At 54.0% G+C, this 243,793-nt stretch overlaps 2 protein-coding genes and 1 non-coding gene across 5 annotated transcripts; 1 reads left to right on the forward strand and 2 right to left on the reverse strand.

Moving 5' to 3' along the window:
* Positions 1-103,897: 103,897 nt before the first annotated feature.
* WNT7A (Wnt family member 7A) lies at positions 103,898-161,257 on the reverse strand. The gene is made up of 4 exons (XM_066241222.1): positions 161,125-161,257; positions 155,735-155,961; positions 138,510-138,781; positions 103,898-104,680 (listed from the first exon to the last, which is right to left on the reverse strand). The coding sequence occupies exons 1-4, from the start codon at positions 161,193-161,195 to the stop codon at positions 104,201-104,203; spliced, it is 1,050 nt and encodes a 349-aa protein (XP_066097319.1). The 5' UTR covers positions 161,196-161,257; the 3' UTR covers positions 103,898-104,200.
* A 17,756-nt stretch (positions 161,258-179,013) lies between these two features.
* Positions 179,014-232,819, reverse strand: GK5 (glycerol kinase 5). Of its 3 annotated transcripts, none has more exons than XM_066240910.1 (16): positions 232,609-232,818; positions 219,681-219,774; positions 216,322-216,397; positions 205,729-205,822; positions 202,652-202,783; positions 201,296-201,371; positions 200,299-200,360; positions 200,144-200,217; positions 199,839-199,899; positions 197,224-197,350; positions 195,963-196,067; positions 193,005-193,099; positions 191,627-191,730; positions 190,770-190,829; positions 189,899-190,032; positions 179,014-186,935 (listed from the first exon to the last, which is right to left on the reverse strand). In XM_066240910.1, exons 1-16 carry the CDS (start codon positions 232,744-232,746, stop codon positions 186,787-186,789), a joined length of 1,581 nt encoding a protein of 526 aa, XP_066097007.1. In that variant the 5' UTR covers positions 232,747-232,818; the 3' UTR covers positions 179,014-186,786. The 3 variants fall into 3 exon arrangements, with proteins under 3 accessions (XP_066097007.1, XP_066097009.1, XP_066097008.1); XM_066240912.1 differs by having other exon boundaries at positions 219,681-219,770; positions 232,609-232,743; XM_066240911.1 differs by lacking the exon at positions 190,770-190,829 and having other exon boundaries at positions 232,609-232,819.
* Positions 197,483-197,558, forward strand: TRNAG-GCC (transfer RNA glycine (anticodon GCC)). The gene has a single exon. It is a non-coding gene; the product is annotated as a tRNA-Gly (tRNA).
* Positions 232,820-243,793: the final 10,974 nt, after the last annotated feature.

A 243,793-nucleotide genomic window follows, 5' to 3' on the forward strand; every position in this document is an offset into this window, starting at 1 on the left:
GGACTTGGACGCCTCTCAGGGGCTGACAGCGGATGGCGGTTCTGGTGACCAACTGTCTGGGTGCCGACGTGGGGTTTCCCGGGCCCTCGGTAAGGGATTACACACTCTGGCCGCGTCCAGGTCTTCACGGTCGGCTGGAGACCCACCCTGCCGGAAACACTTCGCACTCACAGGAGAACAATGTTCCCACCTCTCAAGTGCATTGTTTGCCAGTTTCACCCAGAATCTGCCCGAAAGTCATTATTAGTTATTTCCCCCCGTTTCCTGGACTTTGCAGGGGCTTGCGTGGCTCCAAGGCGACTCTAGCCTCCCGGCTTTGCCAGGAGCCGTGTTTAAGAGGACTGGACAGTGGGATTTCTGGGTCTCAGGGAGTGAGAGATGCCGCCTTGCACAGCCTGCACGGCTGAGTTCTGTGTAGACCAGGTTCACGCCGAACGGCATCTCCAAAGATGTGGGCTCTCCGCGGGGCCGTGGCTTTGCTGTGTGACCTTGGGCAAGTCACCTAACACCTCTGGGCCGTGTCTCCGCCTCTGGGGAGAGACGGCCTCATGCTTTGTGACACTGTGGTTTGATGTCCTCTGAAGACTGGAGCAAAGCAGTCTTCCCCTCCATCAGTGACGACGACAGCACTTCGTGTCGGTTCCTTGTCAAGGAGGTGAAGACAAAGTCGCCGGCAAGGCAGAGGCTGAGCTCAGCGCTCCCCTGAGAACGGCCGGGCTTCATCCCAACACTAGCTGTTTTATTACTTAAAGCTTTGCTTTATTGATTTTGCAGAGAGAGGACAGAGAGTGAGGTGAGAAACATAGTTGCTACCCTTCAGCTAGCTGTTCACTGCTTGCTTGTCACGTGTCGTGTGTGCTTTGATCGGGCAAGCCCAGGGTTTCGAACCGGCGACCTCTGTGTTCCAGGTCGAGGCTCCACCCATCGCGCTACCGCGGGTCAGGCACCTGGCAGGCTTTTCTTCTATAACGGACAAAAGAGAACCATATACCCACCCGCCGCGGGCACTGTCCTTACCTAACCCACATCCCTCTGCCCCTCCCAGGTGGCAGGCTTCACTTTTGTCCAGGGGCGGGCAGCCCACAGCCGCCCGCGCAGCTGGGAGTGGTCACAGGCCGGCGAGCTCTAAGCGCCGGTTCCAGCCGTTCCTTGTCTGTGCACCTGCTGCGTGGCTGGGTTGCGGGAACTCGCGCATGCGGGAGGGGCGGGGCTGGAGGGGGGCGGAGCCAGGCCAAATGGAGCCCAGGCCCCGAGCACAGTGTGGTGTAGCCGCTCAGGCCGGCTCATAGTCACAAGAGATAAAAATAAATCTGCTCTTGTGGTTTAAACCACGGTTGTTTCAGTGTTCCTTGAAGTGTAACCCCATGAACAAATGCCATGGCAGCTCGGAAACCCCAGGGCCGGGCAAGATAGAAACCTTCCAGGGATCCAATCTGGGAAGACAGTGAGGATGCCGCTACACAGGCCATAGAGTTCGACAGTTTTAATTATTATGGCTATGTAAATTTTTTTTTTTTTAATTTTAAGTGAGAGGAGAGAATATAGACAGACTTCTGCATACATCCCAACTGGGATCCACCTGGCAACACCTATATGGGGCCGATGCTCTGCCCATATTGGGGGGAGGGATGCTCACAACTGAGCTATTTTTAGTGCCTGAGGCAGAGCCATCCTCGGTGCCATGGGCTGATGTACTTGAATCAATCAAGCCATGGCTGCAGGAGGGGAAGAAAGAGAGAAAGAGGAAAGAGGAAAGGGAATGGTGGAGAAGCAGATGGGTGCTTCTCCTGTGTGCCCTGGCCAGGAATCGAACTCGGACTCCCACACACAGGATCGACTCTCTACTGCTGAGCCAACCAGCCAGGGCCTAAGTAAATATTTAAGGAGGATCCTATTCACTATATATTGTATCTTGTATGAACTTCCTTTTTTTTTCTGGAATTAATAATTTTCAAAATTCTGTTCTCTAGACACCTATCTTCATTGTTTTCCCAAGGGGTCTATTCTTTCTGTCTAAAATTCTTAGGCCTTCTTTCTTGCTCACAATGCTCAAGCAAATTAGGTAATTTCTTTTGTTTTTCTTTCTTGCCTCGGGACCTCTCTCCCAAGCCCTCCGCCCTCTCGCTGTAGTCTGGACACCGGGTTACTCTAAAGCCCAACACACAGCTCTCATCCTGAGAGTTCCTTCTGCCATCAAACTATTTCTTTTCTGTTGGCTTTTCTTTCCCTGGATCCAGTGACTGCTTTTTTGAGTTTGTATAGTATCTTTCTCTTTTAAATGAAATGCATTGGAGTGACTTTGATTGATAAGACCATACGAGTTTCAAGCGTACAGTTCTACATATAACACATCATCTGTAGATTGAAAAAAAAATTCTGCGTCATTTTAAACGCCAACCTTCCAATCTGGCTTTGAGCTCCCCACCAGCCAAGTGAGCTCCCCACGACATGCCGTGACTTTCGTGACCTTAAAGAAGGGGTAGGAGAAAGAACGGCTCCGTTTCTCCCTGGCTTTGTGTTGCAGCTACAGCACTAACAGAGTTTTTCCCCGGTGCCTGGACCCGGCCCGGCATAGAGCAGATACCTGACAGATGTTTGTCGGGTGGAGTTACGAGCTCTCCTGCCTGGCCAATCCTCCTTGAGTGAACCAAACTAATTTGGGGTCAGGTTTGCCACTGGGCACACTGTAGTCAGACCGGGGACCGTTTTCAGAGGCGTCTCAACAGACTGGACCTCCTTCTGCCCCCCCCCGCCCCCACCTTGTTCCTTCTCCAGAGGCCCTGTCCTCGTCCCTCCGGCCTCTTCTGCTCCCCGCCATCGGCCCCGACAATGCTGACACTGCCTTCCCGGAGACAGAAAGCCGCCCTCACGAACTTTCCCCCGTCCTGTTCCTCTCCTCCCTGCACACCCACACTTCCCAGCGTCTGGATGGATCGCCAAGCTCAGAGAGGGCTGCCTTTACCACACTGGGGGCCTCCTTCATCGATTAAGCTCATCACATTTGATGGACCCCCTTCCTATGAGGCCCCGCAGGCCTATAAGCCTTCGGCTGTAACCCGTGAACAGAGCGGACAGGAACTCCGTCCTTGCAGAGCGGACTCGAGCGGACCAGCGCGGCGGTCCTGGTCCTCAGCACGCGCGCACAGGCCATGCGTGGAGAGCGGTCGCGCAGGGGCGTGGCCGGGAAGCCCTCGCCGCCGCAGGTGCAGGAACGAGCCTGCACCGACCTGGAAGAACCGTGTTTCAGGCCGCGGGCACGGTCAGTGCCGAGTTTAGACCGTGGAGCTGCTATTGGCTTGTTCGAGGGCAGCGTGGAGGCCGAGTTGTCTGAAAACAGTAGCGAGAGGGCGAGGGGCGGAAGGCGGGGTTGGAAAGGTGCGAGGGGTGGGTGAGTGGGGGTTCTTCAGGGCAACGGGCGTGGCTAAGGGGATGCTGGCTCCTTCTGGCTCCAGGGCAGGTGGGAGCCCAGGAGGGTGCAGAAGAGAGGAGGGGTGTGACCAGCTGGTCTCTATCCCGCCCTCTGGCGGCCGTGGGGAGGGTGGCCCTGCAGGGAGCCAGAGCGGAGGCCGCTAGGAGCCACAGACACGGGTCAGCGCCGGGCTGGGTGGGGGGCGAGGTGACTGAGGGGTCCAGATGGACTGAGAGGGCAGGACCACAGGCTTGGCCATCTGAGAAGCGGGCAGGGCGGCCGCCCATCCATCCTTCTGGAGACTTCTCTGCATGCACCTCCTACCTCTTCTCTGGCCTTACTGTGCCCTCTCCCGGGGGCTGACGTCCATCCCCAGGGCCCTGTCCTGGGTCCTCTGCTGCCCACTGCATTCTCAGCTTCTCCTCCCAGTGTCCCCTCCGTCCTTTGTCACCGAGCCCCGGTCTGCCGGTCCTCAGCTCACACCTCTGGCCTCCTGCCATGCAGTCTCCTGCCCCTCCCCCCCACCAGGGGCTCTCACACTCTGAGCTTCCGTGTGGACTCCACCCTGGTCTCTCTGCCTCCAGCCTCTGCCCATCAGCCTGCCCCCCACCCACCCATAGAGCACCCTGTCACTTGAAACTATTCCTGAAAATGTGCCATGTTCCCCGAGCCCACCACCCAGCGGGCAGACTCCACCCTGGGGACCCCATGTCTGCCCTCCTCCCCCTCTGGGTTCAGCATGGCCCTCCTGGGGGCAGTGCCCTCCCCTGTGCCCGTGCCCCTGCGTCCCCTGTGCCCTCTGTCGGGAATGCACGCAGGTGACTTGCCCACCTGGGAAACATGGAATCACCTGGAACTAGAACCGCTCAGTATGCACTTGTGGTAAGAAGCACATCCATCAGGCCATTCATTCTTCCTCGACAGGAGTCCGGAGGTGAGATGGACAGTGAGCACTGAGCGCTCGACCAAGGCTCCGGAGCCCAGTCCTCCCATCTCCCCAGGGGGCCCTTTTCCCTGCAGAGCTGTGTTTCATGGTGACAAGAAGGCTGCCAAGGCTCCACGCACTGCAAAGTTGAAGGGAATTTCTCCTCATGGTCCTGTCTCCAATCAGGGAGGACATATCTTCCCAGAAACCCCCAGCCGACGTCTGCCGATGACTGGTCACGGCCACCCCTTGACCGATCCCAAGCGAATGGTTATGAGAACGTCTCGATTGACATGGGACAGTGGCCGTCCAGTCTCTGGGATCATGTGTCTTAGCCCCAATGAGACACAAGGGTCCGGTCACTGATCAGAGAGGAGTGGACACCCAACCAGATGGGCGTGTGAACTGTGCTGTTGTGCTGGCCGCTCCTCCGTGACTGTTCCTGCCCCCCCCGAACAGGCTGGACCCTAGACCACATTCCAGTCACCGCTGGCCCTGGGCTCGGCACTTCCTAGCCCCGACCTTGTGCAGTTATCCTTCCAAGGTTGGCCCTATCGCCCGCATCTCACAGAGGGGGAAACTGAGGCTCTGAGCTGGAAATGACAGGTGGACATTGAAGATCGAGGGAAAAGGGGCTACTGGTCTTGAGGTCGCCCATTGGATTTCTCCCTGAGGACGGCTGGCCGGTAGGGCTTTCTGCAGTGACAGAGGTGTGGCGTGTCTGCCCGGTCCGGGATGGTGGCCCCTAGCCATGCGGGCACCGGACGCTGGCAGTGTGGCTGGGGGGTGGGGGGTGGGTAACAAGGACTGAATTTTCTATTTAAATAACCACACATGGGTAATGATTCCGTGACAGAACCAGGACCGAGCCTTTCGGGTCTTCTGCGGCTGACAGAAGTGAGCAGGCAGCAGACAGATGGATGGCCTCCAGCGTGTGGACAGAAGTTTGCCACATCCTGGTCATTGCTGCAGCAGCGTGGGGTGGGGTGGGGTGGGGTGGGGCCACTGGTGAGAATTTGTCACTACCAATGCAATGATAAAAATGTCACTAGAAAGGACTTGGAGAGGAAAAAAAGCAATCACTGACCCACACCCAAGAGGTTCCTGGAAATTGTTCACCCCGAGAAGAATGAGAAACTACCTCTAGCAATCTGTTCTGCCTCAAAGCACTTCACCCCACAGGTGACGGGTGGGGGTGGCTCCCGCCTGCTCCCTACGACCAAATGATCCCCCGGGGCCTGGGCTCTGGGAGTCGGAGTGGGTAGGAAGTCGGGCACTGTCCACGCCATCTCTCGTATTACTACCACCGAGGCCCAGACAGGGGCAGGTGATCGAGCAGGTGGTACCTTAGCCAGTATGTCCGTCGGAGGTCTGGGCACTCGCTGGGGTCCCCCCGTGGCCTCCTCAGCCTGCACTTCTCCCTTCTCCCCACTACGCTGCGGTGTCAGGAGGTGTAGCCGTGACTGTCTCCACCGTCGCCTCCAGACCCAGTCCCAACCCTTCACCACAGGGACGGGTCTGCAGGGACAGCCGACGTCCACTAGTCCATGGGGCAAGTCACGCCGAGGGCAGAGCCGACACCCAGAGAACTGCAGGGAGAAGGTGTCGCCCGGAAACAGAGCGGGAGCCTCGGGTAAACCACGCCGGGTGGACGTCAGCACCTGTTTATTTTTATTTATTTATTTATTTTTTAATTCTTGAACATTTTGGAAGTTTCTGTTATGCGATCGAATCGGTTCCCACGTATAGTTTTAGATTCGTTAAAAATGTGGTTACTTGCCTGACCTGTGGTGGCGCAGTGGATAAAGCGTCGACCTGGAAATGCTGAGGTCGCCGGTTTGAAACCCTAGGCTTGCCTGGTCAAGGCACATATGGGAGTTGATGCTTCCAGCTCCTCCCTCCTTCTCTCTCTCTGTCTCTTTCTCTCCCTCTCTCTCTCATCTCTAAAAATGAATAAATAAAAAAAAAATGTGGTTACTCGTCACCGATACACCAAGAGAGTCCTTCCCGATGCAAAGCCCGCCGTCCCTTCCGGCATCCACTACCGGAATTCTCCCGCGCTGGGGGGCCACGGCTCCCACGCTGCAGGTGGGGCGCGGCGGGGCTGGACACAGAGCCTGGCCTGGCTGAGGCTACGCAGGGCGTGTGTATGAGCCGAGAGGGCCCACTGGGCAGGCGCACGCACGCGGCGGTGGGAGTGTCAGTGGGCAAGATGGGGCGGGAGGTCAGGAAGGAGAGGCTGCTGCATGGTCCAGGCACCAGGCGCTCGTGGCCTGAACCTGGGTGGCTGCCATGGTAACTGAGAGCCAGGGATGGAGAGCAGGGAGGCGGAGGAGAGAGAACCAGGAGGGCTTGGCCGTGGGTGGACGTAAGGTGGACAGGGTGGGCAGGCTGGATGGCTTCCAAGAGTTGGTTGGGGGTCCCTCGTTGACCCACAGCTGAGCAGGGCAGGGTCCTAGAAGGAGCAGGGCTCACTCAGACCGTCCCCTTGGCTGGCCAGCTGTGTGCAGCCCACAGGTGAGAGCACACTCACTGACCCAGACCAGAGCAGCAGGACGCGGCTGTGGCCCCAGACCAGAGCAGCAGGACGCGGCTGTGGCCCCAGACCAGAGCAGCAGGACGCGGCTGTGGCCCCAGACCAGAGCAGCAGGACGCGGCTGTGGCCGCAGCCTGGAGGGGTGGGGCACCCCTGGACAGCTCCGTGCACAGGACAGCGGCCCGTCCAGACCCCTGCAGGCTGAGGGGTGAGTGCTGCCCGCTCTGCCGCCTGACCCCCTCTCTGAGTCCCTGGGTTCCTGGGGGTCAGGAGCCAGGCCCCTGGGGGTCAGGAGCCAGGCCGCTTCCCTCGGCCCTAAAGCCGTGGGGGTCCCTGGGCTGAGATGAGTCTGCGGTCTCCCACCACACGTTGCCTCTCCTGAGGGTGCCTGGCACGGACATCTGGGAGGTGAGCTCCAGCTCTATTCCTGCCCCGTGTTGTCACCCGGCCAGGGCTGGGGACACAGCTCACCCGCCGCCTCCGAGACCCCACCTTCTCTGCCACAGGCTCACACACACTCACATGCACTCAGACACGTATGTACTCACACTCACGCTCTCACACGTGTGCTGGAGCTCACGCCCTCCGATATCTGTACTTCTCTGCCTGTGGGCCCTGCACACACATCTCTGTCCCACTTGCACATGCGTGCACATGCACTGCTGTACAGACACGCTCTCACACCCGTGTCTGACTGATGGCCACTCTAGGGTCACACACTCCTGTCCCCAACCCACTCGTCCACTTAAAGTCCACAGCCCTGAGTGCCAATCGCGTGACCCTCATCCCGGAGTTCACACCTCCCGGTCAGCGTGTCGGTCCCCTGCGCGTCCTCGGGGAGCTCTGAGGCAGGGAGAGTCACGTGAGGGGGCTGTGTCAGCCCCCATCTCTGCAGAGTGGTTTTGGGTTCGAGGAGGAGGAGGCCTGTGACCCAGAGTTTGGGGCCAGCCCCCAGGAGTGCAGATGGGAAAGCACTGGGAAGCCCACCCCAAACCCGCGAAAAGGAGAGCTTTATCCGGGTCACATCTTGGCTGAGTGTTGGAGTGAGCTCACCGTCACTGGAGGTGTGCAAGCATAGGCTAAACTCCTTGATGGAGCAGATATGCACAGAGGGGCCTCGGCCCAGAGACCCTGGGAGGTGGACGGCGGGGAGGGGGGGAGAGGGATGGAGGAGCTGGACCAGGAAACAAGCAGGGATGATGGAGAGGCCAGCTGGGGCAGGACAGGGGCTGGAGGGACAGGTAAGGGTGGGGCTGGCAGTCCCAGAGGGCGGGGGGCTGTCTCGCCATGGCCACCATAACTCAGCCGGGGAGGACAGTTTCCTTTCTCCTGCCTGATTTACTGCCCGCCTCGGAGGGGCGGGGCCCATTCTTTGAACTTCAAAGGGATCACTGAGTGCAGCCGGCCTCTGGGGTGAGAGTTCCCCCAGCCCAGCCCAGCCACCAGGCCAGAGGCCTGTCCCATCAGCCCGAGAGGTCCCGGGTCCATGCCTCTGGGGTGAGAGTTCCCCCAGCCCAGCCCAGCCCAGCCCAGCCCAGAGGCCTGCCCCATCAGCCCGAGAGGTCCCGGGTCCATGCCTCTGGGGTGAGAGTTCCCCCAGCCCAGCCCAGCCCAGCCCAGCCCAGAGGCCTGTCCCCATCAGCCCGAGAGGTCCCAGGTCCCGGGTCCATGCGTGTGCCAGCTGCCCACAGAGCCGTGCCCAAGCCCAGCCTCCCGGTCTGTGAAAGGGGGTCCCAGCCCAGCCACCAGGCCCCTGTGGGGATGGAGTCAGAGCTCCTGCCTCAGCTCCCAGTCCTGCCAGCTGTATTCAGGGTAGAGAGGGGACTCTCTGCTTCTCATCCTAAAAGGAAATCAATTACTCCTTTTTATCATCTTCACAAAGATGGGGAGGGGGAGGCGCTCCTTCTTGGCTCGCCCCATTTTGCAGGTGGGTCAGGGGGGGCTCGAGACATCAGGTCCGCCTCCTGACCACACAGGGCTCAGTGGTCCTCACAGCTGCTTGAGGCTTGGGCACCTGGGCTTAGCGGGCGGGGGGGGGGCAGTGCCAGTCTGCTGGGATTTTATCCCTTTTGCTGAAGGGCCGGCTGGCCTGGCTCTGCCCTGGTGCCCTGTGTGACTGCAGCTGCCTTGTGGGGCTCAGCTTCCTCCCCGTGGGAAGGGTCGTCCCCTGGAGCTCTGACACCCCTCCTCAGAGAGGCCACAAGCTCCCCAGGGGACCTTTGTGCCTGGCTCAGCCCTGCACGCCTGATGTCTTTGTTGTGTCCCGAGTTCCGTCAAACATTCAGGGCAGGTGTCCATCAATGTTAAAAAGAAACAGGAGGGTCCCATAAAAATCTGGGTCTCCACCTCCCCTTAAAGAATCGCAAACTTGGGTCAGACTGGTGTTCGCAGCTGCTCACCGCCAGCTGCAGCTGGGAGCGGGAACCCGCTAGGCGGTGGCCACCCAAAGCCCTCAGCCGGTGCCCGCGTGGATGAGCGCTGCCCCTGAGCTTGAGACCCGTAACTTGTCAGAACACCTGCTTTGGGATTCCTGCCCTGCGTCTTCCCTGCTGCGTGACCTGGGGCACGTTACTTAGCCTCTCTGGGCCTCAGAGTGAACAAAGGCGTGTGGCAGTGGGAGAGGGCTCTGCACAGACCTCCTTGGACTCTGTGCTTAGCAGACGTCATGGTGACCCAAGCTGAGCTTGCTGGGGGCAGGTGGGCAGCTCAGGGCCTTGCCCTCAAAGTGCCCCCCAGGGAATAGCAGATATTGGAGGGAGGCAGCGAACTGTGAGGACCAGCTAGGGCTGTGAAACCAGAGGTATCCTGAGGTTGAGTCCTGGTCCTGACACTTCCCAGCTGTGTGACCCCAGGAAAGTGAGTTGTCTTCTCTGGTCCCCATTATCTGTGGGTCCTTTTTCCCTTGTGGCCTCACGACAGGGTGGTTATGGGGATGCCAGGGAGTTAATGTGGGGAAGTGCCCGGCAGGTAGCTGGCGCGTGGTGAGTGCTGGGGCCCACGGGAGACAAGAGAAGACACGTGTGGAGGAGGGCTGGGGGCCGCGGCGGCCTCCTGGGAGACCAGAAGGCTGAGGAGGGGTGGGCAGGAGGGTCTGAGGATGAAGGGGCGGGGAAGTATGGGAGTGAGGGCGGAGAGCCTGGTCAGATGGGAGCTAGTCGGGGAGGGGTCAGGGGGAGGTGACCAGGGCACTGGCAGCCACAGGGCTGAGAAAGTGGCCCGAGGTGCTCAGACCAAACTTGAGAACCGGGAGCGGGTAGGTCGAAAGCCCAGTGTCTCTCTCTAGAGTCCGTTGTGCCCTGAAGGGTTCACTTAATGCCCTCATTTTGGGGTCGATAAAAATATTATTCGCAAAGCACCCACCTTGGGGCCCTGAGGACAGCCGTGCGTGGCCGGCGGGGCATGGAGGTCTTAACTCAAACCTCACCTGCCCACCAGGAGCTGGTCGAGTGCTTCCGGAAGACCTGCCGGGTGGCCTGAGCTCTGGGTCCCAGTGACCCGGGGGGGCTGCCCCAGCTCCCCCCGTGTGCTCCCAGCAGGACCCCTCGGTCCCCTGAGCAGCGGGACTGGGGGCGGTCGCCTCCACCCCTGCCCGGCCAGCTCCCTCTGACAGGCGTTTGTGCCGCTGGTTAGGGGTCGGAGATCGTCCTTGGACGCTGCCACCCGGCGTCGAAATACACGAAGACCGATGTTCGCTGAGCATTTGCTGTGCACTGGGCCGCCCCTCCGGGCCGCGGAGCCGACACCTCGGGGCAGAAACGCGAGGCCAGCGCCCCAGACACAGCCACGTGCTGGGCGAGAGGAGGGAAGAGCCTCGCCGGGAATGCGCGCTGTCTTTCAGGAATGATTTGGGGGCCATAAATTTTCAGGAGCGAAGCAATCCTCAGCATTTTCATAACGCTGAAGCGTTTAGACTTGTCTTGAGGGGACCGATCCCGCTGAGTAGTAGCTCAGCGGCTCCAGCTATTTGTTGTTATAGAGGCGGATTTTTCTTTTTTCTTTTTTTTTCTTTTCCTCCTTAAGGTGGAATCCTCCTCAGATTTCATGTTCTGCTTTGACTTGTTTCATCTCAGCTGGAATGGGAATAAAAATCGCCCCTGAGAGGAAGGGACGGCGGGGAGGGAAGGAGGGTTTGCTCCGTGCTGGGCCCCGGGCGGGACTCGGGGAACCCTCAGGACAGACAGACAGACAGACAGACGAGGAGAGTGCATCTCCGAGGCCCCTGGTGGCTGGTCTGCCCATGGTCCGGCGGGTGGGCATTTGGGAGCCAAGATTCAAACTCGGGGGCTGTGGGCTTTGGGACGGTTGGTTCCGGGAGAGGAGTCCATTCGGGACAAGTCCTTCGTCAGAACCCACAGTCTGTCTGGGGCTTATCTGCAGCGCCTGTGATAACTCTCCAGGGGCAGTGCCCGCCTCCAGTGTGAACCAGATGGCTGCTGGCTGTGGATGTTGAACCCAGCTCACTCTCTCGGGCCTCCTCGAGCCTCCTCCAGCCCCTCACAAGCCCGTTTCCATGCCAACCACAGCCAGGGCTGGGCCACGCACTAAACCAGGCACTGTCAGGGTGCCAGGGGGAGCAGTGTCTGCCCGGAAGCAGTCGTTTGCATTATATTTGCATCTCATTTGCATACCTGGTCTTGTTTCTGGATTCTCCCAAAACAGGGGCCAAGGGGACTCAGCCAGTGCATTGTCCGGGGTGGGGGGGGCTGGGGGGTGGACTTGGCCAAATAAGAATAAAAAGCGCCTCAACATTGGACTGCGTGTTTTTATTTCTTAATTTACTTATTTCAGATTTTTTTGATTTTTAGAGAGATTTTGTTCGTTGATCTTTAGAGAGAGAGAAGCAAGAAGCATCAGCTCGTAGTAGTTGCTTCCTGTATGTGCCCGGACCGGGCAAGCCCGGGGTTTCGAGCTGGCCACCTCGGCCCACCGCGCTGCCAGGGGTCAAGCCCTGTGCTACATGTTGACCGAGGGACTGAGGCCGCTGAGGCCGGAGGGGGCAGGGGCAGGTGTGAGGCCCCGTTGCTGAGCCCGATGCCACGCGGAGCAGCCGCAGTGGGTGGGGCCGGCGCCCAGACGCAGAGCCAGTTTAAGTGGGGAGGGGGCAGAGCCTGGGAAGACAGTCCCGCTCAGAATCAGGGGCAGCGACCCGTGCTCAGCGCCATGGAGACCGAGGTCTTCGTTTGGGGACCACTCCCCCTCTGGTAGCGCCGTTAGCTGCTTGTGCCTGTGTGTGTTCCCAACATTCCCCCTGCACGTGAGGTGCGGTTCCCCAGGGACGAGAGGGCCAGCCACCCGCTCTGTGCCGGGTGGGAGGCCATCCTAGAGATGGCCACTGAGAATGCGGGGGAGAAGCAGGATCCCACGACCTCAGCAGGCACACAGAGGGCATTCCAGGGTGGGGACACGGCTGTCGGAAGAGGTGTATTGGTTAGCTAAGGCTGTGTAACAAACCACCAGGAGATGGGCGGCCTGAACAACAGATACGTTTCTCATCGTTCCAGAAGCTGCAAGCCTGAGACCTGAGTGTCAGCGGTGGTGGTGGGGGGATTACTCTGAGTCCTCTCTCCCTGGTTTGTGGACCCCCGGTCTTCTCCCTGTGTCTTCCCACGGCCTTCCCTCTGTGTGTGTCTGTGTCCTGATCTCCTCATCTTATAAGGACATCAGCCAGCTTGGATTAGGGCCCCATCCTGATGGCCTCGTTGTAACTTAACCACAGTGGAGCTTCGACATCAACATTTGAATGTGGAAAAAAGACAACTCACCCCAAAACAGCAGGTTGGCAGGTGTCAGAGGGAAGAGTGGGGAGGGAGGGAATGAAGAAGGAAGGGGTGAGTGAGTGGGAAGAGCCTGTTTCTGGAAGCCTTGAACCCCAAGGTGAGAGGCAGGTCCTCTGCTCCGAGGGCTGAGCTCATGCCACAGTCCCCAAAGCAGGGATCTCAGGGAGCAGAGGGCATTCGGAGCCCGCTGGGCCGGGCTGTGTTGGGGCTATCTGGAGGGTGGACATCTCTCTCCACAGGTCGGGGCTATCTGGAGGGTGGACATCTCTCTCCACAGGTCGGGGCTATCTGGAGGGTGGACATCTCTCTCCACAGGTCGGGGCTATCTGGAGGGTGGACATCTCTCTCCACAGGTCGGGGCTATCTGGAGGGTGGACATCTCTCTCCACAGGTCGGGGCTATCTGGAGGGTGGACATCTCTCTCCACAGCAATGCGTGCAGTGCACGGCTCAGGACGGGGGCTGGACAGACTCCAAGGCAGGCACAGAGCGGACACTTGCCATTTCGGCCTGGGGGAGGGCAGTGTCCTGCAGATGGCATGCGTCAGCCCCCGGGGATGCATGGGTGTGTCGTGGGCAGCATACAGGCCCCCAGGCCTAGGCGGCACTGACAGAGGCCCCTGTGGGCACCCTCGGGACCCCACATTTGCAGCTGGCACACTTCCAGCCTGCTTGGGTGCACCGACAAACACATGTCCCAGGCCGGCTGCGCGTGGAGACTGAGTTCTGGCCACTAGGGCCACGGGCAGATGTGACCCGTGCCACTTCCTGGTCCGGCCCAGAAGGGGCCTCTCCTGCTCTCCCCGGCTGTCTCCACGGACAGGCTGGACAAAGTCAAGGACACACACTGAAGATGCCAGTGCACAGACGGACACAAGACACCTGGGTCCCCATGTGACCGCATGCAGCCGAGCTCCTGGGCCACCCGCCACGCAACTGTGACAGGAGGGAGGCACACGCCTCTGTAGGGATGAGCCGCTGAGACTCTGGGGCTCTTGGCCCTCGCTGGCAGCCTTCTCTTACCGAAATCTGTTATTTGAAGGGAAATGTTACCCTAAGAACCCAAAATACATAGTATTTTTGCTTAGCTGGTGAGTGACAGGCCACGTGGAACCTGATACCAGAGTCTTCAAAGTGTGGCAGCCCATGTGACGTGGTGGCAAAGTATTAGGGAGAACTGATGTCTTTATTGGACACTAACCCGGGTGGGGGGGGGTGGAGCCTGGAGCTGCAGGGGGCGTGGTTGAGGAGGACCCGTAGGTCAGCGCGTCTTGGATAGAACCCACTGCGTTCAGCGGGCGTCCCAGGGCAGAGATACAGGCCCAGGGGAGGAGCAGCGGGGATGGAAGAGTAGAGAGAGAGCACCGTCTTCAGGGCGGGAAGAGTCAGCCGACTTCTGGCTCAGCCACGGCGGGAGGTAAGCCTGGGAGAAGCCCCCGGCTGCCCGTGACAATTGGATGGAGGATGTGACGATCCCACCTGACTTCAGAGCCTCGAGATGTGCACGGTGACCTGGAGAAGACGCCGGGATCAAGGAAGCAGGAGAGAAATAAACGAGTTTGAGGTGAGGTGCAGGGGAGAGCCGTGGGTGTCACCATTGGCGCACAGAGTCGGCGGGAGGAACATAGAGGAGAAGCCGAGCTCAGAGGAAAAGGTGTTGCTAAAGGAACTAGGATCCTGGACTCAACATAGTCTTTGACCGAACCTTCCAAGGTCCCTTGGGTTCCCAGCTCTCCATGAGAACCTGGCAACGCAGGTTCTGCAAACTGTCCAGTGGCCAATGGGGAACAGAGCCCAGGAAGGGGTGCAGAAGGTGCAGGGCTCCTGGAAGGAGGGAGAGGTCTGGGTGGGGCCATGTCCCAGGAGAAGGGAGTCTCAGGCGGGGCCCACCTGGAATGCCCACCTGCTGCGTGTGCTGCATCCACATTCCCGAGACTGGCCCCGGGATGCCTCTCTCTTCACTTACCTGCCCACCTCCAGGCCTCATCAGCCCCCCACAGAGGCGTCCGAGCTCCACACCGAGGGCTGCAGGGGCTTCCTGGGTTCGGAGACAGCTTCGCTAAACCCTCCCAGTTCTCAGTTGATACAGCAATGGCGCTGGTAACCTCATTCAGGGTGACAACAGGGCGACTGGTCAAGGCGCCTGCTGTGGTTTTAATTCTGGGTCTGAGTCCTGGCTCCCTCCTGTGTCCTCCGTACAGGTCAGTGCCAGCCCAAGAGCCAGCCCAACTAACCCGCCTTGTTCCAGAACGGAACGGTCATCCCCGGGTCCCTGCCATACTTGCATTTGGTGATCCAAGCAAGAGCGCCCTGTCTTCCTGTTTCCCTCAAACACTCGCTGAGGCCCTACTGTGTGCCAGGCTCTGGTGTTGTGTGTTGGAGAGGCCCTCCCGGAACTGACGGGCTCTGAGGGGTGCTGATGTCACACACGTAAAGTGACACTCTCAGGAACAACCTGTAAGGAGATGGGGAGGGCTGGGGAGACGGGTGTGCTTTATTCAGGGATCTGGGAGCAATAGGGAGTGAGTTTGAGAGCAGGGGCACATTCTGATGACGGTGTTAGAAGATGACAGCGGTCTAACAGTGCTTGGGAGGCTGGGAGGTGCCGCCTCCAGAGAGGTGACAGGGCGGCCACTTTCCCAGACCACCCTGGGAGGGTTCTCGCTGTCGGAAAGAGCAGTCTGGGGAGACCTTCGTGCAGGGAGGGCATGGGCTCCGCCTTGCAGTCTGGACGTCGACAGCCATGGAGTGAGGACGTCTAGGGCGATGTCCCCCACAGGGTGTCATGTGCTCCGAGGGGTGAGGGCCCTCCGGGAACCACAGGTGGATGGCTCATTTCAGCACCCTGGTTGGCTTCTGACTCGGTCCGGCCAACCTCATAATGAGGCCTTGTTGGGGACCTTACTGTGTGCCTTTATGAATCCCGGTCCCCGGATCACCTCGGCGGGAGCCCTCCTGGGTACTCCTCTAACCCTGACTTACATGCTTCCCCTGGCGGGAGGCTCACTCCCTTGTGGGTACTCTTTCTGTATCTCTGGACTCCTCCATTTGGAGAAAGATCTGTTGATAAGGAGCTCTGGTTTCCTGCTGTGGCTACTTACCAGCTCCCCTCCTTCCCCAGCTGTTTGTTAGTCCTGGCTCTGCCTTCGTCTTTTGTCCTGGGAATTTGCAGGAATTTGGGGTGAACAATGAAGGCCTCTAAAACCACTTTACCATCGGTAAAAGGGAAAGGTATGACTGTGCGAGATTCCGGGGGCATTGAAGTCCTATGGCCAAGGTCGCCTCCCCCAAATAGCTGTGTGCTGCGACGTGGGTGGGTTGCGTCCAGCTGTGTGACCTTGGACACGTTGCTGCATCTCAGCGGGCCTCGGTCTCCCTCTTTGTAGGAGGGGAACAGGCAAGTTCAAGGCCTGGGTCTGATTTCCAGCTCTGGCACGGAAGATCTCTGGAGCTGGCCCTGCGGTGCCGCCTGTCTGGGCCTCAGTTTCCCCATCTGTAAGGTGAAAGTTACTATGTCAGGAGACTTGAGAGAGCTCAGGACGCAGAGAACTTGGCACAGGGCCGGACGCGGGGGTGGGGTTGCGGGGAGCCTCCGGGGGTCGCTGTTTCCAGCGGGCGACCAAAGTCCTCCCTCTCAGGTGGCATGTGCCCACCTTGGCCCTTTCCTGCTTTCTCCTCCCTGCCCTCGACTCAATGAGTGCCGCTGTTCCGCTTTCTGAGCTTCCAGCCCCCAGCGCTGCGGAAAGGGCGCGAGAGCCAGCTCTGCGCAGATCACTCCGCACGCGCCGCGCCACCCCCGGGAGCCCTGGTGCCCGTCCCGAGGCCGGCGCTCTCCTTCCTGCGTCGCCCAGGCGAGAGAACCAAGGCAGCGCAGGGCCATGCCGCCGGAGAGGACAGGACAGGGGCAGTGCGACCTCGGGGCTCCTGGGGTCTTCCCACCGCTTTTCTGCTGCGCTGGGTGGTGGGAGCCCTGAGCGCCTGGGGCCTCTCCAACGCTGCGCTGAGCGCTGAGCCTGAGCGACGCTTCCCCGGTAGCAGGTGGGCTTGGTTTGCCTCTCGCCCTGCCCCCCTGCCCGCAGGAGAGGTGGCGGGTGGCATCCCCCCTGCCAGGCTAGTGCGGGAGTGACAGGGGACGAGGAGGAGGCCTTTTGGCTTTAGGGCGTGCAGGGGAGACGCTGGCCTGGCCGAGGGGCCTGGCGGAGGGCAGGATCGGATGGAAGGGTCACATCTCCAGGGTTCCTGCGGGAAGGCAGGTGTGCCCAGATCGACTGAGATTCCCTTTCTCTGAGTCGGATTTAAAAAATAATAATTGCCCTGGCCGGTTGGCTCAGTGGTAGAGCGTCGGCCTGGCATGTGGAGGTCCCGGGTTCGATTCTCGGTCAGGGCACACAGGAGAAGCGCCCATCTGCTTCTCCACCCCTCCCCCTTTCCTTCCTCTCTGTCTCTCACTTCCCCTCCCGCAGCCGAGGCTCCATTGGAGCAAAGATGGCCCGGGCGCTGGGGATGGCTCCTCGGCCTCTGCCCCAGGCGCTAGAGTGGCTCTGGTCACGACAGAGCGACACCCCAGAGGGCAGAGCATCGCCCCCTGGTGGGCAGAGCATCGCCCCTGGTGGGCGTGCCGGGTGGATCCCGGTCGGGCGCATGCGGGAGTCTGTCTGACTGCCTCCCCGTTTCCAGCTTCAGAAAAAAAAAAATAATAATAATAATTGATATACATATATATATATCTTATGAAAACTTGAATGTTGGAGGCTGTGGATGGAGTGTCCCACAGGCTCCATGCCTGTCCACGGTTACTGTCTCCTTGCTGTTCTGCGGTGGTGTGGGCGTGCGGGCAGGCCTCCTGCCTGTGTGTCTGTGTGTGTAGATGTGGGTCTGCGCCTGCGCCCTTCGAGAGTGCGTGTGTGGCGGCTCCCAGCCCTGGCTGAGCACAGACACCCCTCTCATCCCCCTCTGGCTGTCCCCAACCCCCAGAGCCTGTTTTGTTTCTCACCCTTTCATATTCAAATGCCCGCCTGGCTCCCGGCATGCCCCAGGGATCTATGGGCTGATTGTGTATTGTTGGAGAGGGGTGAGTGGGTGAGCTCATCACCCGGCTTGTGATGGTAATTCCTGCCTGAGCCCGGGACCCTGGGTGGGGGGACCCACCTGCTCCAGAGGGGCTCACCTCCCCACCCCTACCTCCGTGCTTGTCATTGCCTGGGTGCCCAAGACGTTTATTCAATCCAGGAATACAGAAGAACATGCAGGACAGCAGCAGCTGACATTTATTTATCGGGGACAGCAGAGCATCCCCTCTCTGTGGCTCCACTTCGTGGGGGAGGAAGCTGAGGTGGAGGAGATGCCCGAGGGAGACAGCTACTGAGTGGAAGGACTTGCACCCAGGCTTATGGTCCCTCACTCATCCCCCAAGGATGGCTGCTATCCACCGCTGGCCACTAGTGGGCCGGGCTGCCGTGGGCTGGTGGTGGGTGGAAAGGGCAGAGCCCCTCTGGGGGAGGCTGGGTGTCTTCCGCCCTGCTCCCCATCTTCCTCCCAGGCTCTCTCGCCCTCATTAGTACCGCTTCCCTTTGTCCTGGCTGCAGCCCCTGCGTCCTGGACCCTGTTAGCTTCAGGCCCGGACTCCCTGCTTCCTGGAGGCTCCCCCCTCCCCAGCACAGCTGCCGGGTGTCCTTCCTAACACTGCCACTTCCATGGCTTATATGCCTTTCATGCCTTCCAACTGTTTTTGAGCCAAAGCTCATACTTCCCCTGGCATGGACCCACTGGGCTCTGGCCCCGGCCCCAGCCGTGCTGTTCTGGGGTGGGATCTGTACTGAGCTCCCCGTTACGAGAGGCATGTAAGTGAGGCTGCTGGATGCTTTGCCTGGACCTGAGCCAGGTTTCCACCGTGGGAGGTGGCCGTTCAGGCAGGAGCCGTTGGGACCGGCTGTCCCACCCTCAGCCTCAGAACGGCCCAGCTGAGGGCACTGACCTTTCACGCCCTGACCTCGCAGACCTCAGATGTCCCAGTTCTGCCCCTGGCTGTGGAGGTCCGGGCTGTGGGCCACATGGAGGCAGCCAGAGGTTTGTAGGTCCGAAGGGTGGGGTGGCATCTTGCCGGCAGTAGCTGTGGGCGTTTGGAAAGATGGGGTGAGTGGAGCTTTAGGGACAGGTGCTGTGGGGTTCTTCCTTCTCCACCAGCTGCTAAGTCAGCAAAGCTCCGGCACCTCTGTTTCCTCATCTGAGAAGAGAAGTGGGAACCCCCCCCCCCCCCGTGTCAGGGAGCTGTTGCTCGTGCCCAGAGGCCCCCGGAGAAGGGCCGGCAGGGAGAGGGCTGGTTGCTTTTCTTTTCCACCTGTGACGGGCGATCTGGCCTGGACATCTGGGGCTCCCGTTCTCAGTGGCGTCCTGGGACGCCGTCTCCTTCACCGGGCCTCAGTTTCCCTGTGCATAAAAGGGCACAGGGACCGTTGCTGCTGTGTTACGAGGGTCCAAGGCACGAGTGACGTCAAGCTGTGGGCACGGAGCAGGACCTCGTCCTCCTGGACTGTGGTCAGTCCCGCCAGCCAGCCAGCCTGCCTGCCCGTCCTGGGGCTTGGGTGTCAAAGACAGGCCTTCCCTGCTCTGCTGGAGTCAGGACCCGTTTCTGCTGGGCAGGTGCAGCTCCCTACAACGGGAGTCACAGGAACCTCGGCTGCGGAGCTTACCACCTGTTCAAACAGCGGGGAACGGCGGCCCGCTGCCCGGACATCTGCAGCACCAACGTCACATGCTCCCTCCCAAATGTCAACACGTGCACCTGGCCTGGCCCGCCCTCTCTGGCCTCTGTCTTCCTGTCTGCTCGAGGGTCTTAGCTGGTCGGCTCTAGGTCCAAAGTCCCAAGTTCAGGCCCACGTGGAGCTGGAAAGACGGCCCACACCCCAGCTCCCTGTCGACATGGGGAACGGAAGGGACCCTGACGAGGGAAGATAGTTGTCCGAGGGTGACTCGGGGACCCAGTGGAGCTGGGGCTTGGAGCCAGGCCTGTGAGCTCAGCCGGGCTGCTGGCTGCTGGGGACGGCTGTGAGGAAAGGTCGGAACCACCAAGGGCAGGGGCCCGGGAGCCAGGAGCGCCAGCCAGGTGACGGGACGGGGAGGCTTACGAGGAGGGCTCTCTGGCTGAAGGACGACCTTGATGTGCCCTTGCTCAGGCGCTGCCCTGGCTGGGCTGTCAGTGGTCAGCCTCGCTCCCTTCCCTCTGCTGAGCTAGGGTCCGTGCCCGGCCACACCCTGCATTTTCCCACCTCTGGGCCTCCACTCATGATATTCCCTCGTCCAAAATGCCCCTTCTTTCTGACAACGTAACACATCTTTCTCGATCTCCTGTCCTACCCTGCTCTCTCTCTCACTCTCCACTGCGGCCTCCTCCTTGCGATTCCTTGAAACTGCTCACAACGCAACCTGCCCCAGGGCCTTTGCACGCACATGCCATTCCCTCTCCTTGGTTGCTCTTCCCTTATGTTATCCCTAGGGCTGTGGTCCCCAAACCCTGGGCCACAGACCGGTACCGGTCCGTGGGCCATTTGGTACCAGTCTGCAGAGAAAGAATAACTAACTTACATTATTTCCGTTTTATTTATATTTAAGTCTGAGCGATGATTTATTTTTAAAAAATGACCAGATTCCCTCTGTTACATCCGTCTAAGACTCACTCTTGACGCTTGTCTCGGTAACGTGATACATTTATCCGTCCCACCCTAAAGGCTGGTCTGTGAAAATATTTTCTGACATTAAACCGGTCCGTGGCCCAGAAAAGGTTGAGGACCCCTGCCCTAGGGCTTCCTCCATGTGTCACAGAGACCTCCGCTCACGTGTCCCTGAGGCGGGAAGACCTTCTCTGACTGCTCTATCTACAGTAGACTCCATGGTCACTCTCTGAATGTTCGTCTGCTTTTTTTTCTCTAGGCCTGCTTGTTCCTTGACATGTAGGTAGTAGCTACCTCCCTGGACGGAGAGTGAGGCCCAGGAGGGCAGGGACGGCCTCTCGTTCGCGACCCTACCCTCCACGGGGGCACACAGGAGCCCCCCTTGCACAACGGCGGTCGGACGAATGAGTAACCTCTAAACGTGGCCCTCGTTAAAATGCGCTTTTTTTTTTTTTTTGCCATCTTTTTATACATTTCTTTCGTCAAACAAACTGGGAACTCCTTTAGGGTAGAGAAAACAGTGTTGCTCCTCTGGGTCCCCAGGACTGGGGGCACGAGGCACATGCTCGAGGGTCACCCACAGATCAAGCCGACGCGGCAGCTTGTTTGCAGAGACGACCGCCATCGCTGCCTCCCTGCTGGGACCAGGCCCCTCTGCGGCTCCCTCTCTTGTCCAACAACCGCCATCGCCGCCTCCCTGCTGGGACCAGGCTCCTCTGCGGCTCCCTCTCTTGTCCAACGACCACCATCGCCGCCTCCCTGCTGGGACCAGGCCCCTCTGCGGCTCCCTCTCTTGTCCAACAACCGCCATCGCCGCCTCCCTGCTGGGACCAGGCTCCTCTGCGGCTCCCTCTCTTGTCCAACGACCACCATCGCCGCCTCCCTGCTGGGACCAGGCCCCTCTGCGGCTCCCTCTCTTGTCCAACAACCGCCATCGCCGCCTCCCTGCTGGGACCAGGCCCCTCTGCGGCTCCCTCTCTTGTCCAACGACCGCCATCGCCGCCTCCCTGCGGGGACCAGGCCCCTCTGCGGCTCCCTCTCTTGTCCATTTCTCTAGGGGACCGATGTCCAGGGAGAGGCGCGCCTCCCACAGAAAGACACATGTGTTCTCTTAGGTGACAGGGGACCAATAAGGGGGGGCCTGGCCACATGGGCAGGGGCTGTGGGTGGGGCTTGGGGAGTGGGCGGTTGGCAGTGGACCTGCCACGTTGAACCTCTTGGGTCACACACGCGCGCGCACGCACACGCACACACACACGCACACACACGCACACACACACGTGCACACACACGCACCACACACGCACACACACACGCACACGCACGCGCACACACGGACACACACGCGCACACACACACGCACACGCACGCGCACACACACGCACGCACACACACACGCACACGAACGCACACACACGGACACACACATGCACACACACATGCACACACACACACGCACACACACACGCACACACACGGACACACACATGCACGCACACGCACACACACACACGCACACACATGCACACACACGCACGCACACACACGGACACACACATGCACACACACACGCACACACACACGCACGCACACACACGGACACACACATGCACACACACACGCCCACACGCACGCACGCATGCACACACACACGCACACACACGGACACACACATGCACACACACACGCCCACACGCACGCACGCATGCACACACACGCACGCACACACACGGACACACACGCGCGCACACGCACACACACGCACACACACACGCACGCACACACACAGACACACACATGCACACACACACGCACGCACACACGCACACGCACGCACGCACACATGCACGCACACACATGCACACACACGCACGCACACGGACACACACATACACACGCACGCACACGGACACACACATGCACACACACGCACACGCACACACACACGCGTGCACACACACACACGCACACACACACGGACACACATGCACACACGCACACGCACACACGCACACACACGCGCACACACACACGCACACACGCGCGCGCACACACGCGCACACACACACAGACACACATGCACACACACATGCACACACACGCACACGCACACACACACGGACACGCACACGCACACACGCACACGCATGCACACACATGGACACACACATGCACACGCACGCACACACACGAACACACATGCACACACACACGCACGCGCACGCACACGCACACGCACACGCACACGCACGTACAAGCAGGTGTGCAGAAGAACGCCCCTGGGACTGGGGACGGGACAGTCCTCTAGGAACCTCACCGCTCATGGGCGGGTCTGTCCTCCTGTCTGTCCTCCTGTCTGCTCTGCCCGTCTGTCTTTGCCTCGCCGGGCGACATGTGCAGGGCCCTCCCTCTCTGGGCCTCTGGGTCCCATCTGGAACTCCTCAGGAACCGGGGCTGCAGAAGGGCTCCTGGGTCCTACCCGCTGGCTGCGCAGTGGTTAGGGACTCTGCGTTTGGGGTTATGAGTCCTGGGTTCAAATCCACATTCTGCTTCTTCCAACGTGCGACCTCGGGGCAGGTGATTCAACCCACCCCTGCGCGCCCACCTGGAGAACAGGGTGGTGACGATGACGATGACAGTGACGATGACGCCTCATCAGGCCCCTGTGCAGATAAACGCGAGACTGTGTGAAAAGTGCTCAGACCTGGCTCGAGGTGGGGCTGTTTGTGCGTGGTATCGTTATCTTCTAGAGCAGGGGTCCCCAAACTATGGCCCGCGGGCCACATGTGGCCCCCTGAGGCCATTTATCCGGCCCCCACCGCACTTCCGGAAGGGGCACCTCTTTCATTGGTGGTCAGTGAGAGGAGCATAGTTCCCATTGAAATACTGGTCAGTTTGTTGATTTAAATTTACTTGTTCTTTATTTTAAATGTTATATTTGTTCCTGTTTTGTTTTTTTACTTTAAAATAAGATATGTGCAGTGTGCATAGGGATTTGTTCACAGTTTTTTTTATAGTCCGGCCCTCCAATGGTCTGAGGGACAGTGAACTGGCCCCCTGTGTAAAAAGTTTGGGGACCCCTGCTCTAGAGCCTGAGACCTGAGCAAGGTGGCCGTACAGGATGGCGGGGGGAAGGGGTCCTCAAACCAAAGGTGACTCTAGCCAGCCCCTTACCTTGAGGCCAAAGTCCCCATGCAGCCCAGGGAGTGGGGCTGGCAGGGCGGTGGTGGCCAGGGAGGAAGGACGGATGGGACAGTGTGGTTGTGAGCAGGCTAGAGCTGGCTGGGCACCGGGACAGACAGAACATTGTGCCGAGGGAGCTGTGCCCGGGCACCTGCTGGGAACCGGGGCTGACAGTGGAGGGTGGGGCGTGGGCAGGGTGCCTGGGAATCTGGACCCACTACCACGGCCGGAGCTGGAGGGGTCCACAGCCCCCGCCCAGCACGCCCCCCGCCCCTCCAACCTCAGCCACCTGGGCGTCACCTTTGAGGTGCCTGCCTTACAAGGGAGCTTCGCTATAATTTATTTCACGCTTGTCTTGATTTTAGATTTACTTTTTCGTTTAATTATTATTATTATTTTTGATCTGAGTTATGCTCACATGGTTCAAAAATCAAAAAACTTTCCTAAGCACTTTGGGCGGAGTCTGCCTCTGGCCCTGACTCCCGGTCACCCGGCCCCACCCCGTGGACTGTGGCCATTATTCAACATCAAGAAGCAGAATGTACGTAATATATTTCCCCAAAGCATGCAAAGCACATTGTCTGACATGTTTGGTTTTTGGGGTTTTTTTGTTTTGTTTTGTTTTGTTTTTGCATAATATTAGATTTTTAAAAATCAATGTTTCTACTTAAGTGAATTTAAATGAAAAAAATACCCCACCACTTCCTTCAACAGGAGGTAGCCACGGCAACGAAGATTTGGCAGTAGAGCGAGGCCAATACATTGAGCTGGAAAGAAAGCAAGGTAGCTGGGCTGTGTTGTGGGCCAGGACCCTGAGCTCTCTCCCCGGTAGAGCGGACCGAGCCAGTGTTAGAGGGAAGCAGAGCTGCCCAGCACCGAGCGGCTCTGTCTCCGGGAGGTGACCCAAGGGACCGAGGAGATTTGGACTGGACGTACGTCGTTCACACCTTGGAATCTGATGTGGGTAATGCAGCCGGCACTCCCATCGCTGGTGGCAGCCCGCGCTCGGGGAAAACCCCACGGAAGTGCCAACACCCAGGCGTCTGCAGTAGGGGTGAACTGAGGCTCGGAAATGGAGAAGCCCTGTACATCAGTGGTCCCCAAACTTTTTGGAAATTAATGAGAGAAATGTCAGAAAATATTTTCACGAACCGGCCTTTAGGGTGGGATGGATAAATGTATCACGTGACCGAGACAAGCGTCAAGAGTGAGTCTTAGACGGATGTAACAGAGGGAATCCCGTCATTTTTTAAAAATAAATCATCACTCAGACTTAAATATAAATAAAACGGAAATAATGTAAGTTAGTTATTCTTTCTCTGCGGACCGGTACCAAATGGCCCATGGACTGGTACCGTTCCGTGGCCCGGGGGTTGGGGACCACTGGTTTAAATGATCCAGCTCATGGGTGGCGGTGCCTGGGAGGACCGCCCAGTCTCTGAGGCTCTGCTCACACCCTCAGGGACAGGAGGAATGGGGATAAGTGTGTCCCCCTCTACCCTGCCCTCCCCCCCCACCCTGTCCTCCCAGCTCCCTCCCCCCCCACCCCAGGACTTCATGCGGCCAGCAACCTCTGCTGTCTAATCTAAGTCACCTAATTTGATGGCACGCAGTTGTCCACATTATTCCTATTTTATTTCTGTGAGGTCTGTCGTAGTGTCTCCTCTTCTATTCCTGAGTTTAACATCATTTGAGTCTTCTATAGATGTGTATTTTTCTTACCAATCAATCTAGTGCTTTGTCAATTTTGTTGATCTTTTTCAAAGGCTCAGCTTTTGGTTTCATTTATTTCTCTCTACTGTTTTTGCTATTCTCTGTCTCATTAATTTCCTTTCTAATCTTCATTAGTTTCCTTTCTTCTGCTTGCTTTTGGTTGATTTAGTTTGCTCCCCAGTATCTTAAGGTAGCAAATTTGGTCCTTTATTGGAGATCTTTCTTCTTTTTAAATCTAGGAGTGTACAACTATAAATTTTCTTCTAAGTGTTGCTTTAGCTACATTACAAAAGTTTTGAAATGTTCTATCTTTATTTTTGTTCATTCAAAATATTTTCATTTGGCCCTGGCCGGTTGGCTCAGCGGTAGAGCATCGGCCTGGCGTGCGGGGGACCCAGGTTCGATTCCCGGCCAGGGCACACAGGAGAAGCACCCATTTGCTTCTCCATCCACCCCCCTCCTTCCTCTCTGTCTCTCTCTTCCCCTCCCGCAGCCAAGGCTCCATTGGAGCAAAGATGGCCTGGGCGCTGGGGATGGCTCCTTGGCCTCTGCCCCAGGCGCTAGAGTGGCTCTTGGTCACGGCAGAGCGACCCCCCCGGAGGGGTAGAGCATCGCCCCCTGGTGGGCAGAGCATTGCCCCTGGTGGGCGTGCCGGGTGGATCCCGGTCAGGCGCATGCGGGAGTCTGTCTGACTGTCTCTCCCCGTTTCCAGCTTCAGAAAAAATAAATAAAATAAATAAATAAATAAATAAAATATTTTCATTTCATTTAGCGTATTTTTAAATCACCCCCCCCCCCCGTGATTTCTTCTTTGACACATTATTTAAAAAAATTCCTTCGGCCTGACCAGGTGGTGGCACAGTGGATAGAGCGTCGGACTGGGATGCGGAAGGACCCAGGTTCGAGACCCCGAGGTCGCCAGCTTGAGCGCGGGCTCATCTGGCTTGAGCAAAGAGATCACCAGCTTGGACCCAAGGTTGCTGGCTCCAGCGGGGGGTTACTCGGTCTGCTGAAGGCCCACGGTCAAGGCACATGTGAGAAAGCAATCAATGAACAACTAAGAAGTCGCAACGCGCAACGAGAAACTGATGATTGATGCTTCTCATCTCTCTCCATTCCTGTCTGTCTGTCCCTGTCTATCTCTGCCTCTGTAAAAAAAAAAAAAAATTTCTTCGGCCCTGGCCGGTTGGCTCAGTGGTAGAGCGTCGGCCTGGTGTGTAGAAGTCCCGGGTTCGATTCCCGGCCAGGGCACACAGGAGAAGCGCCCATCTGCTTCTCCACCCCTCCCCTTCTCCTTCCTCTCTGTCTCTCTCTTCCCCTCCTGCAGCCGAGGCTCCATTGGAGCAAAGATGGCCCGGGCGCTGGGGATGGCTCCTTGGCCTCTGCCCCAGGCGCTAGAGTGGCTCTGGTCGCGGCAGAGCGATGCCCCAGATGGGCAGAGCATCGCCCCCTGGTGGGCGTGCCAGGTGGATCCCGGTCCGGCGCATGCGGGAGTCTGTCTGACTGTCTCTCCCCATTTCCAGCTTCAGAAAAATACAAAAAAAAAAAAAATTCCTCCCTCCCTCCCTCCCTCCCTCCCTTCCTTCCTTCCTTCTGTGTGAGTGAGACAGGAACATCAAGCTTCCCTGTATGTACCCTGACCAGGGAATCAAACTGGCAACCTCCGTGCTCCAGAACGATGCTCCAACCAAGCTATCTGGCCAAGGCTTAATTCGTATTGATTTTTAGAGAGACGGAGAGAGGAAGAGACAGGGGAAGGGAAAGGAAGTACCCTTGGTTGTTCCACTCAGCTGTACATTCCTTGGTTGCTTTCTGTGTATGTGCCCTGACCAAGAATTGAACCCACAACCAGACAACACTCTTAATTGACCAGGCTAATTGGCCTGGGCCTCAAAAATCTTTCTGTTACTAATATCTAATTTTATTTTATTATGATTTGAAAATATACCTTTGCATTACTCATACCATTTTAACTTTATGAGGTTTTCTCTGTGGCTGACGTGTAGTCTGCCCTGAAGAATGTGCGGTGTGTGCTTGAGCGGAGTACAGGGTGGGGCAGGGTCGGTCTTCAGTTATTTGTGTGGAAAAGAACACGATAATAAATACATAAACGACAACACAAGGATACACTCTGTGTTTCGTGTACTGACCACTGTAACCCTGCTTTGCCCCGCCCTATGTCTATTCCGCGGCTGCTGGGCAGGGTGTTCTGTCCACGTCTTGGGTCTCGTGACAGGATAGTGCTGTTCAAGTCATTTCTCTCCTCTGATTTTTCTCCTAGTTATCATAGTCGTTACTGAAACTAGGATACTGTAATTCCCCAGGTTCACTGTTGCATTGTCCGGATGCCCTTCAGTGATGTCTGGTTTCCTTCCTACAGTACTTATCGTCTCTGTTGTTAGATACACATATGTTCACATTTGTTATATTGTCCTGGTGGACTGATTTTAACATACATTTTCTCTCTAGTAACATTTTTGTGTGTGTGTTTTTTTTTTGTTTTTTTTTTAATTTAATTTTATTTTTTTGATTTTTATTTTATTAATGCATTTTAGAGAGCAGAGAGAGAGGGAGAGAGAGAGAGAGAGAGAGAGAGAGAGAGAGAGAGATGGGGGAGGAGCTGGAAGCATCAACTCCCATATGTGCCTTGACCAGGCAAGCCCAGGGTTTTGAACCGGCGACCTCAGCATTTCCAGGTCGACACTTTATCCACTGCGCCACCACAGGTCAGGCGTGTGTGTGTTTTAAAGTCTATTTTGTCTGATTTTTTTTTTTTTTTTTGGTATTTTTCTGAAGCTGGAAACGGGGAGAGACAGTCAGACAGACTCCCGCATGCGCCCGACCGGGATCCACCTGGCACGCCCACCAGGGGCGACGCTCTGCCCACCAGGGGGCGATGCTCTGCCCCTCCAGGGTGTCGCTTTTCCGCGACCAGAGCCACTCTAGCGCCTGGGGCAGAGGCCAAGGAGCCATCCCCAGCGCCCGGGCCATCTTTGCTCCAATGGAGCCTTGGCTGCGGGAGGGGAAGAGAGAGACAGAGAGAAAGGAGGGGGTGGGGGTGGAGAAGCAAATGGGTGCTTCTCCTATGTGCCCTGGCTGGGAATCGAACCCAGGTCCCCCGCATGCCAGGCCGACGCTCTACCACTGAGCCAACCGGCCAGGGCCTATTTTGTCTGATATTAATGATTTTTTTATGATTGATGTTTAGATGATATATCTTTTTCCCATCTTTTTACTTTCAATCAGTTTATTTTTGTTTTCTTTCTTCTTTTCCAAGTGAGAAGAGGGGAGGCAGAGAGTATGAATTTGACAGTGATCCACCCAGCAACACCCATCTGGGACTGATGCTCTGCCCATCTAGGGTCATGCTTGCAACCAAGCTATGTTTTAGCTCCACAGAGCCATCCTCAGTGCCCAGGGCCGATGCGCTCAAACCAATCAAGCCATGGCTGTGGGAGGACAAGAGAGAGAGAGAGAAGGGGAAGAGAGTAGGGGAGAGAAGCAGATGGGTGCCTCTCTTGTGTTCCCTGATCAGGAATTAAACCCAGGATATCCACACACCTAGCTGATGCTCTACCACTGAGCCAACTGACCAAGGCTCTATTTGTATTTTTAAATCTAAAGTTTTTTTCTCTTGTAGGTAGCGTAGAGCTGGATCTCATTTTTAAAGTTTAGTCCAAAGATCTCTGCCTTTTGACTGGATTGTTTAATTCAATTTATTTCATTATGAACATGGCTGGATGTCCATGTCTTGTCTTTTCTGTTGCTCTATTCCTCTTCTCCTGATTATTGTGCATCTAGTAAATATATTTTTTCTAATAATTTTAAATTGTTTAAATCAGTGGTAGTCAACTTGGTCCCTACCGCCCACTAGTGGGCGTTCCAGCTTTCATGGTGGGCGGTAGCGGAGCAACCAAAGTATAAATAAAAAGATAGATTTAACTATAGTGAGTTGTTTTATAAAGATTTATAAACAGCAAAAATCTGACATAAAGTACTTGGAAAGTAATTATTATTATATGCTTTAATTTGCTGTAACTCTGCTTTATAAACTTTATAAAGTAAAGCTACTTCCCTACTTTATAAATCACCATGACTGTGGAACCGGTGGGCAGTTAGAAAATTTTACTACTAACAGAGATACAGAAGTGGGCAGTAGGTATAAAAAGGTGGACTACCCCTGGTTTAAATCAAAGTGATAGTTTAATCATTTTTTTTTACTGTATATTTTTTGAATTATTTACTTAGTGGGTGCCCTAGAGCTAACTATATATTTATACATCTTAACTTTCCAGAATAAGCTTCGGGTTTCTACTAGCTTCATTCCTGTGAGAACTGGAATTGTTCATTCTACTTAGCTCTGTTCCCCTTTCTCTCTCTCTCTCTCTTTTTTATATAGATATTATTTTTATACATATTATATCCATCAATGCTAGAAACATAGCAATATATTGTTATAATCATTAGTTTATATCATTCAACGTCTTTTCAAGAAGTTAAAAGAAGAGAAGAGAGCAAGTTGAGGCTGGCCGTCTGTCTTTGCGGGATGCACGGGTTCAGCCGGCGGCAGATGGAAAACAGTGGTTTTTGGTCTGCAGTTGGGAGTCCACACGTGTGAAGGGCCAGGCGATTTTATGTAAGGTACCTGAGCATCCGTGTATTTCAGCATCTGCCGGGAGTCCTGGAGCCGGTTCCCCCCGCAATACCGAGCAACGACTGGATGTGTTTATAGTTTTCATTATGTTAACCTTCTCGTTTATCCTCTCTGGTTCTTTCCGTTTGTTTCTGTGGATTTAATCGACCACCTGGATGCAATTTCTTAGCTCTCAATACAGCTTTACTTTCACTGACCTTCTTGTGATACTGCTATTGACAAATATATTACATTTCTATGAGTTTTGGTCCAATAATACATTACATACATTGTACTATATAGTTTAAAAATACATTAACAGAAGGAGAAGAAATATGCACTGGCATTGTCTTTTGCAATTATGTTTTTGTGTTTTGTTGTTTGTTTGTTTTTTACCAGTGATTTTGTTTTTTGTTTTCATGTGGATTCAATCCTTGTCTGGGGTCATTTGTTTTCATTCTGAAAAGCATCCTTTAGTATTACATGTAAAGCAGGTCTGCTAGCAGCAAATTCTCTCAGTTTTGGTCTATCTTATAATGTTTTTAATGCACCTTCATTTTTGAAAGACAGCTTTTCTGCATATAGGATTCTTGGTTAACAGGGTCTTGGTTGTTTGTTTTTTTCTTCCTTTGAGCACTTAAATATGTTATGCCATTGCCTTCTGAGCTTCATTGTTTCTGAGGAGAAGTCAGGTGTTAATCTTTTAGGCACCCTCTTGTAATTGATATCATTTTTCTCTCTCTACTTTCAAAGTTTTTTCTATGTCTTTTTATTTCAGTATTTTTATTATGATGTGTCTGTTTGTGTATCTTTTTATGTTTTATCATGCTTAGAGTTCACTGGGTTTCCTAAATATGAAAATTAACTTTTTCTTTTTTCAGAAATTTTGGGGTAGCTTTTAGCTATTGTTCCTTTGAATATTTTTTCATTTTTTTCCCCTCTGATATCCCTGTGCTTAATAAAGTCCCACAAATCTTAGAGATTTTGTTCATTTTCTTGTCATTTTTTTTCTCTCTGCTCTTCAAATTTTATAATCTCTACTTTCAAGTTTCCTGACTCTTTTTTATAGCAACTCAAATAGACTGAAATGATCTCCTGCCATGAATTTTCATTTCAGTTATTGTACTTTTTTCAACTCCAGAAGTTCCCTTTGGTTCTCTTAAAATAATTTCTATTGATCGTATAATTTTAATTGATAGTCTCAATTTGATGTGTCATTGTCACCATACCTTTCTTTTCTCCGTTACTTTTGGTTTCTTTTAATCCTTTGAACATATTTACAATTGCTATTTTGATGTCTTTGTGTTTTAAGTCCACCATCTGCTCACTCTCACAGACAATTATGGTTTGTTATGCCTCTATGAGCCATACTTTCCATGTTTCTTTGTGTGTATCCTAAAATTTTTTTTGTTGAACACTGGACATCTTAAATAATGTTTGAAGCAAATTTGCATGCTTAATCCTCTCTGTGGGAGCTTGTTATTATTACTTCCTTTTATACTTGTTTTGTGACTTGCTGAATTATCTCAGTAAAGTTTATTTCTCGCCACTCCTGTAGTGTACAGCCTCTGATGTTACTCCTCAGGGAGCCCAGTCTGGGTGATGCCCAGAGTCACTCTAAGATGACAGTGGTTTTCACAGGGGTCTCTCTTTTTTTTTTTCTTCTCTTTTTATTGAATTTATTGAGGTGACATTTGAAACTAAAATTATACAGGTTTCAGGTATACAATTCTATAATACATCATCTGTATATTGCAGGGGTTGGGAACCTATGGCTCGTGAGCCAGATGTGGCTCTTTTGATGGCTGCATCTGGCTCACAGACAAATCTTTAATAAAAATAATAATAACGTTAAAAATATAAAACATTCTCATGTATTACAATCCATTCATTTTCTACCGCTCATGTTCATGGTTGCGGGTGGCTGGAGCCAATCACAGCTGTCCTCCGGGACAACACCAAATTCTTATTGGATAATGCGTAACGTACACAGGTCGTTGTATGGCTCTCATGGGATTACATTTTAAAATCTGTGGCGTTCATGGCTCTCTCAGCCAAAACGGTTCCCGACCCCTGGTGTGTTGTATCGTGTGTTCACCACCCCAAGTCCAGTCCCCTCCCCTCACTGGGCACCCCCTGCTCCCTCCTGTAATCACCATGCTGTCATCTGTGTCTGAGTCTTTTGTTTTTCTTCATCCCTTCACAAACATCTCTTTGATTGTCTCTTTTCCTGACCACACCCAGTTATTTTTCAGTTTAGTATATTTTCTAATTTTTTTGTTTCTTCTTTGACCCACTGGTTATTTGGAACGGTGTATTTTTTAATTAAAAAAAAAAAGTAAGGATGGAGTTACTGATTTCTACCGTCACTGCGTTGTGATCAGAGTGTACACTCTCGGTGATTTTATGTCTTTGGCATGTGCAAAAATTTGCTTTACAGACTAGGATACGGTCAGCTTTTTTTTTTTTTTTTTAATTTTTATTTATTTATTCATTTTAGGGGGGAGAGAGAGAGAGAGAGAGAGAGGGAGAGAGAGAGAGAGAGAGAGAGAGAGGAGGGGAGGAGCAAGAAGCTTCAACTCCCATATGTGCCTTGACTGGGCAAGCCCAGGGTTTTGAACCGGCGACCTCAGTATTCTAGCTCGACGCTTTTACCCACTGCACCGCCACAGGTCAGGCACGGTCAGCTTTTTGATCCATGTTCCAACTGTGCAGAAAAAGAGAAACATTTTTCTGTGCGCAGTTCTATGCGTGTTAATTAGGTTATGCCTGTTTGCCGTGCTGTTCAAATCTTATGTATCCTTACTGGGGTTTTTTGTGTGTTTTTATTTTATCAATTCCTGAGAGGAGTGTTTTACAATCCGCCAATATGACTATGGATTTGTTTATTTTTCCTTGTAATGTTAAAAAAAAATATTTTTCTTTACATATTTTGAGGTCAGATTATTAGGTGTTTCTAAAATTAGGATTGTTATATAGTCCTGGTAAATGTTTAATAATATGAAGGACCTCGCTTTCTATGCCTACTAACGCTTTTTGCTTTCATGTTTCCTTTGCTTGGTGTTAACACAAGTGCACCTGCTGACGTTTGGTCTTGCTGTCTGCCTGTGCCCTGTCATTAACTTTCAATCTAGTCACCATCTTTTAATTTAGATGTATCTTTTGAAAATAGCATATAGTTACAGTTGTTTTTTTTCCTTCCAAAAACAACATGACAGTGTTTTTCTCATCGTTGGCGGGGTTTTCAGTCAATTTACACTTTACCTGAAGCTGGTATATTTCGGTCTACATCGAGCATCTTACCGACTGCTTTTTGACTTGTCCCACCTGAAACCATTTCCCTTCTTCCCTGCTTGGATGACAACTTTTGTATTTATTGAAGTGTTTTGAATGACTCAGTGTCTTCTGTTATTTGGGAAACTGCATACATGGCTTTGCTATTTTTCAGTCGTTACCTTATAGATTACCATATGCACCATGCATGTATCAGAGTCTACTATATGAATGGACTCACATATCCCTTGCCTGGACACTGCAAGGACTTTGGCATATTTGAATTCAACACGGTCCTCCTGACTTCCCTGTTGTTGCCGTCATTGATTTTAGTTCCTTCTATGCTATATATTTAACACTCTAGGTATTATTGTAATAGCAGTCATAGTGGCATTGCTATTCATTAGATTTGGGTGCATATCTTAAACCTTTGGTTTTGAAATAGTTTTAGACTTTGGCGGCATTACAAAAAAACAGTTCCACGGGCTCCCCTGGGCCCTTCACCCAGCTAACCCCACGTCATTATCTTCACAGCCGTAGTCCAACAATCAAGACCAGGCAATGGACGATGAAGCGAATGCAATGAAGGGAACTACAGACCTTCTTTAAATTCGTCAGGGTTTTACACACACTCGTATTTTTCTTTTCCAAGGGTTTGTTTACAATTCTATGAAATTTTACATGTGTAGACTCATGGAACCATCCTCACAATCAGAATACAAAAAAAAATATTTTATTATCCCCAAGAAACACTCATGCTACCCTTTTCAATCATACCCTTTCCTCGACCCTAAGCCCTGCCAGCTGCTAATCTGCTCTTCATAATTGGAATTTTCTGTCCAATTAAATCTGTCGTGAAACGGAATCGTGCCGTATGTGACCCGGGATTGCCTCCGCCCCCAACCCCCACTCAGTGTAACGTTTTTCAGATCTACTCACGCTGGGGCACGTATCAATTGTTCACTTCTTTTATCGCTGAGTAGTGTTCCGTGGTATGGCTGTGTCCAAGTTCATGGAACGAATCCTCTATTGAGGAGCATTCTGGGTATTTCTGGGTTTTGCCCTATGACCTATAACGCTGCTATGAACATTTATGTATAGGATTTTGTGTGGACATAAGTGCTTGTTTTTCTGGGGTGCAGTGCCCAGGAACGCAATTACTGAGTTGTAGTATAGTTTTCAAAGAAACTGTCAAACTGTTTTCCTGAGTAACTGTAGCATTCTATATTCCCATGAGCCAAGTATGACAAATCCAGTTTTTCTATAGTCTCACCAGAATTTGATAGTGTCAGTATTTATTTATTTATTTATTTATTTATTTTTTAAAAGATTTTATTTATTCATTTTAGAGAAAAGGGGAGAAAGAGAGAGAGAGAGAGAGAGAGAGAGAGAGAGAGAGAGAGAAGGGGGAGAAAGGGGGGAGGAGCAGGAAGCATCAACTCCCATATGTGCCTTGACTGGGCAAGCCCTGGGTTTCGAACCGGCGACCTCAGCATTCCAGGTTGACGCTTTATCCACTGCGCCACCACAGGTCAGGCCAGTCTCTTTTTATTTTAGATGTTCAGTAGATGTATAGAGATATTTTATCATGATCTTAAGTTGCTTTGTCCTAATGAGCAATGATATTAAACATCTTTTTATTTCTTTTTTTTTTTTTTTGGAACAACTCAGCAAAATAAAATCCTGGTTTATTGTTGGACACCGTTATTTCTCATGTACCATACATCAAGGAGGCCAAAAGAATATCTTTTCATGTGTTTATTTTCCACTCATATATATATATTTTTTGGTGAAATATCTCTTTTTTGTCCATTTTTAAATTGGATTGCTTGCTTTTCTCTTTATTATTATTTTTTTTAATAAGGAGTTTTGAGGATTTTCTATACATTCTAGACAGGGTCCTTTGCCAGATGTGTGGTTGGAAAATATTTTCTCCCAGTCCGTTAATTTTCTCTTTTATCCTTTTATGAACGTTCTGCAGAGCTACAGTTTTAAATTTTGATGAAGGTCAAGTCTATTGATTTTTCTCTCTTATAGATCGTGCTTGTGGTGTCATATTTAAGAACTATTCACCACACCAAGCCTTCCTCCTAAGAGTTCTTCTATAAGTTTCACAGCTACACATTTAAACCTCTGATGCATTTTTTGGGGGGAGGGGGGCATCACATATGAGGTTTAAGTCTGGGTCTATCTTTCGCCTATTGATGTCTAATCGTTCTAGCACCTTTGGTTAAGAAGACTGGCCTTCCTTCACTGAATTGCTTTCTGCACTAGTTTGCAAAACACCTGGCTGGCAACACCCTCTGTGGGTCTATTTCTGAGGTTCCTGCTCCGTTGCACTGATTGACCTGTCCATCTCTCCACCAGATACCACACGGTCTTGATTGCTGTAGCTACGTAATAAGACGTCATCTGGTGCTCAATCACCATTCCTGCTCTCTTTTGATTAGTGTCTGCATACTATAACTTTCCCATCCTTTGACTTTAAGGCTACCTACATCTTTGAAAGGACGTCAGCGGGTCATGTTCCTGTCTACTCTGGCTCATCTGTCTTTTCATTTACATTTCATACGATGTCATTTGCATTTCGTGAAATGAATGATTGATGCTTACGGGCTTTCGTCTGACATTTTTATCTTCTGTTTGTTCCCTCTGGTTTTCTTTTCTTTTAAAAATATGTCTCTACTTCTTTTTTCCTGATGCCCTGGGTAGCCTGAACAACCGTTACGATTCCATTTCTGATCGTGCGCTTGTGGTGTCTCCTCGTATAGACTTTAGTGGCTGTTATCAAGCTTACATTACACAGACACACGACTTCACCACTTCGGTTTGACATTGTACCATCTTTACATTATCTTATCTTCCTTGATTTATACCCTCTTTATAGCATAACGGTCTTAACGATTTTCTTTCGTACGTTGATAACGACATCGGACAGTATCACAGGTTCTTCTACAACCGCGTGATATAATTTAGAACACTGACGAGGAGGAGAGCGTCTGTGCACTTACCCACATCTTCATGCTCTCTGTTCTCCCTCCCTGATGTTACCAAGCTCCTCTGGCACCATTTGTTTTCTCTCTCACCAAGCTCCCTGCCTGTTCTTTTCTTATAGGTGTGCTGGTGACAATGCCTCTTATAGTGTTGCTGCCTGCCTCTGGGAAGGCTTTGATTTTTCCCCTTGATTTCTGAAGGATCGTTTTGCTGGGTATTGGATTCTGGGTCATGAAGAGTTGTGTCCTCTCATTTGAAAAATGTGCACCTTCCTTCTGATCTCTGTGGTTTCTGGGGAGGAATAAAAACAGTCGTCTGCCCTGTTTTTTTTCTCTAACAGGGAAGGTATTATGTATTTTTTTTTCTTGCTCGTCAAGATTTTTTTTTCCTCCCTTTGTCTTTATGTTTCAGAAACTTAATTGTGGTGTCTCTGGGTGAAGATATCTGACAGTTGCTGATCCCGTTTGTGTTTATCCCGGTTCCTGACTCTGTCAGCATGTGGGGGGTTTTCAGCCATTATTTCTTGGAATAAATGTTCAGCCCTGCCTCTTCCTCCTCTCCGAGGACTTCAATGGCCCGAATATTAGATCTTCTTTTACAACCCCACAGGTCTGTGAGGCTTTGCTCATTATTTTCCAGGTTAAATTTTCTCTGTTGCTCAGATATGGCAATGTCTATTATTTGGCAAGTCCTCTCCCTTTTTCTGTTCAGCTATGTATTTTTGCAATTCTAAAGATCTTATTCTGTGCATATATATACATATAATATTTCTTTGCCGAGACTCTCCATTTTCTCGTTTCTTTCAAGTGGGTTCCCAATTGCTCCTTCAAACATTTTTTAGTGTTTATTTTATTTTTAAAGAGTGCAATCTTGTTCTGCTTTTTATGGTTTTATAGATTGTAGAGCAGGCTAGTTGTTCAAACATTTTTATGACGGTTCCTTTAACACCCTAACATCTCTATGTCCCGAGCACCAGTTACTGTCTTTTTTTGTTTTTTGGGTTTTTTTTTCATTCAAGTTGAGATTTCCAACTTGGTCCTTGGGATAATGAGAGACTTCCATTGTACCCAGAGCATTTTGTGTATCGTGCTGTGAGTCTTTGGAACTTACTGAGATACTTTGTGTTGGGGTCTCCTGCGACTCTGCATTTCTGGGGGAAGGAAGAGGCATCTCAACGCTGTCCGGAGGGAGCAGAAGACCAGGCGACGTTGGTTTTGCTCATCGGCCTCCAGTGACACCCCTGTGGCTGATGCCCCGTTACTGCAGGGCACGGATGTTTTCCACTGGGATTCTATGGACACAATGTGACTGTGAGAAAGACGGACACGTTGTTACTGCTCCTCACGGGGCCGCCACCAGCATTGTCAAGCAGGTGTCTCGTTATGATGAGGCCATGGCGAAAGTCCTGACTTCCACGGGGCCTCCTCTGACACCACCCCAGCAGGGTGCCGGAGGGGCACTTAATTACCATTAGGTGAGAATGAATGTCTTGCTCCCCCCCACTCACAACCTTTGCTAACAGAAGGGGGGGCCCAGTTTCCTCTGTGGAGGGGGGGTGCTTTGTCTGCAGCAGGGGAGCTATTAGATAAAAGGTTTTTGTATCCCTAGGTTGCTCCTTCTCCAGGCCTTTAACTAGAGAAATTAGACTTTTTGGAGAACTTAACAAATTTCTGGTGTTTCTGCCAGCTTTTCCAGCCCCCAGTCTGAGGTCTATGAGGCAAAAAAGAAAACCCAGGAAACTCACTGCCGGCTGTAGCTCATCTTCCTTCTTCTCTCCAAATTTCAGGGTCTTATATTTGTTCTACATACGAAACAGGGTTTTTAGTTGTACTTCAAGATAAGAATAGACAGAATTGTTATCTAGTCCGTTTTGTCCTGAGGGAAGATTTTGATTCTTAATCTATGTATTGACTTGTCAAATTTATTTTCAGATTTCTTTCTTCTTTAGTTTTGATACTTTTTTTGGGTAGTTGTATTCCAACAAATTGCGCAATTTGTTGGAATAAAATAATTCATAATGCTCCCTATTATAATCCTGCTAATTATTATGGAATGAGTAGGAACATTCCCTCTTTTATTCCTGATTTTGTTAATTCATGTCTTCCATCTTTTTTTTGCAGGGGTGGGGTGGGGGCAGAATCTAGCTGAAAGTTTGTCAATTTTGTTGACCTTTTTAAATTTTAGTTTTAATTCATTTTTTTCTATTGTTTGTCTATTTTTTTACTCCCTTGATTCTACTCTAATGTTTCATTTTATTCATTATTTTATTTTACTTATTACATTTAAACTTTGTTTTGTATTTGGTGTCAGGGTATACTGCTCGGTGGTTAGATAGCCACATGCCCTAGACAGTGTCCCCTTGACATTTCCAGCCCCTCGGTCACAGTTACTGCAGGCTTGTCGGCCTGGCTGCCTGTGCTCTGGCTACTGCCCTGGGACGACTCTGTGACTGCCACCTTGTGCTGCCTCCTTAGTCCCTGCACCTTGTCCCGGGGGCCCACCCCCTCTTCCACCGAGCAGCCACCGGTTCTCCGTCTGTGCCGGTGAATCTGTGTCAGTTTTATTTGTCTACCAGTGCTCGGCAAACTCATTGGTCAACAGAGCCAAATATCAACAGGACAACGATTGAAATTTCTTTTGAGAGCCAATTTTTTTTTAACTTAAACTATATAGGTAGGTACACTCCTTATCGAGGTAGCGCCCACACGTGGTATTTTGTGGAAGAGCCACACTCAAGGGGCCCGAGAGCCTCATGTGGCTTGCGAGCCGCAGTTTGCTGACCGGGGCTCCTAGTCTGTTCCTTCGATTTCACAGAGAAGTGACATCATCGGGTATTTGCATTTCCCTGACTTCCTCGTGTCCCTATCTACCCTCTTGGTCCAGACACACTGTTGCAGATGGTAAGCTGTCATTAGTTTTTATGACCGAATAATATTCCATTCTTCGCTGCTCACAAAAATTAGGGGATATGTCAAAATGAATAGGAAATGATTTAAAAAAGAAACATTTGATTTTTTTTATTAGAAAAGAACATCAGAAAAGCAAACGACAAGTCAAAGAAAGTTGTTCAATTATGCAAATGAGATGCAAAACCGACTTTTATTTCATTGGTGAAAATGAACTATACAAAAAGCTGAAAGTATCCAGTATGTACTGGAGTATCTGCACATTCCCTGGTCCCCTGACGTTTGTGAGCAGCATCTCTATCTATCTATCTATTTTTTTTTTTCATTTTTCTGAAGCTGGAAACAGGGAGAGACAGTCAGACAGACTCCCGCATGCGCCCGACCGGGATCCACCCGGCACGCCCACCAGGGGGCGATGCTCTGCCCCTCCTGGGCGTCGCCATGTTGCGACCAGAGCCACTCTAGTGCCTGAGGCAGAGGCCACAGAGCCATCCTCAGTGCCCGGGCCATCTTTGCTCCAATGGAGCCTCAGCTGCGGGAGGGGAAGAGAGAGACAGAGAGGAAAGCGTGGTGGAGGGGTGGAGAAGCAGATGGGTACCTCTCCTGTGTGCCCTGGCCGGGAATCGAACCCGGGTCCTCCGCACGCTAGGCCAATGCTCTACCGCTGATCTATCTATCTATCTATCTATCTATCTATCTATCTATCTATCTATCTAAATATGACCACTTTTTTATCCACTCGTCCACTGATGGGCACTTGGGCTGCTACCATAACTTGGCTATTGTAAATAACGTTGCAATGAACACAAGAGGGCATATATACCTTTGAATTAGTGTTTTGGGTTTCTTATGATAAATTCCCAGAAGAGGAATCACTGGGTCAAAAGGCAGTTCCATTTTTAATTATTTGAGGAATCTCCATACTGTTTCCCACAGTGGCTGCACCAGTCTGCATTCCCACCAGCAGTGCAGGAGGGTTCCCTTTTCTCCACAGCCTCACCAGCACTTGTTTGCGGATTTATTGATGACAGCCATTCAGACAGGTGTGAAGTGATATCTCATTGTGTTTTTTTGTATTTTTCCGAAATGAGAAGCAGGGAGGCAGTCAGACAGACTCCCGCATGCACCCTACTGGGATCCACCCAGCATGTCCACCAGGGGGCGATGCTCTGCCCATCTGGGGTGTTGCTCTGCGGCAACCAGAGCCATTCTAGCGCCTGAGGTAGAGGCCATGGAGCCATCCTCAGTGCCCGGGCCAACTTTGCTCCAATGGAGCCTTGTGAGAGGAGGAAGGGTGGAGAAGCAGATGGCACTTCTCCTGTGTGCCCTGTCCGGGAATCAAACCCGGGACTTCCACACGCTGGGCCAACACTCTACCACTGAGCCAACCAGCCAGGGCCTATCTCATTGTGGTTTTAATTTGCATCTCTCTGATGATTAATGACATTGAGCATCTTTTCATATGTCTAATGACCATCTGCATGTTCTTTTTGGAGAAGTGTCTATTCAGGTCTTCTAACCATTTAAAAAAAAAATTAGAGAGCATTACACAATAGTGCATACCCTCTCTTACTTCTCACCAGAGTCAACCAGCATCGAACTCCGCTGGTCTTATTAGATTCCAAAGTCCCCATTGGTGTGTGTGTGTGTGTGTGTGTGTGTGCGCGCGTGTGTGTGTTTGGGAGTTGTCTGGAATAATTTCAAGGAAATCTCAGACTCTATACACACAGATCTTTAAAAAGTAGCCACACAACTATCATTTTGTCTAAAAAAAAATTAGACAATGGTCACTGACTATTTTCTAACTCAATATTTCTTCTGCTCAAGAGTGTTTTGTTTTGTTTTGTTTTTTATAACTAATATAATCAGATCAGGATCCAAACAAGCCTGTATATTGCATTCGGCTTATAGGGTCTTTCAAGCGTCTTTGACTCTAAAACACGTTCCCCCTACCCCTGTTTTTTTATATTTATGTCAGTCATTTCTTGAACAAAGCAGGTCACTTGTCCTATAGACAAATGCACGCTTTAGAATGAACAAGTGAATGAGTGAGTGAGGGGGTGAATGAGTACGCCTGCCCGTCTTCGCAGGGCATTTATTTTCTGCAGGAGAAGTAGGAGAGTATCGAATACAAGCTTAGGCTTTGGACAGTACATATACCCTGTGGTACTTCAGTTTCCTTTCAGAACTCCTTACTTCCCGAAACTCGCCCGAGCCCCTGACCTCTGGCAGGAAACGTGGAAAAGGCCGGCGAGCCTTCCTCCAACATCTGCAACCCCCTGTCCCGGGTGGGTGGGAGTTCTCGCAGAGCCCGGGTGTTATTTATGGAGACGTCCTGGTGACAGGGGGAACTTCTGGCCAGGAACTGCCGCTGGTGTCACATCCTTAACCCGGCTGACATGGGAACGCCCCGGGGGGGGGGGGGAGCACTTCTCCGGGAAAGGACGGTGGGTCAGGAGACCCGCTGGCATCTTTTCAAAACATAATAAAGATATCAGAAGGGCAATCTGTCAGGTGCAGACGTCGGCGGTGAGCGCGGAGGCCGGGCAGCTGGTGCGGAGAAGGACCGGGCGCAGAACCAGATGTTACGTTTCCTGAAAATAGACCTGTTAGGTCTTGGGGGCTGTCAGGGGCCCCCTCATTAGCCCATCAGCCTAAACGGAGCCACTGAGTGTTGACATCTCACTCAGCCCTGGCATGTAGCTGGGGACCCCAGTCCAGCCAGGGACCCAGGCCTGGGAGGAGGGAAGGCTACAATGGCCCGTCCTTTCCCCTTTGAGGGAAACTGAGGCCCAGAGACCTCTGCGGGACACACTGCAGAGAACAGCAGTCCTCTCAAGGGAATCTATAGCACGACAGCTCTCTGTGTGTCTGGGGACCCGTAGGGGAGGGTCTCCGGGGTCTGCTGTTCCAGGTTCCCCTGCGTTGTCCTGGAGCTGTGGCCCCTCCCTACTTGTGCCATGCCACTGGGCCCTTGTCCTTGCACTGACCTTTCTTTAAGCACATTCACTTTTTTTTCCCCCACTTAAACAAGTGGTTTCTTGTATAAACAAGCCAACCAATCCAGTATTACACCCTATAAGTGACAGGTAGTAATACAAATGGACCCAGTGACTTCTAAGCGATGGTGGCTCACGGAAGGTCCGTCTCAGGGTGCCGAACGGGAGATCTGTCCCCTCTGTGAGTAGGAGCAGAAGGTCACGCTGGAGGGTGTGATGCCAGGCAGGCCCCAGGTGGAGACTGTCCCCAGGTAGCCTTGGGGGAAAGGACCGATCATGCCCGATGCCCTCCTGTCATCGGACAGCTGGGAAAGTCTCAGGTCAGTGAGGAGACTCGGGCCCAGTGACGGGAAGGGACTTACTTGGCCAAGGTCAACAGAAGGACGCTCACTTCTAGGAAGGTCACTCTGCTTCCCTGCCCAGCTCGCCAGGCTCTGGTGACCACACATCCCTGCTGATGGGTGGCAGTGACCCTGGGAGAGCCGTCTGCCCTCTCTCTGCCTTGATTTTCCCTTCTGTGCAACGGGAACAACACCTCTCCCTCGTCCAGGCTGGTTGTGAGCTGTTGTTCATGGGGGACCATTCCCTCATTCAGTGGATACTTACTAACAGTGTGTGTCCAGCTCACGGTAGTGCTCCGCACACCGAACCTCTCTCACCTCTAGAACGTGACTCGGTGGCATGCCCGGTGCCCGGTGTTAGTGCCCGCCCCGTGCCAGCCCCGGCGATGGAGCGTCTGTCCAAGGTCCCGGCGGAGGGATGCTCGGATAGCAGTTCAACCAACGAGGACACGGAGGCTCCAAGGTATTAGGAAGTCATTAACCCACACAGCGGGCACTGCTCCCGACAGTGCATGAGTGGGAGGCCGTGCAGGGACTCGGACCCTTGCCGAGGGCCTTGCCGACCAAAGCGTCCTCCTGACAAATGCAGACCCGGGACGCTGAGTGCCCCCCAGCCCCGGGAGCACAGCCGGGCCCGTCTCCGAGCCCCGGGACGCTGAGCGCCCCCCAGCCCCGGGAGCACAGCCGGGCCCGTCTCCGAGCCCCAGGACGCTGAGCGCCCCCCAGCCCCGGGAGAACAGCCGGGCCCGTCTCCGAGCCCCGGGACGCTGAGCGCCCCCCAGCCCCGGGAGAACAGCCGGGCCCGTCTCCGAGCCCCGGGACGCTGAGCGCCCCCCAGCCCCGGGAGAACAGCCGGGCCCGTCTCCGAGCCCCGGGACGCTGAGCGCCCCCCAGCCCCGGGAGCACAGCCGGGCCCGTCTCCGAGCCCCGGGACGCTGAGCGCCCCCCAGCCCCGGGAGCACAGCCGGGCCCGTCTCCGAGCCCCGGGACGCTGAGCGCCCCCCAGCCCCGGGAGCACAGCCGGGCCCGTCTCCGAGCCCCGCTGGGGGAGAGGCCGTGTAATTATCCGGGCAGATTGAATGCCTCCGACAGAAAGGAGGGCGCAGGGAACAATTAGCCCCGCTCTGCAGGCCGCCGGTGCTTCTCTCGCGGGGAGCACCGCCGCCCGAGACACTGTAATTAGGCCTCGGTTAATAACAGGCTCCGTGTCTCCCGTGCCCTGTCAGGGAGGAGAATCCATCTTACGGGTAATTGTAGGGTTGGCGCTTTCTGAACGTCTCTTTCCGCTAGCCCGGGCTTTCCCGGGGAGGGGGTGGGGGTGGTGGGAGCTGGGAGCTGGCAGGACTTTTGAGCAAACCCTGCCTGGGCTGGGATGCAGGGTGGGGCGGGGTGGAGGGGAACAGAGTCTGGGGGACCCTCCCTCCCAGCCTAGGTGAGGGGCCGCCTGGAGCTGCTGCTGCCTGGACCATCTTCCCTGCTCCCCCAGCCCTACAGCCCATTCTCCACAAGCAGCCGGAGAGCTCGGAGAACGGCAGTCCTATCATGCCCTTCTCTGCTCCACATCCTCCGTGACTCCCGTCAGAGGCAGGGACAAAGCCCCCCCGACCGGCTGCGATCTGCCCTGTCTGTCCCCATCTCCTTCTACTTCCCCCTCGCTCACTCTGCCCAGGCCCACTGGCTTCTTTCCTGAGCCCATGTCCCACATCCCTGCCACAGGGCCTTTGCACTTGCTGTCCCTCCTCCTGGAATGCTTTTCCTCCAATGCCTGCTCCCTGTCCTCATCCTGACTTGATGCTCCCCTCTCAGGAGCATCCACTCCAGGACCACCAGTGCCTCCAAGTCCCCTGCCCCACTGTAGTTTCTTCTTAGCTCGTGGCCGCCCCACTCTCTATATCGTTTACTCATGACTATTCTCCCAGTAAGGCTGTTTTCTCCATGAGGGCTAGCTGGCTCGCAGTTGTACCGCATTGGCTAGAACAAGTGCCAATCACAAGATAGGTACCCAATAAATGACACACAGGGGGCTTGACTAGCAGACGCATGTTTTCTGCTTCCTGTGACGTTCTGGTCATCATTCAGACCCCACCCAGGGGTCACCTCCTCTGGGAAGGCTCCCAGGAATCTCTGGTGGGTCACACCCTTCCCTGTCAAGGCCTGTTGAAGACACGTGACCTCCCTCTACTCATTTGAAACTGTCCCTGTGGTCTCCTCCAAGGCCAGGGCCCAAGCCTGCTTGTCCTCGGGGTTCCTAGGCCAGTAGCCCTAGAGCAGGGGTCCCCAAACTACGGCCCGTGGGCCGCATGCAGCCCCCTGAGGTCATTTATCTGGCCCCCGCCACACTTCTGGAAGGGGCACCTCTTTCATTGGGGGTCAGCAGATGCAGCCTGTGCTCCTGGAGTACTGTATGTGGCGGTGCCGCAAAGCACCGCGTCGCTCACCTACAGCACTACTTCCGGTGACGTGGACGCACGCATCACGGCTCCGGAAGCACGTCATATCACTTGTTACGGCTAGCAGTGACAAATATGGAACCGGACATTGACCATCTCATTAGCCAAAAGCAGGCCCATAGTTCCCATTAAAATACTGGTCAGTTTGTTGATTTAAATTTACTTGTTCTTTATTTTAAATATTGTATTTGTTCCCGTTTTGTTTTCTTACTTTAAAATAAGATATGTGCAGTGTGCACAGGGATTTGTTCATAGTCTTTTTTTATAGCCTGGCCTTCCAACGGTCTGAAGGACAGTGAACTGGCCCCTTGTGTAAAAAGTTTGGGGACCCCTGCCCTAGATCTTAGTAGGTGCTGAATACATCTCTGGGTAAATTTGGGCACAAAGGGGACGGGGAGGGGGACACACAAGGGACAGCAAGCCGTAATGCCACTAACATGGCTCGAGAGTGTCCCACGAGCAGGTGCTGGGCACCCTGCCTTCACTTGCTCACTCCGTCTCAAAATAACCCCGTGACAGCAGAGCCTGTTCTCATCATGCCCATGTTACAGAAAACAGAGGTTCCGTTAACCATTGGGGTCCACACTGGTTTGGCAGCACACCTTATTGGTAAAAACAAAACAAAACAAAACAAAAAACACATATATATTTTTTGAGTATAGATCCCCATTTTCTGCCACCTACTTATTTATAAATTATATATAGGGACTAATATTTCTACACACACGTGCACAAAAAATAGACATATTAAAGGGATGGATTAAGATGAGGGAGATGTGTCGTGCTGTGGGGGGGCGAGGCCAGGCAGGTTCACGTGGGATTCGGGCAGATGGTGGAAACACTGTGGAGCCGGAAAGGGTTGGGCCATTCCGTTTAATAAAGTTTCACAAGGACAGACAAGCACACAGGCAGGGGAAACTGCCTCTCAGGCAAACAAACAGCAAAATGGCCCCTACGAGTGGTGGGCGGGCAATTCACCCCCCCCAACCCCCCCAACCCCCCCCAAAGCACCTGCCTCCCTAGCCTCATATAGGCCACACACACGTGGGGCTGCCACGTGCTCCCACACCAATCAGGCAAAGGGCTTGCAGCCGGTAAACCAGCGAGCAAGCCTCACACGGCTGCCCCACAAGCTGTGTCTCTGTTTTCGTCCTGCCCACAGTGGCTCTCATCCGAGCTCCCGGACTGCACACCGGCTACCCGTGGAGCCCGACCCAGCGTGGATGGGAAGTAAGTGACTGCTCGTGAATCGCGGTGTTTAGGACAGTTGGTTGCCTCCTCCAGTTGTTTTATTTGCCGGGGGAGTTCTCTTCGTCAGTTGGGGAAAGTTGCTGAACGCCGTCTGTGAGCCACTGTTTTCTCCTCTGCAAACGGAGCTGGGAACAGTCTCAGTGTCTCAGGGTGGTTGTCAGGCGTGCAGGAGACTGTCTCCGTCAAGTGATCCTCACCGAGCCGGGGGCCTTGTTCTCGGTGCCGATGGGGAAGGCCCTTCTTCCTCGAAATCAGGCTGAAAAGAAAAAAGCGGCCAGGGAGGGTCAGAAAGGCAGAGCGGGAGGACTCTGGGGAGGAAACGCGTCACCAGCTCCTGGGCTCTCTGCCACCACTGACGCGATGTGGAGCTAAAACCCCGCTTTGCTGTTAGTATGTGACGAGGGTGGGTAGTGACCCGGGCGGTCTGGGCGCTGCCTCTCACTAGCGTGTGACCAGATCGGGCTCCCTGCCTAAGCAACAGGCAAACAGTGTGCAACGTTGCGGTCAGACGCGTGGATGACTCCACAGAGACCGTGTGTTCTTCTGCCTGTTGGAAGAGGAGGCCCGGGGCTCAGGGAGCGGAAATGGCACAGCTGGGCTGCTTTTGGCCAAGGATGTTACTATGGTCAGGGTCATAAGTCATTTGTCCTTTGCCCAAACTGGTCGCTTCAATTCCAGGCTTACAGGGTAACTTTTTCCTCCTCTAACCTGTGAACAGACTACATCAGAATCACATGGATGTATACAGTGGTGGGGTTCAAATAATTTAACAACTGGTTCTCTGCCCTAATAAACCATTGTAAGTATATTTAAAAAAAAAAACCCAACATACCGAAAGGCAGTTTATTATTTCATGCATTTACTACTTAAATAAGAACAATAAAAGAGGTACATAAAACTAGGTTATAAGAAAGAGTTTTAAAATATTCATAAAAAATAGTAAATAATACCTGACCAAAAAAAACCCCCAGACAATAAAACTATTATTTAAAATATTTCCATATTGCTTCTTGATTAGCCTCTTCACTTGCAGTTTTTTTTTCACCTGTGGACGGAATGAACATTCCTACGGGCACTTAGAACACGCTGTTGAGGCAGATGAACGTTAAGAAAGAGTGAGGAATGTGAATGTGTGATTTCCACGTTGGGGGGCTGCCCAGGCACCCACCTGAGAGGGAGCCCTGATGACAAATGCCATTTCAACAACCAGTTCACTGAACTCGACAGAAAATTAGGTACCGGTTCTTCCGAACTGGTTGCAAACTGGCTGAATCCCACCGCAGGACACCTATACAGATATCTCCCGTGCACACGGTTGTGTATGCATGCGTCACATAGTGGCATCCTGGTCTGCCGTAGGCTGCACATACGAGACCGTGGTCCCCTAGGAATAACATGGAGCTGAAAAATTCCTGTCACCCCGTGACGCAGCCGCGGTGACGTCCCCGTGCAGCGTGCTACTCACGTGTGTGCGGCGGTGGTGTTGGTGTACACAGGCCTGTTGTGCTGCCTGCCACTCGGGATGAAAGGACAGCCCTCACAATTCCCTACACCACATAGTGTTGATAAGAAAAGACACTGTTGCTGGTTTACATAGTTACTACACCATATACTTTTTGTTATGGTAGAAGGTACTCTTTCCTTTTCTAAAAATTTTCTAATTGACCTTATCGGGGTGACCCTGGTTAATGTAATTACACAGGTTTCAGGTCCCAGATTTTACAACACGTCATCTGTACACCCTGTTGCGTGTTTGCCCCTCCAAGTCAGGTCTTCATCCATCACCATGTATCCCCCGTGCCTTCCTACACCTCTCCCCTAGCCTGCTTTCACCACACTGTTGTCTGAGTCCATGAGTTTTTTCTCTTTTTTGCTCAATCCCTCCACCACCCCCCACAGCCCTACCCCAACAGCTGTCAGCCTGCTCTCTATGAGAATGGGTCTGTTTTGCTTGCTAGTTCATTTTGTTCATTAGATCCCACATCTAAGTGAGATCATATGGTACTTGTCTTCCTCTGACTGGCTTATTTCACTTAGCATAATGCTCTCCAGGTCCATCCATGCTGTTGCAAAAGGTAAGATTTCCTTCTTTTTTATGGCTGTGTAGTATTCCGTCGTGTAAACGTGCCATGGCTTTTTTTTATCCACTCACCTCCCGATGGACACTTGTGTTGTTTTCAGATGCTGGCTATTGTAAATAATGCTGCATTGAACACAGCGGTGCATACATTCTTTTAAGTTAGTGTTTTGGGATTCTAAGGATATATTCCCAGAAGTAGGATCGCTGGGTCAAAAGACAGTTCTATTTTTTTTTTGAGGAATCTCCATACTGTTTTCCACAGTGGCTGCACCAGTCTGCATTCCCACCAGCAGTGCAGGAGGGTTCCCTTTCCTCCACATCCTCACCAGCACTTATTGTGTGTTGGTTTATTGCTGATAGCCACTGACAGGTGTGAGGTGGTATCTCATTGTGGTTGTAATTTGCATTTCGCTGATGATTAGTGACGTTGAACAACTTTTCATGTGTATATTGTGGGGAAAACAGCTGTGTGAGGGTTGCTGGCTGGTTTCCGGGCTGCGAGCACTTTGCATGATTAGTGCGTGAGCTCGTGGCAGAAAGCCACGTGTGTGTCTATATGAAAAACTAGAGGTGTTTTCCCTCAGTGGCAATTCTGCCAGATCACTCTCCCACCACCGTGAGGTGAAGTTCCCTGATTCCTTCAGCCGTCACCGTGAGGGGTGGTGTTCCTGACCCTTTGTCCTCCGGGGCAAAAAGCAGTTTTCCTTTGTTTACTCACCCGCCTGTCTCTGTGAGCCTCTGATAAACAGGAATGGTTCCACGCCTTCTGGCTCCGCAGTTCCTCGCAGGGGTCTCCAAACTTTTTACACAGGGGGCCAGTTCACTGTCCCTCAGACCATTGGAGGGCTGCCAAATACAGTGGTCCTCTCACTGACCACCAATGAAAGAGGTGCGCCTTCCAGAAGTGCAGTGGGGGCTGGATAAATGGCCTCAGGGGGCCACATTGCGGCCCGCGGGCCGTAGTTTGGGGACACCTGCTCTACTCTCTCCTCCAATTCAGTGTGAAGCCACCTGGCCTTGGCCACTGGCTTTTACCATCCCATTGTATGTTTTTGCCTTCTTTGTCAAACATTAATTGACTATAAAAGTGCGGATTTATTTCTGGGATCTCTATTCTGTTCTATTGATCCATATGTCTGTTTTTATGTCAGTACCATGCTGTTTTGATTACTATAAGCTTATAATATAGTTTGATATCAGGTACAGTAGTGTGATTCCTTCAACTTTGTTCTTTTTTCTCAAGATTGTTGTGGCTATTTGGGGTCTCTTGTGGTTCCATATAAATTTTTGGAATATTTGTTCTAATTCTGTGAAATGCTCCATTGGTATCTTGATAGGAATTACGTTGAATTTAGAGGTTGCTTTGGGTAATATGAACATTTTAATAATGTCAGTTCTTATCCATGAACACGGTATATGCTTCCACTTATTTGTGTCTTCTTCAATTTCTTTCTTCAGTGTGTTATGATTTTCCAAGTACAAATCTTTTACATCCTTCATTAAATTTATTCCTAGGTATTTTTATACTTTTTCAAGCAATTGTGCGTGGTATTGCTTTCTCAGTTTCCCTTTCCAATAGTTCATCATTGACGTACAAAAATGCAACTGGTTTCTGAATATTTAGTTTGTATCCTGCTACTTTGCTGAATTCATTTATCAGTTCTAGAAGTTTTTGTTGGAATCTTTAGGGTTCTCTTATATATAGTATCATGTAACCTGCAAATAATGACAGTATTACTTCTTCCTTTCCAATTTGGATGCCTTTTATTTCTTCTTCTTGTCTGATTGCTGTGGCTAGGACTTCCAGTGCTGTGTTGAATAAGAGTGGTGATAGCAGACATCCCTGTCTTGTTCTTGATCTTAAGGGAAATGCATATAGTTTTTGCCCATTTAGTATGATGTTGCCTGTGGGTTTGTCATAGATGGCCTTTATTAGGTTGAGGTATATTTCCTCTATTCCCACTTTGCTGGGAGTTTTTATCATAAAAGGGTGCTGGATTTTTATCAAATGGCTTTTTTTTTTTTTTGCATCTATTGATATGTTCATGTGTTTTTTGTTTTTATTTTGCTTATGTAGTGAATCACATCTCTTGATTTGTGGATATTGTATCAACCTTGTATCCCCAGAATAAATCCTACTTGATCATGGTGTATGATCTTTTTAAAGTATGGCTGGATGTGGTTTGCTAATATTTTGTTGAGCATTTTAGCATCTCCGTTTATCAGGGATATTGGCCTATAATTTTCTTTCTTCTTTTTTTTTTGTAATGTCTTTCTCTGGTATTGAAATAGGATAATGCTGACCTCATAGAATGAGGTTGGGAGTCTTCCTTCCTCTTACATTTTTTGGGAATAGTTTGAGAAGGATAGGTGCTATTTCTTTTTTAAATGTTTGGTAAAAATTAACCAGTGAAGCCATCTGGTTTGGGACTTTTGTTTGTTGGGAGTTTTTTTTTTATTACTGTTTCAATTTCACTAGCTATCGTCTGTATATTCAGATTCTCTGATTCTTCCTGATTCAGTTTTGGAAAATTGGATGTTCCTAAAAATTTATCCATTTTGTTCAGATTGTCCAATTTGTTAGCATATACTTGTTCATAATATTTTCTTAAACCTTTTGTATTTCTTTGGTATTAGTTTTTTCTCCTCTTTCATCTCTGATTTTATTTTTGAGGGTCCTCTCTCATACTTTATTTTTGATAAGTCTGGTTAAAGGTTTGTCAATCTTGTTTATCTTTTCAAAGAACCAGCTATTAGTTTCATTTTTCTTTTGTACTTTTTTTTACACTCTATTTTGTTTATTTCTGTGCTAATCTTTATTATTTCCTTCATTTTACTCACTTTGGGCTTTGTTTTTTGTTCTCTCTCAAGTTTAAGTGTAAAGTTAGATTGTTTATTTGAATTTTTTTCCTATTTTTTGAGATAGGCTTGTAATGCTATGAATTTTCCTCTTTGGACTGCTTTTGCTGTGTCCCATAGATTTTGATATGTTATGTTTTCATTTTCACTTGTTTCAAGGTATCTTTTGGTTTCTTCCTTGATCTCATTGTTAACCCATTCATTGTTTACTAACATGTTATTTAGCCTCCATGTCTTTGTATGTTCTTCAGTTTTTTTCTTGTGACAGATTTCTAGTTTTATACCATTATGGTCAGAGAAGATGTTTGATGTGATTTCAATCTTCTTAAATTTAATGAGAATTGTTTTGTGTCCTAACATGTGGTCTGTTTTAGAAAATGTTTCACATTGCGCTAAAAAAGAATGTATATTCTGTTTGCTTTGGGGGGGAAGTGCTCTGAAAATATCAATTAAATCCAGCTGATCTAATGTGTCATTTAAGGTGGCTGTTTCCTTGTTGATTTTCTGTCTGGAAGATCTATCCATGGATGTCAATGTGGTGTTAAAATCCCCTAGTGTGACTGTACTGCTGTCGGTTTCTCTCTTTATGTCCATCAAGATTTACTGTACATGGTAGGTGCTTCTACGTGGGGCACATAAGTGTTTACAAGGGTTACATCCTGTTGGTAGATTGTTCCCTTTATTATTATGTAATCTCCTTCTTTGTCTCTTATTATAGCCTTTGTTTTAAAGTTTATTTGGTCAGATATAAGTATTGCTAGGCCAGATTTTTAAATTTTCCATTTACATGAAACATCTTTTAATCTCTGTGTATCTTTTGTTCTGAGGTTGGTCTTGTGGAGAGTATATATATATATGGGTTTTGCTTTCTTGCCTGTTCAGCTACCCTCTGTCTTTTGAATGGAGTATTCAAGCCACTTACATTTAAAGCGATTGTTGATAGGTACATATTCATTGCATTTTATTCTTTTAACTATGTTCCTCTGGTTCCTCCTCTGCCAGAGCCCAGGGTAAGTGGCTGTGAATGAGATTTTGTGCGTTGGCCCTTTAAGAGGGTGCCTGCGTTTCTGTGGACACCTGTCTCTTTCTGGTGGACAGAAACCTCCCTGCTTTTCACAGCGGAATGCTGTGTGGGTGCCTCTTTCTATCTATGATGTTGTGGTCTGGGGAGCTTGGCTTGGGGTTTAGGCCCCACACTTCTCAGTGGGAATCCCCCCACAGCTGAGATACCCCAGCCCCGAACTTCAGCTGCTGCTATGGGAGGGGGGCGAGCCCTTTTCACATCTCGGCCCTTCCTACCTGAAACCATGTGGCTTCTTCTGTGGATCCTTGATGGTAAGACTCCATCCAGTCTTGAGTTGGTTATTCAGGATGATTGATCTTAAACTTAGTTGAAACTCCTGTTTGGTCCTGGGAGGAGGTGGGTGTAACATTCACCTGCCCCACCACCATCTTGGATCCTTAGAGGCACTTTCTACGTATGAAAGATGTTTGCCGTGAAGCCGTGTGCCGTGTTATGCTGGGATTGCCAGCATGTATATCCCATTTAGCACAGCTCTTTTTTTTTCTGTTTAAATGAAATTTATTGGGGTCACATTGGTTAATAAAATTACATGGATTTCAGGACCACGTCTCTTGATAGCATCCTTTTTCTCTTGGGCTTGATTTAATCTCGTGTTGTTTTGTATGGTAACATGCTTATAATACAGGCTTATTCCTTGTAGTGCAGCCAGGTAGCCTACAAGCAGAAGGCGAAAGCATACAGCCTGGTGTGTCGTTGGCCAGAACAGTGGTTTTCAATGGCTCGTCCGCCGTCTGGTGCCGGTCCACCAGGAATTTCATGCCAGTCCACCTCAGAACCCTACAGCATGGCTGATTTAGAAACGGTTGTGTAGCATCCGCCCTAATGTCCGCTTTACAATTTTTAAGAGACTCCGTATCTCTCTCGGCGAGGGTTATCCACCGGCGGTCGGGATCCGATGCAGCAGCGTCAGCGTTGGATGGTTTGCATTTTTGCTGAGCCGCAGTTTTCTCATTTATAAACAGCGCAGGAAGAGCACCTGTTTTCTCAAAAATAAGGTCTGAGCCTCTAGTGGAGGCTAGGCTAGGCTTCTAAGTGCTCCATAAGCAGGAAGCATGATCATTACTAACATATTAAAAACAGTGAGTAACAGTAATGATTCATGGTTGTTTTTACTATAGTACATGTAGAAGATTTTCTCCAGGAATTTAAGTTTATTTTAAAAAAGGATCTTAAATGTCATGGAAAAGAAACCCCGGATCCACCAGATCCGAGCCAAACGGAGCCCCTCCCCCATGTCCACACACCCTGGGGAGCTAAATTACAGCCAGGGCCACGCCCACCCCTCAATCACTCCGTCTTCCGGAAGAGAAAGAATGGCCGCGCAAAGGAAATCGGTACAGCGAGCAGTGTGTTAGAAACAGACACTGCGTCATGCGGACCCATTTAAAGTTTTCATGTGAACACTTTATTTGCTTCAATATAAAAAGACAGCAATGTCCCATATTTCAAATGATATTAAAAAGTTTTTAAAACCCCCTAAGAAGTATTGAATGGAAATAAATCTATTGCTCTGGTTGGTTGGCTCACTGGTAGAGCGTCCACCCAGCATGTGGATGTCCTGGGTTTGATTCCCAGCTGGGGCACACAGGAGAAGCACCCATCTGCTTCTCCACTCTTCCTCCTCTTGCCTCTCTCTCTCTCTCTCTCTCTCTCTCTCTCTCTGTCTCTTCCTCTTCTCCTTCTGCAGTCATGGCTTGATTGAAGCAAGTTGGCCCCTTGCTTTAGGGTTACAGAGCAACGCCCCAGATGGGCAGAGCATCGCCCCCTAGTGGGCTTGTCAGGTGGATCCCGGGGTCGGGGCACCTGTGGGAGTCTCTCTGCCCGCCCCCCCCCCACTTAAGAAAAATTTAAAAAAATTTAGGCTATCAGTGATGACCAAATTAATACAACTGAGTCATTAGTGATGCCTTTTTGTATTAACAGTAATATGTAGAGTGTAGGTGAGGAATATATCAAATAAGAATATGGACATTTTATAGGAACATTTTGTTCCAGCATTTATCTTTTTTTTATTAAATCTTGTGCATATTAGAAAATACATACTCAAGATGGTTTTAAAACTATTCAGCTAAAGTTGTATTTCAAATGGCCTCATCTGATATCAGCAAAGCCATTGATGGACACATACAAGAATTCTGAGGTTTTCAGGTTTTTTAATTACCTTGAGTCTCTCAGCTCAGGAGTCCAGCCTTGTGACCTTTCTTTTGTCCATGAGTGTGTTCAACATCATTCTTAACTAGGTGACAGGACACCCTGTGGTGGGTGGTGTGATAGGCGTTGACGATAATTAAATAACACACTTGAGAAAAATTGGGACGTGCGACCTGGTATCGTACGTAAGAGCACTCACTCTATGCCGCTCAAGGTTGGCTTGAAGTTTCTCCACGGGATTTTTAAAATGTTTCATGCAGAGCCTCCATGGCACCTGTAACGATCCTGACAGGTCGTGTGAAGATATTTCTGGTGCTTTCTGAGTTAATACGAATGGAATAAAACTGCAAAAGTGTCCAGTAGAGCCCAACAAGCTCTACATCGATCAGGCGTCCCTGATTCGACTTCCCCGTGCAGTGGGACACTCCTGTTTATCAGCAGGGCCGGCAGCCTCTTCAAGACCACTCTTTTTTTTTTTTAATATTTTATTTATTCATTTTAGAGAGGAGAGAAAGGGAAGGGGGAAGAGCAGGAAGCATCAACTCCCTTATGTGCCTTGACCAGGCAAGCCCAGGGTTTCAAACCGGCAACCTCAGCATTCAAGGTCAACTCTTTATCCACTGCGCCAGCACAGGTCAGGTCAGGCGATACTACTCTTGTGGAGGCTATGAGGATGCCACTGTTAACTGCCACTGGAGGAATGACACGACCGACACACAAATTAGTTGCAATAATCACACAGGCAATTTATTACTCACAAATTCTTTTGGCGTGCCTGGGTACAGCTTAAGGGGACCCCATCGGCGTGCTCCTCTCGGCTGGCTTTGGTCAGAGCTCAGAGCAGCGTGGAGACAGTCCACATCATCATCAGAGTCTGGGCGACTACTGCAGCAGGGGGCCCCTCAGCTTTAGTACCCTTTCTGGCCAACGCCTTCTAACAAGTGTCAATCTACAGAATTATCACCTCAAACCACCTTTTTGGAAATTCCTCGCAGGGAACCCCCTTTATGTCAATCTATTGAAATGTTTACATTAAACCACTTTTTAAGATGTTCTTATTTTCATTAATTTACAAAGTTAATGTAAATAACACCAAGCCACTTCTTATCTATGTATAACTTCACACACATACTAACTGGGCTCTGCTTGAAAGTCAGAGTCTGTTTATCACATTACAGAGTTATGGCACCAAGCCACTATTATTAATTCCTATCCAATTGGCATTACTTTACTTAATTTTAATAATTATTTTTAATATCATTTTAATTACTTTTATATATCATCCATATTTTTATATTGCTATATATTTAATTACTATAACCTTCTATTACTACAACAAAAAGACTGCTCAGCCTTTGACACCTTGTTTTAATCAGTGTATGGATAAAATCAAACACTCCGTGAAAAGGGGCTATAACGCCAGCCAGAGACGGGGGGCCTGGCACCCAAGTTTCCCCCGGGGGGAACGGGCAGAGGCAGATGAGGCAGGAAATTCCTGTCAGTCCATCAAAGCTTTTTCCAAGGGAATTTGGGGGCTGCGGGAAATATGGATCTGGAAAGGCATTTCTTACGTATTGCTTAGAAAGGCTACAATGTTGTTTCCTAGGTACCCACCCATGATTCCTCAAAGTCCATCCTTTTAGCCAAATGTCCTAACAGCTGTCAATGTCTATGGATCAGTTTGTCTTTTCCAAGATTTTTTACAAAGTCCTAAATCTTGCCCTGGCCAGTTGGCTCAGTGGTAGAGTGTCAACCCTGGTGTGTGGAAGTCCCAGGTTCGATTCTGGTCAGGGCGCACAGGAGATGTGACCATCTGCTTCTCCACCCCTCACCCTCACCCTTCTCTGTCTGTCTGTCTGTCTGTCTCTCTCTTCCTCTCCCGCAGCCATGGCTTGAATGATTTAAGCATGTTGGCCCCAGGTGCTGAGGATGGCTCCATGGCCTTACCTCAAGCACTGAGATGGCTCAGTTGATGAGCAACGAGCAATGATCCTAGATGGGCAGCACATCGCCCGTATTGGGCTTGCCGGGTCTGAGGGCATGTATGAGTCTGTCTCTGCCTCCCTGCCCCTCACTTCACTGCAAAAATGTCCTAAATCCACCTGACCAGGCGGTGGCGCAGTGGATAGAGCATCGGACTGGGATGCAGAGGACCCAGGTTCGAGACCCCGAGGTCGCCAGCTTGAGTGTGGGCTCATCTGGTTTGAGCAAGGCTCACCAGCTTGGACCCAAGGTCGCTGGCTTGAGCAAGGGGCTACTCGATCTGCTGTAGCCCCACGGTCAAGGCACATATGAGAAAGCAATCAATGAACAATTAAGGTGTCGCAACAAAAACCTAATGATTGATGCTTCTTGTCTCTCTGTTCCTGGCTCTCTCTCTGACTCTCTCTCTGTCTCTGTAAAAAAAAAAAAGGAAAAAAAAAGTCCTAAATCCTTTAGGCTTTCCACCTGCTGAAGAGGTCCATATCCCAGCTGAGTGCACCTTCAAGAACTTCAGGCCAGCTATCCCGAATGGTCTTCAAAGGAGTTCACACTCAGGACTAAGAGAGTGAACTTGACCAAGGCTAAATCCGTCGGCCTAACTTCGCCGAGCATTGTCCTCAAGGCTCGCCCGGCAGGAGAAGCCCACGGTGAGCCCGCTGCCGGCAGTGGGGAGTGCGGTTCCGGAGTCGGCCACTCTCCCCAGCCCCGGACCCCACTCAGAGAACCAGCCACCCGCTTCTTCTGTCCGATTCTCCTTCCGTGCCGGGCGCGCCGCCGACAGGACGATGTATGACTTTGTGCGTCCGCGGGAGGAGACGCCCACAGACGTGTGTGAAATGTCACCCGTGGTATTTTTCATGGAGGCCCTTCCTGGAGTGAAGATGAGCGCCCTGGTGTGGTCACGCGTGCGGTTTTTGTAACGCCCCCGCAGGCGTCCCCGTGGGGATGGCCGGAGGTCGAGAGCGCATCCTGGTGACAGATAGGCGAGCCTTCCTCTCCGGGGCGGCCCCGGCTCTCGCTGCGCCCCTGTAATACGCGGTGTGCCATTCGTTCTTTTTTTTTTTTTTTTTTTTTTTGTATTTTTCTGAAGCTGGAAACGGGGAGAGACAGTCAGACAGACTCCCGCATGCGCCCGACCGGGATCCACCCGGCACGCCCACCAGGGGGCGACGCTCTGCCCCTCCGGGGCGTCGCTATGTCCCGACCAGAGCCACTCTAGCGCCTGGGGCAGAGGCCAAGGAGCCATCCCCAGCGCCTGGGCCATCTTTGCTCCAATGGAGCCTCGGCTGCGGGAGGGGAAGAGAGAGACAGAGAGGAAGGAGGGGGGGAGGGGGGGAGAAGCAGATGGGTGCTTCTCCTGTGTGCCCTGGCCAGGAATCGAACCCGGGACTTCTGCACGCCAGGCCGACACTCTACCACTGAGCCAACCGGCCAGGGCTGCCATTCGTTCTTAATTTAAGTTGATCTACATAATTCCCATTCAGTACAGCTCATCACGTGACAGTGTGCGATCCGGTCGTGGAGTACATACTGATACTATCTCCAGGGCTGGGTGCTTCTGGGATGCCGTCGTCCCCCAAATAAACCCTGCACTCCACAGCAGTCACGTCCCCTTGAGCCCCCCAGGCGGCCGCTCATCGACTTTCTTTCTTTCTTTCTTTTTTAATAACGTGGCCATTCATTTGAAGATAAAGACAGATTTTAGGTTTTACCAAATGAGAAAAAAATATATGTATCAGTAAAACGCTATATTACCGGAACTTCACAAAACGATCAGTTGGTAACAGGCACCTAAATATCTAAAAAGGAAACAAATCTTGGGAGTGGAGCTTCTAGTATATTTCTTTTTTTTTAAATTTTAAAAAGTTGATTTAGAAAATTCACTTGAACAGGGTGACATTGATCAATAAGAGTACATAGGTTTCAAATGAACATCTTTATAGCATTTGAGCTGTTGATTATGTTGTGTACCCGTCACCCAAAGGTAAATCATTTTTGTCACCTTATATAAATATTTGTCCCTCTTTACAACCCTTCCCCCCACCCCCTCCTCTGCTCCCCTCCCCCACATCCAGAGGCGGATTAAGGTCGGTTGAGGCCCTGGGCACAGAAGAAAATATTGGGTCCCTTAAAAAAAAAGAGAGACAGGGAAAATAAAAATACATGTTAACCATATTTTTAAATAAATAAAAAAAATATTATGTACTATTCATGTTAAAGTTGCACATATGGAAACCAAGCTTGGTGTCATTAGAAAAAAGTGCAAAGTTGGGGTTTTGCGGGGCCCAGGGTGTGCGCCCAGTGTGCCCGCTGTTAAATCTGCCTCTGCCCACAGTCCCCTCCCCCCCCCCCGTAACCCCTTCACTTTGATCTGTGTCCACGCGTCTCAGTTTTATATCTTCCAAACTTCTGACGCCCGTCCTGCAAGTTCTGATGCTGGAGTTTCCTCGTGACACGTGTGATGGGCGAGCCACCTTGCCCGCATTGGTGACAGTGTCAGCTTCATCTCTGTGTGCAAGTCTTGCCTTTTTTTTTGGGGGGGGGGATGGCAACCATCCGGTGGTTGCTTTGCAAGAAAGCATGATGGTTCCGTCTGTGACAAGACACGTGCTCCACACAGCTGTCACCCCCACGCTCTGCTCCCTCCTTTTCGTAGCTACAGTAACTTTTCACTTCGATGCCAAGTCATCGTGTAATCTTGTTGAAGGGCTCTTAAGTGGCAATTACATGCCGCACGTGTCATCCCAGCAACGCACAAGCCTCCGTGGAGTGATGACAGGTGGAGAGCCGTGACCCAGCTCGCACGAGCCTCGGCGGGGACTGCTGCAGCCCGCTGCCACCTGGTGACCGGGACGGTGAGTTGCTGCCGGTCCTTCTCAGACCGCTCCCTGAGGGCAGGCGCTTCCACCCAGGTCCTCTCTGTGCCCCTGAGCACCAGGACCGGGGAGGACACGTTTCTCTCCAGTGAATAGCTGAAGCGAGCCAGACGCAGTGTGGTGGGTGCCACTGTGGAGTACAAGGGTTTGGGAAGACACTAGAAAGCAGGTGTTAAGAACTCAAATCACAGAAGGCTGGCTGACTGGCGTCGGGTAAGTTAGGGGGCCGAGTGCCCACACTGTCGGAAGCAGACCCTGAAAATACCTTAGCTTCACAGCACAGGAAACAGTCGGTCGTGTGTGATGGCGTACCAGACCTGGGAGGGTCCTCAGAGACTTTGTTCGAACCCCCAAAGCAGCTCGTCTACAGAGGAGCCCGAGTTCAAACCTGAGGGTCCAGCCGCGACGCTGCCTGCCCTGCCTCTGGCTGGGGTGGGCTGCCGTGTGCAGCTCAGAGCACCCTGATCCGTGAGGTGTCTGGTCAGACGCAGGAAAACTGGACACCATGTTCGCAGTAGAGACACACAGGTGACAAGGCGGTGAGCTGAGGAGATCTGTCCAATAACCTTTGTCCACCCTGGATGTTCTGTGCATGAGGACACCGAGCCTCTTAGGAACCCCTTCCTTCCTCCTCCGAGCGCTCCTCCATCTCCCAAGCCCCTTGCCGCCGTGCCAGGGGTCTCCCTGGACTTCTGCCACCGCGTCTCAGCTGTTTGTGTCTGAACGTGTCACCCTGACTGCATGATAAGCTTCTGGGACGATCCCGTCTCCTTAGAGTGGCCGCGGGATCTGGAGGAGGGAGAGCTGACTTTGAAGCACTTACCTGGACAGCTCTGGGGTGTTGGGACAGTTCCTGACAGCACCCGTGTCTCAGTTTCCCCATCTGTCAAATGGAGATGATATCGACAGTGCCTTCCCCCCCAACTGTGGTTGAGGGGAGCAATGCCATCGGGAATGTGAACATGCCGGGAAGTGTGCCTAGCACCTGGTGATTTAGTAACATCAAGTTTGTCGTCATCACCCTCCTCACCACTGTCACTGCGTCATCTACAGTCCTTTCCGTAATGAGAAACGTGTCCGTGAGTTCAGTGGATTCATGTCCCCACAGTGGGCACTTTTGTTTATCTCTCCAGCACCCCTTCTTTGGTGAGTGCCCCGCTGCATGTGTGAACCCACTCCTCTCCAGTGTTAGCCCCCATGGTCCTGGGTGGGGGGGCTCCACCCTCCTGTGTGTCGCTGGCCTGTTCCAATCTGTGCCTCTCCTCCCTAGCCAGAGGGTTGTTTCAGGAGGGTCCCGTGATGGAGGTTTGGACCATCAGAAACAACCAGACTGGGTTCTAGGTCTTTGGTCTCTCTTGCCCCCAGAGACCTACAGCTGGAGAAATGGGGTGCTGACTCCTCTCCTGCACTCCTTAACCCGGTCAGGAGAACCTTCCTGGAGGAGGGGGCAGGGCCCATGCAGAGAGGGTCAGTCCCACAGAGAAAGTGAGAGACTGTAGTATTGGCACATAATTTGACCCTCGTTGTTACATTTCCCTGGAAGGTAAATCTACTTGTTGCCTTTTTTAATGACTGAGAAAAGTATCTGTTTCTGCTTATGCCAGCTTGGACAACACACCTGAAAGTGTCCTAAACCAGAGCTTTTCCACGCTTGTGTAACATTACATATTTACATATGTTTCTACTTGCATTAAAAAAAAAAAAAAAAGCCCTGGCCAGTTGGCGCAGTGGTAGAGTGTCGGCCCGGCATGTGGAAGTCCTGGGTTCAATTCCTGGTCAGGGCACACAGGAGAAGCGCCCACCCGCTTCTCCACCCCACCTCTACCCCCACCCCCCTTCTTCTCCCACAGCCATGGCTCAATTATTTTGAGCGTATTGGCCCTGGGCGCTAAGAATGATTCCATGGAGCTTCTGCCTCAGGCTCTAAAAATAGCTCAGTTGCAAGATCAGCCCCAGATGGCCTGAGCATCGCCCCCTAGTGGGCTTGTCAGGTGGATCCCAGCCGGGGTGCATGTGGGAGTCTGTCTCTCTGCCTCCCCTCCTCTCACTTAAAATAATAATAAAGAACTTAACTCTGCAAATGTAAACCACTGTGGTCAATGCTGAAATCACAAGATACATGCTTTTGAGTAGCTTATCCATGTAATTCCCTGGCTCCACATTCTCCTTCTGCCACTCACAGTCTGCGCATAACCAAGCTGCCTTGTGCCAGCGCTGCCCCCTGGTGGCCAAGCAGTGTCTGACTCTGTTTTCCCAGGAAGGAGATGTCTTCCCCTCTGTCCCTGCGACCCCTTTGTGTACCATCATCTCTGCTCAGGCCAGGCCCTCCCCCCACAACCACATGTGTTGCTCCCCTCCCCCGGCCCCCTTCAGTCCCTTCCGGAAATCTCTCTCTCCAAACCCTCACTCCGTCCCTTCTGTTTCTCCCCCTGTTCATGCATCTCCCCTTCCCCCCAAAGAAGCCCCTCTCTCCTCGTGGCTGAGTGGCTCTCAGAATGCCAGGGGCGCCGGCAGAGCTGAAATCCGTCTCAGGAGCTCAGGGCCACCTCCTTGTCCTGGGCCCTGCCCTCCTGCCTCACCCTGAGGGTGGATGGGCCTGGGCCTCCTTTCCAGGGCTGGCAGAGGCCGGACCCAGAGGGGGCCCTCACGGTGTTTCTCGGTGGAACACGCCCCGAGGACTTGTCTGATGCGTGCACAGTGATCCGTCTTCTGGGCAGTGGCCCCGTGGTCGGAGCTCAGACCAACTGTCTCCACTTTCAATAACATTTATTGCAATGGCTCCTTTCTCTCCTGATGCCAAATCACAGATCATATTGCCCACCTGCAACCGGTGATGTCCTTAAATCAATACAATGCCCTAGTCATCCTATTAAAGAGAAATAAGAGGAACATAATTTGTAACAAGTCACACATATATATATACACACACACACACACATACACACATACACACATATGCCATATTTCCCCGTATATAAGATGCACCCGTTCTTGAAAAATTTGGAGTCTAAAAACTGGGTGTGTCTCAGACAGTGGTTGTGGCATTTCCAATGCCATCGATGGAACTGAGGACGAGGCGATCTATGAAGACAGTGATTCGTCATCAGACACAGATGTGGACAAGCTCATGGGTGGGAGTTCTGACAGTGATGAGGAGTTGTAGGAATTTTATAATGAATAAAACTTGAGTTCAATAACTTTATGTAAAACTTTTTTTTTTCTTCAAATTTCGAGCCCCAAAATTAAGGTGCGTCTTATACATCGGAGCATCTTATACATGGGGAAGTGTGTGTGTGTGTGTGTGTGTGTGTGTGTGTGTTTAGAGAGAGATTAACATGTGACACGTTCTGGCTGAACGACACCAGAAGAGAGGACGATGTCGTCAGATGGTTGTGCCCGTTTATCATGAATGCCCTCAGGTTTGGGAGAAATGAGACACTTCCACTGACTGGTGTTAACACTTTGAAAGGAGGGTAAACCGTGTGTTCGCACACAGGCATGGGCTGTACCCCGTGTCCCACAGCTGCACGTGCAGACGGACACAGGCCTGCTTTATGGCAACAGGGGACGTTCTGAACGGGGTGGGGGACTCTCAGGGAAGTCCTGGAAGGTGGAAGGCCTCGTCTGCCCGTGAGCAGCGCACTGGTTCCACCGCTGGCAAAGTTCCTGCGCATTACACAGCCTGGCAAAAAATAATTAAAGAAACACAACCTGCTTTGTGTTTAAGTGCGGGACAGAGCGCAGTTCGGGCCTCTGGGGATGACAAAAAGGGGTACAGACAGTCCCACCTGTACACGGTGTCACCTCTCCCCTTTGCTGGGGCCGGGTCCATCCCCATTCCACTCCTTACCCGTTTTCCTAGAAATTTTACCTTCTGAAACCCAGGCGCTCCTGTGCCGAGCGGGCGGGAAGGTGTGTGGAGGTCCTCTCTGGGCAGGGTCCCAGCTGCAAAACAAAAACTGCCTCTGGGTTGCTGCGGGGACCCGGGGCTACAGGTGGGGTCAGGATTCTGAGCCCGGAGACCCCTGGCTGGGACCTGGCCTCTCTGAGCATCCGTATTTCAGCACACGAAGCGCCAAGGTAGTGATGCTTCCCTTGGGAACTGGCACTCAACAGGTGCTCAGCACACAGGGCTCCCAGACTCCTCTGACGGTCCCGGGACGGAGCAGACAGGCCGCCTCGCCCCCGGGGAAAGGCTGGGCCTGCTGTCTGGGCTTGGTTCTTTTCCCAGGTACCCCCGCAGGGACCACCCAGCCCGCCTGCCCGCTGCGGGGCAGGCTCTGGCTCGGAACCGCGGAAAGCAGCTGGTCTGCCCCACAGCTAGCTGGAAGGGCCAGGCCAGGCCGGCAGTGAGCAGCCAGGTGGACCCGAGGCATCACACCCCCGGACTGAGGGGTCACCTCTTAGAGGTTCCCTAAAATGTCCCCCACCCCCTGCCCTTTCCTGAAATGGAAACCGAGACTTGAAGAGGTCCGGGTTCTGGCGCAGGGATACGGATACGCAGCTGGGTCCCGGTTCTGGCACACGGATACGGATACGCAGCTGGGTCCGGGTTCTAGCACAGGGATACGGGTACGCAGCTGGGTCCGGGTTCTGGCGCAGGGATACGGATCCGCAGCTGGGTCCGGGTTCTGGCGCAGGGATACGGATACGCAGCTGGGTCCGGGTTCTGGCGCAGGGATACGGATACGCAGCTGGGTCCGGGTTCTGGCGCAGGGATACGGGTACGCAGCTGGGTCCGGGTTCTGGCGCAGGGATACGGGTACGCAGCTGGGTCCGGGTTCTGGCGCAGGGATACGGGTACGCAGCTGGGTCCGGGTTCTGGCGCAGGGATACTACGGGTACGCAGCTGGGTCCCGGTTCTGGCGCAGGGATACGGATACGCAGCTGGGTCCGGGTTCTGGCACAGGGATACGGATACGCAGCTGGGTCCGGGTTCTGGTGCAGGGATACGGGTACGCAGCTGGGTCCGGGTTCTGGCGCACGGATACGGATACGCAGCTGGGTCCGGGTTCTGGCGCAGGGATACGGATCCGCAGCTGGGTCCGGGTTCTGGCGCAGGGATACGGATACGCAGCTGGGTCCGGGTTCTGGCGCAGGGATACGGATACGCAGCTGGGTCCGGGTTCTGGCGCAGGGATACGGGTACGCAGCTGGGTCCGGGTTCTGGCGCAGGGATACGGGTACGCAGCTGGGTCCGGGTTCTGGCGCAGGGATACGGATACGCAGCTGGGTCCGGGTTCTGGCGCAGGGATACTACGGGTACGCAGCTGGGTCCCGGTTCTGGCGCAGGGATACGGATACGCAGCTGGGTCCGGGTTCTGGCATAGGGATACGGATACGCAGCTGGGTCCGGGTTCTGGTGCAGGGATACGGGTACGCAGCTGGGTCCGGGTTCTGGCGCACGGATACGGATACGCAGCTGGGTCCGGGTTCTGGCGCAGGGATACGGATACGCAGCTGGGTCCGGGTTCTGGCGCAGGGATACGGATACGCAGCTGGGTCCCGGTTCTGGCACATGGATACGGATACGCAGCTGGGCTTCCCAGCCTCACGCCCCAGCTGGGCTGCGGGAGGGAGAGGCTGACAGGCAGGCACGCGGATGAGGTTTGGCAGAGAGAGGGAAAGTCTGTGAGCTTTTATGGGACTTCAAAAGTTTGGAGTGCCTCAGCTGGAGGTGGGGGATGCTTCCTTCCTGGGGACCCCACCCCCCTCTCAAGCCCTGGCGTACCTGCCGGGCAACAGGTGAGCCTCAGAACCAGCTCACTTACGGCTCCAAGTGAGTGATCATGGGCCCCCCACTAAGGAGAGGGGGAAGGGCCTTGGGATCCAGATGAAAAGTGCCCCCACCCCCCACCTCTTCCTACCGGAGGTCCCATTGCCAACCGGCTCCATCACCTGGAGCTCCGGGACCTGAGAGGGTTCTGGGAAACCCAGGTGCTTCTGCTTCCCCTGCCCCTGCCCGCTGGCAGCCCTCTCCCGCTGTGCCCCCCCTGCCTGGAAGGGGGGGTTACCAGGGCCTCTTGGGTGGCAGACCCACAAAGGGTACCAGGGGCCCCCCTGGATGAAGGGTCAAGGGCAGGTCCCTCACCTCTCTGGGACTGTTTCCTCTTCTGTGACATGGGGGTGAGAATGTCCCCCCCCACACACACACACACACACAGGGTTGCCAAGGAGATGGAAAGAGAGCAAGTAGTCAGCCCCCCACCCAGGCCTTGCTCAGGGCATCGTGGACCATCCGGAGCAAGCACAGGGGTGGGCGGGAAGGTGGGCGTGGTGGGCCATCTCCCCAGGGCCGCGGGCCACTGGACAGCCGCTGCAGGAGTCCTCCTGCCCACAGACACTGAGCGAGGTGTGTTCCCGGACGGACTCTCCGAGTGACCCGTGAGGTGGACTGGTTGGGTGCCTCTGTCGGTCCAGCCCTGTCCTGAAAGTCCTCCTGGCTTCAACTCGCCTGATGACCTCAGCTGCACCCTCCCCGGAGTCTGGTGTTTGAGGGCCACTCTCAGTTTGGGGTGAAGACCTGAAGCCCAGAGGGGTCGGTCACAGCCCGAGGACACAGCTGGGGGGCGGCAGACTGGGGGGGGGGGAACCGGGTTCTAAAGCCACCACTTGCAACCCCTGGATCCAGCTGCCTTTGGAGGAGTCGGGACGCAGAGGGTCTTTGCACCACGAAGGAGGACAGCTCAGTGTCGTCTGGGAGGGGGGAGGGGAATCAGGGTGATGTTCCACGTTCTTGCTCCCACCCCATCCGTGGCTCCCCAGTGCCCACAGGACGACACAGGGCCCTGTGTCCCCCTTACCTTCCTCCACCTGCAGCTAGCCACCCCTCGTGTGGCCCAGTGGTTCCGAACTCCTCACTCCTCCCACACTGTTCTCTCTGCCGGACCCCTTCTCCCTCTCCGCAAGCCCAGCTCCTGGGGGCCAGCTGCCCGGCTCCCGGCTGCGTGCCTCCCCCACTGCGCCCTGGGCTGGTGAGTGTCCAGTCACTCTGGACACGGTCACTCCGGGAGGTTCTCAGGAGTGCTGGGTTTGAATACTGCGGTTGGTTTTTTTTTTTTTTTATCACATTCTTATTACTTGTTTGTTTTGTGAAGCCCTGGAGTGTTTGGTCAACATGTCTGAATGTTGGAAAGTCTGGAAAACAGAAAAACAAAGACAAACAAAGGTCCTTAGGGTCCCACTCGCTCCCCAGAGAGAGCTGCTGCTCCTGTGGGCGGGGTCAGGTCAGCTGGCGGGCGCTCTCTCTCTCTCTCTCTCTCTTTTTTTCCTAGTCATGCATAATGTCAAAGCATTTATTTAAACTTGCAATCGTTTCCTTTCTTACTTCAGGGTCTATTCCCTCTGTGTCTAGCCTAGATTTTTCCCTGTGGAGTTCACCATGGCTTGTGTGCCCCAAAGCAGTGGACCCCCTGAGAAGCTGCTGTCCTGGGTTGCAGGCAAGAAAGAGAGTCTTTGCTGGGCTGTGGTCAGATGGGCCAGGAGTCCTTGGGCATCCCATAAAACAAGGGAGGGAAGGGAGGGCTGCTGGGTAACCTTGGAGACCCAGAAGGCCAGCTCCACAGGGCGTCTGTCTTGCTCCTGCCTGTGTCTGCATGGCCTGCAGCAGCGCCTGGCCCAGAACAGGTGCTCACAGTGTGGGATGAAGGAGAAGGGTGTGGTGTGTGCGCAGAGGTTGGAGACGGCACAGACCAGCCAGGGGAAGGCTCTGCCCACCATCCTAGGTTTGAGCTATCCGAGGCTGGGCTGTCCCTACGGGGTTAGGGAGGGGGAGTGCAGGGGCTGGGATAGGGTGGGGGGGGCTTCCTGGCAGGGTCAGGAGACCCCCTGCCCAGCCACCTGCCCACCACTGGGCAGAGGAAGTGGAGGCTGCCCCGTCAGAGTGCCTGAGGGCAGCCTTACTTAGGAGCCATTTATCACTGGTAGCAATTCCAGGAATTTGAAGATAGAGGGGCCAATGTCAGAGGACACAGGGAGGGAGATTGGGGGTAGGGGTGCCCACCTGTCTCCAAGGAGCAGAGAACACAGGCTCTTGGCATCTGGGAAGTGGGGATCTCCTCTGAAAACTCACACTTGCAGAGCATTGGGGAACGCTGGCTTGTGGGGGATGCCCACTGTGTGCCACATCACAGAACTAGATGCTGTGATAGTCCCCAAAGCCTCCTCTCCACCAAGGCCAGGTCTTACTCATGGACAGAGAGCTCTCCCTCTAGAACCCAAGCCAGGCTGGGCCCCGGTCTCTGCCCAACACCTTGCACGGCTTCCACCTCCTCAGAGGAAAAGCCTGTCTTCACAGTGGCCACAGTGCCAAACAGGCCAGTGCCCCCCTGGCCTGGCCTCTTGCTCCCTCTGTTCCAGCCGCCAGTGTGCTCACCCTGCAGCCTGAGATGCTGCTTCTCCCCCACTTAGCTGTTTGGCTCACTCGCTTGCCTCCAGGTCCCTGCTCAGAAACTGCCTCCTCCAGGAGGCCTTCCCTGACCACCACCCTTGCATGGCCAGCACCCTGTAGACTTGCTCTAACACAGCAGCCACCGGCCACATGAGGTTCCTGAGCACTTGAAAGGTGGTGAGTCAGAATGGAGAGGTGCTGTGAAGATCCAATACACCCCGGGTTCCAGACCTAGTGTTACAAAAATGGAAAATAGCTCGTTAACATTTTTTGTGTGGATTTCACATTGCCAGGGTAATATTTGGATTGGTTGGAGTAAATATATATATATTAAGAACATTTATTTTATTGTATTTATTTATTTACTTTTTTTTTCATTCAGTGACAGGAGGGGAGGCAGAGAGACAGACTCCTGCAGGCGTCCCAACTGGGATTCACCTGGCAAGCCCACTAGGAGGTGATGCTCTGCCTGTCTGGGACATTGCTCTGTTGCTCAGCAACCAAGCTCTTCTTGGCACCTGAGGTGGAGGCCATGGGGCCATCCTCAGGGTCCGGGGTCAACTCAGTCCAATCGAGCCTTGGCTGTGAGAGGGGAAGAGAGAGAAGAGAGAGAGAGAGAAGCGAGAGAGGGAGAGAGAGAGAGAGGGAGGCGTGGAGAAGCAGATGGGCGCTTCTCCTGTGTGTCCTGACTGGGAATCGAACCCGGGGCATCCATGCACCAGGTCGACACTACTACTGAGCCCACCAGCCAGGGCCTGTTAACGTTTTGCACTGTGTAACTCCTTTATTTTCTGCCTGTTCGCACTTCAGCAACACTGCAACCGTGAAGAGCGCAGTCCCCAGTTCTGTACTCCGCAGTCCGGATCTCTTGGCTGTTTTCACAGTGGCCCCGAGGACACTCAGCCCCTCCATCTGGACTCTCTTCTTTCTCGCACACTCACCCCACCTGCTGTGTGACAGGCGCGTGCGTTTGGGGGTGAGGCGTCCCCAAGAGCAGACGGAGGAGGGGGGGTGCCGTTCCCATGACGCGCCCGCCCGCACGGCAGTTGTCAAGAGAGCCAGGGGCCCCTCTGTGCCCGGGTGGCACCAGACCCAAACCTGGTTCCTGCGTCTGGGCCTCTGGCCTTCGGTCGGATCCGTCCGGTGCTTCTCGAGCTCAGAACCTCAGAACGAGCTCACGCGCCTTTGGCAGGAATGCTTCTGCGAGGATCTTAGCGGAGGTGCACAGAGCTCCTCGTCACGGTCACCTCTCGTTCATAGTCTCATCCAAATTGACCCCCTTTTAGACCCTCCTGCCTCACGGACTCTGACCATAAGAAATGCCGCCCCCAAATTGTGATGGGTTTGATAGGCTACAACGATTAAAATTTTGAAATACTAGGTTTTTTATTTTTCTTGTACCACTCACTTCCTGTTGCTTTCGACTGTGTAGCTCTTCGGAACTGCGCAATGTTGATTTGGGTTACTTAAAAATTTTTTTTTTCAAAGAGTCATCAGAACCGGCAGACCCGTTCGCCTGCTTCACCTCCCTCACAGTGCAGTCGCTGAGACCTGTGAGACGGGAGGGGTGAGTCCTCTGTCTGGACCTCGCGGCCCGGAGTGACCTGGGGGGCTGGGGCTTCCTTCTTCAGCGGCTTCGGGGCGAGGTCCTGGGCTCTGCGACTCGGTCAGGCCCCCGGCCCAGCTGGGAAGGGGCTGGGGAGGGTGCAGGAGACAGTGCTTTCTCCAGGAAGGCTGGCTCTTCCCCCAGGCGTCCCTGGGCTCGCGTTCCTGGGCTCACCTCCCCGTTTCCGTTTCCCAAGGCCTTGAGTTTCTCAGGGAGACCTTCTCTCATCACAGCGGCCAAAATGCCGACACCCTCCTCCATGCACCACACCCGTCTCCCTCCCCAGCCTCCTTCCTTTGCCTTCGCCTTCGCCTTCGCCTTCGCCTTCCTTCCTTCGGCTCTAATGTGCCGTGTGTGTTGTTGGTTTCTGGGGATGGTCACTTGGCTCTGTCTCCGCCGGGACAGGGAATTCCGTCTGAGGCACCAGCCGCTGTCTCTGCAGTGCCCCATGTGTGTCCTTCGCACGTGGGGGTCCTCAGCAAACACTCGGGGTGAGCGGTGCCGCGGTCTTGGAATGGACACGTGTGGGAAGCTGCCTCCGTCCTCCAGGACCTGACGATGTCGTTGTGGTGACAACGGACACCTGTGCTGGTGACCACTGGCTGAGGTCAGCCCAGAGCTTCAGGGGAGCCTCGCAGTGGGCCTTGGGCCCCGGCCGGCAGGGGACAGGCATCGGCGTTCGGGGAGAGGGAGGACTCAGAAATCTGATCGTAATACCTCAGGACCTAATTCATAAAACAGGTAATTACAGGGTGCCCGTGTTTAATTGTCATTTTGGTAATGATCCGCGACTCCGTACAAATTATAGGGAAATCACCCCGAACGTGCTTACAGCTGCCGTAAACGCCGTTCAGTCCACAGTGGGCCCGCCCCCGCCCCCAGCCGGTGTCTCTGGGGCTCAATCAGGGCAGGGTGCCGGGGCCATCCTCCATTTGGCTTGGAATGCCAGGCTGAGGTGCCCAGCATGCAGCCGGCTGCAAACACCAGCTACCGCAAATGTCTACTCCCTCTCGTCCCCCACAAAGAGTAGCCTCCTCACAGGCCCCAGTTTAAACTGCAGCAAGAGGGGCTTCAGTCACACCAGACTGGACTGGGGTTGGGGGTTGAAGGCTATGTCACCTCCTGGTTGGCTTGGGACAGGTGGGGGTCATGTCGTGACCCAGAGTCAGGGCCCTGGCTGGGTTGGCCTCCTTTGTACCTGTGGCAGGGAAAGGGAGCAAGTTAGGAGTTGAAAAACGGTGGCCCCTGATATGTTTTATTTCGGTGGCACAGTGCTCTAAACAGTGAATCTGAAGCACCTTAGAAAGGGCACAGGCTCTCTTATAGCCGCACTCCTCACCACTCCCTACTACTCCCCTACAGCCCACTTCCTCCTGCTCTCTCTCTCTCTCTCTCTCTCACACACACACACACACACACACAGCATGCCACTCTCTTTCTCCTCTCCCTCTCCTTGAAATTCTCCTTGCTGATCTGTCTGGAGAACTCCTATTCAGCCTGCAAAACCCAGCCAGTTTCTCCTCCGTCTTGTCTCTGCTGCTGCTGGGCTGGCACCTGTTCTGTGTGGGCTACTCTTGTGACATCCAGCTCAGGAGGCTGTTGGCACTTCTCTTTCTCTCAGTGGGCATGTGTTGGGGGCATTTTGGCCATGGGCATCATAACCACAGCAGGGATGGACGTCAGCAGAACTTGCTAAATGCTGGTTGAGACGATCCTGTCGAAGTAGCAAGCAAGGAGGACCTGCAGGGGGTGCTTCTTAATTACACGTTTAAAGGAAATGCATGTTCCGGGGAGAAAGGAGCGATCACCATGCTGATGTATAATACATAGGGTAAAGGCACACCTTCCTTCTCGATGGCCCGCGTTGTCCAGAGGTGGCCACGGTCGACAGACTCCTGTGACCCACAGTGGACATTGTCTGTGTAGCTGCACTCCAGGTATGCGTCTCTGCAAATGGCCTGCTCGAAACAAACCCTCCTGTCGGTCGACACTTCTGTTTCTGTTTCTCGTTTACTCGTTTCTCAAATATCCCTCTATTTCAGATCTCACAGACCCACCCCATCCGTGTCTGCGGGGCCTGGCGTTCCCGGGTCTGGGGACCTCGTGATTTCTTTGGCGGTCTCGTTTATAGACGTGGGGACTGTTTCTGATCCCTGCTACCCGGGGCAGGCTGCACGAGCCTCTCCGGACACACACCTTGGCACGTGCACCTGCTCGCAGTGAGGTGTTCAAGGGTGGTCGGGTCAGACCCCGCCACGGGGCCTTCAGTCGCCTTCCCCGTAAGCCTGTGGCCGCTGAGGGCTGATTCTACGCCGCTGTAGAAATAGCCTTACGTCTGCGGCTTCCTGCCGAAGGGCGCTCAGAGTTTGGATGGGGAAACGCCCTCAAGGGGGGAGAAGAGGGTCAGACAGGTGCATTTCTGCCCACCCCCCACCCCCGTCCCTCAGCACCCCCAGCCAAGGCAGCAGCTCTGCCTCGGCCGGTGTGACAAGGACGTTTTGCTGTCCACGTGGTGTTTCTGAGCTACAGAGCCACGTTGGGAGGCCTGCCTTCACTCGGGAATCTCCTCCCCCATCGTGGTGTAGGCCCAGGGGGAACTGAGACCCAGGGGAAGGTGTTTCACGGGGGTGAGACCGCCCCTCCTCGCCAGGCTGGGAGGGCGGCAGTTGACGCTGGCCTTTGCAGGGTCAGCCCCCCCCTCGGAGGCAGGGACGGCAAAGTGCCTTGTCTGCCTTGCTGAGCCTCGGACAAGGCTTATTTCTCATCCAATTTTCATGCAAAGGAGGCTGTCAGGCCCGGCTCGTTCCGAGCGTGGTGACAGTGGCCGTGAATGGGGACCCCAGTAACGGGGACAAAAATGTGACAAGGCCCTCCATCACGGCACTGCCCAACAATCGGGACATTATGGCTGCTCTTGGAAGCCTCTCTGGGGAGGGGGGGGCCCGCCTGCTATGCTAAGCAGCTGGGGGCCTGGGCCTCTCGGGGCCACCTGGCCTTGGCCTGGTCATTCATGCCATTGTGCTGGGCACTTGGACCTGAGCAATGCAGGGGGCCCCAGCTGCCCCCCCCCAACACCACCTCCGCCTCCTGCCGCCAAGGCCTGTACAGCCAGGGTGCAGGTGCAGGGGGCCCCCAGGCCCCCATCTTGGGGAGGCCACTGATCCCACTGCCCTGCTCCGTGACCCCGTGGCCAGGTGCAGCCCTCTCTGGACCTCGGCGGGGAATGACAGCAGCGCCCACCGTGATAATCAACGCTCACCTTTCCGTGAGTGTGCCGTGGGCTCTTGGCGGGCGTCCTTTCTGGGATGTTCACAGTGACCCTGGGACAAAGCCTCCCGGCCCCGGGCACAGAGGAGCCAGCACTGTGGTGTGGAGGGCAGCCCGTGGGCGTGGCACGCCAGCGTGGGGCAGTCGCAGAGGCCAGACCAGACGCGTCCTCTTGCACTTCCCAGGGTTCTCATTAGGGACGTGCAGAAAGATAGAGGTAAAAAATGCATGTTTATGGTCTAATTTACGTGACTCTCCCTAAAATCTCAGCAAAACATGCATCTGTATTTAAAATGTTATTAACTGAGACAGTCTACCTTACCTTGTGTGAAGTCCCTAAAACCCAGGGGGTCTCGACCCCTCTCCACCCGGACTGGCCACACTGCGAGTGTTCCGGGGCCCAGGGGGCCGGTGGCTGTCCTGCTGGACCGTGCAGCTAGCTCTAGGGGGGACCAGTGGACACACTCACATTAACCCTGTCTGCCACCCCCACCGGCCCCTTGCCTGTCTGGGGATCGGTTTCCCCTCTGGCGCTCGCTTCACAGCCTGGTGATGGCAGAGCCCTGGCTCATGGCTGCTCAGGGGCAGGCCCCTTGGCAGGGTCTCTCTGGGACCCCTGGGTCCCCCTGCCATGCCCCCCACCTCCACGTAAGGGCCCTTTCTCTAGGTCCTAGCTGGGGCGGCCCCTCTGGAGGGCTGGGGTGGAGCCGTGGGCAGGGGCAGGTGGAAGGTGAGCTCGGTAACCACCTCCCAGGCCAGGGAGGAGGAGTCCCAAGATTGCTTTCCTTTCCTTTGAGAAACTTCCCCGTGGTGAACCCATTTCGCAGATGGGAAAACAAGGGCCAAACCCTCACCCAAAGACCCCCGGTGAGGGGGAGGAGTGGGCGGACCTTCCACTAAACTGTCCAGGCCCGGCTAGGAGCGTCCAGCTCACTCCAACTCCTTCAGATTCCAACGAGGCTCCTCCGCTGACAAGGGAAAAGGCCGCTCCCCACGGTGACACCGTCCGTGGGCAGCAGGCAGGGACCGGGCTGCCTCAGCTCAGCCCTGGCCGGCTCTCTGTGGCGGGCAGCCTTCGATTAGGCGCCTGACCCCCTCCCAGGGGTGGCCCGGGTCTCTGTGTGGAGGGCAGGGAGGTGGGTCAGCATCTGCGCAATGTCCAGGGCAGTTCGCAGGTCCAGGGCGGAAGGGCGGAGAGAGCAGCCGGTGTGGACGGGCCTTCATCGGATCGAAGGCGGCGCCTGTCCTCGGAACCACAGGCTCGCGCTCTGCCGGCCGCCGCTCCTCCGGGTCGTTGTTTATTTTTTCCATTTGCGACTGGACCACTTCCAGGGCCAGAGTTGGGGCTGGCGGTTAATGGACCACAGAATGAGTTATGGAGCCCCAGAGAGGGAGGCGGCGCTGGAGGTGATGGGGGCAGCGGAGGTGTGGCATGTCTCCTGCCCTCCCCCTGCCCCCGCCCCCGTCCGGCCCCTCCCCAGGCCCCTCCCCCAGGCCCCCCAGTCCGGCCCCTCCCCCTGCCCCCCCAGTCCGGCCCCTCCCCAGGCCCCTCCCAGGTGGACTTGGTGACTCCATTTCCCAGAACTGGAGACTGAGGCCTGGAGGAGGGGAGGGACCTGTCCGAGGTCACACAGTGAACCCTAGAGCCGAGGGCCGTCCACTCACGGTCCAGAGGGGCCCTCCCAGCAGCCTGAGCCACGAGCCCTCTCCCCACCTGCGCCGTGCTGCAGGGCCTGGCCTCGACCAGCCCCCCCAGGCCTGCTCTCCCCTGACCTTGACCTGGGTCTGCCGGCTTCGGGAAGCTGGTCCCATGGCTTCCCGCCTTCACGCGGGAAGTGACTTTGGCCGAATCACTTTTCACTGAGCCCGTTTCCTCTTCTGTGAAACGGGGAGAACGACTTCTGTATCTGTGGCAGGGCCCTTGGGAGCAACGTGAGAATGCCCGTTGGGGTCAGAGCCGTGGCCCGTCGGGGCAGGCTGGTCTGACTAAGCCTTGACCCTGGGGCACCCTGGAGCCCGGACTCGGACTGAGGGTTCTGAGCAGCCGTGGACCACAGAAGCTTGGGGGGCTCTCTGGGGCCTGAAGGGAGGAGGGGTCACCACAGCCACAATCTGGAGGAGAAGCTCCTGGGTTGGGAGAGGGCCCTGCAGGGGGCCCAGGGGTACCAGAGAGACCCTGCCAGGGCTGGGCCCCCCGAGCAGCCGTGAGCCAGGGCTCTGCGGTCCCTGTACTGTGTTCCTTGTCGCCACCAGGCTGTGAAGGAAGCAGCAGAGGAGAAACTGATCCCCTGAGAGGTGGAGTGACCCGCCGGGGGCCCCAAGGTTGGGGGGTGCAGACAGCTCAGGCGGAAAGTGAGCAAGTGCATTGCTGGTCCTGAGCGCTGTGGGAAGTGGGAGCTGCACCCTTCTTCCCGGGCGGGGGGTTTAGTGAGCTTTGCTGTGAGCAACAGGTATTGGGGGAGACCCCGCGAGGCAGCCCAGGCCCGGCCCCCGGTGGGGAGCGCCCAGCTCAGCGGGGACCTCGTCACCTAGGCAGAGACAGGGGAACACCTGTAACCGTGACAGAGGGCATGAAACCTGCCCTGACAGGAAGCCACTGAGCTGGGGGCGGGGTGGGCATGGGGGTGGGACCAGAGAGCCAACTCTGGTTGGCTGAGGGGCGTTCCAGGTGGAGGGAGCAGCACGTGCCGCGGCCCTGGGACGGCCACGGCTCTGACCCCAACGGGCATTCTCACGTTGCTCCCAAGGGCCCTGCCACAGATACAGAAGTCGTTCTCCCCGTTTCACGGAAGAGGAAACGGGCTCAGTGAAAAGTGATTCGGCCAAAGTCACTTGCTGTATAAAGGTGGGAAGCCATGGGACCAGCGGGGGAAAGCTTTGGGGGACCAGGAACAGGAAGGGCCCGTGTGGCTGGGGTGCAGGGGTCAAGGGAAGCGGCTGGAGACCCAGTGAGGCGACGGTGGGTGATCACACGTCACTCCCAGCGGGCTGTTTTTAAGCCGGGTAGTGACGTTCCCACTCGCTCGGTGGGGGATACTTGAAGGAGGCTAAGAGAGGCTGTGAATGAGTGTGCTAGGAGGCTCTCGCAGCCCCCTGGACGGACCCAGGGGGCACTGGAGGAGGAGGGGGGGAGGGGGAGGGGAAGGGGAGGAGAGAAGTCGATGAGTTCAAGGACCAGGTGTGGGAGGCGACGGAAAAAGACAGGTGAGGAAGGGTGCCAAGGTGTCTGGTCTGAGCAGGAAGACCTGGGGTATAACCAGGAGTCCCAGGCTGCCCTGTCCAGTTGCCCTGGAGACCCTCAGACAGCCAGGACATGCGGGCGGTGGCATGCCTGCTCTCCTGGGTGGACCTCTCACAGAAACGGATGAGGTCACCTGCAGGCAGCCGGGCAGAGCGCAGGGAGGATGGGCTCACAGCCGGCTGGACAAACTTGTCCTTGGGTCCCATTAATGAAGGTCTGTCCTAGAATGAGGGAGGGGACATTTGTACTCAGTGCTGCTCGAACTGTTCCTGGACCCTGTGCCTGGGGGCTGGTTAAGAAGAACCAACCAGAGCCGGCAGACAGTGTTTGGCCAACGGGCTGGAGGTAGGCGGCACCTTGTCTGGCTGTCCCCAGCAGGGGAAGGTGGTAAGAGGTGGGCCCAAAGGCCCAAAGCATAGAAAGGCAGGCTGCCCCTTGGAGAGAGGGAGAGGCCCTCCCAGGCAGGGTCCGCAGGGTCGGGGCAGGCTCACCAGGAAGGAGGGGGCTCCCCATGATGGAAAGCGGGTGAGTTTGGAACAGGCAGACCCCCACAGGTGGGGATGCAAACGGTCTCTAGCACTGGGCCGGGGCTGGACTCCAGGGTCCACGAGGCCCATCCTGCTCAGAGGTGTGGCCTCCGCAGGGAGCCACGTTCCCCAGGGAACAGCAGGACCCACCGCCACTGACAAATTGCTCTGGTGTTTCTCTGTTACCAGGGCGACAGTGAGCAGAGCATCTGCTGGTTTCAGCAGGAGGCAGCAGCCGGAACTCTGGAAGCTGCAGACCTCCCTTTAGGTCCTTTCTCTGCTTCCTCACCCCCCTCTGTCCCCGACCCCCGTCTCCTTAACAGTGTCCCCCTCTGTCCCTTCCTCCGTCCCTCCTTCTCACCCAGCCTGTTCCCTCCTCACCTTCTCCACAGTGCCCTCTCCCAGTCACTCAAACCAAGGCTTCTTGCTCACAATTCCTGGGGGCCTCGGCGTCCCCATCTGTAGATGGACATGGCCTGGGTGACCCCACCCATCCCCCCACGTCCAAATCCAGCTCAGCCTTGGGCGCCCAGGGCCGGCGCTCCCTCACACGGGAAGAAGACCCTCGGCTTCCGCCACCCCTAGCGGACCCCTCCTCTCGCTACCGTCTGCTTTCATCGTTAGCCCTGCGCTGTCCAGGGCAGCGTCCACGAGTCACACGTGGCTGCGGAGCCCTGGATGTGTGGCCAGTGCCATGTGTCAACATCACGTTTAGAACGTATTGGGTTAAATAACATCTATTGTTAAAAGTTGGATCGCACTGGTTTCTTCTTGACGTTTTAGGCACTTTGAAAGGGCCCACACGACTCAATGTTCTGTTTTTGACAGAAGAGACGTGAGGCTCTTTCCAAAGCGGAGCAGTAGCAAAGTCGCAACCACGCCGCTGTGGACAGAGCAGGTGGCTCGTCCTGACAAAGTGCCGCGACCTCCATTCTGTTAGTGTTCCAGCTCGCGGGGGGGGGGGGGGGGGAGAAGGCCTTGGAGGGGGCAACAGGGCAAAAGAACAACGCTGGGCTGGTGGTGGCTGGTGCTCAATGCGGTTAGGGCATCAGGGTGCGGGTGGGAGGACCCTGCAGCTTGTCCCGCACGTGCTCTGTGGGGACAGCGGGCTGGCCATCCCCCACCGGCTACTCTGCACCCACTTGTGGTTTTGCTCTGTGCCCGGAGCCTGACCCTGGGGCTGTGCCCACTGCCTCCCAGCCTTCTGGCTTCTGTTAGCCTGAAAAGGACTCTGAGGGTGAGCAGACGTCCCCGGCCCCCTCCTGCAGGGCGGCCGGTGGCTGTGGCCCCTGCTGGTCAGCCCCCTTCTCCAGCCGCGGCTGCCCCAGGCCCTTGGCGGGCTCTCAGCACCCTTCCCTTCCCCTGGTCCTGCCCCGCCTCTGCAGCGAGCCCCATGGTCGGCGGCTGTGGGGCTGCTGTCTGTTTCCTGCCGGGACTTTGCCGGGTCCATCGAGCACGGCCACTTCCTGGAGCAGTGACAGTGACCCCTGTGTGAGGTGGTCCCACGTGGGACCGTGTGAGAACACACGGGCAGAGGCCCGGCTCACCCCCGGCGCTCAGGACACGGCTGGTACTTAGCCACGCCGTGGAGGGAGGGGGCGAGGCCGGGCCGTGGTTGATGACATTCGTGGGCTGGGGGTCTGGCGGTCTGGCCCGACAGCCCGCTCTGCCACGTGGTGGCTGTGTGACGCTGGGCACGCACCGTGGCTCCCGGTGTCTCACCTGTAAAACGGGGCAGTCATCGTCACAAGACCGGCCAGAGGAGGGTCGCACGCCAGGGGGGACGCTGCAGCCGGCGGCAGCCCACAGCCACACCGCGGAAGGTCGCGGACACCGCACGTGGGGGCCGCCTCCTCCCCACACTGGCCGTGGGCAGAACAGGCTCCTGCAGGGGGTGTTCACGTCCTCTTTGTCTCCTGTGCGTGGTGGGGGGGGGCACTGGGGAGGGCACTCCTGGGGCCTCGTGCTTCTCGCCCACCCCTTCTGCGGGGGACACGCTGAGGCCGGCAGCTGGGCCAGCAGCTCCGCCGGCCCCCCCCGGGGCCAGCCTGCCCCCCTCGCCTGTCCGGCCAGGCTGTGTAACCAGAGCCACAGCCGGTGGAGCTGGTCCCAGCGGCCGGATCGCACAGGTATCGGCTGACCGCCTGTGTCCCGTTTTCCTTCACACGAGGTGCAGCTAACAATGGCCGGCAGTCCTCACGGGGGGGCCAGGCCCCCCCAGGGAGAGGCCCGGGCCGTGCTATCGGGCCACACGATCTCGCCCCCCGAGGAGGCCTGCCCTCCTTGCTGACATATAGCACAAACGGGGCCTTCACGGGCTGCCAGGGGCCGTCTGCCGCCCTGGGAGCGCGGCCGGAACCCGGGACCCCGTGCCAGCAGGCCCGCCGGACTCTCTTCCCCTCCATGTGAACCTGCCTCTCCACGCACCTGACCATTCTTCTCCCCGCGGCCTGGATTACACCCCGTGAGGGCCCTTTGTTTCTCAGCCCTGAACGAAACTGGGCCTGGCACGAGGCATGCTGCCCAGCCTCTGCCAACCTCGCCATCGGCCTGCGGGCAGCCCCCGGGCCCTGACCCGCCCTCCCCTCCTGAGCCAGACGGCAGACCGAGAGTGCTGGGGGGCCTGCCTCAGGCGGCCCTGACTCCCTGTCTTTCCTGAACCCAGAGCCTGGGCACCTTTGCTCTAGAAGTTTCTCTGCAGCCGGCACAGGAGCCCCGGGTCTGTGGGCTGGTGCCACCTTTCTGTCCTGGAGGAACTCGGGGGTCACTGGCCCTGGCCAGACCCTCTCTTCCTCATCTACAAGATGGAGACAGCGTTGCCAGGCACTCAGCACACAGTAGGCCCTCAGTGAACGCCGGCCAGGGTGGAGGCAGACTCGTCACAGCTGGGACGAGAGCGGGCTCTTAGGTGGGAGGGTTTCTGCCCAAGGACAGTGAGAAGGATCCGGCTCAGCCCCAAGCACCGGGGTTGAGACCTTCGTGACCACACACGCACGCCTTGTTTCATCGAGCTTTGCCTCAGGGCGCTCTGCAGATCCTGCATCACCTACCGAAGGTTCGTGGGGACCCTGTACCCAGCCAGTCTGTCAGTAATGTGTCCCAGCGGGCTCGCAGGATGGCTAGCGTGTTTTAGCAAGAAAGTATTTTTTTAATCAAGTATTGTGTTTTTAAAAACCATGATGCTGGCCCCGGCCAGTTGGCTCAGCGGTAGAGCGTTGGCCCAGCTTTTGGAAGTCCCTGGCTCAATTCCTGGTCAGGGCACACAGGAGAAGCGACCATCTGCTTCTCCACCCTCTCTCCCCCTATCCTCTCCCCCACTTCCCGTCCCACAGCCATGGCTTGATTCGTTTGAGTGCATTGGCCCCGGGTGCTGAGGACAGCTCTGTAGAGCCCTCCTCCACAGGTGCTAAAAATGGCTCAGTGGTGAGCACAGCCCCAGATGAGCAGAACATTGGCCCAGATGGGGATTGCTGGGTGAATCCTGGTCAGGGTGCATGCGGGGAGTCTGTCTCTCTGCCTCCCCTCCTCTCACTTGGAAAAAGAAGAAAAAGAAAACAATAAAAAAAATACAATATAAAAACCATAATGCTATTCACCCTAATGGACTAGAGTACACAGTGTCAACACAGCTATTCTGGGCACTTGGAAACCAGACACCGTTCCTGTGACTCGCTTTATCGTGGTATTTGCAATAAGGGGTCTAGAACCGAACCTGTTGACCCTCTGCCGGCCCCCCTCAGAGAGTGGTAGTGGGGGGGGGGGGACCTGGAGCTGCAGCTTTCGGTCCAGACCCGGGTCCTGAGGGTCAGCCCAGGTGGACGCCGGGCCGGGAAGCAGGGCCGAGTCTGTAGGAACCCAGGTCCCGGGCTGACCTCGACGTTGCTTCTTCCAACACAGGAGCTGTGAGAGCCCCGGGCGGCCACTCACGTTTAAAAAGTGAATTAAAGTGTGTGATTCCTCAGCTGCACGGGCCACAGCCAAGTGCTCAGTGGCCACGTGGAGCCCATGGCCACCCCACCGGGCAGTGCGGCCATCGAACTCTGCCAGCACAGAAAGTTCTCTCGGGCGGCGCTGCTCCGGAGGGCTGGCCCGATTCGTCCCACACAGGCCTGTGAGGCCCCCTTCGCTGCCTGCTGTTTGCACGCGCACTCACTCAGATGTGCACCGTGTGCCGGAGCTGGAGGGAGGGCATCACCGGGGTGTGGGGTTAGGCAAGCTCACCCGGGGGGGCGGGGTGGAGGCTGGGACCCACCTCACCTCACGGGAACATCGCCCTGGCTGTGCTGACCTCCCAGAGGAGTGCGTAGGCCACGTGCTGGAGTGAGGGCCGCCTCCACTTCTCCACCCAGAAATGGCCAACACAGCTTGACAGTGAGTGCCGAGGCCCTCTCGGGCGGAGTGAAGCACCCAGGCCATGCTTCCCGCCACCAGGGCTCTGCGTGGGCCTGAAACGCACTTCCGTACTCCAGGAACGGGGAGCTCATCACCCCCATCCCCTTCAACAAGACGCAGCCAGGCCTCACTGTGGGCGGTGGGCAGGGGGACGGCCCCTCATGGCCCATCCGTCCCTGCACTGCTCCCTGGAACCTGACCGTGTGTCACCTCATCTGGCAGAAAGGACTGTGGGTGCGTGAGGGCATTAGGGGTCAGGAGCGGGGAGATGCCCCTGGGTGGGGCGGGTGCAGTCGCTGGGGTGGTGGTCATGGGCGCAGAGCCGGGTGCTGTGCTCGGAGGACAGAGCAAGGGCCCAGCAGCCGGGAGGTCCAGGGGCCACTGGGCAGTGGCCAGGCGGACATGTGGCCTCTCCTCCCGGGAGCTCCAGGAGAAAGTGTCCCCGCCAGCACCTTGCATGGAGCTAGGGGAAAGTGACCACTGACCCCCAGACACTACGAGACGAGATGAAACCGGGGCTGCTCTAAGCCTCTGAGTCTGTGACAATTTGTCACAGCAGTAGGAGGACAACACGTCACCCTGCACAGCCGTCAGCAACGCCAGTTTGGCACTGGACCAGTCTGGGCTCGAATCCCAGCTCCTGCCTTCTCTGCCTGGATAACCTCGGGCGAGAGGCTCCATCTCTCTGTCCCTCAGTGTCCCTTAGCTGAAAAACTGGGCCTTCAGTGACACCCAGCCCATGGGGTTCTTCAAGAGCTGAAGAGAGACCGGGCAGGCAGTGCTCAGACAAGCTTCCCTGCTGGAAGCGTGGCCGTCACCTCCTGAAAGGCGGTGGGTGGTGTATTGAGATTGTAGTGCCCACCGCTGCTGCATCTGGGTTGTAAACGTGACTCAGTCCTGACTCAGTTTCTTTATGTTTTTTTCTCAAATTTTCATAACAGCTTCTTTTTTTTTTAATTTAGACAATTAATTTTAACAGGGTGACATTGATTAATTAGGGTACATAGATTCAGAGAAAATATCTCCAGGTTATTTTGACATTTGATTATGTTGCATACCCCTCACCCAAAGTCAAATTGTCCTCTGTCACCTTCTATCTGGTTTTCTTTGTGCCCCTCCTCTCCTCCCCCCCTCCCCCCCCCCGTAACCACCACACTCTTGTCTGTGTCTCTTAGTCTCATTTTTATGTCCCACCTATGTATGGAATTATATAGTTCTTTTTTCTGATTTACTTATTTCACTCAGTATAATGTTATCAAGGTCCATCCATGTTGTTGTAAATGATCCGATGTCATCATTTCTTATGGCTGAGTAGTATTCCATAGTGTATATGTGCCACATCTTCTTTATCCAGTCTTCCATTGAAGGGCTTTTTGGTTGTTTCCATGTCTTGGCCACTGTGAACAATGCTGCAATGAACATGGGGCTACATGTGTCTTTACGTATCAATGTTTCTGAGTTTGGGGGGTATATACCCAGTAGAGGGATTGCTGGGTCATAAGGTAGTTCTATTTTCAGTTTTTTGAGGAACCACCATACTTTCTTCCATAATGATTGTACTACTTTACATTCCCACCAACAGTGAATGAGGGTTCCTTTTTCTCCACAGCCTCTCCAACATTTGCTATTACCTGTCTTGTTGATAATAGCTAATCGAACAGGTGTGAGGTGGTATCTCATTGTAGTTTTGATTTGCATTTCTCTAATAACTAATGAAGATGAGCATCTTTTCATATATCTGTTGGACATTTGTATTTCTTCCTGGGAGAAGTGTCTGTTCATATCCTCTTCCCATTTTTTTTATTGGATTGTTTGCTTGTTTGTTGTTGAGTTTTATGAGTTCTTTGTATATTTTGGATACTAGGCCCTTATCTGAGCTGTTGTTTGAAAATATCATCTCCCATTTAGTTGGCTGTCTGTCTGTTTTGTTGTCAGTTTCTCTTGCTGAGCAAAAGGTTCTTAGTCTGATGTAGTCCCATTCATTTATCTTTGCCTTCACTTCTCTTGCCTTTGGAGTCAAACTCGTAAAATACTCTTTAAAACCCAGGTCCATGAGTTTAGTACCTATGTCTTCTTCTATGTAATTTATTGTTTCAGGTCTTATATTTAGGTCTTTGATCCATTTTGAATTAATTTTAGTACAGGGGGACAAACTGTAGTCCGGTTTCATTCTTTTGCATGTAGCTTTCCAGTTTTCCCAGCACCATTTGTTAAAGAGACTTTCTCCATTGTGTGTTGTTGGCCCCTTTATCAAAAATTATTTGACCATATACATGTGGTTTTATTTCTGGGCTTTCTATTCTGTTCCATTGCTCTGAGTGTCTATTTTTCTGCCAGTGCTATGCTGTTTTGATTCTTGTGGCTCTATAATATAGTTTGAAGTCAGATATTGTAATGCTCCCAGCTTTGTTCTTTTTCCTTAGGATTACTTTGGCTTTTCAGGTTTTTTTATAGTTCCATATAAACCTGATGATATTTTTGTTCCATTTCTTTAAAAAATTGCATTGGAATTTTGATGGGAATTGCATTAAATTTGTATATCGCTTTGGGTAATATGGTCATTTTGACTATATTTATTCTTTCTATCCAAGAACAAGGAATATTTTTCCATTTTATTTTATCTTTTTCAATTTCCCTTAACAATGCCTTGTAATTTTTATTATATAAGTCCTTTACATTCTTTGTTATGTTTATTCCTAGGTGTTTTTGTTGTTATTGTTACAACCATGAAGGGGATTATTTTTTGGAGTTTGTTTTCTAATATTTCATTGTTGGCATATAGGAAGGCAATGGACTTTTGTATATTAATTTTGTATCCTGTGACCTTACTGTATTGGTTTATTGTTTCTAGTAGTCTTTTTGTGGAGTCTTTGGGGTTTTCGATGTATAAGATCATTATCATCTGCAAAAAGTGAAACCTTTACTTCTTCTTTCCCAATATGAATGCCTTTTATTTCTTTCTCTTGTCTGATTGCTCTGGCTAGAACTTCCAGCGCTACGTTGAATAAGAGTGGAGAGAGGCTGCCTCAGTTTCTTTATCTGCCAAATGGTGTACAGTAACCTGCTGTTGTTGTTGCCGTGATGAGGGTTAAACACAAGAGTCTGCATGTGGCCCTCAGCACAATGCCTGGCCCTCAGGAAACAGCGATCAAGTCAGTGCTGAGTCTTATTACTGATGGTGTTGTGTTCCCAGCCCGGTCACTCCGTCCTGGCCGGAGCTGGGCCTGTGACCAGGAAGGCAGCTCAGCGGTGCCCTGCGGAGGGGCAGGCAGGCAGGGTGGGGCCAAGGCTGGCCCGGCCGGGCACGCTCTCCACCTCTCCGCTCTCTCTACCCCGCACCAGTCAAGCTGTCCAAACACGGGCGGGCGCCCGAGGAGGACTCCGAGGAAGGACCCTGGGAAGGGCTGGCGTCCGCAGCTTGCGGCGGGAGGAAGTGGCCCTTGTTTGCTTTCCCGCCGTCCGCGAGCTTCCTCCGCTCCGCGTGTTTGCTTTGCTTCCCAGCGGCTGCCTGCTGTGCAGGGCCGGACACGGGTGGACCAGAGCCCCAGGCCCGCCCGCCCGCCTGCCCGCCCACCCGGGATGCTGCTCCCAGACCCAGAGAAGCCGCTCAGAGCAATAGCTCAGTCCCGGGCCTCAGCCCCCAGAACCGGATCCTGAAACCCTGGTGTCAAAGCTAATTGAAGAACACACACACACCCCTAGCCTGGGCTGGGCACCCACGGGGCACCTGGCTCCCTTCTAGGTGGCCTGTGTATGCCGGACAGATGCCCCTAGGGACAACGTGAGCGAAGAGCATCGTACACCCGCTTTCCAAGCCAGGACACTGAGAAACGGACCAGTGTGCTCGCTCCAGCTCCCAGCATGCGCACGAACCGGACTGGACCTCCAGGAGCCTCGCCCCAAAGCCCAACGCCCCCTGTGTGCCCCCCACACCAGGAGCTTTCACATAGAACCAGGGGCTCAGAGTCATGAGGTCAGAGCTTTTTGTCACAGAGTGTAGAATCCAGGACACCGATGACAGACATTCTGACGGTGTTGCAGGAACTGGTAATGGGATCCTTCCTCCCGGGGTCATTGCCAGGAGACCCTGCATGTTCTGCCCCCCCCCCAGTTCCTCCCACTGTGTGCTGCCCCAGCCCTGCCCGCCCATCCTCCCAGGCCTCCCCTCCCCAGCTTCCCCTTCCTGCTTGCTTGCATAAATTAGCACCCCTGCCTCCCAACATCTGGTGACAAACAGCATCCCTGATGCTCTGGGGCTGTGCTTCTCTCTCTCTCTCTCTCTCTCTCTCTCTCTCTCTCTCTTTCTCTCATGTGGACTCACGACGCCTTCCCAGGGAAGCACGGAGCTGAGGGGCAGTTTCCATCCTCAAGCCGGGTGTTCGGCTGGAGGCGGCTCCTGTCCTGGTCCCCCCCCCCCCGGCCCCTGCAGACCCCCATAGAGGGGACGTCACACCTTGGCTGGCTGCGGAGGAAACTCACATGGATCCCAGCCAGGATCAGCCCCCAGGAAGGATTGTCCAGAAATAAAATCAGCCAGTGGGAAGGAATGAAAGGTTGTCCGTGGCAACCCAGAACTTGGGTGGGGGTGGGAGGAAGCCCCTCTGTGTGGCGCCCTGCTGGGTGGTTGTTGAACAGTGCTTCGAATTTCCTGGAGCAAAGCTAAGCTCCGGCAGGGCTTATGCAGAGCCGCCCCAGGGGTGGGGGGGTCAGCTCCCTGCACTGGGGGAATCCATCACAGTGTGAAAGCCGCCACCACCGTGAGACCCGGAAGCCCCACGTCCAGGACATGTGTCTCACAGTGAGGCTTACACCGGCGCAGAACGAAAGACGGTCAAGGATCTTCGTAACAAGGTTGCGTGTGGTGGTGGAAAAGCGAATGGAATGATATCCGCCCACAGGGGGGGGGGGTGGATGAGATGAGTGTGGCTGCCTCCCTGCTGTGCGACACAGGCCAGCCGGTCGGCTTGTGTGTGCTGTGACGTTCAGGACACACCTTGCAGTGCAGGCAAGCGGTGAGGTCGAGGGGTCCCCGTCTGCATTCACGAGGACAGCGTCCTGCTCCCCAGTGGAGAGGAAGGCTTTGGAGGAAACGGGCATGTTTTCGTCTTTTATTTTAGAGCTCCCATGTGTTTCCAAACTAGAGAACATGTATTACTTTTGCTATTAAAATATATAAAAAGAAGAAAAAAAAATATATGTGTGTGTAGAATATAAAGAAACAGCCTGACCAGGTGGTGGTGCAGTGGATAGAGCATTGACCTGGATGCTGAGGTCCCAGGTTCAAAACCCTGAGGGTGCCAGTATGAGTGTGGGCTCATCCAGCTGGAGTGTGGGATCATAGACATGACCCCAAGGTCGCTGGCTTGAGCAAGGGGTCAGTCACTGACTCAGCTTGAGCCCCCCCAATCAAGGCACATCTGAGAAAGCAATCAATGAACAGCTAAGGTGCTATAATTACGAGTTGATGCTTCTCATCTCTCTACCTTCCAGTCTCTCGCTCGCTCACTAAAAAATAAAAATAAAACAAAATATAAAGAAAAAGAATGTCATTCCTTGCCCTAAGACAAGCCCCTGGAGGGGACTGTCCCTTGAGAGAGAGCCCGGCTGCGTGGTCCCATTACAGGTTCCCGCAGGGACACCGCGTCAGGCTCGCGCCTCCGGCTAATGAGACGGGCACGGCCCAGTCCTCCTGTTCCTGCTGGTGAGTCCAGCTGCTCCCGAGGTGATGCCCAGGCACCCCCGTGCTCATGCCGGAGGAGATGGCTCCTCGCAGTCCGCTGGGGGAGAGAGACACGTGTGGCAGATGGCCCCGTTGGCGGGCAGCTGGTCCTGGGCTCCTGCCGCCTCGTGGCTCCCCTGAAGAGGTGGCTGTCGGGGCAGGAGAGGTGGACGGGGTCCACTTGCTTCCTCCCTGCACAGGTCTGATGTGATGCCGTCCACACGGACTCCTGGTGCCCAGAGAATGTCCTGGAAGCATCTCATGGGTGCAGGAGGACCGGCACCTGCAGGGAAGGCTCTGCTCTGAGTTGGTGAACGCAGCCCTCGGGGCCTCTCTGCCTCCTCGCCCAGCACCCTCTCCTGTGCTAAGTAAGTGCCGTGACTTACAAGTAGGCAGCGGGGCCCTGGCCAGTTGGCTCAGTGGTAGAGCGTCGGCCCAGCATGTGGATGTCCCGGGTTCAATTTCCTGGTCAGGGCACACAGGAGAAGAGACCATCTGCTTTCCTCTCCCTCTCCCCCCTCTGTCTTTTTTCCTCCTGCAGCCATGGCTCCATTGGTTCAAGCACATTAGCCCAGGCACTGAGGATGGCTCCATGGAGCCTCCACCTCAGGTACTAAAAATAGCTTGGTTGTGAGCACAGCCCCAGATGGGCAAAGCATTGGCCCCAGATGGGGTAGCTAGGTGGATCCTGGTCGGGGAACTTGTGGGAGTCTATCTCTCTAGCTCCCTTCTTCTCACTTGGAAAAGAAAAAAAAAGTGCACAGAGGGGCTCAGGACAGGAGTTGGGGGACATCCTGAGTATCCAGGTGGGACTTGAGTTAACAACTGCCCTAGGAACTCTGTCAGGATGGTGCTGGGAGGGTGTAGGGGGTCAGCTCAGGCCCCACCCAGGGGCCACTCTGCCCACTGTGGACTTGGCACTCCCCAGCTGCCCCACCTCTAACCACCACGAAACACATATACGTATGACTTAGTGAGCAGCACTGGTCCATGCCAGAATGAGAGAGAGACCTGGGTTTGGGGTCAGCCATGAACCAACATTTAGGCAGGACATGTAGGTGGGCGTCCGTGAGGAGGCGACTTCTGAACAGACACCCACCTGGAGTGGGGGGCATGTGGAGTCCCTGAGGATGGGAATGAGGACGGCAGGTCAAACCCAAGTCGGAAGGCCTGGCTCCAGCCAGCAAGAGAGGCCTTCAGGAGAGGGGACACCAGGAGCCAGACCCTGTGGACCCTGTGGCCACGTGAGGGGGTGGGACATCGTCCTGACTGTGATGGGAACCAGCACATGAATGGATGAGGCAGAAGGGTGCACAGGGGTGAGAGGGCAGCATAGCCCAGTCCACCTGTGCCCGGGAGAGGCGGAGCCCGGGACGCTGCAGGGACCCAGGGAGCCTGCACACACACGGGCTGGTGCCCGCTTCCCGGGAGACGGGTCTGCGGGGCAGGGAGGTCGGCCACGTAGGAAGCTCAGGGAAGGTTTCTCAGGCTGTGGCCCCAGCGGGAAACGGGCCGAGGCGTGCAAACACGCCGTTTACAGATGAGGAGACGGATGGGGCCAATACGCATAGCAAGAAACGGGCAAGCCTGTCCGCAACCAGAGAGCCACACAGACCAGTTTACGTCTCGATTAAACCGGCAGGACTTGGTGTGCTGGGTCCTGCCAGGTGCTGGCAGGGGCATGAGCAGAGAGGACCTGGTGCCTCGTGTGGGGGACAGCAGGTGGTGTCGCCAACCAGGAGAACCACCTAGCAGGATGATACTTACCCGTGACTCAGCAATCCCTCTCCTGAGTACCTGTCCCGCCTCTGACTCAGCAATCCTGCTCCTGAGTACCTGTCCCACCTGTGACTCAGCAATCCCGCTCCTGAGTACCTGTCCCACCTGTGACTCAGCAATCCCGCTCCTGAGTACCTGTCCCACCTGTGACTCAGCAATCCCGCTCCTGAGTACCTGTCCCGCCTCTGACTCAGCAATCCTGCTCCTGAGTACCTGTCCCACCTGTGACTCAGCAATCCCGCTCCTGAGTACCTGTTCCTCCTGTGACTCAGCAACCCCGCTCCTGAGTACCTGTCTCACCAGTGACTCAGCAATACCGCTCCTGAGTACCTGTCCCTCCTGTGATTCAGCAATCCCGCTCCTAAGTACCTGTCCTGCCTCTGACTCAGCAATCCTGCTCCTGAGTACCTGTCCCTCCTGTGACTCAGCAATCCCGCTCCTGAGTACCTATCCCTCCTGTGACTCAGCAATCCCGCTCCTGAGTACCTGTCCCACCTCTGACTCAGCAATCCCGCTCCTGAGTACCTGTCCCTCCTGTGACTCAGCAATCCCGCTCCTGAGTACCCGTCCCTCCTGTGACTCAGCAATCCCGCTCCTGAGTACCTGTCCCGCCTGTGACTCAGCAATTCCGCTCCTGAGTACCTGTCCCGCCTGTGACTCAGCAATCCCGCTCCTGAGAACCTGTCTCTCCTGTGACTCAGCAATCCCGCTCCTGAGTACCTGTCCCACCTGTGACTCAGCAATCCCGCTCCTGAGTACCCGTCCCTCCTGTGACTCAGCAATCCTGCTCCTGAGTACCTGTCCCTCCTATGACTCAGCAATTCCGCTCCTGAGAACATTTCCCAGGACACTGTCACAGGTCCCTAGATAGCAGGGAATGCAAGACCCCGAGGAGACACCCTACAGTACTCCTTAGGACAGCGAGCTTTGTGGGTACCTGTTATAGTAATATAATGTTATAGTAATTAAATATATAGAAATATAAAAAAATATGGAAGATATATAAAAGTAATTAAGATAATATTAAAATTAATTAAGGAAATTAAAGTTATGCCGTCTGGATAGGAATTAGTGTAGTGTGTGCAGATGTGATAAACAGACTGCCCTTCGAGCAAGGCCCAGTTAGTGTGTGAGTGCAGTTATACATAGATAAGAGGTGGCTCGATGTCATAACTCTGTGAGTTAACATAAACAACAAGCTTCCCTAGGAACACCTTAGAAGTGGCTTGCTGTGACATGTCAGTAGATTAACATAAAAGGGACTCCCTGGGAGGAATTTCCAAAAAGGTGGTTTGAGGTGATAATCCTGTAGATTGACACCTGTTAGAAGGCGTTGGCCAGAAAAGGTACTAAAGCTGAGGGCCCCCTGCTGCAGTAGTCGCCCAGACTCCAACGTGAACGTGAAGTATCTCCACGCTGCTCTGAGCTCTGACCAAAGCCAGCCGAGAGGAGCACATCGACGGGGCCCCCTTAAGCTGTACCCAGGCACGCCAGAAGGATCTGTGAGTAATAAATTGCCTGTGTGATTATTGCAACTAATTTATGTGTCAGTCATGTCTTTCCTCCGGTGGCGGTTAGTGTCAGCACTTATCAGTAGCATCCTCATAGCCGCCTCGAGAGTAGTCTCGGGGAGGCTGCCAGCCCTGCTGATAAGTAGGAGTGTCCCACTGCAAAGGGAAGTCGAATCAGGGACGCCTGATCGAGTAGAGCTTCTACGTAGGCTCCACTGGGACAGTACCTGTGTCCCCGTCACTCGGGGCGTGCTGGGGTGGACATGCACACTCCGGAGCTCCCTGCAGGCGCTGGGCAGTGTACTTGACCTCATTACTTCCTTGTAGAAAAGACCCGATTATGACCCCTGTGCCGTCCAGGAGGCTGAGGCTGAGCAGGTGGGAGCCCTGGCCCGAGTCATTGAGAGCCAGGAGCTAACGTCTGCGCGACTCTGACTCTCCCTAAACTGCCATGCTGGGGGGGGGGGGGTGTCTCAGCTCCGGACTCAGTTTCCCACCCCTGCAGGGGCAGCTCTTGTAGAGACGGCGGTCGCCAGGCGGGACCTGCTCTTGCAGGATGAGCCCCCGCTCCCGTGGGGAACCCAGGTGCGTGTGCTGGCTGGGGGAGCCCCGGCTCCCATGGGGAGCCCAGGTGCGCGTGCTGGCTGGGGGAGCCCAGGTGCGCATGCTGGCTGGGCCCCTCCCCAGCAGTGCTGTGACCTCAGCTACAGGGCCGCTCTGCTGGGCGCTTTCAGACTCCCTGCCCTGAACCGGGCACAGTGTGCCCCGCTCCCAGCGACTGTGGGGGGTGTTCCTGTGCCAGGCTCCGGGCACAGCAGATGTCTCTCTCCTTTCTCCCCACTGGGGAGATTCCTCATCGCCAACCCCACATTTAAATAGGGACAGCTCTCAGAGGGGGCGTGTCAAATCACAGAAACTGGTTTTCCTAAAGTGAAATCTAGGCATGCTGAGGTCCCATCGCTGCTGGGTGGTCTTGGTTGAGCCCCTGCCTTCCCGGGGGGCCTCTGCCCCCCCCATCGTGAAACCAGAGGGTCACTCTCCAACCCAAGCGATGGCGGCTAGTCAGGGGCCAGGAGCGCGTGGTGCTCTTTACGAGAGAGACAGAGAGCCCCGGAGGGGGGTTAACTCCCACACGGACGCGTGGGGCCTGTGGGGGGCTCACAGTCTGTGTCCTGGTGCCTGCCAGCCCCCAGCCCCTCAGTGACCAGCAGACCCTCTCCCTCGTAACTGTCTTTGCAAGGATGCTAGAACCTGGCACCCCCTGCCTGCAGCCTGGGCCCACGTGGGACAGGGAGGCCAGGCCTCCAGCTGGCAACGGGGACCCGAGAATGACAGGGGTGGGGACAAGAGACCCTTACAGCATGGCTCCCTGGGGAGAGTCCACCCAGTGGGGCTGGTCTGCTTGGGCTCAAGTCCTGGCCTGGCTACCTCCCTGCTCCCTGGGCAAATGTCTCACCTCTTTGTACACCGGAGGGACTGCAGCCGTGAGAGCCTGGTCTGGGCATGATGACCATACGATGGGACACTTTGGGTCATTAGACAGACAACGCTGATAAAGCCACCGTCATTGTTCTTGGTGCAGGTCCGCCCTCCCCGCTCCCACCCCCCAGAGCAAAGGGGCAGGAGCCCCCAGGGTCACCCAGGAGCTCAGCCGGATCTGATCTGTCAGGACTGGCAGTCGGGACAGGCCCAGTTATGCCGCAGTAACAAAAGCCCCAGATCCTAGCGGCTTAAAACAACAAAAGTTCCTTTCTCCCATGTGCAGCCCGTCCACAATGGCTCTCAGCCGTGGCTTTGCCCTGCGCGCTCACTGGGTCAGGCGGGCGGAGTACTCCCCCGCCCCCAGTGGGGGGACGTGGTCAGTCCCTGCGGCAGAGGGTCAGAGGGGACCAGGGGAGTGAGGAGTTAGTTGCTACTGTCTCTTAAAAAACCCCCGTCCGGAAAAGAAACCCATCTCTTCCTCTTCCATTCTGATTGGCCAAAGCGAGTCACATGGCCAACCCCCAGGGGGGCCCTAGGCATGGTCCCACTGCGTGCATGAAGGATGGACAGATATTTGTAAACATGCCCATGACCGCTGCCCCACCCAACCGTCTTCATCACTCTGATTATTGTTCCTATTCTTATGATTATTGTCATATGATTATTGTTGTTATTCTTGCTTTACTTCTGGGGCTCAGAGAGATCAAGGTGTCGGCCTCAGACCACACAGCAGTCACCGGCGTTTCCTTATTCGGCGAGTGTTTAGCGAACAGCTACTAAGCGCCAGATGCTCTCGTAGGCGTTGAGAGAAATGACACAAAAACTGGGGATCAAAACACTCTGGGTATTTATTTAAAAAAAAAATGCATTCTTTATGGTGATGGTGGGAACACAGACAATGAACAGTCAACGGCGTAAGGGAGCGCACAATATCCCAAGTGCGGCGGTGGAAACAGCGCCAAGGGAGGGAGGTCAGATTTCTGGAAGGAAAACGGCATTTTCGACTTTAAGAAGGGTTTCGGGCCTCGTTGCAAAGGTAACGTTCGAGCCCAGACTTGAAGGTGAACTCGAAGAGGTTCTCGTTCTTTCGGCCCGGGCTAATAATCAAATTAACGGAGGCAGATACACCGGAGAAAGTCGAATTCTAACAGGTGCGCACGGGGAGGTCACATGGGCATGAACCTTCCAATGACAGCGAGGCAGCTCTGGTACTTGTGACGTTTTGAACAAAGTAGAAAAGGGGGGGATGGGTCTTTGATTTCAAAACAAATGAGAATAAATGATTATTCACAGGTAATCGGGAAGCACAGAACACACCTGACAGGTAGGTGTTGCTAGGCGACCCAGGAGCAACGGGACCCAGAGGGTGATCTGCGGTCTGACACCCTCCCGCCCACCGGACTCGATTCAGATTAGGCTCAGGAGGAGAACACCCTAAGATTTCCTTCCTCGGGCTGGGTCTTTCCATCTTAGGCAGGAAAGCAAGGGAGGGTCGAAGGTTCTTTCTGCTGCTTGTCTCGTAATGATCAGGTTAAAATCAACACCCCAAAATGCAGCATAACTTGGGTGCCCTTCAGGGGGTGTGTCTGTCTGGGGGGAAGAGCATTCCAGACAGAGGGAACAGCAAAGGTCTGTTTCCATTAGTCAATCAACAAACGTTCATTAGGGCCTGCTCAGGTGGGGCAGGTGCTGAGAGCGTGGCCCTCGGAGCAGGAGGAAATAGCCCCTGACTCGGAACACTTCAGAGCCCAACAGGGAAGAAAAGAAAGGCCTGGTCCTCGATGAATTAATCAATCCTTCATTCATTCATCTATCCACTAAGCATGTAGTGAGGGCCCAGAGAGCCCGGCTCTGTGTGGGAACTGGACCGGGGGCAGGGTCAGGCATGGTCCCAGCCTGGTGGGGGAGGCAGCTACTGTCCAGCACGAGAGACAGAAGCACAGTGGTCAGAGACATCCAGAGAGGTACTGGAGGCCGGGACAGCTAGGAGGACCAGGGGCCGGGAGGGGGGGGATTTAAAAGGAGTTCATTGGCATGGGCTCTGATCCAATATGTCCTCATAAAAGGGGGACATTTGGACCCAGAGATTTGTACCACAACCTCGGAGCCGGGGAGAGAGAGGTGTTCAGAACAGAGGGTTCCCTCACAGCCTCAGGAGGACCCCACCCGGCCGATGCCTTGACTTTGGACTTCCGGCCTCCAGCCTGCCAGGAAATGAAGTTCCGTTGCTCAAGTGCCCCAGTGGGTGGCCCTCCGTCCCCGCAGCCCCGGGGGGTGCACACTCTCAGGCTGGTAGCAGCAGCTACCTTATGCTGTGAGGACCGCAGGAGAGGATGTGTGGAAGTGCTTAGAAGAGGGCCTGCCACACACTAACCCTCGATAGTAGGAAGTGGAGGCTGAGGCCCAGAGAGGGGAAGCAACCTGCCCAGGGTCACACAGCTCGCAGTGTCTGAAACCCAGACCTGCACTCTAGATGCCTCTACCGCCCTGTCTGAACTCCCCTGTCTGTTCTCTGCTGAGTGCCGCTCACTGGGGCTCCTGACGTCCCGGCGTCCTGTCTGCCACGGGTGGTGCTCAGCCACGGGCACGGGTGGACCCCTCAGACATCAAAGGGGACAAATGAAGCCCGGGCCGAGAAGAGGGCCAGGTTGGGGGGAGAGGATCTCGCTCAGGGAAGTAACCATTTTAAGTGAGAAAGTCCACCGCGGGCACCCTGACCCAGTGGCCACCACGTCCCTGAGGGAGCTGTGGCCCTGGCTGCCTTCCAGTGGCCGGGCGGGGTCAGCATGTTCTGCTATCCGTCACCTCTCTGCCCCGACCCAGGTGTGGGCTGCCCGCCGGCCGATGGGCTGGGGGCTCTTCTGGGCAGAAGACAGATGTTCCTGTGGAGAGGAGGGTCCTGACATCCCGGATGTCTAAACAACTGTTAGACAACAGGCCCTGGGAACCAAGCCTCAGTCTCCTTGTCTGTAAAATGGGTGTCACTGTGGGGTGGGGAGGGATAGCCCCAGGGCCTGTGGACCTTCCAGATGCTATGGCTGAATGGCAGCTCTCCAGCCGTGCCCTGCTGGAGGCCAGACGGGGTCAGAGCGAGGCTACAGGGAATCCAGTCCTTCCCTGTTACCTGGGGCGGGGGAGGGGGTGGGGTGCAGAGGCAGGAGGAGGGAAGGTTGTTTTGGGGGGATAGGGTAGAGAGATTGCAGCCACTCTGGGACTACCTCTTGTCGTAGGCCTGACTAGCTAAGGGGGTGGGATGCTGAACTTAAATGTCAAGTTCAGATAAACAAGCTATTCTTACGACAGTGTAAGTATTCTGTGTCCTGTGCAATGTCTGGTACACACTTACCTCACACGTTTCATCGTTGTTGTTGCTTGTCGGAAATTCAAATAGCAATGGGCGTCTTTTAATCTATCTGGCAACCCCTGGCTCATAGCGAGGGGCAGGGGTGGCGGGGTTTGTGTGGGGTGAGGGGGTTACCTCTCAGGTCCGACTGCCTGGGTTTCAGTCCTGAGTCCGCCACCTCCTGGCTCCAGTGCCTCGTGGGGGGACTGGAAACTCGGCCTGGACTTCTCCCCCTGGTCTCCACAGCACCTTGGCCACAAGGTGGGGCTGGGGGTTCCCTGAGAAGACCCTTCTGAAGCCCCTCAAATGGGGCCTGGTACACAGCCAGGACCCAGCCCCAGCTCCCAAGGCTGATGGCTCCCGGACCCTGGACGAGGGTCGCAGCCATGAGCCTCAGGGAAGCAGGTCTCCCTCGGGGGGGGGGGTGTCTCAGGACCCCCCCTCACTTTCACGGATCGTGGCAGACCCAAAGCTGCTGCTGCTGTGCACGCCTCTCTGTGTTTACAAAGATAAAGAGGAAAGCGGAGAAAACCCAGACGTTTATGTATTAATTTGCTCAGCAGGATAAAAACCCACGATGTTGACACAAATAACACGTTCTTCATGGAAAAGACCTTTTTTGTTTTTTTAAAACCAGTCAAGTCAGGCAAAACTGGGTGGGAAGAGCATTGTTCTCCGTTTCATCGGGTCTCCTGGCTGTCGCACCTGCCTCTGTGCTCAGTGGCTACGGTGCCGCATGTGTCCTGGGGCCTCCGGGCACTCGCTGGGCACCGGGGAGGGGACGAGTGTGGAAAAGGCTCACCGCCTGGCGTTCCCACGGAAACAGCCGCAGTTTGTCGGCCACCTGGTACCCCGAGAGATGTCTGGGGGCCACACTTTCGGAAACCCTGTCGGAGGCCTGTTTTAGGCAGAGCCTACCCCACCCGGTCACGGCCGGAACCCCGACGGCAGGGGGACTGAAGGCAGCCCAGGGTGCGGTCTGGTGGATGGCGGGTACTCCCAGCTGCCGCTGTCCGCTCTGACAGCCTGGGAAACCCCGCCTGAAACCAGCCCATGCTCTGTAGCCCGGGAAACCCCGCCTGAAACCAGCCCGTGCTCTGCAGCCTGGGAAACCCCGCCTGAAACCAGCACGTGCTCTGCAGCCTGGGAAACCCCGCCTGAAACCAGCCCGTGCTCTGACAGCCCGGGAAACCCCGCCTGAAACCAGCCCGTGCTCTGCAGCCCAGGAAACCCCGCCTGAAACCAGCCCGTGCTCTGCAGCCCGGGAAACCCCGCCTGAAACCAGCCCGTGCTCTGCAGCCCAGGAAACCCCACCTGAAACCGGCCGTGCTCCGCAGTGATGTGCCGGGCTCAGCGGGTGCAGGGCCTTGTCCCACCTCCACACTGTAGCAGGGGCAGAGCTGCGGCTGGAGCCCCCAGAGCTCCGGGCCCAGAGCAGAGGCTTTTCTGGGGCACATTCCTCTGTGCGAGGCGGGAGCTCAAGCGGTGCTTCCTGGGGCCGCAGAAGTTGTCTCCCCCAGACACGGCCATTGCCAGTCCGAGCACGGCCTCCCTCCTGAGGGAGACGGGGCTGGGTCCTCCTCCAGCCCGCACACGCGTGACTCCCACCTGTCCCCCCACCACACACACTCCACACACACGCACAGGCACACGCACACGCACAGTTGTGGCCTCAAAGCTCCAGGGACCACAGGTGGCGGGGAGGGTCCAGCCAAGGCCTCCCAGGTGAAACAAGCTGCCCAGTCTGTGGCCGGCCTCGGGCCGTGACTCTGGACCCCTGGCGGTGGCCACGTGTGAGGGTTGGCCTGGGGCTCTGGCCCTGTAGCTGTATGCGCCCCCCCCTCCTGGGTGAGGGTCCCGGCCTCGGCGGTGTGCAGCCTGCTGGGCGTGTGCAGGTGTCTGGGTGTCTCCTGCTCCGTGTCCATGTGCAATCACAGGCGTGTGTGTGTGTGCGCGTGTGCGCATGTGTGAGCCTATGGTGTGATGCTTTCTCTGGGTCGGAGGCAGCCTGCCATCCTGGGGACTGAGCTGGGGGCCCCTGGGGTCTCCGTTGTCTCTGGCACATTCTTCCGGGACCGGGGCGGTTGCTGTGGCAACCAGCAGCCACCCTGTGAATGGAGCAGATGTGCCTGCGTCCACATCAGGGGGACTGGATCCGTTTCTGCTCCCCGCGCCAGCCCCTCGCCGCTCGACCCTCAGCTCTGGATTCAGACGCTGCCCCCCTTGAGCCCCACCCCCCCTCACCCCCGCAGGGGCCTGGTGGGTCTGGGAAAAGGCTCCAGCTCTTTATTCATTCTCATGTGTGCCGTGCACTGGGGACCCAGCGGCAACAAAGACAGCCAAAGTCCTGCCCCCGGGAAGCTTAAGAAACCAGCAACGTCCACACCTCACACTCCACGGCCCTCACCGGGCACCGGGCGCTGCGTCTCACAGTTCACGTGGCAAACCCCACTTTGTAAACAGTGAGTGACACACGGGCACAGACAGGTTAAGTTCTTGGCCCTACACCACACAGCCAGCAAAGAGCAGAGCCAGGTTAGAACACAGGGCATCCAGCTCTTAACCATGATACTGTACAGCCTCGAAGGAACAAGAAATTTCATTTTCTGATAGTGGTAAGTGCCACAAAGAGTAAAAAACCAGTGGGTGAAAGGGAAAGGGACTCACCCACACAAGTCACTGACTGGGCTCTATGACTAGGACTCTTTGCCTAAATGGGAAAGTTTATTAGTTAGCTATTGCTGAGTAACAAATTACCCCCAGACTCAATGACTTCAAACAATCATATTGTTTCTAAGCCCGGGTGGTTGGAGGGTCTATTGAAGAGCTGACATTGAGTCAAATCTTTTTTTTTTTGTATTTTTCTGAAGCTGGAAATGGGAAGGCAGTCAGACTCCCGCATGCGTCCAACCAGGATCCACCCAGCACGCCCACCAGGGGGCGATGCTCTGCCCCTCCCGGGTGTCGCTCTTCGCAACCAGAGCCACTCTAGCGCCTGAGGCAGAAGCCAAGGAGCCATCCCCAGCGCCCGGGCCATCTTTTGCTCCAATGGAGCCTCGGCTGTGGGAGGGGAAGAGAGAGACAGAGAGGAAGGAGAGGGGGAGGGGTGGAGAAGCAGATGGGCGTTTCTCCTGTGTGCCCTGGCCGGGAATCGAACCCGGGACTTCTGCACACCAGGCCGACGCTCTACCACTGAGCCAACCGGCCAGGGCTGAGTCAAATATTTTTAACCAGGAAAATCCAGGTATTAAAAAAATCAGAGGGGACAGCACATGCAAAAGCCCAGGGGCAGGATGAAAGCTAGTGTGTCGGAAGAACAGAAGGAAGGCCACTGTGGCTGGAGTCTAGTTAGGGACGGGCTCTGTGCTGTAACAGGTGAGCTTACATAGGTCAGGGACTTCCCACACAGATGCATTTCTTACCCATGGGTGTTCCTGACCAGCAGGTGGCCACACAGGGACCAAGGGACCTCTTTTTCTGCAGCTCAACTGCCCACACCTCACAGCCTCCCCAAAGTGGAAGGCACAGGAGGCGTAGGTGGGCTTGGAAGTGGAGTGCGTCACCCTCACTCCCTGGTGCACAGCCCAGTCATGCGGACACTCCCAGCCACAGGGAGGCAGGGGAGACAGTCTAGCAGTGTGGCCTACAGAGAGGACCAGAGCGTGGTAAAGGTTTGGCCTGACTCAGACACACAGACAGCTGGTGGGTGTGCAGACGGAGTGGTTAGATTTGGGAATGTTTTGAAGCACAGTCACTGGGATTTGCTGATGGACGGGAGGTAGAGGAAGATAAGACCCAAGACCGACTCTGGAACAAGGGGACGGACAGACAGGTGGAGCTAAGGCTCCTGGGAGGGCTGGGGGGTCCATTAAACAGAGTGGCTGTGCCCCTGCCATGTGCTCAGTGCTAAGACTCGGTCGGTCCTGCTCAGGACAGCAGACGGGGGTGTCAGCTCACTGGTCCTGTGGTGAAGTCCCTTCCCAGTCCCACACCCGTTGCTATGTGGCTATGCAGCCGTCCCCACCCCAGTGAGAGAGAGTCCCCTTCATACCCTAGAGAAGTGCTGGTCAGCCTGGTCCCTACCGCCCACTAGGGGGCGTTCCAGCTTTCATGGTGGGTGGTAGCGGAGCAACCAAAGTATAAATAAAAAGATAGATTTAACTATAGTAAGTTGTTTTATACAGATTTATTCTGCCAAACTTAGTGAAAATCCAACATAAAGTACTTGGTATGTAATGATTATTATATGCTTTAACTTGCTGTAACTCTGCTTTATAAACTTAATAAAGTTACTTCCCTACTTTATAAACCACCATGACTGTGGAACTGGTGGGCGGTTAGAAAATGTTACTACTAACAGAGACACAAAAGTGGGCGGTAGGGATAAAAGGTTGACTCCCCCTGCCCTAGAGTCTGGGCTGCTCCCGCGACTTGCTCCAGCCCACAGGGTGCAGCAGAGCTAACCTGGGCCAGTGCTGACCCTGGGCCTCGAGAAGCCTGCTTTTGGAATTCTTCCTCTCCAAGGTGCACAGGTTTGGGCCCACTAGAGAATGAGATCATGTGACAGGCCCGTCCATCCTAGGCAAAGCCATTCCAGACCAGTCTGTAGCCAATGGGCCTCAGACACACGACAGGGTTTCTGCCAAGATCAGCAGTCGCCTACCTAAACCACGGCTGACCACGGGTGCCCGAGGGAACCCAGCCGAGACCAGGAGAACTGCCCAGCTTAGGAGCAATGACAGGATCGTTTGAAGTTATTGAGTCTGGGGGTGGTTTGTTATTCGGCAATAGCTAACTGATACACTTCCTGGTCACAGAGCCCGATCAGTGACTCGTGTGGGTGAGTCCCTTCACCTCCCTGCCTGTAGCAGGAAGGTGGCTCTGGAGCTCTGGGAGGGGGTGTGTGGTTCTGATGCCAGCTGCTCAGGACAGGAACCACCGCAGGGCTGCACCTGCACACAGGGGGCTCCAGCTCCCATCTTTCCTGCAATAGCGCAGAAAGGCCCCTCAGAAGCTCAGGAGTCAGTCAGATGGAGGAAAGGAAGGTGGGTGCTCTCGGCAGAGAACACAGCAAAGGCACAGGCGTGCAAGGTGTGGTGTGGAGGTCAGAGGGACGTCATGAACATTGCTAGAACCTGGCCCGGCGCAGGGCAATGCCCTCACACACGGCATCAGTGTTACGCCCTGCGGGGGACGAGAGGAGATGCTGCCAGCATGCCCAGGGTCAGGCCGCGAGGCACCGAGGAACTGGCTGCGGGCAGGGAGTGCATTGGTCCAGCCAGAGCGCGGAAGGCGGGCTTGACGGCACATGAGCGGAGGCCTGGAGACGGCGGTGGCACTCCTCCCGGTGAAAGGTGACAGTGGCCAGGCTCTGTGAGGAAGGTGGGGGGGCTGTGAGATGCCCCCCCCGACCCCAGGAAGAAGTGCCCGACCCCAGGGACCTGTCAGATGCCCTCAGTCAGGTGGGAAAAGTTGACGATGACAATCGGTGTCAGGCTTGGGCGCCCAGGGTGGTCCACAGCCCTTTCTATCTTCCTTAATATTCTGCTAGAGGTGACAGAAGGCTCAGGGTCGGGTGCCACGGGCTTCTGTGGGACAGCCCAGCCTCCAACCCTTGTCCCTCGCTTCTCGGGGGTGGGGTCTCAGGAAACACGTCACAGTCCCGCCTTGAAGATCGCAGGGGATGGCTCCGCGTCGTGGGGAAACATCAACCCAGGCCGCTCCTGATCTGGGTCTGGCTGAGGGGTTCCCTTGAGTGAAGGGGTGTGGGTAGGAGAATGGGAAGCCCTGGGTCCCCTTGACCGGCCACCACAGCACCCCTGCAGAGTGGCTCCGGGCACAGGCCTCGGGCTAGTTCAGAAGGTGAGTCCAGGGGGTGTGAGCGCACTTGCACACGCACATGTACACGGGCACAGCAAGCAGGACGTCGTCCCTGCCACCCCGTCCTCCACGTGACGTGTGGACCTTTCCAAGAGGCACACGTCCCGTCCCTGGTCTCTCCTCTGCCCGGCAGGGGGTGTGGCCTCGCCTGAGGCATTGTCCCACTCTGGGCCTCAAGGTCTCCGTCACTAACACAGGGATCTGGGCTGCGTCAGGCCACACACGGTGGCACCAAGGTCAAGTTCAGCTCGCTACTGTGCTTTGCTCCCTCCTCATGCTGTTTGTTAACATTATTAAAAAAGCAGATCTTACGTAAAACAAAACAAAACAAAACAAAACAAAGGACGTTCAGTCCTTCTTGAACCTCCAGAGGGTCGGGCTCTGAGGAGGCCGTGCGCCCCCGTGGCCGTGGGGGGGCTCTGAGGAGGCCGTGCGCCCCCGTGGCCGTGAGGGGCCCTGAGGAGGCCGTGCGCCCCCGTGGCCGTGAGGGGCCCTGAGGAGGCCGTGCGCCCCCGTGGCCGTGAGGGGCCCTGAGGAGGCCGTGCGCCCCCGTGGCCGTGAGGGGCTCTGAGGAGGCCGTGCGCCCCCGTGGCCGTGAGGGGCTCTGAGGAGGCCGTGCGCCCCCGTGGCCGTGAGGGGCTCTGAGGAGGCCGTGCGCCCCCGTGGCCGTGAGGGGCCCTGAGGACACCCATGCACCCCCGTGGCTGTGAGGCGTCTGAGGAGGCCGTGCGCCCCCGTGGCCGTGAGGGGCTCTGAGGACACCACGCGCCCCCATGGCTGTGAGGGGCTTGTGTTGAGCGGTACTTCCCATGGTTGTCGTCCACCTGGACCTTGGGCTGATTTTCTTTTTTTTAATTCATCCTCGTAAGGTTTTGCCTTTTTAATGTCAGTTTTATTGGAAAGCTGCTTTAGGAATAAAGCAAAAGGAGAACAGACCTTTGCCTAACACAGAGCAAAATATTGATTATCCTAAGCTGTGTTTGAAGAACCTTACCACTTCATGGAAAGAACAGTAATAATAGTAACAATAACCATCTAATCATAATGACGTTTAGCACCCATCCATTGCTTTGTAACAATCACCCCTGGGAGGGCCCTCACAACCGTCCAGTGATGCAGTTACTGTTGTCTCACTTTTAGGGATGGAGAAACTGAGGCTCAGAGCACAGCTGAACTGGGCAAGCGGGCTGCCCTCCTGTCAGGCCCACTCCCCACCTGAGTAGTAAGAGAAGACAGGGGTGATTTCTGGGATCTTGTATATGTGGTTAACTTAAACCATCCTCCAGGGAGGCTGGTCAGAACCCCCTCGCTCTCGGGTGGCAGGCCAGCCGGGAACAGAGGAACAGGCTGGGGAAGCCTCTTTGCTCACGGTAGATGTTTATGTTTTCTAAAGCGGAGAGACTGTGACGTGGCAGTTTCAAGAAACTTCTGTGTTTTTCTCTTCCTTTAACCACTGACCTACCCATCTACTTGTCCACTCATCCATCCATCATCCACTCATCCCCTCACAGGCCTACCCATCCTGACACCCAAATAAAGAAGAAAAAAATGGTCCAAGGGAAGAAATCAACCAACTGTCCAGCCATTTTATTTGCCCAGCTGTGATCCAGGCCCAGTGCTAACAATGGAGTGTCCGATACAGGCTAGACATGGAGGGGCTCCCCGCGCTGAGGCACAGGGGCTGTGGTCTCAGAGGCACCTGAGCTGAACCAGTGTCTGTGGGCATCGAGTCCAGAGGTGCCATCCCTAGGTGGCTCAACACAATTGCCCAAGGTCCCTACAGTCTTGACTCCACACCACAAGCCCTGCCCCAAGCAGACACACGCAGGCCCCCAGATGGACAGACGGTGGTTGGGTACCCACAGGAGCACATGAGACACACACGTATCAGCAGCCCGGAGGTACACGAAAGCACAGAATCACGTGACTACCCGAAGACCCGTGAAGTCTCACATACATACATGCACACACACTCACACACACACACACAGCCTCCTTAAAGACAGCTGGACGAGGCTGGGGCCAGAGCAGAGGCCTCGGCCACACCCCTCTCTGGCCGCTGCCCTGAGACTGCCATCCAGGAAGCCCTGCTAGCTGCTCCTGGGGTGAGGACCCCTCGCCCAGGCACCCTGCTCTCTTAACTGGTGATGACACCTCACCCTAACCCCGCCCTCTAACTGATGAGGACCCCTCACCCTTACCCTGCCCTCTAACTGATGATGACACCTCACCCTAACCCCGCCCTCTAACTGATGAGGACCCCTCGCCCAGGCACCCCGCCCTCTAACTGATGAGGACCCCTCGCCCAGGCACCCTGCCCTCTAACTGATGAGGACCCCTCACCCTTACCCTGCCCTCTAACTGATGAGGACCCCTCACCCTTACCCTGCCCTCTAACTGATGATGACACCTCACCCTAACCCCGCCCTCTAACTGATGAGGACCCCTCGCCCAGGCACCCTGCCCTCTAACTGGTGATGACACCTCACCCTTACCCCGCCCTCTAACTGATGAGGACCCCTCACCCTAACCCTGCACTCTAACTGATGAGGACCCCTCGCCCAGGCGCCCTGCCCTCTAACTGATGAGGACCCCTCACCCTAACCCTGCCCTCTAACTGATGAGGACCTCTCACCCTAACCCCACCTTGGGGGCACAAGGCGATGGCAGGGTGCCCTGCTGAGGAGTCAGTTGGTTCCCTGAGCTGACCTCTGCCGAGGTCAGCACTGACCAAGTCCCTGAGATGACCACACAACCCGGAGGGCACAGAGTTGCCCATCACATGGCTTGTCAGGGACCCTGCTCTGCAGGCCTGAGCTTCCTAGTCTGGTGCTGGGGTCTCACTCCTTTCCCAGGTGACACCGATGACGCCACTGCCCAGGCATCCACTGCCCAGGCATCCACTGGCCGCTTCTGCCCATTCGGCCCACAGACCTTGAAAACCCAGCCCTGTCTGTAAAGGGTCCTCAGCCCCACCCCCATCCACACCCAGGCCCCACCCCTCCTCACCCCAAAGCAAGTCCGGGAACAAAGAAGCAGCAACACAGGCCACGGAATGACACAGTCAGACTCGATATAAATAAAACATTCGTATAAAAATAGTCTCTTACAAAATATTCTCTCTTATCCAGTGGCTCACTTTCCAAAAGATGGAAACTGCTGGGAATTTTGTTTTTTCATTATTATTATTATTAATTATCTTTCCTCTTTCTCTAAATTCCAAACTGGATGTTTCTAATGGAGTTGGAGCTGGGAACAACTGAAGGAATGTATGCTGAAAAACAAGTCTCTGAATGTCGACCAGTTTAACGGTCTGGATGAGTAGCAGCAAACAGCAAAAAAACAGAAGTGTGCGTGTGTGTGTGTGTGTGTCTACATACATGTAGGGGGCGCCTGCTCTGTACTCGAATATCTAATGGGGGGGGGAGGATACTGGCAGAATCAACCAGCAGAAATATCTGCGTAGAAACTCGTCTGTACAGGCAGGTAGGTCTACACGGCTCCTATCCAGCAACATCTTCCTGCAAAGAAAGCGCACCGTCCACTTTGCAGAAAACGGATCCCGACGAAGTGGGAGGATTCTTTTTAATTAAATAAATTAATATTATTCTTTTTCTTTTTCTTAATCAGAATAAATTGTTAAATATTGCTATGAGGAGGCCCAAGGGTCCAGGCAGGTTCCTGCGACAGCCATGAGTGGAGGGCCCCAGGCTGCAGGGCGCACGCGCAGCCCTGGGCCTGGACTGGACACCTGGCCCCTGCGGACTCCTGAGCGCAGGTTCCCACCGGAACCGCGGGAAACCCCGGAGGGGCACGCACAGCAGAACAGACAAGTTCAAGTTCAGCATTCTCGCAGCTCCTCGCGCAGGCCCAGGCCTGGGAAGCGACCGGGCGTCCAGATGCAGCGCACGCAGCGCACAGACCGCTGTGCCCCACGCCCCACGGGGGACCCGCTCCGGTGCTGCGGGGCGGGGCTCACTTACACGTGTACACCTCCGTGCGCTCGCTGCAGGTGTTGCACTTGACGTAGCAGCACCAGTGGAATTTGCAGTTGCACTGCCACACGCGGGCGTACTGGTGCGTGTTGTAGCCGCGGCCGCAGCACATGAGGTCACAGCCGCTGGCCTGTGGGGCGGTCTTGTTGCAGGCACGGCCCTGCGTGCCCACACTGCCCGTCACCGGGTCCTCCTCGCAGTAGTTGGGCGACTTCTCGATGTACACCAGGTCCGTGTCCATGGGCTTGCGGTACGACAGCGGCTTCTTGATCTTCAGGAAGGTGGGCCGCTTGTTGCGGCTGGCGCGCACGGGCTCCACGTGCACCGCCTCGTTGTACTTGTCCTTGAGCACGTAGCCCAGCTCGCGGAACTGCGGCAGCGTGGTCCAGCACGTCTTGGTGGTGCAGGAGCCTGACACCCCGTGACACTTACACTCCAGCTTCATGTTCTCCTCCAGGATCTGCGGGGGGGGGGGGGGGGGGGGGGCACAGCACACGTCACTCACTGCACGCACCGCCCACTGACCCACCTCTGCCCCCATGTGCTGGGGGGGGCACAGCACACGTCAGTCACTGCACGCACCGCCCACTGACCCACCTCTGCCCCCATGTGCTGGGGGGGAGCACAGCACACGTCAGTCACTGCACGCACCGCCCACTGACCCACCTCTGCCCCCATGTGCTGAGGGGGAGCACAGCACACGTCAGTCACTGCACGCACCGCCCACTGACCCACCTCTGCCCCCATGTGCTGAGGGGGAGCACAGCACACGTCAGTCACTGCACGCACCGCCCACTGACCCACCTCTGCCCCCATGTGCTGGGGGGGGCACAGCACACGTCACTCACTGCACGCACCGCCCCCCAGCCCACCTCTGCCCCCATGTGCTGGGGTGCTGTTTTTCCTTTCTGTGCAGGAAACCCAGGCCCGGATTCAGGGTGCCCCTCAGCTCCAGCCCTGGCGTGTGCCTGCCACCTGCATCCAGCTGGCCTTCCCAGCTCCTCTGGGTCCTTAGATGGGGCTGACAACAATTCAGGGCAGTTCAGACCACACAGAGGTTCTCTTTGGCTGGCACCAGTTTAAAATAATTTCTGAACTAACAGGTGAAAACCGGGAGCCTTGACCCTGGCCAGCTAGCTCAGCAGTAGAGGATTGGCCTGGAGTGTGGAAGTCCCAAGGTTCGATTCCCGCCAGGGCACACAGGAGAAGCGCCCATCTGCTTCTCCACCCCTCCCCCTCTCCTTCCTCTCTGTCTCTCTCTTCCCCTCCCACAGCCAAGGCTCCATTGAAGCAAAGTTGACCCGGGCGCTGAGGATGGTTCCATGGCCTCTGCCTCAGGTGCTAGAATGGCTCTGGTTGCAACACAGCGACGCCCCAGACGGGCAGAGCATCGCCCCCTGGTGGGCGTACCGGGTGGATCCTGGTCAGGTGCATGCCCCACTTCTCAGTTCAGAAAAATACAAAAAAAAACCCCAAACCCCAAAATATAATAAAAAAACTCCAGGAGCCTTTAAAAGGTAGACTTCCATGGTGTGTGTGTGTGTGTGTGTGTTTTCAAACAGAAACTTCAGGGCAATAGTCAAATTCTCTAACAACCAGGGCAGCTGGGTGCTGACCTCCTGGCATAGGCTCTGGCCAAAAATGCTGGCCTGCTGTGTCCTAGCTCGCCACAACCTGTGCCAGCACTATTTGGAGCTATACCAGCAGCTGTCTTCCTCCTTCGTTGCCACAGTCCGCACTGCTCCCTGTTACCTCCCTGACCGTGAGCTATGGTTTTCAGAGGTCAAGTGCTTTCATCGCTAGGACATCTGCCAGGCCCGGTGGACACCCTGGCTCTGAGTTCAGCTTCCCTGGCCCCCAGGTGGATGCTGTGCCCCTCACTTCAGTTCCCACGACCCCCTGGGTTTTCCTCATCACAGCATGAGATGCAGCATTGTACAGGGGAGCGAGGGGAATGCACAGACTACCCCAAACTCTGAGATTAAATCCCAGATCTAACATGAACCTGCTGGGTGTCCCTGGGCAATTTCCTCAAGTCTGCTGGGCTGCAGTTTACCCGTATGTAGAATGGGGATAATAATAGTAATGAATTGTAATCAGACGATGAAATACTAGACAGCAGTGGAACAGAATGAGCTACGAATATAAGGAGAACAGATCTGGAAGCTGTAATGCTGAGTGGGAAAAGCTGGACACTAAAGAGAACATGCTGTGTGATTCCCTTGCTTTGCAGTTCAAGGTACTCACGGCCAGTTCTCAATGAATCATTATTTACATGTATAAGCAGTGGACTACAGATGGCCCATGGGCTTTATTTCACTGACCCCCCACTTTGGAATATTCCAGCAATAAAAGAAGGGAGCATTTACCACCACCCCCCATAGTACAAGCTATTTAGGTTGTTTTTCATTTTATTTTTATCTTTTCTTTCCCTCCTTCCCTTTCTTCTTTTTCTTTCTTTCTCAATGAAAAAATAATTGTTTACTGATTTCAGCGAGAGAGGAGGAGGGAAAGAGAGACAGAAACAGTGAGTTGCTCCTGTATGTGCCCTGACTAGGGATTGAACCAGCAACCTCTGCGCTTTGGGACGATGCTCTAAGTGGAACCAACTGAGCATTCCAGACAGGGTTCCAACGTGGAAGCAGGCGTATTTGGAATGGGTGCTTCTCTTCCTTCCCCACCATCTTCAGCTTGATTTCCTCATGAGAAACATTTACGAAGCTCCTTCTGTGCGCCGGGCACTGGGGTGGGGATGTGTGAGGGAGCACAGTTTCTGGGTCATCGTGTACGAGCATTTTCATGGTCCAGATTGTTACATTACTTTTGCCCAGGCATCCCCAAACTATGGCCCGTGGGCTGCATACAGCCCCCTGAGGCCATTTATCCGGCCCCCCGCTGCACTTCCAGAAGGGGCACCTCTTTCATTGGTGGTCAGTGAGAGGAGCACTGTGTGGCAGCCCTCCAATGGTCTGAGGGACAGTGAACTGGCACCCTGTGTAAAAAGTTTGGGGACCCCTGCGCCTGTCACACGGTGAAAAAGTGGATAAAACAAGTAAGTACCTGAACATTTATAGTAATCAACTGTACACACAGTGGGTCACGCTTTTGAATATGGCATCTAATTTAACTCCGTCAGGTTAGGGCAATTCCCTTTGCAGTGGCTCAGCCCACTCCTAGAGGAGAGCACAGTGGTGGAAGTGGCACTCAGAGGTGAGGGTCTTATGGTCCAGTAATAATAGTGCTCTTCCCTAGAGCACTATTCTTTATACATATAGATTCTTTATACATATAGATGGCTTCTGTGGGTTTTTTGTTTTTTAAGTGAGGAGGAGAGGCAGAGACAGACTCCTGCATTCACCCCGACTAGGATCCACCCAGCAAGCCCACTAGGGGGCGATGCTCTGCCCACCTGGGGCCCTTGCTCTGTTGTAATTGAAGCTACTTTTCAACCGGAGCCATTTTTTAGCATGTGAGGCAGAGGCCATGGAGCCATCCTCAGTGCCTGGGGCCAAGTCACTCCAATCAGCCATGGCTGTGGGAGGGGAAGAGAGAGAAAGGAGAGGGGGAAGGGTGGAGAAGCAGATGGGCACTTCTCCTGTGTGCCCTGGCCGGGAATTGAACCCAGGATATCTTCACACCAGGTCAACGCTCTACCACTAAGCCAACCAACTACGGCAAATGAACTTGGATTTTAAAACAGTTTTGTATTTACAGAAAAATTGTGAAGAGAGTTTCCATACAACTGCATCTGGTTCCCCTATACTAACATCTTACAGAAATGCTACAATTAATGTGTTAACACTAATACGGTGTTATTAACTGAGGCCCACTCTTTACTTGGATTTCCCAGGTTTATATTCAGTGTCCTTCTTCTGTTTCAGGGTCCTGTGCAGACCGCTACATGACCTAGTCATCCTGTCTCCTTAGGCTAGGAGATGAGATTTTATTCTAAGTGGAAAGCCAGTGGAGCAGGATTTGTGATTTTAAAAAGAGCTCATGTTGGCGGTAGCGAAGTCCCACTCCTGTGCAGGGAGAGGGGTGTGTGCGGCTCGAGCCAGTCCCATGCTCCTTCCTCCATGTCCACCGCTCACTTCTGCATGTGCTTTTCCTTACCCAGAGGCCAACACTGACTGCCATGCCAGATGCTCAACCCAACAATCCCAGGACAGAATGTGAGCCCTCGGGGAGGCTCCTGCACAGACAAAATGACCAAGACCTGGCTGACCAGGTGGTGGTGCAGTGGACAGTGTTGACCTGGGATGCTGAGGACCCAGGTGGTGGTGCAGTGGACAGTGTTGACCTGGGATGCTGAGGACCCAGGTGGTGATGCAGTGGACAGTGTTGACCTGGGATGCTGAGGACCCAGGTGGTGGTGCAGTGGACAGTGTTGACCTGGGATGCTGAGGACCCAGGTGGTGGTGCAGTGGACAGTGTTGACCTGGGATGCTGAGGACCCAGGTGGTGGTGCAGTGGACAGTGTTGACCTGGGATGCTGAGGACCCAGGTGGTGGTGCAGTGGACAGTGTTGACCTGGGATGCTGAGGACCCAGGTGGTGATGCAGTGGACAGTGTTGACCTGGGATGCTGAGGACCCAGGTTCGAAACCCTGAGGTCTCTGTCTTGACAGTGGGATCACAGACACGACCCCATGGTTGCTGGCTTGAGCTCAAAGTCGCTGGCTTGAGCAAGGGGTCACTCACTCTGTTGTAAGCTCCCCTCCCCCATCAAGGCACATATGAGAAAGCAATCAATGAACAACTAAGGTGTCACTATGAAGAACTGATACTTCTCAACTCTCTCCCTTCCTGTCTGTCCCTGTCTCTCTCTCTCTCTCGTTAAAAAAATAATAATCAAGAAATGAGAAAGACCACAGGGAAGAATCTGAAGTCCACCCAGGGGGACCAGTTCTGCAAAGGATGGTGCATCTATGAGCTGGACGGTCCAGCAGCCATTTAGAACGAGGCAGGTCTGGACTTACTGACGAGGGATAGTCGGCAGGATGCATGGTTAACAGAACAGAGCAAGGGGCAGAAAAGTGAGCAGAGTGTGAGCTCATTTGTGTGAGAAAAACAAACTTATGCATGTGTTCATACAAGCCCAGAACAGAATGGTATCTCCGGAAGGATATGTGAGAAGTTGGTAAGAGTGGCGGCCTCTGGAGTGGACAGAATGACCAGGCTGATAGGAGCTCTGCTTTTCACAGGGTTGCCTTTTGAACATTCTACCATGTCAGGAAAAAAAAGTCACCTCTTCCACAAAGTGTTCCCTGATTGCCAGAGCAGTCAGTGACTCCTTTGTGGTTTCCATAGCTGTCCTGGGTTGTTGAGTACTTGTCACCTTGGCCCTGTGATGACTGTGTACCTGTCGGTATTACCCATCAGGCCAACAGCTCTTTGGGGTGGACATGGAGATATGCCACCCAAATTCCCCGCCAAGGGAGGTCTTGCTTCATAGGTACAGGTAGTGGTGTGCTTGTAATTCAGCTCTCAGGAAAAAGACCCTGGTTTTAAGCTACCAAAGGTTTAGAAATCATCTCACAATTCCCGATGTTTAATGCTGGGTCTCGCAAGCCTGTGGGAACCAGCTCCCGCACACCAGGGGACCAGGCAGAACCAGCCCACAGCGTCCAGTTGTGGGGTTCTTCAGGGTCTGTCCCAGCGGCCGAGACCTGCAGCCCTTCCCGGCAGCTGGCAGTGGGGAAGGGGAGGCTGGCCACTCTGATGGGCAGCCCTTGCTCCAGGGTTCCCACTGACACGTCACAGCTCCAGCCCTGCCCCTCCCCCTTGCCTGACCTCTAATGACCAGCCGGACCTGGACTTCTAGCTCAGCATCTGCTCCCGGAGACTCTGCCAGTGACCCTCCTGAGAGACTGGGGCAGGACACGCACCTCTGTCCCCCACCGCCTCTGACACAGAAAAGGGCTGACCAGACGCAAGGCGAAAGGAGAACCCAGTGTGCGTCCTTTCCTACAGGACACACGCATTCCCTGGCCCTCTCACTCTGCACGGAGCACCAGCTGTCTGCTCCTTGGCATCACACCTGTCCCGGAGGCCCTGGGTGGGGGGGGGGGGGGACTCTGTCCGTGCTTTCCTGGAGCAGCAGACCCAGGCCAGGCAGCCTGGCATCCACACCCCCCCCCCAAACCCGATTATAGACAATAAGTCCTCTGAAGGAACAGAGTGGGGGCAGGGAGACCTGTCCCGGGAGGGGCCGCTCCATGCTGCTCCATGAAGCCTCCCCCAGGACGGAGGCTGGCAGCGGAGAACAGGAGGGTAGGTTAGAGTGGCAGATTTTGCAGGATGAGGCAGGCATGGCTAGCGGAGGAAGAGGGAGAGGGAGCTGGGGGACACTCAGTCAGGGAGCATCGGGTCACCTGTGAACCAAGGGGACCAACACAGGGGTCCCACGGGCAGCTTTAAAGACCCTTCCAAAGGAAGTGGCCATGAGGTTCAAGGAGGGCAGAGTGGTAGCAGAGAAATCTGGTGAGTGGGGAACCCCCGCAGCCTGGGCCAGAGACACGATGGTGTTCCAGCACAGACGGTGGCCGTGCAGGGGACAGAAGGAGCACCGTCGGCAGGACTCGGTGGTGAGTGGTCGGTGGCGGGCTGCGGGGGACCCAGGGGGACTCACAGGCCTCTGACGGATGCAGAGGTTGTGCACAACGGGGAACGGAGCTGCCCAGAGCTGGAGGAACAGGGAGGGATGAGGCTTGGGAAAGTGTGTGTGTTGAGAGCGTAATGAGGAAATCCAGAGACGGTGAGTGGCCAGGAAGGGTGTCTGGGGAGCAGAAGGGGGTTTTGGTGCCATGAAATCTGGCTGCAGTCAGCTCAGGTGCTCACGGGGGAGACAATGAGTTATGTCCCAGTCAGGACTCCATCACTTCCACGGACTTAAACGTGTGGTTGAAACCAGCCAGAAGTGAGGCAAAAATCTGTAATTGTTTTGTATTTAAAAAAAAAAAATTTGATTGCAAAAGCATAAAATAGGAGACACTGAGAACCAGAGAACCATTTAAAGCTTTAGATGAAATACAATTCAATATGAGCTAAGAGACTGCTGAGAAGCCAACCATCTGATCAGAGCCATACTGAGATCTACTGCCCACTACGAGGGAGGAGATGGTCTTGCTATGTGATTTTTTGTCCAGGTTATGCACAGAAATAGAGCATATGCAGAGGAGGGGGATGAAGACCCCACACTGAAGAAGCTGGGGCTGCCTGGTCTAGAGAAGGCAGTTTATGCCCTGGGTACTAGTCCCCACACACACTTCCTAGGCCTGTCTCAGGGCAGGGTGAGTGGGAGAGACTGTGCCCCCAGAGGGCTAAACTGGGACCCTCGTTGGGAAGGTGGAGGGGGTCACAGGGCAGCGGATACCAGGCAGCCCCCCCTAGAGCTGCCCAGAGCTGGAGGGTGCTGGAGGGGTAGTGAGCGCCCCGTCTGGGGAGTATGCGGGAGCGGCAAGCGGAGTCTGCAGGTGGGATCCTTGCAGAGAGGGTGGGCTGGCCATCCTGAACCTGCTTTTCCGCGCCCCAGACCCGTCTGGAGTAGCAGGAAGGACTTTCCACACCACTGGGCGGAGAACATCCATCTCTTTCTGACAGGTCCCCCAGGAAGCACCAACAATGTGCCAGGTGCTGCCCAGAACCCACAAGCACCAGGGTGGGGCTCTTCGGCCTGGGAGGGGCCTTGGGAGAAACTTGGCTCCAGAACATTCCTTGATTCATACACTATAGATATGATCAAAGTGGCCTCCTGGGCAGTCCCAGCCCCATGGGGCTGCCCAGGGGAGTGAAGGTGCTACAGGAGGAAGGAGCTCTGAAGGAGAGGTCAGATGTGCCGCGTGGCGCCCCTGACCAGGAACCTGGCACCCTACGCAGCATTCAGAGGGGCATCTAAATCTTGAAATACCAAAAGCCATTTCCTAGCATTGGATTCCGTGGCTTCCTTTCGCCTCCCCTGGGGTCCCCGACAGTCCCATGGTCCAGGAGGGCTCTCCCACCTCCTGGGGACCTGTCACTCCTGCCGGGCCCCCTCCAGGACTGTGGCTCCACTCGTCCCCACCGCTGGGCTCAGTCCACCCTTCCCTCCAGGGCCTCGCCCTCAGGGCCGCCCTGTCCCCACCCCACCCAACCCCAGCAGGACTTCTGCACTGTCTCTCCTGCCCGGGGCGCCCCCCCCCCGCTTTGTGCCCCGTTTTGTAACAAGCCAGCCGTGGCCCCGGGCTTTGCCCACACCGACTCCTCAGCAAGGCTTCCTGTCACTGAAGCTGCAGTCGTCCTACCTGCCATCCCTCAGCAACCCTGGTCACCCCTCCCCGTTCCGCCCCTCACGGCTTCCAGATCCCACCTAGATCCCTCCTGTCAGGGCTCCTGGGTCCCACTGGCCATAGCTAAGGACAGGTTGGTGACTCAGGCCAGTCAGGACCATTTAGAGCAGGGGGTCTCAAACTCACGGCCTGCTGAACAATTTTGTGCGGCCCGCAGACTAATCCACGAAGTTCAAAATATTTTGGATAAAATTAAGTAAGCCTAGGGGCCTACTTGTATTTTTCATTTCTCTAGCATCCTAGCTAGATATTAGCTTAGTTAATAGCAGCTGTGATGCGAACTACAGTTTCTGGTCGTTTTGTGACACTGAGTAAACTGCATGTACGATTGAGCTTGTTGTACTGATTTTTTTTTTTGTTTTCAACTGCAGTGAGAAAAGTGTTGCATAACAGTTGCCTTTTGTAGACCTAGTGCGGCCCACTGAACGGCTGTGATCTTGCTCTGCGGCCCACATGCTGAGTTGAGTTTGAGACCCCTGATTTAGAGCGAGCCCCGGGGATTGGTGCAAACCGCAAACAAGAACTGATATTTCCCTCCAGATAGAACCGGAGAGGCTGAGAGCTGAGCTGTGGACAGGCATCTTGCAGGCCAGTGGGTCTGAGCGTGGACGGAGCTAAGAAGCAGGGCAGTGGTGTGTGATGGGTCCCAGGAAGAGCGTCTGCACCATGGACCCAACTGGGCCCGAACGCGTTACCCTAAGAGCATTCAGTTCCACAAATGAGTGACGTCCCGTTGTCTGTAAGCCGGCTTGGGCTGGGTGTCTGTCCCTAGGGCTTCAGAGACCCTCAGGACCCAGAGCTCCTCTCCTCTGTGTGGTGGACATGCCTTTCGTGGAGCCGGCGGCGGCTCTTGGTTCCCGCAGTTTGTCTCCACATGGAGCAGATCTGGCGAGCCGAGGGCCGGTGTGCTCATGAAGGGGCCCTGGGAGGGCCAGGCCTCCAGGCCTGGAGGTGGGGGCTACCTGGCCCCTCTTCAGGGAGGAGTCAGTTCTGGACCCAGTGCGCCCAGTGGATGAGCAGTGACCCAGGCAGTCAGAACCCATCTCTACGCGGCAGCCCCTTGTAACGACAAAAATCAGCCTGGATCAGGGAGAAAGCACCAGCGACAGGGCCAGGTAATCTAAGAACCCGCCCGCTTCCAGCCCTCCCTGAGGGGCCACACACAGGAAAGGGGCCAAGGGGGCAGCCTCACCCCTGTCTGAACCTCCACTTTCCCACACGGCCCACTGTCTCTGAGAGGGAGGCTGAGCGCCCCAGACAGACACCACCTGATACAACGAGACCTGAGACAGAGGGAGACCCCTCACGTCTTATCTCTGGACACCACAGGGTGGGCGTGGCTCTCGGAGCCCGGGCAGCCATCCTAGGACCAGCGGGCCAGAGCCTCAGAGGCTGGGGAGGTGGGCGGCGGCCGCGCCCCCACCCCCAGGGGGAGAGTGGAGACAGCCTGGGCCCTTGACGACACTGCTGAGCCTCCGGAAGAAACTGAGCCCAGACGTGCCCTTTGCAAGAAAAAGCCAGCTCCTATCACGAAAGCCACATCTAGGAAGTATTCTGTTACTCGGACGCTAGCACCGCTCGGTGACTCTGGTCGTCACAAAATAGCGGCGGGTCTCCCCTCCGAGGGTAGCCGTGGGATTGAATGACAGCAGGGCCACCAGGCCCGTACCGGGTGGCACCTGACAGGCCCCCAGCCTGCGTGAGGTGGCCCCGTTTCCTCAGTGACAGTGGGGCGCGCAGAGGTGGGGAGCAGGGTTATGAGGGGGAGGGGCCATCGGCTGCAGGTCCGGTTCTGTCTCCTTTAGGCTGTGTGGCTGCAGGCAAGTCCCTTTCCTTTCCTGGGCCTCAGTTTCCCCCAACTGTACAATGAAGGGACCAGACGGGAATCTTTAAGAGAAGATAAGCCAGCGAGGAAGGAGGAGGAGAAGTGACCACGCCTGCCGCACACTCCCAGGCGTGGGACTCGGTGTCAGGGCGGTGCAGAAGGGCAGCCTCGCAGGAGTGTCCACCCCCCCCCGGGGTCACCGTGACTGCCGCGTGAACCCTGCTGAAGAAGCTCTTCCGTTCTCCCTCCCTGCTCCCTCGTCTGGGCTGACACCCCAGAAGCCCATCCTGTGGCAAACGCCTGACGCTCATCTGGGCAGCTGCCCCCTGGCACGGGAGTCCCAGGCATCTTTCAGAAGCTCCCAGGATTGCCACCTCCATCCCTCTCACACCACCTGCTCCGATCCCTGCAGCATTCACACACACCCCGGGCATGTGACTGCTGGTGCTCTGTCCCCTGTGGGACCCCAGCCACCCTTCCCCCAGCAGGACACCAGTTCCCTAACCTCCTCTGAACCAGCCGAGTCGGACGGGTCGGGTCGCCTGCGATAGCAGGGCACCAGTTCCGGAGGCTCAGAAAGCAGGTGGCAGAGCTGCTGGGCGTGGAGGCCTCCTTATCCTGGGCTGATGTGTCCACAGACGGCCCTGCCTGGGTCTGCTGGGAGGCTCCTGGGGGCAGAAGGAGGTCACCCAGCCTGGCTGGTTTCCTGCCCCACGTCTCCATGCCTCGGCTACCTGGGTTCCCTGGGCACCTCATGGGCATCACTCTAAGGAGCTAGACAAGATGGGGTTCCTGCTGGAGTCGAGACAGGGAGCCGTGAGAGCCTGAGAGTGCCCGGAAGTCTCTGTGGGCCTCTTCTCTGCTCCCGAGGGCCATCTGTGTGCCCTACATCTGGGGTGCAGCCAGCTGGAACTCCGCACAAGACTGGGTGGGAAGAGAGGCTAGGGCGCTGGCTCCTGATTCCTTCTGTGTATGGCGTCCCCCTACCCACACCCACGGCTCCTGTGGGCCCTCCTCTCCCACCGCTCCCTGCTTTGCCCCTCAGTCTCCCAGCTACTAGGTGCCCCCACTGCTGCCAGCCACAGTGCCCCCCGCGCAGCCCACGCTCCTGTAAGTCACCTCTTCCTCACACTTTCTTCGTGACTCCCACTGGGCCACGTGCCAGACCCCGGCTGGGGCACTGGGTCCATCAGACCACCCCGGGAGTCTCCCTGTTGTCTCCTCCTTCGACAGCACACACCCGGTGGCAGCAGCATCAGGATGGAGAGCAAAGGCACAGGGCTGGGCCGGGGGGGGAGGGCGTCGGGGAACGTGGCTGGGTCATCGTGGATGTTGACTTACCCTGGCACGTGTGAGAGTTTCGTGTCAGTCTCGAATAAGAGGGACGCTTTCTCGGGAGAGAGCGGCACGCTGGCTTCACGCCCCAGCTGCTCTGTGCTACACCTCCCCATTTGCACACCCGACCCTCCCACCAGATTGTGAACCCCATGAGGGCGGGAACCAGGCCCAACCCCAATAAAAGCTGCTGGCTTGGTGTCCACCGCTGTTTTAGGTGCTTGACAGAGAGCGACTCGCCAAATCTGCACAGAAACCCTGAGAGACTGATCATCAGCATCTCATCTTGCGGATGAGGACACTGAGGCACAGGGGTCCTAGTCAGGAAGTGCTGGAACCAGTACTCAAACCCGGGTGGTCTGGCCTGCAGCTGCATACATGCACAGTGGAGGGTGGGAGAGCCCTGCGCCCAGGCCACGGTTCACAGGGTGGGTTTGTGCAGGGACACTGCTGCCCACCCGGGTCCCAGGCCACGGTTCACAGGGTGGGTTTGTGCAGGGACACTGCTGCCCACCCGCGCCCCAGGCCACGGTTCACAGGGTGGGTTTGTGCAGGGACACTGCTGCCCACCCGGGTCCCAGGCCACGGTTCACAGGGTGGGTTTGTGCAGGGACACTGCTGCCCACCCACGCCCCAGGCCACGGTTCACAGGGTGGGTTTGTGCAGGGACACTGCTGCCCACCTGCGCCCCAGGCCACGGTTCACAGGGTGGGTTTGTGCAGGGACACTGCTGCCCACCCACACCCCAGGCCACGGTTCACAGGGTGGGTTTGTGCAGGGACACTGCTGCCCACCAGGTCCTCCTCCAGGACCAAGCACTCACTCTCTGCTGCCTGCAGTGCTGACTGCTGATGTTTGCAGCCAGGTTCCTCCCAGGAGGTGCTCTTCTCATGGGAGCGCCTGCTCAGGGTGCCCCAGAGACAGGTGATGTGGGCTCCAAAGCCCTGGTCCCCGACTCAACTGGGGACAAACCTAAAGGGCCATTTCAGCCCCAGAGCTTCTGATGGGACCAGCCGGAGCCCTGCAGGTACTGACCACAGCCCCTTTCTCTCCCACTTCCTTACAGCTGCCCGGAGGGAGGCTGCAGGTGGCAGGGCCAGAGGCTACACTGCTGCTCCCTGCTCCTCCTCCTTCTGCTGCTGCTCCTCCTGCTGCTCCTCCTCCTCCTGCTGTTCCTCCTCCTCCTGCTGCTCCTCCTCCTCCTGCTGTTCCTCCTCCTGCTGCTCCTCCTCCTCCTGCTGCTCCTCCTCCTCCTGCTGTTCCTCCTCCTGCTTCTGCTGCTCCTCCTGCTTCTGCTCCTCCTCCTGCTGTTCCTTCTCCTCCTGCTCTTCCTCCTGCTCTTCTTCCTGCTCTTCTTCCTTCTCCTGCTGTTCCTCCTCCTGATGCTCCTCTTCCTCCTGCTGCTGTTCCTCCTCCTTCTGTTCCTTCTCCTGCTGCTGTTCCTCCTCCTCCTGCTGCTCCTCTTCCTCTGCTACTCCTTCTTCTGCTGTTCCTTCTCCTCCTGCTCTTCCTCCTCCTCCTGCTGCTCCTCTTCCTCCTGCTACTCCTCCTCCTGTTGTTCCTTCTCCTCCTGCTCTTCCTCCTCCTCCTGCTGCTCCTCTTCCTCCTGCTACTCCTCCTTCTGCTGTTCCTCCTTTTGCTGCTGCTACTCCTCCTGCTGCTCCTCTTCCTCCTGCTACTCCTTCTGCTGCTCCTCCTTTTGCTGCTGTTACTCCTCCTCCTCCTCCTGCTGTTCCTCCTCTTGCTGCTGCTCCTCCTCCTGCAGCTGCTGCTCCTCCTCCTCCTGCTATTCCTCCTCCTTCTCCTCCTCCTCCTGCTGCTCCTCTAGTCCCTCCCCTGCGTGTCAATCCATCATGAGCAGAAAGCGACATTTCATCCAGTGCAGCTGTATTCCTCTGGGCAACTGAGATGAAAGAGGAGAAAGACAGCTTTTCTTGAGCAAACATTTGGAGTATTTTCTTCTTGGTCACATTCTTTCAGTCGTATAGGATACCCCGACTTCAGGAAACTATTCCTGTCCGCCTCGGGTGGGATTCCACGGAGCAGGGCCACTGAGTGCGGTGGGGCTAGCCTGGCCGCGGGGGCCTTGGGAAGAGCCACGCCAACCGCACTGGTCAGGACCTTCTGGCAATCATGGGGACCTTCTCAGATGCAATGCTGGCCAGGTTACAGCTGCTCAGGCACCGTCCACCCACCTATCGTCCTGGGGGGAAGCCCAGGACTGTCGCCTGGCTCTCAAGCCCTCCGTGAGCGGGGGTCTTGCAGACGCACAGCCCCTCATGTCCAGACTCTTTCTAGGCTCCCACTTTCCCTCAGTCCCCATCTGCCCTGCACATCGTCACACTCGTGCCCAAACACATCCCCACGTGCAGTGCATGCACACACACGTCCTCCCCACACGTGTGAACCCCCAGCAACCCCACACTTGTCCACACCACACCCTGTCACGTGTGCTCACTCTCCTGCTCCCTCCCTCACAGTCACACGCACAACCCACCTGCTCAGACCCCCACCCCCACACAAACATCCCCATCACCCTTGCGTGCTCACACACACGGGGACCCTCACGCACACCCTCCTACATGCCACTGCACGCCACGCCCTACTGCACAGCACAGGCTCCCACGGTCCTCCACTCACAGCCACAGCACAGCTCTCCCACACTCGCGCATGCACACACAGGCACACCTGCACACACAGGCTCATAGTCAGACACAGTCCTCACAGGCGAGGGGCCCAGACAGCCACAGCACAGCTCTCCCACACTCGCGCATGCACACACAGGCACACCTGCACACACAGGCTCATACAGAGTCAGGCACAGACCTCACAGGCGAGGGGCCCAGACAGCCACAGCACAGCTCTCCCACACTCGCGCACACGCGCACACAGGCACACCTGCACACACAGGCTCACACAGAGTCAGACACAGTCCTCACAGGCGAGGGGCCCAGACAGCCACAGCACAGCTCTCCCACACTCGCGCATGCACACACAGGCACACCTGCACACACAGGCTCACACAGAGTCAGGCACAGTCCTCACAGGCGAGGGGCCCAGACAGCCACAGCACAGCTCTCCCACACTCGCGCATGCACACACAGGCACACCTGCACACACAGGCTCACACAGAGTCAGACACAGTCCTCACAGGCGAGGGGCCCAGACAGCCACAGCACAGCTCTCCCACACTTGTGCATGCACACACAGGCACACCTGCACACACAGGCTCACACAGAGTCAGGCACAGTCCTCACAGGCGAGGGGCCCAGACAGCCACAGCACAGCTCTCCCACACTCGCGCATGCACACACAGGCACACCTGCACACACAGGCTCATAGTCAGGCACAGTCCTCACAGGCGAGGGGCCCAGACAGCCACAGCACAGCTCTCCCACACTCGCGCATGCACACACAGGCACACCTGCACACACAGGCTCATAGTCAGGCACAGTCCTCACAGGCGAGGGGCCCAGACAGCCACAGCACAGCTCTCCCACACTCGCGCATGCACACACAGGCACACCTGCACACACAGGCTCATACAGAGTCAGGCACAGACCTCACAGGCGAGGGGCCCAGACAGCCACAGCACAGCTCTCCCACACTCGCGCATGCACACACAGGCACACCTGCACACACAGGCTCACACAGAGTCAGACACAGTCCTCACAGGCGAGGGGCCCAGACAGCCACAGCACAGCTCTCCCACACTCGCGCATGCACACACAGGCACACCTGCACACACAGGCTCACACAGAGTCAGGCACAGACCTCACAGGCGAGGGGCCCAGACAGCCACAGCACAGCTCTCCCACACTCGCGCATGCACACACAGGCACACCTGCACACACAGGCTCACACAGAGTCAGGCACAGACCTCACAGGCGAGGGGCCCAGACAGCCACAGCACAACTCTCCCACACTCGCGCATGCACACACAGGCACACCTGCACACACAGGCTCATACAGAGTCAGGCACAGACCTCACAGGCGAGGGGCCCAGACAGCCACAGCACAGCTCTCCCACACTCGCGCATGCACACACAGGCACACCTGCACACACAGGCTCACACAGAGTCAGGCACAGACCTCACAGGCGAGGGGCCCAGACAGCCACAGCACAGCTCTCCCACACTCGCGCACACGCACACACAGGCACACCTGCACACACAGGCTCACACAGAGTCAGACAGTCCTCACAGGCGAGGGGCCCAGACAGCCACAGCACAGCTCTCCCACACTCGCGCACACGCACACACAGGCACACCTGCACACACAGGCTCACACAGAGTCAGGCACAGACCTCACAGGCGAGGGGCCCAGACAGCCACAGCACAGCTCTCCCACACTCGCGCATGCACACACAGGCACACCTGCACACACAGGCTCACACAGAGTCAGACACAGTCCTCACAGGCGAGGGGCCCAGACAGCCACAGCACAGCTCTCCCACACTCGCGCATGCACACACAGGCACACCTGTACACACAGGCTCACACAGAGTCAGGCACAGACCTCACAGGCGAGGGGCCCAGACAGCCACAGCACAACTCTCCCACACTTGTGCATGCACACACAGGCACACCTGCACACACAGGCTCACACAGAGTCAGGCACAGTCCTCACAGGCGAGGGGCCCAGACAGCCACAGCACAGCTCTCCCACACTCGCGCACACGCACACACAGGCACACCTGCACACACAGGCTCACACAGAGTCAGACAGTCCTCACAGGCGAGGGGCCCAGACAGCCACAGCACAGCTCTCCCACACTCGCGCATGCACACACAGGCACACCTGCACACACAGGCTCACACAGAGTCAGACACAGTCCTCACAGGCGAGGGGCCCAGACAGCCACAGCACAGCTCTCCCACACTCGCGCATGCACACACAGGCACACCTGCACACACAGGCTCACACAGAGTCAGGCACAGACCTCACAGGCGAGGGGCCCAGACAGCCACAGCACAACTCTCCCACACTTGTGCATGCACACACAGGCACACCTGCACACACAGGCTCACACAGAGTCAGACACAGTCCTCACAGGCGAGGGGCCCAGACAGCCACAGCACAGCTCTCCCACACTTGTGCATGCACGCACACACAGGCACACCTGCACACACAGGCTCACACAGAGGCAGGCACAGTCCTCACAGGCGAGGGGCCCAGACAGCCACAGCACAGCTCTCCCACACTTGTGCACACGCACACACAGGCACACCTGCACACACAGGCTTACACAGAGTCAGGCACAGTCCTCACAGGCGAGGGGCCCGGACAGCCCAGGCCGGCAGGTGGGCTCCACGGGCTCGCTGGCCAGGGCCCTGGGCAGGCTCAGCTCAGCTCACCTGGAGCAGTGCTAGCGCAGCCCTGCCAGGAGCTGCTCCGGTGTGAAAGCAGAAACTGCACTTTAGGACAGGACAGACGGACTCCATGGTCAGCATGGCTGCTCATGGGACAGCCTTCCGCCCCTGGCCAGTCTCTCCCAGACACCTGCTTCTCTCCAATGAGCTGACTCACCCGGGCAGAACGCGGCAAGCTCCCTGCCCTCTCGAAGCTCATGCTCTGGTGGGGGAAGTCAGGTGTGCGTCCCACTGTCCTGTGGGCACGAAGCCAACGCCACCCTCTACCAACATGGTCCCCGTTACCATGGTTCCTGTCCCCAGCCTGACTGGAAAGTGTATTTAGACAATAGAGGAATCTGAGCTGAGGCAGTTACTGCCCGTGGTGTTCCGAGTAATAGTAACACTATTGTTATGTTTTCTTAGAAAAAAAATCCTTCTTGATCAGATATGCCCACGTAAGCATTTGTGGGAGAAATAACATAATGACTGGGATTTGCCCTAAACTCCAGAGTAGGGGCTAAAAGGCTGTCTGCTGGCCACATGCTGGGCTTGTTGACGCTGGGGGTTGGGCACCTGGGGCTCACAGGACTGTCCTCTCTCCATCTGCCCCTCACTACCATTCTGACCTCACCGCCTAGGCCTGTTCCTTCCAGCACACCCAGCATGCTCCTGCCTCAGGGCCTTAGCACTGGCTGTGCCTCAGCAGGAACACTCTTCCCCCCTCTCCACGTGGCTCCCTCCCTCAACAACCTGGGCCTTCGCTCAGTTCTCGCCCTTCCAAAGGCTACGTTCCCGCCCCCCGCCCCGGTCTCCCGTGCTCCCTGCAGGCAGCAGTGCCTGACACAGCGCCTTTTCCTTGTCTGGTTTCTCTAGTCTCCCACGGGAATGTGGACTGCCCGAAGGCAGGGGCGAGGTCCACCTGCTCCCTGCTGGGTCCCCAGCACTCGGACCAGTGCCTGGACCATGGCTGGTCCTCAGTCAATGCTTGCTGAGTGAATGACTGAGAGCAGTGATCATGGAACCAACTGGAAGGGGGCAGAGAGGAAATGACCCTGAGCTAAGGATGGTGAGGAGAAGCTGGCTAGACCACAGGAAGGGAAGGGCAAGGCTAGGCAGAGAGAATAGCACGGAACAGCACGAGCAAAGGCCTGTGCGAACAGGGGCAGAGAGCAGGAGCAGGTGGGAAACAGGAAGAAGGCCAGTGGGTCAGGCTGGGGCTGGCCCGGCCTGCTCACGAGACAGGTGTGCGGCACTGAGAAGCTCCTCAGCACCCAGGGAGGACAGGGCAGAGGCTGGGCTCGTGCAGGAAGCTGTGAGGAGGGAGGCACAGCAGACAGAACAGATGAAGAACAGGGAAGCACCCAGGGAGGACAGGGCAGAGGCTGGGCTCGTGCAGGAAGCTGTGAGGAGGGAGGCCCAGCGGACAGAACAGATGAAGAACAGGGAAGCACCCAGGGAGGACAGGGCAGAGTCCTGGGCTCGTGCAGGAAGCTGTGAGGAGGGAGGCCCAGCGGACAGAACAGATGAAGAACAGGGAAGCACCCAGGGAGGACAGGGCAGAGTCCTGGGCTCGTGCAGGAAGCTGTGAGGAGGGAGGCCCAGCAGACAGAACAGATGAAGAACAGGGAAGCACCCAGGGAGGACAGGGCAGAGTCCTGGGCTCGTGCAGGAAGCTGTGAGGAGGGAGGCCCAGCAGACAGAACAGATGAAGAACAGGGAAGCACCCAGGGAGGACAGGGCAGAGGCTGGGCTCGTGCAGGAAGCTGTGAGGAGGGAGGCCCAGCGGACAGAACAGATGAAGAACAGGGAAGCACCCAGGGAGGACAGGGCAGAGTCCTGGGCTCGTGCAGGAAGCTGTGAGGAGGGAGGCCCAGCGGACAGAACAGATGAAGAACAGGGAAGCACCCAGGGAGGACAGGGCAGAGGCTGGGCTCGTGCAGGAAGCTGTGAGGAGGGAGGTCCAGCAGACAGAACAGATGAAGAACAGGGAAGCACCCAGGGAGGACAGGGCAGAGGCTGGGCTCGTGCAGGAAGCTGTGAGGAGGGAGGCACAGCAGACAGAACAGATGAAGAACAGGGAAGCACTCAGAAGCCAGACGGTCACTTGGCCGTTTTCCATGGGAAGGCGGTGAGTTAGCTACAAGTTGCCCTGTTGACAAGGGCCAAGCCAGTCAGTGTCCATGGCACCTGCTGACCTACAGAGCCCTGGCCAGCCCCGTGGGAACATAGAGCCCGAAAACGCAGGCTGCCCAGCAGGCTGGTGCCCACATCTGCCCTGACCTTTCTCCTCTCGACTCAGAGACCGAGGCTCTTTCAACGACACCCCTGGCGATGGTGGAGTTTAAGGATGTGGTACAAACACGGGGTAACCCGTCAGACCAGAAACACGCATCCACGTGGAGCGTGCACACAAGTGTCACCCAGCACTGCTCACCACCCAAACATCCACCAGCTGACAAATGGGTCAACAAACTGTGGCCTGTTCATAGTGCAATATTCCTCGGCCATGAAGAAGGATACAGCCCGACTCCTGCTACAACATGGACAAACCTTGAGAGCATCACGCTAGGTGACAGAATCCGGTCACGAGGGGTCACATGTTGTAGGATTCCACCTACGTAAATGTCCAGGATTGGCCAATACATAGATACAGGAAGCAGGTTAGTGGTTCCCTGGGGCTGGGGGACGAGGGGAGAGAAGGAAGTGACAGCTAACAGGTGTGTGACTCCTTGGGGGTGATGAGGACGTTTGGGGTTTGGGTGGTGATGGCTTCACGGCTCTGACCCCCGGTGAGCCCCTCACGTGTGGACGTCCGGGACCACATCGGCCCCATGGCTGCCTCGCGCCCCTGAGCTGCCCCCTCCTCCGGCCCCTCAGCGCCTCCTCTGCTCCTGGAAGCAGCCCTCACACAGCCTCTCCTGTGTTCCCCCATCACGTCCCATTTCATACCCCGAGCACGCAGGGCACTTGCGGATGGCTTGCTTGCTTCTGCCCTCCCTGCCTGGGTGCCAGCCCCAGAATGCACTGCTCTCGTCTGTCTTGGTTCAAGAGACGTTTTGCGCCTGACCAAGTTGGTAGCGCAGTAGATAGAGCGTCGGCCTGGGATGCTGAGAACACAGGTTCAAAACCCTGGGGTCACCAGCTTGAGTGTGGGATCACAGACATGATCACAAGGTCACTGCCTTGAGCAAGGGGTCACTGGCTATGCTGGAGCCCCCTGGTCAAGGCACGTATGAGAAAGCGATCAATGAACAACTAAGGTGTCGCAACTAGGAGTTGATGCTTCTCATCTCTCTCCCTTCCTGCCTGTCAGCCTCTGTCTGTCTCTCTTTCCAAGAAAAGAGGCCTCTTGCCTCACAGGAGATGCTCAGCAAGCATCTGCCAAATGAAAGAGTGAGCAACTGAGAGTGAATGGATGAATAAAAGAATTTTTCAGAAGCCTAGGTGGCCATTTCCTTCATGAGGAGTCTTGTGAAAGAGGCCCTGACACAGCCCACAAATGATCAAGACTGAAGCCCCAGGCCTGGCTGGTATGAACATCCTAGGTTCGATTCCCAGTCAGGGCACACAGGAGAAGCGACCATCTGCTTCTCTCCCTGTCCCCCTTCTATCCCTCCTCCCCTCCCGCAGCCAGTGGTTTGGCTGGTTCGAGCATGGCCCTGGGCTCTGAGGCTAGATTGGTCAGTCCAAGCACATAAGTCTCAGGCACTAAAAATAGCGCAGTTGATTCAAGCATTGACCTCAGACAGGGTTGCCAGGTGGATCCCAGTTGGAATGGCACATGCAGTAGTCTGTCTCTTTGTCTCCCTTCCTCTCACTTAAAAAAAAAAACAAAACAAAAAAACATAAAACTGAAGCCCCCAGGGAGGGGCTCTGGACAGGAACAGAACAGGTCAATGTTCTAGAGCATGGAAGAAGGACCCAGGAGCCAGGCCATTTTAGCCAAACAGCCTCTATGCCCCTGGCTGTCCCATAGATGAACCCCAGCAGGGCCATGCCTGGCTGACCAGGTACCATGAGGCCCTTTGAAAGTCCCCATCCCAGAGTGGGAACTCCATGTGTGGGGTGTCCAGTGCAGGAACGGGGATCTGGGGGCAGGGGGTAGGCTGGCTTGGCCCAGAGGACACAGCACAGAGACACCTCCCGAGACAGCCGGTTTTCTGACCACGGTGGAGTCAGGAATTTTCCGGCCAGGTGACCAGGAAAAACACCCTGGGTTCTCTCTCTCCAGGGCAGCTTCCAGCTGGGGGGAGAGGGGTCAAGGGGGACGAACAGGATGAGTGTGCCTGAGGAGTAACTGACTCCTCGCTGCTCTGGGCTACCAGGCCGTGGGAGCTGAGACCCAGGGCTCGGAGGGACTCGGCATGCCCCAGCCTGGCCCCCCAGGGCTGTGGCTTCTGATGCTCACCCGCCCGGCCATCTCTGGGCCCCGTCTGTACCACATGGGCCGGTCCTGTGTGTCTGGCTGCATGTGACTGGTCTGGGAGGGCCAGGTCGTGCGGAAGGAACTGGACCCTGTCCCAACGGAAGGAGAAGGGGTTTCAGCTCCCTGAGCTGCAGTCCCAGCCCTGCCACCTCCTGGCTGGGTAACCATGGGAACATTGCTTAACCTCTCTGAGCCTGGTCCTTCCATGAGAAAACTGGGCTTCAGAGTGGCAGCAACAAGCACCACCTCAGGGTGACAACTGAGGCAGAGTACATGAGGTGCCCACCTCCCTGGGCAGTGGAGGGGGACACGGGGGAGAGGACTTCAAGGGGTTGGACCTTCCATCCTTTCGCAGGACTCTTCTCTGTGGAGAATGCCCACCTCTTCTGGAAGCAAAACTGGCCCTCCCTAGTTGGCTGATGAGGCAACTCCCAGCTGAGAGCAGTCAGGGAGTGAGGTCCCCATCACTGGAGGAATTCAAGCCAGAACACAGCCTGTGCTAAAGCAGGAGCCATCAGCCCCGTGACAGCTCGTGTGGTGGCTCATCTGAATGGAGATGTACAGACTTCAGAGAGACTCATCATGGAAAAGAAAAGAGTGTGACATCCCTCCATGTGTTCCTACTGGTTACACATACAGAACTGACAACGTGCTGAGTGCATGAGATCAATTAAAATATAGTAGTAAATTTCACACCGCCCTTTTTTACCTTGTTGGAGTGGCTACCAGGAGAAAAAATGTCAATGGACACACATGTGGCTCCTAGTAATGTCTACTGGGCAGCGCCCGTCAAAATCCTTGCTGCTCAGAGTGGGGATCCCGGGCGTGGCCGAGGAGCCAGGGCCTCACCTCCCCAGGGGACTCGGGGGCACGACCCCATCTCGGGTGACTGGCAGAGGACTGGCCTGGAGGAGCCCCCTTTCAGGTGGGCACAAGAGCAAGTCACCCGAAGTCCGGCCAGAGTGTGTGAGACATTTGGTCACTGGTGCCCGTGTCCCCAAGTCACACACGCAAGTCCAAGATGCTTGTAATCGCAGGGTTCCCCGGCCGGAGAGCATGCTTTCGAGAGGAAAGGAAGGGGCAGCGTGTCTCTCAGGGACACGAACACACTCACGGAATGTGCCGCTGGCTGGCACCCTGTGAGTGTCTGAAGGCTGGGAAACCATCTCAGGTCTGAAAAATAGACCTATGTGTTAAGAAAAAAGAAAAAAGAGGAAAAAAAAACTTAACCAACCCCCCCCCCCAAATTCCTCCTCCTCCTTTTTTCCTCTCTGAAAGCGCGTCCTGCGGGCATTAGATGGCACTAAATATGGAAATGGTGAGCACTAAATCACTCAGAGATGCCACATGCTGCCCGGGGCCTGTTTTACGGTTGAGTTGTAAACTGCTGAGCACCGGGAGCTGTAATTAAAAATGCTGACAAGCCTCCCAACTGTGAGCATGCCAAGAGGGTGCAGGGCTGGGAAAGCAGGGGAGGGGACCAGGGAGGGCGGTGCCTGTCCCAGCTTACACCAGCCCAAGTTCAAAGTCCACCGCTGGCTTTCCAGGGTCCAAACAGACCCACACGCCTGGCAGGAGGTGCAGGAGGCGAGCTGCCCACCTCCCCTGTCTGCCCCCTCCATCCCCCGACTCCCAAACACACCCACCTGCCACCTCACCTCCTCTCCCTCTGCTCCCCGAGACTCTTGGCCCCAGGCTCTTGTGTTTGCTGTTCCTTCCGTCTCAAATGCTTTTCCCCGGGTGGCTCACTCCCTCACTTCCTGTTCTGCGCTCAGCGTGCAGAATGCCCCTCCTGCCTGCCTAACGTAAATCACCCCGCCAGGTCTCCCCTGCGCAGCCTGTGCTACTCTGACGGGGGTGTCGTTGACTCACTTGTCCCCTGCCTCCCTTCTGGAATGTCAGCTCCCTAAAGGCACGGACTGCCCAACCCCAGAGCCTCACACGTCCCAGGCGCATAAACAGGTGCTTAATGAACATTGTTGAACCAATGGATGCACGGATTTCCAACCCTTTCTTTTCTCTGCCAGTCTGGCGACCTCGCTGGGAAAATGTCCAATGTGCCTGCAGTGAGCTCAGCTTTTCACCTCAACCTTCTAAACAGCCATCCGGTTACCCATCCCTCCATCCCTTTACCCATCCGTCATTCATCCACCTGTCCCTCCACAGAGTCATTCCACCTGACACCCTTCCCAATACTATCTTTCGATCATCTATCTAGTCATTCTTCCTTCCATATATTCATCCCTTCCATCCATCCTTCCATCTGTCCATCCATCCACCATCCGCCCATCCAGAGCAGCCCCCGGATGGTGAGACCTCCAGTCTTGGGGCCCCACCGCCCCTCCACTTCCCGTCACCGAATCCAGCTCATGCCACCATGAATACACGCAGTACTTCACTGTCACAGTGTACACACTTCAAGAGCAGATGTCTGTCTCTTATTTTCCTCTGATTCCCAGTGCCTGAAACACAGGGCTGACACGTAGTAGGTGTCGGTGAATGTGTTCCGAATGAATATATATATTTTTTCTTTCCCCTTATCTGCTTGTTCTGCATTTTCTACGAGGCTGTGGGCTCCCCGATGGCAGGGGCCATTTCTAAGTCATTGGCTAGTCTCTAGAGTCATGCACCGGATGCGTGTGATGAAGGGGTAGCGAGTGAGTGAGTGGCCCACACAGAAGAACAAGGCACAGCAGGAGTAGGGTTCGAGCAGACGGCCTGAATCCCGGTCCTTGCTCCCTGCCTATGGGCTGTGGACTGCAGGTGAGTCAGGGAACCTCGCTGTGCTCTACTGTCCTCGTCTGTACAAAGGTATGAATAATAACGGTACCTAACAAGCCAGGCCCTTGGGAGAATTTTACGAGCTAATATACATGGAATACTTAGAACAGTGCCTGGAGTAAGACAAGGTCTAAACAGGTGTTTACAAATAAAACCCCACATTGAAGCCTAGCCCATAGGAACAGATACTGAAGGCACAGACTCTCGAGTTCAAAAGGCAAGGAGAAGCCCTGGCCGGGTTGCTCCATGGGTAGAGCATCATCCCAGCGCACCAAGGTTGAAGGTTTGATCCTCGGTCAGGGCATGTATGAGAAGCAACCAGTGAGTGCACAACTAAGTGGAACAATGAGTTGATGCTTCTCTTTCTCTCTCCCCCTTCTTCTCTCTCTCTCTCTCTCTCTCTCTCTCTCTCAAATCAATGGGAAAATTTTTTAAAGGCAAGACAAAAACTTCTGACTGAGCCTGTGCTGTTTCCACAGCAAACAACAGACTTTATGGACACCTCTGCTGAATATGGCACGTGCTCAGGGACTTATGGCGTGGGCTGGGAAGGAGCAAGGGCAAGGCCCTGTCCAGAGGTGGCCACTGGGACATGACCAGGAGACCTGGACAGACCTCCCCCGTCTCAGACAGGCGCGGCAACGTGGGGTCACAGTGGTTTCGTCCCCTGTGACCCTCTCTGTTCAGTAAAGTGAAAACTTCAGTGATCTCTTGGGCATCTCCCTCTGTCCAAGTCCTTGAGCACACCTTGTGGCCGGTGCATGAAGAAAGTGGACACTAAGAGCCAGAAAGACCCTTAGGAGTAGGAATGTAGGGCTTCAAACCTACTGGGGTTTTAAAATCACTGTTCCTACTAAAAACAATACTCAGCACCATGGTGCCGAGAGGCACATGCCATTGTCGCCGTTCTCCCAAGGGGGAAACTGAGGCTCAGAGCGAGAGGACTGACCGAGGTCACGCAGCAAACAAGTTGCCAAGTCAGGTTTCTCACTGTGGCTCTGTCCTCAGCCCTGGCATGCCTGGTCCGCGCCCGGGACAGAAGGCCAACGTCCTTTCCTGAGTCAAGAGCAGAGGGTGGCTAGGAGCTGCCCGACCCGCTGCCCCACGGGGCTCTCAAAGCCCAGGGAGAGCAATGCCCTCCAGAGCTGCCCTCCCAGCAGACGGGGCGGCACCCAGCCTCAGCGACAGGTGCCTCGCTTGCAAAGTGGGCACAGCTACACCGTTCACTCGGAGGATGGTGTCAGTCTTGTCCATGCATGTGTAAGAGGAATGTTTTGCAAACAACGTCGTCAGAATCATTATTGTTCCCAAATATATACTCCCAATTCTTATAGGCCTATCCCCCCAAAGACACACGGGTGCACAGACACACAGACTAACAGACAGACACGCTACTGTGGGCTGAGCAGAGGCAGGATGGCTGGGAGGGAACCCCCACTCTGACGCTCTCCCCATGGGCAACTGCAGGACACACTTCTTAACCACTCTGTGCCTCAGTTTCCCTCACCTGTGAAATGGGTGTGACAACTTAGAGGGCCTTCCCTGGGAGGTCACCTGTGAAGAGGACAGGTCATGTTAGGCCTAGAGAGGAATGCACAGATGCTGGCTTCACAGTGCCCATGCCTGCTGGCCCTGGGTCTGGGAGGCCCTGAGAACCTGGGAACCCTGATGCCAATGCGGCTGGGACGGCGCACGGGAGCCTGGCCCACTGCTCAGGTCACTGCCTGGACCTTGCCAAGGCTGTCGGGTCAATGAAGGGGCTCGGTCGTGCAGACAGACCACGGTGAGCGACAGCTGTTGTTTGCACCTCCGACGCACACGGCAGGATGACAAGTAAAGAAGCCCCTTGTCAGGCCAGGGGCTCTTCCACAGGACACAGTGGGACCTGGATTTCTCCTCGCAGGACAAGCAAGTGTTCGGGATTGGGGGAAGTGACAGCAGCCACTCCTGCAACATCCTGCCCATGTCCCCAGACCGATCCCCTCCCTCCAGGCCCCCTCCTGCACCCCTCCCCTGCCTTCCTCACCACCACTTGCTCCCACCCCCACCCCTACCCCTCATCCCAGCAGATTTGATAACACCCAGGAGTCCCAGTCCCCCTCCTGAGGACAAAGGCTGCGATTGTCCTGGTGGCTGCCTTTTGACTTGGTCTCACTGTGGTGTAACCGGTGTAACCAAGACCCCTTGGCTCCACCTCACTCGGGAGGCCCCTCGGGTCTCCTCTCGCCAGGGTGGTTTCAAATGAGCCTCTGGCTGCAGAACCAGCAGCCACACTGGGAGCTCCGGCCCAAAGAAACCAGACGGCCGCTATTCGGAGACCCCTGCCCTGAGCTGGCCACCGCTTCGCTTCGGGGAGGGGAACAGACTGCTCTGCGCCAGTGGGCACTGGCCAGCAGGCCTTCCGAGACAACGGAGCTGTCTAAGGTGGTAGCCAGAGCCGCTCCAAACGTGGATTGAAGACCCGAATGTTTTATTGTATTTAAATGTAAACAGCCACACGTGGCCTGTGACAACAGCCAGGACAGCTCTAAGCACCCCACATCACTGAGAGAACCTCCTGGACGCCAGGTGCCCCGCTGGCCCCCAGCTGCCTGAAGGACAAGGAGAACACTGCCTGGGGGGAGAGGATGTGTGTGGCTCCTGGGCTGCTGGCAACCGGCCCGGCAAGCCCAGAAACGCCACTGAAACAGGAGGTGCCCCAGGTCTCTGCCGGGCATAAGTGCCTGGAGGGTGAGAACAGCAAGTGCAAGGGCCCTGGGGTAGTGATGTAACTCAGCAGTGTGTCTGGGCCATTCCTTGTCCACTCCTGCCTTGAACCTCCCGTTCCAGCACAGGGCCCTCCCTGCTGGGGTGGAGCACCGTGTAGGCAGATGCCTCCTCTCCACACAGCCAGGTTCCCTCCTGGGCCCAGAGGTGCCCTCTGCCAGGCAAGGAAAGGTGCCTGGGCACTCTCCTGGGGCCACAGTGCCTGAGCAGTCCACTGTCCCCCAAAACTTGCAGCCTCCAAGCTTCTGAAGGGGACCCAGAATCTTAGGGCAATGTCTTAGAGTCACCATAGGGGCAGCACTGGGGCTGGGATGGGGGGCCAAACACACCTGCGCCCGAGTCCCCGGAGCTGGGGCCACAGTGCCTGGTCAGCACTCACTAGTCTGCAGCCAGACCGCAGAGGCTCGGTCCCGGGACGACGGCACCTGCCGGCCGCGAGGCGCTGGGCCAGGTTCCCACACCTCCCCGCTTTCCCGCCGGCACAATGGAGAGAACGGGAGCCCTCGCCTCGCGAGAACACCCACCGCCTCGCGAGAACACCCGCCCGGCTGGACCTGGTGGGGATTAAATGAGGACACTCGCTTTCCCTGCCGACGTAAGAACCGTCTCTACTCCCAGTAGAGACTCCCAGTGTCCAGCAGCAGCTCCATCTCACAGGAGCCCTAAGCGGCATCTTCCCAGCATTCCTCTATTTCCCGAGTCCTGGTCCAGCCGCACACCCACGCCAGGCTGGGCCTCCTCGGGGCCTGCCCCTGGTGGCCCATGGTGGGGAGTGGTCTGGGCAGTCCATCCAAAGCCCATTGGGACCCGGAGCACCGGGCTCCAGGAAGCGGGGGGGGGGGGGCCGCAGACGGACGTTTCTTTCCTCCATGGAGGGGCTGCTCCTGCCCAGTCTCTGCTCCCCACACCACAGCCTCCCCGCCTTGTGAGCTCCCTCCTCGGACACCTGCTGTCACTGTGGCCTCAACAGGAGACCTGCTGGCCCTGCCCTTGCTGGGTCAAGCTCAGAGAAAATGGGAGGAGACCTCAGGCTTCCATCTCGAGCATCTTCTTTCTATCTGGGTCTGGGCTGCTTCCCCTGACCCCTGGTCAGCAGCTTCCGCTCCGGACCTGTCCTGGTGTTTCCTCTGGTCACACACAGCCTGGGCCTGGGCATCCCAGAGGGCTATCCCTGCTGTTCTTCTCAGGGCCCCTGTCATCACCTCACCCAGCCTCAGGAGCTGGGCCCTGGTGGGCGTCCTGCCCCTCCGCTCTCCTGCTGCGTGGGGCTCTGCCCAGCCGTCGGTGCCTCCTGTCAGTCCCTCATCCACACAGTGGGCCCGAGGAAGGAAGGTTCTCTGGTTCTAAAACGATTCTACAGCTCTCCTTGGCCCGGTCCCAGAGCTGCTCCCCTCCACAGGGCGGTGGGGGCTGTGCAGAGTACCCAGACTGAGCAGATATAGACCAAAAAAAAAAAAGACTATTGACTTGAAATGCACACTTTGTACAAAACCTAACTCAAAATGATAATGAGAGGCCCTGACAGGTTGGCTCAATGGATAGAGCATCAGCCCGGTGTATGGATGTCATGGGTTCAATTCCTGGTCAAGGCACACAGGAGAAGCAAACCTCTGCCTCTCCCCCTCCTTTTTCCCCTCCTGTAGCTATGGCTCAATTAGTTCAAATGCATCAGCCCATGCACTAAGGATGGCTCTGTGGAGCCTCTGCCTCAGGCACTAAAAATAGCTCCGTTGATTAAAGCATCGCCTCCTAATGGGCATGCCAGGTGGATCCCCATTGGGGTGATCCACCGCTCTGGAAACCAGTTTAGTGTTTCCTCTCAAATACAAATTTCACTGGGACGACTGCTTTTTTTGTTTGCTTTTTAATCTGGCAGTCGTGTTCCTGGGAAATTTCTCAAGGTCAGAGCAGACAATTGTCATTTATTTCATTCTCTCATTCACTTCCTGAGTGCTTACTACGTGCCAGACCCTGCTCTAGGTACTGGGGGACGCAGCCATGAGCTCGGGCTGTCCCTCATAGTGCTGACATTGTTGTGGGAAAACACAGGCCATAAACACATAAAGACCCATGTAACTAAGATCATTTTATATGACGATAAGCATCGCATAGAAAATAAAGCTGGGTATGATATACAGAGAGAGATGACATGGACATATGGGATGAGAGTCAGGGAGGGCCTTTATCATGCAAAGATTTGTGGGAAGAGCCTTTCTGACAGAGGAAACAGCATGTGCAAAGGTCCTGAGGCAGGAACAAGCTTGGTGGACTCCAGCAGAGGGGTGGCTATAGACAAGGTTACAAGTACCCTGTGTACTAAGTACCCCATGTCTTCTCCTGATACACGTGTCAGACCAGACCTGGAAGACCCTTCTGAGACCATGAGACCATAGGGCCCCTCCATGGAAGAAATCAAGGCCATGGAGTGATGAGGTTTTCCCAGGGCTGCCCCCTGATCCAAGTCTCGTAAGTCCTGGCTAGAGGCCTTTCCTCCTGAGAAGGTGAAAACACACATCCGGGGCAGGAATGGAGGGCACTGTGGCCTGAGGACACCTCCTCAGAGCACGGCTGGGTCAGCCAGACTCAGGCCAGGCAGGGCCTGGCTTTCTGGGGCCCTTGAGTACCACCATGGACCACTCTACTCTATCTGGTCAAATATGCAAGTGGCCCTCAGGACACTGGAGAGAAGCATAGCTGAGCCAGCCTTATCTGGGCCCCACCCCAGCAACCTGGCCGGGTCCCTGCTGTCCCGACTCACAGGCCTGCCTGCGGCCAGGGTAGGGTGGGACTCCAGCTCCCAGGAGCACCCAGACCAGACGGGCAGGGCAGGAAGGGACAAGACCGGCACCCTCTGTGAGCAAGAGGCTGGGCAGGGACTGGGAGGTGACTTTGGCTCAGGTGGAATTCCATCCCCCTGAGCTCACCTCCCTGGGAGCAAGCCCAGCATTCCAGCAGGGGCGGCCCTCTCCCAGCTGGGCCCCCGTCCCCTGGCTGCCTCTCCTGAGCTCAGTCACCACACTCCCAGGAAGGGATGTGAAGGGCCCTGCCCTCCTCTGAGGCCCCCAGAGCGCCCAACACACTTAACTCTCTGGGTAAGGCGAGGCCTCCACAACACACTGTCCCCCACTGGCCCTCGGGCACCCAGCACAGTGGCCATACTGCCTGGACACACATCCCAGTGGACAGGAGCAGGGACAGCCACTTAGCCTGGGGAGACTAAGGCTAAGTGTGTGTCACTTCCATGTCTCATCCCTACTCGGACCTCAGTTTCCCCATCTGTCAACTCAGACTATGATACGTGGAGCATCCCCTCCCTTCCCAACCATGTTTTCTGAGGACATCCCTCTGTTACCTCCTCTTTTCTCACTTGGAGAACTCCTACTCACCCTTCAAAGCCCTTCTAATGGTCCCTTCTTCTTCCCTCATCTACAGACTTCTGCCCCAAGAGCATTCCCTCCCCCAGGCTCCCTCTGAGCCCTCGCTGAGTGGCGCTTCCCCCTGCGGTGTGAGCCCCAAGTTACGATTCTCACTCCTCTTTGACTCTGACTCAACTGCGTACACCGAGGGCAAGAATTGCGGTCCACTCCTTCCCTCGCTGCCCGGGGGACGGGAAGGAAACTGTCCAAAGCCAGGCAGATCCAACTGTCCCAACATCTCCACCTGGGCTTCGACGCCTCTGATCCTCCCAACCAAACACCCTGTGACTCCAAGCCCCACCGGTGAGGGAGTCTACGTCCCCCAGCAGAGCAGTCTATGATTGTGATGGCCCTAATCAAGTACCCATGGGGAAAGACCCTCATTTCTGTCTCTTCAGGGAGTCATGGTGACTCGTGGACCCTGCAGACCACCCCACAGCACGAGACAGACCATGAGGGAGAGAGAGGCTGGCCCTCCCCACGAGGCTCCCTTGCCCCGCCCGGCCCTGCGGCCCACAGCCCACAGGCCAGCACCTGGTTCTGCCCACCCGGGCAGACCTGGGAGAGCAGGACGCCCCCACCTGCCAGGTGAGCTGGGGGGCTGCCCCACGCCTCCCCTCCATACGTGCCCCCCCTCCCCGATGCCCCGGCCGCTCCTCCTCCCGCACCAGCTGCCAACAAGCCCAGAGCCCGCGGTCAGGTTCGGTCTTGTCCCTCAGCAGCAGCAGCAGCAGCAGCAGCCAGAGAGCCAGCGATAAACACATCTGTGAGCCTTTCCAAGAGGCTCCGCCAGGAGTGGCTGCGGAACGGCCCTGTTCTCCTGTCGCTCCCCGCCTCCACGGGCTGTGCGGGGCGTGGGGCCCCTGGGAGCCTGCGCTGGGGGCGGTTCTGGGCTGGGGCCCCATGCCTTTGCATAAATGACATGGCGCAGGGTTCTGGGCAGCTCCTGAGTGGGCCCTCCCCTGGCCTGGCCAGTGCCTGGGATCTCAAACAAATTGAAGGACATGGTACCATTTAACAGGTGGGGAAACTGAGGCCCCGATGAGGGATGGGGCTCAGAACTGATACACACTAAGACTAGACAGCCGTCCCTGCCCCTGACCACTTGGATGTGTGCCCGGATGCTCAGGGTGCCCTGACGCAGAGACAGCTGGTCAGAAAGACCACCCTCCCGCTGTGATCTGGCTGAGCAGTGTGGCCACTGCCCTGGGGGACTGGGGACCAGTGGAGGCTGTCACTGGGCCTCCGTTTGCCCCCGCACCATGAAAGCTGGTCAGGCCCATGTACATTGGGGCGTCCCCAGTTCCGCCGCTGGGTCCTGGAAAACACGGAGCTTCCTGCTGCTCCGGGAAGCCGTCCACGAGGGCCTGCACGGACACACAGACCAGAGCGGAGCCAGGCTGGTCTCCCTGGGCTGGGAGCGCTCGGCCTGCGCTCCGCTCCATCCACACCCGTTCCTGACCCAGCCCAGGGCCCCCTCTGCCTTCCTGCAGTCAGTGCCTATGACTTCCGCCCTGCCCTGCCCTGCCAAGGGCCATCAGTGGTTCCCTGGTGGCCATGAGGCATCCTGCCATTCACTCTGTGCATACTGCGGAGACATGGCTGGGGGGGGGGGGGTGTCTCACGCCCTGGCCTGACAGGGGACCTTGCAGGCTCTCTGGCTGCTGTCTACCCTAGCAGGGACCCACAGACCAGCCAGTCCAGGCCTCTGAACTTGCCCCAGGTCCCCACTTCTGGGCCTTTGGTCACTCCCTCTGCAGACCAGACCTCAGCCGGCTTCACCTCTCTCCCTGCCTAGCCAAACTCCGCTCACCCTTGGGGGATCTACCTCCTCCAAAAGCCCCTTGTGATAGCTGACAGCTTCCAGCATCTGTACCACCCTGGAGCGGCCTGGAGTGGTCACCACAGCCCACACTCCCGGAGCTGTGTGGCTTAGAACACCCTCTCCCACTTGAACCTTTCTCCCTCCCCACCGCCCCAGCTAGAAACTCTTGTCTTTAATTCTAATTCTCATGGCGGCCTGACCAGGTAGCCATGCATGAGGACAGAGGCTGAAAGAGGGAAGCAGCTGGTCTTCCTTTTTTCTGCCCCCAGGGAGTGAGAACTTCAAGGGCAGGAGGGAGCCTGTGACCAGTGCCCTAGGGTGTGCTCTGACCACAGAAACAAGGAGGAGTATCTGGGCAGCCTGGAGGGGTGTGCTGGCCCTGGGGTGAGGGGGGTTAGGTCCCAGCCACAGGACTGAACAGGTAGGGCCAGGCAGGGCACTGTCCCGAGGCAAGCCAGGTGAGCGGTTCTGCTGGTGTGACTCACTGAGGACAACAGGACGCTCTTACACACAGGACGTGGCCAAAGGCTGCAGAAGGGGAGGGAGGGGTCCCTGAGGGATGAAGGGAGGGAGGGAGGAGTCCCTGAGGGATGAAGGGAGGGCCAGCTTGGCCCCTCTCACTCAGCTGTAAGCAGGGGACCCTGCTCCCCTCCAAGGTGTGCAGACTACCCCCCCACACACTGCTTACCAGACAGACTCCCTCCTGCATGACACACATTTGCACAACTTGCAATTACAAGCACCTGTGCTGAGAACCAACCAAGTGCCAGGCCCTGAGCTACGTGCTCCGCTGCCTGGTCTCCTTCCCTCCTCGCCCCGCAGCCCCGAGGACACTCCCGCCAGCTCTGCCTCCTCCCAGGAAAGATGTGATGTGACGGAGCTCTGGTCTGAGAGCAGGCAGCCCTCTGCCAACCGTGCCACAGCCATGGGAGTGTGCAGAGAGTGCTGGCCCTGGCCCTGGCTGGTGGCTCAGCGGATAGACTACTGGCCCGGCGTGCAGACGTCCTGGGTTCAAGCCCCGGTCGGGGCACGCAGGAGAAGCGCCCATCTGCTTCTCTTCCCTTCCCTTCCCCTCCCCCTTCTCTCTTTCTTCCCCTCCCGCAGCCAGTGGCTTGACTGGCTTAAGCATCGGCCCCAGACGTGTTGCCAGGTGGATCCTGGTCGGGGAGCATGCGGGACTTTGTCTCTGTCTCACCTCCTCTCACTTAACCAACAAACAAACACGGGCATTGCTATCGACTACGGGACCCTCCAGGCTACTCAGCCACGCTGTGTCTCGAACCCGCGTGTGTGGCCACCAGTGGCACAGCACAAGTCCCGTCACCATCACCGCAGTGGTCTGTCACCCGCCAGGCAGCACTGAGCCCTCCTTCCCGTCAGTCCGCCCAGCGCACAGACGCTTCTCCACCCCTGCAGCTGAGCTCTCCTGCTCAGCGCCTCCTGGCCCGGGGCCCCCAGGGTGGGTTCTGAGCACCTCCCCTTTGGGGGCACCCAGGGTGAGGCCAGGGCATGGCCGGAGCCAGGCAGCACTGACTCGGGGACCCCGAGATGCCCGGCCAAACTGCCTCTGCCCAGACGCTTCCCGGAACAACGAGCTTCCTCCTCTCCTGGTGACGCACTCCGCATCTCATGGCTGTGGCTTGTCCCCACGCTGCAGGACCTCCCTCTGTGACAACCTCACCCCGTGGCCCTCGTGTGGTGGTCCGGGCCTGCAGATCCTTCCAGTCCTTTGCATTAGGACAGCCTGCTTCTCACGGAGTGGAAGGGGGTGCAAGCCCACTCTATCCCAGCCGCGTCCACGAGAGATATCCCGGGACATCCCCAGCTCTCCTCCCAGCTGAGCTCAGGATCCAGGAGGACCTGAGGTGACAGAAAGGGAACGGTCACCGGGAGTCCCCCCTACTCTGAGCTCCAGATTTTGGCTGAGGTGATCAAGGACACGAGCGCAGCCCTGCCGCACGGTGACGGCTGGGTGGCGGCTCCTGCTGGACTCTCCACAACCCCTCCGGGGAGGCCGTGGACCCAACGGCCTCCCTCTGCCCGTCCTGCTGAGCTCCGTCCACTGGGTTGGGACAGAGATCCCGTTACTGACCTCTAGCAAGTGACGGGCTTCACGCCACATCCCCAACCCCGACGGCTGAGTCAGGCCCGGGGCCGAGCTCTGTGACTCAGGACCGACCCCACGCCTGCACTGAGCCCCCCTGCAGGCGCCGCCCGCCCGGCCCTGCCGCCTACCTTCCGGCCGGCCTCGTTATTGTGCAAGTTCATGAGCGTCCTGGCGTTCTGCTTGATCTCCCGGGCGTCCACGAAGACCTTGGCGAAGCCGATGCCGTAGCGGATGTCGGCCGAGCAGCCGCCCCACTTCCAGCCCTCGTCCCGCTGGTACTGGCCCTGCTTCTCCTTGTCGCAGCCGCAGTCGCTCAGGTTGCCCTGGGTGCAGGCGGCCGTGATGGCGTGCGCGACGCCCGCGGCGATGATGGCGTAGGTGAAGGCCGCCTCCCGGCTCCCTGCGGCAGAAGGAAGAGCGGGAAAGACGGGGTCAGTACAGGCGTGGGGGGGGGCCTAGACGAGAAGGCAGGCCGAGCTCTCCATGCTGGCTCCACGGAGGCCGCCGGAATGCCCATGCCTTCCCGCCAGGAACGTGTCCCCCAGGACGGTGACCGCCGAGCCCCGACCCCCCATCACGTCAGAGGTACACCCCCATTCAACCCTCGCTCGGTCCTCGCTGTGTCCCTTAGGGAGCTGGCCGGGCAGCAGAGGAGAAAGACACGTGGGCTGGTTGCCCGCCCTTCTGTGGCTGACCACCCGATGCCCACCATGCTCACACCAACCGCAGACGGCGCAGGCGCACACGGCCCTCACACCAACCGCACAGACAGCCCTCTCACCGGCCGCGCAGACAGCGCGGGCGCACACGGCCCTCACACCGGCCACGCAGACAGCGCAGGCGCACACGGCCCTCACACCAACCGCGAAGATGGCGCAGGCGCACACGGCCCTCACACCAACCGCGAAGATGGCGCAGGCGCACACGGCCCTCACACCAACCGCGAAGATGGCGCAGGTGCACAAAGCCCTCACACCGACGCAGACCACGCAGGAAGGTGCAGACACACACGGCCCTCACACCGACCGCACAGACGGTGCAGGCGCACACGGCCCTCACACCGACCGCACAGACGGCGCAGGCGCACACGGCCCTCACACAGGTGGCGCACACGGCGCAGGCGCACAAGGCTCTCACATCGGCCGTGCACACGGCACAAGTGCACACGGCCCTCACACCGGCCGCATGGACGGCGCAGGTGCACGAGGCTCACAGCGTTTTCTCAACAGCGTGCACAGGCTCTGCGGCCAGCGGCCCTGCCGCCCGGTGCTGGGGCTCCCAGTGGGGGTGGACGCGGCCCGAGTGCCCAGGGTGCAGGCTCTGCGGCCACCTGTACTCCCGGTCTCCCGGAATCTCCGTGTCTACACCTGCAAAAACGGGTTCGCGGGCAGCAGCCGTGAACCGAGGCACTCGTGCCGGGGGGGACCCTTGGCAAGTTCGCTCTCGGAGCCCGGATGGGGTGCGGTTCGGGGAAAGCAGCCTCCTGGAAGAGGCCCCCGAGCCCAGAGCGGCAGAGGCAGCCGCGCCGACGGGGCACGACGGGGTGGGGAGACGGATGTCGGGCTGCTGGGTGAAGGCGGCGGCTCAGGCGGAGGCGGAGGAGGTGGAGAAGGGGTCCTCCGGGGCTCTGAGCCCGGGTCACTCTGACCCACACGCAGACACGCCCTTCCCCACCCACGTGGCCTCCCGCGCCGGGGCCGCTGAGACACTCCGGTACCCCCGCCTCCCGTCACCCCGCCCTGCAGACGGAGGCCCGGTCAGGGCTGGACTGGAGGGTCTCGGGGTGCCAGGGCCCCCCTGGTCTGACAGACCCGCCCCGGCCCCTGTCAAAACAGGGGCTCACGTTCCAGCTCCACCGCACGCCGACCGGCTCCGGGCTCCGCACACCGGATCACACCCGCGTCGCACATTGTGCCTAACACGCACCTAACGGGGCCCGGGACAGAGCCCCCTGGACGGGGCGGCCACAGCGCGGTGGACCGGTGCCCGCGACCTGCGGGGCCTGGCTGGGCTCACAGGAAGGCGCGGGCACCGGTGGGCCCACGGGTGGGAGACAGAACTCATCAGTGTGCGGAGTCCGGAGCCCGTCGGCGTGGGGCGGAGCTGGAACGTGAGCAGGTAGGAAGGAACAGAGGGTCCATCTCCTGCAGCTGGGCTCTGTGAAGAAGGAATCTGAATTTTGGGGGGAAAAGCACTAAACAGACTCCCTGAAGAGGGCAGACTGGACACATCCGCCGTGGACAACGCTGGACAACACGCTGGGGGTTCTGACATGGCTAGAACAGGAGGAGGGCACCAGAATGTCCTGGGGTCTGTCCCCTGGTTCCTGTCTCTGCACAGATCTAAGGGTTAAGTTTATTCCCCTGCGTGTTCCCAGGACCCTCAAGCCCGGGGAGAAGATGGATCCAGCCCAGGGGTCCCTGAGGGGAAACAAAGATAAAACCCCTGGGCATCATCTGAGGACCACAGTGTCCACCTGACAGGGAAGAACATACTTAAAGGGGACGGTCAGTGGAGAGATGAGACCCTCTTGGACGTCAGAGAAAAAGAAAGGAATCGTCAGTTGGAAAGTACAAAGGACGCAGGGTGGATCCTGGGAAGCCCCTGCTCCGTCACCTCCCGTGCTGTGTGACCTGGGCCGAGTCCCTAACCTCTCTGTGTTCCAGTGTCTACTACAACATAGGGATGTTAGCCACCCACCCATTTAGGGCTCAAAAAAAATGTTAACAAAAGTAAAGGCCACCCGACTGGTGGGCTGCAGAGCTGTGCGGCAGGCCTGGCTCTGGACCAAGAGCTGTCCCCAGGGGTGAAACCACTCCAAGAAAGGAGATGGGGTCCCCTTAGACCAAGAGTGGAGGAGGCAAGTTAAAGGGGACAGGGCCTGACTGGTCTTCTGAGACCTGCCTTTCTCCCAGGCTCCGTGTGTGCCGGGCACCACCAAGTGGTGGCCAGTCCCTGGGGTCTCTTGAGCCCCCGTGCCTAGGCAGGTGATGGACAACGAACTAAACACAAGGACAAAGGCTCAGTTCCCACACAAGATCCCCGTCGGACCCTCTGAGTCCAAGGTGGACTTCCAGACCAGAGGGACGTCCATGCCATCACGGGCGGCCTAGCGGGCCCTCACTCAGCACCTCCCCCTCCCCCCGGGAAGTGCAGGCGGTGCCCTGCGTCTGAGGGACGTTGAGGTGCGGTCATTCTCGGCTTTGCAGCTCCCAGGGTCTGGCTGCTTAAGTCTTACGATGCTCCCGGACGCGAAAGGCTCACCGCCATGGACCTTCACATCGGCCTTGCCCACCAACATGAGGCTGGCACTGCCCAGCCGCACCTCCCTCCTTCCAACCTGGACCACAGAGGAAAGGGCCCTGGGCGTCAGGCTGGCTGCGGGGCTAAGGGCAGGTCTGTTGAACCTCTTCTGGCCTCTGCTGCTGACTTACTCTGTGAAACGGGGATGATAACAGCACCTGAACACCGCCGGACACGGTGTGGGCTGGGTCACAGACACGGGGGCCCGCGCTGAGCATGGTGCCAGGCACCTCGTCAGCATTCAGTCAACACCAGCCATTGCTCTCGTCCCTGCTGTGACCGCTGTGTCCCGTCTTGCCACCACCGGGCTCCGTGACACCCAGCAGGACAAGACGGCCTCACGCAGAGGCGCATGTCTGAGGCGGACCCAATGTCTGTGTGGCCACCCAAACGGATTCACAAGGGAACAGGGACCGCGGCCGGCCGGCCGGCTCCCGCTGTTTACAAGCCCCTTCCCTGTGATGCATGAGGGTTGAGCGAGTGAGCAAACTGACCTGAACCCCAATGTCAACCCTGCCAGACGGAGCACGTCCCCTAACCCCTCCGAGCCTCCCTTTCCGTGTCGGTGACTAGCCATGGCGCTGTGGGAGGCAGCGGGTGTCACCTGTCCACACCCAGCGCTTCAACCAGCAGCAGTGAGGACAGGAATGGTTGTCACGGGGGAGGAGACCGCAGGCGCTGTTGGGAGCAGCAGGGAGAGCCTCCCCCCTACCACCACCAGCTACAGCTTCCCCAGGAGACCTTCCTTCTCTTTCAGACTCAGGTGTTTATGCTGTTCCTCCTACCACACCTGCCACCCCCATCGTCCCTCGATACAATCTCCTTGAAGATGGCCACTTTGGGCCATCACACGTTTCCCTGCTGTGTCCTCGGGGCCCGACAAGTAGCAGTGGGCACTCAGCAAATATTGGTCAAGTGATAAATGAATAAAAGCTCCAAATGGTGGCCACCAGCCACGTGACCTTGATCCACGTGGGTGCTCTGGAAAGTACGCTCACCTGTTCCTAAGGAGAACCGCCTCACGGAGGTTCTGGAGGCTGACTCAGGGCGGTGAGGAACTCCAGCCCCGTCCAGCGTGACCTCCCCCAGGGTGTCCGTGCAGTTACCCACGGGCTCAGGGTTTGCTTTGGTTTGGGGTGGGGGTGGGGGAGAAGCGTGGAAAAAAAGCAACACTGGTTGAACAGCCACTGTGGACCTGACTCACATTTGGCTCTCCCTGTGGGACTGTTTTGCAACAGTCCCATTGACAAGAGACACTATTTCTCCACCATTGTGCAGGTGAGGAAACTGTGACTCACTGAGACACCCCCCACACCCCCACCTAGAAACCAGCCGGAACTGGGAATCTAGGCTCAAGTCGGCAGTGGCCTTCCTCAGTTCCTGCCTGCCTCCTGGCTGCGTCCGAAGGCTGACCGTTCCTTTGGCCGAAGGCACCGACTCTTATCAAAATGCCTCTATTTCCGTGAAGAGCCGCCACTCAGTTGTTATTACTTAAAGGCTTATTAATAAATAATTTATAAGACCACTATCAGCTCAGATGGGCTAAGCTTGCTAAGCCAAGAATAGGGTTTGCTGGAGGTATAAAAGGTAGAAAGAGATCCCAGAATCTTAAGATCTCGGACTCAGGGTGAGAGGTCACCTTGGACTCCAGCCATCCATGCCTTCTTGGCCACCCACTCCAGGGGACTAACAAATCCGTGTGTTATCAGTGGGGAAACTGAGGCTCAGAGAGGTGCCCAGCTCAGGCGGAGTCAAGATGAAAACCTAGAGGTCAGATGCTGTCTCTAACAAGTCCAGAGGACCCCCCCCATCTCAGACCTTGGCTGTGCCCAGTGCATGGAGGAGGACCACTCTCTTAGCCTGGGGGTGCTCCCCTAGTTGGGCGACTCTCTGAATGCCTCCTCATTTGTCTCTCACAGGAAATCTGTAAGGGTGCTTCACAGACGTCTGTTTTATCGCCGCAGAAATGGAGGGAGACTATATACCGCGTGTGGCACATGGTTCATGGCCAGCACAGCAAAGTGATAAAACTGCTTCCTTTCAGCCAGGCTCTGTCCTGAGCACCCAAGACAGATCAGCTCCCTTATTCTGGCAACAAGCCTATGAGCTGGGGCTGCTCTTGTCTCCATTTTGCAGATGCAGAAGCCGAGGCCCAATGCAGTGGTATAACTCGCCAAGGGTCCTAACCCGGTCGGCCCAGCTCCAGCCTCTGAGCTACCATCCACCCCAAGGGCACAAGGCCCACGCCAGTCCTGCGGACCGCAGCCCAGACTCCTCCCTGGGTCTGTCACCTGGGCAGGGAAAGCGGCAGACACCGGGCTTGGCCATCGCTGACCATGCACCCCCCCCCCGGGAACTGACCCCTCCCCTCGGCCCTGACATCCACCTGGGCCTCCTGCCCTCACGCAGAGGAAGAACCCCCACCAAAGCTGGCCTTCCCCTTGGTCTCCTGGGCGGAGCCGTGGGCCCCGTTCCTTCACACCACAGATATTTCTTAAGCGCCTGCTAGGTGCTGAGCATGGCGCTGGGGTCTGGGGAAACCAACAGGAGGGATCTAGATGGTCAGCCTCGACTCTGAGGGGACGGGAAGGGAGGTCAGGTCACTGAGCAGCAGCGAGGACTGTGGGGAGGGGAGAGCAGGACGGTGTCCGAGCAGGGGGCGTCTGGCGGGGTTACTTTGGAGCGTGGAAGAGCCAGCTACAAGGCTCTCTGTGGGGGGAGAGGGGCTCCAGGCACAGGGGCCATCAGTGTGCTGGCCCTGATGTGGGGCTGCCCATGGTGGGAGCAGGTGAGCTAGGGGCCGTGGGGGTCGCTGAAGCTACAGAGAGGACAGTGGCAGGCCCTGCTGGCCCGACCACCCTGCCCTGGGTAGAGACCCTGATATCCCTGGAACCAGAAAAAGAGACTCCCAGAGCCACAGACATGAAGCCCAGTTTCTTCCTGCAATGACAGGTTCAAGGAGGTCAGGAGACTTGTCCGAAATCTCCAGTGACTCGACGAGACCTGGGGGGGGGGCGTGGGGCGGGGGTGAGCCAGGGTCTCCTGGCTCCCCGTGTGGAATCCCACCCTCACCCCCACCACATCACATCCTCCTGAACCCTCAACCCAGTCATATCTCCAAGCCCAATGTCCACCCAGGAGCCCAGGGACGTCCGCTCAGAACACGAATAAAACGGAGTTTCTCAGTCCCTCCTCCCTGCTCCTCATTCCGCCGACTGGCCCTGAGCAAGGACCCAGCTTGCCCATCTGCGAAAGGGGGCCACGAGGAGGACCCCACCATGTTGCCCCCGAAGGTTCAGTGAACACCCCTCCGACATGCACGCGAACAGCCCGGGCCTCGCTGGAGGTGCCCAGGGGACAGGCTGGTGGCGTTATCACCAAAACGAGCACGGGGAGCCGGCTGACGCCCTCCCCACATTCCAGCTCCATAACAATCCTGGCGGGCAGAGAGGAAACACGCTGGTGTCCAGGCCTGCCCGAAAGATTCCACTGCTCCGCCCTGCGCGGCCCCTGTACACGGCTCGCACCGGAATATATTATCTGGGTGTATTTACGGTATCTTACTGGAAACCACAAAGTGCATTGTATTTTTTCTTTTTTTCTCTCTCTCTCTTTCTATTTAAAGCTGATGGGGTCAGAGCGTGAGCAATCTGCCGTGACACAGGCCGAAACAGAGGATGATTTGGAAAACAGACAGATGGAAAAAAGATTGCTTTTGCCAGCCCTGGAGGATGACAGTTCATAGCCCTCCTGGGGCTCGGAGAGCCACCTCTGGCTGGCTCCAGCCACGGCCACCAGCCTGCCCCTCGGGGAACACCCAGGACGACCGGGGGACCTGAGTCTGACTGAGGTGAGGGGCCCACAGAGGTGGAACCTGGGGGCCGAGGGGCAGGTGCAGGCCACCCGCCTCCACCCTTCTTTCCCGCCTGGGTTCTATCCAAGGGTCTCTCGTTCCACCAAGCAAGACAGAGGGAGTGCTGCTGAGCCCCCGTGCCATCCGGGGTCAACACCTGCTCCCTTCCCGCCCCCACGCCTTGGCAGACTGTGCTCCGTCAGCATAGAAACGCCCTCCCTCTCCCACCTGCCCCGTGACGGGCAGGGCATCCCAGTGGTCTCAAAGCGGGGGCCCCGGAGACGTAACCCCGGGTTCACTCATGTACCCACTGCACTTCCCCGTGGCAGGGCCTTGAGTCAATGAGCTGACCTCCTGGGCCTCAGTTTCCCCATTTTGTAGAATGGGAATAAGAAAACACCTGCTTCCTAAGGTTGTTCGGAGCAAATAAAGCAAAGCACACAATCGGCCCGCAGGACGGCTGGGAGGGTTAGTAAGCAATAGCTCTCATTAGACACACTGCTGCTGAACCACACCCATCAGACGCTGCTGGGAGGTCCCTACGCTGAGGGGCTGTCTGGACCGTCCCTCCCTCTGCTCATGGTCCAGCACCTAAGCCATCCTCAGTTTGTGTGGAATTGAACACGCAGTCTCTTCCCAGTACGTTGTGACAACCTGGATTTATTTATTTGCAAAGCCTGGATGGTTGAACAAATGAATGGCTGTGTGTGTAAAAAAGTGTGTGTGTGTGTGTGTTTGTGTGCGTGTGTGTGTAACGAGAACGTCATCACCAAAGGCTCATCTCAAAAGTACTATCAGGAGAACTAAAACCCAGGATGATCCGAGTCTTGCCAAAAAAAAAAAAAAAATGCAAATGAGAGAAGATGCCTTTGTTAGCTGGCTCTGGACAAGAATAGGCAGAGGAGGGTCTCTGCTCCGGGAAGAGGGCGCATTGTGAGGAAAGGGCAAAGGAGAGTGGGGCTGGCCCGCCCCTGCTGCTTCTGTCTCCCGCCCAGGTCTCCCGCCCAGGCAGGGGGACGGGGCTTCAAACCCACCCCTCCAAGCACACCGGCTCAGTCCACCAGACGCCCACCCCCTCCACCCTCACAGCCCAGAGCGGGTCAAAGGGCGGGTCTGTGCCAGGCATGCGGATTCCCAGACGAGGGACCCTCGCAGGCCCAGCCAGTCACCCCCCCCCCCCGGGGAGAGAGAGGGGACCTGCTGAAGTGACCGCGGGAGAGGACACCGGGTGACATGTGTATCAGGAGCAGGAGCCCAGAAACACACCGGGAGTCTCCTGGTCTGCAGAGGTGGGTAGTCTCTAGGGCCTGAGTCCTGGGTCATGGGAGCCCATCCCTGGAAAAATCTGGCAGGGAAGGGCCAAACAGGAGGTCATGAGTATTTGCAAAAGAATGCAGCTATGCCCAGGAGGGCACATCCGGAAGTCACCCCGTCTCTGTGGACAGTCATGCTGGGGTCACAGCAGATGCCTCCCTGTGCTAAGAATCTGATTATCTCCCAGCACCCTGGCTCTCGCCCTCCGAGACAGGAGAGAGAAACCCTCCGTGCGGGTCCCCTCCCAGGCAACCTCTGGTCTTGACCGTGACACCCTGTGGATGGACTGTCCCCACCTCTCTCCAGTCTCCTCTGCCTTCCCCTCCCCCATCCTGCCGGCCAGGGTGCCCATTACTCTGGGGCCCCAGCTCCTGGCTGGAAGCTTTTCCTTGGCTGCCCCTCCCCGGCCACCCCCGGCCACTCCTGGGTTGTGGGCCAGCCCATTCGGGTGACCCTGCAGGCAGCTAGCTGTCCGGGCCCCCACACCTGCCCACCGGCCCGCTCACCCAGGGCCCTCTCCTCTCCCTACCAGGTCCCAGGGCGCATGTCAGCCCTGGCCTTGTTGTCCGCCCAGCCAGTCCGGGAGCGCCGGAGGGCTGGGCCTGTGCTGACCCGCACCAGCGGCTCACACTCAGAAGATTCTAGCTACTGTCTGCGGGACAGAGACCTAATGAAACGGGTGGACACATGGGGCAGGCAGGATGGGGGCCATGATGTATGATCCCATTAGTTTACTGACTTCAAGAAAATGCACCCAGGGGAAAATAAGTTAAAATACTGTGTGTGTGTGTGTGTGTGCGCGCGCGCGCGCGCTGCCGCTATGGAAAAGAGTATGGAGGCATCTCAGAAACAAAAAAGAAAGAAAAATAAACAACCTATGTTCTAGCAATATAATATACGTGTGTGTGTATGTGTGTGTGTGTGTGTGTGTGTGTGTGTGTGTATATATGAAGAAAATGAAATCACCATCTGGAAGAAATATCTGCACTCCAATGTTGGTTGCAGAATTATTTACAATAGCCAAGATGTGGAAGCAGCCCAGGTGTCTACTGAAGAACGAATGGATAAAGAAGTGTTGGTCCTATACAATGGAATACTACTCAGCCATAAAAACAACAACATGAAAACTCGCCACTTGCAGCAAGACAGGTGGGCCCCGAGGACCTACGCTCAGCGAGCTAAGTCTGACAGAAGGACAAACACTGCATGATCCCACAGAGAGCTGGACTCACTCAGAAAAGCTCTCCATACACTTCGGATGTGTGCTCTGCAGTCTCCAGGGTGTATACACACAATACAAGGTCTTAGTGTACTTGTCTAGAAAGCCGGGTATTCTGCGTTCCGTGGTGGACTTAAGGGACTTCCAAGGGTCACTTGATGAGAATGACAGGTCACCACCACGTCAGTGTCGGCAGCTAGGATGGGGCCTCCGCTGTGCCTTTGCAGAGAGAGGTCGGGTTTAGGTGGGGTGAGTGAGCACCCCACTTTGGTGGATTCCTGGTTAGTGGAAAACCCACACCATGAGCATGACCAACCCATGAGGGGCTCTGGAGCCGTGTGTCCTAACGTGGACGCCACTGGCGTGTCACTGAGTCCACAGTCAGAGAAGGGTGGACCCTCCGGGGGAAGCCTGCTCGCGCAGCCTGCTCGTCTGCGGGACTCTCGGAACCTTCAGCGTGCAGGCGGGGACTCGGGCTCTCGTGAGCAGCCTGCTCGTCTGCGGGTCTCTCGGAACCTTCAGTGTGCAGGCGGGGACTCGGGCTCTCGTGAGCAGCCTGCTCGTCTGCAGGACTCTTGGAACCTTCAGTGTGCAGGCGGGGACTCGGGCTCTCGTGAGCAGCCTGCTCGTCTGCAGGACTCTTGGAACCTTCAGTGTGCAGGCGGGGACTCGGGCTCTCGTGAGCAGCCTGCTCGTCTGCGGGTCTCTCGGAACCTTCAGCGTGCAGGTGGGGACTCGGGCTCTCGTGAGCAGCCTGCTCGTCTGCGGGTCTCTCGGAACCTTCAGCGTGCAGGCGGGGACTCGGGCTCTCGTGAGCAGCCTGCTCGTCTGCGGGACTCTCGGAACCTTCAGCGTGCAGGTGGGGACTCGGGCTCTCGTGAGCAGCCTGCTCGTCTGCGGGACTCTCGGAACCTTCAGCGTGCAGGTGGGGACTCGGGCTCTCGTGAGCAGCCTGCTCGTCTGTGGCCATGCTCTCCCGTGCCAGGCACTGCGTCGGGGGACTTTCTCCCTCACAGAGCTGCTTTCTGGCCCAAGAGACAGATGACAACCAGCTATGATTCACGGTGCACATGCTGTGTGCTGGGCACAGCTCTGAGTGCCTTCCGGGCGTAAGTGACCCCCTCTTCCCCCACCAATGAGACAGGGACCATTATCACTACCACGTGGTCTAGGTCCTTGGCTGGGAAAAGGACCGAGCAGGTGGCTGTGGGGCTGAGCCACCACCACAACGTGCTGCAGAATGAGCAAAGAAATCAAGAACCTGCCCTGAAGTCGTCAAGCCACACGAAGGAAGGACGGCCAGGTGAGGGTGGACAGTGATGGCCAGGTGAGGAGTGGATAGTGATGGCCAGTCGCACCGCACAGGAGACCCGTGGAGGCTGCCCTTGGGGCGGGGTGCCTGTCAGCCCAGGATGGAGGCGCAGAAGAGCGGCCAGTCAGAGGGACGCTCAGGACAGAGGCCCTGAGGTGGGAGGACTGTCGTACGCTCCGGGGTCGGAAGAAGGCCGGTGGGGCTGGGATGCAGGTGGGGCTGGGCTGCAGGTGGGGCTGGGCTGCAGGTGGGGCTGGGATGCAGGTGGGCTGGGATGCAGGTCACTGAGGGCTGTGAGGGACCAGGGGGGCTGTCAGTATTTATTCCCAGAACAACAGGAAACCATGGTGGGGTTTTACACAGGTTTGGGTTTTTGTTTTTGTTTTTGGAAAGGGGGGGATGGTTCCGTGATCACAGAACACGGGAAGACGCTGTGTGAATGGCTGTGTGGGTTGGGGAGGTGAGGGTATATTAGGGGGCTGACGTGGTTCTCCAGGCAACAACTCTCTAAATATGGAGGTTAGAACGAGGAGGCGGTGGAGGGGGTGGTGAGAAGCAGACAGACTGGTCGAGTCCAAAGTGTGAGCTCACTCTTTTTGTTAGTGACAGAACCAACGGCTCCTCCCATCCCACTCCACACCTTCCCCTCCTATGGCACCAAGAATCAAATCTAGAGTGGGCATCCCTACCTAGGACGGGCAAGCAGACCTCCCAGGGGGCAGAAGGACTTCCTCCGAGGGCTCTGACCCAGCAGATGCCAGGGTCTTACACCCTGTGGGGGGGGGGGGCTGCCCTCCCCCCGCCCCAGGCAAGGTGGGTGGGCCTGGGACTCTCCATCCACAGATGCCCAGACTGAGAGCACAGAGGAGAGGTCCTTGCAAGGCAGGGGCGGGGCTGGGGTGGGAACCTGGCTGTGTGTGTGTGACGTTGAGGCCAGGGCTCATTCAGCTGACCCCACTGCCCGGCAACAGGACACGGTTCTCAAGTTCACAGCAGCCTCGGGACTCTCAGCCCCGGCAGGCTCCTCACACAAACAGGAGACTCTCTTGGCAACAGGGACCCGCTCTCATCGGTCCCAGCCCTGCCACAAAACAGCCAGGAGACTCGGGTCAGCCCCCACCTCACTGCAGGCCCGAGAGGAGGGCCTCCCTCCCCGAGTGGGGGAGCCCACGTGGGGTGACATGTGAGGAAGGGTGTCCCAGCTCCTGGCCCCCACCGGCCCTCAGGGAAAACATCACAGACAAGTGAGGCAAGCCCCCTACGGAGACGGCGGGCCCAGCCCCCGCACTGCTCCCTGCACCAGGAAACCACCATGATGGGAAACCCCAGGGCAGGGGTGGGAGAGAACACACAACCCCGTGGAGACATCATGGGCGACACACATGAACAGGCAACTCACAGAAGAGCAAACACTCTCGACCAGGAAACACTGGACGCAGTTTCAACAGCTTCCCTTCTCAGGGAAGTGCCAATCAAGGTGATCGTGAGGCAGCACCTCACACGCATTTCCCCCCACCCCGGCAGCGATGAGGAAGTCTGGGTGCCCCCCCCCCAGTGCTGGTGACCCCGAGGAGCCACCTGCTTGGTGGCCGGGAGTGGCACCTGGCACAATCACCACGGACATCAGGTTGACATTCACACCTGGGACCAGCAGCTCCCTTCCCCTGTGTCTCCCCAAGAGAAATGCGGGCGCACGGGCACCAGGAGTAGTGCCCAGGAGCCCAGTTCTGGCACTGCTGGCAACGCTGATGCTGAGAGGCACCCCACCTGCCCCGCAGCCCGAAGCACAGGGGTGGGTGCAGACTGGGGTCCCCTCCCACCAGCCAAGACGAATGGACAGCAGCTCAGGCAGACAGGGGAGTGTTGTTACCAGCGAGCGCAGAGGTCGACGCCCAAAGCCTGCCGCGCAGCGCAATGCTTTTCTTCACAACATTCAACGCAAATAAAACCAAACGATGGACACCTGGGGAAGAGACCAGCGTGATCAATCGGGCATAAACGCGCGAGAAACGGCAAACCAAGATTCAGGACAGGAAGTGCGGCCTGGGGGGGGGTGCATGTCGGATGCTCCCCGGAAGTGAGAGCAGCATGCCGTCCTTGTTCTAGTTGTTGTGTTGAGTGGCAGCTTCGAGAGTGGGGGGTAGGGGGGAGTCCTCGTATTATTTAAGAAAAGAAAATGCCTGGACATGGGTAGAATGTCTTCATAAGTCCCTCCTCCCCCCCAGGGTCACGCTGGGTAGCAGCTGATAAGCTTGATGTGGGCCACACACCATGTCCCAATAACCCCTGGCATCTCAAAACCCTTGAAGGGCCTACCTGTCCTCTCACCTGAGGCTCCTGAGACACGCCGCTTCCGGAGACTGCGGACCCCCGTCCACCCTTCCCGTAACAACAACCCAACGTCCCTACATTTATAGCGCTGTTCCCGCCTCCTGACCCAGTCCCTGACCAATGACCTTCTTCCCCCTCCTCAGGCCCCACCTCCACCGTCCAGTCCACTCCTCCCCCCGCGGAGTGGCACCTCTGAGCTCCACCCCACAACCACGAGGGCGCCACGTGCCTTCTCCCCGGAAGCACAGAGCTCCACGTGCGCATTCTTACCCACGGCATTGCGCCCCCGCCCCCACTCCTCCGCCCCTGGGTAACTCAGAATGGGGCTGTATCGGGCGGTACGGCCTTTAAAAAGGGGGATGAAGTTAAAGTGAGACCATCAGGGTGACCCTCATCCAGTCCGACGGGTGTCCTTATAAGGCGATTAGGACACACGGAGACATCTAGGGCCGGTGTGCACGCGCACACGCCGGCGCGCAGAGAACAGACTTTGTGAGGACACGGCCAGCCGAGGGGAAAGGCCGCAGAGGAAACCCGGCCTGCCAGCACCTTGATCTTGGACTTCCAGCCTCCAGTCCGGGGAGAGAACCAACATCCGTGTTGAAGGCCCGGCGACCTGGGCTCCTTCGTGGCAGGAGCCCCCGCTGACCAACAGACTCACAAGCCACCACAATCCCAGGCCTGGTCAAGGAAAGCACTGTTGCCCTTGGCCACGGTGAGACACACAGCCGAAAGTCAAGCCCGGTCAGCCGACCCAACCAGAGTGAACCACTGGACTTCCGCATGTGCTGCCAGGGTGGGGGTCCGACCTTGGTGCCCTCTTCTCCGCTCCTCTACCACCGCCTTGGAAGTGCAACTCTTAACTAAGTGGCTCTTCTGTCATCTGTCTCCTTCCTGCCTGGCAGCTTACTTCCAAAGCAGACATCCAAGGCTATCACCCACGGCCACTGCCACCTTCTGCCTAGAGAACCGTGCCAGATGCCCACCTCCCACCTCTGCCCTTCTGCAGTCCGAGCTGTTCCCAGCAGCCAGAGCAGTGCTGCTGGGTGTAAAGGTGGATCCTCTCACCCCCTCGCTGCGCATTCACCAGAGGGAAAGTCCCGATCGCTGCCCTGGCCTGAGGGACGTGGCACTGTCCAGCTCCTGGCTCCCTCTCTGACCTCCGATCTGTCCTCTTTCTTTCCCCTCATTCACTGTACTCCAGCTAAACCAGCCTCCTCGCTGTTTCTCAAGCATGCTTCTGCCTCAGGGCCTTTGCACCTGCCATTCCCTTTGCCTGACACACTCTTCCTCCAACATGCCTGAGGCTCCCCTCACTCATGAGTGCAGAGGCCTCCCCCGACCACACGGGATGGAGGAACAGCCTCCAGCCACAGAGGGTGAGTGCCCGAATGAATCCATGAGCAACAATGAACAAATAAATTCTCTACCACCTTTTAATTCCAGAATTCCTATGAGATTGAGTCATATGATGTTGCCGTCTTGTGGGCCCCAAACCCTCGAACAATGGCCATTTCACACACGGCGACTTACTTCAGTCGTCACGCCCGTGCTCAGAATGCTCCCCTCGCTCCCGCCGTCTAGAAATGCACAGACGGACCGCAAGCTTCCGGGTGGGCGCTGGCTTCCATTCTCTTTCCAGCCCAGGCGGGGCTGCCCCTGGGTTTTCTTGGACCCTTCTCTGTGCTTGAGCTGCTGAAGGCCACCTCCGCCTACCCCAGCCCGCCTCTTGAGGAATGCCCCTGGTCTCAGGCCTCTGCTCCTCTCCAGGGCGAACTGGCGGCATGCACTGGCCCTAGTTCCCCGCCTCAGCCTGCAGTGGGCCCCTCGGTTCTGCAACTCTGGCCACCTGCAGCTGGGGGACCAGCTGTAAAAGGGCAGGGACTTCCCACCCCACAGCTTTCGCGCGCCCCAGCAGGCACTACTGGCCACCGGTGGGCCCGCTATGCCACCACCACACGCTGTGCCGGGATCCACCCGGTCCTGGCAGACTCTGCCTCTCACTTGTGTTGACCATGGGCAGGTCCGTTCTGAGCCTCAGTTTCCTTCTAACTGAAATAACCCCAGAGCCCAGACCTGGGTCCCGGAAACAGGGGCCAGGGACGTGAGCAAGATGCAGAGGACAAAACCACAGGTGAGGACAAGGGGAGGCTCACAAGAAAGACGGGATCTTCAGTGACCCAAACTGGAGTCTCGGGGTTGATGCCATTTCTGGGCATGAGCGGGGGCAGTCCCTTCCCTCTCTCTGGGCCGTGGTTCTCCGCCTAAGAAGGGAGCCCTGGCGTCGGAAAGAGGGGACAAAGCACCTGGAGCCGGGCAAACTCCTACACCACAGAGATGCTGGAGAGGGAGCGCGCGCGCACGTGTGTGTGTGTGTGTGTGTGTGTGTGTGTGTGTGTGTGTGTAGAGAGGGCCCCCGCCAGCCTCACCCCGAACCTGGGGTCCGGCCCTGCAGTCCCTTCAGGTGTGAGTCAGGAGGCTACAGACGGTGGTGACAATATGAGACCTTCTGCAGGACCGAGATGTCGCCGTTCCTCCTCGCAAGAGGAAGGGAAAGGAAACACCCAGCCGTGAACCTGGCGGGTGCCTGCCTTCCCCGCGGGCGAGGGAGAGATGCAGACAGCACCAAGCGTTCGGCTGGTGGGATCGGGCTTCGCGGCTAAAAGGGACTCGAGACAGGGGATGAGGGGAGGCTCTGTGAGGCCGGGACAGACAGAGGACGGGCTCAGGAGTGTGGGGCTCAGGGTCCGAGGCAGCAGGCACTCCCGGGGCTGCATTCCCAAAGCAAGCGGGACCCTGTGGAGTGTGTTTGGGAAACAGGATGAGGCTGGGTGGCCAAGGAGGAAGAGGAAGATGGGGGACAGAAGGGAGCAGAGGTCAGCAGTTGCCATTTCATCCTGATCCCAGAGTTTCACGCAGGCAAACGACACAGTCTGAATGCCATTTACCGAGGGGCACCTGCGGGAGGGTCGGGGGCCAGCAGGATGGCGGGGGAGGCGGGGACCTGGGAGCCCAGACACGCATCAGCTGTGTGATCCCAGAGGGAGGAGGGCAGGGCTCAGAGTCGAGGTTGGATTTGGGGTGAATTTTTTCAATAACCGTTGGATTTGTTGACGGCGGGGCTGAGGGAGAGACAGGACCCAGGGGTGCCCGTGGAGCTGTCGAGCTGACCGGGTGAACCACCTCAGCCCAGAGAGACCCAAGGCTAGCCTGATTTTCAGCGACGCCCACCGCTCAGCTCCAGGCAAGCCTACAGAGTGCCCCCCACTGCAGCCCCCAGGTCAGATGCCCAGGAGCAAACACACAACGTGGCCTTCCCCTCGCTGGTCACGGGGCTTTCGCCAACCAAACCCCTTTCCACCAGGTTTTTCTCACAATTAATTTTTAAAACCAAACGTGTGGCCTGACACTGTGTGCATGCGTGTGTGTGTGTGTTATGTGTGTACATGTGTCCAAACAGCACAATTCCCACAAAATAGGGGTTGCAAACTGAGATGCCCCCCAGCGGCCAAGTGAATCACATGAGGGTGGACACCAGGCGGGTAACAGGGAGCGGTGGGGACTGCGGCAAGGTGCGGGCTGCCCAGGCGCCCCCGGCGGAAGCTGTGTGCTCAGCCCGGGCCCATCATAACAACGTGAATGTGTGTGTACACCTATGTTTTTTTTTTCCAAAAGAGGCCAGAAATGGATATCTCTAGGTAAAACGGAGAATGTAAAGTTTGGGGCTTCCATGAAAGAAATAGCGTCAGTGCTGTATCGGCCGTCTGGCCTCTGGACCACTGGTTTTCAGCGTTGACATCCAGAGCTGGGGTGGTCGGGGTTCAACCCTGACAGCCCGTCCTCATGGGGAAATTCGAATTCAAGTCATGGCGCCTTCCAGAGCCCATGGGGGGGGAGGGGAGGAAGGGGTGCATCCCAGCGCGGGGCAGGTGAGGGGTCCCGGAGGGCTCCCGGGAGAGTCCTGACCTCCCCGCGGCCTGCGCGACCCCACCCCGTGAGCGGTGGCTGGGGGGGCACGTACCCACTTTGAGCTCCTTCCCGAAGACGGTGCGCTCCCCCAGGGCCGAGCAGTTCCAGCGGCCGTTGCGGAACTGAAACTGACACTCGTCCAGCCCCATTTGCGAGCCTTCTCCTATGACGATGATGGCGTCGGGCCGGCTCTGGCAGATGGCCCGCTGTCTGGGAGCCAGGCCTGGGATCTTGTTACAGATGATGCTCGCGCCCAGAGCTACCACCGAAGAGAAGCCGCTGGAGCGGGGGACACAGAGAGAGGGAGCGTTAGGCCCGCAAGGTGGAGGGCGCGGCCCGCAGGCCCTCCCCGGGTGTCCGCCCCGGGCACCTCACCCTGCAGACCCCGGCAGGAGTCGCCCAACTGTCCTCGATACTGCACCCCCCAACCACGCCCACTCCTTCACGACTTCCCACAGGTATCTGTGCCTGGGGGGGGGTCGGGGGGTCGATACAATAACCAGGGAGGCTCCACTGCCCTTCTCGATACCACCTACGTCCGACGTAGAGTGAACTAAAGCAAGTTGCCTTTGCCGTGACGGCCGGATTTGACTGAGGTGAAGGTTCAGACCGTGCAAAACGAACCCCAACCTTATTTAGGGATCAACTCTCCCTATGTGGAGAAACGGAGAAGGCGCACAAGGGAGACGGCGAAGTTTCACACAGCCGCTGCCTCTGAATGGGCGATGGGAGCCCGACATTCACCACAAAAACAACTGTCCGTGCATGTTTTATATACTTCATATGTGTGCACGTGTGTGCGTGCGTGTTTTATATACTCTCATGTGTGTGCGTGTGTGCATGTTTTATATACTCTTGAGTGTGCACGCACACGTGTGTGTGCATGTTTTATATACTCTCGAGTGTGCGCACGTGTGTGCGTGTGTGCATGTTTTATATACTCCCGTATGTGTGCATGTGTGCATGTTTTATATACTTCATACGTGTGCATGTGTACATGTTTTATATACTCGAGTGTGTGTGCGCGCACACGTGTGTGCATGTGTGTGCATGCTTTATATACTCTCGTATGTGTACGTGTGTGTTGTGTGCGTGTGTGTACATGTTTTATATACTCTCGTGTGTGTATGCGTGGGTGTGTGTTTTATTACCCCCCCAAAAAAAAACCTTTAAAGAAAATGTGTGATTACCGAAAAAACATTCACAGAGATCACGTGACTAGAAGGTCTAAGTATGTTCTCCCGGCAAGCTGGGCGAGTGCGTGTATCCCCTCACTGGACACGACTGGCCTGGGGGAAGCTTATGGCTATTCCGGTGGGAGTCATTCACTGACCTGATACATATTGGACACCTGCAGTGCCAGGCACCCTGCTGGGGGACACTGTGCCCGCTCCCACAGGAGATACCCAGGGAGACAACGTCCACGTCATAACCGAACCCAGCATCCCATTTTGGACTGCTGGGCACGCTATGCAGACAGTTAAGGAAAGATGCTGGGATGGCAACTGGGGCTGGGTTTGGAAAGGGAGGGCCAGGGGCCACTTTAGCTGGGGTGATCAAGGAGGGCTTCCCTGAGGAGGTGACAGGAAAGCAGAGACCTGACCGGTGGCCATCAGTGGAAAGGTCTGGGGAAGAGTGTTCGGGGAAGAGGGAACAGAAAATGCAAAAGGCCCGGGAAGGGAACAAGCTTGGGGTTTCCAAGGACGAGAAAGACCCCACAAGGGGCAGAGCTTGGGGAAGAGGACAGTCTGGGGACAAGAGGTCACTCAGGGCTAGAATTTTCTCAGGTGCACCAGGAAGCCGTGAAGGGCTGTAAGTGTGACCCCGACAGGACCTCGTCTCTCCAGCCCCCTGGGAGGCCTGGAGGACGCCAGAGCAGGAGCAGGGACAGTGGGCAGGCCAGAGGTGGCGGTGGCTGGGTCTGGTGGCAGTGGGCGTGGGGGGGGTGGCTGCAGAGGGAGCTGTGGACAGATGGACTGATGGATGGGGTGGAGCTGAGGGGAGACATGGGGAAGGCAGAAGGCAAAGACGGGCACCCATGTGACTCGTGGGTACCTGGCCTGGGGGCGGGGCTATTTCATCATCTCAAGATAACTCCCAGCAGGTTCCCATGGTAACCCTGATGGTGCAGGTAAGCCCTTTCTTTATACAAAGATGGTCCATTTATGGGGAGTTTCCCTCTGTATCATCCTCTAGCCGACTTTGAAAGAGCAGCTCTCACCCCGGATGCCTCCCTCTGGTTATAATTCTATAATATATCTATAAAATAGTTACGAATTCTATATCATTAATAAGAGCTTCTAGTTACATTAGGACCACAGCCAGCCCCTGGGCTAGGTGCCTCCCACTGCCCATCCTGGAGCTCGGGCGTGGGAAGCTGTTCAGGAACCGGGCTTTCTGTACCAACAGCGCCGGAGAGCTGCTGATCTTGCTCCTCTCCGGGCACCTAACTGACCACCCCTGTCCTCTCTCCCTCTGCTCCTGCCTCCCACCAGCCTGCTCCCTGCCTCAGGCCCTTGGTCTGTGCTGGTACCTCTCCCTATAAGCTCTCTCCCGCCCTGAGCTTCCCCTGCTTTGGTTTCTTGTCGTCGTGCCTGCGACCTCCCCACCTCACCCCTCCTCACCTTTCCATCACGATCTCTGTTTTGTTTGCCTGTCCGCACTCTTGCTACTCCCTGCCCTTGGACATGTCTTCGTGTGTGCGTTTATTTTTAACTTTGCTCCCTTGTTTTCCTGCCTTTCTCCTTAGACTACGAGCTGTTTGAGGGCAGGAAGGCCATCGGCCGGTTCACTAAATGGCTACTGAATAAGTGGACGATGGGGCTTGAGAACTGTTGCTGAGGGGGAACACCTGCTCCCCAAATACGCACTGAAGGCATCGGGGAACTTTTGCAGCTTCCCTAGGATGGCCAAGGCAGCATGGCCGGTGCTGTCACAAACATTAGCCCGTGTGACCTTTCCAAAGAGCCCCACTGGCCAGGACTCACCCCTCTCTCCCCTTGACCTCTCTGAAAACGGAGGCTCGCAGAGGCTGAGACACAGAAGCTAGCCCATGATGGATTGGAAACGGGAGCCCGGCATCCTAGCCATTAGAACAGAGTCCAACACTGAGTGACAATGTCAGAAGGGCTGGGTAAAGAGGTGTCCTCACAAGATGAAGTGGAGGTTCTGGCTGCAAGTCAGGAGGAGCCTGTGAGCACCCCGCTGACCCCAGGGACATCCCCACACGGGCAGAGCAGCACAATGATAGATGAGGGTCAGAAATTCATAAGAACAATGGTCCAGCAGCAACGAGGTCAGAGCGAGGGTGCCATCCAAGTTTCTGTCATGGACTAGCTGTGTGACCTCGGGCAAGTGACACCCCCCTCTCTGCTTCCCTGGCTAAAATGAGGGTATTAATCATCAGTCCTCACCTCAGAGGATTGTTTTGTTTTTTTTTAAGTAAATATGTTAAAACAAGGATAGTGCTTAGAAGTTGCTCTTTTATTATGATTATTATTGGATCTGATTGTCACAAGAGGCTAGTGCTTCAGTCACTTGAACTACTTAGATAAAATAAAGAACGCACCCGTGCCTGCCATCAGTCCTGAGCAGGAAGAAACCAGCCACACTTGGGGAACTAGAAGGTCTCTTAGGGACTTGAACTCTCACGCCCATTTTACAGATGGATAACCCACAGCCCACGGAGCAGAGGCAGGGCCTGGACCCGAATGACCCTGCAACTCCTCCCGACCTGGACCTCTCTCCACCCCACCAAAGGGCATCTGCTGGGCGGCAGGTCAGCGCCCTCCCTGGGTCCCTCCCTCTGGGGCAACCGAGCCCCAACCGGGTCAGTGAGGGCTCGCCGCTGCCGGCAGGAGGTCGGGCTGGCGGCGCAGCCAGGGGAGGTTGTTTTCTGTTGTTTTCCCTTTCCCTCCCCCCTCCCAGCCCCCTCCGCCCCGTTTCTAATTAAAACAAGGAGATAAAGCCGCCAGCGGCCAGCGCCAATCAGCCGGCCTGGCTTCCTGGAGGCTGGATGCGCGCGTGGCGCGGGCGCGCGGGCCAAGGTGAAGATGAAAGGGAGAAAAGAGAAGAGCCACTCAGCCGCGGGCGAATCAATAACACTTAGAAGACACCGGCAGGCGGGCGGCCGGACAGGCAGCGCGCGGGCCCCGCAGCCGCCTCGCGGCCCGCGGTCCGGGGCTGGCCGGCCGCCTGGTCCGCCCCGGGCGCACCTGCTCGCTTCCACTGCGGGTCAATTTGAGAAACCCCCGCTCCGGAGACGCGGGGTGGGCGAAGCGGAGGCGGGATAGTGGCAAAACACAAAGGATCTGCCACACAGCACCCCGCGCCGGGGCTCCCGCAGCCCGCCCCCCCTCCCCACGTGGAGCGGAGCGCGGGGGCAAGGGAGCAGGTTGTGTGCCACCCGCCAAGGTGGCCGATTAGCGCCAGAGCCTCAATCAGTCCCTGAAGCCCCCCACCCTCACCCCTCCGTGCCTCCCCCGCATTATCTCCCAAGTACAAAGGGTGACGGGCAGTGCAGCTCCCAGACGCGTCCCGCGCGCCCCACGCCCCCACCTCCCACCCCAACCGAGCACCGCCCCAAGCCCCACCTCCGCAGAACGGCTGTGGGGAAGCGGGGAGGGCCGCTGCGCCCTCGCGCAGACACACTCCGGCACCCAGTTTTAGGGGGCGGGGTGTCCCGCCCCTCTCGGGCGCTGGCTCTGCGAGCTTGTCTCCCTCCGTGTCTCGGGCCAGCTCTCCTTCTGTGTGTGTGTGTGTGCGCGCGCGCGCGCGCACGCGTGCGTGCGTTTCGGCTGGGAGGCGCTGTCCCCCTTGGCCCAGGACAGGGCGCTGGGAGTCCGAGGGTCCTTGGAAATTGTGTGGTGCCGGCGTTCTGAGAAGGTTTGTGTGTTGTTTCGCCAGCGGCGGTCCCTCCCTCTGGGTACCTGTTCTCTGTTGCACGGACCGGCCCCGCCTGCCACCCCGGGACTGCTCCTTGTCTCGGGAGCGGCTGTTGCCCGCACCTCTCGGGCTCTGAGGACTGAGCTCCCTGGGAGCGGCTGTGGTCCCGGGTCCGCGCTCAGTGTTCCTGCTGGACCCGCTGTTCCCACGCCCGGGTCTTAGAGGCCCCTAGGATTGGCTGACCCATTGCAGCAGCTAGCCCTCTTCTGAGTCCCCCAGGAGCTGGAGCGTCCCTACTGGCTGTCCCTGGTTCTGGGGGCTTCCAGACCCGGACGTCCTCAGGATGGCCAGTCTCCTTGCTCGTGCCGCTCGAGCTGGGCGCACTCCGGGGGCGCCCACCTGCGGGGGGCCTTTGTGCGCCCACCGCTCCCGCACCATGCCCACCCGGCCTCTCAGAGGGGCCGGAGAAGTTGGTGGCCGACGGTGGTGCCACCTTTCCCTGGGCCACGCCAACTTTGCCGGGACACGCGTGCAGGGGCTACTACGAGCGGCCCTTACCCGATCCGGAGGTAGACCATGCCCAGGCTGAGAAAGAGGTGGCCCAGGCAGCGCCGCGCTTTCCGGTTCATAGTCCCCGCTGGCCGCTGGGACCGCGGGCCGAGCTGCGCTGATCCCGCGGGCCGACCCCGGTAGGGCAATCCACATAGCCCGCCCGGGAGGCGCGGGCCGAGGCGTCCCCCAGGGCCGTCTGTCCGTACGCCCGTCAGCGCACCCCGCGCCTGAGCCTCGCCGGGAGCGCGGGATCCACTCACTGGAGGAGGGAGGGAGGAGCGAGCGCCGCGCGGGGCGACGCCGGGCTGCGCGCGAGCTGCCGGTGCGAATGTGCGAGGCGCGGGCAGTGCGGGGACACGGCAGCCGCCCGCCCCCGCCCCGCCCTCCCCCGTCTCCCCCGTCTCCCCCGTCCCTCCCCCGCCCGCCTACCGGGAGCGCCCGCCCCGCGCCCCCGCGCCCGCGGGACCCAGCAGCCTGCTCCCGGCGCGCGCTCGCGCCTCGCCCCTTGCGCTCCCGCGGCGCCCTCTCCCGGCTCCGCGACGCTCGATTCCCAGAGGTCCCTAACTCGCAAGTTGCGGGGCGACGGGGTCGCCCAGGGACTGCGCTCGGGGCGCGGGGCTGGGTGGGGGAGGGCAACGCGGGGCTCGGCCAGGACCCTCGGCCAGGACCCCCCCCCCCCGCTGTCCTCCTGTCCTCCTCGTCTGGCTGAGAGCCCAGACGGAACTAGCTGGGGGGGAGGGGTTCTAGGTCGCCCCTGGTTCCTCTGTCCCCCGGGCTTCCGAGCCCCGCTTCGTGGGAGGACACCCCCTTCCTTGGGGCTGCGGGGGTAACTGGCTCCGCCTATTCTTTCCCACCCCAGTCTATTGGATGGGGGACAGCAGGTGAGAGCCCAGGTCCGGCAGCCTCCCCTGGAATCCCTCTCCTAGCGAACGGTCGGAGTCAGGTTGCGGCCTGGATAACCCGCACGGAATGGAGACGTCGGGCGGCGGAGCCACCGGAGCGCGCGGGGTTCCAAGGGCGGTTAGGCGTGCGCTCGGGGCGACCCCTGGCGAGCACGGCGGGTGGTGCAGCTCGGCCTCACTCCCAGGGACCCACTCCTGGCGGGACCGCCGGTCCTGAACCCGGTCCGGGGAGCGCGGGCTGCTGGACGCAAGTTTCAGAAGAAGAAACTGAGGCTCAGGGACGCGAAGGTGTTTTCCCGAAAGTCCCCAGCTAATTAGCGGCACAGCCAGTTGGAAACAAGGCGGGCCTGACTCTAGAATTGCTTTTCCAGACCACGCAAGGGCCCTTGAAAACGACGTGCATTCGTTCGTGCATTCATGCACAATCCACAAATGTTCGTGCCTGGCGCCATGGCTGGGGACCATGGGCACAACCAGGAACGGGAAAGACAAGGGTCTCTCTCTTAGCTTGTGAAGAAGACAGGTCAAAAGTAAACCGAAGCATAACTTCAGGCATCCAGGGGCGAGCAAAGGTTTTAAAATAGAGTTGTGGAGCCCTGGCCGGTGGGCTCAGTGGATTGATGGCCGCTCCTGCATGCAGATGTCCCCAGTTGGATCCCCATCAGGGCACACATGAGAAGTGACCATCTGCTTCTCTCCCCTTCCCTCTCCCCGTTCTCTCCCTCTTCCCCTCCTGCAGCAGACAGCAGCTCCACAATCGCCTGTCTGCCTCAGGCACTGAGAATAGCTTGGTTGATTCAAGCATCAGCCCCAGACAGGGATTACTAGGATCCCGGAGGGGTGGGGGTGGGGGTGGAGTCACGCAAGAGTCTATCTCCCCTTCTTTCACTTAAAAGCAAACAAACAAAAACCAAAACAGAGTTGCAGGAGAGCCAGCATTGGATGCCGGAGGATCTGTTTTAGATCCAAAGAGGTGGCATGCCAGCTGAGGTCCGAGGGACACAGGATTTGTGGGGGGGTGGGGGATGGGCTGACATTTCAGGAAGGAGTCCAGCAGGGAAGCATGAGCCCCAGGCAGGCACTAGAGCTGCGCTCCAGAAAGAGAAATAAGGCCTTGGAGGTGGGAGGCAGGTTCTGGGGACCGACCCACACGCAGCTGTGTGGGCCCATCGGGGAGCTCCGATGTCAGTGGCGAGTTCAGGAGGAAGACATTGGAGGGATAGGAAGGAAGGGTGGCTCATCGGATCTGTGTGTTCAGAAGCTGCCCTTGGCTGCCGGGTGGAGATCCCCTGAGGGGACTGGTAGAGCTGGACAAAGTGGACCAGCAGACCAGAGAGTGACCTACCCACCTGTCCAGGTAGGCGGCAGTGGCGGTGTTGTTGGCTCAGGGGTGGTTTTAAAACACGGCCACCGAAGGCTTTGGCACGCCTCCCCATGAGGAGAGGGGGGTTCTCTGGTGCTCTCCCTGCGTGGATCTCGGCCGGTGTCTGAGGGCTTCCACCAGGAAGGCGTGACCACAGTGATCCTGTTGCAGGATTTGCAGGGCGATGTCCTAAGGGGCCGCGCAAACTCCGCCTCTGCTGGAAGGTCCCCTCGGAGCCCTGAGCCGCCCCCCGTGGAAGGAGTCTGGGGCTGCCCCACCGTGAGGAAGCGCAGCCATGTTCAGAAGCTGCATGTGCGGGTTGGTTCCAGTCCACGGTCCCCACTGAGCTCAGCGTTGGAGTTCAGCGCCTGCCTGGGGGCCAGACAGAGCCCCCATCGAGTCCTCCCTGCCTTGGAACCTTCCCAGCCAAGGCACTGTGGACAGTGGCCTCCGCCGTCATCTGCAGGGTGCCCTGTCCAGATCGGACGTGTACTTACGCATCGCCGTTCTCTTAGACCAGAGATTCATCTGTGTCGCACTCGTGACCAGGCCCGATGCGGCAGGTTCTGGGGACATAGCCACGGATCCAATAAATCCAGAGTCAGCTCTCCTGGACCGGCTTGTCTGAGGACCAACTAGGTTACCAGACACGTAGATCACACTTACGATGTGCCAGGCACTGTCACTGAGAACATCAGCATGTTGGCTCCTCTGGGCCTCCAACACAGTGGTCCCCAACCTTTTTTGGGCTACAAACCGGTTTAATGTCAGAAAATATTTTCACGGACGGATATATGCACAAAATAAAATTATGTGACCGGCGTAAAAACTGTGGTATTTTTAAATATAATTGTCAAACTTACGAGACAAGCGTCAAGAGTGAGTCTTAGACGGAGGTAACAGAGGAAATCTGGTCATTTTTTAAAAATAAAACATCGTTCAGACTTAAATATAAATAAAATGGAAATAATGTAAGTTATTTATTCTTTCTCTGAGGACCGGTACCAAATGGCCCATGGACCGGTACCGGTCTGCGGCCCGGGGTTGGGGACCACTGCTCTAACAGCTACTCTTCTTGTTAACGGTATTATTAGCATCATAATGACCGTCCTTTTCCAGTATGGAGGAAGCAAATCAGGGAGGGACTAAATGAAGTTCCAGACCCCCACAGCCGGTGCACCGCAGAGCTGGGGGTTTAACCTGCAGAGTTTTAGCCTTGACATCTGCCCCTCCCCTCCCAATGAAGCTGCCCATCTCGTGGAGAAGACAGACTCAGGCCACTGCAATAAAAAGGAAGGTGTCAGGCATGAAGCTGGGCAAGGGGACGCACAGTGGACTTTGGGAACATAAAGACAGGGACACCAGGTCCAGCCTGAGTGAATCAGGGAGGGCTTCCCGGAGGAGGTGTTCCTACACTGGGATCCAGAAGGAAGGAGTTGGTGTTAAGTAGGTAGAGATTTTGAAGCCAGAGGAAGCAGCGTCCATGGAGGTCCGAGGGGTCTGGAGAACAGAGCGTTAGAGGCAGTGGTTGGGGGTGGGGGGTTGCAGAGAGGAGGCCCGACAGGGGGACTGGGGATACATTTAGAGAATATTGATAAGTTTGGGCTTTATCCTAAGGGGACGCAGGGGTGTCACATGCTCCCATCTCTTTCTCGGAAGGCTCATGGCAGCCCTCAACGGGGAATCGGTAGGAAGTGGCCGGAGACAAGGCGGGCTGGGCAAGTTATCTGGACAGAAGAGGCCACCTCAGACGAGGACAGCGGCAGGTGGCCTGGAGAGATGTGGAGGGGACTGGGGACAGAACAGACGGGACGAGGAGGCCCCAGGGAGAGGGTCCGTCCTGAGAGACCGTGTGTGCATGACTGGTGAGGGCAACAGGGCTTTGGGATGGCGGAGGAGCTGGTCAGAGGGTGATGAACTTGGCTTTGGAGCTGGAGACATCTGCAGGTCACTGGAAGGACAGCCGGTCGTGTGTGCCTGGCACTCCACGGGGGGGGGGGCTTTCGAGGGGGATGATGTCCAAAGTGAGGGGCGGGGTGTCCTGCAGACCAAGGCATGGATGGGACGCTATGGGGGGCAAAGAAGGCCGGGGTCGGGCGTAGAACCCAGCGCAGAGCCCCGGGAGCTCAGCAGGATAGAGGACCAGCTAGGGAGAAGGAGAAGCTGGAGGCGACTGAGGAAGACTGGCCAGGGACGCAGGGAGCCACGCAGACAGCCAGAGAAGGACCAAGGAATTGTGGGGGAGGCAAGGACTGGAAAGGGTCCAAATCGCCACCCTAGCTGCCAAAGGTCCCTACGGTCTGGCTCCAGATTCCCCGGCCAGACCCCAATGGCCCCAAATTTCGTGTCCGTGTCACAGCAAATTAGCACGTTGCCATGAACACTTACAAAATGGAAATAGACCAAAAGAAGAAGGGACCTTGTACATAGTGAAGTTCTCATTGTGGATGTATAGTATGTGTATAACGTGAGTGTGTGTATGTGTGTGTGTGTGTGTGTGTGTGTGTGTGTGTGTATTTTTCTTCTTTTTCCAAGCAAGAGGAGGGGAGATAGAGAGACAGACTCCTGCATGTGCCCCAACCAGGATCCACTGGCAACCCCTGTCTGGGGCTGGCCCTCTGTCCATCTGGGGCCGATGCTCACAACTGAGCTATTTTTAGTGCCTGAGGTGGAGGCTCCATGGAGCCATCCTCAGCACCTATGGCACTCGAACCAATTAAGTCATGGCTGCAGGATGGGAGAGAGAGAGAGAGAGAGAGAGAAGGGGGAGGGGAGGAGGAGCAGATGGTCACTTCTGTGTGCCCTGACCAGGAATTGAACTTGGGACCTCCACACGCTGGGCCAATGCTCTACCCACTGAGCCAACTGGCCAGGGCTTGTATGGATTGTGCATGTGCATGTTTGTGGGTTGTGATTTTCTTAAAGAAGCTGAGAGACGTTTTATCCCGCCCTGTCTTTCCCTTGCATATCCCCGGAATGCCTTTCCCCTCTTCTCCACCTGGCAAACCCCCCACTCATCCTGCAAGGCCCACCCCAGCAGGAACCCATCGGAAAAGTCTTCCGTGAACAGCCCCCCTTCTGTCCTGGGCGCTTCGGTCTCTTCCTCATTCACACATTCATCAGACCCTCACTGACGGTGAGGGGCGCCAGGGTGTGTGCAGGGGACCCAGCAGTCAGCACCTGCCCCTTGGAGGAGAACACACACCTTCATTCACTTTCTCCTTTGCGCTCTGTGCCCCTGAGCCGCTCGTGAAGGAACCCTTCCCACCCGAGTCCTGCCTGGGCTCACTCACGTCCCTGCCTCCGCCTCCGCCACACGGGCACCCTGCCAGCAGCCCCCTGCATCCCGTATCTCTGCGCCCCAGCACCCAGCGGGGGGCCTTGGCTGGATAAAAAGCTCGTAGACTTTGGGGTCAGATTAGCCTGGGTCTAAGTCTCAACTCTGCCACCTAGCTGCTGCTTGGTCCAGGAACAGTTTTATTTATTTTTTTAAGTTTCTGGGCTCTCTCTGGGCTTAGAGTGATTTTCAGATCATTTCATCTTCTACTCAGCTGAGAACTGCCTCACGAGGGAACCGTACCCGACTCCTTCCAAGACGCCAAACCAGGTTGTCAACAGCCGGGCATGTCTCTGCAGCCGGCACTGGTCCACGGTCAGTCACACGACAGGCCGGGGGCGCTTGCACCAGTGGGCCGGGGGCTTGGGCTCCCTCTGCTGACCCCGGAGGGAGCGGTGATCGGGGTCCCGATGACAGCTTCCCTGACAACGCCCAGCCTGTCCGGAACGCTGCTTGTCCCCAGACCGCGCTGCGAGACACGGCTCGAAGGGGGTTCCCGTTCTGCCTCCACCGTTTGCTTATCCTGTGAGCTCGGGAGAGCCACCTGCTCCCTCCTGGCCTCAGTTTCCTCGTGTGTAAACGGGACAGTGACTGTTTCTACCTCTCTGGGCTGTGAGGTTTGAGAGCCTCACACGTAGGAGCTCAGGGCGCTGCCTGGACGTAGCAAGTGCTGTGTGCACGTTGGTGACATCAAGTCCCCTGGGACGCACGGCCCCCCCACTCAGTGTCCCCACCCATCAGGAGACGGTGTCCCTGTTTAAGACAGTTCCCACAGATGCGTTCTGGGCTGGGATTGGAGAGCATGTGGGGTTGCTTCTTTTGTGTGTGTGTGGGGAGGAGGGAGGCAGAGAGACAGACTCCGACATGCGCCCGACCGGGATCCACCTGGCACGCCCACCGGGGGATGATGCTCTGCCCATCTGGGGCGTTGCTCCATTGCAACCAGAGCCATTCTAGCACCTGAGGGGGAGGCCATGGAGCCATCCTCAGCACCTGGGCCAACTTTGTTCCAATGGAGCTTCAGCTGTGGGAGGGGAAGAGAGAGACAGAGAGGAAGGAGTGGAGAAGCAGATGGGTGCTTCTCCTGTGGGCCCTGGCCGGGAATCGAACCCAGGACTCCTGCACGCCAGGCCGACGCTCTACCACTAAGCCAACCGGCCAGGGCCAGGGTTGCTTTGTTAGTTTTCTTCATTTGTGCTTCAGGAGAACTTCAGCAACGCAAACCAGAAAGAAAGCTTTTGTTACTGAAGTATTGAGAGCAGCTGGGAGGAGGGTGGGTTCCCAGGACCCGGATCCAGGTGATTTGCGTCTGGAGAAGGCTGTTAAAAAAGCGTCAGAGAATGCAAGGACGCGGAGCAGGGGCAGAGGTCTCCTCACGGCTTTGTCACTACTGGGCGGCCAGCCTGAGGAAGCCTCTGAAAGGCACCTTCTCGGACACACCTGCCCGGGCCACTCGGTCCAGGGGAGCCTCACCTCCAGCCACCTTCCCTCCGGTCAGCCCCCATCACTCCCTCTTCAGCGCGGCCCTCCCTCCAGGGAGCCCCCTGCCTTCTCCTCCGCGCCCACCGCCTCCCTCCTGTCCATCTCCCAGCTCCGGGAGGGGGAGCGCTGTGAGATCGGGGGCCAGCAGTGTCCTGTTGGCCATCGATCTCAGCTTATAGAAGGAGCAGTGGGAGACGGTGGCGTGGTGCGTGTGTGGGTGGGGGTGGGGAGTCTCTGTGGGAACTGCCAGAGGGACTTCTCTGCAGGGGGTGACGTGCTGAGGGCTGAGTAAGAGAAACGCCCTCTGTGAAGTCATCCCTGGCCGACGCTCTACCTGGGATGTTCGTCCCCACAGCCGCCCCCTCCCCGGTGCTGGCCTGTCACCGCGGCTGTCACGCTGTGTGTTGGTCTGTCCCCCTCCCCAACAGGAGCCTAAGTCACGTACCTATCCTAACACACAGTTGTCAAATCATCATCTAGATCAGCGGTTCTCAACCTGTGGGTCGCGACCCCAGCGGGAGTCCAATGACCAAAACACAGGGGTCGCGACCCACAGGTTGAGAATGGCTGACCTAGAACATAAATGCACAACTGAGCCACAGAAAAAGGACGTCGATATACTACTGTCCTGTACACTGTTGTAGTAACAGAAAGAAAATGACAAAAGCTGAGTGTAAATAAATTCCTTACCTTCATTCCTGTGGTTGGCTGGCACCCTGGAAGGGGCACTGGAAGGTGGGAGAGAGGGACCCATGGGGAGGAGGAGGCTGGAGGGGCAGGAGGACCTGCAGCAGGTGCTGGAGACACTGGGTCAGGTGACCCAGGATGGCCGGAGGAACATGCAGGGGACGCTGGGGATGATTCTACCTGCACCACAGGTGCTTCAGCTCGAGAAGCAGCTGATGTGGAGGATCTGTTGTAGGCCTCTCTACCTTCTTGAAGAATTGTTCCCGGCTAGTCTGGAACTGGTTTGCCCACGTAGCCCGTAAGTACGACGCTCATGGCGTAAGCCGAAACACTCACGTCTCAACTGTTTTAAGTTTTTATGGGAGTGAGTGTCGTACACTCAAAACATCGTATGTCGAGACTGTCTTACCCGAGGACCCCTGTGGAGGGAAAGGGTGATCTCATGACACAGGGTCACGCGTGCTGTCGAATTGAACGGTTGCCGCGCCGTCGTGGGCAGGGCCCCGGTCAGGCTGCCAGCTGCCGTCGGGTCTCAGCAGATCAGCTTCTCTGCCACACGGTGGACATCACTCACTTCAAAGTGAGCTTTCGCAGTGTTGACGGTAGTTGCCGATGTCCATCTGGAACTTACTGACTTTAGTGCCGCGTGGGGGCCTAAACGTGGTCAGACGAGAGGACGTATCCAAGCAACGGCGTGAACACACGTCACGCCGCCCTTCTGTGCACGGGGCATAGCACACGGGCCGCGCCCTCTCAAAGGGGCCTGCGTGTTTCTCCCGTGTGAGAGGGATGTTTCCCAGGACCCGGGCACGTTCCAGGTTTGTGAGTCGATGGACGGGCCAGCAGGTGGACGGGGTTCGTTTTTTAACTGAACTTGGGAACTTGAGGGTTAAGATCATGAGAAGGCCATTTTATAGTAAATAACTACAATGATGTGTGTGTGTGTGTGTGTGTGTGTGCGCACACGCGCACATGTGCACACATGCACTTGAGTTTCGGTAGCATCGGAATCCCCGCCGGAGGGCTTGTTAACATACAGAGGGCTGCCCACCCCCAGGTTCTGAGACAGTCCATCGGGAATGGAGCCCAAAATGTGCATTTCAGACACACCCCGAGACCATGCTGATGGTCCAGGACCACACAGAGACCCAGAAGCCACTTCACAAACCTTCTTCTAACCCCAGATAACAGGGCTGTGCCCCGGCCCATGGGCTGGAGGGCAGGGGTCAGCTTACGTAGCCTCTGCCAGACTCCTTGTGGGATGCTGGGGAGCCCTTGACCGCCTCCGTCCCCCATCCTTCTCACAGTGAGGAGTCTGGACACGTCTGGTGACCTGCACCCGGAAGTAAGCGTGAGACCTGGAGGCTGACTTGCACTGTGAATCTAGAGCAGGGGTCCCCAATCTACAGCCCCCCGGCCGCATGCGGCCCCCTGAGGCCATTTATCCGGCCCCCGCCGCACTTCCGGAAGGGCACCTCTTTCATTGGTGGTCAGTGAGAGGAGCATAGTTCCCATTGAAATACTGGTCAGTTTGTTGATTTAAATTTACTTGTTCTTTATTTTAAATATTGTATTTGTTCCCGTTTTGTTTTTTTACTTTAAAATAAGATATGTGCAGTGTGCATAGGGATTTGTTCATAGTTTTTTTTTATAGTCCGGCCCTCCAATGGTCTGAGGGACAGTGAACTGGCCCCCTGTGTAAAAAGTTTGGGGGCCCCTGGTCTAGAGCCTGGCAGTTTCCTTGGTCAGACTGCCCGTCCATGCTGGGGGGGGCATGGAGGGGGCGGGCAGCGGCAGAGCCCATCTCTGGCAATGTGACTTTGAGGAAGTGACCCACCTGCAAGGTCCCGCCTTCTCACCTGTCACGTGGAGGCACTCCTTGTCCTGTTCATGTGTGGTCACGGAGAAGTCACCACCGGAAAGAGACTGGAGCTGGTGGGAGTCCTCAGAGAGATCTGCGTGCACCAGCCACACTTGGCCTCTCGCTGACCACTGGCCAGCTGGCCGTGGGCTCCTGGTCACCTTGGGAGGAAGGTGCTTATCACAGTTCCACCCCCAAGGTCTTCCTCAGGATAATCTGTCCCGGGTGATTCATCTTGTGGGCTGGGTCCTTCCTCTCAGGCCTGAAATATCTCCCTCCCCTCTCCCTTCCTGGGTCAGGACGGTGACCTCCCCCCAGCCCAACATGTGACTTCCTTCAGCATTGGCCCTGCAATCCTTCCTCCCTGCCAGCCCGTCAGCCCCTGGCTAGTGACCCACTGGGCTCAGCTGGGGAGGGGGAAGCCCGCGGCTTGCTGTCTCCCCAGGTCGGGCCCCCCTCGCAGCAGGCTGGGCTTCTGCGCACCTCCGGGCCTGGCCTGCCTATCGCGGACACGCTTGTGCCCGACGAGGCTACTGGCCTGGGGCTGGGGCGGAAGGGCTGACCGGTCACTCCCAAAATGACCAGCTGCCAAGGACAGCTCTTTGGAGAAAGGAGAGATATGAGCACACATCCCAGTTCCATGTGGACTTGCTGTGTGTGGGGGTTTTCTTGGGGGGGGGGCAAGTAAGGCTCCCTCTGTGGAGCTTATAGTTTCCCTGATTTTAAACGGAAAAACAGCTCCATCGCCAGTTGTTGTGGGGACGAAATAAACTGATGCAAGTATCCGGTGGGTGTCTGGGCTCTACCTCCAACCAGCTGAACCAGAGTCTCCGAGGGGCAGGCCCCAGGCGCTGGGTGCAGCGGGGACAGAGATCACAGTGGTGGAAACATTGTTAAGAGCACCAAAGCTTTGGAGTAGACTCACAGGGGTCTGAATTCGGACGGTTACATAATTACAGAGCCTTGACTAGATGGCGTGCCTCTGGGAGCATCCCTTAGTGCTTACTCCTTGGCGAGAACTAGAGGGGGTAATAGATGCCAGGACCTCTGCACATGGCGAGTGCCCTGAGTGACCTCTATCTGTTCGCTTCACCGCTGTACTCCAAACAACCAGCTCCGTGCCCAGCCCCATACATGGCTGGCACTTGGAACAACTATCTGTGCATGAACAAGTGTAGCTTGTGATCATCGTTGTAGATTAAAAAGTGATGGAAAATATCATTTCTCATGAGGATAGAGCCCCTGTCTTTTGACAGACTTTAAAAACGGCGCTTCCGAGCCTGACCTGTGGTGGCGCAATGGATAGAGCATCGACCTGGAACGCTGAGGTCACTGGTTCGAAACCCTGGGCTTGCCCGGCCAGGGCACGTAGGACAAGCAACAAGCAAGCAAGGAACAACTAAAGTGAAGCAACTATGAGTTGATACTTCTCAGCCTCCCTTCACCCCTTCTCTCTGTGAGATCAACGAATAAAATCTAAAACAAAAACAAAATGATTCCCAGCAGGACTAGCAGCGAGGCGTGGCTGTGACTCTCTTCTGGCCCATGAGAAGCGGGTGCAAGTCACCACCGCCTCGTGAGTCCTCTGGGTCCCCTGCTTTCCTGGCCTCGGGTGGCCGAATGGGAAACAGGAACGGTCCTGGACTGGCTGGCATGGGGGGCCGCTGTCATAGCCCAGACTGCCCACCTCTGGCTTTTGTTTTCTTCCCCAAGTGAAAGGAAAGCGAATTTCTCATGGTTCCGGCTTCTGGTTGAGAATTCTGGTCTCTAGCAGAAGGAAGACATTGTCCAGCGTCCGTCCACAGTCCTGAGGCTCCAGATAAACCCGGGACAAGCAGACCGAGCAGCCCCCTGTGGATGGGGAGGGGCTCTATGGAAAGCAACCTCACCGGTGGCCTGATCACACATTCCTAACTGGGTGGGTCACGGTGGGTCATACACCCCAGACCTACAGCTTTTTAGTAAAAGGTTCATCTTGGCCTTGAGCAAGCCTCGGTCATTGTGTCCACGCATCTCGGTTAACACGCCTTTGAGGTGAGCCATGACCACCCCGGAGAGAGAGCAGACTCTCTTGGTCACTGTCCCCGAACCCAAGCCCCTCGTGGCCTGCCTCCATCAGCACCGGCTCTGCAGCGGCGACCCCCTTCCTCTGCGGAGCCTCTGAGCTCTGTTCCAGCTTGGCTCAAACAAACTCTTACACACTCTCTACAGGTGTGGGCACTTCCTGTGTCCACAACCATCAGTCTGCAGTCGGGGGCGGACCGCAGAGCAGTCGGGGGGCGGACCGCAGAGCAGTCGGGGGGCGGGGCCTGGCGGACCGCAGAGCAGTCGGGGGCGGGGCCTGGCGGACCGCAGAGCAGTCGGGGGCGGGGCCTGGCGGACTGCAGAGCAGTCGGGGGGAGGGGCCTGGCGGATCGCAGAGCAGTCGGCGGGGCGGGGCCTGGCGGACCGCAGAGCAGTCGGGGGGAGGGGCCTGGCGGACTGCAGAGCAGTCGGGGGCGGGGCCTGGCGGACCGCAGAGCAGTCGGGGGGAGGGGCCGGGCGGACCACAGAGGATGGCGTACATGTGTGTCTGCCTTGTGCAGGCGGCTGAAGGAGGTCACAAAGGTGGGGGTTGGGGGGAGGATGTCCAGCCAGCGTGTTGATGACGGGAAATGGGCCACACAGGTCAGCCTCCCGCAGAGGTGGGAGGGGGGGGAGCTACTTCGGAAATCTGTCCCCTGTGGACCCCTCCTTTCCAGGACCACCCAGCAGGAAAGCAGGTCGCTGTGGTTCTCAAGCCTGAGGAGTAGTAACCGCAGAGAGAGCCTTTCACTTTGGGGGGAGGAGGGCTCAGTATCCTCACTGGTAAATTCAGGGTAACGGGGGGAGGCGAAGACAGGTGGGTGCGGCCTCTTCGAAGACCCCTCCGCCTGGGATGCTCTAGTGCGACTGCATGTCACCCCCTGGCCTCACTAACTGAACTCGGGAGGGGTCCTGGGGAGTGTCACTTGAAAGGCTGTTTTTCTGGACAATAATTGTCCCGGGAGCATTTTTCTGGCTGCACCTGCCTGTGACGGCTGCTCTACCCCCAGGGGGCGCAGAGAGGGTGAGAAGGGGGACCCAGCTGACCCCACCAGGTGAGCCTGGCCGGACCCACGTTCAGCCTTTCTACACTGGACAGGTGAGGAGTTCTGGGTCCCAGGCAGGGCCTATAAGTGCGGGGTGGGGGTGAGGGGGACACGTGCTGAGCCTCGCTGCTCTCGTCTGCCTCTCAGCCGGTGGGAAGGGCGCCCAGAGAGCAGCAAGACCACGTAGTCCTCTCTCCAGTGAAATATGCCCCTTTGTGGTTTAAGTAAAAACGAGTCCGTACCAGGCGCTGCTCTGGGCAGTGGGGTGACAGGCACGAAGAATGAAGCGAGCAAACCCCGGTTAGACCCTGGCAGGGGGCGGCGGTGTGGCCCCAGAATCCAGGCCCGATAGACGGTCTGGCCTCCGGAGGCCTCTGGTCCCCGCCCAGGTACGATGACCACCAGCGGGCTCTGCACGGTCTGCTCAGACGTGCTGACCTCAACGCTCAGCACCAGGGGGCGCCAGAACCGCACTCAACGCTTTCGCCGGTGGCCGCCGGGTCTTGGCCACCTGTCGCCCCGTTCACTGGCTTTACTGGAACCTTCTTCCTTTTTAAATTTTTACTAATTTATCACGTTGAGATGGTTTCAAGTGTCCCACTAAATAGAACACCCTCTACCCCCTGCGTCATGCCCCCCGCCGTGCCCCATGTCCACCCCCATGTCCCCCCACTCTGCCCCGCCCCCTTGCCCTCTGGCTCTCGCCACCCCGCTGAGGGTGTGTCAGGTGTACATAGGATCCAGCTGACCCCTTCACCTCCTTTGATCCCGCCCCTCTCCCCCGTGCCTCTGACAGCTGCCCATCCATCTGTTCCGGGTGCCCTGCCTCTGTGTCTATAATATTTTGTTCCTCGGTTTCTCGTGTTCCCTGGAGTCCACATGTAAGTGGGATCATATGATGTTTATTTGGCTTTCTCCGCCTGGCTTATTTCACTCGGCCTGATGCTCTCCAGGTCCGTCCTTACTGGACCTTTCAGGAAGCCCCTTATGACTGGTGTCACAAGCTGCCTGCATATTTTGAGGACAACTCGCCATGAGAGTTAGTTGTATTAATTATCCCAACTGTAAACAGGAGTGAGAGCAGTGTCTCCCTAGTGCCTGAGCACCAGCTCCGTCCCTCAGAGAGCACGCCACGGAATTCTACGCAGGGACCACTTCTGGGTCCACAGTCGCTCACAGCCCTCGCTGCCTGGGTGCTTGAGGGGGTACTGGCCAAGGTTGGGGTGTCCCCTTCTCTTTCCAGATAGTACTTGTCCTGGCTCCTCATCTTAGGAGGGGCCACACAGTGGATTTTCACCTGATGTCCACAAGTGGTCACAGCTCGGCCTCTGCCGACACACCACCCTTTCCTAGATGCGTTTCACAAAGTCTAATAGAGTGGCGAAATACGAGCATGATAAAAAATATATATTTTATGTTACCTTTAAAAATGTCTGTATATGGTCATGTTGTGTCAAGTACATAATAAATCTCAGTTGTCCCTCAGAGTTTTGTCTTTTTCTACCTCAGAGCCTCCTGCTTCCTTTACGAGATCGTGCCGATAACCCTCTTCTATTGTATATATATATCGTGGAGGTGTGAGAAGTCAGTAAGATCCTGCATGAGAAAGGGCTTTGGGAGTTGGGGTGTTGGGGGTCCGAGGTAAACAAGGGCCATTGGAACGCACAGCACACGTGGGCCGGTTAGAAAAAGGGCACCTCCTTCTCCTGGCAGACCCACACCTGTGCCGCCAGGGTGCGCGGAGTGGTGGGTGAGCTTGATTGGCTTTTTTTTATTATTATTTATTTATTTATTCATTTTAGAGAGGAGAGGGAGAGAGAGAGAGAGAGAGAGAGAGAGAGAGAGAGAGAGAGAGAGGAGAGACGGGGAGGGGGGGGAGGAGCTGGAAGCATCAACTCCCATATGTGCCTTGACCAGGCAAGCCCAGGGTTTCGAACCGGCGACCTCAGCATTTCCAGGTCAATGCTTTATCCACTGCGCCACCACAGGTCAGGCGAGCTTGATTGGCTTTTAAAAAGTCAGTCTTTCTGGGGCTGCTTTCTTTACATTCTGAGGTCTCCAGCTTACACTATGCATGTAAGTCCCCCTGAAGGGCCACCCTTAAAAGAGAGAATGATCCCAAACCTCCCAGAGACCACAAAACACATTCTTTTATTGATCCAGAAACTTCTAGAAGATGAGTTCACTTTGAAAGCCATTGTAGAGAAGTTCTTATAGCTTGCAAGAAATGAAGCCACCTAAAAAATTAAGCCTTAATTCAGTCCATCAGCCAGAAACATACTGTGTTTCCCCGTGTATAAGACACACCGTTTTTTGAAAAATTTGGGGTCTAAAAACTGGGTGTGTCTTATACAGTGGTTGTGGATTTTTAAAGTTGCACTTTGCACTTTTTCGCACTTGTTTTTGCACCCATTGTTGTAGATTAATAAAACTTGAGTTCAATAACTTTATGTAATAAATTTCTTTTCAAATTTTGGGCCCCCAAATTAAGGTGTGTCCTTTGCATGGGAGCGTCCTATACATGTGGGAACACAGTGATTTGATCCGATTCTTTTGAGTTTTTTACACGTCTCACAGAAATCAGGGGATACTTTATTGTCTCATATTCATTTTGAAATATCCCCTAATTTTTGCGGGCAGTATATTTGTGCCTGGGACACAAAAGCTAACAGTTGTAAAATGTAAGCTCGGAGATCTGTTTTGTATGTCTGTGTCTGTCTGTATGCTATAGTAACGGTATTCATCTACCTCTGGCCAGGTATGGCCAGGACTCACTTTTTAAACAAAAAATTAGGTTGTAAAGGAGTCCTGTTGAAGTGGTTTAAAAACAAACAACCACTTTATATGAATTAGAGAAATATAACGGGAAAATAACCTAGATGATCTTCAAGTTCTCGTGACCTAGGACTAATCTTGACTAAATAAAAGCTAGCTCGAGGCTGTTGCGTTTTTTTTTTTTTATTAAAACAGGCATGTCTTGAGATTATCCAAACTGTACAATCATTCCAGCATTGCGTCTGCATTCCAGCGGGGCTTGTTAGTTACATAAGCTCACAGTAGCTCTGTTACAAAGATCAGGGAATGGTTAACCACATTCAAGTCTCATGAAATCCTCAGAGTGATCTAACTACAACTGTTAGAAACAAGTGGTTTTTAACTAGAGATAAGAGGGATAGGAGTTTCTGAGCGAACGTTGACGTACATAGTTTTCCAAGGCCTGGCTGAATAGTTCCGTTGGTGAGAGCATCCTCCCTAAGCACAGAGATATTCTCTAAAAAAAAATAATAATCTCAGCCTGACCTGTGGTGGCGCAGTGGATAAAGAGTCTACCTGGAATGCTGAGGTCGCCAGTTCGAAACCCCCAGCTTGCCCAGTCAAGGCACATGTGGGAGTTGATGCTTCTTGCTCCTCCCCCCTTCTCTCTCTCTCTCTCTCTCCTTCCTCACTAAAATGAATAAATAAAATCTTTAAAAAAAAATCTCAGCTTCCCATTTGTTTTATGGTTACTGTTGGGTTTGTGTAAAATGTCTCACCTTACTGTTACTCACCTGTAAGTTCAGTCTTTTTTTTTTCTCCTCCCCGTTTAGATGTTTTATCCCTTTTTCTGCACGTTTCCAAATTGCAGAAGTTACAGGGTTGTTGTTGTTTTTATGCTTTCCCCCTTTTAACCATCGTTATTATTGTTTAATTCCTGGTTCTAAAATACGGGTGTGATTTCCTGCTTGTCTGTCCTTTTCTCGCCTTAGTCACAGCTTCGTATATTTTTACATTTTTGTTTCAGGTACGGGAGCTCCTCTCAGCATGTCTCATAATGGTGGGTCTCGGGGCAATCAACTCCCTCAGCTGTTGTTTATCTGAAAAAGCATTTCTTTGTCCTTCATCTCTAGAGGATAACATGGCTGGATCCATGGTTCTTGCCTTTGATGTCTCTCTCTTTTTTTTTCCTTTTTTTTTGTATTTTTCTGAAGCTAGAAACCGGGAGAGACAGTCAGACAGACTCCCGCATGCGCCCGACCGGGATCCACCCGGCACGCCCACCAGGGGGCGACGCTCTGCCCACCAGGGGGCGACGCTCTGCCCACCAGGGGGCGATGCTCTGCCCCTCCGGGGCGTCGTTCTGCCTGACCAGAGCCACTCTAGCGCCTGGGGCAGAGGCCAAGGAGCCATCCCCAGCGCCCAGGCCATCTTTGCTCCAATGGAGCCTCGGCTGAGGGAGGGGAAGAGAGAGACAGAGAGGAAGGAGAGGGGGAGGGTGGAGAGGCAAATGGGTGCTTCTCCTGTGTGCCCTGGCCGGGAATCGAACCCGGGACTTCCACACGCCAGGCCAACGCTCTACCGCTGAGCCAACCAGCCAGGGCCTTGATGTCTCTCTTTCAATACTTTGAGTATTTCATTCCACTCTCTCCTGGCTGATAAGGGTTCTGCTGCAAGTCTTGCGATATTCTAGCGGGATTTCCTTTGTAGGTTGCAGTTTTATTTCCCCCCTGGTATCATGAGAATTCTCGTTGTCACTAACTTTTCAGGTTTTCATATGATGTGTCCTGGAGTGTGGGTCTCTTTGGATTGAGATGATGACGTGTCCTTTTAGCTTCTTGAATGTGAGAGTCCGGGTCTTTCCTGGGTTTGGGAAGTTCTCATCGATGAGTTGTTAGAATTGTCTCCCTGTTCCCTTCTCCCTCCCCTCTCCTGCTGGTAAACCCGTTTTTATTATACTGCTGATTCTAAAGAAGTCAGATAGCTTTCATAGGGTTCTTTTATTTATTTATTTATTTATTTATTTTTTAATTCTCGGTTTTCTCTCTTCTTCCACCTGAGCCATTTCTAGATTTCTATCTTAGAGCTCCCTAATTCTCTCCTCCCTCCGGTCTGCTCTGTTTACTACGCTCTCTGATGCATTCTTCATCTCACTGAGCGAGCCTTCAGTTCCAGGATTTCTGTTTGGTTCCTTTTTATAGTTTCAATTTCTTTGGCAATCAACTGAATGGAAGAAGATATTTGCCAACAACCCCTCTGATAAGGGGCTAATATAAAAAATATATATAAAAAAAACTCATACAACTCAACAACAACAAAATAGCAAGCAGTCCAATTTAAAATGGCTAAAGGACCTATAAATATCTCTCTCAAGAAGAAAGACAAATGGCCAAGAGATATACGAAAAGATGTTCAGCTTTATTAGCTATAAGGAAAATGCAAATCAAAACCACAAATGAGATACCACCTCACACCTGTTAGAATGACTATTATCCACAAGGCAGGTAATAACAAGTGTTGGAGATGCTGTGGAGATAAAGAAACACTCATTCACTGCTGGTAGGAATGTAAACTGGTACAGCCATTATACAAAACAGAGATTCCTCAAAAAATTAAAAATAGAGTTACCACATGATCTGACAATTTCTCTTCTGGGTATCCACTTGAAAACTTTGAGAACTTTTATTCATATGTACCCATCGCTCGTGATGACCAAGACATGGACAGGACCGAAGTGTCCCCCGACAGAGTGTTGGATAAAGAAGATGTGGTGCATAGATACAATGGAACACTATTCAACCCTAGGAAATGATGACATCGCGCCAGTTGTGACAAACCAAATGGACATTACGCTAAGCGAAACAAGTCAGATGGAAAATACAGGAACTCTTACGATTTCACTTGTATGTGGGATATAAAACAAAAAGCAACAAATGAACCAACCAACCAAACAACGAAACAAAGTCACAGACGCAGACAACAGGATGGTGGTTCCCAAAGGAGATAGGAAGCGGACAAGGGGGTCAAATACACGATGATGAGGGAGACTTGACTTTGGGGGGTGAGCACACAATGCAACATACAGATGAGGTTTTACAGAATCGCACACTTGAAGAATAATCTTAGTCATCAATGTCACTCCAGACTTTTAATGAAATTTGTAAAAATAAAATAACTTCGGGTTTTGGTTTAGGTTTAGGTTGAAGGTGAGTTTTAGGGTTCAGGTCAGGGTTATGGTTAGACTCAAAGTTAGGTTAAGTGTTAGGATTCGAAGGAGGTTTCGGTTGATGACTAGAGTTAGGACTTGTGTCAAGATTTACTGTGAGGTTTTGGCACGAGGATTAGTTTTAAGGTTATGTTTAGAGCAGGGGTCGGGAACCTATGGCTCGCGAGGCAGATGTGGCTCTTTTGATGGCTGCCTCTGGCTCGCAGACAAATCTTTAATAAAAATAATAATAATGTTAAAATATAAAACATTCTCATGTATTATAATCCATTCATTTCCTACTGCTCATGTTCATGTTTGTGGGTGGCTGGAGCCAATCACAGCTGTCCTCCGGGACAACACCAAATTTTTATTGGATAATGCGTAAAGTACACGGGTCCTTGTATGGCTCTCACGGAATTACATTTTAAAATATATATGTGGCGTTCATGGCTCTCTCAGCCAAAAAGGTTCCCGACCCCTGGTTTAGAGTTATGTTTATGGTTATGGTTAGTTTTATGATTAGGATTATTGTTAGGGTCAGGATTAATGTTAGGGTTAAGGTTAGAGTTAAGATTAATACTAGTACTTTTGTTTTGTTTTAGGTTTAGGGTTAGGGTATTTGTTGTAGGGTAGACAAAGTTAATGTTCAGTTTAGGGCGAGAGAAGGGTTAGGGTTAAGGGTAGGGTTAATGTTAGAAATCAGGTTTAGGGCTCAGGTTTGGTTTAGGGTTATGTTTAGGGTCAAGGTTAGATTTAAGGTTTAGGTCAAGGTTATATTTAGTTATGTTAAGGTTAGGATTAAGACTAGGGCTGGTTTCCAGTTAGGTTTATTATGTTAGGGTTAAGTATAGAGTTTGGGTTTAGTTTTTTAGGTCATGTGAGGGTCAGGGTTTTGGTTAGAGCTAAAATTGAGTTAGGATTAAAATTATGTTTTGAGTTATAATGAGATTTAGGGTTAAGATTAAGTTTAGGGTTTCATTAGCATTTGGAGTAAGTTTATGATTCAGGTTAGTATTAGGGATAGAGTTAGGTTAGAATTCATTTTAGGATAAAGTTAGGCTGAGCATTTGGTTTAGATTTTGGTTAGAGTTATGGTTAGGGACAGATTTTAATTAAGATTATTGATGGTAGAGAGATGGTTAGTGTTTGTTTTACATTTAGGTTAGGATAGATTTAGGGTTTTGGTTAGAGTCAGGGTTACATTTAGATTTTTGGGTTAGGGTTTGGGTTTGGATTGGGGTAGAGTTAGGGTTAAGGTTGTTAGATGTATTGTTAGTGTTGAGGTTGGAATTAGGATTTCTGTTAGTGTTAGGATTTAGCTTTAGGGCTATGTAAGGTTTAGGGTTAGGGTTATGATTGAAGTTAGGTGTAGTTATAGGGTTAAGGTTAGATTTAGGGTTAGGTTAAAATTTAGGGTTAAGATTAGGTTTGCTTTGGGTTTACAGTTAAGTTTATTTTAGGTTTAAGTTTAGGACTTGGGTTAAGGTTAGGGTTAAGGGTTGTATTAGGGTTCAGAATTTTACAGTTAGGGTTAGCTTTACATTTCAGTGTAGGGTTAAACTTATGGATAAGTTTAGGGTTAGTTAGGGTAAGGGTTAGGGTTAGGGTTTGGGCTACGTTAAATTTAAGGTTACAGATGGGTTTACGGTTCGGGTTCAGGTTAAGCTTATGATTAGATTTGGGGATCAGTTTATGTTTATAGCTAGCTTTACAGTCAGGGTGATCTTAGGATTACGTTTACATGACAAGTGCCGGCGAGGACGTGGAGAACGTGGGTGGCTCGTGCACTGCTGGGGGGTGGGGGGGTGAGATGGGACAGCTGCCCCGGAGAGCAGTCTGGCAGTTTCTCAAAATGACACGCTCGTCTACACTGGAGTCTGCACCATCTGTTTTCTAAACAATAGACATCGCACAGACGTGGCCATTTTCTTACAGAAACCAAACGTATAGTAAAGACGGGACAGACGGCGGAAGTGAAATAACAGAGAATCTCAGAGAGACGGCTCTTCAGGTCTGTGCCTCCGTCACCCCACTGCCAGGACCTTCCTTGCGTCCCTCTGGGCGCACGGGTCCCTGGGGGTACGGTGACAACATAGCCAGTTACTAACAATAAATGCTGGTATATTTACGGCTGTCAGGCTCCAAACCTAACAAAACCCACGGGATTCTGGGCCACCCACTTGACTTCTTTGGGGTGTCACCCACCCTCACTGAGGGAGCCGGATGACCGTAGGGCTTTGTCTACGAGAAAGGGTGATTCTGGGACCAGATAGGTCAGGGTGTGTTTGGGGCTTTTAACTCTGATTCTGAAACATGACCTGAACTTGCCAGGGGTGTTCCAAATCCTTTGGAGGTAGAATCGAGCCTTCTAGACTATCTCTGGGGTGACTCTAGAATCATTTAAAGTTGAAGAGCCCCCAGAGTCCAGCCATGTCCCCCTGCCCCTGAAATAATTATAAAATTCTTTTCAAACTCCTAGGCCAGGTTATTTCTACTTCAACATTTGTCCCTGTCATAAGTCCCTTGCAAAGGGAGCTATTTCCAGTTCCTTCCGTCTAACACCAGAGTGCCTGACATTCTCAAGATTCAATCTGTTAGCCGCCTGCAGTCACGCACACAAAACCCGTGACTAGCAAGTCTCCAAGTCACACCTCAGAAAAATCAATGTAAACCTGTGTACTTATTGGTGTGTATCTCGCTACATAAATTCATATGCAAATTATATAAGCATGAAGAATGTTTAAACAAACAGTAGGAAATTCTAGCTCTCACACAGAAGAACGTCATCCTTCCTAACCCAACCAAACCTGACTTGCAACAAATGTAAGCCGCTCCCGTTCGACAAGGATACACTGTGTGTGCAAAACAAGCTGCACTTGTAAACAGTCAAAGTCCGCCCGCGGACGTGAGGGCACAGAGGTCAGCCCGGCGGAAGCAGGTGCGCGCGGCGGAGGCGCGCACGGAGGCAGAGAGCGCGCGGGAGGCGCGCGGAAGGCAGATCGCGTCACCCGGTGCGGGAGCCGGGACCCCGCTCAAATCAGTCCACACAGGATGCGGGCGCGGGCGGGGTCGGGGGCCACCAACGGCGGAAGGCCATGACGGTGAGATTTTTGGTTGCACCTCCTTGACCTGCACAGTCGAAACCCTCCGTATTTTAATACATCACCCCCCCTTTTTGCTAACCAACTCTTCTTACGATGAAACGAAGCAGAGAGAAAGAGTCTGACAGACACTCGACCTTCACCGAGTCCTCAGTTCTCTTCTCACAGTCTGACGGCGGGGGGAGGGCGGCTGTGCCTCCCAGGGGACATGCGGCGATGTCCGGAGACGTCTCTGAGCACCACGACTCCGGGGGTGCTGCTGGTGGCTCACAGGTAGAGGACAGGGGTGCTGCTAAGCGTCCTAGAATGCGCAGAACAGCCCCCTGAAACTAGGAACGGGCTTTCCCCGAGTGTCAGCAATGCTGAGGGTGAGGGACCATATCATAGTTGGATAAAAACAAACAAACAAACAAAAAAATACCTGAAAAATCAGTATGTCTATAGGGTAAAAGCAAGTACCATTTAAGAAGGATTGTACAGGAACATTCTGCTCTTTGATAAGCTAGCTACAGATCTCCTGACAGGCCATAATGGGAGAATAAAACACGATGAGCAATATTGGCATGCCATTTTTCTTAAAATTTCACACATTAGCAGATAAAGAAATAAACCTGAAAAAGGGGAACGTTGGCTCAGTTTGACTTTGACCATTAAATGTTTCTCCCTACAAACCACGGAAGCCCCCATGGGCCCCCACTTCTGATTTCAGTCCAATCTGACGAAAGAGTTATTAAACGGTGTCACTGAAAACAGCCTACAATATTACAAATAAAAGAGTCACTTCCGGACAAACAAAAGGAAAGAAAAATTAGCCACTGATTTTTCAGAGGCTTGATTCCAAAATGAACTATTCAGAATTATTTTCCCACATTATCTAACAGATGTTCTCTTTGGGAGTGTGATTTTTATGATGAGAAAGAAAAATAGGAAAAAGAGATGAACTAAGCCCTTTTTTGGATATTTATACTATTGTAATTTGGTATACCTTAATACGGAAGGGTAGAATTGTTTTCCTGGGAAATCACGTCCCCCGAGAAGCAGCCTCAACAAGAAACAGAACAGGGCAGCTGTCACGTGATTCTGATAATAAAGGCTTTAACTGGCCACCACGCTTCTTAAAAAGGACGTTAGCAAAGAAAGAATGAAGAATTAGATGTCTGTGTAATGGTATCCGACTTACTACAGTAAACAAAACCCCTCAACATAACAAAAATATTTCCAAATCTTAATTAATGCACTTAGTGACACCATATATGTATATACATAAATATATGGCTGCATCACATGGCTGGATCAAAACAATCATTTAAGAAGAAAATTCAAGTGCACTGACACGGAAGTGGCAGAAATGCAATCTGACCCCTAATTCTGCCAGGAATTTTGATTCCTTTTCATGTATATCCCGCCTCTAGGCTTCCATGAAAAGGAATCAAAAACACTAATTCAAAAGGACACACACACACCCCTGTGTTCACTGCAGCGGTGATGACAACAGCCAGGCTAAGTGAGCACCTTCAGTGTCTCTCGTTAGACAATCAGATGAGGGACAGGTGGCACATCTGTACCATGGAATCTTCCTCGGCCACACACACACACACAAAAGAGTGAAATCTTACCCCTGGCAACCACACGATGGACCCAGAGGGTATTATGCTCAGTGCAATAAGTCAGACAGAGAAAGACAAGAAATGTATCATTTCACTGATATATGTAACCGAGGAAAACAAAACAAATAAACAAGACAGACTCACAGACATGGAAGACATTCTGATGCCTGCCAGACGGGAGGGGTGTTGGGGGGGCGGATGGAAAAGGTGACGGGGTTAAGAAGCACAAAGGGGCAGTTACAGAAAGGCGCTGAATGTGAGGCCCAGCACAGGGAACAGTCAGTCATACTGTAAAACAGGGGTCCCCAAACTGCGGCCCCCTGAGGCCATTTATCCGGCCCCCGCCGCACTTCTGGAAGGGGCACCTCTTTCATTGGTGGTCAGTGAGAGGAGCATAGTTCCCACTGAAATACTGGTCAGTTTGTTGATTTAAATTTACTTGTTCTTTATTTTAAATATTGTATTTGTTCCCGTTTTGTTTGTTTACTTTAAAATAAGATATGTGCAGTGTGCATAGGGATTTGTTCATAGTTTTTTTTATAGTCCGGCCCTCCAACGGTCTGAGGGACAGTGAACTGGCCCCCTGTGTAAAAAGTTTGGGGACCCCTGCTGTAAAAACCATGTATGGTGCCGGGTGGGTACTGGATTTATCAGGGTGATCAATCACTTCATAAGTTATAGAAATGTCTCATCACTGGGTGTACACCTGAAACTAATTTCATATTGTATGTCAACTGTAATGTTAAAAATAAATTTTTTTTAATGTGACAATATATCATGGCATTCAGGAAAATACAAGTAAAATCGGAACATTCTTGTTTTCAGCTCGTGAACAGACACATTCAAACAATGCTACCAACACATTTCTCCATCATTTCTTTTGTGTTTTTTGAGGGGGGGGGACTTCCTAAGTCACACACAAAAAAGAGCCCCCAAACCCCCTACAACAGTCACTCCTTGAATTACATTACTAATCAGCGGCTCGCCGCAGGACTTTCTGTGATAACGCGGGACACACAGGGAGGGTCTACCCATCATTTCCGGCAATGAGGGACCGAGCCCAAGTGGAAGGAGGGGCGGTTAACCTGAGAACAGGTGTGGAGGTGACCTCCAGGCTTCTATGAAGAAGGTCAGGGGACAGAGAGCTGTCCCCTGCTCCTCCCTCCGCGTGCCTGGGCTCCGTCAGCTGCCTGCTGCACATCTCACAGAGATGAGTAGACTGAACAAAGTGACAAAGATGACGGGACACGCAGAATACCCGAGGAAGACAGCTCTTCAGTCACTGGAAAGCCAGGGCACTTTCTTCAAAGTCAGCCCCCTCAGTGAGGCACTTCATCAACACAAGTGACGTTTATGCAAACAACTCAACGGCTAAGAAAGATAAAAATCAGGAGAAGGCAGGCAAGATTTATACTTGCATTTTGTAAAATAAAAAATAAAAAAAAGAGGGGGGGAATGTTATACTTTAGCCAGACTTTTGGAAAGAAATGCTATTTAAGAAAAAAACTATAGCATTTTCTTGTTCCTTAGGAATCAATACCCTTGGTTAGTTTCATTTGCTAAAGTTCTTTTTTTTTTTTTTTGTCAGTGTTTTTAATACATAAATAATGCTCAGATTTGGCTAAACAAGAAAATATTAAGGCAGTGTCTTAAAGTCCAATAAAGAACTACAAACCAATAAGCCCATCTGAGACATACATATTGAACTTACATTTGGATACAAATCAAATAATTATGGCTTTAAGTATAAAATATTAATGTTTCAAAATTCCACATTTCCTCAGTTATTGTTGTTTTTAGCTATCTGGACTTTGAACAGTCCACTTAGTTTTAAATAAAAGAATACATTTCATATAATTTTGGAACAAACTGTGATCGGTCTTGACCCAGAACTGCTGATTTGGACAGTACATGGTCATGTTCACACAGACCACAGGGCCCAGTATTTTAAAAAAGAAAGACCCATCACTGTCCAAACGTAGCTTGTACAAGGCTCACGTCCTTTGGCATCTGTTGCAAAACGGAAGATACAAAGTTTTGAGGTACTGCTGCCATACAATCTTTCCAAAGTTTGGGTAAAAAAAAATGAGAGTGTTTAAAATTGTTGCTGCTGCTGCTGTTGTTTTCAAAAAAGAAGGAACGCTTCTCTTGGGTAGCAGAGGTCACCTCCATCTCCCAGGTGCTGGGTCCCCGAGCCCACACCCTGTCTGGGTGTCACCCCCCGCGGCCGGTGGCCTCCTGCCGCGCTGGGCAGCGCTAGGTCTTGTCGTACCAGTTCATGGAGCGCCTCACGGCTCGGACCCAGTTCCCCATGCTCTCCTCGTATTCCTGCCACTTCTTCTGTGGCCTGAAAACCCTCTCGCTCTGACGCAGCTTCCGCAGCTCCTCCTTGTCGCTCCAGAACCCTGGGGAGGAAGCACCTTCTCACATTTTCAAAGCAAAGAAATGGGTCCATCAAGTCTATCCACACGTCTATGTGAATCGGTGCAAAGGGAAACAATTGTTCTTTTATTTATTTTTTATTTTTTTCCACTGTGCGACCCACTTCAGTGCCTGCAGCTGTGGACAGAGGCCAGGCAATGGTTCAGGGCCATCGTTTGCTCTGGCATAACAGTCGTTCTTTTAAAACAGTGGTCGGCAAACTCATTAGCCAACAGAGCCAAATATCAACAGTACGACGATTGAAATTTCTTTTGAGAGCCAAATTTTTTTAACTTAAACTATACAGGTAGGTACACTTCTTATCGAGGTAGCGCCCGCACGTGGTATTTTGTGGAAGAGCCGCACTCAAGGGGCCACATAGCTGCGTGTGGCTTGCGAGCCGTGGTTTGCCCACCACTGTTTTAAAATATCATCCAAAGGATTTTTTGTTGCTTCAGAATTCTGCAAGATAGATACACCAGGATATTAAAATCTTTTGGTTTCTAACTATCAGCTTTCCTTAAGTGTGATCAGTCTCCAAATCATATCTAGGACAACCATATATTGTTAAAAAATATAAAAGTGGCCCTGGCCAGTCGGCTCAGTGGTAGAGCGTCGGCCTGGTGTGTAGAAGTCCCAGGTTTGATTCCCGGCCAGGGCACACAGGAGAAGTGCCCATCTGCTTCTCCACCCTTCCCCCTCTCCTTTCTCTCTATCTCTCTCTTTTCCTCCCACAGCCAAGGCTCCATTGGGGCAAAGTTGGCCCGGGCACTGAGTACGGCTCCATGGCCTCCACTCAGGCGCTAGAATGGCCCTGGTTGCAACAGAGCAATGGCCCAGATGGGCAGAGCATCGCCCCCCAGTGGGTATGCCAGGTGGATCCCAGTCGTGCACATGCGGGAGTCTATCTGCCTCCCTGTTTCTCATTTCAGAAAAATACAAAAAAATAAAAAAAAAAAATAATAAATAAATAATTTCTTGGTATATTTTCTTCTTATAGAATTTAAAAAAAAACAAAGATAAAATAATGTATCTTGAGGCAAGAGGCAACTCTCTAGGACATGCATAAATTCAAAGCTGGGAATTAATAGAATAAATAGTCTCTTTTTTCAAACAATCGCATTTCATACAAGTTACTTAAATTTCTACTCAAGATAATATTGGGGTTCCGGCATAGACCGTTCTTTACAAAGAGGATCACGGGATTTATGATAGCAGCAAGAAACACGTTCAAGAATCCATCCAGCAAGGCATCCTGAAGAAGGTGAAACAGCCTCCCAGAAGTTAGTGACATTCCACTGTATTAAACAGGGTTGAAATTAAATACAGATACAATGAAGCAGATAAAACTCAAGCCACTGTTACGATGTATATGAATAATCTGCATGTGTTTGCCATTTAAAGTCTTTTAAATGTTCAAGAGGATCTGACATGTTTCTTCTTGCGAGGTGAAAAGTGTAAAAGGATTTGATTTTATAAATTTATTAGAATTTTTACAAGAATTTGATCTACTATAACTATAAACATAAATTATTCAATTTGCAAGAGTTGTTTAAGTACTTTAAAAGATTTTTCTTGGTACAGGTCTAAGTTTGTTCAGTTAATTATGTGAAATTATTTTTAAAATTCAACTATATCACTTGACCTGTGGTGGCACAGTGGATAAAACGTGTTGACCTGGAATGCTGAGGTCGCCAGTTCAAAACCCCTGGCTTGCCTGGTCAAGGCACATACAAGAAGCAACTACTATGAGTTGATGCTTCCTACTCTTCCCCCCCACTCCTTTCTCTCTCTCACTAAAATCAATAAAATCTAAAAGAAAAAATATATTTTAATTAACTATATTAAATTTTTGAGGGTTGTAATATACAAACAACTTTAAATTTGTAAATGGGAATAATTTTTTTAAAGGGAAGTTATTTTCTTAAACTTGAATTAGTCAAATCATCAATGAACAAATGAAAGTGACTGTAATGATTTTAATCAGATGAACAGATCTTTAGTAGAATAAACTTTAAGTTGAACTTACCAAGATTTCATGCCTTTTGGCTCTGTGACTTTGCTCTGAGCCTCAAACTTGCAAGTGTGAAATATTCTGTTCCGCACAAGCACAAACACTCTTCCCTCCCACAAGGAGTACATCACCACACTCCCTGGCCCAAGGCGGCACCCTGCTGCATAAAGGGCCCCTGCCTGGCCACGCACAGTCCCCTCGTGACCCTCCCCAAGTTAACCCTTCCACTAACAGCCACACGTGACCTGCGCGAGTCCCTACCCTGCTCTGAGTCCTCGGTGGCTGTCCAGTGCTGACCCCCGGCCCGGGCTCCCTTTCTCAGGAGTCCATGCACCTGGCCCTCCAGGCCCCTGCCCGGCCCCTGCGGCTCTGCCCATGTCGGCACTCGCTGTGTGGGCACTGCATTCTCTGCTGGACGCTCACCTCGGACCCTCCCCTCTCCTGCCGTCTGTCCACCCTTCAGACCCAGCAGGACGCTACCTCCTCCAGGAAGCCTGGCTACCCCATGTGCCTTGGCCACTGGCTGGTTTTCACACCGAGTTTAACAAGCGGTGGACTCGTCGGCTGCTCCCAGCCGAGACCCCTGCGTGGGGCCGTGTCTTCTGCATTCTCCACCCAGCAGGGGCGGCCACGCAGCTGGGCCTCCACAAGCCCCGGCCACATAGAAGGAGGGGGTCATTTCTAACGCCACGGACCAGCGGTCTGTGCGCCCCACACCAGGACTGGAGGAGCGAGGTGAGAGGAAGGGGCGCCTGAGGCCAGCCCACCCAGGAGCTCATGGAGGACTGTGTGAGTCGCGGGCATAGGCTCAGGGAGCTTCGGGGACACCAGGTGTCCAGACCCTCTCTGCACCTTTGCGGTCTGGGAGGAGAAACACCGCCTATAAGAGACAGTTCGGGAGACGGCTCCCGTGTTGATGAGACCCACACGTACCGACGGCGAGGCCCGCGAGGGAGGCCGCGCCCAGGCAGGACATGTCCAGGTGGGCCGGTCTGTCTATGTCCTTATTGATCAGGTCGGAGGTCATCTGCAGGACAAAGCTGTTCTTACACACTCCTCCGTCTGCCCTGTGGGAAGCAAGGCGGAGCCAGAGGTAAATCACCGGCCTCAGCGAAAGCGTAGAAACACTAGTCAGTTTTTTTCAAGACGTCGCGTATTTTTTCAGATCTGAGATTTTACTCTTCAATTCTAAAGTGACATCGCTTAGACTGACCTGAAGACAGAGAACCTGACTGAGTAACCCCGGAACATTCTTCCTCGCTCCTGGGCTCGGTATTCCTACCTGCTGTCTGCCCGGGACTGGTTCACGGTGAACCCGCAGAGGGAACATCCAGCCAGGCTGCTGAGTCAGGCCGCCAGCCAGGCACGCTTTTTATCAGACACAGACGGGTGCTCAGAGCCTTCCAAACTCCACTGCTTTACCGTCTCCATAAATCCAAAATCTCCTCTCCTCTCCACCTTCCTATAACCAAGAATTTTGTTGCAAAGCAGCCATAGGTTTAAGTTCCTTTCGAACTCTTGAATAACCACAGTGATGAAAATACTAACAGCACCTGACACTTAACTCCTTTTTTCTTTTTTAAGATTTTACTGGGTTGGGGGGTGAGGATCAACTCCTAGTTGCCCCACTTTAGTTGTTCATTGCTTGCTTGTCCTAGGTGCCTTGACCGGGCAAGCCCGGGGATTTGAACCGGCGACCTCAGCGTCCCAGGTTGACACCCTACCCACTGCATCACTACAGGTCAGGCTCCTGCCACTGACTTCTGATCTCTCCTTAAACCGACTAGGAACAGAGTCCACGCACCGGATGGTTGTCACGGGGACACGGACCTCCCTCTGCATCACCTCAAATAACTGTTTGTTTCTAGTGAAAAAGAAAAAAAAAGTAAGATAACTGTTGAGAGGCACATGAAACCACAGTTATTCTCTACGTGTTGTCATCGAGAGAAACAAAAACAGCCGTTTGATAGAGAGGCTCAGGGCCTGGTGCTTTATCACCTGACACAAATAAGAACCCAGTTCTTATTTTTGAACATGTTCTCTATAAGTGTTCCCACAAATAAAACTAGCCAGCAAGCACCCATGTAAAAGATCGCTACCTAGAAGACATACCCTAGGTAACATCTAATAGGATTCATCAACTATAAAAGGAATCGTTTTATAAACCCAGGAAATTCTATTTTAAACATTAAAATGTTCCCTATCCATGACAGCCCTATTCTCGCTGTTAGTCAGCGACTCCGACCAAAACGATCACAGGAAAACACACATCAGGAATAACTCTGCTGATTCGACCTCTGAGTATCGCAGGAGCATATCAGAAATCTCCTTCACGAATACAGATACAAAAACCTTTGAAAGTCCACATTGTGAATCTCTTATGATTTGGAAATTGGATATATATATATATATATTTAAAAGCATTGAATTTTCAGATCTCCTATCTAAGTGGTGCTGGGACTATTTACTATGAAGCAAAGTAAGAGATGCTACAAAAACGAGCAGTCAGAACTGCTTATGTCACATACAGTGTGAACGACACTACAGGTGCACAGCCTCGATGAGGACGAAGAAATGTCCGGTTTTGCAGAAATGAACCCCGGGCACGGCGGTGCCGCACGGGGGTGGGGGTGGGGGCGCGCGCAGGGCGGGCTCCAGTACCTGAACGCGATGGCCTCCAGGATGGCTCGCACCAGGTGGCGCTTGCTGGTGGACGGCTTCAGCCCCATGAAGGAGGCGCAGGCACAGGGGTCATTCAGTGGAGCCTGAGGCGGGGACAGCAAGACACTATCGTTGTTCTCAATTACGTCTACAGACGCAAGGACACATTACACAGTAACGACCATGTCAGAGAAAAACAATCCCTATTCGGAGTTGAGTCGTTTTAAAATAATAGCCCAAAATGACGCTCTATGTTACAATAACTTTGTAACTGGACTTTCAAGTAGGTTAGAGTCGATAAAGGGACGGAAGCCTGACCAGGCAGTGGTGCAGTGGGCAGAGCGTCGGCCTGGGACGCTGAGGTCCCAGGTTTGAGAACCCCATGATAACTACTTGAGTGTGGGCTCAGACATGATCTGATGGTCGCTGGCTTAACTCCAGAGGTCACTGGCTTGAGCAAGGGGTCACTGGCTCAGCCGGAACCCCCCAGTCAAGGCACATACGAGAAAACAATCGAACAACTAAAGTGCCGCAACAAAGAACTGATGCTTCTCATCTCTCTCCCTTCCTTTCTGTCTCCTTGTTTAAAATAAAAATGCAATTTCTTCACAATAATATACCTGAAAAGTTTTTAAAAAGTCTTTGTAACAATATGCAGATAGTAAAGGTAGTATCACAGATCTTTCAATTAAATACAAATTTAAATATTAGAAAATCAAGTCTTTTACTGGATTCACTTTTTAATTAGGCAAAATTATCAATCATCTATCACAATAAGAATTTTTGATTTTTTAAATGTTTATTTTATTCAATTTAGAGAGAGAGAGACAGGAACATCGATCTATTCTTGTCTGTGCCCTGACTGGGGATTGAACTGGCAACCTCTGTGCTTCGGGACGATGCTCTAACCAACCGAGCTATCCAGCCAGGGTTAGAAATTTTGCTTTTTTTTAAAAAAAAAAGTTTAACACAATCTGTACAGCAGTGCAAAATACACCCAGGCAGATGTGTGTGTGGGTGAGCGTGTGTGTGCTGCCACCCACGTGTTTCTAGTTCTCAGGGACGCACTTCCTGTAAGGACGGGCACTTCCCTCCCCTGGGACACGACTGCTCAGCCACTGGAAACTCATCCCTGGTCTCCTGTGCTGGGTCTGGGATAAACCTGCCCGGGCCTGGCTCCCCCCGGGACGGCGGCTGGAGGCGCTCGGTCCTCTCCCGGAGTTCACACCGCGTCGGCGCGGAGACCCCAGCCCGGGCCGTGCCTCCCACCCGCGAGCCGCCAGCGCCCACCTCTGCGGGGCAGCGAGCAGCACGCCCCTGGTCGGCGGGGTGGGGCCGGGAGGGGCGTCTACTTGCCGTGGACGAAGTCTCCACCTACCTGCAATCCACTAAAAGACGGGACAAAATAAACTCCTTCAGAATCTTTCAAACTTTTGGCCATTTTTTCCGTCTCGGTGGCATCTGTGAAAAGATCTGCAAACACAAAAAACAAACAAACAAACAACAAAAAAAAACTCTGAAACAAAACGGAGGGGTTGGGGAGGGACAGAGAATTAGGTTACATGACGAGTACTGACCTGTGTCCACATTTACTGTGAATTTAACAGGAAAGGGTGCTCACTTACAAAGGGGGAGACAGAGCCTGGAACCAGGGGGGTCTTACACCTGCCCAGGTTCACGAGCCCCTGGGGGACCCGGGGACAGACAGGCTGGTACTGCAGCGGGCCTGACTTTGTCCTCTAAAGGTACTTGAGCTGTTTTGTTTTGTTTTTAAATCAGTGCTGTGTGTTTTTTGGCATTAAAAAGTGTATTCTCCTGAAGATGAGACTCATTCCAGTTTTCTGATGGGAAGATCAGCTACCAGAGTGGTGTGTGTAGGTTCATAAGGGGCAGTGACGATGGATGTTTCCAAAGTCACTCTTTAAAAAACAGACAAAACATCAGGATCTAATTCACTCGTGTGCTTCCTACTGACAGAGGTCACACCCACAGGCAAACGGGCGAATCCTAAGTGTCCACACGGTGAGGTGACCTTTCCTAGTGTGAACACACCCAGGTCACCAGCACCCAGATCGGGATGCAGAGCCCCCTGTTCAACCCCACGTGTGTGAGTCACTCACTGCCCGTCACCCGCCCACGCCCGTGGGGGAGTCCAGCGTGTGACCAGCTCCCGAGGAGCCTGGTCTGCAGCAAGGGTGCACGTGGGGGTTCCCAGTTTTAGGCTAACGTACACACTCCTCCTGGCTGCTATAGCCAAGGGGTGTCACTGTCAGGCCGGGGTCCTCCCGTCCGGGACCTGCTTCAGCAGGGACCACTGTGTTGTCCTACAAAGCGGTTCCGCTGACCGGCCGAAGGCTGCTGTCGCCGTGCGTGAGCTCCACGACGAAACACCTCCGGTTAAGGCTCAAGTTACCCAGGCTCATTCAGTAGGAGTGATCAATTTCACTCAGGGTGACAGTTCTCCTTACCGTTAAGTCACACTCACTTGGTCAAAATGCCCACATACCACGTCAAAGTCTGTAGCGCCTCAAAAACCAATTATTAAAAAGAAAACACTGGTTTGGAAACCTGTACTTGCTAAAAAAAATTAAAAAAAAAAATCACATCCAAATATCTACATTTTAAGATCAGGATGCGGAAGACACCCCAGATGGCTGGTTTAAGGAACACTTTTGGTAACAGACGAGGGGGTGGGGAGAAGTCTGGTTTACCCACAGTCTGTGCTGGCTGGTCTGTCCCCACCTACAGAGCGTCTCTGAACAACCTCCCACATGCACTGTCCTCAGGCGAGCTCGCCGACGGGAGGTCCTGCAGCGGGCAGCCTCCACCCTGCCCCCCACGAGGGCCACTGGGGCTTCCGGATGGAGCTCACGGACAAACTGTCTGTGAGCGCAGAGGAGACCAGCTGGAGCTGGCCGACAGCAGTGCTCCAGGGACCACCGGACCGGCCGGAGCTTTCCTGCTCTCTATTTCCTCTGATACATTCTGGGACAGCCTGATTCCAGAGCCGGGTTGGTCTGCACACTGGGTGCAGAGATGGAGCGTCTAGATAAGTCTCCTCTTGCTGGTCTGGGGAGCAGGGCTCAGGAGAGAAGAAATTCAACTTGACTCAAAATAAGAGAAACGCCACCTCGACGCTGAGACGTCACTTCTCACCCATCCAGGGTGGCAAAAATTCGAAAGTCTGACCCCTGCCTCAGACTCCTACGTCAGCCCCCAACTTCCGCCATTCACCCAACCAGACCGTCTGATTATGTGGAAAACTCCGGGCAAGCGGAGGCTGTAGGGGAAACCATTGCGGCCACCTCTGGGGCGATGCAGAATGAAACCGTTCCCCGGACGGGGAATGGGACCCTATCCGACAGAACGGCAGTGCATTCGTCCTCTGGTAGGGCAATGCCACCTCTGGGCGTCTGTTCTCACGACACACCTCCAACAACATAAAGCACAAATGTGCAAGAGGATCTGTGTTTTCAAAATATCAGAAACGACTCAGATGCCCAAGTGCGGGCCACCTGCTGGCTAAGCTACGGATACATAGCACACACGGTGGAGTATATGCAGCTGAAAAAAAGGGCGTGGAGGATCCCTGCGGCTGATGTGAAGCAAGTCCCAGAATCTACGTTGAGTGAAAATGGCAAAATACACAAGGGCATACAGATGACCTTTTATGTAAGGGGGGGGGGGAGGGGGTAAGAAAACATGCATGTATCTTCACGCTTTTGCAAAAAGAAACAGAAAGGACACACAGAAACAATGGCATGGCCATCCACGCGAGGCAGGGAGACAGGGTGAGGAGACTGGGGAGGGAGTCGGCTCCTCGGGGCTCGCCTCCTGGTTCTGATCTGGGAATCCTGTAATGTTAACCTTGTTTCCTCCACTACCCCCCCTGTCGGAGCCACCTGCCGTGCGTAACTGAACGTGGTCGCCCTCCCTCAGGGTGCGATGTGCTCTTAAACAGCACCCAGTTTGTTCTCTCCTGGGTCGGGCTGCGGGGGCCGGCAGGCAGGCAGGGAGGGGCAAGGAGCGAGCACCCTGGGCTCTGGGCTTTCCTGCAGGAGGAGAAGGACTGGGCCTCTCCCCTCCACCAGGAAGGTGAGCGGCAGAGCCGGCCGCAGTGATGTCACTGCAAGCAGACTCCCCCAGGGGCGGGCTGGGCCAGCCCCCACCCCACCCGCAGAGAGGGGCTTCTCAGGGCCTCTCCTTAATGCCTAGCCTCTTACCCTCCCCATAGCAGGAAGAAACATCCCACATGCCCTCCAGCATGGGCCATTGATCCCTGTCTCCTCTGAGCACCCTGCTGACCCGCGCCCTTCAGCCTGGCGTGACGACTCACCCAGCTGCTGTGCCCACTGGATGGCGGTGCCCGTGTCTCCCGCGTTGCCTTCGGCCAAGCACACGACCTCTGGCCCAATCTTCCACCCAATTAACGGGTAAAAGCCTTAAAAATGAGCAATGAAGTGTGTGTAGTAAACAGTTAAAGTGTGGCGGAGACATCTACCATGGAATAACGTGGTTAACTTAAAAAACATCAGCCAAGTGGCTCCGAAGTCAGACGCTGGGGCAGGGGTGGGGGGCAAGCCCCAGTCCTCTGTCCTCCACTTGCTGGGGTCTGGGACACGCCTCGCCTCGTGGCCTCAGGTCTGCCCCAGCGAGCCCTCGGGTGAACAAACTGAGTTGACACATGGAAAGGACTCAGCACAGGCCGGGCACTGGATAGGAACATACATAGTAGCTCTCCTCAGCTCTGCCTGTCAGTGCCTCTGAAGACATAGAAGCAACATCTAATTGAGAAATAAAAGGATATTACGAGGTCGGTTTGCATGGGAGCTGTCTGATCTATTCATTCACCTGGGGTTTCTAAAGGAGATTCATAAACAGAAACGGCCCCCATGCAGTAACCAACTGACCAACATCTTCCAGCTTCCGTTTCCCAGGCAGGGGAAAAGGAAGAGCTTACCGGGGGTGGGAGGGAGGATGAAGATTTGGAAATCCACCCCTTAGTAACCGCGTTACTAAGTAACCATGTTACTAAGTAACTGTGTTTCTAAGTAACCACGTTACTAAGTAACCGTGTTTCTAAGTAACCACGTTACTAAGTAACCACGTGAGGGGACCAGAGGCCAGACTGAGAGGTCCCTGGCCACCCTGGGTGTAAAAGTGATACAATTAGCCTTCTCAGTTTATACCAGAAATTCTCCCAGGATTTCTCCCACTGGGGAGAACAAATTCTTAGTAACTGTCATTCACATGCAAAAATCACTAATTGAGAATGATCACCTCGAAAATAAAATTCACAAAAAGAAAAAATAAATTTCTTACACACAAAAGATGTTTTAGAGGCCTAGAAAGATGTTTTACACACATGCAACCTATTCCAGGTAGATTCTTGTAAAGCTAATACCCTAGTCTTTCTTCATTTTTCTGTAACATCGCTCTCATTTTTCATGCTTTTAATCTCAAGGTAAAAGGTCAGTGGGGATGAATAATAATGAGAAGTGTGTTAGAGAGTATCCTTAATATGAAATGGGGAAACAGTATCATGACAGCTAAATATGCAAAAGTGGTATTTTATTCGTAGGATAAATTGTAATTACCTCCAAAATTCTGCTGAGGGTAATTTCCAGTATTAATATCCAAAAACGTTCCAGTTCCCATGGTTAATTTCACGTCCCCTGGCTGGAAGCAGCACTCCCCAAACATGGCCGACTGCTGGTCGGCCACCTGCCGGAAACATTCAGACGTGAGACCCCCGGGCCCTGGCAGGGGCCCCTTCACTGCATCCCACGGTCTCACTTGTATTCTCACGGTTCAGCATCTTCTTCCCTTTTCTCTTTTTCCATAAAAAAAAATCTCGCCCTGGCCGGTTGGCTCAGTGGTAGAGCGTCGGCCTGCCATGCGGGGGACCCGGGTTCGATTCCCAGCCAGGGCACACAGGAGAAGCGCCCATTTGCTTCTCCACCCCCACCCCCCTCCTTCCTCTCTGTCTCTCTCTTCCCCTCCCACAACAAAGGCTCCATTGGAGCAAAGATGGCCCGGGCACTGGGGATGGCTCCTTGGCCTCTGCCCCAGGCGCTAGAGTGGCTCTGGTCGTGGCAGAGCGACGCCCCGGAGGGGCAGAGCATCGCCCCCTGGTGGGCAGAGCATCGCCCCTGGTGGGCGTGCCGGGTGGATCCCGGTCGGGTGCATGCGGGAGTCTGTCTGTCTCTCCCTGTTTCCAGCTTCAGAAAAATACAAAAAAAAAAAAAAATCATTAAAGAAAAAAAAAATCTCTGGAGGCCCTGGCCCTCTGGCTTAGTGGTAGAGCATCGGCCTGATGTATGGACATCTCAGGTTTGATTCCCGGTCAGAGCACTCAGGAGAAGCAACCAACTGCTTCTCCACCCTTCCCCCTCTCCTTTCTGTCTTTATTCTCCCACAGCCATGGCCCAAATGGTTTGAGCAAGTTGGCTCTGGGTGCTGAGGATGACTCCATGGCCTGGCCTCATGCATTAAAATAGCTCAGTTGCTGAGCAACAGAACAGTGGCCTCAGATGGGCAGAGCATCACCCAGTAGGGGGGCTTGCCGGGTGGAAACCGGTTGGGGCACATGCAGGAAGGAGTCTGTCTCTCTGCCTCCCTGCTTCTTACTTAAGAAAAATAAATAAATTAAGAAAAACAATCTCTGGAAAGAACAGAGACCAATGAGGACAGGATACGGGTCCCTAGAACTAACATTGTGTAGATAACTCATGTGCCTCAGGAATTTTTACTGGGCAACCTACTTCATGAGTTTTAAGTATGACAGGGATAATCTTAGAAGTAAAAAAATAAAAACTGTGCAGGGGGAAAAAAAAACCCAAGATTTTTTTGTTTACATTTAATAGGTGGTTTCATTCACTAGTCAAAATAATTGACCTCATAAATTTTCTTTCAGGAAGAGTGATAGGTATAGGTTTAACTACAAATAGATGCAACTCAAACCATGCGCCTGACCAGGAGGCGGCACAGTGGATAGAGCGTCGGATTGGGATGCAGAGGACCCAGGTTCGAGACCCCGAGGTCACCAGCTTGAGCACGGGCTCATCTGGTTTGAGCAAAAGCTCACCAGCTTGGACCCAAGGTCGCTGACTTAAGCAAGGGGTCACTCGGTCTGCTGCAGCCCCACAGTCAAGGCACATATGAGAAAGCAATCAATGAACAACTAAGGTGTCACAATGAAAAACTGATGATTGATGCTTCTCATCTCTCTCTGTTCCTGTCTGTCTGTCCCTATCTACCCCTCTCTCTGACTCTCTGTCTCTGTAAAAACAAAACAAAACAAAAAAATGCATCTCCCAACTGTACATTTTTTATTTAAAAAAAATTATAACCTTCTGTTAATATAGTTAAATGTAGATACCCGTTCCAGCCATATGTGAAGGACCAAAACTCATTTGAAGAACACTTTCTTACTCATCCATAATTCTTCCAGCCGTACCTTAATCTACACCTGAGCCTCCTTCCTCTCTAAATGACCAGGAATTTGTAATTTGGGAATTCAGTTCCCCTCCCCCCCACTTTTTTCCTCTGACCACTATGGCGACTGTCTATCTAGGGACGGAGGGTCCCCACTTCTCGCTTGAGCGATGACAGGAAATCAAAGACAAGCTCGGCACGGCCTCTCAATTGGGTGGTAAGTCTTGGGGATTCTCCAAGTTCTGACTCACGCATCCAGAGAGAAAGAGGAATCGAGAAAGAACCTTCACACCAGAAACGGCTCCTTTTTCACTCTTCCACAGCTAGATGCTGGCTAAGGATTTAGAAAGTGTAATGTACTTCTTTAATTGCCCTAACACTGTTTACAGTGACACTGTATCAAATAGAAACTAAGCATGGGACCTATTCCTGTTCTTTTTTCTTTTCTTTTTTTTTTTTTATCTCAGAGTATCAAATATAAACCAAATTACTCAGAATACAACTTTCTCTTTTTAAGTTTTCTGAGAAACAATATATAGAGAAGTCAGAGAAGGTTATAAAGCACTTCCATGATAAAAGACTGGCCAGCAATCTGCTTTCCAGAATACAGAAAACACTTCTGATTATAGCCAAGGAACTTGAACTTAAAAAGAAAAATGACACCCTAATGGTATTCTGCAAAGACCCTGTTGGTCTCATATCTAATCCCAACTATTCATCTCTACTCATTTACTTTTTTGCCGTACAAGGAGAAACCCACAGATCTTCAACTTACCAAGGCTCTTATGGGTACAGACACACCAAAGATGTCTTCATCCACTGATCCAAAATTAAAGCTTCAAATACAATTGATGGAAAAATACGTTGTAGCACTAGAACCATTCATTTTAAAATTCAGCAAATTGTTTTTTAGCGTAGCCCCAAAAGTTATACAAATGTACATTCATTGAGGTAACCCCCCCCAAACATAAAAACCAAATATTGTTTTAGCTTTAAACCGCATTGCTATCTCCTCCCCAACACACAACGCATCCGGGGACAACCGTGTCGTCAGTGTCTGGACCCCCAGCTCAGTGTTACCTCGTGTCCCTCACGGGAGGCAGGAGGCAGAGCGGGATGGAAAGCAGAGAGGTGATGAGGCCGCTCCAGCACATCTGGACATAAAAGTACACATCAGGGTCCACACCGAGCTACACAAACACGGATGGTTCTAAAAGGAAGGAAAAACCCTGTACCTTAAACGGGTCAAAGAGTCCAGTCGTGCTGGCGTTCGAAAAATCCGTGGCATATTCAGAACCTAGATTTACAGCAGAAACGATCGTTTATTATCAGGTAATGGAAACACCTATCCCTGGTTTATAGTCCTTCTTTTTTCTTATTTTTGCCTGAAAATTCATCCCAAAATGTGTATTTCCAGGGCACAGTCTCCAAAGCAATTTCCCACTAAACATTTTATGAATTTTTATAATTTACAAAAGCACTTGCATGCACATTGTCATGTTGTGATGCCCAGTTTAAAGATGAGTAAGTAGGGCCCTGGCTGGTTGGCTCAGTGGTAGAGCATCAGCCCAGCGTATGCAAGCCCTGGGTTCAATTCCCAGTCAGGGCACACAGGAGAAGTGCCCATTTGCTTCTCCACCACTCGCCCTTCTCCCTTCTCTCTCTCTCTCTCTCTCTCTTTCTCTCTCTTCCCCTCCTGCAGCCATGGCTCGGTTGGAACAAGTTGGCCCTGGGGACTGAGGATGGCTCCATGGCTTCTGCCTCAGGTGCTAAGAAGAGCTCAGTTGCTGAACAATGGAGCATTGCCCCCTAGTGGGCTTGCCAGGTGGATCCCGGTCGGGGTGCATGCGGGAGTCTGTCTCTCTGCCTCCCCTCCTCTCACTGAATAAAAAAAATAATAAAGATGAAGAAGGGGGTCAGAGACGCAATTTGATCGCCTCCAGTCACACCCGGGTTAAAGGGGAAGATCTGGCACTGAGGACAGATTTTAGTACTCTTGAAATTAAGACTGTTCTTCCATCTTATATTTGAGGTTTCACCACAATTTAAAAACCACCCTCCTCTTCCATCAAATCTGAAGTTAATGGAGCTTTGTTATACCATGTTTTTACCAGGGTAACAACGGGGACACATGCCTGGGACGTGGGAGGGAGGAAAGTTACTTCACCCTTTAGCTACACCATCATCATCCCGCATCAGCTACGTGAGACAGAGCGAGCAGACGACCTTCACCTTTTGTGAGCTTATGCAGCAGCCAGGTATCCATAGTCCCAAAGCAGCAATTTCCTTCTTCAATCGCCTTTTGCACCTTGAACACGCAACAGCAAAAAAAGTCAGTTCAGAAAGGCTCAGTGACTCGGTACACGACCAGGTGGCATTCAGTAAACACAACCGAATCCCACTTAGGATAAAAATCAATATATACACAGAGAAACCATTTCTAATGGTTCTAAACAACTACTAGAGGGTATGAAATGCTTCCGTTTTAAGCTAAACATGTGTTATTTTGGTGATGAAAAATAAAGTTTACACATTTTTTTTTCTTCTTAGTGAGAGAAACAGAGAGAGCGAGAGAGAGTCAGAGAGAGGGACAGATAGGGACAGACAGGCAGAAAGAGAGAGAGATGAGAAGCATCAATTCTTCATGGCGGCACCTTAGTTGTTCAGTGATTGCTTTCTCACATGTGCCTTGACTGGGGGGTGGGGCTACAGCAGAGCAAGTGACCCTTTGCTCAAGCCAGAGATTCTGGGCTCAAGTCAGTGACCATGGGGTCATGTCTATGATCCTGTTCTCAAGCCGGCGACCTCAGGGTTTTGAAGCTGGGTCCTCTGTGTCCCAGTCCAATGCTCTATCCATTGCGCCGCCCCAGCTGGTCAGGCTATATAATTTTTTAGTTTAAAGATACAAATATCTCTAAATAGAAATAGCCTAAAACAGGAGATGGCACTATGGCCCACAGGTCAAACCCAGGCCATCGCCTCTTACAACAAGAATGGTTTTCAAATTTTTACTGGTTAGAAAGAAAAAGAACAGGAATATTCTGAGACTCACAAAAAGTCATTCGAATTTCAGTGTCCACGCTAAGGTTTTAGAGTCAGAAACCCTAACGGCTTTGAAAATCTAAACTATCACTACCTGGCATTTTACAAAAAAAATATGCGGCAGCCCTTAGCATGAAGCACACCAAAGAAAACAAAGTATCCAAACCTCTTTCCACCAGCGGACAGAGATGCTGTAGGCTTGTCACGACACTTTTAACATCCTGGGCACTCATCCCCTGAGTCATCCCTCGTTCTGTCCCCTCTCCAACACTCCCTGGTCCTCTGACAGACACATGACCCAGAGGTCTGCCCCCCACTCCCAGGGCCTCTCGCAATGGGGACATTTTTGTTTTGTTCATGTTTCTGTATGTGTTTATGACCGACATGATAAAAAGGCTTTCAAAAATAAATGAGTCAAAGCCCATCCCAGACTGTCATGCTTCATTTCCTCCGATAACCAAATTGCTGCTCGGATTCCTTGAACGTGCCGTTGTCTCCATGCACGTACAGCACACACACACACACAAACAAACGCTCTTTCCTTACCTCAAGCAGGTTCTGTAAAACCCAGGCCAATCTCAGAGGAACTTGCTGGGTCGTGAAGGTGAACAAACTGGCCGCTAAAAAGCGTTTACTCCGCGTGAAAAGGTGGAGCACCCGGCAGGAACCGTGGATCAGCTACTTAGAAAGCAGTTTGAGAAAAGTGCGTTTAACAGTGGTGCTCGACGCGTCTTTGTTAGCTACACACACACACACACACACACACACACACACACACGCAACCAAGCCCGGAACAAACAAGTCACCTACCTCCTCACAGTGTTCTCAGGACTTAGGACAATCGTGTAGGCTCACGTCCCTCTAAAAGTCTCTTTAAAGTCACTGTTTTCTACCTCTTTCCCTACTTTTCATGATGGACATGAAGGGGAGTCAAGGGAGAAGACTTTCTTGTTATTTTTTTAGTAATATGTTTAATTTTAATAATATATTGCTATGACTTTTAATCGTATTTTTAATCAAGTTAGTATTAACCCAGAAGGAATTTTCCCTACACATGAAGTACTTAAATTGGGATGTTTAAACCATCCAATGGTTTAAACATACCTACTATGGTTTATACGTACCTAATGATCGAAGAGGAAACATATGCAATTTTAAATTTACTCTTAATAATCAAAATCTTTAATTAAAAAAAAAAGCCTTGGGCCTAGGCCAGTGGTTCAGTGGATAGAGTGTGGGCTCAGCGTATGGACATCCCAGGTTTGATTCCCAGTCAGGACACACACAGGAGAAGCGATCATCTGCTTCTACCTCCCTGCCCCATCTCTCTCTCCCCCAATTCTCTCCCTTTTTCCCTCCCACAGCCAGTGGCTCAGTTGGTTTGAGTGTAGCCCGGGGACATCTGAGGATATCTCCACTGGAGCGCATCAGACTCAGGTGCTAAAAATAGCTCAGTACTCAGGCATCAGCCCTAGATGGGGTTCCTGGAGTGGATCCTGGTCAGGGTGCATGTAGGAGTCTATCTCCCCTCCTCTCACCTTAAAAACAAATCCTTACACAGAAAATAAGCTCTGAGTTTTGAAGTTTGTAACACATACTAAAAACAAACAAAAAAACCCATATCTTGCTACCTAGCCTGATTCCCCGAAAATAGGACATCCCCTAAAAATAAGAACTAGCACGTCTTTAGGAGCAAAAATTAATATAAGACACTGTCTTATTTTTGAGGAAAGATGGTACTACGAGGACTAGGAGAATTCAACTTCTGAGACCGATGTTTTATGAAGCATTCATTTATGGAGAATTTACCCACTTCTTCCATTTTTCTGTTATTCCCACCCACCCCTTTCCCAAAAATAAATGTAAAGATTTGGGTTTATTTACTGAAAAACAGGAATAGGAACTTCCTTTTCTTCCATTTTTAGCTCATTATTCAAAACGTGTAGGCTGAGTTCTCTTCGCATGTCTATCAGTCTTGTCCCTTTCTTTTGAACAGTGAGTCCCAGTTTAATGTTTTTAACACATATTTTGGGAGAACATTTAAAGTTCCACTCTCTTTAGGAGATTTCCACTGTGCTGCACACACAGCGTTACCAACCGCAGGGACAGGGCACGTGAGACCCTCAGACCCGATCCCTCTCGTCACGAGGGTCAGTGCCACCTGACTTCATTCCCCTGAGTCAGTCCTCAAACCTTCGGCATTTCTTTATATTTTCATGACTTATTAAATAGAAGACTTTTAAAAGTTTTGAAACTAGCCACCCATCATCCTTCTTCTGATTTGTTATATTGAATATGTTAAAAAAAAAATGCCTCAAAAGAACCGGGGTGGGGGGTGGTTCTTCCACCAGAAGCACAGTGTACTTTTTTCTATGAAAATTAAGATTTAGGATCTTTCAGGGATTTTCCGTTAAAATTTAGATACCTGGTTTGGAGTTCACCCCCAAAAGTATTATGAGTTTGAACACTAGCGCTTTCAGTCACACACTGAACAAATATTTCTTGAGTTTCGTCTGTGTGGCGAGCCCTGAGCCCGGTCTCGAGGAAACAGAGTGACTGGTACTAGCTCACCCCCTGCTTTCTATCAGAGAACCTTCCGGAAGAACGGACAAAGAAGCAATCAAGTCAGCAAGTGAGCTCATCTACGGAGTCACTGACTTTTTTGTTTTGTTTGTTTTGTTTTGCTTGAGAGAGGCAGGGGGAGAGAGAGTGATAGGGACATCAAGCTCCTCCTGTGTGAGCCCTGACCGGGGAATCGAACCAGCAACCTCCGTGTTCGGGGACGATGCTCCAATCAACTGAACTATCTGGCCAGGGCAGGGTGCATTTTTTTTATATGTTAAACTAACAGAAAGAAAAAGAAATCAATGTGTACGCTATTACGGCCAGTGTCTCACTCATGCATTGCTCTTATACCCTGAAATATATTCGTGTTTGTTTTTACCTAAAATTAATGTTTCCAAACACTTAGCAAGTAAAACTGGTGTCCCCCCCACATGGTCGGGTGCGGGCACCCCAGCCGAGATGGCACCTGTGTGGCACTAGAAGTATTAAAATAACCAATAAGTGATATTGGTTAGAACAACAAATACTGTGGTTTCACCACAGCTGAGGAATGGAAAACTCTCCCCCTGTGCCTCAGTTTCCCGCTCGGGAGCAAGGTGCTGACGCCATCCCTGCCCCCAGCCCCCAGCCCCGCCTGCGCCCTCTGCCAGGGGTTAGAGTAAGTTTACCGACTGCCTGCCAGGTAAGCCTCTCAATGTGTGTTCTGCGCTTTATAACCAAAGATGAGGAACTCAGGGCATTACTGCCGTATCTTTTCTGGACACAAGTCTGCATTTTTACCATTTCTCCAGAAACAAAAACATGAATTCTCACTGACGTGTGAACCTCTGGTCCACCTCAAGACTTCCTGAAGGATAGTTGTTAAGGACTTCAGTCTACCACAAACGCTCTGGGGTAACTACTGTTAAACCTCACTGGTGTGGGGACGAGTGTGTATGCATTCTCTTATGAACGTCCAATAAGTAGCCCAGGTAGGAGATTATACAATGAAGTCTACACATAAGGGACATTTACAAGAAAAACAGGAATCTCCAACTTGCAGAGAAGAAAGACATTACCTTCATGATAAGAGAACTGTTCCAAGATTTTACAAGTTCAGTAGCACGTAGATCTTGCCAACTAATGAAGTTGTGAAAATGTTTGCCGGTTTTCCTAAGAAAAATGGAAACAATGTTTTGAAACTCAGCATTAACCAGAGACTATATTACCTAATAGATCTGCCGTAAGAGAAGACAAAATTAGAGGTCACAACGACTTTCCAAGTATGATTTACTTACCGGTAATTAGACGGGGTTTTCCAAATGACTTCCTTCTCTTTGATTTATAAACTAAACACCCTTCATAACCATTATTATGTAGTATATACAACAAGAAATTTTAATCAGATTCTAGCCAAAAAGATATCCTTTTTAAAGCATTACAATGGGTACATTTCCGAAAAAATAAGGCCAATGAAAAGACTTTTAACAATTTGCTTATTCCCTGTTAAAAGTCAGATAAAGAAGCTACGTCTTCTCCTCTCCCTCACACTTATCTTGGTATACAAAATCCGATAAAAACCTCTGTACCCACAGAAGAGCTGACAGACTGACCCAATTTGTACACCTGTCAACTTCAAGGTTCGCCTGGCCACCAGCAACCTACCCGGCCGACCAGAATGTGTCTAATGAAAGGATTCGATCAACCCTGGGTCAACACGACAATAAAAGTCAAGAACGGAGGAACGGCGTAGAAATAAATCATTCTTCCTTCGAGGCTTCCTGCAAACCAGCCGCTGAGATCTATTCAACTCCTACACCCAACCCACCCCATCTCCCGCATGACTGTCACCCTGTTCAGTTCCCAAGAGCGGCGTTTCCCACTCTTATGTAAGTGGACCACACCCACGGGCACATCTGCAACTTGGTTAACTGGAAACATTCCACGACTGAAATGCTAACAACTCCGCAGATCGGGCCACAGGCCTCACCGTGACCGCCACAGGCTGCTCAGCAATGGGGGTGCATCCCGGAAAGGCATCACTGGGTGACTCTGTCATTGTGCGAACACCGGGAGGGTGCGCGTACCCAAGCCTACGAGGTCTAGCCTACTGCACGCCAAGGCGATGTGTGACCTGCTGCTCCTAGGCGTCAAGCCTGTGCTACAAGAAACAAGCCTGTACTCCAGGCGTGTGATTGTACGAAACAAAACAAGACTTCACCAGGCCCGAGGGAAGACCACACCGTCCAGGGACCAGGGCTGGAGCGGTCGCTGTCCATGTGTGACCTTTCCAAACTAGTTTTGCCAAAGTGCCTGTTCCCCGTTGTGTGGTTGTTGACATTTCTGAAAGTGCTACTCTGCTTTCTGTGTGACCAGTTAGTGACCTGAGAAAGATTTTCTTAAACATCTGGCTCCCAAAGAACCCATAAAGCTGATGGCCCTTTCCATCTTCCCTCGGACGCTGTCCAAGGAGCCGCAGCCGCTGAGGCGGCCAACGGGCCAGGGCCCAGGTCAGTGTCAGAACCAGCCTGCACGGCACACAAACCCATCAAAGCACATCGGGTGGCATTTCTGTGGGTCCAGGGAGGTGGTCGGGTTGTAACCCAGGGTGATCTGGAGCTGATCACAGGTGCACTGGCTCTGGGGCCTCCCGGGAGGTGCAAGGTCAGCCACCACCTGTGCCCTGCCTGGGGCACCTGGCATGAGCTACAGAGCACTGTGCAGATGGCTGCTACCTGTGCTGGGCGTGGAGGTGCCCGGGAGGGGCCAAGCTGTGAACCAACACTGGCTGTTACTCCTGCCAGGCCTGGGGCCACTTAGCAAGAGGTCTGGGGCACACAGAGGCCAGATGCTGCTTGTTTGAGATTTTAAGAAAGTGCAAAGCAGGAGACAACACAGGCCATTTGTATGGAAAAGTCACTGGTAACGGCTTGGGTGGGCCAGCAGGTTGGGTGGGGAGGGGTCTCAGGGTCCAGCTGGGTGGCGTGAACAGTGAGAGCCAGGATGATGGGGACTCAGGTGTGGTGTCCACCTGCTGGCTCTGAGGGAAGGGAGGTGTCTCAGTGAAGGAACAGTGACCTCTGCCAGCACTTCTGTGTGAGAGAAAACTTCCCCCCTTGATGTTGACAGTCCAGTTCCTCCCCGTGTGCCCCTGGTGCCCTTCAAGCTGCTGCCCCAGCGCTGGAGCCCAGAGGGAGGGAGTCTGAGGAAGTCCCTGTGGGCCCTTTAAGAGGAACGCCTGGGACTCCAGCAGCTCCGTCTCCCTCAGCCACAGTCCCTGCTGGTTTTACAGCCAGAAGTTATGGGACTTCTCTTCCTGGCTCTGGGAGCCTGGGCTGGGGCTGGGCTGGGGCTGGGACCCCTTGCCCTTCAGGGGTGGACCTTCATACCTGAGACATCCCTCCTGATTTTAAACCACCACATGCAGGGTGGGACCAGCCCGTCCCTTGTCCCCGCCCCTCCTACCAGTCTTGATGTGGCTTCCTGAACTCCCTAGACCTCCCTTCAGCCAGATCTCAGGCGGTTCTGAATGAGGCTGCTCTGTCTTTCAGCTGTGACTTTGCTGTGGTTGTGGGAGGAGGTGAGGGCCGTGTTCACCTGCACTGCCCTGTTGACCAGAAGTCTCTCAAAGACACTTAGTCTCCCCATCTTTGATGCAGAACCAAAAGCACCTCTCTTTTTTTTTTTTTTTTTTTTTTTTCCATTTTTCTGAAGCTGGAAACAGGGAGAGACAGTCAGACAGACTCCCGCATGCGCCCGACCGGGATCCACCCGGCACGCCCACCAGGGGCGACGCTCTGCCCATCCTGGGCGTCGCCATATTGCAACCAGAGCCACTCTAGCGCCTGGGGCAGAGGCCACAGAGCCATCCCCAGCGCCCGGGCCATCTTTGCTCCAATGGAGCCTTGGCTGCGGGAGGGGAAGAGAGAGACAGAGAGGAAGGAGGGGGGGGTGGAGAAGCAAATGGGCGCTTCTCCTGTGTGCCCTGGCCGGGAATCGAACCCGGGTCCTCCGCACGCTAGGCCGACGCTCTACCGCTGAGCCAACCGGCCAGGGCCAAAAGCACCTCTCTTGACCCCAGATGCGCCACCTCGCTGAGCCCCCTCCCTGTCTCCTCAGGGCCCCACTACCTCAGAGAACGTTCAGCGTGGTCACCGGTGTCCCCTGACCTTCAGCACCTCTTCCACCTGAACTTGGCCTTCCTGCAGCGCCGGCTCCAGAGAGCCCCCTCCTCTGTCCCTGAGCGTCCAGGACAGCACGGCTCTGCTCCTCCGCCCCCGCCCCTCAGCGCAGCCGACCCGTTTCCTTCGCTGGCTGTTCTCGCTCTGATGGGAGGTGCATGCCAGTGTCCACTGAGGGCCCCTTCTCTCTAAGAAATCAGACCCACACTCAGGAACAACCTCACCGCAGAACCCCCCCCCCAGCCCACACCTCCAGGTCAGCCGCCGCCGTCAGTCCCCTCCCCTCAGGTGGCTGCTGTCCCCGTTGCTCCCAAGGCCGCCCACGTCCTCACAGATGCCGCCTGTCCCCCCGGACCCGCTGCCCCTCCGGCCCCAGCGATGCCTGAGCTCACGGCACCAGGGGGCAGAGGACCCTGAGCCCCCCCGCAGCTCCCTGAACCCCCCCGCGGCTCCCTGAACACCCCCGCGGCTCCCTGAGACTCCCCCTCCCGCGGCTCCCTAGGCCCCCCCGCGGCTCCCTGAGACTCCCCCCGCGGCTCCCTAGGCCCCCCCCGCGGCTCCCTGAGACTCCCCCCGCGGCTCCCTAGGCCCCCCCCGCGGCTCCCTAGGCCCCCCCGCGGCTCCCTGAGCCCCCCCCCCCCGCGGCTCCCTGAGCCCCTGCAGCTCATGCTCTGAGATGGGGCAGGAAACAGAGGAGTCCGTGAAAATACCCTCTCATACAACAATGATGCTGTGACAGGGACCGATCTAATGGGTGGGGGTCCTTGCAGGTGGGAGATCAGAGGCCTTCAAAGAGACGGCCTCTTCGGAATCCCTCTCCCCAAGTCCAGCGTTCACGTTGCTTCAAGGATACTCTCTCTAAAACAGGGGTCCCCAAACTTTTTACACAGGGGGCCAGTTCACTGTCCCTCAGACCGTTGGAGGGCCGGACTATAAAAAATCTATGAACAAATCCCTATGCACACTGCACATATCTTATTTTAAAGTAAACAAACAAAACGGGAACAAATACAATATTTAAAATAAAGAACAAGTAAATTTAAATCAACAAACTGACCAGTATTTCAATGGGAACTATGCTCCTCTCACTGACCACCAATGAAAGAGGTGCCCCTTCCAGAAGTGCAGCGGGGGCAGGATAAATGGCCTCAGGGGGCCGCATGTGGCCCGCGGGCCGTAGTTTGGGGACCCCTGGTCTAAAACCTAAACTTGGTTCCTGCACTGTCATGTGCACCGTCTTCTGACAGCTTCCCACCGCCGACAGATGGCCCACGCCTGCCCCCAGCCAAGCCCCCTCCCCGGGCCGGGAGCCCTGTCGCCCTCGCCAGGTCCACGGCCACCACCCACAGGTCTGAGTGCCTGCTGTGCACCATGTACCGTCCTAGGACCCAGTGAGAACAGGGAGACAGAAAGGCCCATCCTCATGGACTTCTGACTTCTCTGAGAGAGAGGTCATAAATAAACATGCAAATAAGGAAAGATTTTAGATAATGGGACGGGAAATGAAGAACCTGAGAAGGCGCCTGACCAGGCGGTGGCGCAGTGGATGGAGCGTCAGACCGGGACGCGGGGGACCCAGGTTCAAGACACCGAGGTCGCCAAGCTTGAGTGCGGGCTCATCCAGCTGGAGCATGGGGTTGCCAACCTGAGTCTGGGATCACAGTTATAACCCCATGGTCACTGGCTTGAAGCCCAGGGCCGCTGGTTTGAGCCCAAGGTCACTGGCTTAATAAAGGGGTCACTCACTCTGTTGTAGCCCCCCAGTCAAGGCACATATGAGAAAGCAATCACTGAACAACTAAGGAGCCACAACAAAGAACTGATGCTCCTCATCTCTCTCTCTTCCTGTCTGTCTGTCCCTGTCTATCCCTCTCTCTCTCTCTCTCTCTCTATCACAAAAAAGAGGACATAAAAAGGCAAAGCAATGGATAAAATAACGTGGTCAGAGCAGCAGTCCCAGAAGAAGTAATCTCTGAGGTCAGGTCTGAATGAAGAGAAGAAGAGAAGTCTCAGTAAGAAAGGGTGGGATGGAGAGAACAGGTGCCCAGCGGCTCCTTCCAGACGCAGGAACCAGAGGGGGGCGTTCAAGAAACAGAGAGCAAGCCAGCGTGGCCAGGGCAGGGGGCTGGTGGCCGGAAATGAGGTCAGCGTGAGGAAGGAGATAAGGAGACAGAGGCTCGGGCGTGGTGCCACCCGGCTTCCCCCCTGATTTCCGAAGCACTGTGGATGCTTCGGACGCACCCTTCTGACCCTCCAGGGCTCTGCTCTCCCACGGAGCCGACTCCTGTTCCCCTTCCAGCCTCCGGGAGCCTTCCCCAGCCCCCCGCCCAGTCCCCCACCCTGCTACCAGGGCTGGGGCCTTCTACAAGGCAGAGTCCTATCGGGGAGCACCCCTGCCATCCACGCACACGTCTGTCTCCGCCACGGGACCGCCAGCCCCGAGGACACAGGCTTCGCACCCGCAGAGTCTCACGTCCTCGCCTGGACGCCAAAGAGGAGTCCGGTGGGTGGGAGAACGTCGCCCTGCCAGGCTGCGCTCAACCGAAGTGAAACCTGTCGGCACCTGAGCCTTCGGAGCCAGTCTACACAGCGGCTCCTGACCTGAGCCTTCGGAGCCGTTCTACACAGCGGCTCCTGACCTGAGCCTTCGGAGCCAGTCTCCACAGCGGCTCCTGACCTGAGCCTTCGGAGCCGTTCTACACAGCGGCTCCTGACCTGAGCCTTCGGAGCCGTTCTACACAGCGGCTCCTGACCTGAGCCTTCGGAGCCAGTCTACACAGCGGCTCCTGACACACTCGAGTCTGGTGTTGGCACGTGATCTGTGCCGGGAGCCGGGGACCCTGCTGTGAACAGACAGGCGTCACATCCTCCTCCTTCTGCGTGTTTACGACCAGGGAAGTCAAACAGAGGAGCGCTCAATTGCCTACGCACAACAGCAGTCGGTCCGATCCGGGAGAAGCACCGGGTGCCGTGAGCGTATCTGACAGGGAGACCCTGACCGCCGTGAGGTCGGGGAGGCTTCTTTGAGAAGTGACTGTGGACCTGAGCTCTGAGGGAGGAGTCAGAACAAACAAGGAAGGTGGACATTCCTGAGAAAACGTACTACACGTCGAAGTACCCGAGGCGGGAGGAGGCGCGTCACACGTTAAAGGCCAGGGCAGCTGCGGAATGCAGACAGGGAGAAGGTTCTGGGCCGGCTGGCTCAGGGCAGAGCGCTGTCCCGGCATGCCAGTGCCTGCATTCGAGCCCAGTCAGGGCACACACGAGAAGGGATCCGGGAGGGCACAGCTAAGCGGAACAACGAGCTGATGGTTCTCTCTTTCTCTCTCTGTCTCTCTCTCAAATGAGTGGAAAATTTTATTTAAAAAAGAAGTAAGACTGGAGAAGGCAGCAAGCAGCACCATATAAAGTCATACACAGAGGACGGCCAGAATACGGGGCTCAGGCAGTCGCCTACAGTCCAATGTCCACTGAGGGGGGTTATTCCCTCTCTGCCCACACAAATGGCAATCCTGTAAGTGAACCGCCTCACACCTCTCTACACGCCCCCCCATTCTGTGGCTCTGAATATACTTTGTGTCATGACTAATCAGTAAGACGCATCAACACAAGTATCAAGTACTACAAAAAAAAAAAGAGAGAGAGAGAGAAAAGCTATCTGGTGCTGAGGAGACACAGGGACTTCTTTCCTGGATCAGGGGACTGTCCGTTCCTGGGGGCTGGGGCTCACCTCCACTCCGGTCAGCCACCAGCACACGGCTCGCCCCCTGGAGTGCCCAGTGCCCGGGCGAGTCCTGGCACCGGTGACTCAGGTGCGTTACCCATGGGCACACACCCTGATCTGAGATTAGGTGTCAGGAGCCTCCCTGAGAGACAGAGTCACCAAAGAAACAGAACAGCTCACCATTTCTGTTAGCACAAAAGGAAGGCAAAGCCACCAACATGGAGGGGACATCATGGAGAGTTATTTTAGAATACAGGCTTCCTGCCTTCTCCTTCCCTCCCTCCTTCCCTCTCTCCCTCCCTCCCTCCCTGCCTTCCTCCTCTCCTCCCTCCCTCCCTCCCTTCCTCCCTCCCTCCCTCCCCCTCTCCCTCCCTGCCTTCCTCCTTTCCTCCCTCCCTCCCTCCCTTCCTGCCTTCTCCTTCCCTCCCTCCCTACCTTCCTCCCTCCCTGCCTTCCTGCCTTCTCCTTCCCTCCCTCCCTCCCTGCCTTCCTGCCTTCTCCTTCCCTCCCTCCCTCCCTCCCTCCTGCCTTCCTCCCTTCCTCCCTTCCTCCCTCCCTCCCTCCCTCCTGCCTTCCTCCCTTCCTCCCTCCCTCCCTCCCTTCCTGCCTTCTCCTTCCCTCCCTCCCTCCCTGCCTTCCTCCTCTCCTTCCTCCCTCCCTCCCTCCCTTCCTCCCTCCCTCCCTCCCCCTCTCCCTCCCTGCCTTCCTCCTTTCCTCCCTCCCTCCCTCCCTTCCTGCCTTCTCCTTCCCTCCCTCCCTCCCTTCCTCCCTCCCTGCCTTCCTGCCTTCTCCTTCCCTCCCTCCCTCCCTCCCTCTCTCCCTCCCTGCCTTCCTGCCTTCCTCCTTTCCTCCCTCCCTGCCTTCCTCCCTCCCTCCCTTCCTGCCTTCCTGCCTTCCTCCTTTCCTTCCTCCCTCCCTCCCCTCCCTCCCTTCCTGCCTCCCTCCCTTCCTCCTTTCCTCCCTTCCTCCCTCCTTCCCTCCCTCTGTCCTTTCCTTAATATCTGGTATTTCTGTTCCTACAAGCCAAGTATCCAAAAACTCTTAAAAGAAAACAAACATCTCCAGAAAGGACAGCCAAGAAGAAACTCACAATTCATTGTTTCAGGAAGAACACGTACCTTCCACAACACCACCACCAGTGAGGCAAGTGAACAGCCTTGGAATCGACTCTTCTCTGTCTCCTAGAAGTGACGGTCCCACTGCCACACGAAGACAGCGCTTCCTAACCCTCTGAGCCTCGGGCCACGAGTGACCCGCCCTCGGGCTCTGAGGAGGACAGGCTCTGTACCAAAGACCAGTAACCCTCTGAGCCTCGGGCCACGAGTGACCCGCCCTCGGGCTCTGAGGAGGACAGGCTCTGTACCAAAGACCAGATCTCCAAATCCAGCCGGCTGCTTCCCGAGGAACACGCCCCGCCTCGACTTCCCATCACTCCCTTCCCGGACGCATCACGATCCCGTTTGCCAGCATTCTGTTCCCTGATTCCCTTTAAATTAGAGGGCGGGGCAGGGGGGGTCACTGTCCAAATCCTCAGGCTTTTTCTCTTCTATCCATATAACCCCGCCAGAGGACACCCCTACTTCTCCGACCTCACCGATGTCCACAGCTCCCGACGAGGAGTGATTCTGTGCACTCCAGGGACACGTGTGGTGTTACACCCGGAGGAGGAGGCTGCTGGCATCTGGCAGGGAGAGGCCAGGTCGGCCCCCAACAACAAAGATTTATCTGGCCCGAATGGCCAACAGTGCCACTGTTTAGAAGCCCTCGTCTGCATGGCACAGCGACGACTTAAATTCCTCTATTACTTCATCTGAAGAACATGTTACCTGTTTCAGACGTGCTATGCCCACGTCACCCAGTGGAAAGTTAGACGGGGGCGCTGGGGGAGTTTCAGGGGGGCAGCAGGTGCAGGGACCAACCTAAGACGGATCACTTCATGACAGAAAGAGCACCCACCCGGAGGAAGGAGCCACGGCTCCGTCTAAACCCGACCAGTGTTCTGACCCCCCCGGGGGGTGTCCGCATGCACCTGCCCCGAGCCAAACACTTCCCACGGGCTCCCTCCACCCCACCTTCATCACCTCCTAACTCACTCTTCCTCTTGTATTCTCTGTCACTTCTATCCTATCCTCCCAAACGCCCAGAAATACCAGCACGGACTTAAAGGCCAGGTCCCTGTGAGTTCAGCCTGATGACATCTCTGAGCCCTCTCACTGTGCCCACCCCCCACCACCAGCCTGCCCCCCCCTCCTTGCCGCAAACTCAAGATGCTCTTTGGAGTCTGGCATTTTGGAACAAAGAAACATTTTACCGTGTTTTTGTTATTGTTTTAAAAATAAGAATCAGACCCTGGCAGGTTGGCTCAGCAGCAGAGCATCAGCCCGGCGTGTGGAAGTCCTGGGATTGATTCCCGGCCAGGGCACACAGGAGAAGCGCCCATCTGTTTCTCCACCCTTTCCCTTCTTATTTCTCTCTGTCTCTCTCTTCCCCTCCCGCAGCCAAGGCTCTATTGGAGCAAAGTTGGCCCGGGCACTGAGGATGGAACCATGGCCTCGCCTCAGACACTGAGAAGAGCCCGGTTGCTGAGCAACAGAGCAACAACCACAGATGGGCAGAGCATCATCCCCTAGTGGGTTTGCTGGTAGATCCCGGTCAGGCGCATGCGGGAGTCTGTTTCCCTGCTTCTCACTCAGAAAAATACAAATAAATAAATAAAATAAAAATCACATGTGCTGAAGGCAAATGGGGAAGTGGAAAAGCCTATACTTTGGGGTAAAAAGATAGCTTGAAATCTTGCTCTATTTATTAACTAAGTGACCCTGAACAACTTACTTCTCTGAACCTCAGTTTCTTTCTCTGTGAAAACAGACAACACCAAAATAGCAGGTTTCTTTGCAGGAACAATGGAGCCTGAAGTCCTATCACAGCTATTCACTGTACGGTAGTTATTAGGATATTGTAAATATGTTTAATCTGTATATAGGTCTTACGCCAGATGAGCTTAAATATTAAATTTGGACAGAAAATATAAACCATACTTATAGTATTGGGTTTCTGAAGTCTGTTAGGTTCCCTTGAATCTTTTTAGGTATACACTAATTTTTAAGATCGTCAACCAAGGCTTATTTGAAAAAACTCAGCAAAATAAATGAATGGATAATTTTAAGAATAGCAACAGTCCTCTTACTGGTATGATTTCATATTCAGCAAGCCCAGATGACATGCAGGAAGCATATTTCAGTAAGCCAGAAAGTAGGATTACTTTCATCCGGCTTCACCAATCAAAACTCTTTTTTTTTTTTTTAAATGTGGGGAAGGGAGACAGAAAGACAGACTCCCACATGCACCCTGATCGAGATCCACCCAGCAACTCCCATCTGGGACCACTGGCAACCCAGATCTTTTTAGTGCCTGAGGTGGAGGCTCATGGAGCCATCCTCAGTGCCTGGGTCCCATGCACTCGAGCCAGTCGAGCCACTGGTTGCTGGAGGGGAAGAGAGAGAGAGAAAGAGAGAGAGAGAAAGAGAGAGAAAGGAGAGGGGGAAGGGTGGAGAAGCAGATGGGCACTTATCCTGTGTGCCCTGACCAGGAATCAAATCCAGGACATCCACACACATTGGGCTAACACTCTACCACTGAGCCAACTGGCCAAGGCTCAAAACTGTTCTTAATCCACATGTTTAACCCCCCCGCCCCACCACAGCAAGTTTCCCGGCGGTGTGCTCACCGTGGGGTGAGCCCAGCAATAGAGGGCATATTGCACTTACTTGTTCCAGGTAATAAAAGTCGCTCTCTGCGTTGAAATGCCAAGACCCACAACTTGACTCATCTCTATCCCTGCAGCTAAAAGATAAAGATAACACACATGCTTAGAAGCCAACAAGCTTTTTTTTTTTTTTTTTCCTATAAATTGTAGGGTGGAAAAAAAGTAATGAGTATAATCTTTAGGGAAAACAGCTAGCTTTAGCATTTCTTCTTTTATTCTTTCTTTTTATTGTTTAAATGTTCTTTTGTATTGGTTACAGGTGCACAGCACAGTGGTGAGACAATCACATACTCTACAAAGTGTTCTCCCTAATATTTCCATTAACCAACTGGCATTTTAATAACACAATTGGAGCTAATAAAGAAAGTATTGCTAAAATGATTTTGAGTGGGGGTTTTTTGGGGTTTTTTTTGTTGTTGTTGTTTTTTACTTAAAAGGGAAAAAAGGTCATATTCTAATAACAAAATGGCCTTTTGGTTTTAAATATTAGAAAAACACAAACGCTATCAAAAGTAAGTCAGACTGTATTTTCTTTTTGATATCTTGATAAAAGATTGATGGCAATAAAGGAAAATCCCAGCAAAAGTAGTATCATTATTAAAACTCAGGTGTTATTTTCCATGCAAACAGATGCAAAGGTACAAATAAAAACACAATGGGGCCTGACCAGGTGGTGGCGCAGTGGATAGAGCGTCAGACTGGGATGCGGAAGGACCCAGGTTCAAGACCCGGAGGTCGCCGGCTTGAGCGTAAGCTCATCTGGCTTGAGCAAAAAAGCTCCTCACCAGCTTGGACCCAAGGTCCTTGGCTCCAGCAAGGGGTTACTCTGTCTGCTGAAGGCCCACGGTCAAGGCACATGTGAGAAAGCAATCAATGAACAACTAAGAAGTCGCAATGCACAACGAAAAACGAATGATTGATGCTTCTCATCTCTCTACGTTTCTGTCTATTCCTGTCTATCTCTGCCTCTGTAAAAATAAATAAATAAATAAAAAACGCAATGGGATTTTTTTTCAGAGGTGGGGGGGCAAAATTTCTTAAAATATAGCAAGTTTTTTTGTGATGGGATGGTCTTTTAAAAAAGCATTTTATCCCACTGGGAAAATTAGAGACAACTTCAGTTTGAGCAGAGGAAAGCAAATCACCCCCTAAAGAGTGCCCTGCCCCTTTCAAACATACTAAAGCTGAACCTCACCATGAGGAAATAACCAGACAGTCCCAAATGCAGGACAGCCTACCAGACTGGGCTGTAATTTTGAAAAATGTCACTGTCACAAAGAACACGCTCTAGGTTAAAGGAGACGACAGAGGTGGAGTGCCAAATGCAATGCCTCATCTTTGATTGGGTTCTAGATTGAAAACAAGTTATTCATGACTGTGACAACAGGGGAATCGTGAAGACTAAGAATTAGAAAACATTACTATTGTTAACCCTGAGAAAGAAGGGCTCCCGGTGGCTAACGGGGCTCAAATTTTAAAAAGCGGAGCCTGGCAGTCGTTTCTACACAACGACCTCTCATGCAACCTGCCCTTTAGGGAAAAGCCTGCACCAAACGACCTGCTCACAACTGCACTCCGGCCACCTGAGCCAGCCCTTATATAGAGGAGTTTCTGGAATCCTAGTTCAACCAATGGGACTGAGGCTTTACCCATCCAATCAGAGCTGCACCGCTCTAGCCTTCAGCTTCCTCACTGACCAATCAGAGTGGCTTCATTCTGACCAATCGGGACAGTGCCTTTTGAACTAATCAAACTGCGACGATTTGGAGTCCTTATTTGCATAATCAGGGGCCAGGGGCGGGGACTTCTGTCTATATAAGCCCGCTCTCCTCAGGCTCTGGGAGCCCCTTTTTCGTTCAGGATAGAGGACTTGTCTTCCCTGGGTTGGAGCTGAAACACTTAAGACTAAACAGCAGAGCAGAGCAGAGCTGAGCTGCCTTGTGGAAGAGGAGACTCACAGCCAGGCTGCATCACAGTTGAGCAATCTTGCCCTAAACAAAGTCGGCTTCTTCACCACACCCCAAAATTGGGGTTCTTGCTGGAGTCCAGTCTGCACCAACAACTATCAGACAGCGTATTAATGTTAAGTTTCCTGTGTGGTAATTGCCCTATGGCAGTTACCTTTGGAACTGAATACTGAAGCATTTAGGGACAACAGGTTACTATGTCACACAGCCAAACCTCAAATGGATCAGCCAAGAGAAGTTTGCAGAGGAAGATACAGCAAACATTGCAAAGCATGTCTGAATCTCAGAGAAAGGAATACAGGTATTCGATGCACTACCCTTGAAAATTCCTATAGGTTTGGAAATATTTCAACAACAACAACAAAAAAAGTGAGAAGTAATTCAGCCAGAAACACAAAGTGAAAGGTCTTTCAGAACTTACCTTTATAAGTCATCTTTCACCGTGTTTTTTAAAAAGGCTACGCTGAACACATTCTCAAAGAGTTAAGATTTCAGACCACGGCTGAGCCAGGAAGGCATTTGCATCAAGAGGCCACACAGAAGAAAACAAAACCTTATTCTACAACAAAGGTTATTCAGTTGTACTCCTGCCAGCAGGAACTAAGTATAAGATTTTGTTTATAATCCTCTGTATTCTGTACACAATAGGAAATCAAACAGGCACTAGCTACAAGCCGGAATACAGAAGGAAGGTGAGCCTTTAGACTCTGGCTAAGTTAGATCAGAGGAGAGAGACTCTGTCTGTCACCATCCCTTGAGAATATGTTTCACTATCAACTGCAAATATCCCCTGAAAAACACGGGAGGGGGGGGAGAGTGTTGGGAAATAAAATTAGCGAAATGAAGTTGCTATGGTGATGAGAACCCTCTTAAATGGCACAGGGAAGCCTCCCAGAAGCTGCCCTAACTTGCCCTCTGTGTGGCACTGAACTTCACTGAACCCAATGGCTACATCCTGATAGTTTTTAGGACTGACTGCATCACTGAACTCTGTTAGAAAGTAAACTTTCCACCTAGCAACAGACATAAGCAGTCAGTCGTGTACAGAATAATGGAAGTCCAGTTGCCAGCACCAATCACAGCTCCTTCAAAACCACTTGTATAATAACTCTTTGAAAGGCTCCCTTATGCTGTCTTTATAACTCTGTCCCTTCCTCTCATTCTCAGAACACAGCTGGGGTTTCTAACAAAATACGTAAGTTTCCGACTCCCAAGTAACGCTTTTGTTTGCCCTCCCATCGTCCTTGGTCAAAACTGATTGACAATGACCCCAATAAAGTACTATTTGTATAATTATAACTTAGGAAACCCACACAATTCTATAGACTCCCGAGGAACACTCTTATTACAAACAAAGGTACGTTAGTATTTCTCTTTTTATAAATTCAATTACCTTTGACAGATTCTTTTATGACAACAACAAATTGAAGCCAGAGAACATCAGGATCAATTTCAACCCAGCCAGTTTGAGGACAGAGACTCTCTACCTATGGAAAAGAGAAGGTTTAGTGAACACATTAGATCAAGCCAACAGCACCTGGGTCTATTTCAGCACTGGATTTTGTGCCAACGATCTATTTGTCTGTTTTATACTAGTAGCACACCTACTTGATTACTACAGCTCTATAGTAAGTCTTGACATTGGGTACTGCGGTTCTTCCAGTTTGATTATTTTCAACATATTTTGGCTATTTTAGTTCGTCAGACTTTATACTCATCATGTCTATATCTGCAAAAAGTCCTATTGGAATTTTGATGTAGACTCGTGGATACCAGCTCTTCCAGCTCCTCAGCAACAGAGTAACATCCTCCCCACCTTCCGGGTTCTGGTGAAACATCTGGTCATCCAGATCCGTGTTGCATGCATGTCATGGGTCCACTGCTTTCCATTTTTTTCCCTTTGCTTTGGTTTGCATCATTTTAATTGTGCTGATTCTGTATGTGTATGACTTTGCACTCATCCTGTTAGGAGTTTTCTCAGCTTCTAGATTATACAGATTAAGATTTGAAAATTTACTGACCTTGGATGGTCTTTAACACTATTACTGCCCTGAAGTAATATTTTTCTATGTGGAACTCTTTCTCTTCTTCCTCGGGGAACTCGGATGACATGAACATTAGACCTTTTGCTCTTTTCCCATAGATCCCTGAGGCTTTACTCAATTTTTTCCCCAATATTTTTTTCTCCTTATTATTCAGAATAGATCATTTCTATTGGTCCACCTTCAAGTTTACTGACTTTGTTCTGGTACTCCCATTCTAGTATTGAGCCCATCTAGTGATTTTTTTAATTTTTAATTATTATATTTTTTTTAGATTGATTTTTTCCCCCCGCTTTCTTGAGGTATGATTGACAGACTATAAATATTAAGGTGTACAGTGTGGTGTTTGGTAGACCTGTATACATTGTGAAAGGATTATCACAGTCAGGTAATTAACATGTCCATCACCTCACAAGATTACCGCATGCGTGTGTGTGTGTGCGTGTGTGCGTGTGTGTGTCGAGAGCTCCTTCCTTAGCCAAGTTCAGGTGTACAAAACACGATAAAACAACAGTTGTCACCGTGCTGCCTGCCCCACGCATGCTTCTGAGTCCACAGAGGGCTGCTCTATGCAGTCTGTCCAGGCTTTGTGTCCGTGTTCAGTGGGAGGGGCAGGGGGAAGTGTGCTTGCTCCAACATAGTCTGAACCAGAACTCGGTATTTTATTTGTTAATTTTCATTTTTAAAAAGTCTGACTAGCCTGACCAGGTGATGGCGCAGTGGATAGAGCGTCGGACTGGGATACGGAGGACCCAGGTTCGAGACCCTGAGGTCGCCAGCTTGAGCGCAGGCTCATCTGGTTTGAGCAAAAACTCACCAGCTTGGACCCAAGGTCTCTGGCTTGAGCAAGGGGTTACTCGGTCTGCTGTAGCCCCACAGCCAAGGCACATATGAGAAAGCAATCAATGAACAACTAAACTGTTGCAATGAAAAACTGATGATTGATGCTTCTCATCTCTCTCCGTTCCTGTCTGTCTGTCCCTATCTATCCCTCTCTCTCACTCTGTCCCTGTAAAAAAAATAAAAAAAGTCTTACTTTTTCCTTGTTATAAAATAACGCATCTCCAGCCCTGGCAGGTTGGCTCAGTGGTAGAGCGTCGGCCTGGCATGCAGGAGTCCCGGGTTCAATTCCCGACCAGGGCACACAGGAGAGGTGCCCATCTGCTTCTCCACCCCTCCCCCTCTCCTTCCTCTTTATCTCTCTCTTCCCCTCCCACAGCCAAGGCTCCATTGGAGCAAAGTTGGCCCGGGCGCTGAGGATGGCTCCGTGGCCTCTGCCTCAGGCACTAGAATGGCTCTAGTTGCAACAGAGCAATGTCCCAAATGGGCAGAGCATCACCCCCTGGTGGGCATGCCAGGTGGATCCCTGTCGGGCACATGCGGGAGTCTGTCTGACTGCCTCCCCACTTCTCACTTCAGAAAAATATAAAAAAAAAAAAAAAACCACCAAAAACCCCCGCATCTCTATTATAGAAAACTTGGAAAATAAAAGTAAAATAAAGAACACTACAGCCCTGGCCGGTTGGCTCAGTGGTAGAGCGTCGGCCTGGAGTACGTAAGTCCCGGGTTCGATTCCCGGCCAGGGCACACAGGAGAAGCGCCCATCTGCTTCTCCACCCCCTCCCCTCTCCTTCCTCTCTGTCTCTCTCTTCCCCTCCCGCAGCCGAGGCTCCATTGAAGCAAAAGATGGTCCGGGCACTGGGATGGCTCCTTGGCCTCTGCCCCAGGTGCTAGAGTGGCTCTGGTCGTGACAAAGCGACGCCCCAGATGGGCAGAGCATCGCCCCCTGGTGGGCGTGCCGGGTGGATCCTGGTCGGGTGCATGCAGGAGTCTGTCTGACTGCCTCCCCCTTTCCAACTTCATAAAAATACAAAAAAAAAAAAAAAGAACACTACAATGTTTTGTAAACTCCTGAACTTAAGATTGCTTCTCTCCCTCCCTCTCCCCCTTCTCTCTCTCTCTCCCCCTCTGACAGCCAGTAGCTCGACTGGCTCAAGCATTGGCCCAGGTGCTGAGGATAGCTTGGTTGATTCAAGCATCAGCCCCAGGCAGGGTTTGCTGGGTGGATCCCGGTCAGGGCGCATGTGGGAGTCTGCTTCACTATCCCCCCTCCTCACACTTAAGAAATAAAAAAAAGTTTATAAAAAATGTTTTAATTACAAATGAGAGAAAAGGACTAAAATGTATCACTGCTGTTAAAAAAAAAAAAAAAAAAAAGAATGCCAAAAGAAATAAAATTGAGGCCTAGTACAAGCCTGCTAATGTAAGAATTCTTGTTTTAACTAAAAGACCAACACAGCCTGTTCTCCCCCTGTCTCTGAGGATCTTTCCAGCTCTCTCTCTCTCTCTCTTTTTAAGCTATTTATTTGGCACTATCAATCCAATACTCTAAGTAGGAAGTTAGGGTTTCTGTTATATATTCTTTCCCTGATAATGCAGAGGTGTAATTTTCAATTGAGAAAATAAATACAAATTCTAAGTCTAATCGATAAAGTACCACAAAGCGAACTGAGTTCCCGATACTCTGGTTAAATACAATTCAGTTATTTATTCTGTACCTGTGGATATAATAAACCAGATGCTACATAGCAATGCTGGCTAGTTAGCCAGACCCCCTTTCCCCGAGAACTCAAACTATCTGAAGTTCAGGCTGTTAGTGTTCTTTCTCATTTCTAGTTCATTGTGGGCCCACAGTGGCAGAGCGCGTGAACACCGTGCTCGCCTCCACCCACGACCACAACAACATCACAATACCTTACAGAACGAAGACCAGCTGAACAGACAGACCTCCTGTAACTCAGACCATAAAGAAGCAGCCGCGTCCAGACTGGCAGGAGGGAGAGAAATGTCAAAGGGGCTCATCTTTCCTGCGGTGTGGCAGTTACGAATCAGGAGGTGTCCCCCCTGAGGAGCGAGGGGTCCCAGCCCCCCTCCAGAGCACCAGTTCTGGGAAGAGGAGTCCCCCCTCAACACCTGGCTGTGAAAACCAAGGGGGATTTGCCCGCGTAGGACGAGGGCTCCTGCCTGAGCACAGCCGCCCTTGCTGTCAGACCCCCGTCCTGAGCTGCAGCAAAGGGACAGCAGCTCAAAGAGCACCAGGGGCGCACGGGGAGGGACTAAACGGTCTGGCTCTGGAGGCAGGGCTAGACGCACTTACCCTCCCTCACGGAAGGGCCGCAGGTGCCCCTGCTCCTTTGCTGAGCCTCCCACCGCCGAGCCTGCCGGCACAGGCGGGTGCCAAGTCTGAGTCTCCATCAACTCGGCTCACACTGTGTGCCCCGCCCTGGTGATTTCCTGGGACCCCATGTCACCCAAACTACACACCAGCCCAAACCTCATTCAGGGGCTGTTCCTCACAAGCAGCTGACCTGCTGACCTGGGACAAGACTGCAGACATTCCTAAAGTCTCTCCAAGGACCACAAACCCCCCAAAAGCAGTAAGTGGCCTCACTGTGCCCTTGGCTAAGCAGCCTCAAGCCTGGCACTGCTGTCACCTGGGCTCAGTTTGCAGCAGAGCCCCACCCAGGAGCCTCCAAGCTAGCACAGGTAGCCACCAACAGCAGATCCATCGTAGCTCCTACCAGCTGGACCCCTGCTGGGCATAGGCAGTGGAAAAACCTAGCCTACACCCGTCCAACTCCCAAGAGCCCCCCACAATCAAAACACCTGGGGGCTGGCTGCAGACAACACCAAAGTGCCATCCAATTAGCTTCACAGACAACAAATCTAAGGGTAGACTCAGCAAGCAGGAGAACCCCCACTAAAGCAAATCCAACTCTGTAGGGTCAGCCCCAAACAACAGCTCCTCCGCTGTGGTCAGGGCCAGTCCTCAAAGCCAGTCAGCCTGAGGGTCAATCCCACACACACGTGACAACAGCAGCCCAGGTTCAACTGCACTAGGAGGAGACGTGCATCCCACACAGGGCACACCTGGAGCCCCCAGCTCAGGTGGACAGGGAGACTCTGCCCCCGGGCCCCACAGGACACCAACTGCATCAGGGCACCCTGCCAAGACCGGGAGATGTAGCAGCTCCACCTGATATATAGAAACAAACACAGGGAGGCAGCCCCAATGAGGAGACAGGAGACAGGTCCCAAATGAAAGAACAGGTGGAAACTCCAGAAAAAGAACTAAATGAAATGGAGGCAAGAAATCTACCAGATGCCGAGTTCAAAACACTAGGTTAAAAGGATGCTCGGTGAGCTCCAGGGAAGAATAGATAAACTCAGATCTTACACAGAGATAGAAACCATAAAAAATAACCAGTCAGAGCCTGACCTGTGGTGGCGCAGTGGATAAAGCGTCGACCTGGAAATGCTGAGGTCGCCGGTTCGAAACCCTGGGCTTGCCTGGTCAAGGCACATATGGGAGTTGATATTTCCAGCTCCTTCCCCCCTTCTCTCTCTCTCTTTCTCTCTGTCTCTCCCTCTCCTCTCTAAAATGAATAAATAAAAAATAAATTTATATAAAAAAAAAATAACCAGTCAGAAACAAAGAAAACAATAATTGAAGTGAAGCATACATTAGCTGGGATCAACAGTAGCTTAGATGAGTCAGAGCATCGAATCAGCACTTTGGAAGACATGGGTAGCAAAGAACAGCCAATTGGAACAGAACAAAAAATTAAACTGAACATAGTTTAAGGGACTTCAAGGGCAACATCAAGTGTAACAACAGTCATATCACAGGGTACCAGAAGGAGAAGAAGAGAGAGAGAGAAAAGAATTGAGAAACTATTTGAAAAAACAATGATTGACAACTGTCCAAACCTGGCAAGGTCAACAGACAAATAAGTCCAGGAAGCACAGAGAGTCCCAAACAAGATGAACTCAAAGAGGCCCACACCAAGACACATCATAATTAAAATGCCAAAGATTAGAGACAGAGAATGGTAGAAGAAGCGAGAGAAAAGCACTTAGTTCCCTCCTAGGGAGCTCCCATAAGACTGTCAGCTGACTTCTCAGCAGAAACTTGGCAGGCCAGAAGGGACTGGCACACAATATTCAACGTGATGAAAAGAAAGGACCTAAAGCCAAAATTACTCTGCCCAGCAAAGCTATCGCTTAGGATCAAAGGACTGATTAGGAACTTCCTAGACAAGAAAAAGAGAAGGAGTTCATCATTAAAGTTAAAAATGGCCCTGGCCAGTAGGCTCAGTGGTAGAGCATCGGCCTGGCGTGCAGGAGTCCCGGGTCCGATTCCTGGCCAGGACACACAGGAGAAGCGCCCATCTGCTTCTCCACCCCTCCCCTTCTCCTTCCTCTCTGTCTCTCTCTTCCCCTCCCGCAGCCGAGGCTCCATTGGAGCAAAGTTGGCCCAGGTGCTGAGGATGGCTCCATGGCCACTGCCTCAGGTGCTAGAATGGCTCTGGTCACAACAAAGCAATGCCCCAGATGGGCAGAGCATCGCCCCCTGGTGGGCATGCCAGGTGGATCCCGGTCGGGCACATGCAGGAGTCTGTCTGACTGCCTTCCCGTTTCCAGCTTCAGAAAAATACAAAATAATAATAATAATAATAAAGTTAAAAAAAAAAAGACTTCTTTAAGAAGAAAAAATGGTAAAAAAAAATATGAATAATAAAATGGGAACAATTACATACTTATTAATATATTACTTTTAATGTGAATGAATAAAATTCCTTAACCAAAAAACATAAAGTGGCTGAATGGATAAAATATAAGACCTATATATGTGCTGTGTATAAGAGACCCACTTCATATCAAAAATAAAGAGATGAAAAAATATTTCATGCAAATGGACATTTTTAAAAAGTTGAGATAGTTGCCTGGCCTGTGGTGGCTTAGTGGATAAAGCGTCAACCTGGAATACTGAGGTCTTCGGTTTGAGACCCTGGGCTTGCCTGGTCAAGGCACATATGGGAGTTGATGCTTCCTGCTTCTCCCCCTTCTGTCTCTCTCTCTCTCCTCTCTAAAATGAATAAATAAAATCTTTAAAAAAAAAAAAGTTGAGATAGCAATGCATATATCAAACAAAACAGATTCTAAAACAAAGGCTACAGCAAGAGACTAAGAAGGACATTACATAATAATATAAGGTATCAATCCAACAAGAGACTAACCCTTGAACATATTAATGTGTCAAATACTGGCACACCTAAAGATATAAAACAAACATCGACTACTGACAGACCTAAAGGGAGAGATCAACAGTAATACAGTCATAGTGGGGGATGTTAACATCCAATTAAAACTGATAGATTATCCAGACAGAATACCAACAAGAAAACAGCAGCCTTGAAGACACATACATCAGGTGGATTTCAGTGATAGTTTTAGAACATTGCACCCCAAAGCAGCAGAATACACACTCAAGTGCACATGGAACATTTCCCAGAATTGACCTCATGCTTGGACACAAAATAAGTCTCAATAAATTTAAGACTGAAATCATATCCAGCATCTTCTCCATTCACAATGGTATGAAACTAGAAATCAACTACAAGAAGAAAACTGCAAAACACACAAACACAAGGAAGCTAAATAACACACTACAAAGTAATGAATGGGTTAGCAACATTACAGAAGAAATCAAAAGATACCTTGAGACAAATGATAACAAAAACAAAACAGCCCACGCCTGACAAGGTGGTGGCACAGTGGATAGAGCATCAACCTGGGAGGCTGAGAACCCAGATTCAAAACCCCAAGGTCACCAGTTTGAGTGTGGGATCACAGACATGGCCCCATAGTCACTGCCTTGAAGCCCATGGTCACTGGCTTAAGCAAAGGATCACTGGCTTGGCTAAACACCCTCCTCCTCCCCAATCCCCAGGTCAAGGCACATATGAGAACAATCAATGAACAACTAAAGTGCCACAACTATGAATTGATGCTTCTCTTCTCTCTCCCTTCCGGTCTGTCTGTCCCTCTCTCTCGCTTGCTAAAGCAAGCAAGCAAACAAACAAACAAACAAACAAATAAAAAGCAACCCAAACTCTACAGGACAAAACCAAAGCAGTTCTAAGAGGCAAATTCATAGCCATACAGGCCAACCTCAAGAAACAAGAAAAACCTCAAATAAACAACCTAACCTTACACCTAAAGGAACTAGAAAAAAGACCAAGCAAAGCTCAAAGTGAGTAGAAGGAAAGAAGTAAACAGTAAAGACCAGAATGAAAATAAATGAAATAGTATCTAAAAAAACCCACAAAAGATCAATGAAAACAAAAGCTGGTTCTTTGAAAAAAGAAACAATATTCATAAACCTTTCAGCCAATTCATCAAATAAAAGAACGAAAAAAAAAAAAAAAGAAAAGGGGCCCAAATAAAATCAGAAATGAAAGAGGTGGGCCTGACCTATGGTGGCGCAGTGGGATAAAGCGTCGACCTGGAACACTGAGGTCACCGGTTCGAAACCTTGGGCTTGCCTGGTCAAGGCACATATGGGAGTTGATGCTTCCTGCTCCTCCCCCTTCTCTCTCTCTCCCCTCTCTCTAAAAATCAATAAATAAAATTAAAAAAAAAAAGAAATGAAAGAGGTGAAGTCACAAATGACAGCACAGAAATACAAAGGATTATTACATGTAGAATCTAATGAACACAACGCACCACCAAGCAAAATAGAAACAGACGCAGACACAGAGAACAGACGGACGGATATCAGAGGGGAAGGAGGTTAGGGGTTGGCTGAAAAAGGCGAAGGGATTAAGCAAAGAAAGAAGACCTCACAGATACAGACAAAGTGTGGTGATTACAAGAGAAAGAGAGGCTGGGGGAAGTCGAAGGGGCAGAGGGGACAGGACAGATGGTGATGGAGGGAGACTCCACTTGGGGTGGTGAACACAGAACACCATACGCCGACGACGTACTGAACTGCACACCTGAAGCCTATGTAATTGTATTAATCCACATCACCCCAACAAATTCAATAAAAAATAATAAGTAAATAATGAAGCTTGACCATCCTGAAGAGAGCACACTATCTTACCTACGCTATAATCCAATCCTGCCTTGCTTTCTCCTCCCTCCGATAACCTTCCTCACAATCCCGCCTCAATCGCAAATGCATACAAGAAACTGCACATCCTGACTCTTTGGAGGGTGGGAGGTCTTGCTCTCCAGCAACTGACAATCGGTTTGGCTCAGATAAACTCACAGGAATTCTCCACAGCCTTGGACGTGTGTACGCTGACACATCTCATCACACACTCTCTACTCAGAACTGGACACTGAGGAAAAATGAAAACTTCACGGCCACCGGGAGACCTGGGTGAGGGGCCACTCTGCGCTCACTGGCTGGGAGACCTTGTTACTAAGTTCGTCTCGTGTCTCTGGGATCCTATCTGCCAAAGGAGAGGGCTGGGCTGATGGTTCAAGAGGTCACCGTTGGGTTCACCGGTGCCCGAGAAAGCCACACCTGCTCTCTCTGCAGCCCCGCCCTTTGAGAAGCTCCAAACATTCAGACAATGTGTCTATCTTGCAGTATTCCTCCATACAACTTCAAGGCTGGGTTCTTGACTCACTTATGACAAAGATCCCGTAAGGTGACTTGCTGAAAGGTCACAAAGTCAGTCAAAATCCAGGCCCAAAACAGCAACCCAGGTCTCCCTCCCAGCTTTATTCCATCAAGACACAAAAAATCACCACCTCCACCATCAACACCCTCCTCAGAAAAATTCTGGATAGATTTACACCCATATAAAACTTCTTTTTAACTTAAATTTAAACTTTCAGAATGATGTGTATTTCAACATGTGGACTATTATTACTCAAAACTTTCTTTAGGCCCTGACTGGTTGGCTCAGTGGTAGAGCGTCGGCCTGGCGTGCAGAGTCCAGGGTTTGATTTCCAGCCAGGCCACACAGGAGAAGCGCCCATCTGCTATCCACCACTCCCACTCTCCTTTCTCTCGGTCTCTCTCTTCCCCTCCAGCAGCCAAGGCTCCATTGGAGCAAAGTTGGCCCGGGTGCTGAGGATGGCTCTGTGGCCTCTGCCTCAGGTGCTAGAATGACTACGGTTACCATGGAGTAACGCCCCAGATGGGCAGAGCATCGCCCCCTGGTGGGCATGCTGGGTGGATCCCGGTCGGGCGCATGCGGGAGTCTGTCTGACTGCCTCCCCATTTCCAACTTCAGAAAAATACAAAACAAACAAAAAAAAGAAACTTTCTTTAACCTGTGTGAAACCTTCCTGAAAGAAGGTTTAGAAATTGTGGTGAAATGATTATCAGTGAGCTTTCTCTAGCCATGTTTTTTTTTTAAAACAAGAAGCTTTAGTTTCTATACATAGCCTCCAAGCCCCTCGGGCCTGATGGCACTGATTTGAACAGGGGTACTTAGTATTCTTCAGTTCTTTATCTGAAAGCTGTAATGCTCTCTCAGCAAAGCTGGCTGGCTCACTCCTGAGCATAGGCTCCCTGAAGAGCAGCCAGGCTCCCTGGAGAGAAAATCACTACAAGCAAACATTTCCCTCCAAGGCAACAGTATCCTATCTTATCTCTTAACTTTGTTCCCTTATCTAAGAAGAGGTGGTCAAGTTCTTCCCAGGTTTCCCCAGAGCAGTACCTGTCCTGTGGGAAGCAAGGCTGACTTCTTATTTTCCTCCTCTATCATCATCTCCACTTTCCTGCAACTTGGTAAAAGGAAATTAGAGATTTTGCAAAAGGAAAAAAAAAAGTGGTATATGTGTGTGTTTACTATTCAGACACAAAAAAGAAGGAACTCTTACCATGTGCAACAGCATGGATGGATCTAGAGCAGGGGTCCCCAAACTTTTTACACAGGGGGCCAGTTCACTGTCCCTCAGACCATTGGAGGGCCGGACTATAAAAAAAAACTATGAACAAATCCCTATGCACACTGCACATATCTTATTTTAAAGTAAAAAAACAAAACGGGAACAAATATAACATTTAAAATAAAGAACAAGTACATTTAAATCAACAAACTGACCAGTATTTCAATGGGAACTATGCTCCTCTCACTGACCACCAATGAAAGAGGTGCCCCTCCGGAAGTGCGGTGGGGGCCGGATAAATGGCCTCAGGGGGCCGCATGTGGCCCGCGGGCCGTAGTTTGGGGACCCCTGATCTAGAGAGTGTTAGGCCAAGTAAGATAAGTCAGACAGAGAAAGAAATACCACATCATTTCACTTATATGTGCAATCTAAAAACCAAAATAAATGACATAAGAAAACAGAATCAAGCTCATAGATACAGAGAGCACACTGCTGGTTGTGTGTGTGTGTGGGGGGGGGGGGGGTTGGGGAGGCTGGGTGTAAAAAGGTGACGGGAATTAAGAGGTACTAATTGGCTGTTACAGAACAGTCATGGGGGATGTCCAGTGCAGCACAGGGAACACAGTCCATGATACTGAAATAACTTGTACGGTGCAGGTGAGTTCTAGTTTATCAGGGTGATTACTTCATAAGCTATATAAATGTCTAACCACTAGCTGTACACCTGAAACTAATACAGTATTGAATGTCAACTGTAATTGAAAATTTTTTTTATTTAAAAAAACAAAATCCCAAATGTTTTGCCTGACCAGGCGGTGGCGCAGTGGATAGAGCGTCGGACTGGGATGCGGAAAGACCCAGGTTCGAGACCCCGAGGTCACCAGCTTGAGTGCGGGCTCATCTGGCTTGAGCAAAAAGCTCACCAGCTTGGTTGGACCCAAGGTCGCTGGCTCGAGCAAGGGGTTACTTGGTCTGCTGAAGGCCCGCAGTCAAGGCACATATGAGAAAGCAATCAATGAACTAAGGTGTCGCAACAAAAAACTGATGATTGATGCTTCTCATCTCTTTCCGTTCCTGTCTCTGACTCTCTCTGTCCCTATTAAAAAAAAAAACCCAAATGTTTTACGCAGGTCGATGATAATAAAAATTAATCTGCAAACCTGCTACACAATTTTCTGAATCTTAGTTGCTTCCTCTCAGTCCCAGCAGCCGCTGAACTACACACACTTGAAGAAGCACAGCTGTAAAATCCTCCTACAGTTAGAGAAGCATGGCTTTCAACTCCTTCGTCTAAGATAGTGCTTCCTCCTTTCAGGCAGGGACTTTCTGCATTTTTTATTTTCTAGACATCTACCCCTCCCACCCCCCAGTTTAGAGTCTGAGCAAACCAGTCTTCTGTCCTGCTACTCACAACATTAGTGATTCATCTTTGAGATTCTTGCCTCATTTCTAAAAAAAAAAAAAAAAAAAAAAAAGATTTGCCCCAAATACTATAGCAACTGTGAAACTTTGTCGAGTCTAACAACTTCTGTCTCCTTTTGGTCCCAAATACTTGAATTCTTTAAAAAAAAAAAAAATCCCCATTGCTTAAAACAAAAGTACTTTGTGTCTAGAATTACAAGGGAGACTGTTAAAAGTATCATTGTGCTGGGACGAAAGAGTTATGCAAAGGCAGGAGCACCCCACCGCCGAAGAACAGTGCGGGCCTTTCATCTGTCCTGTCCGGTTGGTGCAGGGGGCTGGGGGTACCTGGGTGGGTGAGCAGTGTCCCCTCACAGGTGACCCGAGAAGGGACCCAGGAGCTGCTGTAGTCCCAGCTCGCTGGCCCGGCCCCTAGACCAGAATGGAACACCCGCTGTTTCCTCAAAACAAACGTTCAAAGCAGACTCGCGGCTGCTGGGCAACCGCTGTGGCTGAAAGATCCTTCTCCCCGGGTGGGGGCAGCTGGGTGAGAACCCAGGAAACTGGGAGTCCCCGGTGCTGCGGGAGTGGGTGTAGGTGACCAAGGGCTCCTGTCCCTTACTCGTTCAGACGAGCCCAGAAGAGCACCTGGCGGCTGGCCGCTCTGTCCAGGACTGACTGTCAGTCACTAATGCCTCGGTGGGTTTCCCAAACCAAAACTTATGTGGCTATATATTTTTGTTACAAGTCTCAACCATGCCAAGGAGACCAGCAGTGACAAGGCAGCCCTCGAAGTCGTCCCTCTCCTCCCACATCATGGCAATGCCATGCCCGCGCGGGAATCCGGCCCTCGCGTGATGACCCAGGAACGAGCCACAGGGCTCCCTGGCACCGTGGGCCGCATGTGGACCTGCACGCGGAGGCCGGGCTGGGGTCCACCCAGGAAGTGCAGGGAACCCCGAGTCCCAAAGCGAGTGCCCTGGGCTGGAGCGCGCGCCCCGCCCGCCCGCCCCGCCGGGTGCCGCGGTCCCGCCAGGTGAGGCCGCCGAGGCGACGCCCAGGTGCAGGGCTCCCGGGCCCGGGCCTGGACGGGAAGGGCGCACCGCGCTCGGCCCTGCCGGCGGGGAGCGCGGAGATCCGGCCGGTCCCCGCCCGCGACCCCGGCGCCCACTCCCCCGTCACCTTCTGCGCGCTGGAGCCACGGATCCGCTCCGCGCGATCATAGACGTGGCAGCGGATCACAGAGCTGCCCACGTCCACCCCCAGCACGAAGCCCGCGCGCGGGCGCCCCTGCGCCGGGCCAGTGGACAACCCGGGCATCCCGACCCCCGCGCGCCTCTCGCCGCAGCCGCCCGCCCCGCGGGCGCGTTATAAACACCAGCGCCGCCCAGGCCCGGGCCTCCCCTCGGAGAGATCCGGCCCCGCCCCGCCCCGCCCCGCCCGCGGTAACCCCGCCCCTCCCAGCGCTGGGCCCCGCCCCTTTCAGCCGATAGCCCCCGCCCCGCCCGACTCTGGGCCTGGGCCCGCCCAGCGCTGTCCCCACCCCGCCGCGCTGCTAACCCCGCCTCTTCCCGCCCTGGCCCCGCCCTCCTCGCGCTAACCCCGCCCCTCCATGCACTGGCTCCGCCCTCATCTGACTGGTCCCGCCCCTCCCGGCTCTGGGCCTGATCCCGCCCAGCGTTGTCCCCACCCCACCTCGCAGCTAACCCCGCCCCGCCGGCGTTGGCCCCGCCCCGACGCCATGACGTCAGATGGCGTGCTGTCTGGGACGCGCGCTCCGCCGGGAGGCGGGTAGTGGGTCCTGCCTGTTTCTCCTGGGCCCACCGACTGTGGTTTTCGCGGTCGCCCTGTTGAGCTCCCCGGGGGGGTGCCCGCTTCTCTCCGACCTCGTCACTTTCCGTGCATCGCCAGACAGAGCACGGCGTAATGGAGCTCCCCACGCGGCCCAACGCGTTCGTGCACGGAGCCCACCCGCGAGACCTCCCTCCCGGGGAGCTGAGTGAGATGCGCCGTGTGATGCGTGTCCCTAGACGCCGCTGTGGGAGCAGCCACGCGGGGAGCCGGACACCCCGCGGGATTCAAGCCCCAGCCCGGGGGCCGCCCTTCCTCCACCAGCCGCTCTGCAAAAACCGGTGCCTCTGACAACTCCTTTTATTCTTTTTGAAAAGGATACATCAAAGTCACGTGAATAGGTGCCTTTTCTGAAAACATTGAACAGTGCGGAGGGGCACCATTAAAGCGTGAAAGATATTCGTATTTAACTAAGTCGTTCTTTTGACCCAATTGTGATATTAAACCAACACGCTTTTAGCCAAATTTACCCAGTTGGGTTCTTGGGCCATATTTCTTGAAGCTTGGAACATACACCTGGAAGAGTAATTTTTTCTTCTTCTCTATATCCTCCCCTGTGCAAAAGCCCTCATTTCCTTCAAATGGCCTCAGGATGGCCTTTACCCGGGGTAACCACTTTTGTTCCATCCTCCATACAGAACCCCAAGTGTTGTAATTTGAAATTGATAGATACAGCCTGACCTGTGGTGGCACAGTGGATAAAGCGTCGACCTGCAAATGCTGAGGTCACCGGTTCAAAACCCTGGGCTTGCCTGGTCAAGGCACAAATGGGAGTTGATGCTTCCAGCTCCTCCCCCTTCTCTCTCTCTCTCTCTCTCTCTCTCTCTCTCTCTTCTCTCTCCCTCTCTCTCTCCTCTCTAAAAATGAATAAATAAAAAAAAATAAGAAGATAGATATGTGAATTCCAAACTGCCCGCTTGATGTTCCGCTTATCTGTCAGACCTCACCCTTACTGGATTATCGCCCCTAAGACAGAGGAATTCCAAGAAGCTGGCAAGCTCCCCAAGGAGGAGCATTCCGGACATACCAGAACTTTTGCCTCAGTATCCTCTCAGGCTCTCCCAAACACTATTTAATTCGCCCCTAGTCTGTAACCAGTGCTCTGGAGAAGTGCCTGGCAGGGTTCCTTTCTTCCTTTCAATAAAGCCTGTTACTCCGGTCTTTCGGACTCCCATGGATTCCAACAGAAATAAATGACTGATGGGTTGTGCGCTGGCCAGAGCCCTTCAGACAGATGGAACCAGGCGAATAGAGAGAAATGATTCACATTTTAAGTACTTGGCTGGCAAGTCCCAGGCCAGTGTGGCAGGCTAGCAATTCAGGTAAGAGGTGACGTCCAGTCTTGAGTCGAAATTCCTTAGGGCAGCGACCTGGAAACTCAGGCAACGTTCCTACGCTGCAGTCTTAAGAATTCTTACTCCTCTGGGAGACCTCAGCTTGGGCTCCTGAGGCCTTCAACCGATCGAATGGGGACAACCAACATTACGAAGGGTAACTCGCTTTACTCAGTGTCTGTTGGTTTAAATATGAATCACATCTTTTTGTTTGTTTTGTTTCGTTTTTACAGAGACAGAGAGAGTCAGAGAGAGGGACAGACAGAGACAGACAGACAGGAATGAAGAGAGATGAGAAGCATCAATCATCAGTTTTTCATTGCGACACCTTAGTTGTTCATTGATTGCTTTCTCATATGTGCCTTGACCCGGGGGGCTACAACAGACCAAGTAACCCCTTGCTGGAGCCAGCAACCTTGGGTCCAAGCTGGTGAGTTTTGCTCAAACTAGATGAGCCCAAGCTCAAGCTGGCAACCTTGGGGTCTCAAACCTGGGTCCTCCGCATTCCAGTCCAATGCTCTATCCACTGCGCCACCGCCTGGTCAGGCTAATCACATCTTTAAAAGAAAAATGCCTCACAGTAACTACATTGATGTTTGACCAAATCACTGAGCACCCACACAGTGTACCCACTAGCCTAGCCAGGTTCACATGTAAAATTAACCACCACAGGTCCCCTTTCACAACAGAGAAAGCTGTTTTGTATTCCCTTGTTACTATGATTTAGAACAGGGGTCAGGAAGCTTTTTGGCTGAGAGCCATGAATGCCACATATTTTAAAATGTAATTCTGTGAAAGCCATACAACGACCCGTGTACATTACACATTATCCAATAAAAATCTGGTGTTGTCCCAGAGGACAGCTGTGATTGGCTCCAGCCACCCGCAACCATGAATATAAACAGTAAGAAATGAATGGATTGTAATACATGAGAATGTTTTATATTTTTAACGTTATTATTTTTATATTAAAGATTTGGTTGCGAGCCAGATTCAGCCATCAAAAGAGCCACATCTGGCTCGCGAGCCATAGGTTCCCGACCCCTGATTTAGAAGATTCTTTAACGGGGTAGTGCTTGGGCTTCTAGGACTCTGACCCTTCCTTTCTGATCCTTTTTATAAATTGTCAACTCGAAGGAGGAAGGCTTCCTTGTGGTTAATTGGGCTCAAGTTCAAAAACAGAACCTAGCAGCCATTGTGTACAGAAGCCTCTCACGCACACACTAAATCTCACACACACACTAAAGTGGCAGACCCGGCTGCCTGCCCCCTGCACTGCATTCTTGCCACATGAACCAACCCTTATAAAGGAGCTCCTGGGATTGTGTTTGACCAATGGGACCTTCCTCAGCTGATTGGGTGTCTTTAAAAACCAATCAGAGCTATTTCAAAAAGGACCAGTCAAAACAGTGCGATTTGGACCAATCAAACTCTGCACATACAGAGTCCTCATTTGCATGAAGTTGGCCAGAATTTTTCTCTGTATAAGCCAACCTCCCCTTTGCCTGGTAGAGCACGCTTTGCAGCTTCTGCCAGTGACTGTGTCTCTGGTTTGGATTGCAAACTTTCCCTTGGAGCCATTTAACTCAAGTAAAGGTTCTCCATTCACCCCTCCTCCCATCCCCCACTCTTTGCAAATTGGTGCCTCCTGGTGGCATTGCATTGATGGCAGCGATTTTTTTTTTACAAAATTCAAATCAGTGATTTTGAGTATGACCAAAAAATCATTGAATGTGAAAACGAGGACCTGGCAACCACTTAGTTTAGAGTTTCTTAATGTTTCCAACTTTGAGACCCGGATCGACGCCCTCTTCCTCAGCAGATGCTCAGATGCACAAAAGTCGGCAAGCATTTTCAGGAGTTGGGTGTGGGATAAACTAAACTTAGAGATGTCAGACTCAAACCCCAGAGCTGATTGTCCTGCCCTGGACAGACGGTTGTCTCAGCAGAGGGGTAGGGAACAAAGGGCCCTGTCCGTTGTTCTCTGCTGGCACCCTGCGCCCCTGCTCTGCCCTCGGGGACAGGAGATGGAGGGCCACAGGGCACACGGCTCAGACACTCTGAAGGTCAGTCAGTCAGGTGCTCCTGACTCACAGCCACTGCTGCTCTGAGCTCCATTCCTCAGGCTTTCGACAGGCTTGGCCGCTGCCGCTCCTCAGACTCTGGGCTTGACCTCGGTGGCGGCCACTGTGGCTGCTCGTCCAGCTCTCTTCCCACCACTGTCCCTCCTTCCACTTTCTCCTCTCAGAGCAGACCCCGGGGTACAGCTCATCCGCCAGCCCCCCACTCTGAAGGAACTTGGGTGCCGTCCCTCAGGGCCGGCTCAGGCCACCTGTCCCTGTCACACCCCACAGGAAAATGAATGGTTCTTCCAAGCTGAGCTCAGGGACCTGCTTGCTCTCTGGCCTCTAAGAAAACTAGTCCTGTGTCCTCCCACCTCAAGTGAGCACGGTCCTGAGGAGTTTCTGAAACACGGGCCTTTCGATGTGTTGCAGTAATATAATGTTATAGTAATTAAATATATATAAGGTCTACTGGAAAGTTCTGTCCATTTCTATCACAACAAGTTTCGACACGTAAGCACATGTTTATTTGGCGCATGTGTGCCTCTCTATTTTTTTTAAACCTTTTTTATTTTATTTTATTTATTCATTTTTTTTTTAGAGAGGAGAGAGAGAGGGAGAGAGAGAGACAGAGAGAAAGAAGGGGGGAGGAGCTGGAAGCATCAACTCCCATATGTGCCTTGACCAGGCAAGCCCAGGGTTTCTAACCAGCGACCTCAGCATGTCCAGGTCAACGCTTTATCCACTGTGCCACCACAGGTCAGGCCCCTGTGCCTCTCTATTTTTATCACTTAATGTATACAAACTGACATAGCAAATTAACTAAAACAAAGTTGATTCATGTTAGTCTTATGTGTGAAGCCATAGTGTACCCATGGCCACTGATAAAGTTCATTTACACCACTGTAATTTTTACAAATTTCAACAAGGAAGAAATGCTACAGAAGCATGTCTGTCGCATCCACCATATTCCCCGGAATTAGCACCCTCCGACTATCACTTGTTTTTGTCCTTACAAAATTTTTTGAAGGGCAAAAAATTCAAAAATGAAGAAGATATCAAACAAACACTGGTTCAATTTTTCTCATCAAAAGAAACATTTTTTCAAAAATGGGATATACAAATTGCCCTCATGCTGGCAAGAAATCATTAATAATAATGGCAATTATATTATTTAATAAAGTTTATTGACGGTAAGAAAAATTTATATTTTGTTTTATTCCAAAAACGGACAGAATTTTCCGGTAGACCTTATAGAAAAATATGGAAGATATATAGAAATAATTAGGATATAATATTAAAAGCAATTAAGGAAATTAAATAAAATTATGCCATCTGGATAGCAATTGATAGATACATGAATTACAACTGCCCTTTTGCTGTTCCACTTGGCTGCCTGACCCTACCCTTAATTACCGGACAATCACCCCTGGGACAAAGGAATTCCAGGAAGCTGGTCAATCACCCCAAAGAGGAGTATTCCAGAAAGCCAACATACCAGCACCCCCTTGCTCGAGGCTATCCCCAACCCTGTAAAGTTTTACCTCAGTCTGTTTTGGGGGCCCTTCTTTCAGAGAAGCGCCCCGGCAGGTCTTTCTCCCCTAATAAAGCCTGCACACCTGGTGATCGAGTGCTGCCTCATTCTTACAGGAATTAATATAGTGGGTGCAGATGTGATAAACAGACTCTGACTTACAAGCAGGGCCCAGTTAGTGTGTGTGTGAAGTTATACGTAGATAACTGGCTTGGTATCATGACTTTGTAAGTTAATGTAAATAAGAACATCTTAAAAAGTGATTTAATGTAAACATTTCAGTAGATTGACATAAAGGGGGTTCCCTGCGAGGAATTCCAAAAAGGTGGTTTGAGGTGATAATCCTGTAGATTGACACCTGTTAGAAGGCACTGGTCAGAAAAGGTACTAAAGCTGAGGGGCCCCTGCTGTGGTAGGCGCCCAGACTCCAATGTTGATGTGGACTGTCTCCACGCTGCTCTGAGCTCTGACCAAAGATAGCCAAGAGGAGCATGCTGACGGGGCCCCCTTAAGCTGTACCCAGGCATGCCAAAAGGATTTGTGAGTAATAAATTGCCTGTGTGATTCTTGCATCTAACTTGTGTGTGGTCGTGTCTTTCCTCTGGTGGCAGTTGGTCTCAGTATCGATAAGTAGCATCCTCATAGCCGCCTCAAGAAGAGTCTCGAAGAGGCTGCCAGCGGGAGTGTCCCACCGCACGGGGAAGTCGAATCGGGGACGCCTGATCACCATACAGCTTCTAGGCTCTACTGGGACACAGTGCTAAAATCCAGATCAGTCCTCCTCACTCCTCAGAGACGGTGAGGGTCCACACTGGCTCCCGCGTTCAGATGTCAGCCACTGTTTTACGCAGTGAGCTCTTTGATGAGCCAGACGGGGCCTTGGTCTCCTCTTCCAAGATAAACAAGGCAGCTGCACAGTGACTGAAGGAACAAATCAATTCATATTAATATGCGCCCGACTCCCCTTCTGCCTGACGTGGCCACCAGACGCGGAGGGGGCTGAGCCCTCCCTGACCCCTGCGCTGGTCTGGGCATGGCACATGGCCACCACGACAGGCCTCCCGGGCGTCAGGGAGGTGTGGGGTTGTGCCGCATGACCAAGTCTGGTGTCTGGGATGCCACGCCTGGGCCCTGGACACCGGCTTGCCTAGCAAGCCACCCCCTTTCTCTTAACCCTGGTTCGGGAGCCCAGCGTTACTTGGATTGGCTCCTGCCTCAGTTTCCTGGTCTGTACCTCCCCTCCTGACGGTGAGCCCCAAGCCTGAGCACCGCTGTGGGACAGAGGTGGGCGTCCCACGAAGCCCGCACTTGCCCTGGCCCCGAGGGCTGCCCCAGCAAACTCAGAGCCCTCTGCTTCATAGCATTTGGAAAAGCGAATTATTTTTATGTTTTTTTTTAAAGTGGGTCCCCCAAATTCTACAAGCTTCAGGTCTCATAAAACTGTGGTCTTTCCCACCTGTGTTCAGTCCTCAGAAATGCCTTCTTTCTCCAGACCTGGACTCCCTCTGCTGGCTCCCCATGTCGGTGGTCCCAAAAGCTGCCAGGCACCCCCCCTGAGCCCTGCACGCCCCAACCCACCACACTGAACCCCCCAAAAACAGACATCAGCTGGGATCGCTTCTGTCCTCCTGCACAAGTCTGAGTAGTCATGGCTGTAAGCTCTGGCTTCCTTCCTCGGGTCAGTGTCAGGTCCAGTGCCTGCCCATTCTTCACCCGTGTCCTGTGGGGGTCCCCATCTGCCCTCGCTGAGAAGCCTGTTCACTCCCCAAAGCAGCCAAGCTGGGAGGAATGAGAACCAAACGCTTCAAATGCCCAGTCTGATGCCCATCGCAGTCTAAAAATAAATTCAAGAGTTTCAAAGTGCAGAAAGAAAATCACTCTCAATCTCAATGAGATAATGCATAATAAATATGATAACACAAGGATAAACTCTTGAAAACAAAAAGAAGACTTTGGCTCAGACCAAATTCACGGGAGGAACTGTAAATGGAAAGATAATTACTGGAAATCCAAGGGTAGGAAACCCAGACTGCAGGAAGTTACTCCGTTAACTCAAGTAAACAAAACCTTCCCGGCAAATAAAGCGTAAAGAGAAGGAAGTTGGGTAACGACTGTGCCAATCACGGAGACCGTCCTCACGTGGACGGTCCTACATGCTCTCTCACTGTAACCCCTCCAGCGCCCGGCCAGCAAGTGTCACTCTGTTGTCCCAGGAGGAAATGACAGCGAGTCCACGAGGGAAGCAGGCATCTTCCCCTACACACTGATTCTTCAGGGGGCCTGAAGCATCAGCTCTGTCCCGACGTCTACGATGAGAACGTGTCCCTCTCACCACCCGGTAACCCTGTGCCCACCCAGCGGGTGGCGGTCAGCACCTGTGCGGTCTCTTCCAGCCTGAGCAGAGAGGGTGCTGAATACCTAGCTCCAGGACCTGTCTGCACGTGGGGAGGGGGCCCTGGCGTCTCTTCCTGGCTGAGCTGCTGCTGGCTGTCTCAGAAAGGGTGACCATCTAATCTCAGGGAAACCGGAGTCACACCGGCCGCACCTGCCCAGGTATCTGCCCCGTCTCCCCGCTCCTGAAAGGCATCCGGCATCAGAAACATGAACAGACTCATTCCTCCTCCATCTCTTAAAAATACCCCCCCAGGCCCTGGCCGGTTGGCTCAGCGTTAGAGCGTCGGCCTGGCGTGCAAGGGGTCCCGGTTCGATTCCCGGCCAGGGCACACAGGAGAAGCGCCCATCTGCTTCTCCACCCCTCCCCCTCTCCTTCCTCTCTGTCTCTCTCTTCCCCTCCCGCAGCCGAGGCTCCATTGGAGCAAAGATGGCCCCGGGCGCTGGGGATGGCTCCTTGGCCTCTGCCCCAGGTGCTAGAGTGGCTCTGGTCGCGGCAGAGCGACGCCCCGGAGGGGCAGAGCATCGCCCCCTGGTGGGCATGCCGGGTGGATCCCGGTCGGGCGCATGCGGGAGTCTGTCTGTCTCTCCCCGTTTCCAGCTTCGGAAAAATACAAAACAAAACAAAAAAAATACCCCCCCCCCCCAGTGTACCAGGTGACGGGAAATCTTGTCCTTCTCCAGCTCCTCTGCAGGTGCTGCGAGGGGACAAAGCCGGGGGACTGACTGCTCGGGTGTGTGAACAGCCTGCCTTTTGTGCTGATGAACACCCGGAGGCTGGGAAGTGAGAGAGAGGGAGAGAGACCCTCGCCACGAAGAAGCAGAATACTTCCACTTCTCATCTCGGACATCCTGCTTCAGTCGCCGTCCAACATCTTTTCATCCAACTAGGGATGTCTGACGCGACAGAATCAGAAACGGGCGAATCCGGGGAGTTGAGGGAAGATTCAGAATTACTGCATAAGGCAACTAAAACTCCAAAGTAAAGAACGGTACGGCAGAAGGGAGTGTGGGGAATGAGCCGTGACTAGGAAGTTTTCAACAATAGACACTTATGTCTCCGCTTTTTGGATAAGAATAAGGCAGATCAAGGAAAGAAACTCTTCTCCACACATTTCTTAGCCGCTGTTGGCATTGTTTCCCTCACAAATACCCCAGAATTCTTATTCTCTTTTGTATCAGATTTACTGATACGTCCAGTCTATGAATAAATCCTGACAACAATATACAGCCGTATAACCACCGCGACCATTGCGATAGAAAGTGCCTCCATCGCTCCAGAAAGCCCCCTTTCTCCGAGCACACGGTGATGTCCTCTGCGTGCATCACTCGGAATCCTTGATTTCAGCAGACTGAGCTCGGCCCTTTCAGAAAACGCAGCCCGTCCCCAAAAAGAAGCTGCAGGTTCCAGAAGGACTTTAAATGGGCTCCGTCCCGATGACACGTGGGCCAAATACGTCGATCTGGGGTGGAGGTGGGGGGGTTTCACCGAATGACGCACTTTCGCAGGGCTGCACGTCACAACGGACCGCCCCTGATTCGTGTGCACGACTTGAGTAATCCACGCTCCTCGGGTGGGCGGGTTAGCAAAGAGGACGTTTCGTTTCGTAGGCTTGTTTACATTCTATCCTGTCGAGGAAGGAAAGGGCCCTGTTTTGAAACCTGGTTACTTCAGGTCGTGTCACAATGTGCAGCTGCAGAACCTTGTGCTTGAGTTCACACAGAGCAGGTGAGCCTTGGACTGCAATCCAATCGCTCCGGAGCTCAGGGGAGGAAAGTAGAAAGAAGGTCCCACGAGCAATACACGCTCGCTTGGTTTTAAGTCAACCGGAAAAAAAAAAAAAAAAAAAGAGGTACCGTTGATGCTCATTATTTGCGGTTCTGTAAAAGTCTTACCCTCCCGGAATTAGCAAACCCTGAACCCTATCTCCCCCGAGGAAACACAGGGTTAGGCTCCCGCCCCCTCTGGTCACCTGCCTGTCAACTGCTCGGTACAATACATGACCTTGATTTACGGGCGTTTCTGGGTAAAGGCAGCTTATTTATCTCATCGAGGTACAGGGCAAAAGCAGGCTTACAGTGGCCTGGAGGGAAAATGATACAATACGTAATAAATATGATAACATAAGGATAAACTCTTGTGTTTCGTGTACGCACGACCGGCGGTCAACCCGCTTTGGCCCCACCCTGTGTATTGTCGCTTTGTTAACGTTGAACGTAGGGTCAGTGGTATTAAAATTTATGCCCCAGCGACGCTTATGGAATGCCCAGAGTCTCCTCATGCTTAGGAGCCCTGCAGAGTGTTCCAGGACTGTGCTCGGGGGACCTATCTTATAGACAAAATCACCAGCCACCACCGTGGGAAATGGGGCACTAACCAGACCGTGAGCGAGAACACGCATTGAGAGAGAGAGAGAGAGAGAGTCGGAAGGCAGAGAGCTTCGTCCTGCGTGAGCTCCGCTGGGAGCCTGCACACGCTCTTTGTCTCTCTTTTCCGTCTCTCTGTGTCTTGACGTGTAACCACGTGTTTATTCATGTATCTACTCAGCATGGCCCGTCCCATCTCATTCCCAAGTTCCGTTTTCCCGAGTCAATTTCCCTTTTCTTAGGTTATATTAGTAAGTATCAGAGTGCTTTCCATCAGGGTCTGAGCAGGAGACATTTCGAGTATCTGAATATCTGAAAGTGTCTTGAGTGTAGCCTCACTCTCAAAAGATAGTTCGGCTTGGTGGAGAATACCGGATCGAGAGTGATTTTCTTTCTGCACTTGGGAAATATCGCTCCGTGGGCGTCCAGCTGTTAGGACTGATGGGAAGTCTAGTTCTCATTGTTTTGTAGGGGCTCTGTCTTTTCTCTCCTGGGGGCTTTAAGATGTTTCTATTCAAACCCATTCTGGTTTTCCTAGGTGAGGTCTTGTTTTTAACTGATCTTAACTGGAGACACCCTGCTGCAATCCTTCAGACCCAGGACCTGGGTCTTCGGCTCTGGGAAATGTCCTGCTTTGTACATGTTGCCTCTTCCCAGAGTCCGCTGTCTCTTCTTCGGGACCTCCGATTGGATATTTCATTTTTATTTTTTATTTTATTTTATTTTATTTATTTATTTATTTTTCTTTCTGAAGCTGGAAACAGGGAGAGACAGTCAGACTCCCGCATGCGCCCGACCGGGATCCACCCGGCACGCCCACCAGGGGC

This window comes from Saccopteryx bilineata, chromosome 8 (genome assembly GCF_036850765.1).
Source record: "Saccopteryx bilineata isolate mSacBil1 chromosome 8, mSacBil1_pri_phased_curated, whole genome shotgun sequence".
NCBI classification, from domain to species: domain Eukaryota; kingdom Metazoa; phylum Chordata; class Mammalia; order Chiroptera; family Emballonuridae; genus Saccopteryx; species Saccopteryx bilineata.

What these genes read in the sequence shown, in the direction of transcription:
- GK5 (XM_066240910.1), bottom strand. Translation starts at nt 232,746, where the DNA reads ATGCCCGGGTTGTCCACTGGCCCGGCGCAGGGGCGCCCGCGCGCGGGC. An exon ending in GCTGCATAAGCTCACAAAAG is followed by an intron (nt 200,361 to 201,295) that starts GTGAAGGTCGTC and finishes CTGTAAATCTAG; the next exon opens with GTTCTGAATATGCCACGGAT. An exon ending in CCCTCAGCAGAATTTTGGAG is followed by an intron (nt 196,068 to 197,223) that starts GTAATTACAATT and finishes CTCATTTTTAAG; the next exon opens with GCTTTTACCCGTTAATTGGG.
- WNT7A (XM_066241222.1), bottom strand. Translation starts at nt 161,195, where the DNA reads ATGAACCGGAAAGCGCGGCGCTGCCTGGGCCACCTCTTTCTCAGCCTG. An exon ending in ATGGTCTACCTCCGGATCGG is followed by an intron (nt 155,962 to 161,124) that starts GTAAGGGCCGCT and finishes CCCCCGCTCCAG; the next exon opens with CGGCTTCTCTTCGGTGGTAG. An exon ending in CGGGAAGGAGCTCAAAGTGG is followed by an intron (nt 138,782 to 155,734) that starts GTACGTGCCCCC and finishes CTTCTGCCGCAG; the next exon opens with GGAGCCGGGAGGCGGCCTTC.